This window comes from Crocodylus siamensis, chromosome 2 (assembly GCF_052110815.1).
Source record: "Crocodylus siamensis isolate JL-2025a chromosome 2, ASM5211081v1, whole genome shotgun sequence".
NCBI classification, from domain to species: domain Eukaryota; kingdom Metazoa; phylum Chordata; order Crocodylia; family Crocodylidae; genus Crocodylus; species Crocodylus siamensis.
In genome coordinates, this window is record NC_143396.1 from 266,483,520 (window position 1) to 266,741,918 (window position 258,399).

General features: G+C 43.5%; 1 protein-coding gene across 4 annotated transcripts; it reads left to right on the top strand.

The window, feature by feature from the left end:
• The first annotated feature begins 207 nt into the window (after window positions 1–207).
• UNC79 (unc-79 subunit of NALCN channel complex) lies at window positions 208–190,180 on the top strand. Of its 4 annotated transcripts, XM_090034994.1 has the most exons (53): window positions 208–229; window positions 6,958–7,078; window positions 13,612–13,916; window positions 16,154–16,324; window positions 19,454–19,546; window positions 21,195–21,250; window positions 21,862–21,991; window positions 23,105–23,169; window positions 26,573–26,661; window positions 27,778–27,821; window positions 31,027–31,055; window positions 32,058–32,287; window positions 32,618–32,789; window positions 49,398–49,628; window positions 50,349–50,539; window positions 51,400–51,523; window positions 53,191–53,331; window positions 58,207–58,428; window positions 62,677–62,904; window positions 64,211–64,352; window positions 64,773–64,852; window positions 64,938–65,086; window positions 67,756–67,913; window positions 69,254–69,435; window positions 73,878–74,079; window positions 75,460–75,639; window positions 78,283–78,348; window positions 85,273–85,559; window positions 89,946–90,128; window positions 90,924–91,086; window positions 97,173–97,175; window positions 97,544–97,693; window positions 99,301–100,524; window positions 105,053–105,160; window positions 112,056–112,172; window positions 116,120–116,203; window positions 124,278–124,380; window positions 127,313–127,453; window positions 133,473–133,511; window positions 134,707–134,819; window positions 134,908–134,993; window positions 136,122–136,295; window positions 138,138–138,206; window positions 138,794–138,904; window positions 148,007–148,111; window positions 154,401–154,478; window positions 158,205–158,294; window positions 163,272–163,447; window positions 167,330–167,516; window positions 170,296–170,493; window positions 178,474–178,551; window positions 187,387–187,428; window positions 188,793–190,180. In XM_090034994.1, the coding sequence occupies exons 1-53, from the start codon at window positions 208–210 to the stop codon at window positions 188,991–188,993; spliced, it is 8,133 nt and encodes a 2,710-aa protein (XP_089891120.1). In that variant the 3' UTR covers window positions 188,994–190,180. The 4 variants fall into 4 exon arrangements, with proteins under 4 accessions (XP_089891120.1, XP_089891119.1, XP_089891121.1 ...); XM_090034993.1 differs by lacking the exon at window positions 97,173–97,175; XM_090034995.1 differs by lacking the exons at window positions 78,283–78,348; window positions 97,173–97,175.
• Window positions 190,181–258,399: the final 68,219 nt, after the last annotated feature.

Consider the following 258,399-nt stretch of genomic DNA (forward strand, 5'->3'; position numbering starts at 1 on the left):
CCCTAAGGCATCTTCGAAGCTCCTGCAGCATTATTTTGTGCTAGAATTATAGCTGCAACAATGGTAGAGGCAGAGGGGTGGGAGGGAGGCAGCTGATGCTGGTTACTTCACTGCAACCAGGGAAAATTACTCATCACTGGCTGAGGGAGAGAGAAGAACCAAAAAGCCACTGATCCTGAGGCAAAACATTTCTACCTGGACAACATCATGTCCACCAAGGCAGAGCAATGTAAGTAGAAGGCCCCCTGGAGCAGATCCCTGCCTTTTCTCTGAGAAACAATGAAGCAGCAGCAACTGCTATTATGGAGAGAGTCTTAATTGCTCTGTGCGCGTGTGTGTGCATGTGTGTGCGCGCGCGCGCGCGTGTGTGTGGTTGAGGGCTGGCAAGGAAACACTGCACTGTCCGTGGTACTGGAGGCTGGGTACAGAGGTGCAGATGGGAGGAGGCAGGCTGTCTCACTCAGATCCGTTAGGCTCCGTATTATAATTTATCAGCTATGGGAGGGTGAATATTTGTCAGGTTGCACAGTGCAATTCATTAGCTCTTGTAGAGTGACTGTCAGACAAGGCACTGCAGACTAACACAACTAACTACAAGCAACCCATAATTATGATTGTGCTGTACACTGCTTGGTATTTGAATTACAATCAAAGGCTTTTCTGCCTTCGTCTAAGAAAAGAAGGAACCTCAGTCCTGTGGTGGTGTTCTTCTTAGGGCCCAGTATTAATTTTGATCTGGCTCTGCTGCTTGATTCTGTAAATTGCAGCAGAAGGTTAATGCTTCCTAGCCTTGATTAAATATGCTTGGACATTATTTTAAGCATCTTCTCTCTTCCTAATGTATTAATGCAGTTGGTGATTTTTCAGTACAAAGATCTGTAATGACTGTAACCTCTTTCTCCATGACCTCTCCTCTGTGTTGGTTATATTCCTTTTACCTGTTTCTTTGGGGCTATTAATGAGGTAATATTTGCATGCTCTGTTAAAGTGAAAGCAACATGGTTATGAAAATTCTGTGTTGGAGATGGGAGGAGGAAGAAATGAGGGATTGCTTTGACTCATTTTAGTAATAAGAGACAAAACCTATCGCTTCTAAATCATTGACCCTGGTCAGGAGTGACCCCAGGTCAACTGACAGCTAGCTGCTCAGTAGTATATATGGCATTAATTGAGCTTCAGGCCTGGGGCCTGAACAAAAAGTCACCCTATTTCTTTGTACAAGGGTCTCAAAGATTGAATTAAAAGGCAGTGATTTAGTTCTCATGTCCCCCCACACTGGGACAAAATGATGGAGCAGGGCAGCTGTGCTTTTGCTGTTGCACATGCCATACAGCTTTGGCGAATAAAGGAAGGGCTTTATTCTCTTGCCTTGTCTACAATGTAATTTGCACACTCTGTAATTTTTCAGAACATTCCCTGCTGTTGCTAACCCTAGTGCAGTTCTGTTAATGTATACTGCAGGAGGGCTGCTAGCAACCACTGATTTTTTTTTTAACTACCATGCCAATTATGTCTGCTCTGAGTAAGGTTAGATGACATGGTGGTTGGAATACCAGTTGTTGGTCTGTGCTAGCACTCCCACCATTCTCACTTTGCATAACAACTGTTATATTGGCAAGTGCAATGGTGGGAAATTTTAAGAAAAAATCCAGAGCAGGCATAGCTTTTCACCAGCACTAACTCCATATACTGTTTTTCCCTGATACGCTTTCTTAGCAATATCTGGACCTACTCAGCAAAACAGTGTCTAAAGCACTGCTGGCCATGTTGGAATCATTTCCTCTGTCATTCTGTATACTGATATTTCTTTCCTTCTTTGGTTCAAGCCTGTTATTTTAAGATTGTTGCAAAAATCCTTTGTGTTTTTACAAGCCTTTACCTGATTAGACTGAAGGACTGTATTTGGCTTACTTTTTGAAGTTAACTTCTTAATTACAGAGGCTGCTGCTGTTGTTTAAGTTTTATGTTGATACCCTATATACAGTCTTTATGGAGGGTGCATTTTTAGAAATAAAAACATAAAGAATAAATTATATCCTCCTTCTCTGAATCATGCAATGTTTTGTTCCCTCCCATCTTGTTTCACGTATCTTCACATTCTCTCTCATATTACTCTGAACCTGCTTATCCTTATCCATGCCACCCCATATACAAGGTCTGCTCACCCTACACTGATATATGGAAGAATTCCTTCCATTGTGCATACCCTCTTCCATAACATTGTTTTTGACATTTTCCCTCTCAGGCATTTATATTCTTCAACCCTTAATGTCCTCAATCTCCTATATTTTGAATTGCTTCTTTCACTTCTTTCCTGGCTGCTATTCACCATTTCTTCTCCTTCTGTTGTCCTTGACACTTCATTCTGGCACTGCCCTCAAGCTATTTCTCTTAGTTTTCAGGATTTGTGCCCTTCCTTACAAGCTTGAGTTATTCATTAGTTTTAAATGTTATTATTGGTATCTCCACAGTTCCCGCCCTGAATCTATCTTCTCACAGATTAGGGAGTCGATAAATGGACAGCTTTTGTGCCATTTCTTCCCCTCTGAACTTAAACTTTATAATTTGTTTATCAAGGCTCCTTCCCTGCCTACTTCCTACAACATAATTATGTGTTTTCATTTGCTTTTCGCATAACTCCAAGACTCTCTAACCTGCAAGTTTTGACAATAATGATGTTCTCCAACAAGAATAATACTGATCTACGGTCCATTCCCAGACTGCCCCCAAAACCTCAGCTGACGCTGCTTCTACTACTGTCTTGCTTAACTAACAGGCAAGAACCAGAGTATTTCAGGTAGGAGTCAGAAGCCATGATGAATCTACATTTGACAATGGGACAACTGAAAAAAATAAAAGTGAAAGATTATACTGACTGGTTCAGAAAAACAAAAGCATCCAGTTCTAAACACTGGTACTCTGGAATTCCTCACAAATGCACCCAAGAAACTGTTTTTCTTCTGCAGCTCTGAATAAATCAGGTCAATTGGGCAAAAGGTCCATGGTGGCATCCTGCAGAGAGTCACACAAAGTCACCTGTCATGTTTTCCTCCTTTAGCTTTACATAGGACTTATACTGAGCTCCTTGTGAAAAGCATTAACAGTGATGTTCTTTATTAAACATAACAGCACAACAGTGGTGCTCAGCTGCCCTACTGAATTCAATGACAGCATACAATTACAAGGCCATCAGTTCTTTTCTTTTCCCTCCAATAATAAAATTTGGCATCAGTTTGTGGTAAGTAGTGTCCAGGGAACATTCCTGTACTAATTCATATTCCTGACCATGAATTCAGAAGAATCAAGCATCTCTAGAGAAGCTAACCCAGATTTTACAGATGGCTTCAAAGAGAGTTTGGAGTCAGAATTGTATAGATGCCTACGTTGCATTGAGATATTAATTGAAATAAAATCAGCAACCTAACTTCATAAAGAAGCTTCTAAATGAAAGTGGGTTAATTTTCTAAAGTATCAGCTGAGTGTCTACAGTTTTCATTGAAGACAAAAGGATTTATCAACATATTCTGAACACTAGGTCACATATATTTGATGCCTGCATTTGTATTTGGGAACCCATCTTTGGCAAATTTTTACTTTAGTACTTTTGTTCAAAATAGCAGTTGGTAATCCTGGATATTATAATAGTATGTATAATGGTGGCATGGCCAGACAGCAAAAGCAACAATGGAGTGACTCATTTTACAGACAAAATTATTACCTTGGTGTTGTGAATTGTTTGTCTGTCCTTTTAACTTGTTTCATTTGGGTACTAATGCTTAATGGAAATAAATAATCTTCCTTCTTTACACAAAACAGCAGCCTTCACATGCTTTGCACCCTTTTGAAAGAAAATTGTTGTGGAGAGCAGAGCAGCTCTTTAAAATACAGCTTGACCTGAATCTCCTTTATATCTCTGGCATTTTACTATTTCTGTTCTACTTATGGACATCTGATTCTGTCACATGGCAACTGTAAATCCATCTGTGAGTTGTTCTTTGGCTGGGACCTCTGATTAGTTTTCTCTTTTTTATGGACGTGTGGGGTTTCGTATTCTTTGCCCTAGCAAGAGGAACTTGCATTAAAACCAGCATTAATGAAATGTAAAGTCTTGTTCTCCCTTCAGATTGAATCATAGCTAATCTAAATGAATATCTCTGTAGCCCTCATATATATGGCATATGAGCACCTTTATAAAGGATCTATATGTTCTGCATCGTGTAGTTTAACTGTCTAATAAGATTTTGGAAACTAGGATCTATAAAACTGTAAAATGCCTTCTGTTGCCATGAAACTATATTGATAGATAGTAGGGATAGGCATTATATGGAGGAAGACAATAGGGTGGTGTGTTAGGAATGTTTTATCAGTTTGCATTTGGAGTGCTTATTTAGGAGCAGTAAGCCCAGAATCAGAGGGAGTTAGCTGTGTTAGCAGAATCACCAGACTCTTCACCATCTGGAGATCTTCTAATCAAACATCATAAGTTTTGTGGAAAAATGAAAGAAAACTTTCCTTGCTTCTAGACAATCAATAAAAAATTTTTGAAATACTCTTTATGCTCCAGCCAATATGAATTTGGAACATAATTTCTAGTATTAAATACTATTAAATACTTTAGCTTCCTGCCTTCTGTTTCCTTTGTCACAACACATCTGTATATTCTTGGGCTGAGTTCAGTGTATTGATGGCTGAAGGTAAAATATCACTAATGAATCAGGAGGCCTTAAACTCTCAGCTCAAACACACAAATGCAGATCCTAGGATATAATCTAAGAATCTGGCATATCACTATTTCTCTTATAAAAAGTACCTATGAAACTGACTGTAACTGATCCACATAGAGGATAATGATGTACTACTGCTAGTAGTTCTCCATTAGGAGATGGATGGATAAAGACTCAGGTGGTAGGGCCTTTATCCATTAAAAACTAAATTAAAACAGCATTAAGTTTGCAAACTGGCACTTAAATGTGACTGAATCTCAGAATTTAAGGTTGCCCGTGTGTAACCTTTTGTGTACGCATTATGGCACAGACTTTAGTTACATGATTGCATGCTTTTCTCCACAAGACCCTAGACCTAGTGAAGGAGGGGATGCTTTTATATATCTGTAGGACCTCTGCTTTGTTTGTTGCAGATGTTGCAAGGTATGAAGTGAATGAGGCAGGAGTATTCAGGAGAAAGGTTGTTCATATGACTAAGATAATTGAATGCCACCATGCAGATCTGGACTATCCTGTGGCCTCTACCATAAGGTTCCTATGTGAGACTGGGCATGTTACATAAGCCAAACCTTTCACACTTGGTCTATAGTTGAATATTTCTTGTGTTAGATGCTTGACTTATGATTGGATTTGAGGGTCTGATGAACTGAAGTGCTGAGCACTAAGAGCTGCATCTGAAATTACTGGGAGCTGTGCTTTGAACATATAAAGCATTCTTGCCAACAGCTTGGTAAAAATCCAGCTCTGTGCATCTAAGATTAAGCATCCAAAAGAAGATGTATATGTTCTTGCTCTTAATTTCTATGCTTTGGGAGATACCAGGATAGATTTGTATTTTATAGACTAACCAAAGTGTATATATATGTAGTACAGGATTTCACATGGTAAAACTCACCTCATCTGTGATATATGTATATGTTTATGTGTTTACACACACACACACACACACACACACACACACTTTGGTTAGTCTGGAAGGTACAGATCTACCTTGCCTTCTACTTGACTTCAAACTAACACTGCTTAGGAGACAGCACCAGTGGTAGTACACTCGATGGGCAGTGTTAAGGTATCTCTCCAGAGATCCAGAAGTGTAAATTCTAGCCTTGCTCTGGACTCATGCTGAAGATTGGCTCTTGTTGACCCGCTTGTCAATAGGTACCTGGTAATTCAAGCTGGGGAGTCAAAGACCCTTGGATAGTTGCATTTTTTTTATGTGTTTTTGACTATATAAACTAGTTTGCCTAAACTAGGTTAGCCCACAGGACCCTTCTTGTGAATGGACCTTTGTGGAGTACTCATATGCTACAGTGAAGAGAGTCATAGAAAAAACAGTGATGACATTACTAATCTTTTCAGAATGGGTTTGAATCATGTGGCATCATTAATGCACAAGACAAAAGATTTAACTGCTGCTCATTCAGGGGGCACTATGCATCTGGCAAACTGTATGATGTGTGAGTCATGTGGAAGTAGCAGCACATCAACACACAGTGAAAGATTGTGTCACAATGCATACATGCAAAGGGGTTAATTTAATGGTTCAATATTAACTCTTACTTAAATACTTGATTTGTAACTCTCACTTAAATGCTTGACTTTAACATTATTGTAACATGACACAAAATTCCCAGCCTGTTCTATTGTCATCATGTCCTAATGGTAAACAATCACAGATGGAGTTACTTTCTTCTGATACTGAACAAGGAACTTAATTAGAATAAGGAAAAACACGATTACTTATGAAGTCACTATTTCTGCTCTGCAATGCTTTTGCTCTGAACCTTTCCTGATCCTTACACATCCACTCACACCACTTCTTAAGTGTATGGTCTAGAGCAAATGACTTAGCTGTGTATGCCTTAGGTTATAATTCTGTAAATTGACTTGTCTACCTCATGTGGGTAATGTGTGACCTAATGAATCATTACTTACAAATAAACCTAAAAATCTTTGAAGACTCTGGAGAAGTTCAACGTATTTTTTGACTACTTAACACAATGTAGATCTAAAACAGGTTAGAAAAGTGTTCACTGCATTTCCTGTTTTCCTTTTTTCCCTTCTGATTTTGGAGTATAGGCAAAATGTAAAGACTATAGAGACTTGCCTGTTAGTTATAGCTTGGTTGCTGGATTTTAACAATCCAATAATGGTAGAAAACTGCTCTGATTTCCTGATAACCGGAATTAAGCTAATTTGAAGTTTCTGTGTTTTTGTTATTTACTTCATTTAGTTGCTTCCAAGATCCGCTACCTACAGGAATATCATAACCGTGTTCTTCACAACATTTATCCTGTACCCTCAGGAACTGACATTGCAAATACTCTGAAATACTTTTCTCAGACCTTATTAAGGTAAGTTTTAACTTATGTTATCAAAGAAAAAAATAATTATTAGGGGGTACTTACTGATTTCTTCTTGGTTAATGGATCTAATGGATCAATGTTCAACCAGAATGAGTCAGAGCTCAATTTGATAGAAAACTATGGTGTAAACAAATATCTTCAGCGGCTGTTGCCCAATTTGCCCAGTTGAGCTGCTTACTGAGTGGCTGATTCTAAAACAAAACTTGGTTGATTACATATTTGCTTGGCCCTCCTCTAGGTTTAGCTGACTGTACACATGTGCAAAACCCAGGCGTAGAGGAGGTTATTATGGATAGCATTTCACAAGTTCATGACTGTGACCTCCCTGACCATTCTAATGCTTTAGGGACCTAGAGCAGGGGTGGCCAACCTGAGCCTGAGAAGGAGCCAGAATTTAGCACTGTACATTGCCAAAGACCCACAGTAATATGTAATAATGTGACATAATGGCTATGGAAGCTGGTCACCCTGTGCTTGTGCAAAGATTCAAGGAGTCACATATTAACTTCTGAAGAGCCTCATGTGGCTCCAGAGCCACCGGTTGGCCACCCCTGACCTAGAGGAATGAACCAGAGCAGCAGAATGAGGGTTTTAGGTGCCCCATAATCCATAGGGCTTTCAAGTCTGGATTTTGGTTCAGCCCATTGTAGGGATGAGGATAAAATCTGAATGAAGTCAACAGATCAGGGTTGCTCTAAGCAGGGGGTTTGATTTGGTCCCACTCTCTAGTTGTAATATATATACATTAATAAATGCAATGTGTAAATTAGAGAAAAGGTTTAGGTAGGCAATGCTACCTTCCAACATACTATGGAGAATCTTATGGTAGGCATGGGATTACAAGAGGAACATGTTTTGTATTCCAGTTTTCCCACAATTTAACTTACTGGATTCATTGGCCTAAAATTTCAGTGGCCTTAAGGTGGCTTCTTATATTGCAGGTGTAGTTTTTGTGCCTGTGTCTTATCTGACAAAATATGTCAAGCCCAGAAACTTGTATTTGTGAGCTAGAGCTGCATTTGTTTATATAACAACAGTACTTAATGTACACCTGGCAAAATATGCACCTTTCAGTTTCAGTGGCTGATTTGAAAATGTGGCCATTTGTATTATTTTGGAGAGTGGAAATATCAACATAAAAGATATTTTTGGTTGGTTTTAACAAGCAAGCAATTAAATCTGAATGCTTAGTTCACCTAGTACATTCAGAGGCCAGGACATTCAACAACACTCTCGTTAAGAGGGAAATACATATGTAGGTGTGCTTCTTATCAGCAGAGTCCTTGCTGGCTGCAACCTTTCAGGAGCTCTGATTATATTTCAGGTTCCTCTTTTGCAAGAACAGATTCATTTACTTGGCATGGATTTTATTTAGAGTGATAACAAACATGTATATGCTTTCAGGGTCCTTTTAAGACCGATGAATGGAATGAAGTTCAATCATTAATTGAACATTCAACTCCTTAGTAAAAACAAAAGATATTTAAAGGACATTGAGACTAGGTAGGAAATGTGGAAGTAGTTCCACATCAGCCAATTTTTGTTCATTCAAACAACAACAAAAAATACAGATTCAAAAACTGTATCCAGGGCTTTGTGCAACCAAACAGCCTTTATCTAAGATTCATGTCTTCCCAAGCTGTGTAGCCTTACACGTTGTTTTTGAGTCTAAGCATATGTTCCCCATTTTGACTTTAAATAGTGACTTGCCCAATACTGTTCTCAGGACAATTCTTGTGCGTACTGACAGCCATGGAATTGGAATTTACAGCCAAGAAAAGGCACAAACATTTTCCTTCTGTGTTGCCTGAGCCTGGACTCAGAATTCGTTCAGAAGGCTATATATTGATAGAAAATTCCTCATGCTTGATGAACATGCAGGTTTCTAGAGTGAATGAAACCGCTTCAGCTTAATAGGCTATAAAAGCAGAACTCAGAAGTATACAGTTACTCCACCAGGTAACAATTGCACGTAGCCTCTTAATATTCCATGCTAGAGACTGGACTAAACCAAAACCCCAATACTAAACACTCTGATTTGTATAGGAGTTGAGGTGGCAGCTAATACATCAATCTGGATGTAATTTTCACAAATAGCTTCTTCCTTTAAAATGGGCCAATCAGAATCTTGAACATTTTCAAAGTTAGGACACATCAGAAAGCCAAACCTGGATGCAGGTTCAGATTTCATAAATAGCCAGTGTCCTTACAGCAGGCTAATTCAGAGCTCCTTGACATCTGAGGTGTTTGAAAAAGGGGATGATTTTGAGGCCTGTGGTGTGAGCCCACCATAACTGCATAAACAGTTTCAGGCTGAAAGAGGAGGAAGGTAAAAAAACCTTACCTACAGTTAGGGTGGCAGGCAGAAAGAAGGGAGCTCTTAGCTTATGTAGGCAGGTCCCATTTTGGGATTACAAGTAGGCTGACCCCAAATAAACAACACTTCAAGAGCCTGGTTTGCTCAGGGTCTTGTTCAAAATTTTCTTTAAACATCTTTCATCCCCAGGGCCAGATTAATACTTTGGCAAATTAGGCATATGCCTAGGGCCCTATGTGAAGAAGGGGCACAGTTGTGCTTATTTTACATATTATAATTATTTAATGAAAAAAGTGGGGACCCACGAGTTTGTTTGCCTATGGCCCACTAAAGGGTTAATCCAGCGCTGTTCATCCCAATCCTTCTTTCCACCTCTCCCATCAGGATGCTGACGCACAGTCTAGCTGTCAGTGGTACAAAGCCATCAAGTTATGAACAGGAAGAGAATACAAGGAATCTGGGCTGCTAAGGGAGTACTAATTGGGAATGGGAAAACCTGCCAATGACCTCCAGGGACTTTAGATCAGGTCCTCGAACTGCCACTTTTGATAAGATTGCTATTTTTTTGCAGAATGGTTTGGAACACTTTCCAGAGCTCTGAGTGGGTATTCTTAGTTGGTATTCTCTTGGCAGCTCATGAATGGCAAAGATAAACATTTTATTGGGTCATGCATTTTCATTGTTGCTCTGTAGGGGACAGTTACACAATCAAATGAACCCTAATTTAGGACAGTAGGCCTCTGCAGATGTAGGTTTTTCAGCCCATTGTACCCTTTTGGCAATACAGTTTCTCTTTTGTGCTATAAGCCCACTGAGTTTGTTCTTCTGAGTGGGTAAGACCTACTGTTTTGGGTCATGTTTGTATCTGGTGCATCCACTGGCTTTAGTTTAGTTACACCAGTGATGAACTTGGTCCATCAAGTTGCACAGAGCTGGAATATGTCACAGGCTCAAGGGTGGGGGGCTGCAGAAGTGGTTATGGTTGAAAAAAATGAGGAATTTACTTTTTATGAATAAACATCACATAAAATCACCATACACAATGCATAAGACATTGATTCATTTAGCTCTTTCTTATTTTGTCTTTGAGCAGAAGCATTTCTTTACATTACAGCATGAATTTAAGTTTCATGCATTGCTCATTTCCAGCCTTTTTTTTCCCTCACTTGAGGATTAACCTAGAATTTAATAAACATCTAATAGAACACCTGCTTCTTTGTTGTTTTCTTGGAGAAAACTCCCCTTACATATTTCTTAATTATAGACAAAATACTTAACTTACATAATAGTTATTAACACACAAGATCTTTTAACTGTCTTTCTGTGAGTGGAGAGACACAATTTCTCTTGCATTATTTCTACAGAAACCACTTCCAGAAGGTAGTAATTTAGAGAATAGCTTTGCATCATGGGTGCTCAAACTTTGACCAGCTACATGGCAGTCTATGTTTATACTTTGCACTGCAGTATAGCATCCAAATGAGCTCATCTGGGTACAGGAAGCAAGTGAAATGTGCGTAACTCTGAACAGTATAATTTTCCCTGCTTCTCAGTCTGTATGGGCCCTTGTGCTACCATGGCTAGATGTCATCTGGTACCTGGTACTTCGTACTTGGTTAGATCTAGCTTGTGTATCCCTGTGCCGCACTCTACTTTGTAAATATACCTTGAGAGATGCCTTGGTAGCTCATTTGCATACAATGGAGCAAATTCAGTATGGAGGTGTGGCTTGCAGACAGTCAAGATCCTAGCATGCAGTGCTCCATTTTGAGTAAGGAAGGAACCAAGTACAAAGGTCATATCTGAACTTAGAGCCCACATTTTCTAAGTTCAGGGGTAGTATTGGATCTCGAGTTTTGACTGGTACTATCAAAGAACTGGGGTCAGACAGTGATCCAGTCCCCAGAGAAGAGGGGGGTTGGAAGTGGGATTTTATTTATTTATTCATTTTTTAGATATATATCCCATCCTCCAATAAGCTTAGAGCAGGTTTAGTGAGATCTCCTCTCTATTCCTGAAATACGTAGGAGACCACCTTAAATAAGATGCAGAATTGTGTGCTGAGACCTATAGTGTCCATGGGCTGTACCTCCACATTATGGAAGAGGGACTGTAATGATGACCATTACAGTCTTGCACTCTCCAAAACAAGGATTTGTTAATAGTATAATATCCTTCATGGAAATATTGCCCTTGGGGAGTGATGCACTGAGAAGTGAAGCATCTGGAGCGATGGCTAGTTGGTAGACCCAGTAGGTAGCTAGGGCTGGAATATAATTTGATACCTTCACACCTCTAATCAAGAGTAGCAAAATTTAGCATATGAAAGTCAAGCAAACAAAAAAAATCTGAAAAATCTCAGGAATCAGCACTCTGATCATTCATTTTTAAAATAACAATAGATTATAGAAGACTTACTTATATGATTTCAATTATGCTGTCATGACAGTCTTATTTTCACTTTTCTTAGACTGGACATTGGGTAACAGAAACCAAAAGAATTTGACAGACCTATAAGGCACAATAAAAAAAGAAAAATAGTCATTAACTTTTTTGTAGGATAGATTATATCTATATCTATATATCTGCTTACTTTAAGTGTCAGACAGGCCTGACTGAAGCTATCTTTTCACAGACCTGTAACTGAAACAAATTCATTATCTATGGAAAATAAAAAAGGCCTTATCTTACAAACACATAAGCACAGGTATAACATTTTTGTGTGAGCCATTGCAATGACATCTAAAGGAGTAAAGGCACATGTGTGCTTCAGTGTTTGTAAGACTGAGGCCTTATTACTTTACTGGGTGCATGGGATTTTCAAGAGTGCTCACCATTTACCTGACTCTGCTCTATTGAAGCCAATGGAGTTTAACGTTACACTGCTATTTTACAAGTTTTAACACTGACTTCAATGAGAGTAAAATTAAGCCAAATAGTGAGAGCCCTTGGAGATTTTTCCCCTACAGGTACAGTACACATAAAACCAGTTGGTATATGGTTAAATATATTAAAAAGCATATTATACTTTTATAAGAACATGAAAAGGTTACCAGCTAACCACACAATACATATCTATTGTCTGCATATCCAAAATACAGCTTTGTTGCTTAAGCAGCAACGTATTCTATTTTTAAAAAAATAATAATTATTTTTAAAAATTAGAATAACTGGTTTACAACAATTATAAAAAATGTAGCAAGCTTGTTTATTTTTCCCTCTATTTTGATTCCCACTAAATCTTTTTTATTTTTTAAATGATCTCTTCTTTAGTTTGTAGTGAGTTTTGTTGAATAATACCGTAAGTAGCCACAGGAATGTATGATGACACACTGTTGGATGTGCAGTTCTCTAACTGATCTTGCTTGCTTAGCCCTTAGATTTTGAAAGTGAATTCTTACCAAAAGAATGTTTGTATTCATAAAAGAAAATGGTGCCTCCCCACACATGGGCAAAATTAAAAGCACACATAAACAACCATTATCATTAGCTCACAAACATATGCTAAAGACCATCTACTATATATTATTTTATAGCTTTTCCAAATGTAGTTTAGTTAACATTTTAGAAATATTATATTATTTCTAAATCCATGTGCCTGTTTAAACTTCATTATCTCAAATGATACTGACGGAATGTCATGAAACAGTATCATATAATACATACAGACATTATTTTGATGCAATAAACATGTGATTTTTAAGACTATCTTAACAAACACACATGTTTATTCTTTGCTAAAACATGTTTCTGCAAGTGCCACACCTATTTTTTACAAGTTTTCAGTCACTTGGTTCAAAAGATCTTCCTGAAAAATATTTCCCAAAATCTTGTCCAAACAAAATCTCAAACTATTTTGATACAGCTATTTTTTTCATAGCAAGCACTTGAATTCCCAAATTTTGCCTAATTGTGAAACATGGGTAGGGCACTGAAACATGCATTTTTATATTTTTGCTCCTTATGAACCAGATAACACATGAGATGCAATGGAAATTTCCATAAATGGCAATTTTTAATTTTACTCTCTTGAAGCATGGAAGTGAATGGTTGCTAGATTTGCCAACACACTGGTATTGGTAGAGATTGCATCTTATGTGGAGTGTATCTGGTGTTTTATTATTTGTTTTATAGTGTCATTTCAATGTAATGTGCTGTTCTTTGTGTCTTTGTTGTCTCTTTTTTTTCTTTGTCCCCCCAACAGCATTTTGTCCCGCACAGGGAAGAAGGAGAATCAAGATGCCTCCAATTTGACAGTGCCCATGACCATGTGTCTTTTTCCTGTGCCATTCCCACTCACCCCATCTCTAAGACCACAGGTCAGTTCCATCAACCCTACTGTTACTCGCTCCCTCCTTTACAGCGTCCTGCGAGATGCTCCTTCTGAACGTGGCCAGCAAAGTCGTGATGCTCAGTTATCAGACTACCCATCATTGGACTATCAAGGACTTTACGTGACACTGGTGACTCTACTGGATCTAGTTCCCTTGCTACAACATGGTCAGCATGGTAAGCAGGTTTTTGAATACTTATCATACATTTAAATATATTGTTTTGCATTGCTGAGTGAGTAGGTAAATAAAGTAATAGAGTTGGGCTTAAAATGGCCTGGATTAAGAACCTGAATCTGCTGGGATATGTAGATTCAGGTTTTTGTTTTGATTCTCTTAAAAGGATAAGGAATGTATATATAATGTAGATCTGGTTATTTGTAAAATGTGGATTTTGAAACTTATTACTGTTAACGGATGTGTGTGTTAGGATGGACTGTAAGTAAAGGAACAGAGATGGGCCTAACCTGTTATAGAATTTGAATTGGTTGCGGGGTGGCGGGAGTGCTAGATCAAGGATTTTAGCTTGCTTGCCTTCAAAGGCCTATTTGAAAAAGTGCATCTGGCTTTCTGGTTGAACTCTCAAGCCTGCTAATGTTCACAGATGTTCGGATCCAGGGGTATGGTGAGGCCCATCTCTGAATCATATGTCGTGTAGGTTTGCTGCTAGATTTTAATGGCATTTCAACAGTAATAAAGAGTTGTTTGAAAAGTCCCTGGAATGTTTATAAGGATTTTTTGTATAGTGCTTTGAATCAATTCATCACAAAAGTTCTGTGACTGAGTGACATGTTGCTATTAATTACTGTGGTTAGTCAATTCCTCCCAGTGTTGAGTTTTGTGATCTGTGGTTATACTTGCTAAAAAGCAGAAGCCCTGTTTTTCCTGTCTCCTTATATCCACCATGACATCAGCGAGTATTAATTTTCCACTGAGACAGAGAATACTGATCCCCAGGCTTCTAAGTCCTTGTAAATATGCAAATGTAATTTTTCAAGAAAGATTTTCCTTTTGAATTTAGAATGATTTTTGTATGGAGTCTCATGTTTCGATTTCAACACAGTTGTAGAAAGAAATGGTATGATGTATATATACAATAAATTAAATTTTGCAATAAAACTTGTGATTTATTCCTTTCTCCAGCTTAGTAACAGCTCTAAAGGCATGTACAGTACCAGAATATTTTTAGTCCTTTTGGGAAAAAAAACAATGCTGTAATACTTGTAGCTAGGCAATTGTGTATATTGATCCTGCCACATTTTATTAGCTGGGCCATGTTGGATTTAGGGCCTGGCTGTGTAAGATGCTGAGCATCTACTGCCAGGGAGAAGAATGCTGTATGCTGCAGGATATGACCTTTGCATAGAGGTCATGTAAGGCACGGCAGTGGAATACATTGATAATTGTTAGACATGACATAGCATTTTTCATTTGTAAACTTTTCAATGCTTTACAAAGGTGGGTATAATTATTCCCATTTCACAGCTGGGGAACAGGCTGTCTAAGTGACTTGCTGAATGTCATAGGGTGAGTCATTAACAAATCAGCAGTGAATACCCATGAGTTGCAGCAGCTGCTGTTTAAGATACACAGGAGTCTTTAGACTGGATCAGACCTAAGGTCCATCGAGTCTAGTCTTCTGTCTTTAACAGTTGCCAGCACCAAGGGTTTCAGAAATGTGCAAGAACCACCCAGAGGTGGTTGTGGGATAATATGTCCCATCCATAAGTCTTCTTCTGACTTCTAGGACTTAGATATATTGGCTTGCATGTGGGTGTACAAGGTCACATTTTCCTTTCAACAATCTTGTTTTATTTAAATATAACAATTTTGCATACTCTGAATATCCCAGTACATATCCAATCCCTTTTAATGCTTGGCCTCAGTGACTTCCTGTGGAAAATAGTTTCCATGGTTTAATCCACTTTGTGTGAAAAATGCAGTTGCACTTTTCTCTCTGAGCCAGAATGGGACCAGCATCTCAGGCATTGCAAGGCTTCATATTTAGATTTGAGGTTCTGATTTCCTCTGGCTGTTAAAGATCCTTTTTACAAAAACAGTTCAAAGCACTGGTCACATTCTAACTCTGATATTTACATTCTCCCTCCCTAAATACACATCTCCACCCAGACAGATGTGCTGGTTTTACTGGGTATACTGTTCATCTTCCCTTTAAGCTGTTGCTGTCTGATGTTAAAACAGCTGCAACTTTCCACCTTGGGAGAGATGTCCTTAAATTGAGGGTCAAGTTGTTCCTGTGTGTTTTCCATCTATTATGTTGCAAAGGCAGTTTGGCATAACTTAAATGTAAGCTATTATGATAGTTTTATAAACAATTCATAAACTGAGAAGTATGTCCTTTTGTATTTTTATTCTAATATTCTGATGCTCAGTTTATTTCCTTTTATTTGACAGATCTTGGACAGTCAATTTTTTACACAACCACATGTTTACTTCCTTTCCTAAATGATGATATTTTGAGTACTTTGCCCTATACAATGATTTCGACTTTAGCCACCTTTCCTCCATTTCTGCACAAGGATATTATAGAATATCTCAGCACATCCTTTCTGCCTATGGCTATATGTAAGTGGAACTCATTCATATTATATTTCAGAAAGAAGATTAGATTGTCATAATAATATTGGATCATAATTATCCATATTTGATTTGCCATGGAAATGTAATGGGTGTTAATCTACCTGCTGCACATGCAAAAATAATTCAATGTGACTATTTTTGTCAGGGGAAATATAGTCAATTGTATATTTTTCTTGACTTTACTTATTATGCCATGTTATTGGTTTTCTTTTGCATTTAAAGGGTGAAATTAAATATCTTAAGACAATATGCTATATAAACAATGACAGAACTCCAACTGGGAAGAGTGGGAGTCCAGAAAATCAAACAAATGTATAGTATATTGTTTAAAAATGTAGATTCAGTGGCAGTATGTTTAATGTTTGCATTGGGACTAAATTTTGCCTTGGAACGCACATGAATGACTTCTGTCAGTATTACAGTATTGACAGAACTTGGATCGATCTATCTATCTATCTGTCTATTTATCTATCTATCTATCTTGTACTAAATAATCATGCACGCCAGTGGAATCTGTTCTAGCTGTAATCACCAAGAATGAATCTGACAGATGGCTGTTTATCCTGTAAAGTATTTTATTGTATAAAGCCCAAATCCTTACAGGCGGGGCTAAGGACCATCCAAAGGACCAGCTATATCTCCAGCATTCATTTATATACCTTATAAATGCTCAATGACTTTTCAATAATGTCCGTGAATTTTCTATGTATCTTTTTCATGTTTCATAGATATGGGGATCAATGACTGTAGTAACAATAATTTACACCAGAAACAGAAAGAAATCTCATCTCTTTTCTGCACAATGGACTTTTATTTAATGATACAAACGACATATGCATTTGATTCTACACTATGGGGTATATGGAAACAAGTGTGGTCTAGAACCTCAGGAGGTCGGTCTGTCCTCTACTATTCCAGGCTCTGGAAGATCTTTGTGGTGGTACTTTAAGCAAGTCTGTGTTTTTCAGTTTCCATAGCTGTAAAATGAGTACAGTAATATTCCCATTGTGTATTATGAAGCTTAAATTAATAATTTTTTCTAAGATTTTTTGGCTTCTTGGATGGAAGGTCCTATAGAAGTGCAAGTATTTTTATTTTATTTATGAATATATATTATTTTCATTGTGGAGAAAAGAACATTTTTCACTATGCCCTTTAGTGCTTAATCTTGTCATCTATTAAAATGCATCTAATGTAGATCCTTTTATAGACTACTCTTCAAATGCTAAATTTTCTCAGTTCTCTGAAACAGTTCTGCAAACAATGCATTTGGTCAAATTCTCTATTTAACTAAATGGATTCAATCAGCTATTGACCTCAGTTGAAATTGCACCTGTGAAACTAACAGCAATATTTGACCCATTGCCTTTTTTCCAAATGACTTTGGTTAAATTGCTGTATAAACTGTCTGTGTGTCTTTCTCTTTTGTTCCTAATATTGCCTGCTACTTTCTCTGTGTAGACTGTATTCTCAATGCTAGCCTGTATTCAGAACTGCTGCTGTGTGTACTTTGCAATCTAAGTTCCCACAAACAGATTGTGCCACAATAATTTGGGGATTGGTTTGAGCAGTGCCTAATTACTGGGATACTGACTTGGCAGAGACTAGTTCCAGCAGAACAGTAAATAAATTGGAGGTAATACTCTTGTGGCACCTACACTCAGGGGATTTAATTATATTTATTACGTGAGTTCTCCAGTCTGTGGGCCTGAACCTCTATAGTAGAGTGGTGAACTATTTCACAGCCTCTCTGCTATTGACCCTCACTGGCTTAAGTACCTCCTAATATCAAAAAAAGACTTTCCCAACAAGCCTTTCCCAGAATCCTACCTGATGATAACTACTTTCTCAACACTGCTTAGATCAGTGGTTCTCAACCTCTTTGGTCTCGCGGCACCCCTCACTGGACTTGAGAACCCTTCCATAACTTTTGTGGGTTGAGTGGCACTCAACTTCAAAAACTAATTAATATATTACAGTGCTTGTGGCCTTGCTGGGAAGTGGGGGCAGGGGATCTTTCAGGCAGGGCCAAGTCTGAGTCTGTGTTTATCTGCTTAGCTTATCTGCTTATCACCTCACATCTTCCCTTGAAGTTCTGATTTTCCTCTGGCAGTTCCAGCACACCACCCTTCAAAGCAGCTGGCATCATCCTGATTGAGAATCCCTGGTGTAGACAAACCAGAGAAGCTTGAACTCCTGCCTTGTCCAGTTAGGTGTTGCCTATTAGGATTAAATTCCTAGTTTCCAGTGTTTTAAAATACAATTGAGATCAGTGTCCTGGCACAGTTCTACAGACTAGTGAGGAATGGGAGTTTTGGTTTGAAATCAGTGTTTAAATAGTGTTTAAATTCATGATGCTTGTACCTGAGAGAACAATCTAATATAGACCAATAGCCAACATACTTAATCAATTCCATCTAGGCTTCCACAGCAGCCTTCTCATTTCCCATCTTCTTTATAACCATATTCCAGATATTTGAAGACTTTGATCAAATCCAGTTCCTTGTTTTGAGACTATATAATCTCAGTTCTTTTCACTTCTCTCTGTGTGTCAGATTTCCTAGACATCTAATCATATTTGTTGTTGTCTGCTGGACTCTTCAACTTTGTCTGCTCTTTTTTGAAGTGTGGTGTCTCAAATTGAACACAGTACTTAAGGTGAGACTTCACTAGTGCTGAACAGAGCAGAAGAATCACTTCCCTTGGCTTGCAAGTCACAGTCCTGTGAATACAACCTGCTGTGTTGTTGGCCTTTTTTGTACTAAGAATATTGCAAAATATTGACTTAAATGTTGACTCATGTTCAGCTTATGGCCCAGTGTAACCTCCAAATCTTTTTCTGCAGTACTGCAGCCTAAGTAGTTAATCCCCTATTTGTTCCTGTGCATTTGATTATCTCATCCGAAGTGCAGGACAAGTGCAAAAGCCTAATTAATTAGTTTTGGACCATTATTTCAGGTTATCAAGGTCATCCTGTATCCTAATTCCTCATTTTAAAAAACATACATGTATACCAAAGAATTTTGTTTGCACTAGTCAGAATCTAAATCATGTGAAGTTATTGCCTTATTTTCCTTAATAGACACTAAGAAATGTTTTTTGCTTTCTTTGAAGTGGGATCCTCAAAGAGAGAAGGAGTACCTGCTCATGTCAATTTATCTGCATCTTCAATGCTAATGATTGCTATGCAGTACACAACGAACCCTGGTATGGATAACTGTGGACTACTGTTGTAACTCTCTCAAAGTATGAGTCATAAAATATTATGTCAAACCCAGCCACCTGAAAGTACAGATGATGGGATATAAGCTTAAAAAGGGATTAAAAATAGTTCTTCTGGATAAAACTGGCAGTTCTTAGCTTACTGCTCATGAAGAGTCATTATGCCGATAAAGGATAGAGACACAAGAGCAGGACTGGAGCACAATGTAGCTGTTAAACTAGTCCTGCTTATCAGGAAATGGGTGTTAAGCTAGGAATGGATTTACAATATCACTGTTTAGTAACAGTTAGTATACACTGGATGCAGCTACACATGCAATTAGAATGGAGGCATAAACTCCAGTGAAATTCATGCTGAAGTTCATTGCTCCTGGGCGCAGTGTTTGTATGTGCACTTGGGACAGCAGCATGTTGAACTGGGGCAGAGCAGCCCCAGCTGGCATGGGGCCCTGGGGCCCAGGCTGCTAGCCCAGGGCTGCTCTGCCTCAGCAAACTGTGCTGCAGAGGGGCTGGCTAGGGCATGAAGGTGCTTCACTGTGGAGGTAGCCAGCAGGCAGCCCCCGCATGGTAGCACCCTCATGCCCCAGTCAGCCTGTCACTGTCTGCATATGGATTTCACTGTACATAAGTACTCCACTGTAGGCTAGTACTTGTCCCAGACAGTACTATCTTACAGTGGAGTTAATTAGTTTACTGTGGCTGAATAGTGTCACACATGTAGATGGTGATGCTTTACTGCAAAGCTAATTAGTCTACTCCACAGTAAAGTGCATGTGTAGATACATCCACTAATGTCATAATCAAATATAAGATGGAAATTGTTTTATTGTCTCATATACTGATGTCTGTACTATTGAAGTGACACTAGTGCCATTTTTTACAGACCCAGAAACTAGCTATGCTCAATTTAATTGTATTTAAGTATCCAACAGCAAACTCTACTTTTTCTTACATTGGTGCAACTCCAGTGAAGTCAGTAAGGTTACATGATTCTCAAGTGAAGACATTTGACCCAGGGCTGTTGACTGTCTTCATAATACACGCCTATTTCCCATTCTATTTATGTCCTTAGCTGTTCAGATTCTGAAAAACGCCCATCCAGCATGAGCAAAGGGAAAGTAATTAATGTTGCATAAAAGTAGGCTACTACTTAAAACCCCTCCACCAGAGTTCACATATGAATTGGAATCTTGTGTGAAATATTTTGCTTTTGATTCCCATTTTCCTGCTCTAATCACAACAGAGTTATTGGAGAGGTGAACTTGGCCCTGTATATTTACATAATGCTATATAAACTGATAGATAGTCCCAAACTCAGATATAGGCAAATGTAAGTCCTCCATCTCTGTACAAAGTGTGTGACCTAATATTTGTTTTACTAGTAATTCTGAACATTTACCTACATTCTTCAGCAAACTGCTGATATTCAATCTCTGATTGTTGTTTCTCCTCTCTGATTCCAGGGCAATGATCTATTATCACATAAATCACTTTTTAAAAGCCAGTTAAATATAATGTAAAATATTGAATTTACAGGGAAAGTAAAACCCAATTAGCTCAGTACAACACAAGCCATTTCTTTGCCTTGAGCTTCCACTTCAGTGTCCTATCTGTCCTGTCTTTTCTCTCTCAGTGTATCATTGCCAGTTACTGGAATGCCTCATGAAACATAAGCAAGAAGTATGGAAAGTAAGTTCATGATCAAATGTGCTTTGCAGGAACAGTTTTGTTTATACAGTAATGAAAAGTAGGTGGTTTGAAAATGAGAGTTACTGTAAGCCAGGATGTCAGAAGGAGAGATGCTGATACCCAGTCCTGGCGCTCAAGTCTGAACTTATTGATACAGATCCATCCTTAGAGATTGGGGCACGTTTACCGAATCCTGTCTGAATGTGGCTCAAGTTAGCAGAAATGTCACAAGGACCAGTGATTTTATCAGTGTATATTGGACTGAGCTTTAATGAGGGCAGTTTTTGTGTGTTCTTGGGTTGAACCTAATCTGGATGTAGTGTTGGTTCAAATGCCATCTTTTCACTCCCTATCTGGACAGAAGGCTTATTTTTTATGTTGTTATATATTATATGGGGGTGGTGGTGGTAACCTGGGACCCAGCTGGGATCAAATCTCTAAAGTGCTTTATATACACACCGGTAAAGTCTCCTATATAATCTGCCCTTGAGAGTTGACAGCTAATGACAGACAGGGAATACAGTTTGGGCAATTTAATATATGTATGTACATTTTCAACATGTATACTGTTATGAGATGACTATAATCAGATTGCATATGTCTTTCCTTAGGATTTGCTGTATGTTATAGCATATGGCCCTTCTCAAGTAAAACCTCCAGCTGTACAAATGCTATTTCACTACTGGCCCAACTTAAAACCACCTGGGGCAATAAGTGAGTACAGAGGATTGCAGTACACAGGTAAGTACATAACTGTAAAAACCCAAACCCATAAAACAAAACCAATTCCTTTATGTTTTCTCCAGAGGTTATGCTTTCTAAGAGTCTTAACATTGCTGAGGCTCTCCTCTGGCCATTCTCACTTCTTTTACAAAGTGTGCTGCCCAAAACTGGACATAGGATTTCAACTGAGGCTTCACTAGCACTAATCAGAATGAACAGATCATGTCCCCTGTCTTACACATGGAAACTCCTGTTAGTGTATGCCAGAAAGAGATTTGTCTTCTTTGCAACAAGATTACAATGTTGATGTTGGGGCCTTTGAAATTGGAACTTGTGGCTGGCTCCAAACTATCCCACTTGACTTCATCTCTGGTATTAGCATATTGCCCCTCCCTTTACATAGTCCCCTGTCCATTTTATTTGGGTCAGGTTGTTATTGATTTTGCATAATTCTGGCTTGCATACTGCTAGTCTATGTGTATAATAGCCCATGATGTTGATTGCTAGTCTATGTATATAATAGCCTATGAGTTTTGTTCACTACATTATTATATTTTAATTTGTGCCGCTCACTTAGGCTAAGCTCAGGAAACAAATGTGGTTTACAATGTGTTTTACAGACAGAAGTCTCACCCTTTTCTGCAGTTCTCTTCTGGGGTGGGAAGCAAGTGAAGGGGTGAACAGTCTTGGGATGAGTGTGTCTTACTTCTTCCATATATATATATCTTCAGGGATCTTGATTTTCTCTGAGTTAAAAAAAAATCCCCAATTTTCAGTTAAAAAGGTAACCCCAAATCCACATTTTTCTATGATTTAAATGAAACACCACATATATATAGGCATGTCATTTAAATCATGGAAAAATGTAGATTTAGGGTTACTTTTTTAACTGAAAATTGGGGATTTTTTTTAAATCAGAGAAAACCAGGATCCCTGCATCATTATATAGTGTTGATCATGCTGCTGATGCTTCTTAGGGAAAGGGTTGTGTCTTCCTTTTTGCTTGTACAGCACTTAGTACAGTAGGGCCCCAATTCTGGTTGGAGCCTTTAGGAACTAACTTAAATAATAGATGTGAACATCATTTGTTTGTTTGTTTGTTTGTTAATCAATTGTATTTTGGTCTTGCAGCATGGAATCCCATTCACTGCCAGCACATTGAATGCCATAATGCTATTAACAAACCAGCCGTAAAGGTACTGTCATTTCCACAAGGCCTTAGTGTCAAGAAGTGGCCAGTGGTGTCCCACAGGGGTCTGTGCTTGGTCCAGTGCTTTTCAATGTCTTTATCAATAGTTTGGATGTGGGGGTGAAGAGCTCACTGGCTAGGTTCGAAGATGACACCTAGTTATGGGGGAGCATGGTCACACTTGAAAACAGGTTGCAGATACATGTGAACCTAGACAGGCTGGCAAGTTTGGCGGATTGAAACCAGATGAAGTTCAACATTGAGAAGTGTAAAGTGCTCCATCTGGGGATGAACAAAGCCCAACATACTTACAGGCTCAGTGGTGCCAAACTGACTAGTGTCATGACTGAAAGGGACCTAGGGGTAATAATAGATCATAGTATGAACATGAGCTGTAAGTGTGATGCTGTCCCCAGAAGGGCAAATAATACTCTGGCATGCACCAATGCATCTCAAGCAAAACCAAGGAAGTGATTCTTTCACTTTACTCAGCATTGGTGAGACCGCAGCTGGAGTACTGTGTCCAGTTCTGGGCACTGCACTTCAACAAAGACATGGAAAAGCTTGAGAGAGTCCAGAGAAGAGCCACCCATATGATCAGAAACTTGCAAGGCAAGCCATATAGGAAAAGCTGAGGGACTTGGGACTTGGGAAAAAGAGAAGGCTGAGAGAGGACTTGGTAGCGTCTTACTGCTATATCAGGGGAAAACATTAAGGGGTTGGCAAACAACTGTTCACCAGGGCACCCTTGGGGAAAACCAGGAGTATGGTCACAAACTCCTGGAAGATTGTTTTAGTCTTAACACTAGGAAACACTTCTTCAAAGTCAGGGTGTCCAGACTGTGGAGTAAACTCCCTCCAGAGGTGGTGCAATCACCTACCCTGGAAATCTTCAAGAGGAGATTGGATGGTCACCTTGCTGGGGTCACATGACCCCAGTTCTCTTCCTGTCTAGTGCAGGGGGGCTGGACCCAATGATTTTGCAAGGTCCCTTCCAGCCCCTTACAATCCATGAAGTCTTACAAACTATGAATCTAGGTTTGCCCACTTGAGCCACATTTTGCCTCCTATCCCATGTGGATGTTAGTAAGCAGTGCTTTTATATAACCAGTGCCTGAACTTGGTACAGGAGTTTCTGGCAATTACCCATCTCTGTGTAAGCCTACCCTAACTCCTGTTAAATGATAGAATCATAGAGAAGTAGGAAGGGACCTCCATATGTCATCTAGTCCAACCCCCTGCCTCAGGCAGGATTATCCCTATCCAAACCATCCTATACAAATCCATTGTCTAACCTCTTAGCAAAACTACAGTCAAGCCTGGCACAACACAAGACTTAACACCCTAACCTGCCACAGGTCAGGCATAACACCCAATGTCCTGCTGCTGTAAATGTTGTTAATATAAGCTCAGGAGATCCCAAGAAGAGGGCCACACCCCCTGCTACAGAGGAAGGGAAAAACCAGCCTGTTCATGGTGTAAAATTCCTTCCTGACCCCAAATACAGCAATCGGTGTGACTGTGAGCAGAGGGCCAAGAACCTCGAGGCAGGAACCTCCCGTTTTAAGTCTCAGCAGGAGCAGTAGTGCACTCACGGCAAAATCCCCAGCCTCAGCTGCAGCCAACACCCGGTGTCTCCCAGGCTTAAAAAAAAATCTCTGACACTGCAACAGGGACGAGAGTTGGGGGAGGAAATCCCAGCCCCATGCAGCAGCCAGCAGTTGTGGTTCTCCTGAATCCCAGGCTGATGCCCAATGTCTACTGAAGAACTATTAGACCCAACCATTGTACAGATATTAAAACAATTAAATTAATAAAAAGGACAGTTAATAGATTTTCCTTCTTGGCAAAGTATTCCAGCAGCCTCTAATAGAAAAAGATGCTCACACTCGTAGCTCCTAACAATATTCCCTGTCCAGCATACCATGTTCCTACTCAAAACCTTGCTAATCATCCCCAATTATCACTTTCCTTCCCCAGAGAAAGAGAACAAGCAAGGATAGTTTTATGTCCTGAAACTCACCAAATTCAGGCTCTGGCCACTCAGTGAGGAGAGCAGAGGTTCTGGAAATTTCTGTTGCCAAACTTTGTTGATATGGAGAATTGAGGCCTGTTCTTCCTTATGTACCTCATACTGTAGCTGTCAGCGCTGGGCTGGAACTGCTTGTGCTTCTCCATGTGCCCAGGAACAGGACCCTGCTTATTTTAGTGCTGAGAACTGGCTTGGTCGCTCTGCAGAGCTCATTAGACCAGGTGCTGCCCCATGTAAATACGGCTATGCTGTTTCTGTTTCGGATGTAGTCTGTGTGGAGCAGATGCTCCAGGTACTACCTGGCACAGTGAGTGAGGCGTACAGACACCCTTAAACACAGGCATATAACCTCTGTGAACAGAGATGAGATTAACATCCAAGGAAAAATAAAACATTTGTCTCAGGGGAGATGAGATGAAGTTCTTGGGAAGACCAAGAAACTATTTAAATGTAATCAGTTAATGCTCAGAAGAGACATTACAGTGTCTCCATACTATAGTCCTATTTCTAATTACAGAACTTAATTATGCATGTGCTCAAGTGTGTGTGGTCAGATCTCCCTCTAGTGGCTAATCCACAAGCTTTGCCTCTGGTGCAAGACAGTGGGGTTTCTCTTTTAGCTGAGGAGAGAACTGCATGTTGGGAGACGAAGGTCCTTGGCTCTATCTCTGTTACCATACATATTTTATACGTATAGTTAACAACTCTGATGATCGGAAGGAAGATACAAGGAATGTATGGATATGTTACTACGGACACCACTGAGGTCCAGAATTTTACATGGCCTTGACCTAAAAAACTGGGGCAAATTCTCCTGTATGTAAACCCATGTCTTAGGGAAAAAACCTATGGCATGTAACAACTGTGTGCTTAGCAATAGCAATGTAAGGTAAAACATGCCTGTGTTACTGAGTGTAGATCACTCCCATGGGCCCAGTCACAGTGAGAACTCAGGAAACAGACATCTCGCTGTCCTTGTGTAGATTGTTTGGTGACTCTCCTTGCTAGTCATTTGGGACCTAATATTGATCAGTGCTGAGTGCTTGCTGCAAGATGACTAATGCCCTCAATAATCACTGAAGTCAAAGCATGTTGAGAGTACATAATACCCTGTAGTACAGGGAGAGCCCAACCCTTTTGGCAGACGTGCCACAGATAAAGCATGGCACCCTCCCTGAGTGCCACTCTGATGCCTTCCCCTGCTTGATCTGCTGCTCTGCCTTCTGCTCCCTGGCCTATCTGAGCTGCCTGTTCCACCTGTGGAATGAGTGCTGCAGGGTGACCACCCCTGCCATAGCATCACAGATACCATGTGTTGTTATGAAACAGAGCATGATCATGGAGAAGTGACTCCCTTTTGTCTTTCTATATGTTTCAGATGTGTATTGACCCTTCCTTGTCTGTGGCTCTGGGTGATAAACCTCCCCCACTGTACCTTTGTGAAGAATGCAGCCAGAGGATTGCAGGGTGGGTAAACTGAAGGCAGATCCTAACTAGTCAATTAAAAACAGCTACATGGAATGAATACACAGCATTGGATTATAAAACCCTCCCTTCTGTTACCTGAGACCCTTCCACAAACAATCCTTTTGAAGTCATTGGAACCAGTTGGGGGTAAGATGCCATCTCTGAATAAGTGTCAGCTCTGATTTCAAGTGGAGAATATTTATTTTGAGTTGGCACAGTAGTGAGTCCTGAAGGTAAGATTTGTGAATGATTTGATATTATGGGATGAATTGCTTCCAGTTGTGGAACCCCACTAATCCTTTTGTACACAAAACAGTCTTTCTCTCCACTTCTTACTTGGTATTAAAAGCAAGATATAAGGTCCACTCTTACTGAGACATCATTACTTTTATGGAAAATATTCTCCAGTAAATTAAGGCTCACCCAGATTTGTCAAATACATGAAAGAAGGACATCCTGAAATGAGTTCTCCTCCCTTTTTTTAAATTACTTGTTTGGAAACTCATTAATTTACAAAATCTACCAGTTCTCAAGGGATCTTCCAATTATTAGCACAAATGAATGACGTTAGCTTAGTTTAGAAGATGTACATATTTATTTTTGGCCCTTATTTACCAGACACTTCTGCATCACTCCAGCTGCAAGGGAAAGCAATTAAATTTCACAGAAGCCACCTTGGTTTTGAAGTCATCCTTAATTTAAAGCTGCTAGGGAAAGTAATTAGATTTAATAGAAGCCCTGGCTTCTGAATAGATATACAGAATATGGTGCAGGTACTTTTGGGTTTTTTCCTCCATGCTTATCTAACACTCTTCATTATCATTTTTTGGTCTTAGGGCAAAGAGAACATACTGCATGTTCATTTACTAAATTAACACCTTCAAAGTAATATTTGAAAGGCAGGCACATGATGGACTGAAATGAGCACAACAGTAACGTTTAATAAATAAGTCAAAAGAAAAACAGTTGATAGAAAGCAGCCTGCTATTTCTTGTGTTGTTTAAAGAAAATCTATTTTAGAACAACAGAGCTGCCCATCACAGGCATTTAGATCACTATTTCATTTGCTCAAAAGTAAATAAAAAAGGGATTAATGATATATTTGCATATTTTTAGGGATCACAGTGAACAGTGGTTGATTGATGTTCTTCTGCCACAAGGTAAGACTCTCTTTAAGGGTGGATAACCCAAAATAATACGAAGCACAGTCATTAGTATATTCATATTTTCTCTGTTTTGTGTTATTTGAAATACTGTGTTATACATTAAAGAAAACTACACAGAATCCTAGAAATTAATAATAGTTTGCACTTAAAGTGTGACTTAACATCTTCAAAGTAAGGTGAAGGACCTAATTAGTAGGTCCTTCACATGACCTAAAGGACTTAATTAGTAGGTCCTTTATACCAAATGTGAGGCAACTAAGGAATATCATGTGGCTCTTTATATGTGAGACAACAGACACCCCAGGAAAGATTTCAAGAGCTGAACATCCTTAGGTGGGCCTTGATTTCCAAAAAAGCTGAGCTTCTGCTCTTGGACTGAAGGGAGAGATGATTTCTTCTGGAAACCTGGCTCAGGACACATCTGAAAATCTAGCCTAAAAATATTAACTAACTTACTCAAAACCACAAAATAATCCCCACCAAACCAGGATTAAAGTGAGGATGTTCCTAGTTTCCCAGTCTGTTAGGTCTTATGAGGCAAAATCCAGATATCCAGATTGGTCTTTCATGTGCTTCCACATCAGGCTTAGCCTTGACTGAAAATTAGTAGATGTCTGGTACCAAGAGCATTCAAAGAAACTAGGCTTTGTATATAATCAGTGGGGAAAGCTAGGTGCCTCTAAATGGCAAGTTGAGTCTGGACACTGATGGGGGTACCAACAGGAAACAGTAAATACAGGGCTGTGCCTGAACTTTTGCCCCTCTTGAACTTGGCAACTGACTCTGGGCAGTATATTATTTCCTTTAAGTTTGATTCTGGAGCATGGAACCAGCTCCTGATGGAAGGTGCCCAGTGGCAGCACCATCTTCTGTATAGCAGCCTACCTCCTAGAGCACTTGCCTGGGAAATGGGAAACAGGGGTTCTTGGGTCTCTCCTAGCCTGGCAGGATGCAAATCAACTTCTTCCACCTACCTAAGTGCTCTAAATACCAGGAAATAGAATAAATGAGGTATGGGGGCAAGCACCTTCCACCCTTCCTGTTGAAGCTGCAGTCAAGAATGTAGGAGTCCTTGGGCCACAAGGCGAGAAAGCAAGAAGAAGCCTAGTGGTGAAGGCACACACTTGGGAGGAAGGGGTGATCTGGGTGCATTATTTCTGTGTTTTACCCAATGACTATTTAGTCTAAAAAGCATTAAGGGGTAAATCCTATTTCACTTTACACAGCACTTACATAGCAACTAACTGCAATTTTTGTCACTTAAACACGTTTTGAATTTTATTTCCACCTGCAGCAGCAGGGACAAGGACCTCCCAGTCCCATGCTTACATTCAGAAGCTACAAAGTTATACTATAATCTGACTTTGATCCCCACTCCCCGGATCCTCCAAATATGGTCTGTGGACCACTGCTATTCCCTGGTGCCTTTGCTACTAGTTCACAGAAAGAGGGCTGGTTATGCACAATGCTAGCCCCTCCTCTATTTTCACAGTGGCTAAATCAAGCTAAAACAGATAAAACTGTATTAAGTGCCTGAATTAAGTTTTCTGTATAAGCAACTTTTGGAGTTGCTAGAAGGAGATTGTATGTTTGGGAACAAGGAAAGAGCGATCAGTGAAATAGTTCCATATTATGAAAATGTTTGAGAGCCCTAGAGGTTGTCCACCCTCCCAATACTAAGGATTATTTTTTATTGTTCATTTTGCGAGGTCTCTATATCCAAGATCCAAGGCACTGTAACACATGTTTCCCAAGCAGAACACACTGCAGGGAAGACATACATGGTAGGGGAGGGTACAACGAACAGCAGGTCCTAATTAAAAAATAATGATGTAATAATGTAAACAGACAGGCTTTGAATAAACTAAGTATATTACAGTCCAAAAGGACAGGAACAGACAGGGAACAGTTCAGACTCCAAGTACCCATAGGCAGGAGGCATCAACTATTTATTATTGGACAGTACTCTGGTCAATAAGAGAAACCCAGTTTGCCATCACATAGCCAGTCACAGCCATTGCTTGCTGAATAACTTGTGTTAATTGGCTTCATTGATTAAATTTCTCCTGCCCAGGCTGGGGGTCGGACTTGAAGATCTACAGGGTTCCTTCTGACCCTACTTCTATGATTCTATGAAACTGGCTGCCTTTTGTCTAAACAACCCTGACAAGGTCAGGACATAGAACTTCCTCAGTTCCTGTGCTTCTGTTCTGCAGACTCTGCAAATCCTTAAGTCCCAGGACCTTGTCCTTGTCGGTGCCTTTCTTTCACTCTGTATCTGAAAATCTTAGACTCAGAATCATAGGACTGGAAGGCTGCAGAGGTCGTCTAGTCTTGCCACATTAAGAGCAGTACAGGTAAATTGTACTAGGTGTCAAGGGCCTTACATAAAAATGAATTAAGACAGAGCTGATTGCATCCATCCTTGAATCTGGAAATGTGGATCAGGCACATGATTGGTATTTCTACATGGTACAATGCAGTGCTGCACAGAGCTACATGAACTGACTGTGAATGCTTTAGCTTGTGTGGAGTCTGCACGGGAAGGCAGCACCATGCAGAGAGATACCTGAGCTAGCTCTGCACATAGAAGATCCAGAAATGGAGGCAGTACAGATGTATTAGCACAGTGCTGCATCCAGGTTAATAAGTCCTGTTTCTTAGCCATATAACTGTGCTCTATGGACCTCAGTTTACCAGGTCCTAACTTGTTCCAACCAACCTAGCATTGGTGCTGAAGCACTGCATTCTGGGACATGTGTCTGTTGAAAGAGAATCACCTGTGGCTCACATTTAGATGCTCCTGCGCCTTCAGCATATCAGCTGTTTCACCCTGATATTCATTAAAGGTTGCTGGTGATGAGAAACAGACATTAATTTAAATCGTATTAGGATAGAGAATGACTATAAACATGAAGAACAGTGGTGAGTAGATTATGGGAGCTGGCTTTGGTCCTTAGGCTTGCCAAATTCCCATTGACTTCTCTGGGAGTTTTTGCCTGTAGGATTGGCTTAGATACAATTGACTTCAACACGCTGAATTCAGACACATTTTGGGAAACCTTTCAGAAAGCTGGAGAAAGAATCTGTCCCTGGAGACTTGCTTTCTTTTTATCAAACCCATTTTTGTCATGGTTGCCAAAGAAAGAGAAAAGCATGATCCTACTGTGTTGATATTTTGTATACCTTCCCCTTACAGCTGAAATTTCTGCTATATGTCAGAAGAAGGTAAGATGAAGACATTTGTATGATGGGGCATGAATTGGTGTTTTTGTGCGTAACTTCATTCCATTTCCTTGTGATACATTTTTGCCATCCAGAGTGTTTTGTTATGTATCCATTATCACATTTGTTAAGGATAAATTAAAGTAATTTAGCAAGGACATTTTTTTCTGCTCAAATTCCTGATATCTCACTTGATTTCTAGGTATTTCCATTAAAATAATAAATGTGCAGTTGAACTCAGTTGTCTGTCTAATATTATGTATAAAGAAAGATGTAGGAAAGATTTATTTTAAATCCAAACTTGTTTTTTTTTCTGGCCTCTGCTACACTGAGGTCCTGCATTAGTCAGTTTTTACTTCAGCAATACCCTCATTATAATGAGTACAGTTTTCCCTAAGTAAAGCTTAGGTTATTTGAAAAAAATGCTGTCCAGCTGGCATAAATTGGTGCTGATCCTCTGAAGTCACCAAAGCTCAATTGACTTACAGTAGCAGAGGACCTGATCTGGTTATGTGAAGCTTTCTTCAATTCCAGAGTACAGCTGGGGCAAAGAGAACTTGTAGAGACAAACTATTAAACTTTTAACATATAAGGCAAATGACTTCCTCTTTTTTTTGTATTTCTAGTTTATTTCTAAGAATCAAGCTGTCACGAGAGGCATAGCAGGTGTTCTGAATCAGTGTGTGGGTGGGCTGGGATATAAATATAGTAGAGGAGAGCTAAAATTCAGAGGCTGCTGTTGTTAAGTATAGAGATGGGCCCAAGTGGAAAAGTTGGGCTTGTTGGTGGAGATACAGGTTTAGACTAGCCAGGGTGTTCGAGTCTAAGCCTAAATCCATCTTTTTAAAAATTCAGTGATACATACCTTTGTTCACTGTTTTGGGCTCATCTCTGGTGAATTATGAAACATGCAAACATTTTAGTTGTCTCTGTTGTGCTGACTTTATTTTTGTCTGCAGTTCCATTTGCAGAAATTTATGGTTTAATGAAATCTGCTGCTTTCAGAACTGTAGCTCACATGTGAGAAGAGCTGTCGTCACCTGCTTTTCAGCAGGCTGTTGTGGCCGCCATGGCAACAGGCCAGTGCGCTACTGCAAAAGGTGTCATTCGAACCATCACAGCAGCGAAGTTGGTGCAGCAGCAGAGACCCATCTTTACCAGACTTCGCCTCCCCCTATCAATACCCGGGAATGTGGGGCTGAGGAACTAGTTTGTACTGTGGAAGCTGTGATCAGGTAGTGTACCGTTTACAAGGCAAGAATGGGCAGATGCTAATCCTCATGCACATCCTCATGTGAACCTGTGTGAGACACAGGGACATATTCTGATTTTAGCTTCAACAAGTGACTTCACTGAAGTGCTGCTGGTGTCACTGAGGTCAAAATCTAGCCCAGGGACTTTGCTGAGAGGTGTGTACATGTGTCTGAGTGGCAGAAGAGCTGGGATTTTATTCAACACACAGAGTTGAATGAAATCTAGTGCTTTAAGCTTCCATTAATTGCTGATCTGCTACTGACCTAGCACAGGAAAGCTGAATCATGAGCTGTGTTCATCTTGTCTTACAGCTTGCTGAAAGAAGCAGAGTTCCATGCTGAGCAGAGGGAGTATGAACTCAACCGCAGGAGACAAATGGGCCTCTCCTCTTCCCATCATTCCTTGGACAACACTGACTTTGATAACAAAGATGATGACAAGCATGACCAGCGGCTTCTGAGCCAGTTTGGAATCTGGTTCTTAGTAAGAGTTCCTGGATGTTCTCTGTTTCCTTCTCTCCTCCCTTCTCTCCTCTCCTTTTAGGGTTTGGCCAACACTGTTCTGCCAGCAGGCCTTCATATAATAAGCTTTGCTGAGAGGGTTTTGGGCCTCACTCCAGGAAGGCAACTGAGCATGCATTTAACTGTAAGCAGTAGTCCCATCAGAGCTTAAAATACTGTATTTACATGAATAGCAGATGACTCTGATGATAAGATAACCTGCCAATAATTAGATTCTATATATAGAAAATTTATAAATTTGTTAACATTTTCCAGGCATAGAATCTAATTATTGGAGGGTTGCCTTCAATTCATTCCCCTCTCACTGCTACATCAAGGAAAATATATCTGGGGGGTCAGGTAGCCCTTTTGCTCTCTGCTTCCTCCCAACTTTTTCCCTTGGAAGCCCCTTCCCCTTCTCCTTACTGTCAGACCCTGCTCTCCCTAAGCACACAGAGGTGGGCACATTAACACATGCACTTACTCTAGCTTAGATTTATTGTGCAATAAGCTACTGAAAAGTAAGGGCATATCTACACGTTGCCCTACAGAGACAAAGTGGTGAGCTACGTCCCCATAATGATCATGTGTGTCTACATGTGATCACCAGCTACATTGCCATAGTGGTGGACTCCCTGAGTATACCACTCCATTACGACGATGTAGCAGCAAAATCTACCTGTGTAGCATGTGCACAGCACAATAATGGCCCATAGTGTGCCATGCTTTAGTACTTCCTAAAGGTGCCATAGCAGTGTCACTTTGGGCAGGTGTTTACACTTGCGGGGATTAGGGAGATAATTTTTCTCCCAGGTCCTAGTGGCCCTGCAATGAATTTCTGCCATCACTGGGGTGAGCTCCAGGCTCCACCTGGGTGCTAGCCTAAGGGAAGACAGGGAGCACTGGGCTAGGAGACAGCTCAGGCTCTGGGGGCTATCTGCTGCTGGGGCAGGGACAATGTCCCCCTGCCCTAGCAGCAGGGAGCTTCTGGCCCTGGCTCCCCAGTAAGAGGCATGGGGCTTGGAAACAGCTGCAGGGGAGGGTCAGGTTCCAGCCCCCTGCTCCCATCTGCCAGTGGGGCTGCAAGCAGCTAGGTCACTAGCTGCCCCCACCAGTAGATCAGAGCAGAGGGTGGGACTTATCCCACCCCTGTAGCGCTTTCCAAGACCCATGCCTCGATCACCTGGTCAGAGCATGGGGCTGGGACCTGCCCCTGACTAGGACAGTTCCAAGCCAGCCCCAAGTTGTGTGGGGAAGTATGCATGTGCAGCCAGAGCTAGCTGGGGACCGCCCAAAATGGGACAGAGGCAAGTTCCATCCAGCTCCAGGCTGCGTGGGGAACTGTTCCCATTCAGTGAGGGCTGGGGAACTTGTTCTCAGCCTGTTCCCAGCCCCTGCTCTGCGATTGTGATCAGGGAGCAGAGGCTGGAAGCTCCCTGCTGCCAGGGCAAGGAAACATTGTTTTTACCTGGGCATGCAGGTTGGCGGCTGGGGAGCTTGTTCTCTGCCCAGCTCCGTGAGCATGGAGCTCAGGTGGGGAGAACAGGCTGGGGAGCTAGTTCCCCTTCCAGCTTCCTGCTTGCAGAGCTGGGTGGGGAACAAGCCCCAAGCCCCCACCAGCAGGGGGCTACTAGCACTGGCTCCATGACTGCGGGGTCGCTGCTGGGATACTTATATCCCAGCCCGAGTTCTGTAGTCTTGGGGCTCAGGCTGGGAGACCCTAATCTCCCACCCCAAATTTTGCAGTCATGGGGCTTGGGCTGGGACACCCTTATTTCCCAGCCTGAGCCCCATAACCATGGGGCTCAAGCGGGAGATAAGCATCTCCCAGAAATGGCCCCATGACCACGGAGTTCAGGTTGGGATATAAGCATCTCCAAGCAGCAGCCCCTCAGTTGCAGAGCTGGTGCTGGGAGCTCCCTGCTGGCCAAGAGGCTGGGGAACTTGTTCCCCATTCAGCTCTGCATTTGTGGAGCTGGGTGGGGAACAGGCCGTCCAGCCCCTATCAGGAGGCAGGTCCCAGCGCCAGCTCCAAGACTGTAGGGCCGGTGCTTGGAGACCCTTATCTCCTAGCGCTGGCTCCGTGACTGCGGGGCCAGTGCTGGGAGATCCTTATGTAGATACACATGCTTACTTTACAGTAAACTATGCTAATGTGAATTTAAGTATCTCGTGTAGACGTACCCACTGAGTAGGATATTTGAAAGCAATAACCTTGAAATTAAACATGGCTGTAGTAATTTCCATATGGTACCCATAGACTTAGTATATCCAGGATTGATGCACATTATCTTTTTTTTTTAAACTACTGCAAGTTTTAGCACAAGTATGCCATAAACACTCTTTTGAGCAGCACTTTCCCACCTACCTATAAATAGAACAAACTATTTTTTTCTTAAATTAAGAAAAATATCCAGATTCAATCTAGCTCTTTTTCCTTTCCCCTCCCCTCCCCTTCAAAAAGCATAGTTAAAAATGCATCCTGTTCCTGGAAACACAAAATCTTCTCCAACTTACTCTCTTATTTCTTTTAGGTATTCCACCTTTTACATCTTATCAGTACATGAACCTTTCCCCATCCTCATCCCCTTTATTTATACAACTCAGTTTCCCATGCAACTCTTTTTTTTACATCTTTCTTTCCTTAGGTTCTATCCACAAACATCAGGACCCATTTCTCTTTCTCCCAGACTGTGCACTTCTTCCTCCCCTCTCTCTTCGTGTTCCCTACAGAGGTATATTTTCACCCTGTATAGACCTAGCTTTAAGCTGTTTGACAGACCACTCCACCTTTATGAAGACCAGCAAGTTCCATACAGTCCACAAGGCATTTTTAAAACAAATTACCACCTTCTGTCTTGTGCACGCTCAATTTTGTTCTGCTTTTGGCATATCTCCCCATTGCACTACTTCAGCTGTCAGCTTGGTACTTGTTAGAAGGTATAATTGCTCTACACTTCCCCCACACCCTTTGTGTAAAAGCACATTCCCACAGCAAGTGCTCATGCATTTCTTTCCTGGTACACATATCCCTTTGGCACGTTGCAGTCTAGCAGAGCTGCCAGCAATGTTGCAGCTCACAAACTGGTAGTATTCTGTGTGCCAGTATCCAGCTTAGTTCTTGTTACTCTTTTAAAAAGTCTTTTTCACACTTCAGAGAAAGTAGACAGATAGTGCTAAGTAGACAGATAGTGTCTACTTTCTCTGCGGAGAGCTTCCCAGTCAGAGCAGTTCTATCTCATGCATGCTGCTTTTGTTGGATCTTGCAATTGTCTTTCATTTCCTCCAGTTATATCTGCTGTAAATTATATTGGTTCTGGAAAGCTTCTGTTACTGGATATCATTTAGGGGGTTGCCATGCCCATGGCTGTGTGGACAGGCAGTCTCCAGTTTCCCCCATGTCCTCCATAGTCTTCCTTCCTGACAAAGCATGCTGCTTTGGACTCTGCTCTGACCACCAATTACAGCACAGGTTTAAGTAAGTGGCTGTTATAAACAAAAACACATCTGAGTTTTTCTCCCCCTGTATCTTCTGAATTTATAAAATGTCCCATGCCAAGCTCTCCTGTTGTGACCCCCAGAAGTACACACACGCTTCTCTGTATTGCACAGGCTGTGCTCCACACGGGAGGAACACTAATCCTGTATATAAAATTATGGCAAGGTCATGGCTTTTAGGAGCTTCACTTTTCCCTCTAGGGTCAGCTTTTGCCCACTCCAGAATCCCAACTTTTGCTTCACCCTCACAGTAGTTTTCTGCCATGCCTCCTTCCCTTTAAGTTCAGCATTTAAATGTACTCCTAGTACCTGTATCCCTTCTTTTACCACCTTGACACATATCTCTGATATGTCTCTTATCTGCCCATGTCCCATACCAGTACTATTTGCAATGTTGAATTTTGCCTCTGCTGCTTTCTTGTAAAGCTGAACATGCTTTATTGCTTCCCTGATGGACCCTTGGTCCCTACATGCCACATTTATGTCAACCATGTATGTGAGGCACTTGGTCTGATTTCTGCTTCCTCCCAATATTTGAAGGCCTACCACATTGGCATCATTCTGTATTCACTCTACTAGCTATTCTATTGCACAGATGAAGAGTAATGGAGACAGGGGGCACCCCTGCTTCATCCCATATTTCACTTCTACTGGCTCCATCAGGTGTCCATTTATTAAGACTTGGCTTTTTGTACCTGCATACAGCATCTTCACTCAGTTTAGGAATCCTACAGGGATCCCCAGCTTTCCCAGTGGTTGCCATAGGAATTCTTGGTTGACACTATCAAAGGCTTTCTCCAGGTCTGTGTTTAATATTGCCACATTTAGGTTTCTTTGCAGTATTGCATGGCATCTCTTAGTTGTATCATGGTCTCGTAATCCTCCTCCTGGGGACAGTGCATACTTGATCTTCTAGCATTTTCCCAATTACTTCTTTTAGTCTGTTTGCTATTACTTTGACTAGGAGCTTGTAGTCAAAGTTTAACGACGTTATTAGTCTCCAGTTTCTTATCTGGGTTTTGTCTCCTTTCTTAAAAATCAGGATTACTCTTCCTTCTTTCACGCTTTTCAGGGGTCTTCTTTCTCCTTCTCTCATTTTAGATTTCTATCAGGTCTGGTCCCAGTTGGTCCCAGAAAGTTACAAAGAATTCTTTTTGTAGTCCATCTTTTCCTTCAAAAATTCCCTTTTTTAAAACCTTCCAGTCTTCTTCCAGGTGGTGTTGGTTTTCTTCTGTTAGCTTCTTTTGCAGACCTTCCAGACAGATCTTTCTGGCCTCTGGCTCTACCTCTCTGTCTGTATAGTTCCTGGTAGAAATCTTTCACTATTCACATTATAGCTTTTGATGTTGTCCTTCTCTTTTCTCATTCTGGAGGTGCCATTGTCCCTGTTTCCCTCCTCTTTTGATCTTGGTGAGGTACACTGTCCACTTTTGCTTTTTCTCCTCCCATTGTGCTTGTGCCAGAAACACTTTTTCTGTCCTTGCTATTTAAAACATTGTTCCAATTCTCCTTTTGTTTCCTTGATTTCTTCTTTCACTTTGTTGGTGTAGTCTTTGCAGTTTCTGTTGCAGCTCACCTTTCTTTTTTGCTTATTCTTTTCCTACTCTTACAACGTAGTCCTTTGTGCGCTCTTTTACCCATGCCTACCAGTCTCTTACTGTTTCAAAGGACTTTTTTTAGTGCTGTTTCTCCTATGCACAGTTTTTTTTAGTGATTTCTATCTTATGCACCATTTTTCATACTCTTCTTAGGTGTTCTTTTTTCTAGTAGTTTGGTGTCTAGCTCCCAGATTCCTTTCCCTTTCTGCATGTATTTCCCTTTTTCCAGCCTTGCTGTAAGCATGCAGTGGTCTGAGAAGAAAACTAGTGTTGTTTCTGCTTCTCTCTGGCTGTATCCACACAAGTGAGCACATGCCGGTAGCGGTGTCTCAAAGCAGTTTGAGAAGCTGCAGGAGGCATGCCACGAACTAAAAAATGTGTCCCGTGCTTGAAGGGAATGTGTAAGGGTGGGGGGGACAGCATGGGAGAGGTAGGTTGCCCATCCATCTGTCCCCTCTGGTGGCAGCAGCAGCAGCAGCAGCAGCAGCGCCTGAGACCCAGGGGCTACATGTGGCGCATGGAGCTGGCCTGACCTGCTGGTGTGCACCTTCAGGCAGGACAGGGCTGGCTCCTGCCACCACCTGGGGCTCCCAGCATTGCAGGCAGGAATTGTGTGCCATCAGACCCAGTCGTCTCTTGCCTCCGTGCGTTATAAAACCCACCCTGCTACATACCCACTCACAAACCCAGCACCCACAAATCCCCCATGGACCCCCACAAGTCCCCCACAAATCCCACACGCACTCCCCCACCCCCTCCACCCCCCCTGCAAACCCTACATGCCACCCACAAATCTCACACCCTGCTTGCCCAGGCACCAGACAGGATGGGACCTGCTGGTGGGAGATGCAGATGCATGAGCAACTGCCACACTGCGGCCCTGCCCTGTACCCACACTGGTGCTGGGGCATGCATCTCCAACCTTGGGGAGTTCCAGGCCCCAGGAACCACTTGGGGGTATGATGAGCTGGAGGGATGGGTGGAGGTGGCAACAGGGTTGGGTGATGGGTGGGGGGGATTGAGGTGGCAACAGGGTTTATGGGTGTATGTGATGGGCCGGGGTGGTAGCAGGTGTGTGTGTGTGTGTGTGTGTGTGTGTATGAGAGAGAGAGAGAGAGAGAGAGAGAGAGACGGGGGTATGGGAGTGCTCTGGGTAGGAGGGGCCACCAGAGCTGGTCTTGGAGCCCCCCTGCCTCCCTAGAGCAGCCTGTGCAGGGGGAGGCTGGCCTGGGAGGGCTCAAATGAGCCCCAGTCAAAGGCTTCCCAGGAACAGTATGGGGATCGCTGGGGCCTGGGCACAGGCACAGGGAGCAGAACAGTAAGGTCTGGCACTGCTCAGAGCCACAAAACAGCAGGTAGGACAGCTGCAGCTGGACCCATGTCCTGGTGCTGGGATGGAGCTTCTGCTAGGAGGAAGTGAATGTGGGGGGGCAGGCAGGGGCTGCAGATCAAGAGTTAGAGGGACTGGTGGGGCTGTACATTGGGAGTGAGGAGCAAGGGCATAGGCAGGGGCAGGGCACTGCCAAATCAGTGCTGCTTAGTGCCACAAAGCAGCTGCAGGTCCAGCTGCAACTGTTCCCACATCCTGGTGAGCAAAAGGAGCAGGGGAAGCTCTGATTATTCAATGATAAAAAACCAAAAGCAAACACCAAAGTGTACAGATATTTAGAATTCATTTTCTTATGATGATAGGGGCACCGGTAGGCTTCCAAATTGCTTTAAAATTGTAAATATATCAATAAATCATTGCCCAACCGATTTCTATATATATATATATCTATCTCAATGTTTTATTGATATACATAGTGGTATTTCATTTTAATTATGGAAGAACACAGATTTTGGGTATGTTAATGAGAGAATTTGGGTTTTTTAATCAGAGAATTTGTAATTTTTAAACAGGGAACACCAGGATCCCTGTTGGTAAGGCAAGTGGCAGGACCTAGGCAGAGGAGCCTGCCCAGGGCCAGCACTGGGGACGCAGCTGGAGGGCAGATGAGGTGGCTGACCTCCTGGCCATTTGGATTGCTTTGACAGTTCAAAGTGGGTCACCACAACAAGCACATTTTCCAGACAATAGCAGCCCAGATTGGCAGAGCAGGAGCACCAGAAGACATGATAGCAGTGCTGTGTGAAGGCCAACTGTGCAGCCATGGTGCACTGGCAGCTGGCCCAGAGGTGCAGCCAGCTCTGCTGCAGTGCCCATACCAGAGCCCAGATGGCCTTACAGTCCCTGTCAGGTCTGGCAGGCATGCAGCTATGGGACCACAGGTCCAAGGGGGCAGATGCTGTTGCAGGTGGCAGCAGGTCACAGCGAGGCAGCAGCCCCTACTGCCTGAGTGCTGCAGTGGTTAGAGGGTGCAGGGGGCACTCTAGGTTAGGGTAGCTTCAGCAGTCCAGCTGGCACAAGGGGATAGTCCACAGATACCAACTGGCTGGGTCTCAGAAGCTCATGAGGGCAAGCAGCCCTGACCTGCTCACCAGGGCAGGTTTTTATACTGCTGGGGCCAGCACAGGTGCTGGCCTGCACCTCTAGCTCCCCCTGGCCAAAGATCCAGGAGTAGCTTTGCAGGGTCAGTTTGCCCCAAGTGGCACTATTTGTCCCACACCGAAGTGCATGTTCAGGCATGTGTGCTGAGGCACAAATTTCTGGCACAAAATTTGTGCCACTGCTACTTGAGCTGCTGCAAGTGCACATGTCTGCATGTGTGGACACACCCTCTGGGCATGTCCAGACGAGCACAGTTGTGCGGTATGTGGTGCTGCAGACATGTTTGCAGCACCACATACCACACAGTCTGGTGTTCTCTGCAGTGCAAGGATGTACTGCCTGAGTGTGTGCTGTGATGGGTTTTTTCCCCGTGGGTTTTTTTGACCCCTGGATATCCAGGGGTCAAAAAAGACTGCGGAACACCCCCCCCCCGAGCAATGCACGCTTGGACAGTGTGCGCTGATGAAAAGTGGAGCCAGGACACCTGGAGCCACACTGCTGTCAGCCAGGCTCCGCGCAGCAGAATTGCCATGACTGCTGCCCTGGGAGGCCCCCAGGACCCCAGATAAGGCTGCTGGGGCCAGCCTTCCCTACCCTGCCCCGGGGTAACATGCCACATGCCAAAGCACATGTGGCACAGGCATTCCCTGGGAACCAGTAGTAATGGTGCAAGGTGCACTGCTGCTACTTGTCTCTGGGGAACCAAACGTACAGACACATCTGGATGTGCTCTCTTTGTGCAGTGCTTCAATGTCAGGATAAGGTAAATCCGTGAGAAACTTCTCTGTTGCATCTCCTCTTGTGACGGTAATTTTTTCCCACTTTTTCTCCCATATCCTGCGAGTTGTTGTGTGTGATTATTTTGTTTAGGATCTTTGATGACTTGATTCATCTGCGGTTCCTGCTCGCCTCTCATTCTTTCTGTCCTGTGCTTGTCATCCTGGACATAGTGGGGATTACAGAAACGTGGTGGGACGAAACGCATGATTGGGCGGTCAATGTCAAGGTCTATAGGCTGTACAGGAGGGACAGGATAGGAAAGAGAGGTGGGGGCATGGCGCTCTATATTAAGGAGGAATACACATCCTCGTTAATTAGCAAAGAGTCAGTGGAGGGGCACTCTGAAGTGCTTTGGGTTAGAGTACAAGGCAGTCGAGGGGAAAGGGACTTAACGGTGGGAGTCTACTACAGACCTCCCAACCAGGGAGTAGAGCTTGACCAGGAATTCTTGGGTCAGCTCACAGAGGTAGTGAAGGCTAAGGATGTGGTAGTCATGGGGGACCTGAACTTCCCGGACATCTGTTGGGAAGAGCAGTCAGCCAGGTCTGAACGCTCATGTAGGTTCTTGGCCAGAGTGCAGGACCTCCATCTAACCCAGGAGGTGCACAGCCTCACCAGGGGGGACGCCTTGTTGGACCTAGTGCTGGCCACGGGTGATGACCTGGTGAGGGGGCTGCGGGTGCTCGACCACCTGGGCGACAGCGATCATCGCCTGCTGGAATTCACCATCCAGCGCAAGGTGGCAAAGGCATGCAGTAAGGCAGCGGCCCTAGATTTTAGGAGGGCAAACTTCAACGAGCTAAGGAGGATAGTTGGAGAAGCACTGAGGTCCCAGAGGGGAGGGGAGCCAGGTGTCCAAGGAGAGTGGTCGCTCCTTAAGGAGACAATCCTCCAAGCCCAAAGGAAGGTAATCCCAACGAGGATCAAAGGGAGCAGGAGAGCACACAAGCCTCCGTGGCTCACCAAAAGCATCTGGGAATGTCTCCTTGCTAAAAAGGAGGCTTACACCCAATGGAAGGAAGGGGTCATCACCAGGGAGGGCTATTCTGTAGTTGCTCAGGGATGTAGGGGGTAGTTAGGAAGGCCAAGGCAGAGATGGAACTGGGACTAGCTTCCCAGAGTAAGGACAATAAGAAGTCCTTTTTTAAATACGTAGGGGGTAAAAAGGAGGTCCCAGGCAATGTGGGACCCTTGCAGGACACTATGGGAAACTTGGTCGTCACACCAGACAGCAAAGCTAACATATTTAACGATTTCTTTGCCTCTGTCTTCCTAAATAGGGACCAGAACAGCCACCTCCCTGCTGGGCCCCCCTCGGGCCCCGGGGGAGGCACACCTGTGCCATGGGTTAGCGAGGATTTAGTTAGGGAGCTTCTGGAGGGGTTGGACATATTCAAGTCAGCCAGCCCGGATGATCTCCACCCTAGAGTTCTAAAGGAACTGGCGCAGGTCATTGCAAGTCCCTGGCACAACTTTATGAGCACTCATGGTGCTCTGGTGAGGTACCGGAGGACTGGAAGAGGGCCAACGTGGTCCCCATCTTCAAAAAAGGCAGGAAGGAGGACCCGGGAAACTATAGGCCGGTTAGTCTCACCTCGATCCTAGGCAAGCTGTTCGAGAAAATTATGCTGGCACACATCCAGGAGGGGCCAGCAGGGGACTGCATGCTTAGGGGCAACCAACACGGGTTCATCAGTGGCAGGTCCTGTCAGACCAACCTGGTGGCCTTTTATGATCAGATCACCAGATTGTTAGATGCAGGGGTAGCAGTGGATATAATCTTCCTGGACTTCTGGAAGGCTTTTGACACTGTCTCTCACCCTGTTCTCATTAAGAAACTGGGGGGCTGTGACGTAGACACCCACACAGTCAAATGGGTCGCCAGCTGGCAGGAGGGCCACACCCAGAGGGTGGTGGTGGATGGGTCCTTCTCAACGTGGAAGGACGTGGGCAGTGGGGTTCCGCAGGGCTCGGTCCTCGGGCCCGCACTGTTCAACAGCTTCATCAGTGATTTGGATGAGGGGGTAAAAAGCACCCTGTTCAAATTTGCTGATGACACTAAGATGTGGGGGGACATGGGCACATTGGAAGGATGCAACAGGCTACAATCAGACCTAGACAGGTTACAAGGGTGGGCGGACAAGAATAGGATGGGCTTCAACACAGACAAGTGCAAGGTGATGCACCTCGGGAAGAACAACCGGCACCATACCTACAGGTTGGGGAACTCCCCTCTTGTTAGCACGGAGGCGGAAAGGGATCTGGGGGTCATCATTGACTCCAAGATGAACATGGACTGGCAGTGTGGGGAGGCAGTCAGGAAGGCCAACTGCACCTTGGCATGCATCCACAGATGCATCTCGAGCAGGTCCAAGGAGGTGATCCTCCTCTCTGTGCGGCACTGGTCAGGCCGCAGCTGGAGTATTGCGTCCAGTTCTGGGTGCCACACTTCAAGAGGGATGTGGACAGCATGGAGAGGGTCCAGAGGAGGGCCACTCGTATGATCAGGGGACAGCAGGGCAGGCCCTATGAGGACAGGCTGCGGGACCTGAACCTGTTCAGCCTCCAAAAGAGAAGGCTGAGGGGGGATCTAGTGGCCCGTTATAAACTAGTCAGGGGGGACCAGCAGGCATTGGGGAAGTCACTGTTTCCCCGAGCACTGCCAGGAGTGACCAGGAATAACGGTCACAAGCTGGCAGAGGGTAGGTTTAGGTTAAATATCAGGAGGCGCTACTTCATGGTCAGGGTGGCTAGGGTCTGGAACCAGCTTCCAAGAGAAGTGGTGCAGGCTCCTACCCTGGGGGTGTTTAAGAGGAGGTTAGATGAACATCTTGCTGGGGTCATTTGACCCCAGTATTCTTTCCTGCCATGGCAGGGGGTCAGACTAGATGATCTGCTCAGGTCCCTTCCGACCCTAGAAACTATGAAACTGTGAAACTATACACAGTTGAAATCACCTACACAAGGTGGTTCACCAGTCATGCTGATGTCCAGTTTTTCCAGGAATCTGCACCTCTCCTCTCAATCCACTGGTACATAGACATTTGTGATCTCAAATATTTTCTCACTCATTCTGGTCATTACTTCCAGCATTTTCCTGCCCACCACTTCTTTTCTTCTCTTGATCTTGATACGTGGGTTCTTAATTAGCACTGCTACACCTGTTGCTCTGTTAATGTTTGAGCCAGACCAGCTAGATGGCTCCCATTTCCACCGTCTTATATCCTATGTAATTTTTTGCTGCTGGTATTTCACATTCTTGTATACAGATAATATCTGCCTTTATCTTGGCTAGATATGTTTCAGTCATATTCCATTTGTGCTTATTTAGTACAGCCTGTATGTTTAGAGAAGCTATAGTTAACATTTTGGTTTAAAATGTTGTTTTACCTTCATTTATCTGATGTTAGCTTATTTCTTTACAGGCTTTCCTCTGTCTTCTCCTCTTTCTATGATCCCTCTTCTCCCATTATCATATCTGTTGCTTTCCCAAACTCTTCTACTTCTGACTCTTCTAGCAACTTGTCCACCCAATCCTCCTCACTGGTGAAAATCTCTTCTGGATGGTCAGGGCTTTGTAGTGGGGAGAAACCCAAGGAGGAGAGACTACTGGCAAAGGAGCTTAGCTGGGGCTCTGCTTCTTTCCCCTCTACCCTTTACCTCAGTCATTTGGTTTCTCCTCCTTTCTCCTTCTTTCTCTTTTTTCTAACTTTTTGCCATTCCATCTCATTTTTCTCCTTCTGTGACCCTCCTTCTTCCTCTGAGCTGCTCTCTTCCCTTAGTTCCTTTTTCAGTGATGCAGTGCTCCCTTTCTCTGCATTCTGTTGCTTTTCTTTCTCTTTGGCTTTTAGCTCTCTGTGGGGAGGTAGGGAGGTCCTTGATGAGAGGAGAGAAATGGGTCCTGATGTTTATGGATAGAACTTAAGGCTGGAGTCTCGTCTTCCTCTTTCCCTTTTGACTGTCTCTAGCAATCATTATCCTCCTCTTCTGATTCTTCTACCTGCTCCTCAGGCTCTGCATCCTCTTTCACAGGTGCCTCTCATTCCTTTTCCTCCTGCTATTTGTTCTCCTCCTTTCTTTACTGCCTTGCTCTATTTGCAAAGGACTGGGGGGCAAGAGTAGAACACATACCTTTCGTCCCCACAGAGGCTGTGTCACTTTCCCCCTTTATATCTTTTGCCAGGTGGCCCTTCTTCCTACATATTGAGCATATGGTATAACGGCAGACCAAAGCTAAATGCCCCTCTTCACTGCATTTCCTGCACAGCTTTGGCTGGCTGTGGTAAAACACAAACCACCTGTTCACCCCTAGGGTGAATCCTGGTGGGATTAGAATACACATTTTCTGCATTCATTCATTCTTCCCTTTCTCCTGTTTCAGATCTATAGGTGAAATTAGTGCAAATAAATAAACTTATTTATATTAATAATAAGCTTATTGCTCCCAGGTGCTGTGTCTGCATGTGTGCCTGGGATCACAGCACATTGAGCTAGGCTGGAGCAGCTGCAGCTGCAGCGGCAGCTGGCAGTCTGTCAGTCCAGGGCTTCTCTCTTAGTTCAATGCGCTGCAGAAGGGGTGCTTCAGCATGGGGCTAGATGGCAGGCAGCCCTTGCACTGAAACACCCTCATGCCACAGACAGCTGGGGCTGCATCTACACATGTGTTGCTGTGGAGCTTTTTACTCCACAGCAGGATAGTACTTGTATTTACACATATTATCCTACTGTGGAGTTTATTAGTCTGCTGTGGCCTAATAGTCCTACACATGCAGACATGCAGATGTGAGACCTTTACTGCATAGCTAATTAGTCAACTGTGAAGTAAATGTCTCGTGTAGATGCATTCACTACCTATAAAAGTGATCCCAGTATTGTTCACATTCACTTTTCTTCCCATGTAAAAAACTTCTTCTTTCGGATTAATTCCCAGAAATTCAGTGATATTGTTAGTGATAAATATAAAGGGAGTTCTTCTGCATACCAGATCGTGTCTTTTTACATCTAATTGCATCTTCATTTGTCTCTTTCTACTTTATTGCCTGATGTTTTGACACCATTTCTATCCCAGAAGAATTCCCTTTTTTCTACAGAATTCCAACTCACTTTTAAATCCATTTCAAAGTTTTAAGAACATGCTTTCAGTCCTCCTCCTTGGTTCTGTAAATGTTTGTAATAAACTGTCCCCATCCATATAAATTCATTCACTTCTGGGGTTTGTTTCAAAACTAAAACTAAGTCATGACTCATTGTGAAAGTCCATGCATGAATCTGAGTTAATATACTAAGAATTTGGGGGGAGGGTTATTTTCATTAGTCAGGTGGATTTGTGCTTTATCAAGTTCTTGTCTAAAAAAAGAGGTGGAATATATTTGACCTAGTTTCACTTTCAGATTTGGGTTCCTTAAACCTGCAAGTCAGAATGAAAGTCTTGAGGTAAAAAGTCAAGTTGACCAAAGCTAACAGAAAGCTTGCATTTTCCACTAACCCCCTCTTTGGTTTACATGGATCTGCCTAGATCACCTCTAATATAATAAATATCCTTTCCTTGTCCACTAGAGCTGAACTTGTCATTTGGAGAAAAAGAGATTTAATAAGGGAACTGTAAAGGTTGCTGTGAAGAAGAGGGAGAACAGCTGGTCTCCCTTACCATGAAATTATGGGTTTAAACTGCAGCAAAGCAGAAACGTCTTATGTGTAAGAACAGTAGGACAGTGGAACAAGTTGCTCAGGGAAGTTGTGGGGTCTTCTTCGCTATAGGTTTCAAGAAGAGACTGGATAAGTGTTTGTCTGGGGTGGCTTAGGAATAGCACATCCTGCAGTGCCTTGGACTAGATAGCCCATGAGATCCATTCATACTCTATGATTCTGTGAGTCTCAGACTTTTCCATGATGTGGAATAAAGAAATGATTTTGTAGTCATCTCCTACCCATTTACAATAAGTTAGGACCTTTTCCCCTTGTGAGATTGCAGCACATCTCTGACTTATTCTACAAAGGTGAGGCAAAAACTGCCTCTCTTGTCCCCATCTACCAGGTGTCCGCCTCTATTTCCCTTCATTCGTACCTGCCGTGCCTTGTTAAGAAAATTAAAGGGAGGTTATATGTTAAGAAGAGCAAAGAACAACCTGGTGGAAGCCTACCCTCTTTGCAGGGATCCTCCCACCCCTATACTCTGCTTCTTACTACTCCTGGCTGGGTAGCCAAATCTGTGGCCTTATCTTGGGGATGTTGTACTCCTTGGACAGTAACTGTCAGTCAGTTCCTTTTGATCCAGTTGCTGTTCATGTACTTGGAGATGTTCACTTTTGTATCCTCCTTTATAAGTTCCCACCCTGATGTCTCCTTTCAAGCCTTTCCTGATGTGACTCAATCAATTCTTCATCTAGTCAGGAATGCCGGTCACTAGCTACTTCATCTCACAATGTCATAAAGGATCAATTAATTATCAATGAATTTAACAGTCTCGCATGATTCACGGAAGATGCAGTCTCTCTTAATTCATGGAAGAATAATCAATTATCAATTACTTCCACAGTCTTGCTTGATTTATACAAAATCCATTAATTATCAAGGCATTCAACAGTCTCTTTTAATCCATAGAATAGCAATTAATCATTAATGAATTCCACAGGCTCCCTTGATTCACAGGAGATCAGTTAATTCTCCCTGGACCTATCAGTTTCTGTACCTTATACAAATTCAATTAATTGTCCCTTTGCCTCTAATAAGCATGTGAGGCTCCACAATTGTACGATCACCAGCACTTTATCAATAGTATGGGATCTCATGCTTAGCTCATTATCTCCATGGAAACCTCACTTTCCTTTCTGCTGGTGGGTTCCTCTTCACTCACTCAGTATCATTCATTAGTCCTATCCTGAGCCTTCCCGGATGACCAGACAAAACCACTGGGTCCCCATGCCACTCCTGGGAAATCCCAGCTCCGTATGTCCACACAGTGTGCACAGCGTTCTCAGCTCACTGTGCCATCCCCTCTCTCTGGGTGACCGTGGATGCTGACTTCTTTTTAGTCCACCGGGATTCTTTGTGAATCAGTGAGGGCCTGCTCCTTCTGCATGTGACCATGTGTGGCTGGGATTTGGCTCTTTTGCCCCAGACTGCACATAGATCTCTCCTCCGGCTGCGCTGGCGGCTGTTCAACCCCACTACATTCTTCAGAGTAAGTTTGTTCCCTGACCCTGCCCTGACAGCATTTCTCAGCTGGAACAGGGACTGGAGCCAGTTCCCTGTTATATTTACACAGAAAAATAACAACAGGCAAACATTTAATAGAATATAAATGTCATCTAGCATGTAAATAGGATGAGGGGATATATCAACAACCAACTGTCTGTGTACCACAGTCTGAAAACCTCTGCAAGTTAGTTATTTTACATGGAAAGGGTCTATTAGAAAAAAGGGTAAACCTTTCTGCCTCACAGTTCATTTAACAGAAGGGAACAGAGATGGTTTTTCTCAACCCCATTCTTTCTGATTATATGAACTAGCCTTTTTTATCTTCCTTATTCCATTTTTTGTCCCTTTCATTCAGACTCCTTTACCTGCCTGCCTGCCTACCCTCTTCATTGCCTCAGCACACACCAGCTTCTGTCTGTTAATTTATGCAGCCCTGTATGTCAGGACCAAGCCACTCTGCCTCTCATCACTGCACTTGGTGCCCCTTCTCAAAATGCAGTTCTTCAATTGCTAACCTACCATTTTGATGGATGTATGTACACATTTGATAATTACAAAAGAATTATGAAGTGCAATCCTAATCCTTCTTTTGGTTGTGCTGGTACAAAACAATTGTAACTGTATTTCAGTCAAATGAATTACATTGCCATAAAGCAAGTATGATCAATGTCACTGACTCTAAAAAGCCTAACTTTGCCAGATAAACCTAAAAAACTAAATGGCTTTGCTTCAGTACTTTTGTGACAAAGAAAAATGATTTCAACCCACAAACCTTTTCAGTATCATTATATCAAAATGGGTTATTTGACAATTTGGAACCTTTTTTTAAAAAAATGCTTCTGAAACAGGAAATTTGTCAACCCCTCCTGTCAAATATCTTTTTTGATGGTAAGTCTACAGAGTGGAATCCCAGAGAAATGAGAGCACTTTTGAAAAAAATACATACCCTCATTCGACTCTTCCCCTAACAATTGCCACTGTACCCTAGGGTAACTGAAAATGAGATTTGTTTTTTGCTGTCTTCTAGGTGAGCCTTTGTACTCCCAGTGAGAATACACCTACTGAAAGTTTAGCTAGACTGGTTAGTATGGTCTTCCAGTGGTTTCATTCCACAGCTTATATGATGGATGATGAAGTTGGTAGCCTGGTGGAGAAACTCAAACCCCAGTTTGTTACCAAATGGCTGAAGACGGTTTGTGATGTTCGATTTGATGTCATGGTCATGTGCCTGCTTCCTAAACCAATGGAGTTTGCCAGGGTAAGAATGCATGCTGTAATTTGTCTGAGGGTTCCTAGAAAAGCCCAGAATTTAACATCTTGCTATGTTAATTTAGACATTTTAAGGTCCAAACTCAATTCTCAGATTGAAGAAGACAGACTTCTGTCTACCACTGAGTGAATAGAATTTGGCCTATGGTTGCCCCTCTTTTAAATCCTTTTAGTTGTATTGTACCAGGAGAACATGAGAGGATTTATAAGGGCAATGCACAGCCAGAATCAACCACAACATTTGCACTGATAAACAAAGAGTAATTGTTGGCTGGTTGAATCCACTAGTAGCTAAAGCAAAAGTACCAGATATTCCCATAGCCATTAGTGAAGTAAGCTGTGATTAGTTAGAATCATTAGTCTCTGTATGTATTTGCTTAGAAATATGTATTGACTCTCATAACTCAGACCCATCGCTTAATAAAAGAGGGATTAAAAAAATTAAAAGGACAGGTTATTCAACATAAAAGGCCAAGTGTTAGATCCATGTCACAAAAGACTATCCCCAGTGATCAAATAGATCAGTCTTGTGATGAGCAAGGTACATGTTCTTATGAAAAAAAATGCAGTCCCCAGGGCTGACTTGGGAGTTGTACTGAACTTTTTTATTGATCATTTATCATGATTTCATGGCTTCAAAGTGCCATACAAACAACAAATAAAAATGATGAAAGTAACTAACAGACATTACTCATGGAAATACCCTCAGGTTGGTGGATACTGGGACAAATCCTGTAGTGCTGTGACACAACTGAAGGAAGGTCTGAATCGAATCCTCTGCTTGATTCCATACAATGTAATAAACCAGCCGGTGTGGGAATGTGTCATGCCAGAGTGGTTGGAAGCCATTAGGACAGAAGTGCCCGATAATCAACTGAAAGAGTTCAGGGAAGTACTAAGGTATGTAGCAATGTACAGGAGCTATTAGGATGGCAAGTGTGTAACTGACAAGGAGCTTGGCACTGGGAAATCAATTCACAAGGAATAAAAATGCCAGTCAGAACTGCTGTGTTCATGTGCAGTGTAAGAAACTGAACAAATGCAACTCCAGTGTTACTAGGGCTAGGCGTCACTCCAAAGACCTCCAGATTTTGAGACAGTTTCATTGTATGGTTCTTTTTATTTTTGGATCTGTATCCAAATCCACAAATAAGGCTGAATTGGCCTTTGATCTGAGTGGTCTGTGAGTCCAGCAGGCCCCAGTACTGCTCCTAGGAGCTGCCTGAGTGCTGAGTGGTTAGCATTATGTACATGAGCCACTGCACAACAACACAAGGACTGGTTCCAACTGGCCTGTGACAGCTCCTCTTAAAGTTATGGTTCCCCACAGCTGAGGTCCATTTCTAGTATATATAGGACATCAATAATGACTGAGGAGAAGTGGGGTAAGGAATATTTATATACAGTGGGGATAAAATTATTGATAACAAATACAAATATTATTGATAGCTTATCTTCCCAAGCTTTCTGCTTAGACTGACTGGACACCCTTTGGAATTTAATTCAGATTTTATGATGTATGACAGACCCAGCAATCTCAGGAGTGACCCCCAACATTCAGAAAGAGTTGTACCAGCAACCCAGTTGCAAGTGACACATTGCCTGTATGATGCAAAATAAGGGTGCAAATATCTCATTAGTAAGATATTAGTAATACTCAGTTTTGATTGATATGTTATTTATTGTTCATGTATTGTATGCTATGTGCTGCACATAATGGCAAGCCATTCATCATATGTTTCTGTTCTTCTGTTCTGCAGCAAAATGTTTGATATTGAACTTTGTCCTCTTCCTTTTTCCATGGAGGAGATGTTTGGTTTCATTAGTTGTCGGTTCACAGGATATCCATCTTCTGTGCAAGAGCAGGCTTTGCTCTGGCTGCATGTAAGTGTCCTTCATCAGTGGGTTGTGCTAAACCAGCTTGTGGTTTAGGCAAGGAAGAGCTATTTGAACCTTTTTCAAATCAACGTTTTTTAAAGTATCAAAGTGTCTTTTTTTCCCTTTGCTTACCCCTACTAGGAACAGGTAGGTAGCTCAGCACAAAAAGGGAGGCTATGTATTACTTTCTCATCTCTCTCATCTTCAGCTAAATGTCTAGCCTTTTGTGGAAGGCTAGACATTTGTGGAAGGCTTTTCCTCTGACTGTAGGTTGTGGACTAGCCAGTTGCCTCGTTTCTTCCCCAGCTCTAACTTGCCACAGAATGTGGTTCTAAGACTGCAAAGGGACTTTTAGCATTCCCATTTTGTGAAAAGTTGGATTGGATTTGGAGTCCTTCAGACCCACTTTCTGCTGTGGCCTTAATCCCCCTCTGTTCAGACCCACAAACCTGGCCACCTGCTGCCAGTGTGTATATTGAATCCAGAAAACTTCCTCTGCATATTGAGCAGCTACAGGACAGATTGTGCCTCCAAATTTCATCTGGGAGTGAAGCAGCTTCACTCAAGATCTCATGCAATTTACAACAGCACATCTGAAACAACACCTGCAATCATCACTTCTGCTCTGAAGAGAGCTATTTGTGGTGAATGTAAAGTGAACTATTTGCTGGGGAACTTTAGCAGGTTTTTTTGGTTTGCAAATTTTCTATCAACAAACAGTGATTTTTGCAAGTTCATTTGGTGTGAACAACTGTCGGATGAAATCATTTTGAGTAAGCCCATTTTTGTCTCTGACTTGTTCATGAAATGGTCACCATGAAAATTCCCTCTTGCGATGTGCTGCATGAGATTGGTCACCTACAAACAAGTGGAACCCTTGGGTTGTTCGTGAATTATCCAACTCTGTTGGATATTGAAGATCTATTGCAGAATAATGAAAATAACCTTTCATGGTAGGTCAACCCTGCAGGCTAGTCTGGAAATACTTAAGCTAGCTGAGTAACTTAGGTACTAGCAGGAAGGCAGCTGTAGCAACATGGAGCTCAACCCTGCTCCTTTTCCTCCAGGAATGTGGCTTGGTGCTCAAGTGGTATCCTGTACTAAGGCCAGTGCTTCCATGGTTAGACAGCTACTTGTATCTAATACACAAGAATTACTGTCCTCATGCAGCTACTCGTTTGAAGCAAGCTCTGCTACAGTCAGTAGTGTGGACAAATGGCTATGGGAACCAACTTGACTGGAGCCTTTGGAACAGCATTGGCCTACAGATAATAATGCCAACAACAACTAGTGAATATTTATTCATCCTAGTATTTCTGACACTTTGCTTCACATGTTTTTCCTGTGAAGAAAACCTTCCACGCATGAATGTTTGTGAGAAAAAAAGGACCTGAGATGCAATCAGAGAGATGTCTAGTTTATTCACAGGAATATTGGAAAGTGCTCTTTGTCGCAGTTCGCCAGGTCTTTTGGTTCTCTGAGTCAACAAGAAACAAGGCCATCCTAACTTTAAGCACATGGCTAGTACCAATGTTTTTGTTCAAGCTACCTATATGCATGAAATTAGGAATGTGCTTTTGTACCTTGATAAAGCTGATCTATGTGATGAATGTATTTCTAGAGATAGCAATTTTTATCAGCTCTGAAATGCTTTTTTTTATGTCTTTCATCAGGTGTTGTCTGAATTAGATATTGTGGTTCCTCTCCAGCTGCTAATCAGTATGTTTTCCGACGGAGTTAATTCAGTCAAAGAATTAGCAAATCAAAGGAAATCAAGAGTCAGTGAACTGGCAGGAAATCTTGCTGCTCGAAGGGTAATTTGCATTTATTTTCACCTTAGAACAGTGTTTCTTGTGTGTTACGGATGAAAATTGAAAAACTCTTTATTAGTTATGTCAGCAACTGTTGATTGGAGACAAAGTACATATTTTGAGTGATAAAAATGAGACAACTTCTTGAATTAATGACAGCCTATCACTTGATCAGCTTTAATTTGTAAATTAAGAATTGGTAAATATGATGCAGGCAGTGCCTGGTTGTGCAGTCTTTCTGAATGAATGGTTTTACTTGGTACAGTAACCTGTGTAATAGTTAAGCATTAGTATTTATCTTGTCTTGTTATCTTTTCCAAATTTTTATTCTCTGTATCTGCTGTTGACTGCCATCAACCAGCATTTTTTTATGAACACCTAGTCACCTAGGGTGAGCTTTCTCATTCTTGTTCCACGCAGCCCTTCCTGAAAGTACTGACAGAACAGAATTAATTTCCCTGTCCTTCATTCTGCTTTTTCATTTTTTGGTTTCACTTAACCCTCCACTTCCTCGGCTGCCATTTACCTCTGATAGAAGAGGCAGCAGCTTCTTTCAAACTCCTGAAATAGCCAGAATAACTTATTGTTAACAGCCAACTCTTGTCCCAGAGGCAAACTGTGTTAGAGACTTTCTGAGGAAGAATTCCTTGTGACAGAAGCATATTCAGTCATTGGAGCTAAATTAATCTACTCTCAATTTCTCTCTCCTCTGGTCTTTAAAGCATGATACTCATAATGCAGAGGAAATTACCAGATGACCATAGAACTTGACTAGGCTGTTTGTTATGCGCTGAACCAGTTTAAAACCTAACCTTTTTGTAACCTATTTAATCGGGCATTTGATTGAATACTTCTTTAACAGCTCTTCTATTTGAAAAGTTTTCATCTGTCTTGTTCTAGTTTCCACAATTAATTCATTTTTCCTAGGTAGAGAAACTGTGAACAGTAAGGAAATACATTTCTTGATACAAGTGCATGAATTCTGAAAATCGGTCCTCACTTCACTTTTGAAACACTGTTATTTTCTATACAGCAGAAACACAAGTATGTGTCATTATCAGGGATCCTCATTTTCTCTGTTTAAAAATTGCAGCGTCTCTTATTAAACCCCCCCAAATCTGTGATTAAAATATAACCCCACTATATATATAGGTATCAATTGAACACAATGTTTTTATTCATATATTTACAATTTTAAAGCAATTTGGAAGCCTACTAGTGCCTCAGTCACTATAATAAAATAAATTCTAAATACCGTTAATTTTGATGTTTAATTTTGGGTTTTTTATCACGGAAAACCTGAGCTCCCCCTGCCCCCTTTGCTCACCAGGATGCAGGTCTAGGCCCCTCACTCCCCACTCACAGCCCCCTTGGCCCTGCTGGTACCCCTAACTCCCCACCCATAGCTCTCTCACCCCTGCTGGTGCCCCTTACCCATGGCCTCCTGCCTTGCCTGAGGGAGCCCCCAGCTGCCAGGGCTATGGGGCAGGGATCTGGTTCCACAATCCCCTGCCTGCCACAGCAGTGCCTGAACCCCAGCTGTCGTCCACGGGAGGTGGCGGCTGCTGCAGTGGAGTGGAGCGTGGATCCAGGTTCTCCCTCCCCCATGGGTGGTACAGTTGAAGCGGAGCTCATTTTGGGGGGGGCTGGTGCAGGCTGCCCACTGTGGGCTCAGGTTCCCTGCCCCGCTGCCCTCCCTGCAGGGGCTCTGCAGACCAGCAGGTGGGACCCAGCATGGCAGGGCAGAGCGGGGCCAAACAGGGAAGCTCCTTGCTGCTGCAAAGCCTGTGCCACCCTGGCGAGGTGCTCCCTGCCTGCCTGAGAGCAGTGAAGGGCACAACTCTGCCACCACCCCCACTGCTGCTGGGTGGGCAGGGGGAACCTCACCAGGGTAGTGCAGGGCTCACAGCAGCAACACTGGGTCCCACCTGCTGGGCCGTGGAGACCTTGGGGGAGGGCAGCAAGGCAGGGAGCCCAAGCCCACAGCAGGAAGTCTGCATCCACCCCTGGCCTCACCTCCGCCCCGCGTACAGATCGGAGGGGCACGTGTCCTCCTGTCCCCTGTGGGAGTGTGTGCAGTGGTGGGGTGCCAGCCCCCTTTGTCCCCCCGATGAGCCACCTGTGGCCCTGTTCTGCTCCCTGCCAGGGCCTGTAGCTGCGCATTCCAGCCCAAGCCCCACACACCACTTGGCTGGGCAACAGCCCCAGCCCCAGCCCTGCTCAACTCCCCCCCGCCCTCACTATGGGGGCCTCAATCCCCACTTCTCCCCCACTAGATTTACCTGTGGGAGCTGCTCTCCAGGCTGCCTGGTGGCCATGTGTAGGCATGAGCATGCATCTCTGCCTGATCCCCTGCCTTCCACTGCCCCCCAGCCCCTTGCAGGCTGGAACTCTGACAGCCTGCAGAGCGCTCTTTACAAAAGTGGAAAATCCATGTGTTTCTTCATTAACATGAGAAAGCCATGTTTTTCTCAGTTAAAAGGAAAAAGCCACAGTTTCCCCCCCATTTTTCATTGTTTCCCAGTCCCTGGTCATTGTTAAAAAGCATCAGAAGCATATCCTTTTGCTTTCTTTAACTGTATAAAATGCTTAAAATTAAAATCAGAGTTTGATTACTGTGGTATTAAAGCAAGTGTGAGTCTGCAGGCACAGTGAGAACTCAGGGAAAAAACTAGTGTGGTTAGGTTACTTCACAGTGCTGTACCACATGTCAGAGGAATGTTTCTTAATGATATAACACATGGAATTTCTGACAGACAGCTTAAAAATACAAGATCAGATCCTTTGCTCCACTACTGCCTAAGAGGGACTAAAAAAGTGAGAAACAGAAATTTCTCTGGGTAAGCTAATCCTCATATGAGTTAATTAACACTGGCATTACAGAAAGTAGATCTGACGAGTAACACAGCTAGTATAGGATCACTCCTGAATCCCATGCAGAGGAAACACACACTTTTACTACCTGGTATATCAGATAGTAGGTTGCCTAGGAACAAACTATGTGGTGTGGCACTGGACTTCCCTTCTACACTGTAGGGTTTCTATGTGTATTGCTGAGAGTGGTTAAAGAATACCTATTGCAGGCTGCATAGGCACATTCAGATGATTTGGAAGAATTCTCCTGGGTCTGTTTTCCTGCTAGAAAACCTACTTGGAGACCCCACAACAGAAATGTGAATATTGAGCCCCTGAAGAGGAGAGAGTTTTCCATGCTGACACTGTACAGCCAGGGGGCTCCTGTCCACACATCTCACCATGCTCTGCAGCTTCCCTCACTCTGTCTGGGGACAGATGGCAGCAGTGCACAGGGCAACCCTGATTGGCTGACCTAGACTGCTCAAGATCAGCCTGTCAGGGAACTGAAGCATAATGTGGGTATTGTGAAGGGTGTGCATTCTTCTCCCTGTATGGATGTAACAGTAGGGTCCAGCCTAAGGAAAAGATTGTCTTCTGGGATGGGTGAGGGAAAGGATGGGAGCAAAGCACCCTGGGATGCTGGAGGACTGTGCTGTAGCTTCTCTCAAAAAGGAACTTGTTTAGGCTTTTTCTTTCCCAGGAGAAACTCTCCTGGGATAGCTTTAACCTTGGTTGTTCCTGGATTATTTTCCTTTTGGAACCACCATTTTTGGTCTGAGAGAAAAATCCTGAACATCTGTACATTTATGTTTTCTACTGGGAAAGCAGCAATTCTCCAGGTAGAAGCTGAATGGCATATGGCCCTTCTGTGTGTGGGTATAAATTATTTGTGTCTGCATTGTTTTATTTTACATCCTCCTTCCAGTTGTTCTTCACCTACCTCTACCAGCTGGGGATAGTCTTGGTGACACTGTTCTGTTGATATACCTTCTTGTAATCAATCACTGAGGCTGTGTGTAGAAGAAATGAGAGAGGTGTGTGCACAACACTTTAAAGTGGGCTAAATGCTTTTGCACCACTTTAATGGTGTCGGTGTTTGCACGTCTTGGCAGCATATTGCACATTTATTCCAGCCGTTGTAGGAAATTCGGCGGTGTAATGCACCTTAAATGACTTGGGGCACAGCAAACCAAAAATCCTTTGAGGAGCTTTAGTTTGCTGCCCCTACTGCCGTGGAGTGAAGCATCAGGCTCTGCGCAGCTCCATGGCTCTGCAGGAAGCCCTGCAAGCAGCCTAGCAGCAGCCCGGGAAAGCAGGCTCTGCTGAAGAAAAACAGTGAGCTGATTTTTTTTCCCCCTCCCTGCAGCCTACCTGCCTGAGCTGCATGGGGGCCCAGTGCTTCCCTCTGTATCTGCAGTGCCCCTCAGGACTGCCTGAGCTGCATGCCTGTGGGTGGGTGCCGCCTTGGGGGGGCTGTCACTGTTGTAGAGGGAAGCACAAGCCCCTCCCCCTCGCAGCCCAGGGACTGCTCCACCTGTTGGCAGCTCACCCTCCCCTCTCTGCCAGAGAGGCGGTAAGTCAGCGGGATGTGTGCATGACACGGGAGTTGAATCAGCCCTAAATTGAAGTGGTGTTTTTTAAAACCCACTGCTTCAATTTAGGGCCCCCGTTTCATTTACACATGCCCTGACACTCCTGTTAGAGTGTTTTGTCCTATTGCATAATGTCACATCAGTGTAGCTTAGGCTGCTTTACCATCTGTACCCATTTTGTGGCTAAAGTTATACTAAGTTCCTCCCAGGTATAACTAAGTCCATGGAGTTATACCAGGCACAGATTTGATGTGAGCTTTCTAACATATGCTAGTACATACAAGAATGCAGAAGATGACCCACTACATTTTACAGAAACAGCTATGATAGGAAAAAGTAAAGCTGTAGGGTCTGAGTTTTCTCCCATATACACCAGCACAATACTCAGGAGTTTCAGACTGATCTGTGTGTCTGTCCTCTGTTTCTTCAGGTGAGTGTTGCCTCTGACCCCGGACGCAGGGTTCAGCATAGCATGTTGAGTCCTTTCCCAAGTCCTTTCCAGAGCCCATTTCGCAGCCCTGTTCACAGTCCTTTTCGAAGTCCGTTCAAGAATTTTGGACACCCTGGAGGAAAGACCATTGACTTTGAATGTGATGATGATGAAATGAATCTGAATTGCTTCATACTGATGTTTGATCTCATCCTGAAGCAGGTACCGACAGAGAGAAAATGTTCTTGGTAAACTGATGCAAAAATGAAATTTATGGCTGCCTATACATGTGCTTGGAGGTGGGTGTTGGGGGTGGGGGAGGCACATTTTAATTAGAGTGGTTCTCAGGCAGCCGCTCTAATTAAACCCCCTTACTTTCATATGTATTAAACTCCTGCACATTTCAAAATGGCCACGGGACATGTTAAACCTCATTCAATGAGGTTTAGTTAAAGTGTCCCATGGTCATTGTAAAATGTGCAGGAGCTTAATACATTTGATGCTGCAGTGATGCTGCAGCATTCTAATTAGGACATGGAGGAGATTTGATTAATTAATTAAATGCTTAAACACATATATGCTAATATTTAGGAATAATTGGAAAGAACCCACTTATTACCATGTTTGGATAAACCCCAAAATCAAAAGTTAATAAATGTGCCTGTGAAATCTGTTTAGGGCTGTCTGCATGTGAAGTTGCACCAGTTAAACTAAAAATGTAATTTTAAATTGGATTAGATAAACTGGTACAAAAGATGGTATGAACATTGTTTCAGGTGAAAACCAAGGTGCATTTGTCAGTATTTTAGGGGTGTTGGTTGTACCTATGTTGGTTTCAGGAAGTAGGCAGACAAGAGTCTTTGGGTAAATCTGATATCTTTTATTAGACCAACTAAAATAGTTGGAAAAATTCTTCTTTGCAAGAATTCGGGTACATACACTGTTCTTCAGGCAGAGGGAGCATCTGCAGTTCTTTTGTGCTCTTCCTGGATGAGATAAAATCCAGTATGCAAGAATGCAAGTCAGTGAAAATGCAAATATGTGGTGTTGAGAGACAATGGGTGAGAGACAGGTAGGGGGGAAGGAAATGGTGACCTGGATATAGAATGTAGCTGGTAAATTTTAGAGATGTTATCTCTGGTATCAGATGATAGGCAGGTTATAATGTGCCATAAAATCCAATGTCTGTATTTAGTCTATAATTTTTTGTATCCAGTACGTGGATGAAGTGAAGTTTGTAGGCTCATCTGCAAAAGGTGTTTTGTAAATTCCCTTTGAAGATCAGAATTGAGCAATTGGAGGGAGTGGTTATCTTGTGAGAAATGTGCACCCACAGATAACTGCAACCCATACTAGAAGCAGACCCAATTCCTAAAGAGATCTTTCCAGAACCACCCATCTAGCCTTTAAACAAGCACTGAACCTCGCCAACCTCATCACCAGAAGCAAACTTTGTATCGTCCAAAAAACATCGAATGGATCCAGATCATGCTGGGACAAGAAATGTAAAACCTGCCAAAGTATCTCCTCCATTCCCATAATAAATACACCCCACATAGAATCATCACCATTCCTGGATCTCATACGTGCACCTCCAGAAATGTAATATCTCATCCAGTGCACTAAATGACCTGATGGAAAATAGATAGAAGAAACCAAACAACTGTGTACCAGAATGAATGCACACTGAAAATCTATCAAAGACAGAAATACCCAATTTCCTGTGGGTGCACGTTTCTCACTTTCTCTCCAATATCTCAGTTCTAATCCTCAAACAGACTAAATATAGACATTGGATTTATGACACATTATAACCTGCCTGCCATCTGATATCCCAGGTAACCTCTCTACAACTTACCAGCTACATTCAGTCTCCAGGTCACCATATTCTTCCCCTTCCTCTCCTCACCCATTGCCTCTGACCCTCACTGCCAAACATTTGCTTTGTCAGTATTGGTATTTTCCACAAAAGAATGCTGCACAGGGTTTACTTAAGGTATAATATTAACGCATCTTAGTTAAGCCAGTGAAAACCCCTGTGTGGACAGCTTAGGCTAAACTGAAATAAGTCAATCTTAAATTGCAGCAAGAGTGCTTACAGAGGAGTTCGAACTGGCATAACTACATTGCTTTAGAAACTGTTTTAAGTTAAGTACATTCAACTAGCTGCCTAGAGAAGCTATGGAATCTGGAGATTTTGAGGAAGTAGCTGGATAGGCACTTATCTAGGCTGGTTTCATCCTGAGTGCATCTACATGTAAAATTAATTTAATGCAATAAACTTCAGTGCAGTTCATACTGGAGTTTATTCCTTCCAGGACTGCAGCACATTGAGCCAGGGTGGCACAGCCCCGGCTGGCAGGTGGCCTTGGGGGGTCAGCCTGCCAACCTGGGGCTGCTCCTGTCCAGCTCAACATGCTGCAGAGGGGCTGGATGGGGCAGGAGGGTGCTACAGTGCAGGGCTAACCAGCAGGCAGCCCCAGTGCCGTAACACCCTTGTGCCCCAGCCAGCCCCAGTCATCATATACATGTGCGGGGTAAATAACTCCACCATAAAATAGTACTTGTGTTGGGGAGTACTATCCTATGGTGGAGTTAATTAGTTTTCTCAGGCCTAATAGCACTGCTTGTGTAGACAATGATGCTTTACTATGGAGCTAATTAGGCAACTCCGCAGTGTCTTGTATAGATGCATCCCCTGTGTCTTTGCAGGGGGTTGGATGCCATGATCTTTGAGGTCTTTTCCCACACTTCATATATAGGCAGGGCTCTAGGAGCAGAAATAAGCTAAACCACAACTAGCATCCCATCAGCCAAAACAAATATCCACACACAGATTTGCACTAATTTAGCTAAATACTGTGTTTAACTTAGGCTAGAAAATGTGTGTTAATTACACTCTTCTCTAGGCAAAAGGTGTGTTTAATTGAGTTAACTAAGCCAAGCTAACTAACTAATGGTAAGTGGTAAATCCCCAAGAAAACAGTGCAATTTGTAGGGTTCACATGAGTTAGCAGATAGAGTGAAAGACTAAGGAGGAGCATAGCTGCTAACCCCTGCTAAAACTGCAAATTGCCTAGACTTCAGAACTTTTCTGATCAGTAAATTTTGCTTCATGTTAATTACCATATAGTAGCCCACTGAACTGAAAATCACCTCTTTTCTTTTTTTTCCCCAGTGCTAGGGAATTCAGCAGTATTTAAATAGGCTTTTAGAAGGTGTGAAATTCTGAGCTTTGATCTTTGAATATAGAAATTGCCAAGTAAAGACTAGATGAAGCTATAAAGATAAAATCCGGGAACTGACTTGCTTAGTGTATTTTGTTTGGAGTTATATTTTCTTTCATTTAAGTAATTTTTAATTGCCCTTCTTTCAGTTTTAGGATAGCTCCTCAATCAGGTTGATAGGCTGAAAATGCCATGTCCCAGTTTAAGAGGATGCTGTTCTCCCACATACAGATATTGACCCATATTATCCAAAGTAGCCTCTACTCAGTGCCTCCATTTTTGAGTGCCCACAATGAGGCCTCTATTTTCAGAAGTGTTGCGAACCTGCAGCTCCTTCTGATTCTGTTTAGATTTGTAGGTGGTCAGTAGCTCTGACAGTCAGGCCTCAGTTGCCTTGAATATACAGATGGTGTTTCTTGCAGATTGATAGAGACCCCAAGTCAGTGAAAGCCAGCCCTTTTGTCAGGGATGCCACAAGTTAAGTACTGAGTGACAATCCGATTCCCTTCCCCTGCCTAGTCGGCTGTTCTGCTTTCTTGTTACCCTGTGCTTCCTGCTCAGTCTGTTACGCTGCCTTCTGCTTTCTGTCCCGTCTTCTGCTGTTTTTCCCTCACACAGAGAATGCCTGTGCTACTTGTGGCATGCATGCCACATGCTGGACACCCCTGCCCTATGTAGCTTAGAGTTTATTTCTCCCCCCGTACAACAGTTGCTCATAGCCAGTGATTTAGGGGATATGGCAGGAGCGTGTCAGGGGATATTATTTAACATACTGCTGTGCTCTGACAATAATTGCCCCAAAGCAATTGTTACCAATTGGCATAAATTTGAGGGGCTCTGCTGAGAGCTAAAGTGGCCCTGCTGGCCTCTGGAATTGGAGAAACCATCATTTTTATGCAAACCCTACTCCTCAAGTCCTGGAGTAACTGCACTTCTGTGGAGGACCAGAGCTATGTCTGAGATTGTCAAAGCTACCAAAGCAAGCCACCTGCCCATCCTCTATTAAGATTAATGGGAATTGGGAAAGCTGAGCTTTTACACAACTTTGAAAATTCCAGTGTAGGTGTTGAGTTGGGCACCCAAAATTAGTGGTTGCTTTTGAAAACATGAGTTCCAGTATGTCTCACACTCTTCTCTGTGTGGCTGATTAAATGTTGGCAGTAATGTAAGAATAAGCAGACTAGAGAACTGACTGTTAATCAGACAGTTAATTGTTACCTTTTCCCTCTTTACTTTTTTTCAGATGGAACTCCAAGATGATGGTATCACCTTGGGTTTAGAGAACAGCCTCTCCAAAGACATAATTTCCATCATAAGCAATGTGTTTCAGGCACCGTGGGGTGGCTCGCACACGTGTCAGAAAGATGAAAAAGCAGTTGAATGTAATCTGTGCCAGTCTAGCATTCTTTGTTATCAGCTAGCCTGTGAGCTGCTAGAGCGGCTAGCTCCAAAGGAAGAAATCAGGCTAGTGGTAAGTCATAAAAGAAATGGGTTTTATAATTAAATGGAAGACTTTAATAGTTCTTCAAAAGTCCTATGATTAATTACACAAATTGCCCTCTACACAAGACAGCAAGGCTGCTTTGAGCTTGAACATAGATCAGAATGATCAGTCTAGAATTAAATTTCCATTGATTTGTTAGATCTTGTAAATTGGAATGGAGTCTTTTAAAGAATACCCTGGTAGAGGTAATACCAATTTGATAGGTGGCATTTTTCCTTTTGTTTTCCATGTGTCTTAGTTTGGTTCTGGGAAGGCGCTGTGGGTGGAGGTGTTATCTGTCATACTAAATGTAAAATGATAATACTTTGAGCTTTGCATCTCTGGGCTGTTCATATAACAAATTGAAATCAAGGGCCAAAATGTTCAAGTGATTAGGTACTTTGGGTGTTTCAGTTCTTAAGTGCAAACTTGACATACCTGAAAGAAATTGGTAGAAAACACTGAGTGCCTTTCCTACTCCTGTTCTGAAATTCAGGCCTGTGGCATTGTTGTCACTTTGAAAAGGCTGACCAGAATCCCAGACCACTTATGGTCAGTAAGGATCCCTTGTTACTTTTCATGAGAGCTGGAATGTCACCTGTGGTATCCTGAACATATTTGATATTGAATTACTCTATTCTGCATGTGCTCATTCCTTTTGACATTTTTTTTTCTTTACCTTTTATCCTAAACTCTTATTTGCAGTAGTTCTGCAGTGTGTTAAGTACTTGGAGCATTTTAGTGGTGGGCAAATCAATGTCCATTCAAGCATTCAAGGGATTCAAAGAGCTATATAAACATAATATAAGTTTTCACAGGTTGTTTTTACTAACTCTACTCATTTTACTAACTCTACCCTTCCTATTCAGATTTTGGCCACAGGCAGCAAATTACAGGATTAAGAGTTAGCATATAAAGCCTTTGTTCAGCAAAGCACTTCCATGGGTCTTAGGTGCATTTTCAAATTCAGCATATGTTTATGTGCTTTGATGAACTGGGGCCATTGTCATGAAGCAAATGAAAAAATAAAAACTCATTGGTATTGCATGTACACTGTTGAAGCTGTGTTGTCAAAGGAGCTCAACCCAGTGTCTGGTAACACATGAATATAATTCTGACTATGAAAGTCATTGGAATGTACAATTTTGGAAATGCTTAATTTCCTCACACAAAAGCTCCTGCTTGAGTTAGGCTGCATGCATGCATTCAGGATTTAACTTATATAGCAGGGTTTCCTTTAATGCTTTCAAGCCTGAATATCAAGAAATGAATTCAACTTCTTATGTTCTTAAAGGAGCCCACAGACAGCCTTGAGGATAGCCTTCTGTATACTAGACCTGAGTTTATTATAGGAACAGAAGGGGAAGAGGAAGATAAATTGGCAGCAAAACATGGAGAAAACCCAGGAAATCATACAGAGACAACAGAAAATGCTGGTGGGTTAAAGAGACATTTTGAACTGTTTGTTAAGTGGAGCCTTCCTATGCTTTTATTCAGATAAAAATAAAGCATTTTAAAGTAATCTTTTAAGCTCAGCCACTCAGAATTGATTGCTGGTCATACATTTAATGCTTTCCCAGATTACTGGGGAAGCTGTATGTATGGAATATGCATTTGTGGCAAACTTGACTGATCAGGTAAAATAATTAAACAAACCAGTCCTTTGATAATATAGACTAAAGGGCTTAGGGACAAATTAATTTGTGATGTATTTCTATTAAGTGCAATTGGAGTTGCAGGTGAGATGAATTTGCTCTTGGCAATAATCATACCTTCTTTGCTGTATTTTCTAGCTTCATTCTTAACTGGTAAATTCTATGTGATTAATCACACTGTATGTCATTTTATTTTAACAGCAATAAAAAATGACACTGAGAGAAAATTTTGTTACCAGCAGCTTCCAGTTACCTTGAAGCTCATATACACCATATTGCAGGTACAATTGCTTATTTAATTTGACATATTTAATTAAGATTTTTGCTGACTTGAAAGTAGCATTAATCACATGTTTGTTTGCACAGGAAATGGCTAGATTTGAAGAACCAGACATTCTTTTCAACATGCTGAACTGTCTGAAGATTCTCTGTCTACATGGAGAGTGTTTATATATTGCGAGAAAGGATCATCCACAATTCCTAGCTTACATTCAAGATCACATGCTGATTGCAAGGTATGCACTGAACATAGGAATTTCTGAATACTTTATAAAGCCATTCCTATTTATATTAAAGCAACCCCCTAGAAGCCCCAATCAAGTTCTGAAGTCTGTTGAGCGAGGCTCTATACAAACACATAATGAGAGACAATTGCTACCCCAAAGAGCTTAAGGAGTTTAAAAAGACAAGACAAAAAGGGGCAGGAAAGAAACAGATGTGGAACAAGAGAAAATGACTTACCTAGGACTGTTCATCATGCTGAAACTTGAATCGGAGTTTCTTGACAGCCAGCCTGGTGCTCTGTTTACAGAGTAGCTCAGTATCGAATGTTCTCCAAAGATTTTTTTACACAAAAATTTTCAATATTTTGACTGTTTCACCAGACGCAGGATGAAAACAAATGTTATATTATCAGAATTTCTTAAAGACAGAAGTTTTGATTTTTGATCAACGCTGTAGGTGACAGCTGTAGGTGTTTTTGCGAACAGTGCTATTGCAGTTGGTAGTTTAGGAGGGATGCAGCCATGATGGTCCAGGAATTATGGTCTGAAGAAGAATGCCCTGCATTCAAAAGACTGTCTGGGGCAATGGCCTCAAATTGTAGGAGAGGAAATTTAGGTTGGAGATTAGAAAGAACTTTTTGACGTTGAGGGTGGTCAGGTCAAGCACTGGAACAGTCTTCTTAGAGAAGTTGTAGAATCTTCATCTCTAGAAATTTTCACTTGGCTGGGGCGGGGGGGGGGGGGGGGGGGGGTTGGACTACATAACCTTATGAGATCCCTTCCAGTCATATTTACTTTCTTTCCTATCCCAACCATGAAGCTGATCCAATGAAAAATATCAGCCACACCACATGGAAGTTGGCTACTCTATGGACCATGCTCCCTGATCACACTATATTTCTAAAGAGGCACCATCCCAGTTCAGCCAGAGGGGAGAGCAAGGTGCATTATGGGGTCTTAAGGCTGGATGGGATGTCTAGGCTCTGAGGCAGAATGAGGACTTGGAGTATGGGGAACTATAATTCCCTTCAGGCACCACAGCTACTCAGGTGAACACAGATGGTGTTGAACTGATCCAAAAACAACAAAACAAAACAAAGCGTGAAGAATGCATTGCATGAAGTTAACCCCCTCCCCCCCCATTTTTGCATTTGGAACTTCCCAAGTGGAAATGAAATGTTCCATTGTGAAAACTGAAAACAATTGTTAAAATCAAAATTTACACACTGACATTTTAGATTTTGCAGAAACCTCATCTTCTGTCAGAAATGCCCCCTTTTTTGTGTATAACACCCTCTAACTTGGCCAAGAAATGGGTTGTTGGACTCGTGTAAAACCAAGCAGAGTAACCAGCTATAAGCAGGTCCAAAAACTATTCAACACAGGTTACCAGAACAGGTGTGATAAGTCATAGCACTTTCTATTTTCTTCACCCCAGTTGTTTTGCGGTAAGTTGGATGCAAGTTTTTCGTAACAGATAATAATAATAATAATGCCTCAGAAATTCTAATGAATATTTAATAGATTGTTTCCACAAAGTAAATGACTGATGGATGCAAATGCAGGAGTGTATTGTATACAGCACTTCCACAGGAGAGCTGGCTGAAAAAGTAATAGGGCTGTTTTAAATTTGTTTTTTTTTATTTCCATGTGAATGGAACCAAAATACAATTTAAAAACAATTCCCACTTGGCACTGACACATGCTGCTATCCAAATGAAATACACTCTTTTGCATCTGGGCTGCTGCACAGAGTAGCTGTCTGGTATCTTGGGTCTGTGGCTCCCAGAGCTTTCAGAGTCCCTGCTCCACAGCACAGAGACTGGAAGCCATAGCATGGCTGGCTGCTTTGAAGCCACAGACCCTGGAATCCTAGGGACCCCAGCCCTGGGGCAGTCTGCAGGCCCTGAAAGCACTAGGAATTTGGCTTTGCTGCAGTCTCCACATGGGTCTGTACCAGAGGAAGACCTAATGACATCTTGCAGTTCTCAGGAGCCACTCTAATTAAAATGCCTGCTGCATCTCATGTATTCAGGGTCTCATACTTTAAAGTGGCAGCAGGGGTGCTCTAACTAAAGCTTGGTGGCAAACTTAATTAAAGCGTCCCCGCTGCCATTTTGAAATGTGTGGATGCTGAATGATGCTGAGGCTGCTGGAGCATTCTAATTAGAACCCTCCAACTGACTCAATTAATTAGAACACGTCCGAGCAGGCATTGGGCACGTGCCTACAAGGGTGCGGCCCTTGGTGCTGGGCAGTTGCATAGTGAGTGATCTGTGGAATCACAGACCCTGGAAGCCTGAGGTCCTGGCCCTAGAGCCGTCTATGTTGCAGATGTGCCCAGGGGCTAAGGATTGTGGAGGTGCAAGGTTGTTGGCCTAGATCTTTTAGATTTGGTGAACATTTGATTAAGCTAAAATGCTTTGGAGAAATGTTTCAAGCTAACATTTCATGAAGCTGGTCCAACTAATTTTTCTTCACTGGATAATTTCCAACCAGCTCTATTCCACATAGAACAGCTAGTTGTTATCTGTGTGAGTATATGGTGCAATTCACAAACTTATCTTTTTTTTAAAGAAGGAAAGTCCCAGCAGCGACATGAGGTCATTTAGTGTTAAGGTAGGATTAGGGAGGAAAAGGACAGATTTTGTAAGCAGATTTACTGTCATTGGTCTTTCCAGTTTATGGAGAGTGGTGAAGTCTGAATTCTCTCAGCTTTCCTCATTGGCAGTTCCACTTCTTCTCCATGCTCTATCTCTTCCTCATGGAGCTGACATTTTCTGGACAATCATAAACAGCAATTTCAACAGCAAAGACTGGAAGATGAGGTTTGAAGCAGGTAAGACTAAGAGATGTGTGATATTTGTTTGCTTCTTGCTATGGTAGGAAACTGGGTTGTTTTCTTCAGTGGTTGCTCTGGTGAGTGTTTAAAAAAAATCACATGGTACTTTGATAGAGAAGAGTATAATTCATCCACCTGTGGACAATACAGCATTGTCCTCTACACTCATCTATACTGGATTTCCTAACACTTAGTTGAACCAAATTTAAATATGTCCATGGCAGAGCACTGACCACTTGAGAGTCTCTTCTATCTTAGGAAGTTTTTCTTAATTCTCAGGCAAAATATCCCCTATCTTAATTGTATCCCATAGCTACTGTTCACAGCCCATTCCCTTGCAAAGTTGTTTGACATAATTCTACATTATCAGTATATAGTAATGGCCTATGAAACTGTCTAGTTATTTCCAGCTAAAATTTTACCCTATATACCCCAGATAGCCCATAACCTGATGTTTATTATGACAGTCAACAGATTTAAAATTTAGAGAGAGTGACTTCACATCTACTGTTTAGGCAACAAAGGGGTTCAAACAGAATAGAGGAATGAAAAAAGAAGAGCTCTTACAGTCAATAGGTGTTATTCTCTTTTCATTTTAGCAGCTGTACCCTAGTGTATATCTGCTGACTTCTGTGGAATTGTTTTGAGGAGAATCAAGCCCATGCATTTTGGTTTGGAATTGTTGTCCCACATCCTTACTGCAGCTAAGGAGTGCACATCATGGCTTGGGAAAAAGGGGCTGCAAAGGTGACTTAGATACTGTTTGCACCAGCACAGTCAATCCAAAGGCTGCTCTAAATTTTGCTGTTTGCCACTGGCCCTAAAAGACCTTTTTAGATTCTAGGGATTTCCCGGGCAGAGAGAACTGGGTGAAATAGTTTGTGTTTTATAGCCTTAAGACTAAGTGAGATAATAGTCTGTTCTGGCCTTGGAACCTATGACCCTATGAACTGAGATTACTCAGGTCATGGCTTCTTTCTTCCAGTCATGCCTCCTAGCCTAGCTTCTAGCATGTTAGGAGATGCTGTGACACCAAAGGATCCTCCTATGTTGGGGTGTTTTTCAGGTAGCTGGGTGTACCAATGCTTCAACTACTTTGTACTGGGAGGGTGGAAGTGTGTTGGATAATCTGGGAAACTGTAAATTACTGGGTATAAAATAAAAATGTATGATGGTACTTGTTACCAGTGGTGAAATTGGAAACTAAGCTGAAGTTCCAGGTCTTCATTGTTGCTTTCTATGAGATGTCACCTGCATGTTTTGCTCGAGATGCAGGGAAAGAGGCCACTGCCAGAATTAATTTGAATATTTTCTCTCTTGGGGCTTGGCCATGGCAGTGGAGAAGGTGGCCGTGTTGTGCAGGTTTCTGGATATTCACTCAGTGACAAAAAATCATTTACTTAAATATTCCTTGGCCCATGCATTCTGCTGTTTTCTGACTGCTGTGGAAGATGTCAACCCAGCAGTAGCAACAAGAGCTGGGCTATTGCTTGATACTATAAAGAGACCAGCTTTACAGGTAGGTTCACTTTATTAATAAAAACACATACACTAAATATAGAGATGGGCATAAGGCACAAAGACTGGATTTTGGACCCAAAGATGAATGGTGTTCCTGTTAGTAAGTGGGGAAGGCCTATCACTATTGCATCAAAAGGCAAACCTTTTTAAAGCTGTTAGTAAGTAGGAGATGCACAGGCAAAAATGCCTGTTACATATTCTAGATGTATTCCTCTGACTCCAGACACTAAAGCCTGCAATAGGCTGAATAGCATCCAAACAGTTCTGACAGCATACTGATTACCATATTTACTCATATACCACACTCAAAAATTAGCCTTCTAAAATTGGGTTGCATTTCTTAAACAGGGAATCTGATTTTCTGTCCAGAATACAAGGATAAGGATGATGCTTTACCTTCTCTTCCTCTAGCAGCTGCATGGAGGGAGGGATGGAGTTGAACAGGGCAGATTTGGGAGGGTAGATTAATACAATTGCACCCTATTTTGGTACCTACTCAAATCAAAATTTATAATCAACTGCCTGGCAGCAGCAGCAGCATTTCTCTTCAGGCAGTGCTGAGGAAATCAATTGACTTCATGGCTCATTATAATATACCTGATTCCTGCAGATCATACTTCACTACACAAGGTGTTAATGACCCTCTCTCTTTTTCAAAGGTCTTGATGTTCCACTAATCAAGCTATCCTTTCTTTGGTAACTTTTCTGCCTGCTAGCTATTCCTAGTCTCAATTCCCCTATTTCTCAGCCCTGAAGACTATTTTTAGCTCTTTTAAAAATCCTAGATCTGCTTATGGAGTCCAGTCTTCAGCAGCAACTACAGATTCACTTGTTGGCTGAGCATCTAAGAACTACTGACAGTTCAGCTATGAAAAGGTTACAACTGTAGTTGTAACAGGAAAGGGAGGCTGAATGAGCTGAAGGTTAGGCTGTGTCCATTCTGTATGCAGCAATAACCTTTTTTTCCCTCCAATCTGCTTTCCCAAAGTACTTGTCTTATTTGTTGGTATATGGTATGCAGGAAAATATGGTAGTTTTATATGGGTGAAATTTTTGCTCGCATAGGGTAAATTATTCACAGGTAATTTGATAGTAAAAAACCATATATGAACAAACTAGATCTGGCTTTGACTTTGAAAAATTTATGTAAGTGCTTAAACTTCAGTCCCTACTAATTGGACTGCCCACATGATCAAAATGAAACACATATATAATCAATGAAGGATCAGGTCTTATGTTATGTATGCAAAATGGAAATCGTCATTGTATAATTACTGGTAGAGACAACTGAAAGTATAGTTAAGTAATAATTTCAATACTGTTGTCCATAAAATGCAGTTAAAATGTTCAGGAATTGTGACCTCTTTATGTATTCATCCTATGTATAAGTACAGGAAACACTCTAGAGTTATGTAGGAAAAATGCAGTGCATCTAGGAATAGTGCCAAACCCTTCATTGCTATGAATTACTTGTCACAGGGAAGGTCATTCTGGGTGCTAGCAATGCAGATGTTTCCACAATGTGCTCATTATATAGATACCTATACCTCTGTCTGTCTATGTACCTAGGATACACTTTCAAAGCACATCTTAGGAAGTGTACAGTGAAATGAGTGGGAGTTGCATAGCTACAATGCTTTGTCAAACTTTGAAAATGCATCCTCTCGTGTTCTGAAACAGTGGTGATATGCACTGAAAGTTAAGTAACCCTCCAAAGCCAGACTTTTCTTTGCAATATGGTCAGAGGTTCTTCTTGGCAAGGAAAACATACTTGTCTCCCATAAGCTGCATTTCCATGGGTTTTTTTTCCATTGTCATCTTTCTAGACCCAAATGCTGGCACCAAAAGCAAGAGTCTTGGGCTAATACAACAAAACTACATATAATCCGACTTGATAACTTTGATATTTTTAGCAATGTTATCTATCTTCCCTATTTAGGGTCAGGCCCTACCTTACTTTTTATACTTAAACCTCCCAGTGAAATCAATGGGAATGTTAGGTGGACAAGAAGAGCAAGATCAGAACTATAGTTTTGACTTAAATCACTATTAAGCAATTTAAAATAGATTTTTCAATTATGATTTCAATTAGAAATCATAGAAAACATAGAGAAGTAGGACTGGAAGGAACCTCCGGTCCTCTCATCTAGTTCAGGCCCCTTTCCGAGGCATGATTATCCCTATCCAAACTAACTTATACAATTTATAGTTTAAATTCTTTGTAAGACTATCATCTGACACAACACAAGACATAACATCCTGACCTGCCACAAGAAAGGCAGGAGAACCATGACAGCCAATGTCCTGCTTCTATAAAAGGTTAGTATGCTTAAAAGACATCAGCTAGTAGAATAACATATTGAAATTCATAAGTTCATAGATGTGACACTGTTGAATAGAGTCCTAGAAAAATAGGACTGGAAGGAACCACAGGAGGTCAAGAGACCATCCAGGTTAAAAGCATCTCCATTTTTAAGAGCTGATTAGACAAAAGTTTGTTTAACCTACTTTTAAAAACTTTCATTCTAGAGATCCCCATCCTCTCTAGGTAATTTATTCCAATGCTATTGCAACCTCATAGTTAGAAATTCTTCTTAATATCCCACTTAAATTTCCCTTGTACCATGTAAGGCTTTTACTTTTTGGCAAAGTCCCTCTGGATATAAAGAGGAGTCTACTGCCACCCTCTTTATAACTACATTTTTGTATTTGAAGACTATGATTGAATCTCCCCTCATTCTTCCCTTGTCCAGGTGGAAGAATAACAGTTCTTAGAACTTTTTTTCATAAGTCATATTTCCTAGATTTCTGATAATTTTTGTTATTTACTTCTGGACTCTACAATTTGTCTACATCTTCCTTGAAGCACAGGGCCAAGAACTGAAACTGTGCTCTAGGTTAGGCCACACCAGTGTTGAACAGAGTGGAAGAATTACTTCCCCTGACTTGTGTATGGCATATGTATTATTCTATTGCCTTATTTTTTGTGTCCGTAGTATGCTGTTGGCTCACATTCACCTTGCAATCCACTGTAATCCACAGGCCTCTTTCTGCAGTACTGCTGACTATTAATTTGTTCCCCAGTTTGTATTTCTTCATTGGATTTGTTCTGTACTAAGTCCTTTGCAGTTTTCTTATTAGATTTAATCCAATTTATGACTATTTCTCCAATATTATCAAGGTCATTTTGAATCCATATTCTATCCTCCAAAATGTCTGCTATTCCAGCCAGTTTGGTGCTATCTTCAGATTTACTGTATGTCTGTTCTATTCCACCTTTAAGTCATTAGTAAAGATACTGAACAGACTCAGGACAGAGCCCAGATGGAGTGGATCCTACTTGATACATTTTCTGAGTTAGACATGAAGCCACTGATGAGTACTTTCTGATAAATGATTCAACTAGTTATGCATTCACCTTACAGTAGTTTCATCCAGACTACACTTCCTTATATTACTTATGAGGACTCCGTGGAAAACAATATCAAAAGCCATACTAAAACTAAAATATATCTTGCATACATCATTGCTTTCTCCCCATCCATAAAGCCCATAAACTTGTTACAGAATGAAACCAGGTTGGTTAACCATGACTTGCTCTCAACAAATCTGTGTAAACTATTCCTGCTCACCTTGTTATCCTCTAGGTGCCTAGAATTGATTCCTTGATGATAGGCTCCAGAATCTTTCTGGGTGCTGATATCAAGTATCAATAGGAAGCTACATACATTTGTAATGTATCTCATGCACTGTAACTCCTTGCATTCCTGTTACCAGGCAGAATCTCTTCTAATAGCACTCTTTTGTTTTATTTAATACACATATAAGATATGCATTATTTAAATGCACCTACACCAAAACTACTTTTATAGCAATGGTGGAAATAATGGCTAAATTTTCCACAACCCCAATTACATTTCACAATTCCTTGGAAGTAATGGTTTTGCCTAAATGTAAGCATAGGTAGAATTGGCCCAAGAATTCTAAGGCAAGTACACTGTGGACACATCTGCATAGCTGATACTAAGAGCAACTTCTCATCTGATTAGAAGACTGAGACTGTTTCCTGAGGCAGTACATTCATTCCTACATAACTCTAGATTGCTTGCTCCACTTCTAAGACTGGAAGTCAATACACTGGGATAATTCTACTGGATAGCGTAACAAGAAGGAACAAAGCAGAATTTTATTTTGTATGTACAACAGGGCAGAATCGTGCTGTAGGCCTTTGTGTTTCCTAAAATTAAAATAGAAAATTCCCCATTTAGAAAGGGCCTGAGTCTTCACTTAAATGGTTGCACACTGATTTCAGTAGTTAATCATGATTTGTGTCAGAAGTAAGCTCGTGTTTAGGGTTAGATGATTGGAGAAGTTGGGAGGTTTGGTGCTTTTAAAGATACGTTCTTCACATCTGAGTTCTTGTCTTTTTTTTCTCCCCAGGGTCTCTGCCTCTGCCTTGACTTCCAGTTTGACACAGTTGTCAAGGACAGACCCACAATTCTTAGCAAGCTTTTGCTTCTTCATTTTCTAAAGAGGGACATTCCAGCTTTGAGCTGGGAGTTCTTTGTGAATCGCTTTGAGACGCTTTCTCTGGAAGCACAGCTTCATCTGGACTGCAACAAAGAATTCCCTTTTCCAACAAGTAAGCAGAATCCAAAACACATCGCTTTTTCACCTTTGGCTGAATTCAGATACCTGCAGGAGGGAATGGGAGAAATGAAGGCTGCACCTGCTCTGGGGCTTAAACCAAGTTTGCTGAACTGATGTAGTCATTTTAAACTAAAAGAGGAAAACCCAGTCTTTGTGTGTTCTGATTGCCCAGTAGACATGTCCATTCTTCTTATATTGTGTTTACAGGTTTCAGTGCCATGTTCTGTTTTTGCTACAGCTTGGTTCTCTGACTTGGCTGAAATATGATTTGATTCTATGACTAATCAAGTTAGCCAGACTGGATTTTTGTGCAAGTTCTTGGCCCTCAGTGTAGATGGATCTTTAGTTTGTTGTTATTCATAAAGGCCTTAAACATGACTGGACCCTGTTATGCTGAGGACAGATTAGTCCCTTGTCCAGAAAATGTACATCCAAAAAACACAAATGGAAGAATAGGGACAATGATATAACATGGGAGGTTCAGGTGCTCAACTGTTAATTCCCAGGGTACCTGTAACAAATAGTTGTTAACAGATGAACTGCACATAAATTGTTTCCTTCTACAGTGCCTGTTAGGTGCCATCTCTTTCAATCCTCCAGTAGGCTAAGGAAAAATAATAAGGAACTTGTCTTTGGATGATTATTTTATATCTTATTTTATATAACAAAAAGTAAGGATATCTGGAAGCATTTAAAACACAAATGCAGCAAATGTCATCTGTTGCCCCTTCCCCATTACTTTCCCAAACATAAATGTAAAGAGTGTAGGGGATCTGAGTTTCTGCTTTTTTGGGTCACTCAAATTGTAAACATCTAAGTCTTGAATGTCTTGCGGACACCTGTACATCTCATCACTGATTCCATTATGGCCAATGGAATTCTGCTGGTGTAACTTCCCGGTGAGAAAGCATGCCGAAACAGTTTACAAAACTATGTGGAGGTCCAAATCCAATTAGATGTAGGCTATTTAGGGTTGGAATCTGATGCTAACAAAACTAGACTCCGAGTTTGGATTCAACAGGGCTGGACCTTCCTGATCTGTTCTCATGCACTTTCTGCCCTCTGAAATGGTTAAAGAATTGTGCCCTCTCCTAGCAAGAAATTCAGGGTTTAGATGGAAGAGTCTGGCTTGCCCCATCTTTGATATATAGGGAAGAAGCCAAGTTACCTTTTTTTAAACCTGTTTAAAATGTTTGGGATTATACAATTTAGGATTCACAAATGAGTTCCTTGCAAGTGGACCCCTTGCACCCATATGAAACCTTATTGACTTCAGTGGGGCTTGGGGCCCCCTGGCATGAGGCATTTTATAGAAGTAGGACCTAACTAAGCTGTGGAATGAATCCTAACTTGGTCAATTGCATTTGCAAAGCTATCACTGCTGTCCGGACAAATGTCGCCAACCTCAGTGATGCAGCAATGTGGAAGATCAAGAGGGCTCGTTTCGCACGCAATCGTCAGAAGAGTGTGCGTTCCCTGAGGGACAGTGTGAAGGGACCAGTGGAATCAAAGAGGGCGCTCTCCCTTCCAGAAACCTTAACCACCAAAATTCGTTGAGTATCCATTTATATTTTTGTGATAAGCCTGCATCTTCTCCCTTAAGACTGTATCCTGTTCCTGGGTACACACTGGAGCTTTCAGTATTCATCCAACTGCCACATGTTAGCAGGTTGGCATTTTGGACTGCCTCAAATCTTATTCAGATAGTTAGAAGTCAGTGGGCTTGTTCCAGGTTGGTAAAATGGAATTTAGGTGCTTAAGTCACACAAAATGATCCAGAGTAAGCCCTTATTCAGCAGCCACAAAGTCTTTTGGTACCTAAATTCATTCAGTGCCTACATTTTGGACTACAAAATAGGCTTTTAAGCATGATCTGTTAAGGGTGCTTTGACCATGCCTACCACATGTCAACAGTCTAGAGTTCAGCATAGGGTGCAGCTGCTCATGGTAGAGTCACTGCTATTCATCTTTTGCACACTGGCTTAATAGAGTACCTAATAAGATGGGAGACCTAGGTTTTGTTTTCTCCTCGTCCCGGAGAATGATCCAAATTTGACAGGGTTAGAAGCCTAGGATTTCTATACAGTGAATGTGGAGACTTAGGTATTTTCCAGGGCAATCCACATCATCTGATTGATCAGCAGAGAGGCATCTACACCTAACCAATCAAAATGTTAGGCACAAGAGAGTTTCTGAGTTCCCATTCTTTACTGGAAGGTAGGGATCTGATCTAGGGCAGCAAGGGGGACATTGCTGTCACCTTAGGAAGTAATGGTAAGGCCCACCTTTCACCCAGTAGACTGGAAGTGAGAGCACTTGCACAAAAACTCAAGAGACCAGAGTTTAGATCCTCTTTACACACAGATGATTCAGACCTACATTTCCCCACCTTCCAGGAGCATGCCCTAACCTCCAAGTTATGGTCAGGCTGTGTGGGTACTTTTTTGTCTTGTCTTGTTGAAGCTGGCTGACTGGGTAGTCAAGAGTGCAAGGTTCATGGGGCGAGAAGGAGAGCAAGCAAGAGGGAGCCTGCCTTTGTAGTGCAGTGTTAGGGGGCTCTGGTACAGTGATGGAGTCCTGGGGTCTGTCCCCTGCTGTGAGAAATGTTTATGCCATTTCCATTACACAGTGGTTAAAAAACAGAAATTACCCTGACAGCAAGGGTGAGAACCCTGGATGCCTCTCTCAGGGGAGTGTTCTCCTCACTGGTTTATAAAGTCATACTGCCTCTTACTTGCTGTCTCTCAGTGACCCTATGCATCTTGTACTTCTTTCAGCAAAACATCCATGCATCAACAAGAGGGGTAGAAGGTGCTCCCCAAACTATTCTTTACCTTGGTGGCTGGAGCATTGTCTTGGGAGCTGGGAGATGTGGGAGTGAATCATTTTGGACTCAGGAGGACACAGAACTTGGTCTCCCACTTTCTGGGGGAGCACCCCACCTGCCAAGCCAGGTGCCAAGCAAAATGTGGGCGTTGCCATTAATGCTGTTAGACCCTGCCCCTCCCGAGTGAACCCAGGCACATAATGTGCAGACTGCAGTCAGGCACCTAAGCTCAAGAGAGGGGCAGGTGAGAAACACCCTTGTGCTCTAGTGTTGCCTGTCAGCTAGCTCTAGGTGGCTCCCCACTTAGGCCTGCAACTTCTGAATTGCCCTTTGGCAGCTCCTAACTCTCCCCAGTGACAATATTATGGACCTAAGGGGCTAACCCTACATCTCCGAATCGCCCCTTGAGGCCAGGTTCCTTATTTCTAGGTGCTCTGGTGCCTGTGTTGGAGGTGCCAGGGGACCAATCTGGACTTTGCTCAGTGACTTTTGCCAAAAGCCTAGGCAGCTTTCCTGTTCTGTGCTATAGTTATTTTATTAATAGAAAGAAATGCTCTGAAGCAAAGCTCTATTAATACATATGGTGGGCTGTGGACTGAGATTTGTGCAAGAAGAGGTAGTTCCAGGAACATGAAATGTTGTTTTTCCAGCTTTTTAATATTAATATTTGTGTCATTTTATATAGCACTGTGCATGTGTTTAGATTATGCATACAACTAGAAATTCCTTGTTGCAGCTACTCTGTATTTGAAAATTTTCTTTTCAACATAGTAGTGCCCCCACAAAACATTTTTACTAACATCTTACCATAAGGTACTAGGTTCTAGAAAATCTTTTGGGCTGTGTGAATTGACAAACTACAAGAAAAGCAATAATAAAACCAAACGTTCCCTGCCTTTTTGGAGCACTTTACAAATGATAACTAGCCCTTTACTTAAAATATAATTCAGCAACAATTAACTCCCTCCACCCCCTCAAGGCCTAATAATAGTTCCTGTTAAATTAACAGAAATCCTGGGTACTAGTGAGCTACCATGATTAATAAGGTCATTTATTTTCTCTAAATATATTTTACTCACAGTGTTCTGTGAATCTTATATAACCCTTGTTGCTTAGCTCCTAGTTCTGCATGGGTCCTTCTTGCTTAAGGATTCTTGGATCAGCAAAATGGAGTAATAAAGAAAACAAGAGTTATGGAGTACAAAAAAAATTACAACTGCACAAAAACCAACTCTTCTAACGTATTGTATGGTAACAATGAATTATTAGATGCACTTGAACATGATATTGGATTAACCTCAGGTAGCCCTGAGTATATGCAAAAGCTGAAGTTGCTTTATTTCAATAGAGTTGTTCTTGTTTTTTAAGCTGTGAGCTTGACCAGGCATGAGCAGTCTGCCCCAGCCCTTGGCGGAACACCAGAGCAAACCCCAGGTGGGTATACTTCCTCTGTTGAAGTGGGGGATGCATAGCATAGGCAAGAAAAGAAAGGAGATAATACAGTATCTTGTATCATGCACTAGCTTATGAGAGAGGTTCTTTCCTAGCATGTTGAGTGGCTGAAGAAGGAACACATTTGATCTACAAGTGTCTGTACCTTATAACCACCCCCTATCTGCATCAACCTTTTGTCTCGTCTTATATATTTTTGTAGATTGTTTGGGATGGATTCGGTCCTTTTTATTTAAAGCCTTTATGGTGCCCACCGCTATCTGGTTCTGGTCAATGACTGAGGCTCTTAAATTGTTATTGTGATATAAATCAATAATAAATATTTGCTGAGGGTAGGCCAGGGTGCAACCACAGCAGTTAGAGAGACAAAAAGCCTCTTCATGTCTCTCTTGTTTATATCTGAAAACACAGTCAAAGCAGAACAGATGTATTGAAATAGCTTGGTTAAAAATTGTGGAAGGCTTTTCCAGCTTTAGGGATCTGGCAGGGGCAGGAAGCACAGCCTTCCAGTATCCGAACTCTTTGTAACCTTAGCTGTATGCAGATGATCCCAGTGACAAACCGAGACTGAGTAATCCATAACACACTGAAGCACTTTTCCACAGTCACCATCTGGTAGAAGTGTAATGAATGTATATACAACAGACAAATGACTGCATTTCTTGGGGTTACAAAAGGCTACATTCTCGTCACATGGGAAATGTCAGCTTCGCATTGCATTGGTGTCTGGTATTATAGTTTTATCCTGGGTCAGGTGCCATTTGCTGTTTTTCTTAAAGTCTCAGCTCCTGGACTTGGGTGATTATGTGATAATCTCAGGTTTCCTTTAAACAATGAGGAGCCTGACTCTGTGATTTAGTGAGGAGGGAGGGTACTGTACCAGGAGGAAGCGTACCCTGGATCCTGAGTTGTCCTCCCTGCCTATGCTCCCAGTGCTTTTATTGTATTTTGCATTGAATAGTCATTGGATAAAAATGCATGAACTGCACGGGAACTAGGAGTCAGAGCCCAGGTCTCCTTCCTTCCCAAAACTACTCTTGCATTTTCTTATTTTGGCCCAGGAACTCTTTCTTTCTTTGCTGCCCAGTAGAGGGTACTCTTCATCTTGCCTAGACCATGGTCTGGGGTTTAGAGAGCTGGGGAGCAGTGAGAGATGTGGGTTCCAACCCTTTCTGGGTGCAGGGAAGCCTAGAATCTGGTTCTCTTATTCCCTGGGTAAGATGTCCTTATGAATAACCCACTGGGCTAATGGTGGATGTAACATCCATTACATCATTTGGATGTGTTGCTCAGATGCAATCAGCTGGATTCCTTTCTGACATTGCCATGTAAGGGTTTTATCATTGGAAGAATAGGAGAGTGGACTAGGATCAGCAAATACCCACTGGGCTAACTGGGTTTCTCATTATCAGAATAGGAAAGATGAATATCAATGCAGGGGGGATTATTGGTCCCTTGAGGTAGAGATAGAGGTGGGGGGAGAAACACAGCACTGCCCCTTGAAAGAATAAGAGCTATAAATCTGTGGGAGGGAATTTGGATTACACTCCAAGGCAGGATGTTTAGTTTTCATGCTAGCTGAAGAAAACACTTAAAGGTGAGTTCAAATTTGGGGCTACATATCAGGGATTCCTCATCTTGTACAGATTTAAAACAAACCAACCAACTCATCCAGGTGTCCCAGTTACTGTTGCTTACTGATAAATCTTTATTGTGGCCTTTGTTACTAAGGAAGCAGCTATCCAGCTGATAGCAGGAATACAAAATAATTGAAGAGCTGTGGTAATTTATACTATTTTTGGCAATAGTCCATCATAATGGATGCTGCCAACAGAGAAAAATTAAAGAAATATAATATTTTTTTCGTGCTTCTGAGTGTATAACACTGACCCTGCAGAGTGAATGCTCAGAAAAAATTCCTTGGCAGTATCCATCAGCTCAGGTCATTAGAATCAAAGAATCTTAGAAAATTAGGGTTGGAAGGGACTTCAGGGGGTCATCTAGTTCAACCCCCTGCTCAAAGCAGGACCATCCCCGGGCTATATCATCACAGCCAAAGCTTTGTCTGGCCTGGTCTTAAAAACCTCTAAGGATGGAGATACCACAGCCTCTCTTACTGCAGACCCACTGCAAGACTGAAACTTTCCAGGTTTCTGAATGACATGGCTCAACGATGAAACTAAAACAGAATACATTTTTCCCAATTATTTACCTGCTTAATTGTAGGTGGAAGTTTTGGGATAGATTGGAATAGGTTTAGAGAGACATAACTGACATAAATGACTCACTGCAGAGGCATAGCAAGCTCTTGCAATGCCTGGGTAGGAGAGGGAAGGAGGATTATGCCGACCACTTGCTAGGGATGGACATTCAAAAAGTCTGAGCCTGAATTGATTCAACCTTTGCAAGTTAGTCTAACCTGCAATGCTTGAACCAGTTTGGAGGTGGATAGACATTCCCTTTTCATTCCAGAAATGCAGGCACATGCCTGCAGTGGCTCAGGCTAGAAGCCAGGGGGCACAACAGCAGCCCTCCCTTCCCTTCAATAAGCTGAGCCGAGACGGGGCATGGACAGGCCCCAGCTGGATGCTCTGATTAGGGAGGGGTCTCCCCTCTTTGCTGTAGATAACAGAGCATTGAGTTACACAGAAAGGAGTTACATAGGGAGCTGTTAGCATTTATCAGCTCATCAAACAAAACAAAAGCTTCTCTCATTAGTTCAAGCTCTTCTTAAACAACTTTTTCCAAGGAAGGAATTGAGGGACATTACCAACTACTTGTTGATTAGCTCCAAAGAGGCCTAAGCAGACACAGTCCTGGCTGTCTTTGTCCCATCTCCCACTGCATGGACCATAGCCAGCATGTGGTGTGCTAGCTAATGCTGAGAGGTGTCTATGTAAGGCTTCAGCAGGGAGTTGTGAGGGGGAGGGGTGGAGCAGGAGGAAGCCAGGCAGATCCCATTGTACGTGCAGTTTCTGCCGGAGCTCCAGCCAGGGAGCAGAGGGGCCAGCCCAACTCTCTGAAGCAGACAGTCCCTCCCAGCCCAGAGAGCGTGTTGGGATGCTGGGAGATTCTGATTTAACTTAAACCAGGAAGGGGTCTGGGACAGACATTGAATAAACCAGTTTGACCCAAATCAAACCTGATACTGTATTCAACCAGGTTTATCTCAAACTGGTTTCAGCCACTTTGAAACTGGTGTATGTGCACTGAACGTATGTTCTGTTACAGGTTTAAACCAGTTTCTGATCACTTAAACCACTGTATGTGTAATGTCTGCCCCTAGCCTGGAGGGCAGGCTGTGAAGGAGAGAGGAATAATTTTTTCTGTCCCTGCTTTTTGCAGGCTGCTGGCAGCTATTACTGCTGCAGCTCCTGTTATAGCATTGTGGGCTAAGGCTATTGCAACTTGGGGATAGGTACACCAAATACTGGCCATGGCAGCTTCATGCTGGGGCTTGCTGGGCACTCTCCTTTGCCCCTCCTCCGCCCCCTCTCCCCCAATCCTCCATATCTGTTACTAGGTGAGGAACTATACCTGCCTGGCTCCTATGACAAACTGCTCTGTCTCCCATGGCAAAGACTCCTGGTAGGGGAGGGGGAGAGGCTGACTTCTGCCCTTGTTGTCCCCCCAGTTACACTGTGGACTCATTCAGGTCCATGCTTCTAGATTTTAATTGTATGAAAAAATCACGTAGCATTTCAGAGATAAAAATACTAGGATTATACAGGGAATCACTATCATCATCACCATATTTCCCCCTAAAAGCTTCTGAATGAGAATTATGCCCTCTCGACAAAGTATTTGATAGAATTATATCCTTGCTATAAAATTCTATGGAAAGAGTATCAATCTAATTTTAATTCTACACATTTAAAGGTGGTCAAAATGCTTTCATGTGTACGTTTTTGATGAAAAATTGTTTCTGTAACAAAATGAAAATATACATGGAAAATTTTCATGTTGATCAAAATTTTTGTTTTTTCAATGAAAAGCTGGAAACCAAGTTTTTTTTCTTTTGAAGAAGGTAATTATGTCATCTTAATTCTGCTTCAGAACAGCTTTCTATTTTATCTTTGCTTTTGGCCTAAGACTTAGCATAATAATCAGTGGGCACAGTAATATAGGCTGTTAGTACTAATTAAAATTAATGATGGAATCACTGCTTTGTTGTTAAGTACCTTTTCTCTTGGTACAATCAACAAGGCCATTTTTAACTTTCTTCATCACTGATCATACATGAAATAAGGGATGTGCATTTTAATTATGCAGCACATTCTTATTTGAATTTCTTCTTAAAGAGAACATGTAGGAATTAGGGCTGTGCGAAACAGCACCCTTTTGTTTTGACTTCTGGTTCACTGTTTTGAAGGGACAGTGTTTTGTTTCATCATTTCATTTAGTTTCAAAGCACTGTTCCATTTAATTTTGTTGAAACTGTTTTGCTGTTTCGGTGCGTTTCGCCGTATCGCCTGTAGGCTATAATGGGGAATCATGAAGATGCCTATAACTTTATCATTTCTTGCCTGATTCAGATGAAAATTGCAGTGATGGTAGCTCCTTCTGAGGGCATGAAGCCTGCCAAGGAGATAGGTGTAGGGTTTTCTGGGAAACTGTACTTCAAGGTGCTGATAAGCAAAACTAGTGTCACTTGCCGGCAGTGGCAGCCCCTACCATCCTGCAGGCAGATCTGGCGGGTCCACACCCCTACGTGGGCTGTGGAGTTGTGCTGGACTTCTCCTGGGGGTGTGGGCCACCAGGTATGCTGGGTCTGACAGGAAGCTGCTGCTGCTGCTGCTGCTGCCTCCTGGGACCGGTGCGGGGCACAGCCTGCACCCAGCACTGGGAAGACTGGTGCTGCTGCTGGCCCCACTCCAGCAACACTGGGAGAGCAGGTTGAGCTCCATGGGCCTGGCAGAGCTGCTCAGAGCACAGCCCTGGCACTCCCCACCTCCCGCCAGCCTCATGGAGCTCAGCCTGGCAGTGGGAGGCGACAGGAGAGCCAGTGGCGGAGCCACTCAGAGTGCAGCCCTGGCCAGTGGCTCTCCCCCACTTCCTGCCACCAGGCTGAGCTCTGTGGGGCTGGTAGAGCCACTCAGAGCACCACCCAGTGGTGGGAGGTGGGGGAGACCCAGGGCTGTGCTCCAACTGGCTCCGCCTGTCTCCTGCCGCTGAGCTGAGCTCTGTGGGGCTGGCAGAGCCACTCAGAGTGCAGCCCAGGCTCTCCCTCAACCCCTGCCACCAGGCTGCTTCAAAACTCAAAATGTTTCAAAATCAAAATATTTCGAGTGCCTCATTTCATTTTGAAGCTGTTTCAAAGCATTTTGTTTCATTTCAATTCCACTGTTTCTAGCTTGAAACGCATCAAAACAGCTTCAAAATGAAACACTCATCAAAATTTTGCACAGCCCTAGTAGGAATTATAGACCCTAAAATGTTTTAAGTCATTATGTGTCTTTGCTAGTATTTATAAAAAGAACCGCCTTTCAGCTTCAGGAATTGATATTTGGTCTCTATAGGTCTCAAGGGATGTGTCTACACATTCATTAATGTATCGTAATTACAGTATATTAGGTTTAGTACTTATAATGACAGGTACTAAGTTAATGTGCTGTAACTGGTGCTACTGCGCATTAGCATAAATTAATGTTCTTTTTGTGATGTTAATGTGCAGTAGAGTAAATCTACTGCACGTTAGCACAGGTTTTGTCCACCGTGCTAACGTGCAGCAGAATTAGTCTACTGCTCTCGAACTGTCTTGTGTAGGAAAGTACTTACTTTCGGGGTTAACACTCAGGGTTAGTGGAAGCTGATCCTTCAGAAGCCAAATAAATGGACAGTAGCAGGTTAGAAATCAAAAGGATTAAACAAACTCTGTACATAAGAATATCTTTGAAAGCATGTTACATTATGAAAATGGAAAGAATGTTATAAATTACTATTTCTGCTTTTTGCTGCTTATTTACTTGTTATGCTTATTCAGCTTGCACAATGAAACTCAGCCGTCTCAGTCTCTGTCTTGATCCTAGACAGCTTTACTTCCAGATGACCATGGTCTGACCCAATAGATTCCTGTCTGGGTTGTGAGCACTGCAGAAAAATGATCATATCCAAACCTGTATAATTAAACAGTGAAAAGATTTGTATTATACACTAGCTTTCAAAAAACCTCTTATTTTATAATACCTACAGTTTGACTTCCATTATCTGGAAACATCCCTGCAAGACATGCTGTTTAGGCTGTTATTTAACAGCATGAAAGATAGCTACAGCCTCTTCATTCCTTTGAAAGATGGAGCTTGCCAGGGCAAAATTAAAATGCCACAATTTGGTCAGGTAAATTCCCTGTTCTTATGTGGAGAGAAGAATGCATCATGAATGCTAGAAGGAAAAATCTTTCATTCTTGACCTGATATGGGTTGATCAAATGCAAAATTTTGCTTCTTTCACATTCCCAATTACTTTTGAGCATTGTCCTCAGCTGATGTATTTTGGCTCTGTTCCATTGATGTCGGTGGATTGACATTACATTATATCAGCTGAGTACCACAGAATATGATTGTTCTTTCCCACACAAGTGGAAGCAGGGGTAACATTACTGAACTCAAGGGCGGTATATGAGGAGTGACAGGACAGTCCTACCCATAAGATCTGAGATGTTTGAGGAATTGAAAGTCTTTGCCTATCCAACTGAACAGAGAGTTAATTTCAAATACTATGGTATTCTTTGATCATTACAACCGATGCAACAGTAAAATACTGGCCTCTAAAAAGGCAGCTCCTATTAATTTCATGTGTACATACTTTGGCAGAAGTGGGATCAATTTTTGGGAAAGAAGCCTCCAGCCTGATTCACCACTATCTTGTGCCATGGTCATTTACACCATATCTTTCTTGTGCTGACAGGACAGCCCTCCCCAGAGAATGATAATACAATAAAGGACTTACTTCCAGAAGATGCTGGGATTGATCATCAGACTGTCCACCAGCTGATTACTGTGCTGATGAAGTTCATGGCAAAGGATGAGAGTAGTGCTGAGTCAGACATCAGCAGTGCAAAAGCCTTCAACACAGTCAAACGTCATTTGTATGTCTTGCTTGGCTATGATCAACAGGAAGGATGCTTCATGATTGCACCTCAGAAAATGCGCATTTCAACTTGTTTTAATGCATTTATCGCTGGAATAGCACAAGTAGGTGTGATTTATTCTCATTATAGATAGATGAAGCAAATACTTCACCTAGCCAGGTACCATTGGCTAAAATTATGACCAAGTGTCCGGTAATTCAAATTAATACTCCCTCCCATGTAGTAAATGGATGAACTGAAGAGACAGAAAAGTAAAGATGTTAGATTACACTTCAGAAAGCTCAGCCCAGTTATATAAAATGCCTTCTCTAGAGCTGTTGCTATGGAGAAAGAAAGATTTGGAAGCAAAGAAGCTGCAACTTAAAACGGTTGGGTCCTGGGCCATTTTGTACCATAAGGTTGTGTATAACATTGGCTTCCCCACACTTTACTTTCTTCACTGTCAAAATGGGAATGGCAATAATTTTCTGTGAGGCTTGAGAGGCTTCATGAATTTACGTGGCTAAACCACTTTGAGATGCTGAACATAAAGGGGACTCAGGTTAGGGATCCTGTATTTCAGTTTCTGCCTTTAGCATTAAAAGGTACTTGCTTATGGCTTTTTTGGTAGTTGTGATGAATATGCTGTAAGCGTGCCTTTACATGGAATTCATGAGCTATTTGATGCAGTGCTATGAGAAGAAAAGCTCGTGGAAGTTTGTCAGAAATGACATTTGTGTAACATCTAACTCAGAAATTCTTTATTTCCCCCGTCAGTGCTACAAATGATTGGAATAGAGGAATCTACTGGTTTATGAATTTTATCTGTCAGATGTTAGAATATTCAGCTTGAGAAAACATTGTTTCCAAATATTATTATTAATATTTAGCTTCCTATGCCAGAATATTCATATCAATATTTATGAATATTTGTAGCAGGACGCCAAGGTGCCTGCTACTTGGAGAGCTGGGATAACCCCTCAGGTGCCGGTTGCTGGGGCAACTAGAGACAGCCAGTGACCCACACCTGCTAGCGGTCAGGTGACCAGAAGGGGCAGGGCCTGGCTCCCATTTAAACCCCAGGGCTGAGGCCAGGCAGGCAGTTCCCTGCTGGCAAACCAGGGGGGAGGGAGCTCTGCCAAAGTGAGGAAAAGGAAGAGGCCTGAACGCCTGAACAATGTGATACTGGTGAGAGATGGAGAAACCTTGAAGTGGCTCGAATGTTGTTATAGCCCGATGGCTTAGATTTATGTTATAGCCAAGGGCCTTGTGTTTTGTTTACTGTTAAACCAGAGGTTTCGGTGAGACTATTAGGGGTTGGAGGAGGCCTCATAGAAGACCTGCAGCAGAGCGGGAAACCCCAGCCCCAGATGGTGGGCAGCAAGAAGCCCCGGAGAGTGGGCCATGATTGAGGAGCCCCAGAGGAGGGAGCAGTGACCAATGAAAGCCAAAAAGGCAACGCTGGGAGTGTGACAAACACGAACCCAGAAAGGACGCAGTATAGGGATAGTGCCGACTCTGAGCATCAGAAGGGTGCAGTACTGTGAGTGTGCCGGACCTGAGCATCAGGAAGGGCGTAGTATTGGGAGAGTGCCAACTCCAAGGCCTCAGTAAGGCTGAGCGAGACAAGGTCGCAGAGAACCTGAGCACCCAGGGAGGCGCAGTGAGAGAGACAGGGGCTGTGGAGAGCCCAAGTGATAAAGAAGTGTCGAGTGAGACCAAAGAATGTCTGGTACATCTGCGAGGCTTGGGGCGTGGTACAGGGGTGGTTGGAGCCACGTGTAGCCCATAAGGCCGGGGTGCATGGAACACCCATTATAGAGACAGGATGAGTAATAGCAGGAGAGCTGTGGCCAAGAGGATGAAAGGTAGCCTCCCTTTTATATATATATATATAACACCAACACGTGGCGGGCGAGATTCGAGGGTGCTTGTAGGCAGCTTGGCATGGTACAGAGGGCAACTAGGGGAGAGCACGGCGACCCTAGAATGCCCTCCAGTTATAATATTCATATCAATATTTCAACACCAAAATTGATATTGAAATCTTATTGCATTGATGTAATTATGTAAATTACAATCATTTTGGTGTTAGTCCACCAGGTGGCAGTGTTGTACAGTTTTCTTTGGAGGGAATAATGTAGCCTGGGTGATTCTTGATAGTACTAGCAAAGATCACACTGTAAATTAGGATTGATTAGTTCTCAGGTTGTATGACTATATTCCCAGGCTGAAAAACACTTGTAAAAAGTGGCTCTATTAGTCTTAAAGCCTCTCTGGATTACAGAATATAGTTCATTGAGGCATGTTGTAACATGGCTTGTTCTTGTTGGACCCAGGGATCAGACTCCAGGACCATATATATAACATCCTGAATACATGGGTGAGGAAATAAAGTGAGTTTCATTACCTGTATTCATGGGGTGCATCCCCATGAATGGGAATTTGTTTTCCCCAGGGACAACCAGCAGTGGCACATATTTGTGTGCGTGCTCTCTGGCACATGGCAAGTTGCCCTGAGTAAGGTAGGGGAGGCTGGGGCCTGCACCTGGACTGCCCTTGCAAGCCTTATCTGGGGTTGTGAGGGCCTCCTCAGGCTCCAGCGGGGGTGATCTGGGCATGGAGAGCTTGGCCGGCAGTCAGAGCATGGGTCTGGCTGGCCAGGCTCTGGTTTCACGCATGCTGTCGCCAAATGCACCATCTCGCTTTTTTGTGGCGCAGGTTTTTTGACATTGGAATCTGCCAGTGTAAAAAAACCCTCACTCTACTACAAATTAGCATGTAGTTTGTGGCACCACAGATGGGTCTGTGGCACTGCAAACCACACATGCACACTTGTCTGGATGTGCCCATAGAGTGTAAATGCTGGGGCAACAGAGAAATAAAGACCTGAACACAAAACCTCGCAGCAAAACCCCTAATCAGTCAGCTGTGAAAACTCAGACAGATGGAAAGGCACTTTGTACCTGAAAGCTTGTCCAGTATCTCTTCCAATTACACAGTTAGTCCAATAAAAGATGTCACACAAGCAAGCACAAAAACAAACCCTTGCCTCGTGTATATTTCCTGGAACGTCACTGCTACAACGACACTCTGACCCTACTATATTATTAACCATTTCTCAGAAATGCTTGCTGCTGTAAAATCATATAACATAGGACATTTGGATTGGACAACTAATTATGAGAGGCATATTTAAAAAAATCCCTGGATGGCAAGTCTGAATTGTAGTGTACATAAGGACTAGCCATAATACAAAATACATTGTGCTGGAATATCACTATATTAAAGCATAATTTGATCATTTCAGCACAAATAGGACCAATCTATGCTATATGCCTGTTAAGTAATCATGTATAAGATAGATCTGTATTTATAAGCATAGAATATAGCTCTCAATCTCCTTCCTGAGAGGACTAAGGCTTTCCCTGGATGGTTTCTTATTCACTGGAAAGGTCACTTTGTGTCTGAAAGCTTGTCCAACATCCCTCCAAACAATACAGTTGGCCTAATAAAAGATATAATTAAAAATCATTGCCCCTCATTAATGATGTGGTTAGGCTTCTGATGAAATTCTCAAAAGCACTAATGTGACTTCAGAGCCTACATCCATTTTTCAAAAGTGACTCAGAAGTCGATGGTTTTTGAATGATATAAATATTGTGATTTTTTAATTTTTGTTGAAAAAGGGTGCATCTACATGAGATGCTACGTTGCCATAGTGATGAGCTATGGTGACATAGCTTGTCCCTATGACGACGTAGCATTGGCATGCACTAACCACGATGCCGCTGCTACTGCACAGCAGGGTTGGAAATAACTCTCGTGCTGCCAGGACTGCACAGTACTGGGAGGTACTGCATAGCCATTCAGTACTTGCAGCAATTATTAAATGACTGCCCTGTACCAACTGTGCAGTGGAGCACACATGTAGACATGCACATAGCCTATTAAAGGAATCAGATGTGCTCATATCTTTCAGTACTAGGGCACTGTTTAGAAGATAAATTGTAAAACTTCTGTTGTTTACAGTTCCACAATTGTTATTTGTATGGCTCTGTGCTCCACTAAATGATTTTTTAATCTCAGTGCTCAATACAAAACATGATTTTTCCACTTCAACCACTTCTTGTAGAACCCCTGCTGATGATAATGGTTGTAACTAAAGATAGAATTTGATCCACATCCTAGTACGCTATTGTGCTATACATACCTTGCCCCTGCAACTTAACTGGTGATATATGAAAAGTTTTCCAAGTGTGTTTTGAAATGGTAAATAGCAAAGTGACAGCATTGTCACAAATGACTCAACAACAGAATACTACATAAAGAGCTAACCAACTGACAAGTTTCCTGAAAGTTTTCTAGTTGGTTATGAGAATTCCCTGTATATGCCTATTTCTCTTTACTTGAGCAATATCTAAACTGCTGCTAGATAGTTTGGCTATTAAGATGAGTGGGCCTGATTTTCATTTTGGTGAACTGAATTCTAAATTAATATTCCTTTTAGGTCATGGATTATAATATTAACCTGGGAAAACATCTCCTTCCATTAGTGGTTCAAGTGCTGAAGTACTGCACTTGTCCACAACTAAGACATTACTTCCAGCAGCCTCCTCGCTGTTCCCTCTGGTCTCTTAAACCTCATATTAGGCAGATGTGGTTAAAGGCATTGCTGGTCATCCTTTACAAGGTTAGTTGTTGTACCAGAATACTATCACCCTAAAATTCACACACTTTTTTTAATTTTATTTCTTCTTTCATTGTGTATACTGTGTGCATTTAACTTCAGTTTGTGTGTTAGCGTCACTGTTTCCACTGTCCAGCAATCAGCAACGTTTTCAGATTGCAGGTCAGAATGACCCAGCTCAGGTCAGAGGTATTTACATGGGTCTTTCTTAAGAGCATGGTGTAAAACTACAGATGCTGGAAGGAAGAAGGAAGAAGTTAGGAACATATGTAGTATGTTAAAAGTTTAAAAATTGGCTGAATTTTAAATTAATATGTTTGTTTGGATGATGTTCTGAGAGGAATTGTAAGGAATATAATCGCAGTGTAGTGTTTACATACTTGAGCTGGGATTGGACATATGGAACTTGATTCTTATGGTTAGATCTGACATAAGTAAAAATGGAGATGTCAGAAATATGACTGATCTGAACAATGAACTAGCAAATATTTTGCAAACAGGTATTGTGACCTCATGAAGTTTTTTAACAGGTGGGTTTACCATATAAAAACCAAACAAATAATATATTGCATTGTTCTTATAGGGAGTACTTTGGAAAGTCTTATGCAGACACCATTATTTTATAATCCATTGTTTACAAAGGTGAAAAATATTCTTGCCTTCTCCAGTGTATTAAGACATACATAAAGGCTACCATATAACCACATTATTGCTTTTTCTTGCTTATTGATTACATATTTATTCAAGAGGAAAAATTCATTTTTAAGACTGTATTTCTTTCTTTCATTCATTAACCAGTATCCCTACAGAGACTGTGAAGTCAGCAAGATTGTCCTGCATCTGATCCACATAACAGTCAACACTCTCAATGCACAGTACCACAGCTGCAAACCTCATGCGACTGCAGGGCCTTTGTACAGTGACAACAGTAACATAAGTCGATACAGTGAAAAGGAAAAAGGTATTTTAAGCATTTTACTTTCTATATTAGCCATTGATTTTATTAATTAAGTCTTGGGTTATATTGTTGTCATTAATTAAAAAGAAACACAGGGTAGACCAACAAGACTAGGAGTCAGTCTCCTGGATTCTCTTCGTGGGATTTGACCTTTCTATGCCACTGTCCACCAATTATGCAGTGATGCAAGGCTAGTATGAATATTAGTGTTTGAAAAGTAGTCTGTGTTATCCCAGAATGAGAACCAAATCAATTGCAAAGTTTACTGTATATATAATATACAGTGCAACTGAACATATATCATATATACATTTATTATAAGTCAATTTGGTCAAGTGTTGCTATCTTTTACTATCTATTAGCAACTTTGCTGATCTGATTTGGACCTTCCTTTTCAAACACACTTTCTGGTTTGCAGTAATCTCTATTTTTCCTGAAGACAAAAAATACAGGATGATAAATTTGTTTCTGGTTCACATTTATTTGACTTTTCTGCCCCACGTTTATCTGGTGTCACTTTAATTAAAATGAAAGTCTACAAGACTTTTAGGATAGGCTATCTCTAAGGAAGTAAAGAAGCCTCAAGAAAAGATTCTGTTTCTTCAGATGGCCTTGGATTTGCTTCACTGACAATTTGTCAGTCTGAGGTTGTGACTAGAAAGCAATAAGAAGAAGTGGAAGCATTCACAGACTGTAAAATGAAGTCAAGGTTTTGGATTGACATTGGAAGTCCCCCGAAAAAAGACTTCTTTAAGGAGCATTTAGATACTTGTGGTGGCATAGTCTGGAGGAATAAACAGCATATTACCTCTAAATTGTAATCTCCTCCACACACTACATTCACTGTGTGGTCTTGGATTGCCCTTCATCTGTTTCACCATGTTTAACATCAAGAGAATAATATCTATGTAACCCTTCTGCTGAGCACCTGTTAGCAGCAACACGGGCCAGGTTCAATTTTGGGGTACTAAATATATTTTACCTTGGCTTGAGCCCCCACCCAGGCTGCCTGGTAAGCACTAAATGAATCACTAGGGTGTCCAATAAAACTAACTACCCTTCCCTCGCAGATCGTGAAAACACAAAATCCAAATTTATCACAAAGAATAAAGAAAAAACAAAAGTAAACACTAACTATAATTTTAAAACAGTATAAACTACAAAACAAAGTTTATAGGTGCCACTCTTTTTGGGAGGCTTTACCTACACCGAGGCAGTCTGGGACTTGGGACTCCCCAGTGGGTAGCTCCAGGGGCCTGCACCCCTACACCTGCTCTTCAGCAACGGGCTGGAGAGGGAAGCCCACAGTGGAGAGTCTTACAAGATGCCCCATGGCTCCACTGTGCCGCAGGGAGCTGCTAGAGACCATAGGTCATTCTGCATTGCATAGGCCCCTTGTTGCTCCCTGCAAAGCTGTAATGCTGATCTCCACTTCCATTTGGTGGCTTTGAGGGGTTAGCTGCAACTTTTGTCAGCATATCACACCCCCAAAGTTTCTAGTCCTAATCCCAGCTCTGCTGGGGCAGGAACTGCAACAGAACTCAAGGAAAAGCCAGCCGAACAGCAAAAGAGCCTGAAGTGCAACCAGTACTGACCATGCTGCTTGGTCAGGACACAGAGCTACCAAAGCAACAACATGTGTCAGGCCCAGCCATGCAGCAAGTGTACAGTGGGGCTCAGCAATACAGCCTTGCTGAGACACAACAGCTGTAAAGCAATAAAAGTGAGACTCAGGCCTCTCTTGCAGCTGGGCCTCAACATACAACAAAAGAACACCAGGCCTACATGGCTGCAGCCTGGACATTTAGTCTTAGCTACGCTGCTAGGCTAAGGCTTAACAGCTGTGAAACAACAAAAAGGGGCCAGGCCTACATTGGCTTTGGCCTGAACTACAACTAGCACTGAACCATGCCGCTTGGTTGGGGCATAAATTGCAAAAGGGACAAAAGAAGTTTAGGCTTATTTTGCTGGGCCTGGACTGGGCCGCAAAAAGCCAGGAAGGTATACACAGCACTGAGGCCTGGATAAACAACAAGTGCCAGGGCTTCACCCTGGCCCAACTCTGCCAGCTGAAAATATGGTGGGGTTTAGCCCCACACAGGTGGACTGAAATGCAACAGCTGTGAAACAGCAAAAAGGGCCCAGGCTTACAACTGCAGCCTGGGCATCCAGTCTCAGCTATACCGCCATGCTGAAACACTACGGTCCCCAATGCAGGGGGCCAGCAGCTGCCAGGACCCTGTTTCTTGTCAGTTTGCATTAGGGAATAGTACACTCATGGCATCATCTCACTCCATGTCTACATGGTTAGTAACTGCCAGGATCCTGTTCCTGGCCAGTCTATGCTAGGGAATAATACATTCATGGTACCACCCCACTCCAGGCCTGTGTGGACAAAATTGCCAACAAGACACATAGCTGGGGTTCTGCGACAGCTGTGCTGAACCAAAGAGAAGTTGCAACAGGAACTAAAACATGCCAGGCTCTCAGCCCTGGCCCAGAGCACGCCAACAAAACTGCCAGGCTCCAACCTGGGCTAGTTTGCTGCAGGGATTGATACCCCCAACAGCATCATCCCCCTCAAAACCCATAAAAAAACAAAAGGGGAAAGAAGAGGGAGAGAACAGGAGTCTCAGGCCCTGAGACGGACTTTCTCTCCCTGTACCTGAGGTTTTCCCTTTACATAGCTTCAGTTTGCTTCTCCAGTGAAAAAGGAGGGAGACCCCTGACACGGGAGCAGACTTTCTGGCTCCCAATTCAGCTTTCAGGCTTTGGCAGCCCCAGGAGAAAAAAGAGAGCGCTAACCCAGGTGGCCTGAACCTTAAATCACTTTTCTGACATAATCACCTGGTCCCAAACAGAAGCAGCATCACTTGAACACTGCTACTGGAACCTGATCAATTCAAAGGCGGTCAGCACTTCAGGTGAAGTGACCAGGGTCACCAGACAGGTCCCACAGGTCCCTTGGAGGGAACTTTAAGACAATGGTCTGGACACAGTGAGAGGGAGGGTGTGCGATCCTCTTCCAGTCCCAGAAAAGGTACAATATACAGCACAAACAAGATTCACAGCAATGTGAAACTAGAACACACTTTTCCCCACACAACCCTAAGGGTATGTGGGTGTTACATTTACTTACTTAGCAAGGCTTTTGTAAAGTATCTCGCAAAGTAAGGCAAACCAATATACTGATGAAGAAGGACCATAAAAAGACAAAGTGTTACTATATCAGCACTGAATTAAACCTAGGACTAAAAGGCAGGAAGGGGTGTAGGAAAGTTCTTTTCCGCTTACAAGATCGGGGCAAGATCACTGTATATATGGTGTTTTGGAAAACTAATATGCTGGGTCTTTTCCACCACCCCTGGGAAGGTGTAGTCTGTATATTAATGAACTTGTTTAGCCCAGCAGTATGATTAATTTAGTGAGCCTCAACCTTTTTATATCCCATCAGAAAATGTGAGCTCTTAAATTTTCATTCATTTTTTGAATATGAAAAAAATAACAGAGCAGTTCTGCTGCAAAAGACCTCAAAGACCACAACAGGTCAGACTTGTTTTAAATACTCTGGATTCCCATTTGAAATCTCTGATTGTGTCTAATCGAGCAGGGGCATATATTTTGCGGCACCACAAACCTCTTTGTGGGGAACATTAAAATGTGCCCTGCTCTGCAGATTTGCATTATAGGGCCAAAATTTGCTACAGGGAAATCCCAGTAGCAAAAAAAAAAGTACCAGTAAAAAATGTGGTGCAGCTCATGCAACAGGAGCATGCACCTGAAGACATAGAGGTTTAGTTCTCTACAGCAGGGGTTGTCAACCGGGGATACACGTACCCCTGGGGGTACTTGGGAGGGCCCTAAAGGGTATGCGCGGGCGGGCGGGCAGGGACAGAGCACTGCTGCCTCCCAGGCGTAGGGATGGGGGCAGGCAAGGGCAATGGCGCCCCTCTGTGGGCCACGCAGGCGCTGCCTGGCCAGCCGGACACAGGTGGGGAGAAGCTTCCCCAGTGCCGCCACTTCCCAGCATCCCACGCTGCCACCACTCTGCTCACTTTTTAGTAAGTGTACCCTCTTCTGCTCCTGGATCCGCATCAGCCGCATGCCACCCCCCACTCTCCCAGCCCCCCAGGGGTACGCTTACTAAAAAAGTCCAGCTGCTGGGAGTACACTTACTTAAAAGGTTGAAAAGCCCTGCTCTAGGGAGACACGCTGGATGCTGGCCAGAGCATCTCCACTCCAGTTGCACCCTGGTTCCTCAAGCATGCTGAGAGCTGGGATGAGCTGGGCCTGGGCAGTTTGCCCAAAGAGGGACAACTTGTCCCTTCACAAAGTGCATGTGCAGGGGTGTGCACTGCAGCAAAATGTACCGGCACAAATTTGTGCCCCTACTATTTTTCCATTGCAAGCGCACACCCCTGCACATCTGGATCTAGCCTCTGGTTTTATTTTGCAAATCGCGTTTACAAACCTAGCAGTGCTCTAACATTGTGTGGCACCCCACAGCACTGTTGAAAGCATTTCAAGATGCCCCAGGATGCCATGGCATTCTGTTTGAAAATAATTGGATTAATCCTTTCTTGGTCAGGAAGAGCCCTTATGCAATAGATGCATTTGTCTGGCATTCAAAATTTCTGTTTCTCTAGGCTGTGCCAGTCATGACAGGTGTGCTGACTTAGTGAAACTACCAGTGTATGCCAGCAGTGGGTATGACCATAGCCAATTACTTTGCACAATGAGTACTGTGAGAAACAGTATTAATTGCATAGAAAAACCCACAAAACATTCTTTGCTTTTAGGAATTTAGGAAGCAGGATGAGGAGTGACCTCCTGGTCCCTTCCTTGCAGGCAACCATATCATTTAATAATGTATCTAGCTTAATGTTGATACCAGTTGGGGTTGTTGCCCTTGTTGCTATTAGAAGGCTGTTCCAGTACTATGCTCCTCTACTAGTTAGAGACTTTTTTTAATTTCCAGTCCAAATTTATTCAAGCACAGTTTAAATCCACTTGTTCTTGGGCCAGCATTTTCCTTTAACTTAAATAGCTCTTCTCCCTTGCCGATGTTTATCTCTGTGATGTATTTACATAGAGCAGTCATATCTTCTCCCAGCCTTCATTTTTTAGGTTAAACAGGCCAAGCTTTTTTGGTCTCTTCTCTTAATATGGGCATGGATACTCATACAGCTTACTGCAGTGTCAAACAGGCAAGACTGTACTGCGTGTCAGCTGCTTCATGGTAACTGCTCACGTGCACACTCTTATTCTAGGACAAATGGCTGCTAACCCATGGCCATGTCTACACAAGATACTAAATGTACAGTAGGCTAACTCTACTGCACATAAGCACATCATGGCAAATTAGTCTACTGAACATTAAGGTTACTAAAAGACTGTGCACTGGCACTATTATTGCAGGTACTAAACTCAATGCACAGTAACCACAGCTCATCAGTGCATGTGTAGACATGCCCCATGGCAGGTTAGTCTTCAGTGAAAGAGAATGAAGCCATCACAGTGTAACTTTCATTTACCTCAGGGTAAAGCATCCAGTTAACTGCAGTACCTGACACACATTAAAGCCCCTCCTGCTTTTACTCCATGATTAGTTTTTCATATACCCTTATCCATAGATTCTCCATTCCCATGATCATCCTAATAACACTTCCCTATATCTACTGGAAATACTTCAACTGATGCATCATAGGATCACATTTGCCTTTTTTAAGGCTGTGTCACTTAACTGGTTCATAGTTATCCTGTGCTTGACAAATACACCCAAGTGTTTCTCCCTCTTTGTCGCTTCCTACTGAGAAGCTCCATCTTATTACAGACATTAACAGCACACCCTTGTGCTTTGTACTAAATTTATTTCCCTTTCTATTACTCCAAACCTCAAGGTCACCCAGTTCTTCCTCTTTGATATTCTGAAATTTCTCCATATCGATGATGTTCCCACAGATTTCATTAGTATTCTCCTGCTCTTTGTGCTTAGGTCACTAATGAAAATATTCCTTGAAGAACACCACTCATAACCTTTTTCCAGCCCAGTAGTTCCCCTTTCAGCACAGTAATTGTCTCCCCTTTAGCTGGTTCTTTACCAACCTTATAGTCCTTCTACTAATCCCCATCTTCTCCAATTTAGCTAATAATATTCAGCGTGGCACCAGATTACAAACTTTACTGAAGTCCAGATAGACTGCATCTAAAGAATCAGTTATCTTATGAAAGAGAATTATCATTTTGGCCATGAATGAAATAGCTCCTTTCTGGGTACTGCATTTTATTCCAGTTACCTTCAGATCTTTTTGTTTAGGATGTAAAATATACTTTGAATGATATTCCTGGGGTACATCTTTCTTTACGAACTTGTTTTGCTAAGGATTTGTCCCATAGTCTCTGTTTCATGCTGAAGACAATATATTTTCTTGGAGTGATAATAATTTTCTTTTCCAAACAGAGGAAGATAGTGTCTTTGATGAATCTGATATTCATGACACACCAACTGGACCCTGCAATAAAGAGTCTCAAACTTTCTTTGCAAGACTGAAAAGAATTGGTGGCAGCAAAATGGTGAAATATCAACCAGTTGAGATGAATGCCCAGAGAAGTATGAAATTTTTATCAAAGTAAATTTGTGAAGAAATGTGATAATCCGTTACTTATTTCATGCTTAATTTGCACCTGTTTTGTTACACTGTGTAACTGAAACGCAGATGATTCTCCTGGTTTTCAGAAAACTGATTTTTCTGATTTTCAGAAAGCAGGAGCTTGCTGCTTTCAAGAAACCAAACTCCTTTAAGGCATCTTAGGTTGGGCACGTGAAAATGGAGTTAAAATTTGGATAGAACCGGCTTTTGAAACTTTGCTATGGCAAATTAATTCTAATTTTTCTGCACCATTGATGGCTGAACTCAAATTGGTTATTAAAATTTTCTGTTGAAAGCCTTTTCTGTTTTTTTAAGTAGAAATTGTCTTTTCAGTGAAACAGAAATTCTTGCTGAAAAACTGCATTGTTGTAAAAAATAATTTGGCTTTCATAGCTGAAAACCAAATAGACAAAGTCAGTTACTGTTTCCCACAAACTGAAAAATATTAAGTTTTTGAGCTTTGGGTTTTAACTGAAAAAATCACAAAATGTAAAAGTTCAAAGAAAACTGAAAAATGTTGCTTTCCATGGAGAAAGATCCATTTTCTGACAGCTCTAAGACTGATCTTTCTCTCTGCCTGGGCATTCAGCTTCATTGGCAGAATGATTCAGAATACACCAACACTAGTGTATGGGGTCCCTGGGCACTACCAAAATAGAAAACAATAATCTAGTTTTAAAAACTCTTCAAGAGTATGTATCTGTACAACAAAATTAAAGTAAGCTATAGCAGAGGGCAATGTACTCAGGCTGGTTTTGATTCTAGCTGACGTGAGCAACAGTAGCAATGAAGACACAGTAGCATAGGCTAGCAACCACACTATGGACCCAAGGTTCCTTTGTTCTCTGGTTATTAGCATATGCTGAACCATTCCTTCATTGCTGTTGTTACCTACGCTAGTTTAGGAAAAGACAGCATGGGTGTCACACCTCCATCTTGTTGTGCAGACATACCCTTCAACATTTCTAAAGTAGTTTTCTGTGTATTTGGCAAATGCAGGATGCATGACAGCATGGTATAAAGATTTTGGTGATTTCTATGTGGAATTACTTATTAAATCAGGGGCTGGTAACCTATGGCTGATAGGCCACATCCAGCTTGACAAAAGATTTTTATCTAGCCTGCCATGCACAGCTTGTTGATATATCTGACTGTTAGTAGCAGCCATGTGCTGTCTAGTGGTGGGACAGCTCTGGCCTGCTTCAGAACCAAACTGTGTTGATTTGTCGCGGTGCTTCTGAGAGGTTCATCCTTAACAGTTGTCAAGAAAACTTTTTAGCCCACTAACTTTTATTTAATATATATGGCCAAATTAATCCTTTCAACTGTACATCTGGTTGAAGTTGTGAATTTGGGTTCAAAACCTAATGGTTTGTGTAATTTAATTGGGGTTACGGCTTTTTGGTTGTCTGGTACAATGATTTTTTTAGCATGGCTCTGAGGTAAAAACAAATCACAGATTATTTTGACCAAAGATTTAACACTGAGTTTGTTACTATGAGATGAAGACATGATTGTTGCCCCAAATCTCCAATTAAATAGTACTAGCTTTTTCTGTTTTAATCAGGTGAAATAGAGCTGGCTGAATATAGAGAAACGGGGGCCTTACAAGACAGCATTCTCCGCTGTGTGAGAGAAGAAAGCATTCAGAAAAAAAAACTGCGCTCTCTAAAACAAAAATCTCTTGATATAGGGAATGCAGACTCCCTGTTGTTTACATTAGATGAACATCGTAGGAAGTCCTGCATAGACCGGTGTGACTTAGATAAGCCTCCAGCCAGTGCTCCTTACATCATGCATAGACAGAATGATTATGGACGGCCCAGACAGAATTCTTCAACCAGGACTGAGAACACAGAGACTCAAGAAAATCCTCTTGCCATGGAAAGTTTCCAGGAAACAAGGAGACCCGTAATACCAGAAGTGAGGTTAAACTGCATGGAAACCTATGAAGTGAAAGTGGATTCTCCAGTTAAATCGTCTGTTTCTAAAGAGGACTTAGATCTGATAGATTTGTCCTCTGACTCCACATCGGGGCCTGAAAAGCAGTCAGTACTTTCCACTTCAGACAGTGACTCTTTAGTCTTTGAACCACTTCCTCCCCTTAGAATAGTGGAGAGTGATGAAGAAGAAGAAACAACAAACAAGATAAATGATGGGGTCTCTGGCAAAATTGCTGTGTCATCTCCCTCAACTCCTGTTAATGTCTCTGTACTCAGCCTCAGCATAACCCCCCTGGTGCAGTTCAGCATTGAGGATTGTTCCAAAGACTTTACTTCTAAGGATGTGAGCAATAATGCTTCATTAGGAAAAGAGGAAATCCCTTCCACAGCTTCCAAAGATCAAAAGGACTTTGAAGAGCTAGCTAAGCCAGAGGAACTTCAGGAGATGTCCTGTGGGAGCCCACTAACACTTAAGCAAAAGCGAGACCTACTGCAAAAGTCATTTGCTGTTCCAGAAATGTCCCTTGATGATAACTCTGAGCTCAACATAGATGAAATTAAGCCTAGTGGAGCAGTTCCAAGTTCAAATGTAAAAACTGTCCTTATTAAGGTTCCAGAAGACTTGGAAAACCAAACAGAAACTGATAAACTTGACACCAACACAGAGTCTGACACAGAACAAAATACAGAACAGAAACAGGAGGAGGAAGCTGAGGAGTCAGAATTTAAGATTCAGATTGTTCCCAGGCAAAGAAAACAAAGGAAGATTGCTGTGAGTGCTATCCAGAGAGAGTACCTTGACATTTCCTTCAACATCTTAGACAAGCTGGGAGAACAGAAGGAGGCAGGTGAGCACAACCAGTAACTAAAACAAAAGTTGTTATTAGCTTCCACAGTTTGTGGTTATGTACCTGATCACTTAGTCCTGTATATATGCGAGAGACCTTGTTGCATACAGTTGTACCCTTCCAAAGAATCTGTTCTTCAGTGAATTTGCATATAGAACATATTGGAACCATTAGGACTGTAGTTTGCATACACACCAGGTCTGACTAGTAGCTTGTTGAAAAGGCATGCTATACTTCCACCACAAAAGTTACTGGGTTTGATGTGGGAGTTAGTGGGAGAGATTCTAATGGCCTGTACTATTCTGGAAATCAGGGAGTCAGTTGTCAATTTTGGCCTTAAAATCTACTAATTGAGTCTGCATTCGCTCTGCTTGTGTGGAGTGTTCTTACAACTTGTTTTGTCTGTAGGCAGAAACTGGTAGAAGGCAAACAAGATATCTAGTCTGGAGTAGGGATGAGAATCCCTGGCTTGTGGACCAGTTCTGGCCCATGTGATTCAGACTGTGGAGCTCTCTAAGGGTCCAGAAATTTGGTGAGGTTGGCGGAGGGAGCAGTGGCAATTAAGGCTGCCACCAGAGCTATCCCTTGCTGGGGGGGGGGGGAATCAGGGTGACTGCCCCAGGCCCTGTGCTTTGGGGGGCCCATGGACAATGTTGTACAGGCCCTGTGGACAGTGCCATTGGCACATGCCAATGGTGCCACGACTCCACGTGGTCACTGCATGATGCCAGCTTTGCGTTCTGGCTGCTTGCCACCCCATCCCCACCCCCCGCTTTGCACTCCGGCTGCTCGCCACCTCCCCGCAACCCCCTCCCCCACAGAGGCCCTGCACAGGCTGATATGCCCCGGACCATGCACACACCTAGGGTTGGCTCTGGCTGCCACTACTTCTCCATCACCAAATTTCCAAGCCCTATGGGCCAGATAATGTGCCCCTGCACCCAGGATTCCATCTGCATGGACACAGATGGGTAATGGGGTCCCATCAGTGACACATGGGACATTAGCCTAAGTTAATGCTCATTAAGGGTGCACATGCACTCTTAATACACATTAAAAAATGGTGACTGTAGGCAAATGGAGGTATCAAATTTAAGTGCGAATATTTAAAGCGCATCAATGCACGTATGGATGCTTTAAAGCACATTTAGTTCCAAGTCAGTCCACACAGCATTAATGCGCTTTAATGCCTGCATGTGTAGATGCCTGTCTAAACCCACTTAATGCACATTAAGCTAATGTGCATTAAATTTAGGCACGCTTAAATGCACATGTGGGGGGGGGCAGGGCCCAGTCCTGTGCTTGTGGGGCTGGAGATGAGCAGCAGGGCTCAATCTGGATCACATGGGGGTGAGCACAGGGATGGTTGCGTATAGTAGGGACTGATCCTGCATGCATGTAGCTGGGGGGGGGGGGGGGGCCCAATCCTGCCCATGCTGGGGCTGGCATGATGAGGCCTGATCCAGTGCAGGGGGGGCTAGGGCTGGGGCTGGGGCTGTGGGCCTGATGCCACATGGGGCTGTGGCCACCAAATGGCATGTTTGACTGGAACCTGATCCAATATGCGTTGGACTGGGCCTGTGGAATGGACCCAGCCCAGAGACCCACACTGTATCACTTGGCCCATGGAGCAAAAAGGTGGGGTATCACTGGTTAGGACTATGCAGACTGCTGGACTTATTTTTTAGCAAGAGCAGGATTTAGGTTCTGAGATTTGCTCATATTTCATTCTCATTCACAGGCTTCTCAAGAAACCTTTGTAAACCCCTTTTACTTTATAACCCCCTATATCTGGATAACTGTGAACTGCAGTGTATGTTATACCTTTTGCTCAAGCCTGCTTTACTGGGGGAAAACCTGGTATTTTTGCAGTACCCCTGACTAAGCCAGCCTTAGCACAAAATATTTCTGCTTGGTTTCTCATCAAGGTAGAAACAGTATTTTATCCAACACTGTCTGAAAAAAAATGTTAAATTTTTCCTCACTCCAGTTTTTCCCTACATTTGACAGGTAGTAGACTGGTGCCTTTAGTATTTTTCACTGTTACTTGGAACTTACTGTTACATACAGCAAGTATTTACATTCCAGGTTTAAAAGCGAAAATATTCTTTAGACTAGAGAGGTGACGTGCAATGTTTGGGTATTCCACAGTCCCACCCTACCCTTAATTTCCATCATGTAACAGTTATATCTCAGTTTTATAAGGGGTTGGTGTTTGACTGGGATCAGAGTGTTGGTGTTCTGTCAGGCTAGAGGCCTAGGCCAATTTGTGGTTGTGGTGAGCCAAGGAGGCAGTGCTGTCTTGTGGAAATAGGCATGAATCTTTAGCACAGGTGCACAGAAGAAAATGGGGGCACTTACACTCATACCCTTTTGGGCTCTACCTTTTTGGGCATGCAAATCAGTGACATCCTGTTTTCCTTTTGGGACATTCACAAACACCTTTTGAACTGAGCTTGGAATGGTTGAGAGCTCTGACATCAGAGATACTAGCCCTGTACCTTATGTCACACACTTACATGTGGCATGATTATGCATTTCTGAATGCATTGTTATTCAGGGCAGAAAGCATAAAGCATTCACAATGTGCTATTAAGGGCCCCTCCTTGTGCAGATAAAGGCGCAATGGGATCTGATGCATGATCCACAAAACTGTTTCCTGTCATGCCACATTTGCACGGCATGAGGTGTGCTTGCGGGATTGCGCTTCAAATCCCATCATGCCTTATTACTAGTCCTGGGCTCCCTCTGTACAAGCAAGTAGCAACCTTCTGTGGATGGGAGCTGCCTCAACTGACAGGGCAGGGGCATACCATGTGCTTCTATTGCTAGATGCCCTGACAGCTGATCCAGGCTTCCAGCTGCAGGGCCGTGCTTGGCCACACATTCAGTTAATGGCATGATAGGAACTAGCCACAAAGTTACTACACATTTTCTTTAGAATAACTTTGTAGCTTATTCCTTGTTGTATAATGCTGTTGATTGCTTTAATATGTGGTCAGCTTACAACTTAAGACTTGATTAACTGGTTAATCATACCTTAAAAGTAACGTAGCAGGGGTCTAAATGACCTGAGTTTCTAGTATCATACTTTGCTGTTAATTATAAAGGTTATTTAATGCATCTTTTTTCTTAAGCATTCTGTTTCTTTTGTCATCCTGAATAGTTCATTAGTCTGTAAATATAATCATTATAGTTCAGGTAAGTATACTTGATATTGCCATCATGATTTAATAGTTGCTCTTCCAAATGCTTATTGCAGGGTGCCAAAGTTCAAATACTATAATACCTTTTGGAAAGGATTCAGACTTAATTTGTTTCCCAGTGGACTATCTAAATGCCCTGTTCCTTCAAGTGAACTGGGTACAGAGTTTCCTGCTTCAGGCTTTTTGTAACCCAGATACGAATTCATGTTTTCTTAGTTAGCTTATTCTTGCCTAAGTCAAACAGCACCACTTATAAAAATGTTTCATTCTGTTCCTCTCATGTTGAAAACTGAAGATGTTTCAAAAACAAAACAAGCCACCAAGCAAGGGAAACCACAACCTGCGCCCCATGATGTTACTGCAAAATCATGTGGTTTTTAAAAATAATAGTTTGGGTTTTGGTTTTGAACCTTTAGGAGTTTTCTATGTGGCTAGTAGACTCCTGGCAGATGTACAAGTGAAGTCATGATAGGATCTGCTGCAGGATTGCCACAATTGTACTTCCTGCCATGCCACATGTGCATGGCAGGAGGTGTGATTGTAGGATTCAGCATCAGATCTCATCACACCTTCTTGCTGGTGCAGAGGGAGCCTGGGATCACAATCCTGTGCCCCCCCCTGCACTGACAAGTAGCAAGCTCCCACAGCTGGGAGCCTTGTCAGCTGATGGGGCTCCCAGCTGTGGGAACATACTCCATGACTGGAAATCTTAGCCTGGCCACACGTTCAATTAGTGGCATGATAGGAATCAGTCATGAAGTTACTACATGTTTTTTGTGTAATAATTTTGTGGCTTATTCCTTGTTTTATTGTGCCATTCATTGCTTTAATGTGTGGCCAACTTAAGATGTCATAAACTAGTTAATCAAGTCTTAAGTGTAATATGTGCCAGGGGCTTAAGAGCAAGAAACAGTTTTATTTTAATGAAAAATGAGTTTTCCTTGAAATCATGTGACTTTAGGCAGAATGGCCTTACAAAGAATATCAGATATTTTCAAGAGTTAAGCCAATCAACCCTTTATACTGGTTTTATACAATAATAATGTATAAATTATATTGTACATGTGGATTATATTCTGCATAATATCAGAATATTCTCCAAGGAATTTACTCACAAATCTCCCTTGAAAAGTGATTTTGAAATAGCTCCCTCTGCTCTTATATCACCACACATGTCATTCCTTTAAAGCCATTTGAGGTACCAGATGGCAAAGGGAACGTTGAAAAGATGTGCAAATACCAAGCAGAGAGAAAGTTGATGAAAAATATACATTGATTTTTAAGTAATACACTCAGAGTTTAAGCATCATTTCCATGCACAGATCCGGCTGCTAAAGGACTTTCAACTCTGGAAATGCCAAGAGAATCATCTTCTGCTCCAACACTTGAAGCAGGTGTGCCAGAGACAAGTAGTCACTCTTCCATATCGAGTAAGTTTTCTCCTGGATGCATGAACTGAAACTTAGTCATTGCATTTGTACCCCTAGCATATGTCAACATCTGGTACATTACCTTCCTCCAAATTTTGCACATGCCTGGAAGTATATTTGTACAGTGTATAGTTAGATTTATTAGCTTCCTCAGTGGCAGCATGATGCTAACAATTAGAAGTTACAAGGTTTTATTATGACATATACTTCATGGCACTTTGTATTTCTTGATTTATATAGGAAGGGGCTCTATATAGCGAGCCTCCGACTACAGAAAGGATGTGGACAAATTAGAGAGAGTCCAGCGGAGGGCAATGAAAATGGTGAGGGGGCTGGGGCAATAGTGGCACGTAGGGGGTGCACCTCATCACAGGCCATGCTCGCCGCTTAGGCAGTGGACGGGGGGCAGGCAGGAGCATCAGTGTCCCCCCTGCAAGTGCCAGCCAGGGAGTGGGAGTGCCTGGATGAAGCAGCTGCAGCACTCCTGGAAGTGCTGTTGCTGTGTTCTAGTCAGCCTGATTGGCTGCAGGGGAACCCCTCCTCTGGTCTGTGAGATTGGCCATGGGGGGAACCCCCTCTCCCCTGGGTTGCAGACTGATCACTGTGGGGGGACAACACATGCCTCCCCCACAAAGGTGGCACCAGTCGACGTACATGACTTAAGAGGAGAGGCTGAGTGAACAGAACTTACTTAGTTTAGAGAAGAGAAGACTGAGAGGGGATTTAATAGCAGCCTTCAACTACCTGAAGGGGGGTCCAAAGAGGATGGAGCCGGACTGTTCTCAGTGATGACAGATGACAGATCAAGGAGCAATGGTATCAAGTTGCAGCAAAGGAAGTTTAGGTTATTAGGATGAATTTTCTCACTAGGAGGGTAGTATAGCACTGGAACAGGCTACCCAGAGAAGTTGTGGACTTTCTGTCCTTGCAGATTTTTAAGACCTGGCTAAACAAATCCTTTGGCTGGGATGATCTACTTGGGGATGGTCCTGCTATGAGCAGGAGTTTGGACTAGATTAACTCCTGAGGTCCCTTCCAACCCTAATTTTCAATGATTCTATACATTGTACATCCTTAAGTAATGATGGGACTAAGAAAAAGTGGTGCCTGAATGTAATGTTTCACTCATGTGGAGTGTGCATTGTATAATGAGGAATACCATTGTCTAGGGTCTGCAGACAGATTTAAATGACAGGAGAATTAGGCCCATACAGTGCTATGGAAATGTTCAGTGTACTTACTGACATTTTACAGCCACTGACTTTAATAGAAGCAAGTTTGGGTCTGTAAAATGAAGGATGCCCAATCCAAAACTCAGGAGAGTTGGGGAGAATTCTTTACCTCTGCCACAAGCTTCTCATGTGAGCTTTGGCAAGACACTTAGGGAAAATGTACAAAACATATTGAAGCACCTAACAATGGTGATAGGATTTACAAAAGCATCTAAACAGATGCAATTAGATCCTAACTCCAACTGACTTCTCTGGGAATGAAGGGTTTTTGTAACAGAACCAGTTACAATGCTGCACCTGCATTTCAGGATCTTAAATACCTCTGTGAAACTGCCATTGGTTTCAACATGCCTTGGTTTCCATCTGGGGAGAATACGTATTCCTTTGTCTATCTTGTCTGTTTAGATTACAAGCTCTTTGGAGCAGGGACTCTCTTTTACTGTGTGTTTTTATATTGTTAATACAATGGGGCCCTGATCTTGCTTGACAGCATCAGGCATTTCTGTAATACTTAGTGTTACTTAGGCATCTTATTTATGGACATAAATGCTACACATTATCAAAAATCCTGATTAGAAAAAGTTCTTAAAGAATCTGTCTTCTCTAATAGAGATGGCTGTAGAAATGGAGAAACTAAGGCTATTTTGTCAGCTGACAGAGGATAACACATACCAGTTCCCTTAGAGTTCTGAGGTTTTAAAGTTATCTATAAATAAAGAAATCCTGGAAATATTGATTCCATTATTAGAATCCTATACATATACTGTTACATGCTTTTCTGCAACAATCAATCTGGCTCCAACACAGCTTAAAGGCCTGAGCAGCTTTTTTCATTTTATTGCCATTTTAAATTACAGCTGTCCTTAAGAAAGCAGGTAAATAGCTCTGCAAACCCAAACCTGCTCCGTACCAGTCTGATTATGTACAAAATACATGAAAAAAACTTTAATTACAGTCATAAAATCTGGTGAGAAAGTCCAAAGAGAGAATTTTCTCAGTGTTGACAGTCATCTACACTCCAAACAATGTTCTTGATTCTGGAGTTAATTGCTGTTCTTTCATCATGAAATTCTGTACTTGATAAACTAATAAGGCATCCAGGTATAATCCTTGCACTGGATTTTACCATTGCATTCTCCTAATTTGATGTGAATGGCAGCTGCAAAAGGAAAAAAAATCAAAGGTTGAATGGATTCCCAGTTTGACTCCATTTTACAAGTTCAGTTATACAAGATTTGGTTTACTGCAGGGTTGGATAATTTTGTTGTAACTGGATCAGACCAGAGTTTAAACAAGCTTTGGTATATCAAAAGAATATAAATAAGGAAAAAAAAGCTACCATACTTCACAGACTGAAATGTTTGAAATTGTTTCATCTTGCAAATTCCCAGTGAATGTTATCATTCTCCTTATTAAAAGCCTGGTGCTAGTTTTTATTTTGTTAAAGAGTTCTCTGAGTTTGAATCCTTTTTGAGTTAGAGACTGAATCAGGACTTGAGATCTTAGCACATGAAAACTTTGGGAAAGTTTAGATCTCACTTATTTTTCCCTTCTTTGCCTTCTCTGTCAATGTGAAGGACTGTTAGAATGTTTCTGAAAGTGTAGCTGTTTATTTTGGGTAGTTTACAACTGTATGGCCATGTATTATATTACTACTGTTTTTAAACTGAACGAGATGTAGCTACAAATGAAAATTGTCATAATGAAACCTTTTTGCTTCAGTGGGTGCATCTACACATCTACTTTACTGAGGAGTAGACTAAGGAGCAGTAAAGTGTCACAGTCTACACATGCGCCAGTATTAGGGCTCAGTAAATTAATTAACTCCACTGTCAGATAGCACTGTTCCTTACAGTACTATCTTATGGCAGAGTCAGTAAGTGTGATCAAATGTGCATGTAGATGGTGGCTGCTTGGCTTCTGCCAGCCCTTCTGCTGCTTGATGCTGCCACTTGGAGCCTGGGTATGATCCCCTATTCCCCTTGCCAGCCCAGGTCCGCTCCGCCCCAGCTCACACTACTGCTGTCCCAGACACACGTATAAATAGTGTACCTGGGAGCAGTGTACTCCAGCTCAAATAGCTGTGGAGTTTATTGCGTCACGTTAATTGCATGTGTAGATGCACCAAGTATTTTGCTTTAAGCTCCCAGTTCAGGATCATTTTTCAGCATATGCTTATTTAATGTTGTGACAGGGGGCAAACTCCCAGATTCAGTCACGGTACTGGCCCGCTCACCTGTCTTTGGGCATATCACTTGCCTTACTCGCCTGCCATGCCTTGTTATAAATTAAAGATATTATTTAGGTGGGAGACTACCCTTTGAGCACCCTGATGTCCAAGGGCAGTAAACACATGACTCCTACCTCCCCCTATCATGTCCACTGCCTTGCATATGTTCCCGTGAGATGTGCTATGCTCTGGCTCAGCATTCTCAGCTCAGCATACTGCCCTATACAGGGTCTCAAACATACTGCCCCCCTTCTCACTGGGGCCTCTAGCACTTCACCTGCTCTCACCAGACCTTTTCCACTCATTCCCCCTTACTGGGCCAAATTCACCTTCCCTGCTCTCTTGAGCAACCCCAGAGGGCCGTCAGGCTTGACTCTGCACTCCCTGGCCAACACTGGCACAGCCTTTTGGGCCTCTCCCATGACCCTCATCTGAACACTGGCTGGGCAATTAGCAGAACACTGGGCTGACTCTGCTCGAGGCCCCTCACTAAGTAACACTGCCCACTGGTTCACAGCTTTAGGGCTGATGACTTGCCCCTTTCACTTGTGATTCTATCTCTATGTTGTCTCTTACAGCCTCAGGCACCCAAAGGCTTACCTAGATCTCTCTGCCCCTTTCTCCCATGGCCTCAACACACTTACCCCTCAGCCAGGGCCTCAACTCAACTCTCACCCCTTCCTGGGGCTCCAAGGTCTTACACCTCAATAGGTTCAGGTGTCCCTTGCATAGGTGTGTCTTGCTCCACTACTCCTCTCCAGGGTCTTGCACCCCTATGGGCTCAGGTGCCTCACATGGGTGTGCCTGTCCCCATTCCTCTCTGGTTTTATAAACCCACTAGTTGGTGGGGGCTGGGGTTAAGGTGCCCCTACTCACCTTTCACTGGGGAGGCAACTGGCCTGGCATTCCTTGGAGGCTGTTCCACTACAAACAGCCCTGCCAGGCCACAGGCAGTTTCAGGTCATGCCCAGGACCAGGAGCCTCCTGCTATCATAGAATCATAGAATCATGAGTCAGAAGGGACCTAGACAGATCATCTAGTCTGACCCTCTGCCATGGGCAGGAAGGAGCACTGGGGTGGCAGAGGTCATAAGGCCCCAGCCAGGTGCCTATGCAGTCTCCTCTTGAAGATTTCCAGGGAAGGTGAGAGCACCACCTCTCTGGGAAGCCTGTTCCAGGCTCTGGCCACCCTTACAGTGAAGTAGTTCTTCCTAATATCTAACCTAAACCCATCCTCCCTCAGCTTGTGGCCATTGTTCCTGGTGACTCCAAGGAGGGCCCTGGTGAACAGACTTTCCCCGAGTCCCTGCTGGTCACCCCTGATAAGGTTGTAGGCAGCCACAAGATCCCCCCTCAGTCTCTTCTTGCGGAGACTTAAGAGATTCAGGTCCCTCAGCCTCTCCTCATAGGGCTGTCCACGGAGGCCCTCAACCATATGAGTGGCCCTCCTCTGGACCATCTCCAGGTTCTCCACATCCTTCTTGAAGTGCGGCGCCCAGAACTGGACACAGGACTCCAGCTGCGGCCTGACCAGTGCCACATAGAAGGGGAGCAAGACCTCTCGGGACCTGTTAGTGATGCCCCTGTTGATGTATGACAGGGTGCAGTTGGCTCTGCTTCAATTGCTTCATCGCATTGAGGACTTATATTCATCCCGGAGTCAATCCTGACTCCAAGATCCCTCTCTGCCTCTGTGCTGCTGAGAGGGTCAGCCCCTAACCTATAACCATAATGCTGGTTCCTTCTCCCCAGGTGCAGCACCCTGCACTTGTCCTTGTTGAACCGCATCCTGTTCAGATCCACCCACTTCTCTAACCTATCCAGGTCTGCCTGGATGCAGTCCCTGCCTGCTGGTGTATTCACTTTATCCCACAGCTTGGTGTCATCAGCGACCTTGAACAGGGTGCTCTCCACACCCTCGTCCAGGTCATTATCTCCAGTAGCTCCTGCCCTTACCTCCAAGATGTTCCTTAAGCAGCAGGGCAGCCAGGTGGTGTTGCTCCCTCAGCTGCTGGCAGCAAACTTCTGCCCCAGTCCTGAGACGCAGGATCTTAAATGGCTGTCTCATATGGGTTGGCCTGCACCTGTCTGCGGCCTGCTCTCTTCCTTAAAGTGGCAAACACGGAAGGTGCTCTGCCACTTACCTTCCCCCTTAAACTTGGTTCCTGGGGGGAGGTTTTTCCCTGCTGCTTGCAAAGCAGGCTCATATGGAGCCTGCAACAGCCCTTAAATGGTGAGCATCCTGCTGGTGCTCTGCCACAAACATGTTTAAAATCTTACTCAAGATTTAAGCACATGCTGAGGTGCTTTCTTGAATCAGGGCTAACAGTTTATAGGGCCAGAGCATTTTCTCACTATACACCATAAAATTGGTTTAGTTGGTGGAGATACATTGCTCAGACAATGCATAAAGTGGATGGAGCATGCAATCCTTCATGTGGAAGGGAGGAGGAAAATGGTAGGTAGGAAGTATTCTTTCAACTGTTTCTTTTTTTCATTTGAGAACCAGGGAAACAGATTATAACATCAGTTTTATTAGATAACTGTTAATACTAATTACATAGCCATTACATACTCATTACATAACGGGTAATTCTGAGAATATTGTCAACAAGTAACTTTCAGTAAAGCAAACAGTAATGTAGTTACAAAAATATAACGAATGACTCAGGGGTGTATAAAAGTTGGTTGCTTTGGAGGGGCAGGAAGCACCTTTTACTATTTAGATGCAGACCTGTTTACAAGGTGGTATTGAGCCACACTACCCTATTGGGGAAATATAGTCCCTTCTTGAATGACAATGCCCAGGGTGGTATACCACACAAACAGCACACCTGTCACTCTACAGACTGGTGAATAGGGTGGGGTACAAAGCCATGTTCTTTACCCCCTTTCTTTCTAAGGAGTGTGTAGAAGGAGCAGTCATTGTGCTCTCTCAAATACAAACACCATGATTTTATTTCCCCTAATATGTTGTGTGAGAGGCATTGCTGAGGAAGAAACTAACTTTACCATGTGCACACAAGTCTGGGTGAGGTGCAGTCTGGTTGCATGTTGAGGGATATTTGTGGTAGTTTTTTAAACTATGGGGAATATCTAATAAAGCTGGTCACTTGAATGGATTTCATGGTTTTTTGTTTTGTTTTGTTTTTATAAAAATTGAAGGCCAAGGAATTCATGGTAGACAGTGTGGGTGAAAGCCTAGCTCCACTAAAGTTCTTTGCCATTGGCTTTCATGGGCCCAGAATTTCACCCTACATACTTATGAGAGTAGACTAGATTGCCTGAATAAGAACATGAAGTCAAGCCGTTGGTTTTCTATACAGAGGATGGCCCTTTCTATTTCATGCGGATGGGGAAAATCAGGAAATAAGGAAAGTGCTTCAAAAGTCATGTGTTTCTCTTAACTGTCTTGTATATTTTTGACTTGCAGCTCAGTTTAGGCAAATGAAAAGGGGTTCCTTGGGAGCTCTGACAATGAACCAGCTAATGAAGAGGCAGCTGGAACACCAATCTAGTGCACCCCATAACATCAGCACGTGGGATACTGGTGAGTTATATTTCTCTATTATTTTTGTTTCCATTCCCTTTGTAGAAGGGCACTAAGGTGCCTGCTACTTTGAGAGCAGAGATAAGGACCCAGGTGCAGGTTGCCGGGCCAACCAGTTAATGAGGGTAAGGACTTACACCTACCTGGTCAGCTGACCAGAAGGGGCAGGGCCTGGTGCCTATATATCAACCACAAGTCTGAGGCCAGGGGGTGTGGGCTGCTGGCCACCAAGGGAGAGAGAATACTGCCTATGTGAGTAAAGAGGAGAAGCTGGACTGCATGAGCAGGCTGATACTGGGGAAGAGACAGAGTACCCGTTGGGTGGCTAGAAGGATGTTACAGCTAAGTGGCTAGAATTTATGTTATAGCCCAGGGGCTTATGCTTTGTGTTTGTGGTTTACACTGGAGGACTGGGTGAGGCTATTAGGGGTTGGAGGAGGCCTCATAGGGGCTCCACGGTAGCGTGGAGACCCTGGTGCCAGAGAGGGCACAGCATCCGGGGGTGCACTGACCCCAGCTTCAAGGCAAATGGGAGCGGAGAATCAGAGGCCAGGTAAGGCTGAGGCCACCTGATCCCAGCAGGGGGTTGAGACCCCAAGGAGGGGAGTTGGGGCCAGGCGTGGCGACGGCCACCTGAGCCCCAAGGCTGCGGTAACCCCAGAGCAGGGGGCAGCGTGATAAGTGCCCCAGGGCAAAGATGATGAGAAGCCCTGAGGTAAAGGGGGCAACGAGAAACCCCGAGGCAGAGGGGGCAACGAGAAGCCCGAGGAAAAAGGGGCAGCGGTTGACGAGTGCCAGAGGGCACGGTGGCAAGACGAGGGCTGCGGAGAGCCCGAGCACCAGAGAGGGTGCAGAGAGCAAGACTGACTGAACAACATCCGGTACATCTGCAAGGCTTGGGACATGGTAAAGGGGTGGTTGGAGCCATGCATACCCCATAAGGCTGGGGTGCCCAGGAACACCTATTAGCAGAGCCGGGCTAATGTATAGGAGGATAACCGTGTCCAGGAGAACCGAAGAAGCAGCCTCCCTAATTACATAATTGACATCAAAGATGTGGCAGGCGAGATTGAGTGTGCATCGTAGACCAACTGGGCATGGTAAGGGGCGCTAGGGGAGAGCACGGTGACCCCTAGGGAGTTACTCCTGTTCCACCCTTCAACCAATTAATGCCTGTATAGATCCATTGAAAATAATGTAAATGAACATTTCCATTCTACCAGTTGAGAAAAGCAACAAAGCTTAGGTCTGTAGTGGAATTATACACAGTGGGCCAGATCATGATCTAGTGTAAATCCACATTGCTTTATTGTAGTGAGATGTTACACCTGTGGTACAATGTGTGCTATGGCTTTATATGCAGCTAGAGTGAAATCCTCATGTGACTTAAGTCAATGAAGCATTATAATTGATGTCAGTAGGATTAGGATTTCCTCCCTAGTATGAGTGGATCAGTCTTAAAGGTATTTTTGCAATAATACTGGAATACTAGATTTATACACATGCTCTAGGAGTATGTGTGTGTGTGGGGGACTTTCATTAGAGCAGGTTTGAGAGCTGCTCTAGTCAAAGCTCTCAGAGTGTCTTGTGTATCAACATCCCTGCTGAAAAATGGTGGTGGGGGTGCTTAAACTAAAGCTTGTTGCTGGTATCTGCTGGAGCATGGTAATTACACTGCACTGAAGCAGCCTCACTGCTTGTGTATAGGCACCCCTATTATTAACAGTTTATACCAAAGGAAGCCTCGTTTTTCCGTGGGCACAGTTTTGAGATTCTATTGCAAACCTGTGCAGGCTCATGGGGCACTTTTACACATACTCTGACCCATTCCAATTAGAATGTGTTGGAGCAGACTCCAGAATCAAGAACACTCTAGTGTGCTGCAGTGTCTCATGTATTCAGTATCCCTGAGTTCCAAAATGGTGGAAAGGATGCTTTAACTAAAGCCCCATGCAGTGCCATTTTGAAACATGGGATGCTGAATACACAAGACACTGAATGTGTTTTATTTAGAGAAGCTCCCAAGAGCCACTCTAATTAATATGCCTCCCTGGCCCCCACCCCCACACAAGCTTGTGTATAAGTATGCGTGAGTTTTCCATTCAGTAATTCACGTAGGCCAGGTACATACATTATCTGCTTTTACCCTCACTCTGCTTCTGTCATTTGCTTAGGACAAATGATGAGAAACCAGTTTATATTTCATAATAGAACAGAAATTCATCACACAAACTGGTCTATACCCATAGCAGAGCAAAAGTTTGGCACACATAGACTGGTTTAAAAATGGTGGAACCCTGTCTAAGATTTGTCCCCCCACCAAAGGGCAAATGTTCATTTTCAGTGTGTGTTCTGTTCACTACCCATCGAATCTACATTGCTTACAGAAAATTGTATAACTTAGATTCCAGCTTGGGCTTTTTGAATGTCTCTATCTAGCCCTAGGGTTTCCATTTTTCCTCCCACTTATGGTGAAAAGTAAAGCAGACAGTGAAAACTGAATTAGGTACAAAATGTTATGGAATCATAGAAAATAGGGCTGGAATGGATTTTAAGAAGTCATCTCTGCCAACCTCCTACCTCTGTGATCCTATGATAGCAGTAATATTATATCAAGATGCTTCCTGGGACTTCAGAAGATAATCAGGAGGTGCCAAGGAAAGGGGGCAGGATTTAAAACATTTACATTCAACATAGCACTTTGTCCAGTGTCCCCACTGCTAGGTTAGCGGAAACATTGAGTTCAGAAATTGGTCTTAATTCAATATTCACCTTTAATCCCATCAGTCCCAAACTTGTTTCTGAGGCACAACATCTGTTCTCAGACTTGCTCTTTCTACATTCCTCCACTGGGTATTGCTCATAACTTTGGTCTTGATTCATCAAGCACAGAATTTGTCAGTGAAAAATGTCCATGAACATATCAAGTAAGTTTTCTCCTGTAGACCTTTCCGAAGTCATCACTGGTACAAAAACCTTAGTTTCTAAACTAGTATTTTGGAACTTTCATCTCATATGAGCTATGCAGTCTATCTTTCAAGTCAGTATTCTAATCACTATATCTTCATGGAGCTCTGCCTTACCATTCTTAGTTGTGACCACAAGGCTTCTTTTCAATATTTATTACTTTTCTCCAACATACCTCACTTTGAGTTAGTTTCTCCATTGGGTGAAGGTGCTAACTGAACATTGATTTTCAAGAGTACTTTTGCACCATCCAGCATATTTCAGTTGTGGACTTCAGAATCAAATCATTGTTTGAGAGTTAACACATGTTTTAGTGTAAATGCTAGGGGTGGTTGAATGTCATCTCTGCGTCTCACATACCACAAATTTGATATAACTGCTCTTCATTAGAGGGTTCTCAGGTACAGATATGAGGAAATAGAATCATGATATTGCAAGCAGATGACAGTAGGTTACTTTATGGATGCTTTATGTTGTCTGCATTGATCCTGATAAACTGACTGCTATACTGTACCTATCTTTATTCATCTCTCATTTCAAAATGCTCTTTTCCAAACTGTTTCTCTACAAAATAAACTCATTGTGTGTCTTTCTTATACCAGCACAATCTTTTCCTTGAACTACCAATCCCTTGGCATCCTTAGACATTATCTTCCATTCTCTGTGGTTCTTAACATCTTTCATTTCTTTCTGCATCTTTGTAATTAGGCATTCTTTCCTTATCAAATGATCTTGACTCTGAGCTATCCTAAAAGGCTTCTTTTGATACTGCTGAATCTGTGCCCTGCTTCCTCTACAGATTTCTTTTTCCTTCTTCTTTTCTTTTCTTTCTCTTTTCATACTCAGAAAGTTAACCCTCTTTTTTCTTGCTGTTGTGCACGTGTTTTAATGTTGTTTTATAAGTTTGAGTGAATTAGTGGTGTTGGTAACAGGTGCCAGATTAATAGTACCAGAGACTGAAGTCATGTATTTATCCACAGAACAGATACAGCATGGGAAGCGGCTTTGCAATGTCCCTGTTTGCCTAAACCCTGACCTGGAGGGACCACCACTAAGAATAAGAGGTTAGTTCAGTGTGTTAATGTTTTTTTATGAATATCTACCTTGGCTAAACTTGAACTGATGACTTGGAAATGAAAGGTTCCCATTACCTAAGTCACTGAGTCTTTATTCCCAACTTTTGGAATTCTCTATTCTGACATGCAAAACTATTCGGGCTTCTTTACAGTTCTGCAAAGAGTACTGAATTAACCCTTCTTTAGACTGAATTGCATCTTTTCTTGCTGTTTGGCACAAGATCACTGAGAAGTATTTTTTATTAGCAGCTGAACCATGTTCCTTTTAAGTAGCCATGGTTATGTCTACTTTTAACATCGTCACACTGAAGTATAATCTGCAGCTAGAGATGGCATCAGTATAACTTCCAGAGCAATGATAAAAAGGAAGGCAAAAACTAGCTAGACATATGCAAACATTCATATTTCCTGAATTCTGAAGTTTCCCATACCACTGAAGGGCTGCAAGGACTGTGTAAAACTTCTGATGCATCTAGTGAAAGCTTAAAGGCACCACTAATCAAATATGATAGTGTGGAAAAGAAAGTTTCCGGTCACACTTAACAAAATAGTTGTTTGTAAATTTTCTTTTTTTCATGTCAGCAGCACTCAGCACCTTCCCCATGTTGTGAATCCACATATCAGTGGGATCTTATGTAGATCATTTGGTCTGAGAGTAGACACTGAACTTGCCTTCGCAACAGCAGATTTGGAGCCGCACACTTTGCATCTCCATGTGTTTACAAATTGATTCTTAAATTATTTGCTTTATTAATTTTGCAGGTAATTAAACCAGGCACACTGGTCTGTGCCCTCAGGAACCTAATTTGTCATCCTCAACTTTCCAGATATTATTGCCAATGGCTCTGTTTTTTTCAGCTACTTCTTTCCAGATCCTGGGATCAGTAACATCAGGCCCTGCTGACTTAAGATCATAGGAAAGAAGGGACTTCAGAAGGCCATGTAATCCAGCCCCCTGCTCAATGCAGGATCATCCCTGACTAAATCATCTCAGCCAAGTGTCTGTTTAACCTGCTTCTGAAAGTTTGCTAGCACAGAGAATCCACAACTTCTCTAGGTATCCAGTTCCAATGCCTGATCACTCTCAGTCAGAAAGTTCCTCCTAATCTCCTAAAGTTCCACCTAAATTTCCTCTGCTACAGCTTGAGACTGTTCCTTTTAGTCCTATCCCTTACACCCGTAGAGAAAAGCCCATCTCCACTTCTCTATAACCTCCCTTCAGGTATTTGAATACCATTATCAAATCCTCTTCCAGTCTTCTGCTCTCTAGGTTAAATAACCCTAGTTCTTTCAGGCTTGCCTCACAAGTCTTGCCTCCTAGGCCCCTGATAATTTTTGTTGCTCTGTGCTGGACTCTTTCCAAACTGTGCACATCCTTCTTGAAGTGTGGGACCCCAAAATGGACACAGTACTCCAGGTGAGGCCTCACCAGTGCTGAATAGAGTGGAAGAATCTTTTCCTTTGATTTGCAAGTGACACTCCTGTTAGTACCAGCCAGGATGCTGTTGGCTTTTTCTGTAAAAAGAGCACACTGTTGGCTCATATTCAGCTTATGGTCCACTGTAACCCCCAGGTCCTTTGCAATACTGTAGCCTAGCCAGTCAATCCCCAGTCTGTATTCGTACATGAGATTATTCTGTCCCAAGTGCAGGACCCTGTACTTGTTCTTGTTGGATCTCATCTCATTGATTGCAAACTATTTCTCCTGTATATCCATTCTGGATCTTAGCCCTTCCCTCCACAGTGTCCACAGTTCCACCCAATTTGGTGCCACCCACAAATTTGCTAAGTGTGCACTTGATCCCATCATCCAGATCATTAACAAAGATGTTGAACAATATCAGACCCAGGACAAATCTCTGGTGAATCCAAGTTGATACTTGCTTTCAACTAGACATAGAAGACCACTCCCTAGGCATGTCTACATGAGACGCTTACTGCGTGGTAACCTAACAACACTGTGCAGTAGCGTGCTAGTCAAAAACCATGCTAATAAGCTACTGTACAGTAATCATCAGGGAAAAAACCATGCACCGGTGTTACTGCGCAGTAAATATAGTTTTAGTTATTGCACATTCAGTTAGTACTTCATTAAGGCAGTACTAAACTAAATGTGCAGTAACTATAGCACATTAATGAATGTATAGACACTTCCACTGAGTATGATGGTCCAACCAGCTATGTATCCATCTTACAGTAGTTTCATCTAATATGTATTTCCTTAGCTTACTAATAAGAATGTTGTGGCATGCAGTTTCAAAAGACTTACTAATGTCAAGTTATCATCAGCAATCCTTCACAGTCGAGGATGATTATCTTCCACAATTGCTTTATCTGTGGGTCTGAGGATGGCTGACAAGGCCAATCTGGGATCGACAGACTGCTGCAATTCAGGCACATGTTTCAATGAGGAGTGGGTGGCTCCAGAGTCTTCATTCAGTCCGTGACACTGTTTCTGCCATGCCTGCTTTTTCATCTCTTGTTGTCATCATAAGATTTCATACTACTGGAATTCTTGAAGCAGACTCTTACTACATTTGGAGCAGTCCTGGGTGATAGTCTATGAATTGATGTTGATATATTTTTTTCAAGCTGCCTTGAGGATGTCCTTGATGCATTTTCTCTGCCCTCTTAGTGTATGATTTGACTGAACTGGGAGAATAAAACTTATTTTGGGAGTCTGGAGTCAGACATCTGACATGGCTGACCCACGATGTCAGATCATCATCGTCTCAATGGTTGAAGGCGCTAATGTTGGTGCATCTGTCTTCCCACTGGATTCAAAGGATCTGTCTGTCTCCTGTATTTTGTACACATCTCAGCTCCATACAGTGGATGGGATCACGACTGCTTGATAAACCGTGAGCTTGATTTTGGATTTGATGTCACAATCTTCAAACACCTATTTCCTCAGGTGCCTGAAGGCTGTACTTGTACTTTTAAGGCAGTGTTGGATTTCTTCATTACTGTCAGGCTTCTACAAGAGATGGCTTCCAAGGTATAGGAAATACTCAACTTTCTCCAGAGTCTCACCATAAATCTGAATTACTGGAGCTGGGGACTGCTCATTAAGAGCTTGTATACCATATCTGCTGCTCTCTTATCCACAGAGGCTGTCACTTTATCATAGAAGGAGATCAGACTGGTTAGGCATGACTTGCTCTTGGTGAATCCATGCCGACTTTTCCTGATCATTTTGTTCTCCTTTAAGTGCTACACAGTGGATACCTTGAGAACCTGCTCTATGATCTTTTCAGGTGTAGAGGTCAGGCTGATTGGTCTGTAGTTCCCCAGATCCTCCTTTTCCCCGTTCCTACAGATAGGCACTATATTTGCCCTTTTCTAGTCATTTGGGACCTCACCCAGCCTCCATGAGTTTTCAGAGAGGATAGCCAATGGTTCTGAAATTCCCTCAACCAATTCCTCCAGTATCCTCAGGTACATCCTGTCTGGCCCTGTCAACTTGAAAGCACCTAGCTTCTCTAAGTAATCCCTAACCTGCTCTGCCATTACTCTAGGCTGCTTCTCTCCTTCTCTATCTCTGCTGCCAACTGCATTTGTCATCTGGTTGCTGACCCTACTTGTAAAAACTGAAGTAAAAAAAAATCATTAAATACTTCAGCCTTCTCTGCATTGTCTGTGACTAGATTGCTTTCCACATTCCAAAAGGAACTTATAGAATCTCTCGTCTTCCTTTTATTTTTGACGTACTTATAGAATCCCTTTTTATTGCCTTTTATTTCTCTTGCCAGGTGCATCTCAAACTGTACCTTGGTCTTCCTAATTTTCTTCCTGAATGCCCGTGTGATACTCGTATTCTATTCCCAAGTACTGTGACCAAGTTTCCACTTTTTATAGGATTCCTTCTTGAGTTTCAACTCATTGAAGAGATTGTGGTCTAGCCAGGCTGGTCTCCTACTGCACTTCCAGTTCTTCCACCTCATTGGTATAGCTTGCTCCTGTGCCCTTAGAAGGGCCTCTTTAAAATATAGCCAGCTCTTCCTTTCCCCCTCAGACTTGCCTTCTAAGGGATCTTGCCCACCAGGTTTGTTAAAGTGTGTTCTTCTGAAGTCCAGTTATTCTGGTACTCTCCTTTCTTCCTTCCCTTAGGATCTTGAACTCTATCCCTTCATGGTCACTGGGTGCATCTACATATACCATTAAGGCAACATGATAAACTCTGGCATAGTTTCATAGATTTCATAGATTTCATAGACATCAGGGCTGGAAGGGACCTCGGGAGATCATCGAGTCCAGCCCCCTGCCCAAAGGGCAGGAAGTCAGCTGGGGTCATAGGATCGCAGCAAGATAAGCATCCAATTTACTCTTGAAGGTGTTCAATGTAGGTGCTTGAACCACCTCCATTGGCAGACTGTTCCAGACCTGGGGGCTTGGACAGTAAAGAAATTCTTCCTTATGTCCAGCCTGAAACGGTCTTGCAGGAGTTTGTGACCGTTCGACCTAGTCATCCCTTGGGGCGCTCTGGTGAACAAATGTTCCCCCAGATCCTGGTGGTCACCCCTGATAAACTTATAGGTGGCCATCAGATCACCCCTGAGCCTACACTTTTCCAGGCTAAAGAGTCCCATGTCTCTCAGCCTGTCATCATAAGATCTGTTTTCCTGACCTCTGAGAAAGTTTACACCAGAGAAAGCTGCTTCCAGGTGCATCATGTACACATGCGCCAGGGACAACAGCACTTTGAGCCAGGGTGGAGCAGCCCTGGGCTGGCATGGGGCCTGAAGGGTCAGCCCTGGGCTCCAGGTGGTGGCAGAGGGACTGGCTAGGGCATGAGGGTGCTAAAGTGTGGGGCTATGTGCCCCAGCTAGCCCTGTCACCATCTACATGTGTATTTTGGTGGAGTAAACTACTCCACTGTAGGACACTACTGTCTCTGAGTTTAATTAATTTACTGTGACCTAATACTGGTGCACACATAAACTGTGACACTTTACTGAAGAGCTAATTAGTTAACAAAGCACGTATGTAGATGCACCCACTGTCACTCAAGTTACCTTTCAACTTTACATTCTCAACCAATTCCTCCCTGTTTGTGAGCAGTAAGTAAAGAAGAGCTTCCCCTCCTATTGGTCTCTCTAGCTATCTGAATCAAAAAGTTATCCCCAACACACTCCAGAAACTTCCTGGACTGCTTGGGCTCTGCTGTGTCCCAGCAGATGCCCTGATAATTAAAGTGCCCCATGAGACTCAAGGCCTGCAATTTGAAAGCTTTTGTCACTTGTTTAAAGAAGGCCTTATCCACCTCCTCCTCCTGGGTTGAAGGTCTGTAGCAGAAACCTACCCTGACATACCCACTGCAGCTCTGCCCTTTGACCTTTACCCCAAAGCCTTCAAAAGGTCTATCTTCCATTTCATGCTGCACTTCTGAACATGTGTACATTGCCTTTTTATATAGGGCAACACCTTCTCCTTTTTTATCTGTCCATCTTTCCTGAACAAGCTATATCCATCTGTGACTACTCCAGTTATGGGAACTATCCCACCATGTCTTCATAATCCCAATTACTTCATAATTCTGTGATTGTACCAAATCTTTCTGTTTATTATAAATGAATTTAACTTCCTTAAATTCATTTATATTTTGCAAAGCTCACTGATAAACTGAAGCTCTTCCCCTTCTTTGCTTCTATTAGTTTTTGTTAGCTGTCTAGTTACAGTTAATTTTTCTGTGAAGAATGAGGCAAAGTAATTATTAAGGAGCTCTGCCTTGTGTCTTCTATTTGTATCCCCACTGAGCAATAGACCCATAGTTTCCCTGGTCTTTATTTTCTGTCATACATTTGTAGAACTCTCTCTTTTTGTCTTAGCAACAACTGTTGCCAGTTGTTATTTTTTGCCTTTGTGTTCCTGATTTTGTCTCTGTGTTCCTGCTACTCCTTGGTGTATTTCCTTACTGACACGTCCTTTCTTACATGGATTGTATGTTTTTCTTTTGATTTTGAGGTAACTAAAAACCAACTTTTGTAACAACATTAGTCTCCTGCAATTCTTCTCACTTTTCCAAAATAAAAATGATTGTATCCCTCATCCAAGCTCCATTGGGCTCCTTGAGCTTGTCTCCCCTTACTTGGGGTTAATGGTTTGATGGGGAAGAAGAGGTATCAACTCATAAATGACACCTACTTGGACACCTAAATGAGACTTTGCTTATAGTACAGATTGGAAAAATATATAGCTGTACCATTTTGTTCTATCTGAGAAATGCAAGTCAATGATATTAGGGGTGTACTTGGTAGCCATGTTGGTCTGAGACAAGAAAACATACAAAAAACTAGAACTCTTGGTTCCAAAATGATACCTTTTATTAGACCAACTGGGAAATTGCAAGAAAATTGTCCATTTCTGCAGGCTTTTGGGATCAAAGTCCTGAGATTCAAATACTCATCAGAAGGTACCTTCTGGATGTGGCCATTGGATTAATGGGACAGTTCACACCTCTCAGAGCTATTGGCTCTGAGTTTCTAGAGAATTTTAATTGCATTGGTTACATCAAGTTCATATTTTTGAGACTTCTGTACAACAATAACAGCTGGAGTTGTAATTTTATAATTAGAGTTTTAATTTTTTTTTAACTTAAGTTGAGATTCTGGAGGACAAGTTAACAGTTTCACGGAGGTACTGGTATGCCATGTTACAATGTAGTGGCCCAGTCTGAAGAATGCCAGCTGGGATACTCTGTCTTCTCAGTAACAAGGTTATGCCATTTGCAATCTTGCCTATTAAACCAAGACCTGGTTCCCATCCTCCAGGCTTTGGGCACAGGAGAAGTGTCATGGACAAAGAAGCTCCATATGTGATTGTTCTGTTTGCATACCCCTATAGTCATGCCTGCTGGCGATGACATTAGCTGCAGAAGAACAGCTTGCTTTTAGAAGCTTTCAAACAGAAAATAATGCCAGTAATCATCTGCACTCCTATATCACCTCTCCAGTGATTTCAAAGCTACTTTCAAGTCTTGATAAGACAAAGATGTTGATCTTTGTGAGACATTATGGTCCATATCACACAAATAGGGTAACTGATGAAAAGTAGAAATTATGAGGAGAGATGAGGAAGAATCTAAATCTCCCAACACCCAGCCTTATGCTAATCACTAGACATGGGGTTATCAAAGTTTTTATGCTGCGGCCTGGCAAACCACAGCCCAGCAGTCACAGTTGACTGTGGCCAGGATTTCCAGACAGAAGACAGATAAGGATACCCCTACCTCTTGTGTGGGAAGGTCGGCCAAACCCTGAGCTGCCATGGGCCCTGCAGAAGGAGCTATGGTCTCTCTATCTGGCTCTGGGGGGCCACATTTTGCCAGTCCATGGCCACTTCTGGTCTGACAGCTGACCGTGCCGCAAACTGGCAGCCAACCTGAGAACCCCTGGACTAGACCATTCTCTTTCCCTATGAACTGAGGGAGTATAATCCATATGGTTTAACTGAATTAGTGACGCCACCTTAAATTTGTTTCTTTTAGTACCACTAGCTTTGAAAATATCAACTAATGAACCTCTAAATGAGTCCCCACAAGCATGCATGTGCTGTTTGTGGCACTGCAAACTGCACATGGTGCACATGCACCCATTTGACATGCTGCTTCTTTGCAGCCTGGTGTTTTTTTTGACACTGGAGTGCTGGGTGTCAAACCTCCCCGCTGCTGCTTAAAATTGCAGCGTGGCACATGCAGGAGCATTGTGCACCACCAGAAAGGGAGTCTGGCCAGCCATTCACCAGCTTCTGGCCAGGCTCTGAGCAGCTGGATTGCTGCCACTGTTGCTCTGGGAGGCCCCCAGGACTCCAGGTAAGGCTTCTGGGGCCAGTACAGGTGCTAGCCCCAGCCTCCCTCACTCCACCCAGGGAAATTTGCCCTGCATCAACCCCACATGCAGGAGTATGTGCAGGAGCAAAAAGCGGTGGCACAGACTTGTGCCGCTGCTATTTTTGTCACAGCAACCACATGCCTCTGCATGTGAGGATGCACCCTGGGTGTCTATGCTACACTTCACATCAGATTTCCATTTAACATGCTGCTTCTCTTTTTAATGGCTTCAAGGTGCCACAAAATCCAGCTTGCTGTCAGCACCTAGTATAGTCAGCATGTTTGTGCCAGCACCAGAAGAATTTACTGATGACCAGCCCACTATGATGACTGACAAGTAAGCACATTTTGATTTTTTTCAAACAGATAAGGAACTATAAAGCATGTTTTGATTTGCTTTAATTCAACTAATGCCATTCTATAATGATCTTTTTTTGCTACATAATTTTTGTTAACATAAAAATTTCGGTGTTGCTAATCATTTGTGCTGTGAATATAACAGAACATGAGTGTATGGGTTCAAAATGGTAGCTGTGAGTATTAATAGCAGAAGTATTTTATGACAGTTTGCTCATTTGATCAGTTTGGTCCTTACTTCATTTAGAGAAAGAAGTATTGCCTAATTCTTTTCTAGTTCCTGGTGTTATAGCAACCACAATGTTAGCTGAGTTACTACAGTAGTGAATAACTGATATAAATGAGATCATGTTGACAGTACTGGCTCCATGGAACTTTTCTAGCCCTAAAGTAGCTTAAACAGAGTAAAGTGTGAATAGATAGGAAAAGTTCTTACTTAAAAGGACTGTTTATGCTATAAAGATTTGTTTGTGCTAGTTCATCATATCCAACCCCCTAGATATGAATTCACCCAAACAATTGGGATATGGGTCAGATCCAAAACATGTAGGATTTAGCTTTCTAGATCTGATTTGGAAAAAATCCCAACTGGAAGAAAATCTGATGCCATGAGACTCTGGAACATCACTGTCTGCTGTGTGCATGATAGGTTAGGTGTGTGCTCAGTGCTGTGGTTTCTATGGGGTGAGTCAGGGGGTTCTTGCAATGACTCATTAATTCTTATATTCTTTGGTCTCTGGGTTGGCTAATGGTTTCTGTACCAAGTTTTGGAATTTCATTGGGTCAGAGTTTTCAGGGGTTTGCCTCGGTGGCTGTTTTTCTTCCCTTGTAATTGTGAATGTTTATTTTTGGTTTGGTCTTAAACTCCATATATTTAGCCTTATGATAATCTGGATGTGAATCTGTACATTTCCAGTTTGACTTATCTACGGTTCTGTGGATTTGATAATTTGGTTATATAAATAGATGAAATAATACTGAACACTAAATAAACACAGCTCTCTGGCTGTGTAATCACTTCTTTTTCCTGCTGCCCCCGAGGTCTCTGGGATTTGCTGTCCAGAATTACAGCAGCAGGATTCTGCAGAGTTGCTCATCACTTCCTTTTCTTGTTTCCAAGGTGCCTCTGAGATCTGTAGTCCACAGTCGCAGCCAGCAGTAAGTTTGAGCAAAGGAAGGGGTGCTTAACCCCCCCCCTCCCTGGCACCAGACCCCAGCTCGGGTTTGCCTGAGGAGGGGCAGTCTCCCCCTGCAGAATGGGCAGCATCCACAGCCAGGCTTGCGCCCCCCCCCCCCCTCCATGTCAGCCAGCCCTCACTGCTTCAGCTAGGGAGCAGAGGGGCAGGGCCAGCCCTGCTCTCTGGAGCAGACAGCACAGCCCAGCCCAGGTCTGGGACAGAAGTTTCATAAACCGGTTTGACCCAATTCAGTTAAGTCTGATAGTACATTCAACCAAGTTTATCTTAAACCAGTTTCAGCCATTTTGAAACTGGTTTATGTGTACTGAGCTTCTGTTCTGTTACAGGTTTATATCAGTTTCTGATCACTTAAACCAGTTTATGTGTAACTTCTATCCCTAGCCTAAAAGGGACTGCAAGCTGTATTGGTGCAGGTGCCCATGGTAGGTAATGCTCAAGGATACCCTTTGCCAAAAGACAGAGGCAGGGAAAAGGAACATGTTTGCTTTTGTTTTGTTTTTAATGAACAGTGTGTTTCCTTGGAGGCAAGTGGATAACAAATTGATCTGGGGACAGCTATGGCCTTCTTTTGAGAGAAGGAGGAAAGGGCTTGGGAGGGACAGTAAGCGGGTGGGAGGACTCTTCTGTGTGTGATGCGAGGAAGTAGGAATTGGAGGGAATATGAGGTTGTTTTTTGTTTTTTTTTTAACAGAGGTAATAAATGTGGGTTGCAGAGCAAGGTTGGGTTGGGTTTTGTCAGAGGTTTGGTCAGAGTGGGGTAGCTTGGAGTGGACTGTTTTTGAATTTTAGGCTGGGGGTGGTTAAAAGAGTTTGTTTTGCTGTATCTATTTTGTTCTGTTTTTATAATGTTTCTGTTTTTTCATTGTAAGCTGCACTGAGCCTTCTTGGAAAGGGCAGCATAAAAATCTAATAACTAAGATCATTACTCAGGAAAAGCAGGGCTGTTGGGTGAGTCCTGGGTAGAACTAGCAGTTGTTTTGTGTAAAACCTAAGTGTCCTTTGAGATTGCATAAAATAAGCTTCTCTTTGGTCTTATTCCAACAACTTTGGCATCAAGTATTAACCCTCAGACCAGGAGCTCAATTTTCATGACTTTGCTGTCATCTCCTCAGCCTGTTGCATAGCAAAGGGAGGAAAATTGCTTTTAACCATTAAGTTAAAATCTGTTGGAGTTATTAACAATTGATTGATCAAATTAACTCAGCCTCCCTATTGGGCTAAAATAGATCATTTCCTAGATTAGTTTTTCTGTTTTATATGATTGTGAATTCCTGCCTCATCTTATTTGCATCTGACATCTCCCTTATGATTTGACATCACAGAGCTTTCAAAGTAATCGCTTAGCTTTGGAGGAGGGAGCTGCAATCCAGCTGCAAGATTGGTTTGGAGCAGAAAGAGACTTTTCTAGAAACGAAGAGAATCTTTCTTGACCTGCTTCCCCTGCTCCCCTCAAACCCTTTTATTTTATCTCACATACTTATAGCCACGGGGGGGGGAAGCATGTGTAGGGAAGATTACTGACTGACCCAAAGGGCAAAGTAGAATAACTGCCCACAGCTTAACATTGCCAGTCTGTGTGGCTAGTGAAGTTGTTTGTATGCAGGATTCAAAGTAGTCATCCATTTTCATTGCCATAAATAACATCACGTTGCATGAATTGCCCTAGTTAACTGTTGAACTAATAATACTCATTTTTAATAATTTTCCTTGCAGATGCCATGATTGTGGGGCTATCCTTGAAGAGTATGATGAAGAGACACTAGGTCTGGCCATAGTTGTACTCTCAACCTTCATTCATCTGAGTCCAGACTTAGCTGCTCCTTTGCTTCTGGATATCATGCAGTCTGTAGGAAGGTAACTTCAGACTCCTCTTTTATGATGAAAGGAAGATTTTTATGCATTGGAATTGCAACCAGGACAACTGATGTTATGTCTACATGCAAGCAGTGGTAGATTGCAGCATGGGCAGGTATAACTGACTTAACTTTAAATTTACCTAGCTCAAGTACTAGCAAAAATAAAGCTTTGGCAGTGGAGACTTCAGTGTGGCTAGCTACTCAAGTAGGTAGCCAGGGTCCTGGGTGGGTCCATGCTGAGGCGCCATCTATATGGCTACACTGCTACTGGTAGCAGAGCAAGCTAGCTTAGTTATATATAGATATATATATATATATAGGTACTGTTATCATACCTCTGATTGCTGTGTAGACATATCTTATATAAAATGTCCTGATGGTTTATGAGTTGACTCTCAAGGTAGTCCATGTCTGAGGGAGCTGAACCTCATTTCTTGGGGAAAAGGGAAAGTAGTGCGCCATGTAGCACTATGCAGTATGGGGTGGTAGTATGGTTCTGAAGTTGTATCACTTTATGGTTGCTGTTGTATAGCTGAAAGGCAACTTGTAACAGGATGCTTTATCTCCAAGGGTGGCTGCAAGCCCTTGGAGGCCCACAAAATTCCCCTTTTTACCCTGCTTACTAAGGGAACAGTCTCCCCTTCACTCACCCGCCACATCTTGATGTCCCTTATAGTTATAAAATGGAGGCTGCCCCAGGGCTTCCTAGACCTGGTCTTGTTCTAAGGAACACCTGGAGGTGGTGGTTCCTTGCCTTAGGGACTAATTGCATAGCTCCATACCTTTCCTACATCATGCAGATTTGAGTCACCAGTCAGGTGGGATGCTTGTCCCTTCATGTCCAGGCCACTCCAGGCCCTTCCTTTATGTTGGGATTTTAGCTTTCCCAGCATCGGCCCTCTACTCTGGCTGGTTCTACAGACCAGACCCACTGCTCTAGGCCTGGCTTCTGGGCCCCAGCCCTTGCTCTGCCTTGAACCTGCCCCCAATGGGGCCCAAGACAAGCACAGGCCCCTAGGACACTAATGGGACCTCCAGACCACCCCTCTAGTCCCAAAGCCAAGCTACTGGTCTTAACATAAAAAAAATGAAGCTACTTGCCTGCTTACCAAGTCTCTCTCTCTGGGTCACTCCTTGTTCCCTGGCCTGTAGAGATGCTGTCTTCCAGCCTCCTTGGAGATTCTGGAACTCTACAACTGTCAGGGCTGACTCAAAGGGGGGCGGTGTTTATATTGTTGTTACCTGAGCCCTCTCCTGGTCAGGTGAGGTCCTAGCCAGCTGGCCTGACTACAGTTGTTACCTGAGCCCTCTCCTGGTCAGGTGAGGTCCTAGTCGCTGGCCTGACTACAGTTGTTGTTACCTGAGCCCTCTCCTGGTCAGGTGAGGTCCTAGTCAGCTGGCCTGACTACAGTTGTTACCTGAGCCCTCTCCTGGTCAGGTGAGGTCCTAGTCGCTGGCCTGACTACAGTTGTTGTTACCTGAGCCCTCTCCTGGTCAGGTGAGGTCCTAGCCAGCTGGCCTGACTACAGTTGTTACCTGAGCCCTCTCCTGGTCAGGTGAGGTCCTAGTCGCTGGCCTGACTACAGTTGTTGTTACCTGAGCCCTCTCCTGGTCAGGTGAGGTCCTAGTCAGCTGGCCTGACTACAGTTGTTACCTGAGCCCTCTCCTGGTCAGGTGAGGTCCTAGTCAGCTGGCCTGACTACAGTTGTTACCTGAGCCCTCTCCTGGTCAGGTGAGGTCCTAGTCGCTGGCCTGACTACAGTTGTTGTTACCTGAGCCCTCTCCTGGTCAGGTGAGGTCCTAGTCAGCTGGCCTGACTACAGTTGTTACCTGAGCCCTCTCCTGGTCAGGTGAGGTCCTAGTCAGCTGGCCTGACTACAGTTGTTACCTGAGCCCTCTCCTGGTCAGGTGAGGTCCTAGTCAGCTGGCCTGACTACAGGGCTGTCCTTTAATCCCTGCTCTGTCAGCTGGCCAGGCTCTAGAAACTCTGTCCTTAAAGGGGCTGCACTGCTGTTACAGAGCTCAAAATGAGGGAGCAGTTGAGCCTGGACTCTGTTCTGCACCATCTAGATTAGAGAGATGAGGGCCCCCATGGCTTATGCTCTTTGTCTGGATATTGCTGGTAGGTAGAAGAAAACTTCTTCTCCAGAACAATGAAATGCCAAAATTAAACAGCAGCAGGATCCTGTAGAGCTATCATAAGGAGCATAAATGGTGCTGCAAGACACAGAGACTTGATCAAAAAATGTTTAGAGGTATCATGCACCCAATCGAAGTTTCCCACTGCAAGGGATTATGCTGCCAGGTTTATAATATTCATATAATATAATATTCACATAATACTTACTCTGACACATCATCCAAACAGTGGGATAGGACCAGTCTTCGTGCTCTGGAGTATTGTGAACCAGAGTTTCTGATTCACTAAGAGTCACTTTGTCCTGTTGTAGAAATGAAAAATGGCCAAAGATGGACAGTGGAGCATCTGAATTTTTTGTTAGCAGAGAGCTGGTGGAGATGATTCTTCTACTACCTCCTATGCTACCAATACCTAGCACAAAAAGAAGGAAGGTGTACATGAGGGGAGCAAGTCATGGACATGACAGAGGGTGGTGGAAGTGATGAAACAGCTCACCTACACCTGATTCTCTACTAACTTACAGCTGTTGAGTAGTTAGCTCTAATTTATGCAGGGTCTTGGTAACAGAGAATGAGGGAACTTCAACTGCTTCTCTGCAGGCCCTTCCTCTCCATTATGTCTGAACTCCACTTTAGCAAAGTGGCAAATCAAGCTTTCCATTTGCATTAATTCCAAGACTGCAGCTCCCTGCTGTCAATGTTAATGAATTCTGGAGGAGGTAGAGTTTCTAATCTAGGTTGAAGCCTTACTTGATACTCATAAATACAGCACTAATAGGGCCAGTGAGAAGCTATGGTCAATTAAGCTTTTGAAGATTAGTTATCAAAGTTGGAAAGGAAGGCAAATATGCTACCTTTTTTTCCAATGCTTTAAAGAAGAAACACTGCATCTTCATTGTGAGCTACTAGATTCTTTTGGTGAAGTAGATGGTACACAATATAGGGTATTCTAGCACAGTAAATGTGCATTGTCATTTCCTAGTGCATAGTCCCAGCCACCATTATATTTGACTATCTCAAGGTGCAGTTATAAGCACCTGAAAGAATTGCTTTGAAATGCAAAACAAGGCAAACCTTATGTAAGCAAATGTAGGAAGAGATGCAGTCAGTTGGCTTTGTATGGAGTTTCTCTTATATTTCAACCAGCTTTTTCTCTTTTTCTACTGTATACATGTGACCAGACACACTGGGCTATCCTGCATACTTACATCCATTCCATCACAGATGGCATTTTTGCCTTTGCATCATAAATAGATGGGGCTTTTTGCATTTTTATTTTTTTGAGAAGATAGTGTAATTTAATGTTTAGTACACAGAATTAGGAGGCAGGAGACTCAGGATCCAGGGTAAAATTGTCCAAGTGCCTAAGTGGTTTAGGTTAAGATTTTCAGTGGTATTTAGGTGGCTTATGGTGCAGATGGATACCCAGTGGTATTTTCAAAAGCAGCTAAGTTTCTAGTTTCTAGTCATTTCCATGGGGCTTACTTCTGAAAATTCCAATATGTATCTCTCTGCAACCATAAGAGCCTAAATCTGGCATTTAAAACCTTAAGTCCCATTGACTTTCAGTGAGATTTAAGCTTCTGATGGCCAATTCCATAAATGCGTTTACAACTTAATAGGTTCAGTAGGAGGGTTAATCAGTGTAGATTAATCAGCCTAAGTCCAAGAGGGTGATGCCCCTCACCAGCATGTCTAGCTGCTTAGGCACCTGAAAACCTATAGGCTTGCCAGTATGGTTACTTAGGTGTATATAATTTTGCCACTACACATGCTTAGAGGCACCATCATAGCTGAGCCAAGCACTTTAGCACCTATCTCATGCCTACACCCATCTGGAATGCATAGATTAGGTGGGTCTGTGTTTTAGTCCCTTGAGGGACCTGATGTGGTAGGTGGTCTCAGAACATTGTATGTATCTGATACATACATGGACAATACTGAGTTCACCACAAAGCACATCATTCATGGTCACTTTAATTAAATGCAGGTGGAGGATGTGCCCAGCTTTTAGGTATAATAACATAATGATCAGATCAGTTCTTGCAAGAAACCACTAGGCTGCCATAAAGGTGGTTGAAGCCAAATTCTCCAGTAACATTTTAAAAGGAAAAGAGTTTTTCAATTCATATGTACAGGTGCCTATCCACAGCAGAAGATGCCAGGCTCTATCTAGATCCCCGAGTGGATGGAGGAGCCTGCCTGTAACCATGACTCAAGGGCTGAATCTTCAGAGAAGGATCGGGGTTGAAGACACTTCCTTATCTAAGTGGTTCTTATTGGTTAGCCTTAGGAAGCTCCTCGACAGAACATGTGGGTTGTTTGAATTGCATTTCTGAGCTGCCTAACTCTCTTCAGGCATTATATAAACACCAAGCTCTGGGTTTTAGATTGCACTTTGAAGGCTAGTTGTGTAAAATTTAGGCATTGCAACACCTGATTTCTACATGCCTAAGTCTTTTACAGGGACTTGGGTGCTAAAATAAGTGACCTGACTTTTGAAGGGTGCTGAGCATTCAGTGTTTTTTATTTGACTTCACAGTACGAGCTCAGCACCTTGGCACTTGTCCCTTTTGAGAATGAGGCCACTTGTTTAGATGGCAAAATAAGGTTCTAGGAGCCTAGTGTTAGACATGAATAGTGAAAATCTTGGCCCAAATCTTTTGCAATACAGGCAGTCTTCAGACTTGTGACACAATTGGTCCCTGACAACTGCATCTTAAGTGGAAACGTTGTAACTTGGAACCAATTTTCTCATAAGAAACAATGTTATAAATGGGGGATAGGTTCCTGAACCAAGGTCCAATATCCTATTTTCACCAAAAATACCCCAGAATTGTGTACTCGATCAGCTATAGATGAGCAATATAGCTACATTAATGTATTTATATTGTAAATAGCAATCATATTGATTTGGAAGGACTTCTTTGAGGTGACCTTGCTGGACTTTTTAAAGGCTCTTGGTTGGACTTTCTGAAGGGTTCTTGGCTGGAGTCTTCTTAGGAGACTTGCCTGCAGGTTTTTCTGGAGTCTTGTCTGCTTTCTTAAAGAAAGTGTCCAAGAAAGTTTGGACAGATGTTGTCCAGGGAGATGAGTGATGCAGCGAACTTGTTCACTGGTGTGGCATTGCATCAGATCAAGCGTTGTAAAGTTGAAACTGACATAATAAAGTTGAAACAGTGTCAATATACAAACATTGTAAATCCGAAATGTAACTCGAAATATTGTAAGTCGAGGACTGCCTGTATTCATCAAAGACCATACAGTCAGCCTGCAGTTCCTACACCAGTTTCACATGCTCTTGTTCGCCAAATCAGGCAGGAAGAGTAACTATTTGCTGTGTGAATAAGATCACAATTTTGTTTCATTATCATTACAATGATAGTGGAGAGAATTTGTATGAGCTGTTAAATATTCATGGCCATACTGCAAAGCTGACTTTGACTTCTCTACTCTTTATGAAAGTGTTGTGATTAAACTAGTACAGCACATTTGAAGAAGGATCTTCTGTGCTCTTGGTGGTTACTTTCAACTAGGGTTGTGTGTTTGATCAGTCAAATAATGTTTGGTCAATTAAATGGTCAAATATCAGTCAAAAATTGTAAAAAATTGCCAGTAGTTTCAAATAATACACAGAAAAAGCACAAATTTTCCATTAAGAAATGTGTCAAAAAACAATAAAAAATCATATTTCTGTGTATCATAGGGTTTTTTTGTAAAATTGCTTTAATCTTTGACCGGCCAAAAATGTGCAGTCAATTGCTTGGTCAATTGACAGTATTTGACTGGTTAATTGACTGGCGTGCCAGTCCTACTTTTAACACTTCTGCTAACAATTTAACTGTTAATTTCATTACTTGTTTGTTTCTTTACTTTAGGTTGGCATCGAGCACCAGTTTTTCTAATCAAGCAGAAAGGTACAGTACCGTGTAAAATGAAACCATCTTCTAGACTTATAAACCAAGGCAAAATTCTGTCCTGGGCACAAATATACCATTTTTAATATCAGTGCTCCTGAACCAGAAGTTCCAACCCTCAATGCACCCATGTAAATGTAGGTCCAGACCTAGATCAGGGAGAAAATCCAGGCCCCATTGAAGTCAATGGAAAAACTCCTAAGGTCCTCAGTGGTGCCAAGATTTCATTGTAGATGCTTAGACCTCATCCCCAAGGTGCATTATGTGTACAGATTCCATGTCTTCATGCTTTTAAACAAGTAAGCAATGACAGCTACTTGTGATTCCCATAATACAAATAGATCAAGGGACTGTAACCTGTGGCCCATGAAGAGGTCCAGTGCTGCCTGTGGAGGCTCAACTTTGCACAGGGGATCAGTCTGATGTAGCTGTGCCATATCACCCCTGTGCTCTGCAGCACTTCCCTCTCTTGCTAAGCTTGCTGCTTTTCTATGTTTGAGCTTACCCTTTCTGCAGAGGGACTAGGAATCTGGCAGCCAGCTGCTCGGAGGGTGGGGAGGGGTGGAGACTTCTAGCCTGAAGTGATGGGAAAAGGCTGCTTGTCCCTAAAATAGATTTGTCGCCTTCCACCAGGGCATCATATGTGGTATATTCATTTTGGAAGTGGTAAAAATGTTGTGATTCCTGATTCATAAATGCCTAGAGAAAGGGGTGGATGTAGTCTTTAGATGGACAGTGCTAGAAAAGGGGAAATTAATGTGTTAACTATTCCTTTATGGTGCATGATTATGAGAGGTTCTCCAAAGACCTGATTCTGTCTCACTGAAATTAATGAGAGTTTTGCCATCCAAGTCTATGACAGCTGGATTGGGTTTCAAAACTTGACAACAGAATGAATGTGAAGAACCAGGAAAAACTAAACAAACTATTTAGCTCCCAATTCAGCCAAGTGGTATGCACTTAGTTTTAAGCATATGAATAATCCAGATGAAGTTCTGAAAGCCAAATACCTGCTGAAGTGCTTTGTTGGATCAGGAACTGTTCTTATTACCATTATGTATTCCTAACTAAATTTGCCTTTTAACCGTTACAAGAAAGAATAAGATATTTACCATCTCAACATACTTAGCTTTGGGACAGATTTTTCACTCGGTGGGGAATTTCTCTCTCCTATTTTTTTCCTCCTCTGTTTCAGTATGATGATCCCTGGTAATGCTGCTGGTGTGGCAAAACAGTTCCTCCGCTGCGTGTTCCATCAGCTGACTCCCAATGGCATACTTCCACAGCTGTTCCAAAGCAATATCAAAGGTAATGGGCTATGCCTGAGTACATTTCTACTACCATCAATCATCTCCATACCAAAGCCCATCAAAAAAAATGTCATTCTTGTTTCCAGATGGAAGTTTTTTACGGACCCTGGCTACATCTCTTATGGACTTCAGTGAACTGAGCTCCATAGCTGCACTGAGCCAGCTACTCGAGGTTTGTTCAGCATCAGAACATTAAATGTTGCAGACTGTGTTAGGTACTGGCAGAGATCTGTTTCCCTTCCTCCTCCTCTCATACACAGATGTTAAACTTGAACTGTTGGCAGTGAGATTTTGTGCAGTGACTTAAATGGATGCAGGTTCAAACCATAACCCCCTCCAACTACTTCTCTCTAGGCTTTGCTCTCAGTATATCATACAATAATTGCCACAGTTAACTGCCTCCCATCCCTCTGCCTTCCTTCTTTTTGATACTGGGGACCAATCACTTTTTTTACCTTATTACCATTTTTGTGCATGGGGCATTTCATAGCTCTTTTTTGCCTGCCAGGCTACTTTTCCCCTTGTATCAAATGGCAATGTCTCACTGAAGAACCACAGAATTCAAATCTTGTCTCTCTGCTGTTTCCTGTCTGCCTTGTCCTCACTTAGTTTGATTCCCACTCTTACTTTGATGCTAATATGCTGGACATATCATTTTTAAAACATGGAGATTGCTTCCTTTCCAAAGTTGCCATAGAAGCAAGGATTTTGACAGCACTTTAGTACTGCTTGCATCTTTTCAGGCTTGTCACTAAACACTAAGACAGTTATAGTCTGATCATCACTCTATTCATATATTGGCATTCATTCCAATATATAGGGATATGTTTATGAACAAGGTAGTATGAGAAAAAATATTCTGATTGGCCAGAAGAGCACTTAGGACTGGCTATTATGGTCACATGTCTTTCACTGGCTTACCGCATGTTCTAGAAAGTGTATGTTATACACCTTTCTCTCATCCCTGTGCCAGTATAGAGATTATAAAGGTATTGTATCCTGTTAACTACAGGGCATCAGCTCAGACTGTAGCATCCAATGCTTTTCAACTGCGGAAATCCCTTTTTCAGTCCCTGGTGTGTTGGCCAAGAGAGAGCCTTCACAAGTACAATACTAAATTTTTCTTTCTCTCATTTATCCTGTGGATATCCCGTGTTGTACTTTATTGTGAATGCAGAAGAAAAACAATGAACTCTAGATTAAATTGTCTGCCTGGCTAGTGTAAACATGTTTAAAATGTTGTGTAAGTTGACATTTTTTGGTGTTCAATTTTGGTTAAATTCTTCATTTTGTTTGCCAGGGTTTAAACAACAAAAAGAATTTACCAGCAGGGGGAGCGATGCTACGCTGTTTGGAAAACATTGCTACCTTTATGGAAGCTTTACCGATGGATTCTCCTAGTAACCTCTGGACCACTATTAGTAACCAATTCCAGACTTTCTTTACTAAACTCCCTTGTGTTTTGCCACTTAAGGTATGATGTATGGAATGCAGGTTTTTTAATTCATAAATGTACTTTGTAAGCTACTAATCAAAACATTTGAGACCAAAACTGCAACAAATTGGTGAGGGTGTGTGCAGACTGAAAGCGGCAGGATAGAAAGTTGAGATGCAAAGCCTAATTTGCTATGAATATTAAGTGATATGCTTTCTAGCATTGGCAGGTGCTCAGGTTGCAATGAATGTCTGATCTCTTCCTCTGCCTAGAACCTCCATACACCATCCAGCATAACTATGGTTGGGGAACAACCATGTAGCTGGGTTTTTTTGCTTTTTTGCCAGATTAGGATGCTAAGTATGTAATAAGCAGCATTCTTGGCAATAAGAATCTGTTCTATTTTTGCTTCTAAATCAAAAACTAATCCACAAAAAGAAAAGCAACATCTAAATAATTTATTAAAAGTATTAAATGGCTAATAGGTATGCAGGGAGGGCTAAGGATAGCCTGCTTAACTGACCTAGTTATAATTCCATGAGAGGACATTACTTATATAGAGTTGTAGAGACTCTATGATAATAGAGTGCAGTAGAACTTAATTATGATAGAGTTGGAGAGTTCAGTGAATCGGAGTTTTGGGCTTTGAATGGTCAACAGGCTTGTGGAGAAGCACCATTTCCCAGTGAATAGTGCTCCAAAGGGCTGATCCAAAGTCACTATGAGTCCATCCATTGACTTTCATTGGTTTCGGACCAGAGCCTAAAAGCCAGACTCTGATTCCTTCCTCATTACTGTGCTGCTCCGTGAGTGGTCCCACTGGGAATACCATGCGTGCAGTCATATTTAACTCATTATGACTAAGGGTGTTAAAATCTCTGTCCTGTGTCATTCACAATGTGTTCTGCTATTTAAATTTGGTTCCATCCCCAACTCACACAAACTGTTTTAAATTTCTGGGCATGGAATCTACACCCTGTAGCTTGAAATTTGGGCCTCACATTCATTGCTTACTTGACAAATGGCAGCAAGAGCCTGGTTGTGCTTGGCTAAACTAGTCTAAACTGACACTCTTGAAGCATTTCCACGAATCAGTGAAATAGCTCCCAGCTGTCCTGTGTAGCAGGTAGCATATGCAGAACATTAACTTGGGGTGTTTATAATTATTTTCCTTATATTAACTTAAAGCATCATTTCTAGTGTCATTAAACTAAGGTCTCATTACACTTTATTGCTTTCACGTCTATGCACAGGGGTTTGCCCGCTCCTGTTCCGTCCCCTGGCATTTTGGACAGCTCTTTGCTGTTGTTGGTGTTTAAAGTGCAAGATAAATCTGGAGAAAATGCTCGTTCTTTTCTCACTGTACCCACTAGCATTCACAAAGAACACAAAATTGGAGCTTGGAGCTTTAATATGTTTTCTGAAGAGCTGCTTGCACAGTGGGGAACACCCTTTAAAGGAGTCTCTTGGAGGCGTTGGAGCAGCTATGACCAGGGTACTCTCTAAGAATAGCTTCTGAGGTTCAGAGGATCTACAGAAACACACAGCTTTGGTATAAGTGGCAATGGCCCCCTGCTAATCCCCCATGAAAAGTTCTCATACTAACCATTTACTTAGTTAGGACTTGCCTTTTATGTTCTACCAAGAGTAAAATCATCCCTTTTGACAGGTGATCTGAAGTGAATACCAGGCACCATCCCATACTGAAATTTCTCCCAAAGTCCATCTGGTGGGTTTTACTGCCTGAAGTAGCTGATGGCACTTAAATTGGTAGCACAGCATCCTATTAAAGACAATACAGTTGATCATTTTTCTGCCACCATTAAACATACAAAATTTGCACAGAGAAAGTCACTCTTCTACTTTCTGTTGTATTTACAGTGTTCATTAGATTCCAGTTTAAGAATAATGATTTGCCTGTTGAAGATACCTACTAGTAGTGCCACCAGGGTAAGTTCCAAGAAATATAAAGCACGGGGCTCCTACAGATTTTCCCAGCCCTTGCAGGGCTGCACATTTCTTTCTTATCCCCTAGCTAGAAAAATATTATGTATGAGCATACCATTTTGCAATCTAGTACTCTACAGAAAATAAGTACTTCAGAATCTAGGTTACACTAAAGTGAGGGTGGGATTACAGAAGTGCGTGGGTGTGAATGTATTATCTTCTTAGAGGTTTGACGTTCTTAACAAAAAAAATCCTGTAGTGATAAACTTCCCCAGAGTCTGGTCCTGCAGTCCACTCATTAATGCAGCTCCTGCTGAATCAATGAAAGACTTTCATTTGTAAGGACTCTAAGTTCTGGTATCTAGAAAGTGCTGTTTTAAAGGTAAAAACCTGGCTTTTGATATTTTACTTATAATTTGTCTTATAAGCTTGTAGACATGTATCAAAATAACCCACTGGCTGTAATGGGGGTACACTGAAACCACATATCCTCTGAGCTAAAAATAATTAAAGCATTTCAAAATTTGAACACTGTTCATTTAGCTGAATTAGCCAGTTACTGATTTTTCTAAAATTATGTTTCATTGCAGTCTCTTCTGGAACCATTTTCAAAATTACTGAGCTTTGTCATTCAGAATGCTGTCTTCACTCTGGCCTATCTGGTAGAACTGTGTGGTTTATGCTACCGTGCCTTCACTAAGGTAATAATGACATAATATTTTTCATTAAAGACCACTGAAAACATGACAGAGAAAATGATCACTTCCCTTAAGTGGGAAATGCAAAAGTAAAAACTGAAATCAGTTGTAAACTGCAGTCATGTCAGCAGGTTTTGCCAATTAGTAATTATGTTGATTCATTGCCTATCAATGATATTGACTTTAATACTCCTGGCTGCAGACACAATAAAGGGAACCTGCTGGAAAGGCTGTGGTTAATAGTTCTCAATGATATACCTTTATAACTTTGACATTTTTCCACAGGTATAGGTCATGACTGGTATTTGTGCATTATTTAAAAACATGAGTTGAATTAAGAAAAGGTAGTCCATATGTCTTAGTAAATAGGTTCAGTCACACAGCACATGCAGTCAACATCTAAATGTTTTGCATGTTTTATAGGCTGACAGCATGTTGGAAAGCAACGTGTAGAAGGAGATTATATGGGCTGAGAGAGCGTCATGGCAGTGCAAGGGTGGTACCTTTGGCTTTACTGCTGTCTTCCTGTGGCACATTATAGTGTTTGAGGGGTTTTGTTATTGGATGCTTTATGACTGATTTGTGAGAGGGGCAAGAGTGGAGGCTCTTGTAGATCTGTTTGGGAAAATGGTTATTATATCATTGCTCAGAATCGCAGGGGCTTGGTCTTGATGACCAAGGCAGTGCCTTCCAGCCCTTTGTTTTTAAGAAGTTGCTTTCCCAACTTTGTTCTTTCTTTTTCCTATATACATCACTTAAGCTTTTGGTTGTGCTTCTGTTACTATATGTGTCAAAAGGAGATGACAATGTGTGCACCCCTCTGATAAGCTCTTTGAGATCTTGGGATGAAAGTAATGGTAATTATATACACAAATAATAACAACAATGTGCAAATGAATTTTATATTGGCTAGTGAAAAGAGGATGCACAACACACAAACAGCAGAGAAGACTCAAACATTTGAGTAGATCCATACACTAAATCAAATACATTATTAAAGCAAAAAACCCACAAACCTTAGCCACTCTTAGACTAGACAGTTTCTCAGCTTAGTCAGTATAGCATACAATAATTAATAATTAAGAGATCTTTTCCTAGATAAAGAGTTACATTTTTCAATAATTATTACATGCTTACAACACATACATTAGGAATGACTTCTACAGCCATGAGAATAAATATATTCCTTGAAAAGGCATGCAGCAACCATAATAAAGACAGAAGTTCCCTGGCTAAAAAATAAGAAAAGTCATTTTAGCAGAGGTGGTGACAGGTATTTGGAATTCTTCCATAACCCTGAGCTGAACTCCCACAACAAAAGGTATCTTTAATAACTCCAAGCAGACAGTGCCTTATTTTATTTCCAATGTAAAAAATAGATCTCAACATGGAGGAAAACCTACATCTCAGAAGACCTTCCTGCTCATTAGAAATAACTATGGCTCGGTGAATGATAGATTTCTCAGTTTGTAGGTCAAACTTAAATCAAAAAATGATTTGACTCAATTTACAAATTGACAAAACTCCAGTTTTGACAGATGTCCTTGAAAATATTTCTTTTAGTCCTGAAATTCTTTCAACAATGTTATATGTCTTACATAGCACAGAAAAATGCTTATGTGGGATGAACAGGGGCTAAACAGAATCAAGGGTATGGAGTCTGAACCCAGCCCAACTCAATTTTTTTGTATAACTTAGTGTGGCAGGGCACTGTTTGTGCCTGCCACTTTAAGGGCCTGGAGCTAGCAGCTGCCAGGTGCCTGATGAGGGCAGCCAGTTTGAACCTAGGGCTGCCCATATAAACAGGGCAGTTCTGCTGCTGGAGACAGGCAACAACATCACTTGGCTGGAGGGCTGCTGGTATCATCTGGAGGTAGGGAGAAGCTGTAGGGGATAGTCAGGAGGATCCTGGTCCTGGGTACGACCTAAAACTGCACCCTGCCGGGAGTGGATGACCTGGAGGGGCTCTCAGGGGAGCAGGAGCCCCCAGGAAATGCCAGGCCTGTTACCACCCTGGTGAAAGGCAGGTTGGGGCACCTTAACCCCTAGCCCCCACAACTGGGTGGGTTGCCCCTTGTTTGGAGGGCCTGGACTGTAGACCCCCAGAGAGAGAGAAAAGGCCATAGACTCATGCCTGTCCGGTCTTCCCCTGACTGGTCAATGCTAGGGCCAGGACCGGAAGGGTCAAAGGGCCAGAGGCCTGCTGCGAGGAACGGCCAAGAGCTGCGCGCCTGGGGTTCTGATTGGCCTGGAGGTGGGCCAGGGCTAGTGAGCCAAAGGCTCCAGGGAGGGACCACACCTGAAGGGGAAGTGGTTCAGGGAGCTATGCTGCCTAGTATGAAGGTGGATGAGACCGCCTGAGGAGAGAAATCCAGGCGGGGTTCAATTAGGAGGATTCTGGGGCCCAGTGTGGGGGCCAGTGATGATAACAGCTGGATGCCATCTGCAATGTAGGGGAGGAATGGAGCCGCAGATATCTCCCCCTGACATTGGGGCAGGAAATGCGCAGCCTGCTGCTTAATTACATTAATGAACTAATTAATTCCAACAACGCGTGGCAGGCGAGAAGGCAGGCTGTTAGTCCAGAACCAGGTGGGCGGGCCACAGTTAAATTGGCCCCAAGGAGGCCCCCTGTTACACTTAGCAAGATGTTTGAGTTCTCTATGCTTTACTTCCCCTGTCTGTAGTTTGAGAATAGTATGTGTGTGTGCATGACACTTTAAAGTGGGCTAAATGCTTTTGCACTGCTTTAATGGTATCGGTGTTTGCACACCTCAGCGGCATATTGCACATTAATTCCAGCTGCTGTAGGAAATTCAGCAATGTAATGCACCTTAAATGCCTTGGGGCACAGCAAACTAAAACTCCTTTGAGGAGTTTTAGTTTGCTGCCCCTACAGCTGTGGAGCGAAGCACAGGGGTCCATGCGGCTTCACAGGTTTGCAGGAAGTCCTGCAGGCAGTGTGGCAACAGCCTGGGAAAGCAGCTCTACAAAAGAAAAGCAGCGATCCCGATCTCCCCCCTGGAGCCTGCCTGCCTGCCTGAGCTGCATGGGGGCTTGGTACTTCCCTCCATGGCTGAGGTGCCCCCTGGGACTGCCTGAGTTGGGTGCCTGTGGGGAGGTGCCACCTGGGAGGTGGGGGCCACCGCTGCCACTGAGGGAAGCACCAGTCCCCTCCCCCTGCAGCCCAGGGACTGCTCTGCCCGCTGGCAGCTCACCCTCTCCTCCCCACTGGAGAAGCAGGTAAGTCAGCGGGGTGTGTGCATGACACAGGGGTTTAATCAGCCCTAAATTGAAGCAGTGTTTTTTAAAACCCACTGCTTCAATTTAGGGCCCCTGTTTTATCTGTTCATGCCCAGTCATACTTCCCTGCGTCCTGGAGGCTGAATTTAGATTTCCAGAAATGAATGCTACCAGTTCCTAACCTTTCTTAAAATGAGACTCTGACATCTCAGAATAATTCCTGGCACTGTCAACAGAGTGAACACAAGCCATTTTGGGTATGTCTTCACTACAGTTTGTGAAGGGATATGAGTCCAGATGTGAGTGTATGGACTTGCTGAGCCTGTTGTAGAGAATGCTGCACGCAAGTCATCTTTGTGTAGGTGCTGTTGTTACATGGGTTTGTTGCCTGGATTTTGGGTACATCTTAGATTTTGACCCTTTTTTTTAGTTTTATAGTTTATTTTCATGAATGAAGGTAGGCTCCATACACAGGGGCAAACTCTTTGTAATTGGGGTAAGAAAACAGAGAGTTGCTAAACTTGCAATTGGCATCCATTGTTTTGAGTCGGTGACCTTGAAGGTATTTAATTTGCCCCCTGCAATGGCCAGCCATCTGCTCAATTCACCTTGCCAAGAGCCTGTCATATAGGTGATAATTTCAAGTACATTTCCCAAAATCATATTTTTTGTTGTGCCCACAGTAAAGGTTTACCAGAAATCTACAAACCTCTGGCCAGCTAGAAGCATGCTAGAAAGGCATCTTCTAGTGCTGTCCACAGTGAGATGAGTACTGCAGAAATGGAGAAAGCTAGATGGAATGAAGCCAAATGTCATCCCGGTAGCTTCTGGTGTACAGGAAGCAAGTGGGAATTGAGTAGATAAAAAGGCTAGAAAATATAGACTTGGGGAATTGTAGTGTGGCACTGGAGGATTATTGAAACCCAAGCTCTGGTATCTAGGCTTTGCCTACTTCCTTACTGAAAAGTAAGTGGCCCAGTGCCTAACTTAAAATGAAACTCCAGGTCTAACCTATATTCCTGGAAAGGCAAACAAGCATAGGTTCAAAACACATAAACTCAGACTTCAGGGTTTTGTGTGAAGATGGTGTGTTGTGAAGGCCAGATAAGAGTCTAGGTTAAGCTAGCAGTGGAAGCATAGCCTTATTTTTTTTTGGACCTTGTTTGTACATAAAGCAAAGGTTGGAATGTCTGACATACCCAGGTGCCTTCAGACAAACATGGGTGATTTCCCATCTCACCTTCTGTTATTTCAGTCAAGTTCTTGTTCTGATATAGCACTTGGATAGCATTTTTTCCTTCTACGTTTCCTGGAGCTACAAAAATATATTGGCAACTTTACTGGAAACAGTAAGCTTGAATTATATCACTTTATGAAAATTCCTTCTTGAATTTGCTAATGCAGCCAAGTGACCCAGAATGGGATCATTAGCAAATATTCTGCTGCAATTTATACCCAGAGAGCACTTCATTTAGTAGAACTCCATGCCATGTTATCTTTGGTATTGTTGAGACTTTACTGTAAATGTGCACTAGAAATATCAAAATTATGATGGCTCCTGAAGAACATTTAGTATTTTGTGTTCTTGTATAATGAAAATCTCTATAGTGTAATTGCTGCAGGGCACTAAAGTGCCTGCTCCTTTAAGAGCAGAAACTGCCTGGGGAGAGGGCCCTAGGAGCCAGGCAGAAACCCCACAGGTGTAGATTACTATGGCAGCAGGCTATTAAGGGAATTCACTTGCACCCGGTCAGCTGACCAGAAGAAGGCAGGGTCCTGGACACATATAAATGAGGCCACAGAGGTTAGTTTTCTGGCAGCAGCCAGTGGAAGCAGTCTGCAGAGAAAAATTGCTCAGGGATGCTGTGGCTGCCTGATATACTGCACGTGGGGTTCCAGGAGCTCACCAGGCACCCTGGCCTACAGGCACTTAATGCTGGGGGGTGGAGTTTGACTCTTTTAAAGGGACAGAGTGTGCCCTGAACTAGTAGTATTATGTTATAGCCCAGGGACTCATATTTTGGTTGCTGTTTATAAATCGGTGGACCAGGCCGAGGCTACTGGGGAGGAGGAGGCCTCACTGGGGGCACATTATGGTGTGGAGACCCCAGCACCAGTGGGTGCAGTGCTAGGGGGTGCAGAGACAAAGGGGCTGCAGAGAGCCCAGCGCCAGCATAGGCACAGAGACAGGGCTGCGGAGAGCCCAGTGCCGGTGTGGGTGCGGAGACAGAGGGTGTCCTATGAGGCATCTATTTTGAGTGGGACCCAAAAGGGGTCCAAGAACCCACAGGGTTTAGTGGGGTCCATCACAACCGTGTCCAAACACAGACTCGAGGGCAGCCTCCCTATTTATTATAGTTACCAGCAAGACTTGGCAGATGAGGAAAAGAGTGCCCATTGGGCAAGACTGGCACAGTCACGGAGACCTAGGGGCTTCACAGCCATCCCTGGGGACTCCATCCTGTGACAATAATGGACTAATGTTTCTGAGTAGATAACATATATAAGTATGTTCTAGCAGGAATATAATTTTTGAACCTTGACAGTATCAGATTCACATGCTCATTTTGCAGCTTTGTTTTGTCTGCTGGAACCAACCATATCAGCACAACCTGCAAATATATTATGGAGCAGTATGTACTTGCCTTTCCAATAAGCACTGCATTCTCCTATAGGAGTTTAGAGGTCAGTGCCTTCGATGCAGTCAGCCTTTTTTATCTCTGATATTTTCATAATTCCCTTTGCAGGAATATCTCAATTTCTCTTGTCTTTTTGTGTCCAGAAACTCACATCAATCTGATGTTTCCTTATCTGACTTTGTTTTCCAGGTGGCAAATTTGATTTCAGTACCTATGGTATTCTCAATTGAGAATAGCTTTGCTTCTGTGGATTACAATCTGAGTATCTTTAATTTTCCTGTCAGTCTCAAGTCTCAAGAGGACTTTAATTTTACTTTCTTATCTCTTACAGCCGCTGGAGTTTGAACCTTAATTTAGTTTCTTGCTAACATTCATTGGGCTTTTATTAAGTAAAAACAATATAGCATTGAATTAGACACGATATCACTTTGCTATTGAAATTTTTTGCGCAAACTTACAGTAGGTCCAGTTCTTCAGCTGAGGTAATTTAATGTAGCTACACTCAAAAAAGAAAAGTCTCCCAAAAATCTATTCATATTTTTATTCTATTAAAGAACTGAATAAGATGATGATTTTTGTCTGAGTTGGTTCCTCAGTATTAGTGACTAGCAAACCTCCAGAGTGTTCACACCTGTAATACTTCAAGGGTCTTCTCTAGGCAGCCTATCTTTCACAGGTGCATTCACTTTTTTTTTAGAGTGAGCTTTCACTGTGCAGTGGTGAGTAGGGCTAAATTCTAGTTTTATTTACACCAGTTTTATATTGATGTGACTGCTCTGGACCTTATTTTCAGTTACATTTTCTGTGAAGCGTCCTTTAAATCCATGTAATGTCTACCACCAGAACGATGTAAAAGGGATTTGGTGGGAATTGGAAGCTGGCCCACTGCCTTCAGTGGAGTTACTCCTGATTTATACCAGAGTCCATGGGAGCAGAATTGGGCCCATTCACCTTTGAAGTCAAATGTCTAGGAACTCTTATCCTTTATCTAAGGTATAGTAAATCACTCAATATCTGAGCAAACATTTATGTTTCATTGCTGTGCTCCCTCTCTAATACTGGGGAGGAATAGAGGAGACTTATTTATTTAAATATACATTTTCAAATGACAGGAGTTGTCTGGAGACAACTCACCTAATTTTCATTTCATCCACCAATCCTAATGCACTTTAAAAACATTGAGGGCTTAAGTATGGCTGGAGCATGGTGTGATCTGAGTAAAGGGGCAGGCTTTAGTTATATCATCCTTTGAGCAACTCAGAAGGGAAACTGTGATTCACTTTATTAGGTGGGGACCTATTCCTCCTCCTTCTCCACTATTTAAACAACTGATTGTGCTGAGTGTAGACCCAAGCAGAGCACATACTGGCCAAAACACTGGTGCCTCTATTTTCCTAGCAATCTTTGGGATTTTTTTGCCATGTCCATTATACTCAAATGCCCTCTGTGTAAGATCAGCCCCACTTAAAGTTTCTGGACCACTGAGTCTGCTTCCTTTTCACAGTAAAATCTTGGGTTGGGTATTTTTATTCATATGTGATGGCTGACTTTTTTACTACAGATTTTCTTTTCTAAATATTCCTAGTAGCAGCAATGGTGATTTTGTCATTGGGGTGACATTTGGGTAGATGCAGGTAGATGCTGTGTATAGTGTGGTGGAGCATATTGATGAAATCTCATCTAATGAAAATATGCTGTTTCATGGAAACCTAAGGGCAGACTCCTATTGTGCTGTATGCACCCAAATGTCACTTACCCAACTGTGTAACTGCTAGGGGTGTGCAAAGCTTCAATCGCTAATTTGATTCAGCCTGATTCAGTGGCCAAATCTCTGAATCCAAATCAAATCAGGAGACCCTTTAATTTCTCCAAATTGATTTGGAACCCTCTGAATTGATTCAGAAAGATTTGATGATTCAGACATAGACTCAGCTTTAAATGTTTTTTCTACATAACTCAAGGTAGCAGGAGGCTCGTGAATGCTGCGATGCTGGGGCAGATGAAGCATCCTACAGGAGCACGGGGGCTCCCCAGCACGCTCGGCAGCAGACTTGGAAGTGGACCAGAAACACTTCCTGTCCACTTCCATGTCTGTGGGGGAGTGCAATGGGGGCCCCCTGGCTCAGTGACTGGTGCCTCTTGGGTCTGGTAGGGCACCCAAGGTCCCCCCATGGCTGATTGCCAAGCCAGGGGGGAGGGACGTGGGGGGGACCCATGTGCTCCCCGGCAGAGAAGTGAACCCAGAAGTGGACTGAAAGGCCCCCCTGCGCTCCTGTGGGACGCTCCATCTGCCATCCCATCTCAGCATTCATGAACTGTGCCTGGTACCTCGAGGTATGTAGAAAAAAAAATTAAAGCTGTGCCTATTGCTGAATTGCTGATTCTCTGAATCAGCATTGAATCTTCAAATTTGGATTTGGTCGAATTGAATGCGGGGGACAGTGATCTGACTCAACAAATCAAATCACTGTCCCCGATTTGGCCTGAATCCGAATCTGAGTTGAATATGGCCCATTTCGCACACCTCTAGTAACTGCTGTCTTTGGCACTTCTGCTCAGTGAGCATTTGTTGCATGTGGTGTGAGCATTGCAAAGCTACTGAGCTTTTGCAGCAGGCTGCCCTCTAGCTGGGCAGGTGTACAGCTCCATACATGTGTATTGGGGCAAACATAAGGGCCAAAGTTGCAGTCAGGCAGAACAAAACAAAAACTGACTAGTGGGGAGGGCAGAGGTGAAGGCATGTCAGGGCAGCTTCTGGGAATTATATTTCTGGTTTAAATGTGTTCATGTTGTAACAATGCTGCATGTCTCCATTTACCTCACTGGCTTGTAAAGGGTGGGGTGAGGGGAGAAAGGGTTAAGAAAGACTGGAGACAGAGCTGTCTTGCCTACCTGATGGGATGCACTTCCAACAACAACTGTGTTTTGCATATAAAATATGCACACATTGATATATGGCCTTCCACCAGTTAAAAAACGAGTCTTTCCATTAACTTCAAAAAGCTTTGGAATGGGTACATAGAAGTATACAAATGAAGGGTCACTTATTTCTATGTTTTCTGTGATGCAAAGCCAAAAGCACATTTGTGTGATTTTTCTTTTATTCTCTCTTAACTGTTTATAATGAATTAAAAACAAATTTGGGAGGTGACTAATTTTCTGCTGCAGTATTTGATGTCAGTGAATTTCTAGAACCTTTCAGGAAATTTTTCCTGTGTTTTAGGAAAGGGATAAGTTCTACCTGACCCGAAGCGTCATCCTGGAGTTACTACAAGCACTGAAGTTAAAATCCCCCTTACCAGATACAAACCTGCTGCTGCTGGTACAGGTAAGTAAATATGCCTTTCAAAGTCTTTCAGGCTATCCAGGGGTTGTGAGTATTAAAGTCCCAATTCAGCAAAATGCCTAAGAAGTGTTTCAGAAAAGAACCTGACAAGAAAAAGTTAAACCTACACTTCCACTAAAGGCCTTAAAAACTAAGGATTATGTATGCAAATTGTGCATATATTTGGACACCTGACTTGATATGTAAGCACCTAAGTGACCCAGTTTTCAAAAGTGCTGATGACTCACAGCACCTTTGCTTATGCCCTGATCTACATACTACATCTCAGAGGAGCTGCAGTTACAGATGCATCTTAGGGTTCATATCATAGCCCTCTAGCCAATCAGACGGTAGTCCTAGAGTGAGAAGAGCTAGCTGGAGTAAAGATCCCCCTTTTTTTTTTTGAGAAGCAGCAAAGTTGCTTCTGGCCCATGAAGGATCTTCTCCTCACTGAGAGGATTCTTTTAGCAAAGGATATACCAGGTGTCATGTCTGCTTCCCTTACCATGCTTCTGGCCCAAGGCAAGATTTTAGCTGAGATTTTCAAAGAAGCCTAAGGGCAGTAGACATTTAAATCCTACTGCAGATCAGCGCGAGGTGGTTCGTCTCTTGGGCTAGGTACAAACATTTAAAAATCTTGAGACAGAATTGATCTAAGTTATGTGGTTTTCTGTAAGCAGCTTAGTTTAGATCAGTAGTGATCTGAACACATTCATCCCTTCATGGGGAGCAAATCTTAAATCTTAGTTTTGCCATTTTAAAACCAGTTTTGTGTGCCAAATTTCTGTTCTGTTATGGGTCTACACCAGTTTTCAATCACTTATTCGGGTAAAAGTGTAATGTCTGTACCTGGCCTCAGGCTTCTTTGGATGCCCCCAGTTTTAATAATGATAATAATAATAATGATAATAATAATAAAAACCTCTCCTACCTGCTCAGGTGACAAAATTGGAGGTGAGCCTGAGTTATAAAGTGCAAGTTTGGGTCCTGGAGTTCCCTAGAATTCCAGGCTAACTGAGGGCTCATTGTCCTTACCGGACTCACTCTGTAAACAATTTTTAAGGAGTCCTGTGATACCAAACTGGGAAAAATAAGCCATCAAGCAGTGGCCATTCTGCTGAGGACCAGCAGTTTTGAACATGGCTGGTTGGCAGTACAGCTTCCTGCACTGTGCAGTTGGCTCGTCACTGTTTGCATTCAGTAGCTTAAATGACAAAGAATCAGCATAAAAGTGACTGTCATGGTCCAAGCAGTCTGAGCTCTGTTAATGTCCTCCTTGGGTCATTTCCAGTCTGTCTTGCATCACAGCATTTCCTCCCTTAATGTGGCCAGTGCTATGTCTTAACATATGTTATTATGAGCTGATCCTCTTGTGAGTACTGGTACATTAGTCATAGAAAATAAGCAGTTGCCACTTGACTGAAAAATAACATTGGCAGTTTAAATTATATAGCAGTTAGAATGACTCTGAAAACAGTTATTATAACATCAGGGAAGGAAAATGAAAAAAAAACTTGTTTTTTTGGGGGGAGCACAAAGGCGATTTTAATTAAATCAGAATCGTTTTAATTAAAACATCGCAAAATTCTTTTTTAGGCATGGATTTCTATTTTCAGTGTCAGTAAAAACTACATAGTAATTTTAAAGGTGAAGAGTGCATGACTTGTGGAATTATTATTGGGAGATAGGTTTCTTCAGAGCACTGACTTAAATCCACACTGGTGTATAGTTGTTACTAGCTGAGGGCTGCTCAGAGCATATGGCAAGATTGTGTGAGGTATGCAATGCCCTCAGTGCCCGTTAGCTGCAGCTAACTCCCAATGAATTATAGACTATGCCATTCTTACTCTTCTGTGCTGCTTCATGTATGTGGCTGTGGGTTTTAGCATGTAAATACTTATTACCCTTTGGTAACTGGACAATCTTGCGTGAGGCTGACAACCAGTTATCTGAGTATCTGATCCAGTTCAATGCCAAAAGCTTAATGGGAGCTGGAAATTGAACCCAGAGCTGTTGGTTCCCTCCCATGGTCTAGCTACTAAACACAACTCTTTTATGTAGTGGAGAGAAGTAGAAAACCATTTCTAGGGCTTCCCAGCTAGCACTGTTCCTATACACTACATTTACTTTGAGGGTAATGTAGGAAATCGGCTAAGAAAATCACAAATAATATAAATTTTAGTTTTCCTTCAGTATCTGTGAAATGAGGAGTTGTTTCAGTTTGTAACACTACCCTGAGAAGCTCCTAGAAAATTCACATTCACTTGCACTATCTTATGTTCATAAAATCTGTAGCAGTGGTACTGCAAGACAAATGGAAAAACAATTCACTTCCAAGAACCTTCCTTCAGAAGCCCCCTCCTCCCAAAGCTGTTAGCATGTGCATAAGCCTCTCTGTGTGCAGTGCATATAGAAGACAGATTCAGTCAAGTTGATCAAGATAAAAAGGAGGGTAGAAGCACTTTATTTTAATGATGGATTGGGTGTGGGCTGGATAACAAAGGAATTCCTGGAGTACACATTTGACACCCACATTCACTTTAGATTACTCACTACCGTCAGGGTAACTGGTGACATAAACACTAAGTGTGATGGGAATTAGTTTACCAAACTTTATTAAAAGGGAAATGGGTAAGCATGGAGACAAATGATACCTTGCCCATGCCCTTGGTAGGTTAGAAGAGAGACAGGCAGTCACTTCCCCAACACTCTCCCTGTGAGTGACTTCTGTAATGGATATGCTTGTGCTCTCCAGGGAAGTTGGACCCTCTGTAGGAGGCCCACACATGACACTGTGTACATCAGTTAAGTCCCACTTAAAAAGGCTTGGGGGTGACCCACTGCACAGGGGTGGATGTCAACCCCACCCGAAGTGTGAGCAAGTCCATTCAGCTTAGCTGTACTATGCATTGCAGTCCAGAATCATTCAAACTAGATTCTGCTTGTCCATTGATTCAGAAAGGTGCTTTATGTTCTTGCTTTTTTTTTAAGGTGTTTAATTGATATATTCACTAATTCACAAAATGCATTATTTCACCCCAGGGCTCCCAATCCTTTGTGCTAATTAATGCATTTTTATTGTAACAAAACTGAGGTTGATGCTGGGAGATGCTGAGTAGAAGTGGTGGAAATTTTTTATCTAAAATATTTTTTTGAAGATAAATACTTTTTTTACCAATAAGATGGACTTCTCTGTAGAAAGATCCATTTTGAGGAATTTTTTTCAGTTTTACATTGCAAATATAAAGTATCCAAACTCAGCAAACCCCCAGGCGTAGCTACCAAATGCATATAATTGGGATGGGTGGCCCTGTGTTTTGATGAATACTCAAAATATTCTGAAGAGAAATTTTAATCAACATTTAGAAACCTTATTTGCGTGGATTTTTTTTCATGCAGCACTAAACAAACAAAATGATCCCTCCCCATCCCCCAGCCAGAACATGAGAATTCCCAACCATCTCTGATGTGGAGTGTTCCCACTGATTTTAATTGGCATGCAACTCTTAGCAGGATCTACTTAGTACTTCTAAGGACTGGGTGCCAGCTTCTCCGGTATCTTCACTCTATTGTTTTAAACAGAGGTTTCTTTAGCTGAAAGGTCCAGTGGTTCAGAAAAAAATTAATCTGCAGTCTGTATTCCCAACAGTAAATCTTAGAATTTGAAGGCTTCAGTCTGATCTGGAATTTACTGATTCATGTGTGTATTTGCTAGACTGTAGCATATTATTAATTTCATTTTGTTACTGATCTAACAGAAGAGCTTGCTAAGTTATTGATGTAGCTATAATCACGGTGGCTTTTCACAAATGACTATTTACAGACTCAGAAAATGTTGGTTTAGATCCTTTAAATGCAGTTTCCCAAATTATAACATTTGTTCTCTAGATTCCTCAGGGTTGTACTGTTTTTCTTTTATTTTCCTGTTTTATTAGTTGAATATTGCTGTCAAAATTAATTAGTGCATATGAGTAATTATATTCTGGAAACTGATCACTGCAAAATTAATACAGGCATCTGTTTTAGGCTCTTGTAAATTCTTACAGTTTTTGGGTTTATTTTTGAAAGATCTTGTGATTTGTTTGATCAACATACAAATTTTCTCCAACATAGGGTTCACTTAAATCTTACCAGGAAACCAGCTGCCTTCTTAGTTTTCATACCCAGTCTTTAATTAGAAGATATTGGTCCAAGCCATTCATAGAGGAACTACTTTTTTAACCAGCATTGTGAATCCCAAGACTTTAGTCTCCCTTTTCTTACTAGTGTAAATTTGCAGTAACTTCATGGAAGGCAGTGAGATGAGATTTGTGATAGCACCTGGTGATTTCCATAAGAGTCAGGCCTTGGTTTTATTTCTTTTCAGTTAAGATGTATTTATTATTCCTTTTTAACAAGAAAACCTTGGAGGTAGCACCCGTGATGGACCAGATCTTCAGTTAGCATAAAATGGCATAGTTCTGTTGCTTCTGACTTACCTCATTTTAGTATCTCACCCTCTGAATAAAAACATAATACATATCTGTTATCTAAGATAAAGATTCCCTAGAAGCTGTTTCTTGACAATAATGTTTTAGAACTTGGAGTATGAGTATGTGTAAAGATAAGGAGTAATGAATAAATGGTCTTGTCGGGGTGGGGAGTATATGTTGCATATTAGATATTTCTTCCACTCACATTCAGCAGACCAGACTATCTATTCATTACTCTGCAACTTTATCTCCATTAGAAAGAGATGCAACAGATATTTGCCTGTTCCCCATACTTTAACAGTGTGACTTCCTTTGCGTATGAATGGTGTTAAATCTGTTGCCAGTGGCATATTGATGTCTTGTGGTATTTGTAGGGAGTTGAGATGAATGACAGGAAGTGGAACTGAAAATGAGAAATGTTTCATTTTGAGCCTTCTTCTGGCTTATCCAACCTTTCTTCACTGCTGTGCTGCTCTGAGAGGATCTTCACAGCTTCAAGCCAGATGTGACAGAGGATAAGCTGAACAGCACCTAATTGCTCATTACAAACTTTATGGATGTTATCAACCATTGTTGGTGTTTTAAATTAATCTAGGTTATATAACCTGCCCTTTGAATGCATATTTAAAGTAAGCAATGCTTCTCCTTAGCAAGACAGTCCACTTAAATAGATTTGAAATACCTGGCCAGAGTCAGGGTTTGGGTGACCTTGTCTGAACATTACCCTAAACATATTGATTTCTCTTTGTGCTGTTTTCCCTTCAAGAACAGACTTCTAAGTCTGATGCATGAGTGTTCCTAAGTTCTTGGTACATAATGTGAAGATTCTCACTGAAATGTATTATAAGAAGGTGTAAGTTATGAGTGGCTAGAAATGATGCTTCCTAGCACCATAGGGGACCCTAGGGACAAGCAGTGGGACAATCAATAATAATCATGATACTAAACCTGTGCGCTACACTACTGAAATTTATGGCAAGATTGGAGAATCACAACATAAATTGCCAAGAAAGAAATATAGGTTTAGACTTGTGAACCTTGTATTTCTACTTGCTTTTTGGAGGGATGACATGTTGCTTTTGCTATGGACAGAAACTAAATTGCTCAAGGACAAGGTTAATGTTAGGATAGCCAACTCTGTGGAGCAGACACAATCTTTTCTGTAAAGTGTCTAGCACAGTATTTCACCTATATAGAAAATAAACAGCAATATTCAGAGACCCTTTTTCTGAATAGCTTGGGTATTGCAGATTGGGGTTGGGAGGAAGTGGGCAGAGGAATTAGAATTATATAGGAGTAAAAAAAAGGGAATGGAGGGAAATAAGGGAAAATTAAAGCATCATAAAAGTCCAATGAAACCTAAATCAAGCCCAGAACTTACTGGGTTTGACTCAAGTATTGCTTAATTCTTTGGGTTGTGTTATGCAAGAGGTCAGACTAGATGAATATAATGCTCCATTCTGGATGTAAAATAAACTCATTTAGTGCATCCAAGGTGTAATTCGAGGGCAATCACTAGAGTCACACAAGTGATGAATATTTCCCTCATCCTTTTTTATGTCTGAACATAAGATTTCCTGCACAAAACAGTATATGCATGCCAACTTGTGTACTTTAACAACAGTTGGTTCATCTGGGAATTAATTTGCTTATAACAGCCGACAAACTAGTTTGTTTATAGTGGCAGAACTAGCTCTTTTGTGTCCGAAGGCAGATTCCTACAAATGTAAGCAGAGTTGAGCTGAGCTTAATAAACTCATAAATTACTGATTACTGTCTTCAGGCTCCTGCAAAAATAATTCATTTTAATTTCTTATTAGTTTGTTTGTGCAGATGCTGGAACAAAACTAGCTGAGTCAACTATCTTGCACAAACAGATGATTGCGTCTATTCCTGGAGTAAGTACTTACCGAAACTCCCTGCCTGTATTTCTGCTTTTTTAGAAGTATGTCTGCTTCAGTGTTGATCTTCAGCTTATTCTGCTAAATCTGCCTTCCTCTCACCTTTATTTCTCTTCTGGTTTGACAGGTGTACTGAGTGTAGAAAGTGAGATGTTTCTCTTTTATAAGCCATTAGCGAAAACTTTTAAGTAACACAACTTGATAGTGCAGCCTTTACTTGCTTGAGTAATTATTATTCATACAACAAGCCCCACTGATGTAATGGGGTACTCCTTCAAATGAGGATCACTTTGCCATTTTCCAGAGGTTCAAATATATGGAGAGGAAACCAACTAAATGATCCCCAGAAAAGTCAGACAAAGTGAGAGGTTTCAAGCCATTGCTTCCTGTCCCCAAAAAGTCATGCATGGGAGCTTTTGGCATCTTTTCCATGATATTTAGAGTTTTAAATCTATTATGCTTATGTGTGTAGCTGAATTACCAGTAGTTAGGTGGCTAGATACCGATCTGCAGTCTGACTTATTCATTCCAAATTTACTCTATGATTTGCAGAATCTCTTTATCCATATGTGAGTCTCACCCAGACCTAGAGATGGCCTAAAGGAGTCTTCTGTATCTAAAATCTTGGTGTCTATGATTTTGAATGCTGAGCTCCACTGATAATTAACATTCCTCTAATGGAACCTCTTTATTTTATTTTGATGAAGGTAGCCAGGTTGGTCTTGGTATAACAAGGCATGAGAGAAATTGATCACTTCAGAAGAAATCTCGGAGGAGAAAAGTGTTCTGTTGTTTAAATGCATCATGTTACTGCTGAGAGCAACTGAATAAATAGTCAGCTTGAAATAGAGCATTATTATTCAGGAGGTTTGAGTACAATACCTTTTATAATTCCATCACTCAATTTAAAAGAACCAATGTGGAATCTTTAGTCCACATAAACTGGATGGAGGACACACTGACAGGGCTGCCAGTGACCTTATTTTACTGTTTGTTATCCTGTCAAGGGAACTGACAGGCATAGCATTTGAAGAGACAGAAGGTGCTATAGTTCAGCACCATGTAGATTCATATTAACATAGAAAAATGAGAAACACTCAGGTCAGCTGCTTAAATATAGAATTTGACCAGATTTTCAAATTTCGGGAACAAAAATTCAATTAAAGCTAAAGTAGTTTATGACCAAAATCAACTCAGATTGCTATACATGCTCAGATAAGAGTGTTCGGTTTCCATGCTCCAGGGGTTTTACACAGGAGACTAAGGGAATGCTCTCTGCTAACATACATTATTGCTTTATGAGACAGGAGCATTGTGAGTTCCTTTGAAACCATATATACCAACCAGTTTTGTAAGCACTGGTTTATTTTTGAGAAAGCAATGATTTATGTTGTTAAAGTAAATCTTGTGTTCATTACATCGACAATAACTAGGCATTTAGGAAATCTCAGTTTTTCAGAAGTCCAGAGTATCCACAGCTCTCATTGACTTGGCTAGAGTTATGAACTGCTCAGGTGGCTTGTAAAACAAACCCTTGTATTCAACGGCTCCTGCGTAGTCTGACTTATTCCTTATTTTAGTTTGATAATTTAATATATTGCATTTTTCTGCATCTACTTTTCATGTCTTTCACTAACCGCAAGCTGGAGTGGCACAGACTATTTCTGTGACTTGTGTTGGGGGCTATGTTGAGGTGCATTGGTCACATGGACAAAATTGTGCTGCTACAATGTAGTTTGGGCCCAGCTCTCATCTTGCCATACAGGGCCCCTATGGTTCTGTTGTTACTGTGCCATCATTTAGTACTTCCTTTAGGCTCCTTTAGGAAGTACTAAATAATGAAGCAGTAACAGCCATTACTAAATTGTGTTGGTGGTGCACAGTTATTTGTAACTGCCGTGTCACCAGAACAATGAGCTATAGTGAGGGAGCATGTTGCTACAGTGATGTAGCTGTGGCATCACAGTTTAAGCGTCTCATGTTGACATGCCTTTGGCACAGACTATTTCTCCTTCTATGCCAACTCTATTGCATCTCTTATCCGTTTGTGAAAGAAGTACAGGGAGTTCATGCCATAGGGTGACGTAGTTGGCTCATGACTGAGTTTTTGACATTACTAGCCAATTGCCCATCAAGAATTACGGGGGTGGGCAGCAGGCAGGGATGGAGCCCTGTGCCCCCCACTCTGGGCCCACTCTCCTCTTCCCTCCTGCTGCTTGGGGTCTGGGCCCATTCCACCCCTCCCTGCCTGAGTGTCAGGGGAGGTGAGTGGGCCCGGGCCCGATGCAGGGGAGGGCTGGGCCTGAGGCTGGGGAGAAGCCAGGCTGCCACAGCAGGGTGGGGTGGGAGCAGTGGGCTCAGGCCAACCTGGCGGCGGCAGGGGGACGGGAAGAGCAGGCTCAGGGCTGACACGGTGGATGGGGAAGGGGCGGAATGGGCCCGGGCCCGATGGGGGGGAGGAGTCCCACTCCTCCCCTTCCCCAGCCACTGCTGTGTCGGGCCCGGCCTGCTGCTCCCCCCACCCCCCGCCACCAACATGGCAAGCCCACTCCACCCCTGCATCAGGCCTGAGCTTGCTCCTCCCCCCCCCCCCCCCCCCCACCACAGCGTGGCCGCTCCTCCCCCTCCCCCCCCCACATTGGGCCTGCTCCTCCTCCCACCGCTGGAAACTGCCAGCTTTTAGTTTTCACTTTTTTTTGACTACAGAAATCTAAGAACAGTTTTTCTGTTACAAATTACTCTAAGGCCACAACTATGGATTTCTATTTGAAATCTGTGGGTTTATTTTGTGAGTCCTGTTTGCAAACCTAACAATACTAACAATGTGTGGCACACCTAGGATCTCAAGGTACCGCAGGGTGTTATGACACCCTGCATGAGAACCATTGCCCTAGTAACTAGGGCTGTGTCTAGCTGTTGAGCCTCTTTTGTTACAATTTTTTATTTTAAAAGAAAATGTCTACAGTTGGTAGGACCTTTTGGATTCTTCAGAATATTCCATGCTGCCCACATTTTGTAAAAATCATTTTAATGTTCCTGTGAAACCATTGAATGTTTGCTCAGTGAAAAGAAACTTTCAAATTTCAACTTTTATAAAAATTTAACAAATTGGGATCAAATTTGAAATGGCAATAAAATGCTGACATTTTGCCTCATTTGATTGCTAGTGCAAACATTCTATTAGTTTGATTTCTCCTAGCAAAAAATGTTGGTGCCACATCCATCTCTGTTAACATGCAAAAACTACGCAAACAATGATTAAACAGGATTTTTTCTGGACTTATTCATATGAAACAATGGCAGTATGCCTGTGATTTTAATTTCACTTTTTTATGGTTTGGTTCATCAGTTTCACACAGAAGAATGATCAGCTACTTAAAGAACAATTATTAGCATTATCCAAAGGCTATTAAAGCCATACTTTTAATTGACTGTGATTTAGGTCCAGTAAAAAGTATAAGGCTTATGTTCTGCCGATATTCATAAAAAGATCTTCAGTAGCTGTGAGAAGTTCTGTGATGGATATAGCAGCTACTGACATTGGTGCAGGATACCACTGAACATAAAGCCACAAAGAATATTTATTCTCAGATGAGTAGACAGCAACTTTAAAGAAGCTGAGGCAGACAAGAAACAGATGTGTTTTTAGTGAGCAGAACGCAAAGCCAAAAGAACATGAATATGTCAAAAGTGGATGGTTATACTTGTTTCTTTTCACTTTAGTGTGGAACAGCAGCAATGGAATGCATGAGGCAGTATGTTGGTGAAGTGCTGGATTTTATTGCTGATATGCATACCTTAACTAAACTGAAGGTGAGTACAGGACATGGATATATTTACCCAAATTATAATAACTTTTGTATTTTTGGTAAATTACATGGCCGGAGGGAACCCCTATGAAAATGACTGACACCATTCTTTTTTAGGGGCCTGCTCCTTGTCCAAATTAAACCTGGACAGAAACCAGTTATTAAGTTGTTATACATTTTCAAGCACCAAATGTAGCTGGTTGGCTCTTTTTATAGCTGGATGGATATTGTTATGGCGCGATATTTACTTTGCAGATGTGGTCAATCTAAATTTATTGTGTGATTATCACATGATTAACTGGTTAATTACTTTGCACATGTGGCCAGTCTTACTTTACATATGTGACTGGTCTAAATTTTTTGTACAATTAACCAATTAATTGTGTAATATATGTAATGTGTGGTAGGGGCCTTATAGATTAGTCATTTCTCAAGGGCCAGAAAGTAACTTAGGTGGAGGACTGAAGGGAAAGGTGATTTGAATATAAAAAGATTACAGATAAAAATGTATGTCTGATTTTAGTGAAAAGTGGATGGTAATGTTAAGATAATATCATCTAAAGAGTGCACTGCAAGAGATAATCCAGCTGAAAATGACACAACAAAACATACATTTCCTTATTTGTGTTACTAATTACATTTTAATGTCAGAGCTGCTATATTTATTCATTATTTATTAAAATACATAATAATTAAAATGATTTCCTTATGTATAATTTTTTTGTTTATTTTGTTTTATTTTTCACAGTTTAGATAGTGGAAATAGACTAGTCAATAATGGAAAAGTTCTAGCCAACTTTTAGTATTATTTTTATTTTCATGCATTAGATTGATTGATGTTATAGGACAGAAAAATGTTTACATCAAAATAAACCCAGTAGATTAAATCAAACAAAACCAAATCATTTTGATATTTCCTATAAAAGTACAAATTCAGATTTTTAAAATGTCTTTATGATGTCAAAATGCTTTCAAATAGTTCCATTATAAGATAGCGATAACTTGTTAAGATAGTTTAATTGGTACTAACTGGCAGATGCTATTACTGATTTTAAAATTTTAAAAATTTAATAGAAATAATAGGAGACTATTATAAGAGTAAATTTTCTGACATAGTGAGGGCATGTAGTAGACACTACTGTGTGAAAAATAAAAACAACAATATAAAAAGCAACAAAAAATTTCAAATTAAATTTTCTGTAATTAAAAAATCATGTTGAATATATTTTCTAGGGGTTTTTTTTTCATACTACTGGTGAAATAACACAGTAGCCAGATTGCATCTAAAGCTCACTTAACATGTACTTTTCTACCAGTCTTGCCTAAGTTTAGCAAGAAAACCTATGCCCATTGTTCACACAGTCAATCCTGACTTGTGATATATGCATAGTTCTACAGAGGCTTCTCTGTTAATCTTAGTGTGAAGGGTTGCTGCTTTTTTAATAACATTCTTTGCAGTCAAGATCAACATATAGTGAAGGGCTGTATAATAAACACCATCTTCCAAAGAGATGACTCTGCAGCTTCCCTGAAAAGGTCTGCTGTGGGGCTGTATCAACCCTTTCCCAAAAGCCTTTGACAGGGTGCTGGGTTTCATCATGCTACTAGTTCACCTTGTATCATGAAAACCTTAATGCTCATGAACATCATATTTCATAGATTTCATAGACATCAGGGCTGGAAGGGACCTTGGGAGATCATCGAGTCCAGCCCCCTGCCCAAAGGGGAGGAGGGTGAGACTCCTAGCTCCACCAATGAGTAGGGATAGTGAGTGAACTTGCTTATCCTGAAATGCACAGGTTATTTATTTTAATGGAGAAAAATATCTTCCCTAAGTCCTTACCCTATTGGATAGCTGTCCCAAACCTTATTTAGTTTTTGGAATGCTTTGTTAGGGGAAGCTGCTTTTTTCTCTTGTGTATGGAGGTAGTGATCCATTTTAAAGCATGACCTAATTAATCATTTTCAACCAAATTGAATTCCTTTTCCACTCTATCTTTTAAAAATAATTATTCACGCATTTTTCATTCCATTCAAAATTGCTTTCCAAAAAGCCTAACAAATGAATCAGTGGTGAGAGACTCATCAGATTTGTTCATTCCACAGAAAAACATGAACCTGAATTAAAAACGGAAACCATTTATTTGTAAATACCTTCAGATGGCTGCTCAGAGAATGCTGTCTTTTGCCTAGTTTCCCTTCATGTCTACTTATCAAATTGTGATCCTTTTCCTCCAAAACTTCATGCAAGTGCTTGACTTCAATTAGATGCATAGTCTTTTTCAGTTCAGTGTGACTATTCCTTTGGCCCAGGTATCTCCAGAATGTTTGCTTAGTCTTTATATAGTTTGTGATGGATCTGAATTAAAACCAATGTCTTAGACTTCACATTTCCATTTCATTATGGAACAAAATTAAACTAGTAAGAAAAGTCCTAAACTTTCTAGGTTGGAGGGTTGAATGTTGGATTAGAGTCAAAGCATTCCAGAATTTTAGATTGTTTGGATTTAACCCATATGAATAATTTATCAAGCAGTTTGAAGAAATGCAAAAGCCTGCCAGCTAATATGACTGTTATTTTATAAAACGTAACAACTTAGTTCTGTGTCATCTTGGCTAAGTACAGACAGTTAAAAAGCTCAAGGCTAAATTGATTCAATCTTCAGAAGTTAGTCTAAACTGTGTAGTTTGAACCAATATGCAAGTGACCAGACATTCACTTTTGATTTGGGAAATGCAACTTGGGGCAAGGTTAGCCTGCTCACCCTGAAAAAGGAAGCTTGTGGGGAGGTGCAAAACATCCTGGGATGCTGGGGGACTGTGAGTTAACTTGAATCTGGAGGGGATCTGGGACAGAAGTTCAATAAACCAGTTTAATCTAAATCTGTTAGGTTTCATAGATTCATAGACATTACGGCTAGAAGGGACCTTGGAAGATCATTGAGTCCAGCCCCCTGCCCCAGGGTCAGGAAGTCAGCAGGGATCATAGGATCTCAGCAAGATAAACATCCAAATGTCTCTTGAAGGTGTTCAAAGTAGGTGCTTGAACCACCTCTGGTGGCAGTCTATTCCAGACCTTGGGAGCTTGGACAGTAAAGAAGTTCTTCCTTAAGTTCAGCCTGAAACGGTCCTAGAAGAGTTTGTGACTGTTCGACCTTGTCATCCCTTGGGGTGCTCTGGTGAACAGACGTTCCCCCAGATCCTGGTGAACACCCCTGATAAACATATCAGTGACCACCAGATCACCCCTGAGCCTGCACCTTTCCAGGCTGAAGAGTCCCATGGCTCTCAGGCTGTCTTCATAAGGTCTGTTTTCCTGACCTCTGATCATGTGTGTGGCCCTCCTCTGCACTCTCTCAAGCTTCTCCACATCCTTTTTGAACTGCGGAGCCCAAAACTGGACACAGTACTACAGCTGCGGCCTCACCGAGGCTGAGTACAATGGGAGAATGATGTCCTTGGATTTGCTTGAGAAGCATCTATGGATGCAAGCCAGCATTTTGCTGATACTAATACTACATTCATCCAGGTTCATCTTAAGCCAGTTTCTGCCATTTTGAAAGCAGTTTATGTGCACTGAACTTCTATTGTGATACAGATTTGAACTGATTTCTGATCACTTGTACAAGTTGGTGTAATTTCTGTCCCTAGCGTCAGGAACATATAAAGATGTGTATACCTAGTAAAATGGGTGTATTTGGGAAGGCTGTGATATATTTACTTTTTATTTACTTCTGTAATTCATTTTCAGAGGAACACAGCGCATGTCTCCTTTATAGCTGGCTGTAACATGGTTCACCTGCGGGGGTGGCCAACTTGCTCCTGTAGTTGGCCTGTAGTTTAGCTCTCAGCCTTCCCAACTCTTAGACAAAACTCTCCTTCCTTTACCTGCCATGCCTGTTGGTATTAATCTTTACAAAATGGGAGGCTGCCCCAGGGCTTCCCAATCCTGATCTTGCCTTAAAGGGTAATTGCATGGCTCTTTCTGCTCCTACAGAAAATACCACACCCCATACCTCACAGGTGTGATCGGTCAGTGATGTTGAATCAACTTCCTAGTGCCCTGCTCTTCCTGGGCACTTTGCCCCTCTCAGCTAATCCCAAGTACAGCCTTCCTGTCTGAAGTCACACACTCTGCCCTTCTTCAGCTTCAGGCCCCTGTCCCCTACCTCTGTCCCTTATGAGCTGTCAGACACCCTGGTTCAATACTCGGCCCCTCTCTGGACTTGTTGATCCCTCTGGACCTCCTCCACCCCTTAGTCCCTTCACTAAAACCTCTAGACTGCCACAGGCTGTACTCTCCATGCTGGCATCCTGGAGCTACAGCTATCTTGCTTAGGCAGCATTCCCTCAGCAGCCTCTAGGCTCCTTTTGCCTGCTCAGTTCAGGGCCCAGGCTTATACCCTCTCTAAACCCAGCCCCCTCCCGGATCATGTGGCCCCAGTTGCCTTCCTGTTGTACCAGCAGCCTGCCTCAGCTGCAGCCTGCTAGCTCTTAAAGCCTCCTTCTACACTGGCCAAATACTGCAGAAGTAAACTGGCATTATCTGGGTCCATACTGTTTTACACTCATTTGACATGAACATTCATTTTGATGTTGATGGGGTTTTGTTAGATCAAATGTTCCTGGGAAGTAGATTTTAGAATTATACACTTTATTAGAGGTATTCTAATCAAAAGCCTCTGTTCCTACTAATGAAGAGGACAGAAATGATACCATATTATTTATATGACCAGTCACAACCTAAAAACATAACTTTGATTTTGGATTTCAGATGTTGCAGTAATCTTCCTTGTGGTAATGTAGAAGACTGTTATGCACTATTGTTAATGCAAACATTTGAGGAGTTTGGTGCTTTTTTCTGAATTTGCTCCACATTTTGTGTCCACTGTTGTCTGTTGACAAAGTGATTGTAGGTGAACAGACAATCCCTGAGGATTTGAGTAATGTGGATCTAACAAAATGTTCCACTGCTTTGCAGAGTCACATGAAGACGTGTTCTCAGCCACTGCATGAGGATACATTTGGCGGGCACCTGAAAGTTGGCTTAGCCCAGATAGCTGCCATGGAAATTACACGAGGAAACCACAGAGATAATAAAGCTGTGATTCGTTACTTGCCATGGCTGTACCATCCTCCTTCTGCAATGCAACAAGGGTAAGGGCACTGTTTTTCCCAAAAAGGAAGAATAGTGAGACATTCCCCCAAGAATCCTGAAGTTATACTTACATTAAAGGGATGGCTGTGAGGCACCCCACACTATTTATAATACTTGCAGAAAGAAGGATGACTTGCGTGGGAAAGACACTGGACTTATACTAAGCAAATCTGAGTTCAGTTTCTGGCTCTGCCATAGTTTTTCTATGTGACTCCAGGCAAGTCAATTAGAGTTGAGTAATACAAGCACTTATACATGTGCTTACCATTAAGAGTATACATGGGTTTGAACATGCTGAGGCTACACCTGCCAGTGCTTCAGTTTTCTATGTGTAAAATTTGTCCTGATCAGTTAAAGTCTGTGAAACCCACCGGTCTTCTGGGACTGAATAACCTAGTGGAGTCAATAAATAAAATAAATGTATTCTAGTTATGCCTCATTGGCTCTGAGTTACTGACAATGACATTAGGTTAATAATGAAAAATGGCAATGAGAACCCAACTAGGTAATGGTTTTGTACTGCCATGATACTGACATTATTCGCAGTTTCCCAGTAGCTTGTTAAATAGTTTCTAAATAGACTACTAGTGTTGGTGTTGACGGTGTTAGAGGAATAGCAGATAACAAGTACTTTGACAGGCTGTGGGGCAGAGTTGTACTGCTACCCAGCAGATCCACAGGTGATGGGTAGTGGAATGACCTTTAGGAAAAGTTAGTTGGAAATAAGCAGGGGTAACTGACGAATAAGCAATTGCAGACCAAGCAGCAGCACCAGCAACAGGATGCAGTAAGGACAGCAGATGGCAATGGTTTCCCTCCTGAAAAGCCACAAATATCCTTTGACAGTGCTGTGACATAGTGAATATAGGTCAGAACTATAATAAGACTTCCCAACCCCCAGCCATGGGTCTACAAGTCCTCAGTGGCAGAGCAGGTAGAAGAAGATGTTAGAATCTCAATGACTGCGAAGGGATGGCTGCAGTGGAACAAAACCCCCAGTTGTCTTGGTCTCCTTGCCATTGAATCAAGGTCCCATTCTGTCAAGAGCCATGTGGAAGTTGATGCGCAGCAGCTTTTCCATGATAAAAGTCAGGCACAGGTGCCTTCCATGAAAACAGCTTTTCCAGCACATTCCTCAAGCCCTGTGGTGACCAGCTAATGGTGATAGGAGCAGGATTGTGAAGTCTAGAAGCTCCTAGTGAGGAACTGGCATGAAGACGGTGGTTACAAGAAGGCTATCTAGCACTTGGATGAGACAAGAGTGTGATTCGGCAGCTGTAACTGTTTCTGAGCAGCCTTCTTCAGGATCCACTCTGCTTATGCCATATAGTGGGGGGAGGTGGGGTGGCTAGAAAAGGTTTCATAAACATACCCCATCTAATGCAGTATTCTGTATTTCTTCCTGACTGGATCACTGTGTCCAATGGGATCACCTTTACTGCAGTCAAAAATACCAACAAAAACGCACTGTCATTTTTGGGACCTGGAACATCAGAACATACATGGACAACACTAACAGTGAACAGCCAGAGCACCACACTGCAATCATGGCCTAAGAACTCAGGCAACACAACAGTGATGTAGCTACACTGAGCAGGCGATGACTAGCTCAAAGAACATGGAGGTGGCTATACCTTCTTCTGTAAGAGTAAACAGAAAGGAGAATGCTGACTTCAAGGAGTTGGTTTTGCCATTAAGAATGAACTCATAAACTAACTGAATGAGTTCCTTATCAGATTTAATGAGTACGTTATGACTCTCCATCTTAAACTGGCAGGGAGCCAATACGTCACTGTCATCGGTGCATATGCCCTGACTCTTGGCGCCACTGATGATACCAAGGAGGAATTCTGCACCAACCTTCACCGAACCATTGGCAAAGAAAGAACAGGAAAGGTCAGCTCCAGTGGCATCCTCCTTTTGACCAAATGTGCAGAACATGGATGCATCATCACCAACAGCCTGTTCTGCCGTAAAAACAGGTACAAGACATCATGGTAGCACTCATGATCTAAGCAGTGGCACCTAATTGACTAAGTCATCATCCATATCCAGGATTACAAAGATATCCACGTCACTCAAGCTATACTAGGAGCTGATGATTGCTGGACTGATTGCTGACACATCCACTTGGTTATGTCACTCAAACTGGCTGTCCAGACAACAGCTGCAGTGGAAACAATGCTGACAGAAGATCAATGCTGAAGGACTCAAGGACCCAAGGAAGCAAGACCTCTTCCACCAATGCCTCAATGAAAAACTGGTGAATTCCAATCAACACTGGGAGTTGGGGCATGTAGAGTGGACTCAAGGCCACCATCATCAGTGCCTGTGAAGAGAAACTTGGATTCTCTATCAAGTAACATCAAGGCTGGTTTGATGGGAACAACCAGGAGATCCAGAAGCTGATTGTTTGCAAGTGCAAGGCCTTTGATGCTTGGCAAAATGACACCAACTATAAGCAAAAGAAGTTGAGTCTCCAACAAGCCAAGGCAGAGGTCTAAAGGAGGACCCACAATATGAAGAACAAATGGTGGGAAGACAAAACTAAGGAGATTCAACATCTTGCTGACATCCACCATATACATGGCTTCTTCAGTGCCACCAAATCCATCTACGGTCAAGCACTTAGGGGCCAACCCCCTTGAGACCTAAGGATGGCAGAGACCTGATCCAGAAAAGGGGAGCATTTTGAAGACCTTTTCAATTGTCAGACTCAGCTGTTGATGAGAATGTGTTCTTAACTCCATCCTGCAACACCCAGTCAGAGATGATTTCAGAATCCCTCCAACCCTTAATGAGGTGAGAAAAGCCATTATGCAGATGAAAAACAACAAGGCATCTGGAGTAGATGGAATCTCCGTTGAAAGAAGGAGGAGAAGAGCTCACATCACAGCTTCATGCCCTCATCTTAAGGGCCTGGAATGACGAGGAAATCCCAGACAACCTCAGGGATGTCATAACTATGACAGTCTTCAAAAAAAGAGACAAGTCCAACTATGGAAACTATAGAGAGATCACCTTGGTGTCCACCACAGGAAATATCATTGCAAGAACACTTCTGAACCATCTCCTTATACTTGCTGAAAAGCTCCTCCCATAATCTCAGTGTGGGCTTAGGGCATCAAGAGGCACAGCTGACATATTCTTCACAGCTTTCCAGCTGCAGGAGTAATTTGGGTACAACATAAGCCTCTCTACATGGCCTTCTTTGACCTTACACAAACTTTCAACTCTGTCAGCCAAGAAATTTTGTGGAGAATCTTTTTCAAGTATGAATGCCCACTGAAATTTGTCACCATTCTCTGCCTGCTTCATGACAGTATGCGAACGGTGGTTCTCAGTAATGGATCCATCAGAGCTCCCTTTGAGGTTAAAACAAGGCTAATGATCTAATTAGACAAAGAAAGACAAAGGTTAGGAAAAAGGAATGCTGATTTACTACTTTATACTGATGGGGAAATGCGATTCAGAGAGAAGGTCACACTGTAAGTTTGTGGCAGAGCCAGGAACCAAACACATATCTCATGGGTCACTGCTTTCTGCTGACCACAATATTCAATGTACAGGGAACCATGCTAAAAAGCTCAATTTGGGCAGTCTCTCCATTTCAGTAATATGTACCTGAATAAGCACTACACATGGATATATGAAACTGAGTTTCTGGCAGCAGTTGTGTACATGATCTCTGCCTTGTGCAGACAGAACAAGCTGGGCTTGTTCATACCATACCAAGTCAGCCAAGCTATGAGTGGTTCTAGTGGGAACTCCCACAAGCTATACAAATGATGTATACTTAGCAGATATTTTAAAAATGCTGAGCAAGATTCAGGGAAATAGAAAACGTACTATCATTGTGAAAATGCACTCTTCTCTGACAGGCCCAAGGAGTTCATTGAATGTGTATCTCACATTCGTTTGCTTTCCTGGCTCCTTCTGGGGTCCCTGACGCACAATGTTGTCTGCCCAAATTCTCCATCATCTTGCATGCCAATTCCTCTGGATGCAGGTTCCCACGTTGCAGACCACCTTATAGTTATCCTGATTGGGTTTCCTGAGCAGTCAAAGGTAAGGAAGTCCATGCATTTGTGGTGTGCATCATCATTAGTATTGCAAACACTTGGCATTAAATTCTATTTCACCTTTTTGGGCATAGGTAGAGCCTACACAGCCACATGATGGCAATTTTTATCACTTAAACAGTCTGCTTATCCTGCATGTTCCTTTTGATCATGCTCAGCTGGCTGCACTATGACTGTCTTGGTGCCCAGTGGGAATAGACTCTCCTAGGTACTTGTATTCTTCAGGGTAAGTTCCACCAAAACCACAAGTAGCAAGTATTTGACACCAGAGGAGAAGGAGTTTTAGAGTTGGTGTGCTTGCCCAGGGTGTAAGGCCCAGGTTCATAGCCTACCTTCTCAGAGAGGAAATGAAACCACTGAAGGCCTCTGACCAACATGGCATGTGTGAGGCATCTCCCAGAGCACACTCCAGCCTTGTTATTGAAGCTGGGTCATGGTGTAGCCAGGAAGGGAAGATGTGTAAGGCCAGGAGGAGGACCAGCCAGAGGCAGTCAGTGAGATGGGTAGTGCTTTAGAAGAGATGGGGGTCCCTGCTCTCAGTGGGGACAAAAGTTATTGAAGTTCCGTTCATCAGTGTTATCTGATGAATGTTAAATGCAAGGTGCAGCTCCAAGAAGAGAGCTGTCAAGTGTTCTTCATAATGCTTAGCATGTGGCCTGATAGCTAGAAACTTTGCTGGGAACTGGAAAACACATGTTCAAACCCCCTTTGGGTATTAGAGTCCTAAAACCCAGGTTTCCCATTCCCTGAGTAAATACCCTAGCCACTGAACTACTGGACTAGAAGGTAGGCAGGTTCACTTCCATGCCCTCATCCTGCTTCTGGCTGGTCCTTGTGCAGGGTGAGCCTTTTCTGATACAGAAGACACTACATCACTGTAGCAATGAGCTATGGCAGCATAGTGTCAGGAGGCATGAACCATGAACTGCACAGTAAGGTCAGAAACAACCTGTGTGCTACTGGATCTGTGCAGTAACAGCTGTTACTGCACAGTCATTTAATACTTGCTTTAGCATTTAGCAAGTACTAAATGAGTGCACAGTAACAACTGTGCATGGAGTGCCACTTGTGCTCATGGTGAAACAGGATCTTGCCTTTAGCAACCAGTTGTGGTTTTCACAGGCAGGTAAATAGTTTCTTAGAACTTCCCCTTCTCCAGATCTTGTAAATGTGACTGCATGGTAATGAATGTCCCTGTCTAAAGTTGCATACACTCCCAGGCAATAACCCAGACCCTATACATTGTAAAATGCTTCAGTCACATTGTCTGAATACTGTAAGTCCACTGCCTGTTTTGTATTTCAAAAAAGACCTCACTCTACTAAAAATGTCATGTTGTTATCTTCACAAGAAACAGGCACGGAAAGAGACTATAAGTTTGTGATTAGGAAGGGTGTTTTTTAAGGTAACAGTCCCTGCAGAGAAAGAAAACAAGTAATAACTTCTCTAGAATTCATCTTGTTTGAAGCATTTGACTCTGAGCACGGTAACAGGAATTCTTGAGTTCTAAACTGAGCTCTGACGTTGACTCTCACTGTAACAACTAAATTACCACTTGTTCTGTATAGTACTATATAGAAAATATGTTTCTGTTCTATTCAAATAGTGTAATACCGCTAGCTGACCCACATCTCAGGCTTGATGTCAGGATTAGAGTTACTATTTGCTAACAGTGATGGGTCTAAGCACAACTTTATTTGCCAAGTGCTTTGAAGATGGTAAGTGCTCGTCAGTGTTGCAAATCATAAACCATTTACAACAATAATTAACGTAGATACAACTTGTATTCCTACAATATTATGCAGGGTTTAATAAACTACAGAAGTAGAACAAACAGGGTTGTCCTTTACTTATCGCTCTCCAACCTATCTAAGGCTGATGTTTCCCATTCATTCTTCCTGGACTTTTTTTTGCTCCTTCAAATACTTCCCTCTAGATACCAAGCAACCATGGCAACATTTGGTACAGTCATGCTGCCGCTGAGTATGCATCACTATTATACTTTCAAACTAAGAAAATATCTTTGACCTGAAATACAGTGAAGCATGTCTTTTATAATGAACTAGTGACATGCCTCAGAGTCCAGAAGGCTAAGAAATCAGCATACGTAACATTTGCTATTATTTATTACTAGCGGAGCATGTTCAGGTATGTTCTGTACATTCATAAGACTATACTGTGAGCCTTACAAAACTCATACCCTGGGGCCACAATGTGGAAGTAAAATTATTTATTTTTGGGCATACTCCTTTCCTGAGACCCCAAACCCATACCAACTAATCCAGAACAGGTTTAAAATGATGAATCTTAAAGGTTGTTGAGTCTAAAAGGTGTGATCCAACAGGCCTTCCATTGGCTGCTGCGGGGAATTTTCCCTCAGGAAGTTTTGTGGGATTGATCCCTAAGAACATTCTGACCTGCACACATTTCTTACTTCAGAGGGATGGATGCTAGTGTGACTGCTCAGGAGTGTGGGCCCACAGTGGGCCAATTGATTATTAGATAGGAATCTTAGACTGTATATGCAAAAAGTTTTGTAGAGTATTAACAAGCTGTTAGCAGGTGCTTTCCATTTACTTTACCCTTGCAAAAGACAAAACACTTGATAGGCTTAGGGTACTTGGCAGTATATGAAAGAGAAGCCCTTTCAAGTGGATTGCTTCATTTGGACCCTGCGTTAATGGTGGTTGCTTTTGTGGAGAGTACAATTGATACTGTTATGCATTATTTCAGTAAAACGTTTTCCTCGCATTCTTGTTTTACAGACATCAGTGCTGCACATGTGCTCCCTCTTCCACGCATTTATATTTGCCCAGCTCTGGACAGTATATTGTGAACAAACAGCAGTAGCCCCTACTGTCCAAAATCAAAATGAATTTAGCTTTACGGCAATCCTTACAGCTCTGGAATTCTGGAGCCGGGTGACACCCAGTATCCTACAGCTCATGGCACATAACAAAGTGGTGAGTCAGATGATGTGTACAGATTTGTTTATCACAGATTTAAGCAAAGCCAAGCCTTCTGGGTTTCAAGTTAAAAGCTGTATGCATAAAGCTGTGCATACTTTTTCATGGAAAATAAACCTGGGAAGGATCTCAGGAGCTCATCTAATCTGTCCCCCCGCTCCCAAGCAGGACCAATTTTGTAAAACAGTCCCACGGTTTTTGTATATACCATATGTGTTGTCCTTGAGAGTTTGAAGGGGATGTTAGTTCATAACAGTTCTATCCTGTAGTCTCTGAAATATGACCTAGGTGATTTTTTGGATATTAGAACTACTGCTGATTGGACTGGAGACCCGTTTTAGACAGCCCCATTAGAGATAGCATCCTAACCCTCCTACAGGTGGCCATGCTCCTGTTTGACTCTGCCTAGGAGAATTGATCCAGTGCTTCCAAATAGTTCTGTCAGTGTTTGTTTTGAGTTTTACCATGTAGCTCATGTTCAGTCAAAACAGCTCAACTTATGCATACTGAATACTCAGAGCCAACTGGTTGCAAGAAAGCCACTGAATAAGAATTATCCAAAGACTTCACTCGGCATATATTTTTGAGTCATGAGTGATTTACAAGACCACACATTGCTAACATATTTGAAAACAGAAACTAAGCCAAATTGTAATTCATTTTCTGTTAAGGATTATTGGCTTAGCTCTGCTTGGCAGGGGGCTCATGGAACAGCCTGTGCTCTTAAGACCCTGATGCGGTGCTAGGTGCCCAGTGCCCCCCTGATATGTACTGAGGGCTCTTGACTTCCATTGACCAGTACTTCATAGGTTTGGACATACACAATGGCAGTATGCTTTTAGGTCTGCACATTCAGTGATGAGAACTTGCTTAAGAAGAACAGGCTATATAGTGACTTCCATTTACTAGAGTCAAGACAAGTATGGTCCTCCCACAGAGTTCATAGACGTTCTCCATTAACTGAAATGACAATTGCTGTCTTAGTCTCTGAAGGTCTTGATTTTAGCTCTCTGAGGGTGAGAATCTGCGTATGTGGCTTAGTCTTTGTGCCTGCCGGGCTTTCTCTAGCCACGTGGTGGTGGCTTGGATCTCCCTGATGGATGTTATGCCTCTTCCGGGCCTTTTGGTAGCGTCGAGGTAACTCTACCCTCCCGCGCCACAGACCCTGCTTCCCGCCTGCCATGTCTTAATGTTCTGCAATGGGCAGGGTCGGCTGGTGGGTCCCTTGGTGCCCGGGTCCGACCCAGCGGTTGTTCACGGGGCTCCATCACCCCTACACCCTGGCCTCACGCCACCTCTGTTGGGTTGCCTCGGTGATGTCTTGAAGCCTTCCTAGTGGAGCAAGCCCTTCCTACTTGTGTGCTAATGCCTCATGGGGTTAGGTCGCACCCCTCTGGCCGAGCCCCTCACCAAACTGCCCCAACCTGGGGCAATTCACCTGCAGCCTCCACAACACAGTGCTCCTCCACCAACCACCATGAATTATATTTCACTTTGTCCCTTAGTGCAACAAGGGAATTTCTACCCTATCCATTGCCCCTGGAGCTCATGCCCCTTCAGGTTTGCCCTTCTGGGCTTTGGCGGCGACCCCGCCTTGATCACAACAACCCTTCGTCTGGGTCGTCCCAGACTCCTGCCTCCCAGCATGCCGTCCTCCACACCCCACCAGCCTGGCACTCCACCTGCGTCTTTCGGTGTTCTCGTGGCTGCCTCCACTCTCCCTCCTTCAGACCGGCACTCACTCCACCGGTGCACAATGGGGAACGCTGATGGGATGACTCTCTCTCCAATGAGCCTTGCTCCGGCTCATCAGCATCCTCAGGACCCTCCTCCGGGGCTTGCTCCTTCAGCGGTGTCTGCAGAAGCTCCGTCTCCGGGCCATCCGCCCCCTCCACCGCAGCTGCTGCCATTTTTATCTTTGCCGGCCGGCATCTGGTGCTGACATCACTGGCTGGCCACAGCTGTACATAGAGGCAGCTCATGAGCTGCATGGGTTCTCCTCGCTGTTCCCCGGGAGCATCGTTCTGGGCTGCAGGTAAGCATCTTGCATTACCCTGCTTCCCAGGACAGTCTTCTTAGCCAGGGACTTCCAAACCTTTTTAGAATGTATATTTCATAGATTTCATAGATGTTAGGGCTGGAAAGGACCTCAAAGATCATCAAGTCCAGCCCCCTGCCCCAGGGGCAGGAAGTCAGCTAGATTCAAAGGACCCCAGCAAGATAAGCATCCAAGCATTTCTTGAATAAGTCATAGATTCATAGATTATAGAGTCAGAAGGGACCCAATGGATCATCGTGTGTGACCCCCTGCAACTGTCAGGAAAGAGGACCAAGGTCAGACAGTGCCACCCAGGTGATTGCCAAGCCTTCTCTTGAAGACCTCCAAGTTAGGTGATAGCACCACCTCTCTTGGAAGCCCATTCCAGACTCTGGCCACCTTTGTTGTAAAAAAATTCTTCCTAATGTCTAACCTAAATCTGCTCTCCACTAGTTTGCATCCATTATTCCTAGTTACTCCCTGGGGCACTCTGGTAAATAGCGCATCCCCCAATTCTCTGCTTTCCTCCCCTGATAAACTTATAGGCAGCCACAAGGTCACCCCTCAGCTGCAGCCTGACTAGTGAGGGGGAGCATCACCTCCCTCGATCTGTTGGTCATGCATCTGCTAATACATGACAAGGTGCAATTTGGCTTTCTTGATGGCCTCGTTACATTGCTAGCTCATGTTCATCTTACAGTCAACTATGACTCCAAGATCTCTCTCAGTCTCTGAGCTGCTGAGGAGGACATCCCCCAACATGTAGGTGTGCTGGGGATTCCTTCTTCCTAGGTGGAGTACCTTACATTTGTCTTTGTTGAATTGCATCCTATTAAGTTCCGCCCATTGATCTAACCTGTCCAGGTCAGCCTGTATCTGCTCCCTGCCCTCTGGTGTATTAACTGCGCCCCATAGTTTGGTATCATCCGTGAACTTGGAGAGAGTGCTCATCATACCCTCATCTGAATCGCTGATGAAGATATTAAATAACACCAGCCCAAGGACCGAACCCTGTGGCACCCCACTGCCCACCTCCTTCCAGGCCGAGAATGACCCATCAACCACCACTCTCTGGGTGTAGTCCCTAAGTTAGTTTGCCACCCACCTGGCTGTGTAGGCATCCACTCCACAGCCCATTAACTTCCCTGTGAGAATAGGATGCAAAACTGTGTCATAGGCCTTCCTAAAATCCAGGTAGATGACATTGGCCTCTGCTCCTGTGTGAAGGCAGTGTGTGACCTGGTCATAAAAGTCTATAAGGTTTGTCAGCCAGGATCTACCTGTGACGAACCCATGCTGGTTTCCTTTCAGCATCCTTTCCCCTGCTGGGCTTTCACAAATATGCTCGTTGATGATTTTTTTCTAGCATTTTCCCAGGAATAGAGGTAAGACTGACTGGCCTAAAGTTACCCAGCTCCTCCCTTCTCCCCTTCTTAAAAATGGGCACCACGTTGGCCCTTTCCAAGCCCTCAGGGACCTGTTTGGAGCACCATGAGAACTTAAACAGCCGTGCCAGCAGCTCAGCAATGACACTGGTCAATTCCTTTGGCACCTGTGGATGGAAGTCATCTGGGCCTGCTGACTTGTACCTATCCAGCCCTTCCAAGTGCTCTTTAAGTCAGCACTAACCTTTGGCAGTTTGGTGCCTTTTGGACATTTGTTTATGCTCAAGGTATGGGGATTGTCTAGGTCAGTATTAAGGAATACTGAAGTGAAGAACTCATTGAAAACCTCTGCCTTTTTGTCTGCGTCAGCCACCAACTGACCTGATTTGTCCTGCAGGGGCCCTATGCTACTCTTTTTGCTCACTATGTACCTGTAGAAGGACTTTTTATTGTCCTTGAATGTTGTAGCCAGCCTAAGCTCCAGTCCTGCCTTGGCCTGCCTGACTCCCTGCAATAGCGTGCCAGGGTGGTGTATGCCTCCTTGGTGGCTGCCCCCAGCTTCCACTGCCTATACATCTCTTTCTTTGCCCCCAGTCTTTCCTTAAGCTCCCTGTTAAGACAGGGGTTTTTTTTTTTAATCCCCCTAGCCCCTTTCCTGTGTAAGGGGATAGATTCCTTTTGTGCTCCAAGAATCACTTCCTTGAGAAACTTCCAACCCTCTTGGATCCCCATTAGCCCAATGCTCTTGAGCTCAGCCACTTCACTAACTAGGTTCCTAAGTTCACTAAAGTTGGCCCTTCTGAAGTCTAAAACTCTAGCATCACTGGATATTTTTCTCACCCTTCACTGGATAGTGAACTCTACTAAGTGGTGGTCACTGTCACCCAGGTTTCTGTGTGGTCGCAGGTTCCCCACAAGATCATCCCCTGTTGCTAGGACCAGATCTAGCATGGCGCTACCCCGGTGGGACTGGACACCATCTGGGTTAGGTGGAGGTCCTGCACACAGTATAAGAACCTTCTTGAGTGGCTTGTTTTGGCCGCCTATTCCTCCCAGCTGACGTCCGGGTAATTTAGGTCCCCCATGACCATTGCCTCTCTCACCTGTATGGCAACTGAAAGCTGCTTGGAGAATACCTCATCTAGCTTGTCATCCTGGTGAGGAGGTCTGTAGTAGACCTCTACTACCAAGTCCTTTTCACCTGGCCCCCCCTGGATCCTGACCCACAATGCCTTGGTATTCCCCTCCTCCACTCCTGTTTTGATGACGGAAGATGTGTACTGCTCCTTAATATGGAGAGCTACACCCCCACCTTTTCTCCCTACTCTGTCTCATTTATACAACCTGTACCCCTCAATGCCTACCGCTGAGTCGTGTGCAGAATCCCACCATGTTTCAGTTGAGCCAACTAGGTAATACTGTGTGCTAGCAAGCAGGAGTGTGAGCTTCTCCTGCTTGTTCCCTATACTCTTGGCATTTGTGTAAAAGACATTTTAGCCCCCCAGTGCGTGCTCTTGGTGTTCCTTTACCTTGATGGTGTGCGTTTCCCTTAGTGCTTACCTTGTTTGTGGCTTTCCAACCCTGAGTTCTCATCAACCACAGGTTCCCCATCCCCTGTCGAACCTAGTTTAAAGCTCTTTGGAGGAGATCAGCCAACCTGCGGGAGAACAGATGCTTACCTCTAGGAGAGAGATGAAGATTGTCCCATCCTAGAAAGCCTTTTCCCTGTAAGTGCTGGTTGTGGTTGCAGAATCTGAATCCTTTCTGAAGACACCATATCTGGAGCCGCTGGTTGACTTCCCTGATGTAGGCATCCTGGCGCCTTCGGCTGCTGCCAGCTGGAAGGAAGGAGGAGAATACCACCTGTGTCTCTGACTTTCTGAGGCTGACTCCCAGCTCATGGAAGTCCTTCATGATGCAGTCAGGACTACTCCTAGCTCCATCATTAGTGTCCACATGGACAAGGACCATGGGGTAGTATTTGGAGGGCTTGATGAGTTTAGGAATCCTTGCAATGATGTCACTGACCTTAGCTCCAGGCATGAAGGAGACCTCTCTCCTGAGGGATCCGGTTGGCAGATCAGCCCTTCCATGCCTCTCAGGATTGAGTTGCCCGCCACAATAACTCAGCGTTTCTTCTTCTGCCTGGGCAGTGGTCCCCCAGTCTGCCTGGCGGTGGCTGCAAGGATCACCTCCTCTCCATCTCTCCTCCACCAAGGCTGCCAGGGCCCTGTACCTGTTCCCCAGACACACTGGGGAAGCAGATGTCAAATCCTGTCACCGGGGTCTGGGGGTGACAGTTGTTCACTCCCCTGCTGCAGATTCCTCTCGTGGGGTTTCACCTGTAGGCATCTGGAGCTGTAAGGAATGGAAGTTCCCGTCAATCACAGCCTCCTCCTCCCTGATCCCCCTAAGCCTGCTCACCACCTCCTGGAGTTCCCTTACCTGCTCCTCCAGGGCCCAAAGGTGGACCAGAGTAGGTGCCTGCACCACATCTGGAGGGAGTCTATTCCAGGTCTTGGGGGCTCGGACAGTAAAGAATTTTTTTCTTATGTCCAGCCTAAAGTGGTCTTGTAGGAGTTTAGGACCATTGGTCCTTGTTTTTCCTTGGGGCTCTCTGGTGAACAGATACTCTCCCAGATCCTGATGAACACCCCTTGTGTACTTATAGGCAGCCACCAGGTCCCCCCTGAGCCTGTGCTTTTCCAGACTGAAGAGTCCCATGGCTCTCAGCCTCTCTTCATAAGGCCTATTCTCTTGCCCTCTGATCATGCACGTGGCTCTCCTCTGCACTCTCTCAAGCTTCTCGACATCCTTTTTGAATCACGGAGCCCAGAATTGGATGCAGTACTCCAGCTGCGGCCTCACCAAGGCCAAGTACAGTGGGAGGATTAACTAACTTAATATAATGCTTAACACTTCTTTGTATTATATATAATATAATCATGGGTGACTGGTGCCTGCAGAGTCTGGGGGGGCACCAGTGGCCAATTGCTGACCAGGGCAGGTGGGGTCCCCCAGTAGCCAATCACCGAAGGAGGGGTAGGCCCCAGCAACTGATCGCTGGGGGTGGGCAGAGCGGGGTGGGGGGAACAGCCGATCACAGTGCCAGTAGCAAAACCAGAAGTGCCACTGGCACTTCTCTCAGTGCCAGCCGGCGTCAATCTCGGGGGGCACCAGCTGGCACTTTGCTTGGTGCCCCCACTGCCCAGCTGGTGAAGGCCAATCTCAGGGTGGGCATGTGCCCCCCGTGCCCTCCCTATGCATTGCCTATGGTAACAGTTAATACTTTATTTAACAATTGCCTTGCTGAATACCTCTCTTCACATGTCTGGTCACATGGGTCACTTCCTATTTTGCTCAGACCTGGATTTCTTCCCTTTCATTAGAAATTGTTTGGAGTGCAGATGGAACATTCTTGTACCACTACATCAGTTGCCTATAAGGGCATGTACATAATATATTTAAAGATATCTTCTAATGAGATTTTAGTCCCTGAAAATGAGGAGAAGCTTGCATGATCACCTAGATCTGTGTGGAGCCCTAGTAGTGCTCTCTGGTTCAGTGACCAAAGTTTAGGAACTGTTGCTGTTAGCCCCTGTGCACTGATGTCATGTTGAAGTCAGTGGGAGTTCTGTGTGGTACTTAACTCTGACTAGCCTGATGCTTGGCCAAACCTAAAAGGAAAGGTGTGACTTCATGACAAGAGTTGGGACCAGGGTGTTTTTTAATCCCAGGTCTAACAATGACTCATTATATGGCCCTAATTGCAAGTCATTAAACTGTCTGTCTTGGCTACCACTCTGTGAAATGCAGATAATAATACTTACCCATCTCACAGGGGTGTTGTGGAGTTTAATTAGTTAGTGTTTGTAAAGCACTTTGAAGATGAAAAGCGCCACATAAAAGCTAAGTTTATTATTATATAGGGGAATTCATGCATATTTCAGACAGACACTGTAAATACACACTGCTGTCTTGGAGTATTTGTTTTGTTGTACCTGTGTATTTACATAACATAAAACATAAAATGCTATTTACTGTCAAATATCTAATATTTGCATATACAGTATTTCATGCTATAAAATTGAAGAATTATATATCCATGGCCCCTCTGCCAAATCAGAACAATAAATTACCATCAGAAATAAAAAATAAAAAATTGATCTTCATGACTATAATAATTGTCAAAGGAGTTTAGTAAATAAGAATACCAATTTCTGACTAGGTGACTGATGAGAACTACCCAGCAGGGATATGTGGGAAGGATTTATAAGGACCAGGATGCAGGAAATTGAAGGCAATTTGTCTTGGTATATCACAGGAATTAAGCAAAATAAATGGATCACTTAGAAGTATTTAACTGATATGTGCTGTAGTATCAGAGGAAGGCTTAATAAATCTAAATGTCCCTCCTGTATACAAGTACTATTTAATCTGAAATGTCAGTAGTTCAAAAATATATACTTTCTGACCCAGTATAAGTGCCAAGGAAATGAAGCAAAATTATTTTTAGGACCCATTGGCTTTTTTCATGCACATTTGTTCTTTCAGATGGTGGAAATGGTGTGTCTTCATGTGATTAGTTTAATGGAGGCTTTACAGGAATGCAACTCTACCATCTTTGTCAAGGTAGGAAAACCACTTGTTGTGGATACTTTTTAAAGGATACTGCCTGGATAGTTCAACTTATAAAGATGTTATTAGAGTTCCCAGAAGAGGAAACTAGAAGAGGCAGAAGTTGTTGATCCAGTTTGAAGATGTAACTATCTGACAGAGATGGGCAGTTCCATCTCCCTCCAGATCCAAACTCCCTTTGAATTTTGACATAATTTCTGATATCTGACACTATCTCTAAAAACACACTCAACAAAACTATGAATTCAGTTATCCCTGATTTTTTTGTATACAAAAGCTAAATTCATTGCTTCCTTTTTGACCCATTTCCTAATTGCTAACATTCATTATGGCTCTATGTTTCCTTTGGAGATTATCTCAAGGCCCTGCCAATCAAACCCTTTTAGGCTGTTAATGCAAGGTTTGTGCAAGAAAAATGTCTGGTTTTATCATGTGCCTGTATTTGGGTTTCTTACTTTCCTGAATTCTGTTTCTCTTGAAAAATGAAATAGCCCTGTGTCAATTAATAGTCTATTTCCTGCTTGCTTTACTGATCCAAAATTCCTTTGGAAATAAGTGGCCAGCAGCAGCGTTTGGTCCAAAGGGAAAAAAACAATGGATTTTTCCTAATTGTGGGTCACTGGAATGTTCCTGGCACTAACTTGATGAGAATGAAACAAAACTTGTCAAAGCATTTGGGTAGCCACACCAGGATAAAATAAATACTGACATTATTGATGCTTCCCTATTATACTCCTTGGGAACCAGTCTTCAGATAAGAGAACAGCAAACAGATCGGTTATTAGCGGGGATACAGGTTTCCTGTTCATCATGGAAAAACATGGTAAAACTTGGATTTTTTCACTTTAAGGAGGAAAAACCCAGATTTTCTCTTTTTAAAGATAAAAAGTTAAGGAGAAAAATTTTCTTTTTAAAGGAGAAAACGTGGGAAAAGGCAGGTTTCCCCTTGAAGGCTGGCAGAGTTCTAGCCTGCAAGGGACTGGAGGGAGTGGGAGGAGGGTGGTCAGGTAGGGGGCACCATAGGCATGTGTGCATGTACATAGGCACATGGCCACTAGGCAGCCTGGGCAATGTGTGGGGCTTGGGGCTCAGAGCCATGGGCAGCGACAGGGCCTGGGCAGGGAGCAGGACAAAGTTGTAGGTGGCTCGTCCAGAGGGTGTGGGGGAGAGGTGGCTCCCTGCTGCTGTGCATGCACCCAGGGGAGGCACGGAGGGTGTGTGTCCCCCAGATTTGTGTGTGGGGTGGGGGCAGGCTGCCCACTGTGTGCTTAGGCTCCTCAGCAACAGTGCAAGCCTCCCTACCCAGCTGTGTCTTGCTGCACTGGGTCCCACCGCCTGGGCCCTGGAGACCCTTGGGGGGAGGGCAGCAGGGCAGAGTGGGGCAGGAAGGCCTGTGCCACTACTGGAAGCCCTGCAGCACCATGGCAAGGCACCCTGTGCCTGCCCAGCAGTAGTGGGGGTGGTGGCAAGCAACTGTGCCATCTCATTGCTGCCAGGTAAGCAGGGGCCTCCAGCAGAAGTACAAGCTTCCCTACTCTGCTCTACCCTGCCATGCTGAGTGCCATCTATTGGACTATGGAGGCCCTGGGGAGAGGGCAGCAGGGTGGGGAGCCTGAGCCTGTGGTGGGCAGCTCCTCCTCCACCCCACCATGGGCTCCAATCCAGCCATGGCACCCTTGGGGGAAGGGAAACTGGGCCACAGTCTGTGCCACTGTAGCAGCTGCTGCCTCCCATGGGTGGCAACCGGGACTTGGGCGCTGCTATGCGGGGCAAGGAGCTGTGGACCTTGGTCCCTGGCCCTATAGTCCTGGTACCTGGGGGTCCCTTCTGGCAGGGCTGGTATGGGCAGGGGGCTGTGGGTTGGGAGCAAGGGCCACCAGCAGGATCAGGGGGCTGTAGGTGGCGAGTGAGGGGCAATGGCATGGACAGGACACCGGCATATCAGGGCTGCTCAGCACCACAAGCAGTTGGGGGTGGCGGGGGGTACAGCCACAGCTGGACCCATTTCTGGATGGGCAAAGGGGGCAGGAGAAGCTCTGATTTTCCACAACAAAAAAACCCAAATCAGATGCCAAAATTTATAGGTATTTAGAAGTCATTATAGTGATTGATGTCAGGTATCCAAGTTGTAGCCATATTGGTCTAGAGGCAAAGGGAATTGGAACTTGTGGAGATTTTACCACACCTTTAACTCTCCTATGAAATAGGAACTTTCATTTTTACGTAGGTAAAGTTTTACAATCTTTTCTCCAGTGCCTGAAGAAGGGTGTTTGTGCCCAAAAGCTTGAAATTAAAGAATTTTTTTGCAAAAATCTAGTTGGTCTAATAAAAGATATTCCCTCTACCACAAGTCCTGATTACTTTATACTGATTGAGGCACTGGTAGGTTTCCAAATGGCTTTAAAATTGTAAATAAATCACTAAAACATTGTCTTCAACTTATACCTATATATATAGTGCCATTTAATTTTAATTGTGGAAAAGCTTGGATTTGGGCTTCTTTAATCAGAGAATTGATATGTTTTTATTGGAGAATTTGCAGTTAAACAGAGAAAACCAAGATCCTTGGTTATTAGCACTCTTAAACCTAGAATGAAGGATATTTCTTTGAACTGTTGTATGATATGAGGAAGCCACTGCAAGTGTTTCCACACTCCTGGTGTCAAGCAGTAGATCAAAATGCAACATAATAGCTTAGGCCATGTGTAGATGAAACAAGGGGCTTTTGTGCATGACACTTTAAAGTAGGACAAATGCTTTTGCACCTCTTTAAAGTTGGTGTTTGCATGCCTTGGTGGCATATTGTGCATTAATTCCAGCTGCTGTAGGAAATTCAGTGGGGTAATGCACCTTAAATGACTTGGGGCGCAGCAAATTAAAACTCCTCTGAGAAGCTCAGGGGCTCTGCAGGAAGCCCTGCAGGCAGCCTGGCAGCAGCCCAGGAAGGCAGGCTACACCCAAGAAAAGGAGCAAGCCTGATTTCCCCCCACCCCAACAAGAGCCTACTTGCCTGCATGAGCTGCATGGGGGTCTGGTGCTCCCCTCTGCAGCTGCAATACCCTCTGGGACTGCCCGGGTTGTCTGCGGGTGGGTGCTGCATGGGGGGTGCGGGCTGCTGCTGCCACCACAGAGGGAAGCACCAGTCCCTGCAGCCCAGGGACCACTCCATCTGCCGGCAGCTTGTCCTCCCCTCCCTGCTGCCAGAGAGGCAGGTAAGTGCAGGGTGTGTGCATGACATGGGGGTTTTAAGGTCCCTAAATTGAAGCAGTGGGTTTTTAAATGCACTGCTTCAATTTAGGGCCCATGTTTTGTCTACACACGTCCTTAAATTGAGAGGCATGAGATAGATTGGAGTGAAATAAATCAGCTTCTATTGCCAAATGTTATATTTATGTTTATATTAAGATAAAGGCTGAACCTCTGGGAACTGTGGGCTTGATCCATGAAGGTGCATGGGGGTGGCTCAGACGACAGCATGGGCAGGGATCTCAGAACATGCACTGAATAAGCCTCTTTCCTCAGGACCCTGTGTTGTTCATGATCACACGCAACCCTGGCTGCTTATGCTAGCTGTGTTCCCGCATGAGGAAGGGGAAGGGGGAAGGGGAATTTGGGCCAGATTGGGCATGTCTACATGAGATGCTGTACTGGGCAATAGACTAAACTACTACGCAGTACACCATCACCGTCTACACATATAAACCATTTGCTGTGAAGTAAATTTGTCTACTGTGCAGTTAGCTACTACCTGCAAATACATGTAGTAGACTAATTGGGCAGTAGATAGTGGGCGCATCTACACATGCGCTAGATTGCACAGTAGCTGACATTACTGCACCATCCTGATGCCACACAGGTCATTTCCAACACTACTGCACAGTAGCACCAACACCACAGTTCATGCCTGCTGATGCTACATTGCCATAGCAAAGAGCTATGGCAATGTAGCTCATTGCTATGGTGACATAGCGTTTCATGTAGATGCACCCACTGTGCAGTAGAGTGCGTGTAGATGCTGACTGGGAGCAAATTTGCTCTTGGTCAGCCCCAACATCAGGGCCATAGGAGACAGAGTAGCTCTCTATCCCCACCTCCCCACCCTGCACCCAGAGCTGCTCATCTCCCAGCTCTCCACAGGAGTGGGGAGCTGAGCAGCGCTGGGAGTGAGGTGCTTCACTGCCCAGATGAGGACTGACAGGGAGCTGTCCACAGCTGGGCAGGGATTTCCCCAAGCAGCCCAGGGCTGGCTGGGAGCTGTTCCAGAAGCTGCATGGGGAAGCCCTGTTGGGCACATCAGGAGGGGCCCTGATGTGCATGGAGCCAGGAGACTGCTGCTGCTGCAGCCAACAGAGCTCTTCTGGCCCTGTGCACATTGGGACCGGTCCCCGTGCTCCCTGCCAGCCCTTGGTCTAGCACCCTGGGGGAGCCTGGAGCTCCTCCTGGGTGCTGAAGGGGGCCAGAGCAGGGTAGGAGTAGTCCTGTACCAGGGTGCTCTTGTTGGGAGCAGCTTTGCTCCCAACAGGGAGCCATGTGTAGATGTGCTCCCAGGGAAGGCTTGCTATGCAGGATTTTACTGCACAGTAAGTCTTTAACATAAATACCATATGTAGACTTACCCATTGTATATTAAATCCCATGCAAAAACTGTGGTACGTGGAGTTAGTTGTTAGCAATACATTAAAGAGTTGATGTAATTATTGCAAAATCAAGAATTATGGATCTAGGAAATACAGCTAAGAGAAATCCAACCTCATTAAAATGAGAAATTTGGAAATGCACTGTTAGGGCATTCAAACACCCATATATAGCTGACTTTGAGTGAAATGATGCAATAGCTCTGTGTTTATACTTTAGGTATTTTATTATGTATAATCCCAGAATAATTTAAATTGCTTTTTAAAAACACATTCAGTTTTATTTCAGCAATGTTTATTTTATGCTTGAAAACTAAGTGCTATATTTTTATTACTATGACACTACTATTTTTCAAATGTTAGAAAAAGGGCTGGGTCCATGTGTTGTAAGTTCAAAGCAGCTCAGCTTTCATTATCGAGTCATGATTGGTAACTCTAAAATTAAAAACATGGAATCAACCAAGTCCTGAAGCTGTCTGATTTTTAAGGGTTGCAGAACAGATCTACACCTTATCACCCTATATTTACTTCCAGAAGCTACAAAAATGCAGCTCCCTGGTTATCAGTTGATTTTGTTTTGTTTGTTTTGTTTTATTTCAGACAGTTTATAAAAACTTTTATTGCCTTGCCTTTGTTGGTAGTTAAATTCAGTAAACAGACTATATTTTGTGTTCTAGAGCAGCCTTCCTTTCACTTTCATATAAGCCTTTCCAAAAAGGATTCATTCTCTTTAAAAACAGATCAGGACAGAATAGAGCAAAAAGAGCCCTATTTTTTCATTCAAGACCTTCTTAATATTTTTTTCCCCAGAATTTTCTCCAGTGTGTAAAACACACAGATTCCAACCGCTTCCCCACCCCCAGCTCCTGCTTTCACATGCACACTCTTTAGGACAGTGGTCAGAATTAAAATATGGGCATTTGTATTAAATATATACAACTATTTAATGATCTACAATCATTAAATAGTTATGTTTCCTGTAATGTTCTTATTTGTGATATAGAAACAAGTATAATTTTTCCATTTTTAAAGGTTAAATTTTCCATTTTTAAAGGAGCCCATTGTGCAACAACACTCATTACTGCAGACAGAAAAATGTGTAGTTGCAATGGGACATCACAAGAGGGAGCAAGGGGGCACATGTTGCCAAGTGGATTATGTGAAGGGTTTTTACTTGGATATTTGTATGTTAGGGAGCCTAGTTAGGAGCTAAACAGAGGCCAAAGTGGAGCAGGAGGAAGAGGGCAGGTGAAGAGAAATCCTCTCACTAGGAGGATGTGATACTTACTCACAATCTCCTTCCTACAACTGTTCCTGTTTGACTGATGCAGTGAGATTTTCCCCTTCCAATTCCATCTACTTTGGTCATCTATATGTGAGGCTACCACCTGTCCACTTCTTCTCACAACATTTGATTAAATCTACATGTTCCTACTGAAAATTTTGTATTTTCAAATAATTGGGATTCTCCAACAATTTCCTCCAACTGTTTTGACCACGTATATATTTTCTTCTTTTCTGGGGGAAAAAAAAAAAAGCTTTCCTGGGGATTAATTACTAAATTCCATGTCCTTCCATCGAGTTTCTTCTCATCCTTCTCAGCTACCTAGCAGGGAAGGATTTGTTTTCTTCCAGCCACCTCCCAGTCAGCCTCCCTGAATCTGAATAGTCAGCCTCCCTGAATCTGTCCAAGTCTTGAAATGCATAAGAAGTCCTATATTTATACACAACTCCCATACCAGCTTCCCCTGCCACTACATCTGACTCTACAGGCAATGCACATGCAGCAGATCGCATTATCTATGGTAAATCTATGAACCCATTGGGGAATATACCATAAGGTATGGCTGCCCTCTGGGCTTTTTCTTCCCCCCCTTTTAGGAAAAAATGACAGAAACCTATGGAATCAAAACTCATGGAAGAGGTTATATCTTTTATTAGACCAGCTAGATATTTATAAACAAATTATTGTATTTTTCTGCAAGTTTTTGGGCACACTCACCCTCTATCAGGCATAGGAGAGAGCAGAGATTGTAAAAGTTCTCCTAGGTAGAAATGGAAATTTATATTTCACAGGAGAGCTGAAGGTGTGGTAAAGTCTCATGTTTGGAAAAGTTTATTTTGTCCAGGTTAGGCACAGATTTTACAATCTCTGGTCTCTCCTATGCCTGATGAAGGGTGAGTGTGCCCAAAAGCTTGCAGATAAATACAATTTGTTTGTAAATCTAGTTGCTCTAAAAAAAGATATCACCTCTTCCATGAGTTTTGATGCCTTTTGCCTCTAGACCAATATGTCTACAACCTAGAAACCTATAGAGGAGTTTCAGCAATGTTGTAAGGCCTGGGCAAAGGATGTACACAGCTAAAATTTCTACTGCCTCTAGCCATGAAGCTGAGAGTTGTATATGGTTCTTTATATGGTGGACCATGTAATGAGTTCTGACACAGCTGCATATGATCCATTAGCAAAATAGCCCTGAAATTGGAATAATTTGAGTTCTCTGAAGAGGGAGAATAGTGCTTTATCTAATGCTGTCAATAGTGATTAGGTTTAACTTGTAACACCCAGTAACATAATTGATAAATTGCAAATTTTGATGCTATTTAGAGCAACATTTTAGAACAATTTGGCTTGTGGTTAAATTAATGCCAGAGAGCATAGGCATTTCAGCTAGCAATGGCTTCTCTGACCTCCGTAAGCTTTTCTTTAAATTTACTCACAAATAGAAAGCTTTCTGAAAGGATATACGTAGAAATAGTTATTAATTCTTGGTTTATGGATTCCCTCCACTTTTACTTCTGTCATTCTCTGGGTGTTAGGAGTGTGGGTTTATTAAGCTTGACCTTGCAGTTGCCCTGCAAATGAGCTCTGAGTGAAGTCAGTGGAAGTTTGAGTGCAGATCAATTCATGCACTGTCCAGGAGAAAGTAAATCTGGACCTGGTTCAGAGCCTGAGACGGATACTTTCTACATGATTTCTGTCTCTTTGGAGTAGTTGCAGGGAGATTCACAGGTTCACAGAAGTTTAGGGCTGGAAGGGACCTCGTGAGACTATCGGGTTCAGCCCCCGTGCTCTGGGCAGGAAAGACTACTGGGGTCAAATAACCCAGCAAGGTTTGTGTCCAGTCTCCTGAGGTTATTTGACCCCAGCAGTCTTTCCTGCCCAGAGCAGGGGGGCTAGACCTGATGATCTCACGAGGTCCCTTCCAGCTCTAAACTTGACTGACTTTAGGCCAGTGCGTTGAGAGGAGTTAGAGGGTAAGGCCAAAAGTCCCATCCTGCTAGTACTTACTCACATATATAAATTACTGTTTGGGGCAGGCCCACTGAGACCATTGAGATTGCTTTTATGGGTGTGTGTAGGATCAGGCCTCTATCCCTCATGTTGTACATAGCTCTGATCATGGAAATCTTTGAGTCATAAATGTTTCTTTATATTATTTTTTAACAAACAATATAACTTTTCTTTAACTTCTATTTTTTAAATAACTAGAACTGTGCGTATCCACAGATACATATGAAAATGTTATGTTGCTATTTTTGATGATAACAAAGAAAATAAGGTTTTTAGTAGCCTTTCTAGAGTTTTTTTCTTAAAACTCACATTTGACATGAGGAATGTAGAGGTCCTGGCTGGCTTGTGACTGGAGTGAAAGGCAAATTCTTTATCCCCATTGCCAGCTCACAACCTACTTCAGGTGCTGTGTGATAAAAGGGAAGATTTGGATCTTTTGGATATCTGTGATGGTAGAATGAATGATGGTCAGTGTTCAGAATAAAGTATCTTCTGCATCAGCATGAACTTCTGTCTCAATTTCTTTCATGGTTCAAAACCTAGAGCAGTAAGCACTGAATAGTACAGTGCTTGGATTACATTCATTCCAATACTTGGGCACAAAAGAAGTACCTCCAGGGAAATATAATCAAGGATTCTTCTTAACAGGTTTTCATTTTAACCTATCAACGTTGCCTTAAATAAAATATCGGGAATCATTAGTTAATGCCACATGCCCAGCAATGCTCATCACTTATAAATAAAGGGATTTCCATATTTGTGGGTGAATGCTTTTAGCATGTGTCACCAGCCATTCTTAGAGCTAAATGAGTTAGACGTACTCTGCTCTGACTCACAGTAAGTGGAGCAGATTTATAAGCACATATATTATAATAACAAAACATCTGTGTCTCCATGCAGCTCATACCAATGTGGTTGCCAATGATTCAGTCAAATCTAAAGGTAAGTTCTTTTCCCCCCTAGTTATTTTATGTGGGATTGGTGTTTATTCTGGACTCTGTCTTAATTTTACTGCAGAAATAAAATGACTGGGCATCGGCTCCCAGCTCCCTGAAAATTCAGCATTAAAAATGCATATTATTTTTGTTTTTCAGCTTCTCATCACACACATGCAAAATGCTTGGTACTTGGGTATATTCAGTGGCTCAGCACCATGCACAATACATCTGAGCAGGGGCACCACCATAATGGTTAGAGAAAAATAGGACTGGGATGTTTTGCACCTGTCAGTACTGGGACCCCTTTTCCACACTGAGATGCAACCATCTAACTGGGATCTTGGAGAACACCTCCTGCCCTTCATTAACTAGCTGTGCAGGGTGGCTGTGCTCCCTTGATGTCCTTTTGCCAACCACTGGTTGAGATACCTAATTCTGGAGAGGGATTTCAGTTCTTTGATCTGCCCTGGTCTGCTGCTTGGATGATATCCTTGCTAAGTGCCCCTATTTGTGGTAGAAATGGGGATGAGGAGTGGTTGCTGGATACAGGGGCGGTGGAGAAAGCAGTAGTATAACTAGGCTGAGACATGTGGAGACCTGCTCCAGGCACTGATTTAGAGAGGGTGCTGACATTGCCCTCCACACCCACCCCAGGAGCCTTTGCTATGGCTGGAGCAACCTCATGATGTCCAGTCATAGAAGCTGGTTAGCCCTGTGCTCCATAGTGTATCAGTCTGCAGCCAAGCTGCTGCAGCTGAGGGGGAGTCTCACTACTCCTGTCCTGTGTGAGTTCACTCCCCAGCCTCCACCCCCACATACTTTACTGGGCATGGACCTGCAACTCCCATGGGAAATCTCTACGGAGGGGCACCATTCATCTCAACCACTCCCGCCCACAATACTGCAGGACATAGGGCTGCCCAGCTTCTGAGGCTGGGTGGCATGGGACTGCACCTGCCATAGCAAAGACTCCCAAGGGGTAGGGCCATTCTGGTGCCCCTTGCTAAGCCTGAGCCTCAACTGCAGCTGGAGTAGAAAAGAGCTTGGGGAGGGTAAGTCTTTGCCCTGGACCCTTTCTGCTCCCTGGTGGTCAGTAGTCTGCCCAAGGTACTACACGAGCTCATTATACTTGTGGAGAAAGCCCTAATATAACTCTGCTGTTGACTTGGGCGACTGCAGCCTGGAGTCCAAAATCAGTTCTCATTTTTGCAACAGCTTTGTCAGCATGGGGGTGAGGGAGAAGGAAACCTGGCATGAAAGGGGAGAAACTCCTTTCCTAAAACACCTGGGGAGCATGACCCTGCATGGTCCTGGTTTTGTATATGCATGGAGAAAAGAGGAGCTGAACCTTCTGTTAATTTTTCACAGCATTTATCCGCTGGACTCCAACTGCGCCTCCAAGCCATTCAGAGTAACGTGAACCACCACAGCCTGAGGATGTTACAGGGGTCAGGACAGATGAACAACAGCTCATCTGTTCTCCGCAAATGGCTGCAGTGTACCCAGTTCAAAATGGCTCAAGTGGAAATTCAGTCATCTGAAGCTGCATCTCAGTTTTATCCTCTCTGAATTGTTCCAAGCCGTCACTTTAGTTTAGCAATAATAGGGTTAAAGCTATAAGACAAAAGCCCATTTTGTATATATCAGTATATACAGTACATACTGTATCTACACTTTTTAGCCTAGGACAATTGTGTAAAAGCTTGCAATGGGCAATGCCAAAAGCCTGATCCTGCTAGTCTGTTCTCACATATAAATTACTGCTTACAGGGACAAACCCACTGAGGCCATTAAGATTGCTTTTATGAGTGTGTGCAGGATCAGGCCTCTATCTCTCATGTTGTACATATCTCTGATGATGGGAATATTTGATTCTTAAATGTTTCTTTACATTATTTTTTAAACAAAAACAAAATATCACTTTTCTTTGACTTCTATTTTTTTTAAAACTAGAATCGTGCATATCCACAGATACATATGAAAATGTGATGTTGCTATTTTTGATGATAAAGAAAATAAGGTTTTTAGCAGCCTTTCTAGAGCTTTTTTCTTAAAACTCACATTTGGCACGCAATAACTTGTCACTATGAACCAATTATGTTATGATGAAGCTTTTTGTCATTATCTTCTGGGAAAGCAGCTTGAAAGGAGAATTTTTACAAAGTGCACTTAGAAATTAGGTGGCTAAAACTATGCCAATTAGTCTTTTTTTTTCTTTTAAATGTTGTTTTCCAAAACTGTTAAGTATGGTTGGTTGGGTTGTTTGTATTTAAATTGCTTTTCACTCCATTGATTCTGTGCTGCACTTTCCACTTCAGTTTTGTGAATACTGTATTTTATTCTTTTGTCAATACTTGCATACAATGCAATTAAAAATGTATGACCCAGGCCTACACTTATTGATAGATATGGAAATTATATCACAGGCCTTTGATAGAAGCAGGTTTGGGTTTGAAATTTTGCATAGTGATATGGACAAGTTTCAACAGTGGCATAATTACTTAGAAAGTTATGTTTAATAGTAAATGAATTTGAACAGCATTATGCGACTCATCCAAAACCCATTGAAATCAAGGGAAAGTGTTTCAAGTACTTCATTGGGCTTTGGGCAAGTCTAAAGAGGACCAGGATATATCACCTCTTGTAATTAACATTTTAAATCTGTGTAATTACCCTGATATTTCTTGTATTTAGTACTGTAATGGTCAGACTAGAAGAGTAATGAATACACAGTTAAGCTGTATATTAAAATGCTATTAAATGTATAGTCTTTACTATCACTCTCTGTGTTCATATTTTTCCACCCAACTACATGTGGAGAGAAGAGGGGATCTTGATAAAAATTGCTTAAGTATATTTTTATTAGGCTTGTCGGTATCTGCCACTGGATTTACTGAAAGAAACAGCATATATGTTTGAAAAGGTACCTTTACAGTGCCATTCAACTAAAAAAATGACCATGACTATTGCAACAATTTACTCAAAAGACCAGTTCCTTGTGTTCATCCAGGAGTATATTGGCTAATTTCTGTGTAAGGAAAAAAAAAAAGTCTTTCTTCCTTTTAGCCTTGCATAACCTGTCACAGTTGTGAGACACCATATCCTGCATTCTATCCTGTCATGGCTTCAGAGATTCATAGTGTTTAATGCCAGAAAGAGCCATTAGATCATCCAGTCTGATTTGTAAATTAAATTTCCTCCAGTTACCCCTGTCTTGAGCCCAATAAACTGTATTTAGCCTGAAGTACATCTCTCAGAAAGGCATCCTGTCTTAATTAGTGGACTCCATGGGGTGAAGACTCTACCACTTAGAAGTTTGTTCAAATGGTTAATGACCCTATTAAAAATGGGTGCCTCATTTGTAATCTAAATCTTTTTGGCTTAACTTCCACAACAGGTTCTTGTTCTGTGTTTCTGATTTGGAGTAAAAAGCCCTTTGGTAGCCAGTTTTTTTCTCTCCATGAAGATGCTTTAAATAGTCAAGTCACCTCTCAGTTTTCTTTTTGATAAGCTAAATAGATGGAGCTCTGTAAGTCCTCACAGTATGGCATTTTCTTCAGCAGTCAGATCTTTCCTGCATCCTCTCCAGTCTTTCAGTATTTTCTCCAAAATGCAGGCATGAGCCCTGTATGCACTGTCTTCCAGTATTGGTGTCACAAGCACTACACATATAGGTGCTTATATGCATATATTGGTGACCTGGTCACTCACTCCACATTAAAATTTACCTTTCTTGCCATATCATCATGGTTCAAATTCATGTTGAGTTGCTTGTCCACTATGACTTCTTAGTCCTTTTCAGGAGTAGCCTGTAATTCTAGGTGTATAACTACATTTGCCTACATTACAGTGCATTTCCTGTGATACATAATCAACAGCGTAGTTTATTAAGTCCTAACAAATGCCATCTGGGTAACCCACAGGATGATAATGAGGTAGCACAGGTGTCACACTGGTGGGATGATAACTGAAGGACATCCTTCTCCACGACTTTCAGACAGGCACAGGATGAGCAGTACCTTCCCTCCACCTCTTTGCTGGCTGTGCAGGGGTGGGAGGGAAAGCAGTAGAGAACAGAGAAGAGGCTCTGAGGTTGCTTTGTACAACAGAGCCCAGCAAATTATTGCTCTTCCTTTTTTCTTGCTGGCAGTTCGGTAGGTAAAACAAAGATGCAATTGCAGCTTCTTGCCAAGGAAGAACTACTACAGCCTCTTCCCAAACAGACTGAATCCTGTAGTTCTGGTTTGTGTCTGCCATGTGCCCCTGGCCCTGGCCCAGGGCCCTGCTGCTGTTGAGGGCCAGTAGAACAGGAGGAGCCCTGCTGGGATGTGAGAGAGCCGCACTGGCTGAGGGAGCTTCGATTTGCATTTTTGCCCTCTCGTGGAACTGGCATGGCACTGTTATGGGGTGGGCAGGACCATGGAGGTCGTGCAGGCAGGTTAGAGTGGAATTCAGGAAGGGAAGAAGAGGACAGGAGGCTGCAGAGAGGTAGGAGCAAGTGTGAGAGTTTGAGGTGAGAAAATGAGGGTTGCTTGTGAGGTGAGAAGAGAATAGGGATAAGCCCTATGAGGAGAGAATGAGGGACCTGGACCTCTTCAGCCTCCACAAGTGGAGGCTGAGAGGTGATCTTGTGGCTGTCTACAAATTAATTAGGGGGATGCAGCAAGGGATCAGAGATGCTCTTTTCACCAGGATGCCTCACAAGGAACAATAGTCACCAATTGACAGAGAGCAGATTTAGACTAGATATCAGGAAAAACTTCTTCATGGCAAGGGTGGCCAAAATCTGGAATGGGCTCCCAAGGGAGGTGGTGCTCTCCCCTACCTTGGGGATCTTTAAAAGAAGGCTGGATAAGCATCTGGTGGGGGTCATCTGACCCCACCACTTTTTTCTGCCTAGGCAGGGGGTCGGATTCAATGATCTGTTGAGGTCACTTCCGACTTTAGCATCTGTGAATAGAGTGAATGAAGAGAACAAGATGGGGATAGGAAATCTGTGAGGGAATCTTAGACAGGAGAGACTGGGATTGAGAGGGAAGAGGAGGAGACAATAGGGAGAGTTTGTGGGGAAATAGAGGTGTCTCAGAGGACTTCACACATGGACTTGTAATTGAGTAAGAGCTCAGTTCAGCTTCTGGGCTAGGGAGAGACCTTACACATAAACCAGTTTAAGTGATCAGAAACTGGTTTAAACTTGTAACAGAACAGATGTTCAGTGCACATAAACCAGTTTGAGAATGGCTGAAACTGGTTTGCGATAAACCTGGCTGAAAGTAGTATCAGACTTAACTGATTTGGCTCAAACTGGTTTATGCAATGTGTGTCCCAGACCCCTTGCTGGTTAAAGATAAACCAGACTCCCCCAGAATTCCCAGCATGCTGGCTGGGCTGGGCGGGGCTCTCTGCTCCACAGCAGGCCTTGCCCCTCCCCTCTGCAGCTCCACCACAGACTGTGGGCTGCTCAGCCCCTCCCCCCTGCTTTGAGGAGGTGCCTGTGTATTAACTGGCAGACCACATGCTGACTATGATCCCTGCTGAATCAAGAGGTACAATGAACAGGTGGGTGGTAACGTCCCTCTGTTGTTCTCTTAATGGGGTGATAAACACTTATCAGTTCTCTGCTGGGCTAATCAGAGTGTCCTGCCCAAGCCTGGCCATGCCCCTACTCTAGCACCCTTGGCTTCTAGCCTGAGCCACTGCAGGCATGCGCCTGCATATCTGGGATGTCTGTGCAGTTGCAAAACAGTTCAGTCTAGCCAGGCTAAACTAACTTGCAAAGATTGAATCAATTCAGGCTCAGGCTTTTTGAATGTCTGTCCCTAGCCCTGGAGACTGCTACTGGGCAGAGTGGGAACCAGCCAAAGCCAGCACCACCAGAAGAGGTGTGGGAGCAGACCAAAGTAAGTAAATGTTGCATTAGAGGGTCTCTTTATTTGTTTAAAACAGCATGGGTGCAAAGAGACAGCCATTTGGATTGAAGTGAAAGGTGTGATTTCATGATAGGGCAGTATCTTCTGCTTCTAACAGATTGCGCAAAATTACTGGTGCTTCATTGGACATGAGTGTAGCTGAAGGCAGAATTCCCACTGCAGGTCCTGTGTTGCTGGTGCTAATAGACAAGAAGGAAGGGATCCCACCTTGCAAACTGGATACCATTTTGTACGTGAGACTCCACTGAAATATGGGTTTAATTGCAGACTGGGTATGTATGATCCAGAGTTGCTTGGAGACAACAAACACTACCTTTGCTATGTTAATTTTACAGAGAGACTTCTTGGAGCAGAGCCACGCTTCAAACAACAGTGGACTGTTATTATTTCTTATTGTGTAGACAGCACTATGTATACCAGCACTGAGATCCCTACCAGGAAGCACTAATCATCCAGAGTCAATGAATCACAAAATATGCAGTTGGTCAGTCCTGAAAATTAGAAATAGGCCTGAGCCAGAGTTTGAATCCCAGTATGACTCCATATTCTCTCACACTTTAGGGGAGTTTGGATACAGTTTGAATCCAGTTTGCAACAGAAATAAGGGTCAGTTGTAACATTTGAGACCAGACATTAAAAGCAGATTTTGGTTTGTGTCCCCCTCCAATTATCGTCAAAATGTAGCATGGAACAAACAGTTTTGAAGGCATGTCTGATGTAGGAAGCTAAAGGTTGTGTATGTTAATTGGGAATATGTTCCACCCTTAATAGGCTGTGTGGAGGAAGGTATAAAATCAAAATGAACAAATGGCCTGTCAACTACTTTTGTAGTTGATAGATTATTATGAGTGTTTTAAATAATGCTAAGGAAAGCTGATACTTCTCACCAGACATGGCTAGCTGTGTGGTGCTTAACCCCTACTGCATATGTAGTGCTAGTTTCACAGTATAAGCAGTGTAGGCTTATTAAAAGGAAGAGAATGATCCATTTTAATTGTGTTCAAACACTTACAAAGGTATCTTTAGGCTACTAGAGGTCAATATTAAGCTCAAGTGAGTCATTCATGTTTTTGTGACATAGCCCAGAGCAGCAATTCTTTGTATTTTATAGGTATGTTAGGCAGTAATATGTCCCATATAAATGCTACCAAATGACCCAAACCTATCTTCTCGCCCTTTTGTGTTCCCAGAATAGCTGTCTCCTTCTATACCTGTCAATAAGATTCAGATTCAGGTCTGTCTCTTGAGTTCTTTTGAAAGAGCTGCAGTATAGAAAAAAGGTTGTAATAAGCTGCTTAAATTAATGCCTGTTACTAGATCTGCTTTGGTAAAAGAGTCAGTTTATAGTGCACCAAACTGTGATATTTTCATCAAGACAGCATGCTGTAGGATTTTCAGTTCTGTATAAAAATCCACCTTACAATATCCCTTAATATTGGCCTGGAATGAACAAACCTTTTGTGAGGCCTGGTGCTTGGTCAAGCTGCACAAGCCTCAGAGTTGTAGGAAAGGCCATAAGAGGCCAGAACTTGTACTTCTTCAAAACCATTTTTCAGGTTGGGCCAGGGAAGGAAAGGCAAGGATACTGGCATTTAGACTTGTGCTCCTTCATAAGGCACTGTTGTATCTCACCCACAATAGCTGACATGCCACTTGGGCATAACTTTCACAGGGACCAAATGTGTCTGTTGACATTACACAGAAGTTGGGTCTTAATTTCACTAGGACTCTTTATGTAATTTCTTAATGGAGTGGAGATTTACCTTTTGAGGTAAGGCCTAAACCCAGGTTAGGACATCACCAGTTCCAGGAAGCCTAAGAGTTAAAAGCCCCATGATTAGGATTGGGGGAGAATGGGGATAGCATTTGGGTTGGAGGGAGCTGTGCCTTCAGACTCTGTGATGCAACTCCAGAATAACTCCAGTCATTTCAGTGTTTGGATATGAAAGGGGATCAACCAGAGGCAAAGAGGAGAGCATGGGCACCACGTATGGTTGGCAGTTTTTATTTACAACTTTTTGGTGTGTGCACAGTGGTGACAGAGGAAACTGTTGGAATGACATATTTGCATAAGAGAGTCCTGATGTTGTTTTGGTCTGTGGAAAACAAGGGAAAATGCCAGCTGGTGCCCCTGCTGTCCCTTTTCTGGAGAGTCTGACTGGAGTGAAATGGAACACCCTTGTTTGGGCAGTGCTGGACCAGGTGGAAGGCCAGAGGGTCTGCCTGGATCTGGGGCCTCAAAGGCTAAGTACAGACAGACAAAAAGCCAAAGGCTGAATTGGTTCAGTCTTTGCAGGTTAGTCTAAGTTGCAGAGATTAAATTGAAAAAGACGTGAACAGACATTTACCTTTGATTCAGAAAAGGCAGCTACCTGCCTATAGTGGCTCAGGCCAGAGGTAGGGGGCAGCAAAAGAGCATGGCTCTCTGGCACATAGCCAGTGTGGGCTGTGTGTTCACTTCCTCTTCCTGCTGCCCCCAAGATCTCTGGGATTTGCAGTCCACAATCACAGCAGCAAGACTCTGCAGGGTTGCTTATCACTTCCTCTTCTTGCTTCCAGGTGCCTCTGGGATTTGTAATCCACAGCTGCAGCCAGTAATAAGTTTAGGTAGGGGAAGAGAGTGTTTAACACCCCCCCCACAACCCCAGCTCAGCTTTGCCTGGGGGAGGCAGTCTCCAGCCCAGCTTGCTCCCTCCACCCCTTTGTTAGCCAGCTCTCTGCTTCAGCTAGGGAGCAGAGGGGTGGGGCCAGCCCTGCTCTCTGGAGCAGACAGCCCAGCCCAGTACTGCAAAGCATGCTGGGGGACTGTAATTTAACTGAAACCAGGATGGGATCTGGGACAGAAGTTTCATAAACTGGTTTGACTCAAATCAGTTAAGTCTGATACTATGTTCAGTCAGATTTATCTTAAACCAATTTCAGCCATTTTGAAAGTGGTTTATATGCCCTAAGTTTCTGCTGTGTTACAGGTTTTAAACCAGTTTCTGATCACTTAAACTGGTTTATGTGTAACTTCTCTCCCTAGCCAAAGGGGCCAGATCCAATCTGCTAGGTGTCATGGTGCTGAAGGGACTTGGTATCTTCTCATGACTTGCTGAAGCTGGCCTTGCCCCTACTGCAATGCATGCCCTGTGCAGCACACATGAAAACATTGCCTAGCTCTTAATTTCTTAAGTAGCTGGGTTTTCATTCTCTCCCATGGAGAATTAACATAGTTAGGGTTCAGAGAAAAGAGGAAAAGTGCCTCAAGCAACAAACATTTTTAAAGGATCAATTAACTGCCAACACTTTGGAGTTAACAAATGCTCCTAATCTGCTAATTCACTAGTGATCAGTCTTGTGTAAGTAGCACCAGGTAATTTTATATTATGACACTGAGTTTAACTAGTTCCCCTTCAAATGTGATGAGCCATTACTGTGGGCTGGGAGGCTTTGGGTTTGATGGACATAATGTACCACTAGGTCATAGTTTCATAGTTGGTAGGGTCGGAAGGGCCCTAAGCAGATCATCAAGTCCGACCCCTTGCCACGGGCAGGAAAGGATGCTGGGGTCAAATGACACCGGCTAGGTGGCTGTCTAGCCTCCTTTTGAAGCTTGTCAAATTCAGCTTGTTAAATTCAGCAGCTGGACAAACAAAACCATTATGGTTGTTTAGTATTTGATTTTAGTATTTTGTGTGTCAGTGAAGCTGCACGTAAATGATTCTTTTAAAAAAGTAAATGATTTTCATTGGAAGCCTTACCTGCTTTGCACTCCTGGACCTGAGGAAATCCTGTATAAATGCTGGCAATGGCTAGATCAGTGGGAGGTCAGGCTTTTTGGCAGGCGTTCTACCTTCTCTGAGTCCAACTCTAATCCCCTTCTCTTGCTGGGCAAAAAGCAGAGCAGCAGATCCAATCTACTGCTGTGCTTTATCCTTGCTTTATCTGCCACTGAGCTGCCTGTGCACAGAAGCTGCCTATGCCACTTGTGGTGAGCACATCACAGATTGTGCACTTTTGGGCTAGAGCCTGAATTAGTGTAAACTGCCACCACGCTCCTGAAACCAATGGAGCTCCTTAGATTAGCTAAAGATCTGGCTGTATATTTTCAGTTTCAAGGGGTAAAAGTGATGTAGTGAGGCTGTGATGTAGCTGAAGGATATCAGGGGTATATAATACTATACTTACCAGAATCTAAGATGACCTGGAATTTAAGACAACCCTCCCCCAAGTTATTAGATTCTAGACATAGGAAACTGTAAAGGAGCTCCATGCATCCTTTTTCTTGTGCCCTTTCTTCATGCTCCCCTTGTTTCATATGTCCTATGCCCCTTTCCCCCTTGCAGTGCATCCCCTTCCTCTGCACTCCCTCTGCATTGTTTGTCTGCTTCCCTTCGCTGCCCCCGCTCCATGCACTTCCTGTCTGCAGCATGAGCTACCCTGGCTCTGCCCAGAGGTGATGATGTGTTCCCGTGTGTTCTTTTTCCTCTGTGAACCCTGCTGGGCCAACATCTTCTTCATTGTGCTGGTAATGTCCCTGAGGGTGCTAGCAGGAGAGCCCAGGACCTGTAACTGAACCTGGCTACTGCTTAGAGTGTGTAGTGTCTTTACAAAAGGGGCAAAACCGAGCCTGCATAGGTTCTATGCTAGTATCACTTAATATGAGCGCTTCATGCGATGTTGCAAAGGTTTGATAGAAAGGGCAAGCGTGGGGCAGCAATGTTTGTTTTTCTACCTGATATTTTTGATGACAGCTTTCAAATTTATAACAATTGGCTTTCCTTCCAAGCACCCAAACTCCCGTGTCTCGACTTCAGCGAATGTGGCAATCGCCTGGACCCTGATCAGAACTTCATGTTTCAGTCCCAGGCCTAATGATTATTTATGATCCACTGAGAGCTGTCAGTGAGATCAATGCTATACAAGCCTAAAGGAAAACATGCTTTCTTCCCCAAGACTTTTATAAATCTTAAACCAACTGAGCCCCAGATTGTAATGAGAATAATTTTCCTGTGATGGTTCCCTTTTCCAGAGCAGTTTAAGCAGTGACATGAATCTCTGTTTCATTATAACTCTTTATTTTTTAACATTCCCATCAAAAGTCAATTGCATGTGATTCACTTAATGTGTACCAATTTGCAGATTAATTCTATTAATTGAGGTGCACTTAATTGATCTGCATTGTCCAATTATTCAGCTGACTCAACCCTCTACACACAGAACAAATAGCCTCAGTAGGTGGCTATTCCGATCCTTTTGAATCATAAAGCAGCTGCTAGTTTTCCCCAGCTGTGAGGCTGAGATCAAACGCAAAGCTGCTAGAGATGCTTTCCTTCAAATGAGGACATTAGAAATAAGAAATTTAATAATAATATTGCCTGCAGTATCAGAAAGCTGTGAGCAGAATGACATGGTTGGGGAATTAAATCCACAGCAATATAACCAGGCTCTGCTTGGCCCAAACTCTGCCTTAGTCTCCACTCTGTTTACTGTTTTGCATGCCTAAGGCAGAACTGTGGCTAGATGCTGATTAAGCCACACAAGAAGGAAGGGCACAAATAGCCAGTGGCCCTTAAGGATCCATTTATGAGCCAGCCACCCCTGTGGTCACTCTACCAGTGCTCTAAAAGCAGGGGAGAGTGGAAGACTTAGAAGGACTATCTATCAGAGAACTGGCTGATAAAAGGAAGAAGTGGAACCTGCCTATCTTGGGGAAGGGTGCTGTATTTATGCCTCTCAGCCTGAGGTTTCTGGTGAAGTGGGGAACTGCCAGGTGTTCCAGTTGATACAACCTGGCCACTAATTTGTACATGTCTGTTTGGTTTTGAAGGGGTGGTGGAGGCCAAGTGATGTTTCAAACCACAGTCAGGGGGTCAGTCTAGGGTTTTTGCATAACTTCAGTACAGATCTAAAGCATAAAGGTCCTAGAAAGAACCAGACCCAGCCTAATTAACCTTGTGCCATACCTGTTGGGAAATTGTTCCTTGTAAGGAATTGGAATCTAAAAATGCTGAGAGTCCCTACATGGCTCTGTCAGATTTGGGTTCACAAGCCTAGGATAACATTTAATGTGTGTTGTTGCCTTAGCGAGTTGCATTTAGACTGCTTGCAGGGCATCTTGAAGGACTGAGACCTACTAATTAGATTCAAGCAAAGGACAAAATCCTACTGGTAGAGCAGCAAGAGCACAAGGAGCAGTGGCTTTTTGGGTATTGTAGCATATGTCTTTTTATGATTCATTGGATTCAGTAAAGACAATCATGCATGAATGAGAAGAACTAAACAACAACTTTTATTATGGAGCAGTAGGCAAGCTTCTGCAGCCCTTCTCTCTAAACCGATAACTGAAGGACCATCTCCCAATTCTTAGCTTCTTACGGTCTTCTAAGTTAGGGAGCATCTCTAACTTACATGTCTTACAAATTGGAGTGAAAAAAGTTAAGAGGCATATTTGTGACTTTTAACTGTCTAGATCACTAAGAATTGATCTTAGTCCACCTTGTATTTCATCCACAATCCACAAAACTGCTAAGACCTCCTGCACCACCCAGGCATCTAATGCCACCTAAGCTCTTGTGATCCAAGTGGAAAGTTCATAAAGTACATAGATCCTTGATGCCACGCATGAAGAAACAACATGCTTGAGGAGGAAGCAGGGGAGAGGTTGTGACAATGTCGTCCTGTTGCCAAAAAGCTTAGTGGGCAAGGCACTTGTCAAGGAACTGGGAGATCTGGGTTATAGGTTCACCTCATCCAAAGGGGGTTTGAACCCATCTCTCAGGAAAATGCAGTAGCTGCCAGGGTATTGGCCCAGCAAGATGGGGAGCATTCTCCATCTCACCTGTTGGACCAGGGCCATTTGGTGAGAAAGGGATGTAAGAGCCATGGGGAGACAAGCAAGCACTTGCTCCTGGTGCCATTTGTGCATTTGCCTTAAATATTTATTGGATGAAATGCATAAGAAGCATTGGGAGCTGGGGCTAGAGCCCAGGGCTCACTTCCTACCAGTGTCACAAAGTTAAGCTCCCTCATGTGCTGCTGTCTGTCAGCCAGACACCTTGTTTTGGGCAAGTATCTCCGTTCTGAACATCATGGATCCCAGAATGACAGAGGTGTATAAAGATACCCATGGAAAGAATGGGCAAGGTATGTGCATCTCCCTGGGGTAACAGCACTGCCTTCTGCAATGCAGGGTCTGTTCCAGAGCTTGCCCATGATGACAATGGATGTGTCCTCACGAAGGCCAGGAAGCTTCCCACTGGGAGAATGGGAGTGGTGACACATGGGTTCCTCCTTCCTGCTCTTCGGTATCACTACTGAGGGGCAGCAGCAGGTCCCCCTGCCTTTGTGTGCCTGTTCTGTGCCCAGCTCCCTGGTGTCCCCTGCCAGACACACCTTGCCCCATAGCCGAACGGGTCAGCATGCCACACTCCCTTTAGTAAATCCTAAATCTGCCCATGTACCTAAGTATCTTAAGTAGATGGCAAGATTGTCATCTTTGTGGGCAAAATGAGGTAGCGTACCTGAAGCCAGATTCCTGCTTTAGCAGTGGCAAAAGCTTGGATATCCTGGGCTGCTTGTACATGTGATGGGAGTTTAGTTCCCTTAAATTGAAATGGTGGGTCTTTAATTGTGACTATTAAAAGCCCACCATTTCAATTTAGGGGTTCCATCACTGTTATGGCGAGGAGACTGATTCTTTTTTTATTTTTATTTTTTTGGTGGGTGGAGCTTGCCTGCAGCTGGGGGTCAAGCTGCAAGCAGGCCCTGAGCTGTGGGGGCCCTGGTCCTTCTCTCCATGGGGACAGCACCCTCTGGGACCGCCTTGCTCTGAGCTGGCGCAGCACCTGGCTTGCTAGCAGCCCACCCAGGCAGCTCCAGGGGCAAGCTGGGAGTGTTGGTGGCCAGAGAAGGTGATGGGGACAGTGCATGGGGTGCTGGAAGCCCGGGCTGGCTTGGGGATGGTTGTATTGCTACAATTTCTTAGGTAGCAAACTAAAATACATTGGGATGTGTTTTAGTTTGCTACCTAAGAAAGTCATTTACATTGCAATACGCTGCCTTGCGTGTAATGTATGATGAAATTGAACTGCTATAAAAGGACAATTTTGGCACATGTACAAGAGACCTTAGAGAGAACAGTTTCTGGGACAGTGCATCAGATCTTTTAGGGCTCTCTGAAAGGCAGTGGCTGTTTTGCTCAAGTAAAGACTGCAAGATCCAGACATGCATATGTTGCATATTGATTTCACCGAGCCCTCAAGGTCTTACTTTATGGAAGCAATTACCCTCTGTCAACAGGAAATTACCCTCTAGTAAATGAAGTTGCTTTGACTGTGCTCTGTCTCTGGGTGCTGTCTGAGAAGAGGAGTGATTCTGACTTGAGTATTTTTGTCTTTGCTTAGGGAGATGGACTGGTGAGTCCCAGGGATGAACTGACTAGAGGGAAGATTAGACCAATTGCACTTCTCACTTCCCCGTTGAGAGTTGTAGCAGGTAAAACTGTAGGTTTGCAGAGCTCTGACCTCCAGAGAAGGATTTGGCAGTGAGCACAGATCCTGAGAGTGACTGTCTCTCCTCAATAATGGAAAGTTTTGGAGAGGAGGCACGGGCCTCTCACCAAGCTTTGATCTTGGGAAGGTCATATTCTTGTTAACCCTTGCAGACTGTTTATGCAGCTAGCTTTGATGTGCCTCCCCTTACCTATCTCACTATGTCTAGCTTTATGGCCTGAGAATGGTACCACTGCTTCCCTAACAAGCAGAGAAGAGCTGCAGCTGGAACCTCCCACCTAGATTTTGAGAGATTTCAGAGCTGAGCCTTCAGAGCTAGATTAGTTTTGATACCGGAGAGAACCTGCACTCTGGTTTCTGTGGGCTGCAGAGAACTAACAAGCTGGTGAAATGTTCATTTATTCCTAAGATTTTACAGGATTCTGAATCCCGAATCTGACAGCTAGTTTTACTTGAGCCCTGATCTATAATATTGATCCAAGATCTATTCAGTTTTTTTGTTCTACTCTTGCTAATCTCAGTGAAATATTAAGTTACTTGCAACACCGCTATCACGTAAAAAAATTAAGGCAGGGCAAGGTGGCACCTTTAAGACAACTTGTTAAAAAAGGTACAATTTTTTGTAGGTTACAGCCGGCTTTGTGAGATGCTATGAATGGAGTATGAATGAAAAAGACAATCTACCAGTGATGCTTATTGATTGTTTTTTGTTTTGTTTTTACCTTACCCAAGTGAAAACTGCCAAACTTCCATTAGACAATCTCAGACAACTATAATTGTGAGATAGTGCTTATGCTAAGCAAGGCCTAGCATTAAGAACAATGCACTAAAACTCCCAGAATGCTTCAAGGAGGTTGAGGAATCAGCGATTGACATTCTGGTAATCACTTTCTGACCCTTAGATAAAAGTGCTGACCTTCTGACCCTTGGACAATGATAAAAATAGCAGGCAAGCAGCTTATATTGTTAAAACAGGAAACTGCATGGCTAAACTTCAATGACGAAAAACAACCGCATATTATGTCAGTCTTGACATTTTAACCCTGCAAAAACCAGCAAAACATATAGATGAATAATGTATTTGGTTATAGAAAATTAACATAAGAAATATAAAGGTTATTAAAAATTAACATAAGAAGCGTAAAAATTATAATACAAAGCGTATCACCTGATATTATAATATAGATAAGTTAACTAAATAATCAATAGAAGTAAGAGTTAAAAATGCATATGTATAAGTGTTATCATATATAAGTAATAGTAAAGTTATGTTAGATGCCTCACTGCCAACATGGGGACAGTTTTGTATCTTTTGTCTAAAAAAAGATAAGGGACTCCTTTTAAATGAGATGTTGACCAGTTCTGAGACTACTGAATCAGGCAGCTGCACCTAGCCTCTGAGTTAGAAAGCAAGGGCTTGATTTGGGAACCTCGTGAACCAACAGACCTCCTTTAGCTTATAACTTTGTGAGACAATAAAAGTTTTAAATTGAACATCCAGGTCTGAGCCTGTGCTTAATTCAGTCCTTATATAATTCGGCATGGAACTCACACAATAATATAGGCCCTTGCCACTAAATCATGCCTTAAGTTGTGATCCAGACACACATTCAGTCAATTAATGGCCTGATAAAACAAGGAATAAGCCACAAAGTTATACCACAAAAAATAACTTTGTGGCTGGTTACTATCATGCCATTAATTGAACATGTGGCAAGGTTCCCCCCTGTGTCTGGGAGCCAGGGGAACTTGCTATTTGCCAGTGCAGGGGAAGCCCAGGCTCCCCTCCACTGGCTATGGCACATGTGGCATAGGAGGAAGTGTGATTGTGGATTACGCATCAGATCTCATCATGCCTTTACCTGACTTTCTGGCAGGGGCTATACTGATCAGTATCTTATGCATAGCTGCCTATGAGAGAGATTTCCAGTCTATGCATGTACAATGATGCTCCCTACTGGCTATTCCTCTGGGGATGAAGGCCCAGGTTCTCACAGGTGTTCAGAAGCCTAAACCCAAATTTCTCCCAAGAACAGAGAGAAACTAAGCTGAATAGAAACCAGTACAGATACTTTTAGTGTTGCCTTGGCACCTGTATGCATTTAAAGATCAAAATCTTACCAGGAAGAAGTAGAGTCTCTATAAGAATAAGTGGTGTGATCTTTGCTTTTGGAACTGTAGACAGTGGGGCTAGGTACAGACATTCAAAAAGCCTGAGCCTGATTTGATTCAATCTTTGCAGGTTAGTTTAACCTGGCTAGGCTGAACTGGTTTGAAACTGGACATTCTCTCTAGACTGAGGAAATTCAGGCACATGCCTGCAGTGGCTCAGGCTAGAAACTGGAGAGCGCTAGAGCAGCCCTCCCTTCCTTTCTGAGGGGGGCATGGCCAGGCCCTGGTAGGACTCTCTTATTAGGGAGGTGTGCCTGCATGGTCCCAGGCTTTTCCCTACTAGCTACTCAAGGGGCAGGAGTGCTGGCAGCCCCCAGCCCTGGGCTAGCACTCTGAGGCAAGTGGGGTGTGTGCAGTGCATGCATCTGTTGATGATACGGAGCTTTTGAACTTCTCTCCCTGCTTCGTCATACTGTCCACAGCAAACTGACATGTGAGCAAGCCAGCCGGGGTGGGGGGGGGGGGGGGGCTGATAACAGTCTTTTATCACCGATTAGCAAAACAATAGCCTCTCTCCACATTACTTCAAACTTCTTAAACAGCTTACTGGCTGACCTGTTGATTAGCTCCAGATGCCCTAAGCAGTCACTGTTCTGTCTTCCTATCCCAGTGAAATTGGAGAGAGACACACACAGAGACACCTCTTGGCATTAACTAGCATACTGTATGCTGGTGTATGTGGCAGAGAGGAGGAAAAGATCTCTGCTTAAGCAGCAAGTAGTGAGAAGTGGGGGAGAGAGGGCATGGGAAGGCCAGGCAGACCTTGCTGTGCCTGCAAGTCTGTGCTGAGCTCCAGCCAGGGAGCAGGGTGTGGGGAGGGGAATAGTCCTGCTGTGGAGCAGAGAGCCCTGCCCAGCCCAGAGAGCATGCTGGGTTGCTGGTGGACTCTGATTTAACTCAAACCAGCAAGGGGTCTAGGACAGATATTGTATAAACTGGTTTGAATCAAATCAGTTAACTCTGATATTACATTCAACCAGATTTATCTCAAACTAGTTTCAGCCATTTTGGAACTGGTTTATGTGCACTGAACATCTGTTCTGTTACAAGTTTAAACCAGTTTCTGATGACTTAAGCCGGTGTATGTGTAATGTCTGTCCTTAGCCTGGAAGAGGAAGCTGAGTGAAGGAGAGGAGATAGTCTCCCTTCCTTTCCTCTTAGGTTTTAGGCATCAGAGTTTTGAATTTTAAACTTCATTGCTGAACAGCAAAAAGGATTTCTACACCTCCCTGCCTGTCTGCCATCTAACACCACCAGGGAAGGAATGCTGCCTAATCTACACAACAAAGAGCAACTCACAAAGACACTCTCATGGACCCAGAGGAACAGACTTCCATCTTCAGCTTCCTCTGTGCAAAAATGTAGTCTGTTTCCTACCAATGGGGACTTTTTACCATCATTAATTTTCCCTGAGAAAGGGTGCATGAGCCCAAAAGCTTGTAGAAAAAGGTAATTTTTTTGTGATTTCTCAGCTGATCTAATAAAAGGTATCATCTCTGAACCAAGAGTTCTAGTTTTGCATTTCTCCAGGCTTCAGAGTTGGCACTCTTGAGAAAATGTTGCTAATTGAACAATTGACTATTTGTGGCTGTTCAAACCCTCCAGAAAGAGATGGATGATCATGATTTGAAAAGATGCACACTTTATTTTGAACAAAGTTCCCATTGGCATTGCCAGGGGGTGAAACTTAATTCGGAAACTCCCATTTTCTCTTCCCTTACTCCAATCTTGGGATAAAAGCTAAGGGCCCAGAGAGGGTTGTCGTTCAGTCTCAGCTCAGCTTAACTTGGCACAAGCAGGCAAATGCTCATGCTTCCAGATCTGACTGTATCAGCAGAAACTCCCTTCCCTAAAATAGGTTGCCAGATATCCGATTGCAAGTTCTTCATCATCAAAGTAAACTCTTATGGCTGGCAATTCTCTAGAGCCTTGGTGCTAGCTGCTTGTGTTAGCACTGGTTGTTTACAAAGTAACTCTTCCATAACTGTCCTATATAAGGGATAGTGGGAAAGAAGGATCTTGTTGAGCAGAAAAATTGTTTTCCTACAGACTTGGGGAAGACTTTCAAAGACACAAAGTGAGTCAAACAACCAGTTTTCACTGACAGCCAATGAGAGTTGGGCATCTAACTCCCCTTTAGGTTGCTGACAAACTCCTTTACCTGCTTTAGTCTAAAATGGGTAGTCCTTAAATAATCACACTGAGTCAAATGTATTTCCAATACAGAGCGTGTTTTAAAGGCCAAAAGAATATTTCAAGTCCTTTTGGTTGTATGTGTCAGTATGAATACCTAGGAGGGCCAGTAGTGTATTTGGGAAAATCTGTGAGAGCAAATCCAGGAGCGCCCAGGTTTTCTGAGTAGACTCACTTTTTGTAGTTGGAACACATTTAAATTATGGCAGCAATTCAGCTTTTAAAACAACTTTTAATTGCGGTGACACAACATAGCATAATCAAGTGGCCTCCCCTTTGTCTTCTGAAAAACAGCTATAATTGCAATTACTTTATGACCACTTACCATAGAAGAGAATCAGAAAGCAATCAAGTCTGGATGACTATAAGAACCATCAGATTAAGGCAATCAGGCTGGCAGTAGGGAGGCTTTTTCTTGTACTATTTCTTAACAGACAAAAGTAGGAAACAGAAATGCCAAGTTGGTCCCAAAAGTTGCATTTCTTCTTGTTTCACCCCATTAAATATTTTGGAAGAAAGGTACAGTAGCTGCAGCTATTACAGACAAACTTTAGATAGATGGGCCTGTCAGACTCTAAATGAAATCCTATATCACTTTGCTTGTGGTTTTCTTCCTCTCCATACAAAATGAAATTATGGGGAATTAAATTTTTGAAGCATGACCATTGCACAAAGAATTATTCAGGGAAGCTCTGGCCACCTGCACAGAGTTCTTTTCCCCCCTAGCTTGTTTGTTCATTGTCTCTATTACTAATTAGGTTTTCTGATTTAAACTTCATTTGCAGATGATGGATTCTAAGGACTATTGCAAAGGACAGGACATCAAGGTCAATATTTTGAATGGGAAGAGAGGAGCTTTCAGAATGCTTATGTTCTGCAATAGCCTGGGAAAAGGAGGGGATTCCTTGTCTGCTGAGCTGACATCCTTGTTAGGGTATTTTTTTTGTAATTGCAGTGTGAAGCAAATAACCCTGCTGGCAGTGACACCATTGTGATGGACACTTTATTGTTGTTATCCATTTTACAGCAGCACCTACTATGCGTGAAGCACTTTTCCAAGCACTCAAATACTTCCAGTGGGGATAAGTCTGAAGACAGAGAGATAAGGGAAAAGAGGTTAAGTGAGAGGAAGTATCAGCAATTTATACATGCATCATCTGATCGCACTGCATGGTAAGGGTGGAGTTACATCTTTGTGCTGCCTCTAAAGCAGGATGTTTACCCCATAATATCACTTTTTAATATATGTGCAGTAGAATATTCTAAACACAGCCAGTGCCAGTTTCTGATACTGTGTTCACAGTAAACAGCATTTTCCTCATGTTGCCTCCTTCAAATAATGAGGCACTGGGTACTTCATGCGAATAAGGTACCATATTTCATGGAGTATAAGTCAGGCTTTGAAGCCCTGTTTTTGTGTCTTAAAAATCAAGCTTGTGAAGGAACACTTTGAGAGGCTGGACACCTTCAAGTCATCTGGCCCTGACAATCTACACCCCAGGGTACTCAAGAAGCTGGCGAGCATCATAGCCCAGCCCCTGGCACGGATCTTCAAGAATTCCTGGCGCTCTGGTATAGTGCCCGAAGACTGGAAGAAGGCCAATGTCATAGATTTCATAGACATTAGGGCTGGAAGGGACCTCGGGAGATCATCGAGTCCAGCCCCCTGCCCAAAGGGCAGGAAGTCAGCTGGGGTCATAGGATCCCAGCAAGATAAGCATCCAATTTACTCTTGAAGGTGTTCAATGTAGGTGCTTGAACCACCTCCGCTGGCAGGCTGTTCCAGACCTTGGGGGCTCGGACAGTAAAGAAATTCTTCTTTATGTCCAGCTTGAAACGGTCTTGCAGGAGTTGGTGACCGTTCGACCTCGTCATCCCTTGGGGCGCTCTGGTGAACAAACGTTCCCCCAGATCCTGGTGGTCACCTGTGATAAACTTATAGGTGGCCATCAGATCACCCCTGAGCCTGCGCTTTGCCAGGCTAAAGAGTCCCATGGCTCTCAGCTTGTCATCGTAAGATCTGTTTTCCTGACCTCTGATCATGCGTGTGGCTCTCCTCTGGACTCTCTCAAGCTTCTCCACATCCTTTTTGAATTGTGGAGCCCAAAACTGGACGCAGTACTCCAGCTGCGGCCTCACCAAAGCCGAGTACAAGGGGAGAATGACATCCCGGGATTTGCTCGAGAAGCATCTATGGATGCACGCCAGCATTTTGGTCGCTTTACTAGCCACAGCATCACATTGGAGGCTCATGTTTATCTTGTGGTCAATGATGACCCCCAAGTCTCTTTCTTCTGTAGTGCTAACCAACGTAGCACTGCCGAGCCTATAAGGGTGCTGCAGGTTTTTCCTCCCAAGGTGGAGAACCTTGCATTTATCGGTGTTAAACACCATCAGGTTCTCGTCTGCCCATTTGCTGAGCTTGTCCAGGTCAGCCTGGATCACCCGCATATCTTCTGGCGTGGATGCTTTGCCCCAAAGTTTGGTGTCATCGGCGAACTTGGCCAGTCCACTCCTGACTCCAATGTCCACATTATTAATGAAGATGTTGAACAGGATGGGTCCCAGGACAGAGACTTGAGGGACCCCACTGGTCACAGGACACCATGATGAGTGACTGCCATCAATCACAACCCTCTGGGTCCGACCACAAAGCCAATTTCCCAGCCAGCGGATCGTGGTGGAGCCAAGGCCACAACTGGGCAGTTTGGCCAAGAGGTGATCATGGGATACCAGATCAAAAGCTTTTTTGAAGTCAAGATATATGACATCAATCTCTTCTCCCTTGTCCAGGTGATAGGTCACCTGGTCATAGAAGGAAATGAGATTGGTCAAACAAGACCTACCCGCAACAAACCCATGCTGACTATCCCTTAGGATGTTAGCCTGGGCCAGTCCCTCAAGGATGGCCTCCTTAATAAACTTTTCTAAGATCTTCCCCAAGATAGAAGTCAGGCTAATGGGCCTGTAGTTAGCCGGATCCACTCTCCTCCCTTTCTTGAAGATCGGCACCACATTGGCCTTCTTCCAGTCTTTGGGCACTACACCAGAGCACCAGGAGTTTTCAAAGATCCGTGCCAGGGGCTGGGCTATGACGCTCGCCAGCTCCTTGAGTACCCTGGGGTGCAGATTGTCGGGGCCAGCTGACTTGAAGGTATCCAGCTTCTCAAGGTGTTCCTTCACGAGGTCAGCATTGATGGAGGGTAGGGGATCCCCCTCACACAGATTTCCCTGTCCCATAGCAGGCATGGGCATCCCGTGTGACTGATGAAAGACTGATGCAAAGTACCTATTTAATAGGTTGGCTTTTTCCTGGGCGTCAGTTGTCAGTTGCCCCATCTGGTTTAGCCGGGGTCCAACATTGCCCTTGCTTTTCCTCCGGCTCCCCACATATCTGAAAAAGGACTTTTTGTTGTCCTTGATGCCTTGGTGCTTATCTTCAAGAAAGGAGGAAAGTGGATCTGGCAAACTATAGGCCCATCAGCCTGACTGCTATCCCAGAGAAAGTCTTAGAAAAGTTTATTAAAGAGGCCATCCTTAATGGACTGGCTGACGACAACATCCTGAGGGATAGCCAGCACCGGTTTGTCTCAGGTAGGTCTTGCTTGACCAATCTCATTTCCTTCTACGACCAGGTGACCTATCATCTGGACAAGGGAGAAGAGATTTATGTCATATATCTTGACTTCAAAAAATCCTTCGATCTGGTATCCCATGATCATCTCTTGGCAAAACTGGCCAATTGTGGCCTTGGGTCCACCATGATCCGCTGGCTGGGAAATTGGCTCCGTGGTCAGAACCAGAGGGTGGTAATTGATGGAAGTCCATCATCATGGTGCCCTGTGACCAGTGGGGTCTCCCAAGGCTCTGTCCTTGAACCCATAGTGCTCAACATCTTCATTAATGATGTGGACATTGGAGTCAGGAGCGGACTGGCCAGGTTCACCAATGACACCGAACTTTGGGGCAAAGCATCCACATCTGAAGACAGGAGGGCGATCCAGGCTGACCTGGACAGGCTCAGCAAATGGGCGGACAAGAACTTGATGGTGTTTAACACTGAAAAATACAAGGTTCTCCACCTTGGGAGGAAAAACCTGCCAAGCCTATAAGGGTGCTGCAGTGCTACGCTGGCTAGCACTACAGAAGAAAGAGACTTGGGGGTCATCATTGACCACAAGATGAACATAAGCCTGCAATGCGATGCTGCAGCTAGTAAAATGACCAAAACGCTGGCTTGCATCCATAGATGCTTCTCAGGCAAATCCCGGGATGTCATTCTCCCCTTGTACTTGGCCTTGGTGAGGCCGCAGCTGGAGTACTGCATCCAGTTTTGGGCTCCACAATTCAAAAAGGATGTGGAGAAGCTTGAGAGAGTCCAGAGGAGAGCCACGTGCATGATCAGAGGTCAGGAAAACAGACCTTACGACGACAGGCTGAGAGCCACAGGGCTCTTTAGCCTGGCAAAGCACAGGCTCAGGGGTGATCTGATGGCCACCTATAAGTTTATCAGGGGTGACCACCAGGATCTGGGGGAACGTTTGTTCACCAGAGCACCCCAAGGGATGACGAGGTTGAACGGTTATAAACTACCACAGGACTGTTTGTTTGTTTCAAGCTGGACATAAAGAAGAATTTCTTTACTGTCCGAGCCCCCAAGGTCTGGAACAGCCTGCCATCGAAGGTAGTTCAAGCGCCTACATTGAACACCTTCAGGAGAACATTGGATGCCTATCTTACTGGGATCATAGATTCATAGATTCATAGATTCATAGATGCTAGGGTCGGAAGGGACCTCAATAGATCATCGAGTCCGACCCCCTGCATAAGCAGGAAAGAGTGCTGGGCCTACATTACCCCAGCTAGATACACATCCAACCTTCTCTTGAATACCCCCAGGGTAGGGGAGAGCACCACCTCCCTTGGGAGCCCGTTCCAGACCTTGGCCACTCGAACTGTGAAGAAGTTCCTCCTAATATCTAATCTAAATCTGCTCTCCTCCAGCTTGTGGCCATTATTTCTTGTAACCCCCGGGGGCGCCTTGGTGAATAAATACTCACCAATTCCCTTCTGTGCCCCCCTGACGAACTTATAGGCAGCCACCAGGTCGCCTCTCAACCTTCTCTTGCGGAGGCTGAAAAGGTCCAGTTTCTCTAATCTCTCCTCATAGGGCTTGGCCTGCAGGCCCTTAACCATACGAGTGGCCCTTCTCTAGACCCTCTCCAGGTTATCCGCATCTTTCTTGAAGTGCGGCGCCCAGAATTGCACGCAGTACTCCAGCTGCGGTCTGACCAGCGCCCGATAGAGGGGAAGTATCACCTCCTTGGACTTATCTGTCATGCATCTGCTGATGCACGATAAAGTGCCATTGGCTTTTCTGATGGTTTCATCACACTGCCGACTCATGTTCATCTTGGAGTCTACTAGGACTCCAAGATCCCTTTCCACTTCCGTGCCCCCCAGCAGGTCATTTCCTAGGCTGTAGGTGTGCTGGACATTTTTCCTCCCTAGATGCAGCTCTTTGCATTTCTCCTTGTTGAACTGCATTCTGTTGTTTTCTGCCCACTTGTCTAACCTGTCCAGGTCTGCTTGCAGGTGCTCCCTGCCCTCCGGCGTGTCCACTTCGCCCCATAGCTTAGTGTCATCTGCAAACTTGGACAGAGTACATTTCACCCCCTCGTCCAAGTCGCTGATGAAGACATTAAAGAGTATCGGTCCAAGCACCGAGCCCTGCGGGACCCCACTGCCCACACTCTTCCAGGTCGAAACCGACCCATCCACCACAACTCTCTGGGTGCGACCCTCCAGCCAATTCTCCACCCACCGGACTGTGCAGTCATCCAAGTCACAGCCCCTTAACTTGTTCACCAGTATGGGGTGGGATACCGTGTCAAAGGCCTTCCTGAAGTCCAAGTATACGACATCCACCCCTCCTCCTGCGTCGAGGCGTTTTGTGACCTGGTCATAAAAAGAGACTAGATTGGTCAGGCACGATCTACCTGCCACGAACCCGTGCTGGTTTCCCCTCAGCATAATTTGTCCTGCCAGGCTCTCACAAATGTGAGCCTTGATGATTTTCTCAAAGATTTTGCCAAGGATGGAGGTGAGACTGACTGGCCTATAGTTACCCGCGTCCTCCTTCCTCCCCTTCTTGAAAATGGGAACCACATTGGCCCTTTTCCAGTCCTCCGGGACTTGACCCGTGCGCCACGAGCGTTCAAATATTCCCGCCAGTGGCTCTGCAATGATGTCGGCCAGTGCCTTCAGTACCCTCGGATGGAGCTCATCCGGGCCTGCCGACTTAAAGGCATCCAGTTCCTCCAAGTGACCCTGCACCACCTCAGGGTCCACGCATGGAAGTCTGGTGCCTTGCTGCTGCCTCCCTACACTCCCAGTGAGAGACTTGTCATGCCTCTCACTTAGGAACACTGAGGCGAAGAACTCGTTGAGGAGTTCAGCCTTGTCCCCTCTGTCCGTCACCAATTGTTTCTGCCCATTTAGCAGGGGTCCTATTCCTCCCTGGGCCTTCCTTTTACTCCCTATATATCTAAAAAACAATTTCTTATTGTCTTTTACTTGGGTTGCCATCCTCAGCTCCATGGTAGCTTTGGCCTGTCTAACTGCCTCCCTACAAGCACGAGCAGAAGAGGTATATTCCTCTTTGGTGATCTCTCCCTGTTTCCACTTTTTATGTGCTCCCCTTTTGGCCCTTAGTCTCCCCAGGATTTCTCTGGTCAGCCAGGGAAGCCTCCTGGCCCCTTTCCCTCTTTTACCTCGCACGGGGATCGTCTCGCTTTGTGCGAGAAGGATAGCTTCCTTAAGGCACAGCCACCCTTCTTGGGCTCCCATCGTTTCAAAACTACTACTCTGCAGTGCATCCTTCACTAATCGCCTGAGTTTGCTGAAATCAGCTTTCCTAAAGTCCAGCACGTTCACCCTACTGGTTACCTTACCCACTCGACGCCTTATGTTGAATTGTACTTTTAGGTGATCACTGTCCCCCAGATGGCTACCGATCTGTAGGTCCCCTACTATGTCATCCCCCGTTGCCAATACCAGATCCAGTAAGGCATTCCCCCTAGTGGGACCATGTACCTCCTGCGTCAGGTGGAGGTCCTGTACACAGGTTAGAAACCTGCGTGAGCGGTGGGACTTTGCTGTCTGTGTCTCCCAGCAGATGTCCGGGTAGTTTAGGTCCCCCATGACCACCGCCTCTTTAGCTTTTATGATCCTATGACCCCAGCTGACTTCCCGCCCTTCAGATGGGGGTCTGGACTCAATGATCTTCTGAGGTCCCTTTCAGCCCTAATGTCTATGAAATCTATGAAATTCAACTTATACACCATTCAGGCATTGCTTGCAGAGGATGCGACCATGCCGGCTGAGTGCTGAACCCGGCCCTGTCCCCTGCAAGTGGCACTGAGCCCAACACTGTTCACAGGGGATGGAGATGGGGCTGGGCTTCGCACTCAACTGGCATGGCCCCATCCCTTGCAAGCGGGGCTGCTGGTGCCACTCACCGGGGATGAGGCTGCAGAAGCCACCTGCAGAGCCTGGCTGAGCCCGGCCCTAGCCCCATCCCTATCCTCCTGCAAGTGGCGTTGGGCTTGCAGGGGATGGGGCCACCATGAGTGTAGTTGCCAAATGCTGAGCCTGGTACCACCTTCAGGGTATGAGGCTGCACCAGCTGAGTGCTGAGCCCAGCGCCATCCCCGTCCCCTGCAAGTGGCACTGGGCTTGCAGGGGATGGGGCTGTGCCAGCCAAGCACCAAGCTTGGTCCTGTCTGCTGCAAGTGTCGCTGCTGAATGCTGAACCTAGTGCTGCTTGTTGGCTCAGCCTCATCCCCTGTGGGTGGCACTAGGCTTGACCTTCAGTAGTGCCACTCATAGTGGCCCCGTCCCCTGTAAGCCTGGCACCACTTGCAGGGGATGGGGATGGGGATTGGCTTGGCTGGGCTTGATGCTCAGCCGGTGCAGCATCACCCCTGTGAGCAGCACTGGCAGCACCACTTGCAGGGGATGAGGCCATGCCAGCTGAGCGCTAAGCCCGGCCCAAACTTATACAAAGTGCCTATGAAAATCCTTGCCTTTCAGATTGGAAAGTTTGGGGGGAGGGGGGTCAACCTATACATTATGAAATGCAGTTATTAGAATTTTGCCCTCTATCACGTGTATTCTTTTGGGCCATATTCTCGCTGGGGCTGCTCATGTGAGTAAAATGGCCACAAACCTAAGTTATGAGGGTTTCACAAGCTCACCTTCAGTGAGGGGGGAATTTTGATGAAGACTGCTTACCAAGAATAGGGTTGTGGTAGAAAATGATACATCTTCAATTAAAAAGAAAGTCCATGTAGGCTGACTTGCTGATTGGGCATCTAAAAAACTTTCAGAACACTTGACTCCAGAAATACTGGGACAGTTGTTGTAATCTTCAGGCCTTTCATTAGGGGCAGCCACTGCCATCCTTATGAAAAAATTGAATTGTAGGGCTTTTCTCCACATACACAAAATAGTTTCAGTGTTGCTGATACAGTTGTAACAGTACCACCCCCTTTAGTATGGGTGAAATTAAAACTCTAGAAAGATACTTCTATACCAGTATAACTATCCTTGCCATGCACAAGGGCAGTTACCATGAAGCAGCTACTATGTAGTAAACTCTTCCTGCCACCCAGTGATAAATTGTGCATCAGTTCATCCTCGGAAATCTTTAAGAGCAGGTTAGACAAATATTTGTCTACAATGCTTCAGACAGGGATGTTCCTGCCTTGAGCAGGGAGTTGGCCCAGACAACCTGCTGAAGTTCCTTCCAGCTCTTTTCTATTATTCTATACTTAAGCCTTCTAGTGCCTAGTAAGGCGCTAAGCTGCCAAACCTGATCTCTAAGCAGATCTTGCATGTCATGCAATCATGCTGTTGGCATAAGAGTTGCACCCCTAAAATAGCTGTGTGATAGATACAGCCATAGCATGCAAACATTTATATAAGCAGTACAGTGCCTTGTTTCTTTGATCATGCAGGAATAGTGATAATTACAGTTACACCGTTCTAGCCTGCATATATACTATGGGCTCTGAATTACTTCAAGTATACAAATGTAGTTAAAGTAGTCCACATTTTAGTAGCGACTGTGCTTATTGCAATCAAGCATGGCTGAATCTGGCCAGTAATGAGCTACAGCCATGTGATTAATACTATCTTTGGAAGTGATAAGTACTCTGGATGAAATTAAAATCATGCATTTAGGCACCTTAAGAGTACAGAATGGTAGGCCTGTGCGAAGCTTCGGTCCCTGATTTAATTCAGTGGAGATTCAGCCCTATTTGGTGGCCGAATCTGAATCAAATTGGAGGACCCTTTAATCTCTCCAAATCGAATCGCAAACCTCCAAATCAATTTGGGGGGATTCGGACATGGAGACAGTTTTAAATATGTTTTCTACATACACCTCTAGGTATTGTCTCTAATGGGTTACTGAATAGAGAAAAATCCCACACAATTTACTGATTCGTTTGATGCGCCTGGATGGGGGAGTATTTGGTTGATTGCACAATTTCACAATGATTGCACACTTAATTCATACAACACAATTTTACTTTAAAATTCCTTGCTATGCATATAACACTGCTTAGCTTTAAGAAAAACCACAAACATTAAAAACACAATAACTTCATATATTAGAAACAATGCTCCAAACACACTTCCTTCCCAAACAATGCTATAAGAATTAGTATTACAAAAACAACTACAATTACAAGTAAAAGATAAATTGGAATCATTACTATTATTTCTCACGATATACTTACAATCCTAGAATTCCCGGAAACCAAATCCCCAAGGATACTTTCATTCTTTGGTTATGGTTTTAGGGTTGGTTTCAGCAGTGATAGGAACAAGTCCCCTTCCTTCAGTCCCACTTGGGTGCTCCGCGGCTTCAGTGTGAACGGGAGCTCTTGTTCACGGAGAGGGTGGTTCAGGTGATCAGTCTGATCTGGCCTGCGCTTGCAATTCCTCCTTCAGTGTTCTGCAAGTGAGGTTACCTCCAAATTGAGACTGTAGGTTACAGTTTTTATTGGGCGAGTTGCTGTCTTGGGCCCCTCCTACTCAAACCTGTCATTACTCCCAAATTTGGGCTTGGATCTTTTACCCAGCAGATTCCTTTCCTGGGTCTTCTTTGGGAAATTTTCCACACCACTGCTGTGACCTCTTTTGCCAACCCCCTTTCAAAAGTCCCTAGGTTTCGATCTCTCGGAGCGTTTGCCCAAGGGTTGCTTTTAGGTTAACTTTGTTAAAGGCCTCTAGAGATAAAATTCAGAAACCAAGACATTCAGCACGTTCGCTGCAAGGCCTCTAAAGATAAAATTCAGAATCAAGACCTTCATCATGTAGGCAAAAACAAGCAATGGCCTAGATAAGAAGATGAACCTTGCTTTTTTTCTAAACTAGCTAATGGGTATTTCTTACAAAAATTCAAGCTATTACATTCAGTATGACAGGTAGTAGATGCCAATGAATGCTGCAATGCTGGGGCACATGGAACATCCCACAGAAGCATGGGAGGCTCTCCAGCATGCTCAGCAGCAGATCTGGAAGTGGACCAGAAGCACTTCTAGTCCACTTCTGGGTCTGCCAGGGAGCATGCTGGGGGGCCCTCATACCCCCCCATCTGGGTGACTGGTGCCTTCTTGGTCTGGTGGGGGCACCTGGGGTCCCCCTGTGGTCAATTGCTGAGCTGGGGAGGCATGGGGGGGGGGCCCAGCGCGCTCCCCCGCAGACCTGGAAGTGGACCAGAACTACTTCTGGTCCACTTCTGGGTTCACCACTGAGCATGTGGAGGGCCCCCCTGCACCTGTGGGACTCTCCATGTGCTCCAGCATTGCAGCAACAACAAGCCACACCTGGTACCTTGAGCTATGTAGAAAAAACTTTTTTAAAGTTGTGTTTGTGGCCAAATTGCTGATTCTCTGAATCAGCATCGACTCTTCAGATTTGAATTCAGCTGAATTGAATTGGAGACTGTGATCTGAATCAACTAATAGAATCACTGTCCCCGATTTGGCCCAAATCCTAATCTGAATCGAATAGGGCCCACTTTGCAAACCCCTACAGAATGGGTGTGTCTACATGAGATGCTTTACTGTGCATTAGAATAATCAAATGCACAGTAAAGCATCACTGTCTACATGTGCACTGGATTTACTTTGCATTAAATTAGTCTAATGCACTGTTTGCTAGTACCAACACATACAGGTACTAGTTAAACAGCATATTAGGTAATGTGCAGTAGCACATGTGTAGATGCTGACCAGGAGTAATTCTGCTCCCAGTCAGCCCAGGCAGCAAGGAGATACAGCTGCCTGGCTAAGCCCTGATGTGGGGAGAGGTGACCTGTTCTGATGTGCATGGGGCCCAAGATACAGCTGTTCTGTCTCCCAGCCTGAAGCTCTCTGTGGCTGCTGCAGGGGGCAGAGCAGGGCAGGACCACCCCTGCACAGGGCTGCTCCATTTGGGCATAAATCTGCACCCAACAGACCTCATGTGTAGACGTGTTCCCCACCACATCTTACTGCGCCTTATTTTACTGCACAGTAACCTTACTGCTCATTAATTGCACATGTAAATGGACCCACTCCATACCAGACCCAGTCTTTTGTTGCCGTCAGCCAATAGGAATGTGTCATCCTCTTGCAGGTAAAACTTTCTCCCTCTTGCGGTCACGATAGATTCTCTTACTGCTATGTTGGAGTTGGGAGAGAATCATAGTGAGAAAGCATGGGGAGGGGGGAGGGATTACAGCAGTCTATGTCAGAATTATTCTGGAGACTGTCATAGGTAACATTTCTGGAGGTACCTACCACTTCTCAATGGCACAGCCCTACTGACCCTGGGACCTGTTAAAACCATCCTTTCAGCGGAAACAGATGTAAAAAAGAACAGGGGTTCACACCTGCAAAGGCTAGTCTAAGCTAACTCAATAATTTGGGATGATTGTAGCTGCAATTTGGGCCCCTTTCTACTAATGATGGTAGGATGTGTCTGCTAGACCCAATTTTAAGGTTTCCTATGCAGAAATAGCACCAGGGATAGAAAACCAATATGAGCTTCACATCATTTTCAATTGATTTAACCAAGTGTTTTATTAATTCATCCAACATGGATGGCATGATTCTGTCACCTTAGGTCATTATTCTGTACTTAATTAGATTTGCTTGGTGTTTAAATATGCAAGGCCTCATTTTCTCATACCAGGATCAAGTGTTAGGACTCACTAATTTCAATCAGTCTCATATTTGTAATAATTTAACTCACTGCAGAAGGTTGATTAGATTCACTGCTAAGACAGCTGCAGAATATCCTGTGGCAGAAAAGAATTACTGTTTGCAAAAGCACTCATGTTGATGGAAGAGGTTATGATAGAGGATGCCAAGAGGGTTAGAATACAATGGATTTGTCTCCAAAGACTAAAAGTTTATTGTGCTTTGGCTGGTGCAAAACAGAGGAGAGGGTTTCTGGAGGGATGCTTTGTTTAAAAAAAAAAAAAAAAAAGTCTGACCTTTATTGGACTTGTTAAGTTAAACTGTTGTGAGTTAGTGCTTGGGAACACAGATATTAGGAAGAAATGAACTTAAGCTAGCGTCATCAGGGCTGGAAACAGATGTTGTCCATGCAGCTGTGCTGCAACATAGTGCGGCACAGTTGATTGTACTCTATAGATGTCTACAGTCATCACCAGTTGCTATGCCTCAACTTGGGGCAGACACTCTCCCCATGTTAGCAAGTGGTATACTTACACCCCCTTTTGATTTCTTCTCCATGCAAACTTTAAAACCAAAAGCCTGCTAATTTCTCTCCACTCCATAGGTGTTAACAGTCCTCTATCCTTTTTAATGTTCTTCATGTTCCACTATTCAAACTATCTGCTCTTTTGCAAATTTGCCTTATGTTTGTTATTCTTGGTAATGTCTCTCTTCTGTTTCGTAGCCTAGTTAAAAAACTTGTCTTAGGTACAGTAATATTAACCCATATGTAGAAATGACTGACAGTGAAGTATTAAAGGCACTGTCAAGACATGCGAGAAAGAAAGATTTTGTTTTGTGAATCTAAATAAGAGATGTACAACTATAATGACTGCAAGATTAATGACTATCTTTTGACTATTTTTGTTTACCTTGTTGTGTTATTAAACTTTATATGTAATCTAGCAAATTATTGAAAATACCAAGTTATATTTGCTCTGATCATAAGCTGAATAATACAGTGCTAGCCCCCAGCATATTAATAAAGCTTCTAGTTTCTCTTTAACTGGAGAAAAATGTCTCATGTGATATTTGATTATGTGCCACACATTCTTCACCCCCCTGTTCAAAATCCTTGATCTGCCCATGACTGGAAGGGACCTCTGAAGTTATTGTGTGAAATCCCTCATTGTCACAAATGACTATGTTCTATAATCTTTTGCATAAATATAACAAACTCCACCTTAAAAATTATGTCATTTTTGCTTCTACTAGTTCATCTGGTCAGAACCTCACTCTAATTAGAAGCCTCTTAAATTCCTGTCTAAACTTATCATAGCCACTTTATACACACTTATTCATGAACTAACATGGTCCTATAGCTGTGTTATAAGGATCAGTTGGATCCCCTCTTAGCTTTGTTTTATTAGGGCAAGTTGTCAAGTCTCCTCTCTGAAGACAGGCTCCCTGTTTTCCTGATCATCCTAGTAGTCCTACTCCTGCACCTGTTCCATGAAATGAAAGTGTCTGTAAATTAAAATACTAGTGCTACCTGCAAACAACTGCTATAAGAAAATGAACAAAGGGTTTGGAAGACAAATGAGGGGTTTTCATGTAAAAAAAAACCCATCTAAAATAAAGGAAAAGTTGTGATTGATGATACTCAGTGGATTTTAGTCTTTGCTAAGGGGGGAAAAACCCACTTGAGTAATGTTCTTGTTCACTTGAGCTGCGAAATTGCCCAGGATGTGTTGTCTGTTTAGAGATTATACTAAAAAGTGGATTTTAAAAAGCCTCTGGAGCAGCTGGTTAAACTCCTCCCTTGCTGTTGAAGTGATTACAGACCACATCTCCTTCTGAAAATTGGATGTGAACCCAAAGTCTAGTTCTTCTGTGCAGCTGCTCAACCATTATGTTTGAACTTCAGTTATGAGAAAAACAAAGGTTCCTTAAGACAGCGGGACTGACCATGCTCCATGTTTATGCATACTGATCTGTTTTCATAACAATATGTTATACTCATTAATTTAGTCCACCAAAAAACTTGAACAGAATGATTAATTGAAGCAGTAGATAGAGAAGAGCTGCATTTTGGTTGGGAAACATGTAATGATCCAAACTCAGACTGTGCATCGTGGTTGGTGGCCCATGAAGATTCTTGGGTTGAATTGTTGATTTCATTTTTTTAATTAAGGCTAAATAAAAAAAGGCAAAATGGGGAGGGAAAGGAGTGACCAATAAGTATGGCACAGGCAGCAGAAAAGAGGGGAGCTGTAGAAATAAAAGCAGGTGGTATATTCTGACTTTTTCTTCTCTCCAGAGCAATAGTGCTCACTTGTGAGGGGCCAGCACAAGCACAAGTGCAAGTGTGAATGTGAGGACCTTGTTACATGTTGCACTTTTTTTGCTGAAATACTGATCGGCATTAGTGCTAGCTTGAGTTTGGAGCCGCCACACATTAAGGCTAAAAACCTAGTTTGGCTGTCCCCCACCTGCACAGCTACGACTTGTCACTCGAGGGCTGGCGTGTAGGGGTCTGACTAGAAGCTATAGCTGTGAGTTGCCACTACAGATCCAGTGAGCCAGGACCAGTTTCTATCCCTGTTCTAAGTGGGGATGTGAGAGAGATGAGTTGGGCTGGGTGGCAGGGAGTTTATGGGATGCGGGTGGGTAATGAAATGGGAGGTAGAAAGTAAATGGATGGGGGGAGGGTAGTTAAATGAAGAAAGTCAGCCACTGAAGGATAAAATAAAAAGTAAGGAAAACAAAAGTAAAAAGAAATAAAGAAGTAGTAAATTAAGGAAGTTCTTGTGTTTTAATAAATTGGGACTGTGGTGCAGGAAGTGCTGGTTATGCTTCCTGGGGTGGCTGGAAGTTGGGAGCAGTGAGGGAAGGTATTTTTGGGGTAGCTACTACCCCTGCCCCGGGAAGGGAATGGGGACCCAATTCAGTACTCATATTCCCCCCTGCAAGACACCACGCCTGGAGCCATCCATTCCCTGACACTCAGCTAGCTGGCATGTGCTCTGCAGTCTGTTTGCACAGGGTTGCACCCCTGGGGGCAAGAGGGGGAGTTGGCTTAGTGCCAGAGCTGGGCCGTGGGCAATATAGTTCATGGACTGGAAGGTTTGCCCATACAGAGCAGGAGGGTGGGAAGGTGACACTGTATCCAGGGATGCTGGAGGACTGCAACTTGAGTGACGTATCTGTGGGGGATGGCCACACATGAATGGGTACCACAGATCAGAGAGAGACCTGCCTTACAGTGGTGTAATATAAAGCACCTAAGAAATGCTTAAAACTAGTTTTAGGTGTTAATGTGTGAATAATCCAGGGGTTAAGAGCTCCAGCAGCTTAAAAAATTGTATAACAAGTCCCAAATGCTTTAGCCTAGTAGGCCTGTGTGAAGTGGCTAGTATTTGCTTTGGGTTTGGATTTGGCCTTTTAGGGGTAGGTGATTTGATTCGGTGACTCAAATCACTGTCCTGAAATGATTCAGCTGAATCTGATTCAGAGATGACTGCTGCCAATGTGGCTGAATCTCAAGATCATACAGGCCCCATCCCCCGCCAGCTCTCAATGGCTGCCCCACCTGCCCCAGCTCCCAGCTCTTTGAGAAAAAAAAAAAAGCTCCCACTCACCCACTGCTGCCTGGCGGGGGGCGATCCCTGCCACCCCCCACTGCCCCATGCCACATGGAGGGCTCTGCCACAGGCCCTCCAACCCTCATCCACTTTCCCAGCCCCCCATGGCTGTCCCACCCACGCCAGCTCCCGGCCCTTTAAAAAAACAAACAAAAAAGTCCTGACTCACTGGCTCCTACCCAGCAGGGGGAGCCAACTCCACTGCCTCCCTCTGCCCTGTGCTGCATGGGAGGGCTCTTCCATGAGTCCCCAGAAGCCCTGAAGTAGCTGCAGCAGCCGGTGAGACCAGGTTGTTGTTGTTGTTGTTTTGTTTTGTTTTTTTTATAGGGCCAGAGCTGGGCGGGTAGTGCAGCCATGGGTGGCGGGGGGCTGGGAAAGCGGGCAGGGGTGAGAGGGCTCATGGCAAAGCCCCCCAAGCTGTGTGGGGCAGTGGGGGCCAGTGGGTATTGCCCCCCCCACTTGGCAGCAGCCAGTGACTAGGGGCTGTTTTTTAAACAACTGGGAGCTGGGGCCGGGCAGAGCAGCCATGGTGGGGGGGAGAGCAGATGGGGGTTAGGGGGACTTGGAGGGGGGTTGAGGGAGCAGGCAGGGGATGGGGCCTGGCAGGGGTCCCCCATGGTCCCCCCCCTCACCTAACCCCTCCTCCCCCACCCCCTACTTACCAGCATGGAGTCTGGGTCCAGTTCCCTGCAGCAGTGAGTGGGGACTGCCCAAATCGCCAAAGCTCTCCAAATCTTTTTCAAACCAATTCAGAGAGCTTTGAATTGATTCAGACCTTTTAATTAGTCCCTGATTCAATTTGGATTAAAAAATTTTGCCATTGAATTTGGGCTGAATCTCCTCCAAGTTGAATCAGCACCCAAAGCTTTGCACAGCCCATAGCCTAGTTGTGAGGTTGCTCCTTGAGGAAAGGTGAGAACCATGACTAGAACTTGGATATTTCTTCTCATAGGTGAATGCCTTATCATAATGATCAGTCAACTGTGCTTAGACTTGCACTCTGTAACTGATGTACAGTAAAAGTTCTGTTATCCGGCATCTTGCAAGCTGGTATGCTCCACTAACCGGCATGCCGTCTTGTAAGATAAAGTGCAACCAGAAGTGTCCACCGTGGCACTTCTAGGGGGGACCAGAAGGGTTTAGGGGAGATGCTGTTTCCCCTAGCGCCCCCTGGCATGACAAGGAACAATGGACACAAGTTATTAGAGAGTAGATTTAGATTAGACATCCGCAAGAACTACTTCACAGTTAGGGCGGCTAGGAGCTGGAACCAACTTCCAAGGGAAGTGGTGCTGGCTCCTACCCTGGGAATCTTTAAGAAGAGGCTTGATGACTACCTGGCTTGACTCATTTGAGTCCAGTCTTTTCTCCCACCCAGGCAGGGGGTCGGACTTGAAGATCTACAAGGTCCCTTCTGACCCGACTTCTATGATTCTATGAAATGTAAGCTAAAGTTTAGACTTGGGAAATTCTCATCACTCTGCCTTCCTGCTTCTTGTCTGTTTATTCTAACTCTCTTCCCATCAAACCCCACAAGGCTGTAAGACCTGTATAGGAACAGATGAATTAGCACAGATGTTTCACCAGAAATTCCATAAAGTTCACACAGCTCTAGGCTGTGTATTACCAATCTCCCTTTTTCTCCTCTGGGGATTCAATTACTTGTACTTAAAAGACTCCCCCCCCCTGCAGCCTCCATTGTATTTTTCCATGAAGATTTCAGAAGAGAGATCAGGAAACCATATATGTTGATCTCAGAGTTTCCTTGAGGGAGGAAACATGAGCCTGCTGAAGTGGCAGTAGCCAGGTTTGTGTCTGGCGAGTTTCTGATGTAACGATTCTTAACCAAGACCCTGTAGCACTCTGTGGGGCCTTGAAATCCTTTCATGGCTGTCATAGGGTGCAAAGCAATCTTAGTACTGTTAGGTGTACAAACATGATTCACAATATAAACCCAGAGGGCGCGTCCATACATGCAGGCACGTGCGCTTGCAGCAGCTCAAATAGCAATGGTGCATATTTGAGCCAGGGCTTTTTGCCTCAGCACACGTGCTTGGACATGCACTTTGGTGTGATGCAAGTTGTGCCACTTGGGGCAAAATAACCCTGTCTGGCTCCTCTGCATTCAGGGGGAGCTATAGCCTGGGGCCAGCAGCTGTGCAGGCCCTAGCAGTGTAAAAAGCTGCCCTGTCCTGGTCCCATCAGTACAAAAAGCCACCCTGGCAAGTAAATCAGGGCTACTCACTCTCAGAAACTTCTGAGGCCCAGCCAATTGGTACCTGGGGACACTACCTCTTGTGCCAGCTGGACTGCTGAAGCAGCCCTCAGAGTTTCCTTCCCCCTCTACCCACTGCAGCAATCTGGCAGTGGGGCTGCTGCCTGGCTGTGACCTGCTGTGCACCTGCCAGCCTCAGATGGGGACTGCAGAGCCAGTAGAGGCATCTGCTCCTCTGGGCCAGCTGCCAGTGGGCTGTGGCTGTGGAGCTGGCCTTTGTGCAGTACTACTGCTATGTGTGCCCCTGCCCAGCCATCTGGGCAGCTATTGTCCAGAAGATGTTCCGGGTGTGGTGGCCTGCTTTGAACTGTCAAAGCATGTCCTCCTGGCCCCATTTGGCCAGGAGGTCAGCCACAGCCAGATGAGTCCAAGGTGCCGGGAATTCTGGTGTTGTCTATTTGAAAACTGAAAAAGCCCTAATAAAAACATCCCCAAATCACTCTGTAAAATACCCCCAAATCCATGTTCCTTCACAATTAAAAGAAAATACCACTCTCTCTCTCTCTCTCTCTCATGCTGTCTCTCTCATACATGTCGGGGTAAAACCGAAAGAATCGGGCCCCAAGGTCACGGTGGGCCGGGGTGGCGATTGGAACATGAATAGGTTGGATTAGCGGCGGCGGAGTCTGAGAGGCATGGAAGCGTATGGTTTCAAAATAAGATGGGTTTATTTACTGATGCTTTGAAGTGGAGGCACAATTCTTTCTTCAGTTACAGTTATGAATAAACAGGAACGAAAACAAACAACAGAAGGGGTCTGTTGGCCCTCGGGGTTCTGGAGTGAGCCCTTGCTATCTAACCACGTAGGGCTAGGGGCGGCTGCCCACTCCTTAAGTCCCAGGGCTGGTCACCAGCTCATGTAAAGGTAAACGAACAATAGAACGAAACTGTAACACGTTGAGATGAGGAACGAAGTTGTGACGCCAGTCTGACAGGACAAACGGATGGTTGAAGATAGAAGCCGAGGTCGGGAGCCAGGTAAGTGGAAGACGAAGCCGGGGTCGAAGCAGTAAGGATGATCCAAGATCGAAGTCGAAGTCGAAGCCAAAACAGTTCAGTAACCAAAGGAATCAGTATGAGAAAACGAATCGAGGAGATAAGTCGCTGTGTGAGGTTGAGAAGAGAACTGGGGGATCAAATCCCAAACTCTCTGCCTCACAGTCCCTGCTGAAAGCAGCCTCTGCTTGCAGATAGAGCATGGTCTCTCTAACTCTCACACCAACACCACCCAAAACAACCACCAACTCCAGACCAACCCACCACTCCAGAACCACCCACCCCCCAGTGGGGGCTCATACTCTGTTTATAGCAGCCCTGTAGCCAATCAGGCTGCTTTGCTGTTAGAATTTTCTGGTACAATGACATCATGCTCTCAGAGAACTGAGCATGTGCAGGGCTGCCTAAGTAGGTCAGTGCTGATTGACAGCTCCTGAGGTTGGCCAGGGGGCATGTGCTGGGCATGCTGCAGAATTTTCCATTCAGGAGCTGCTCTGCGTATGCCAGTCTCTCCCTTATTCTTTCTGCATTGGCAGCATCAATTCAAGATTTTGTTGTCACAATATATATATATACATGAGAGAGAACGCCCTGTAGACCCTGGCCACACCTGCGTGATGGGGCAGTGGCACTGAGGGTGCCAGGTGGCTGGGGCTTGTCCCCACTGCCCCATGCTGTGTGAGGGAGCTCAGCCAGGAGGCCCCAGTGTCCCTGACAGCAGCTGCTACTGCTGCGAGTGTGGGGCTTTTTTTTCTTCTTCTTTTTAAAATCGCCAGGATGCTGGGGCTGGGTTAGGCAGCCACTGGGAGGCTGCAGGAACTGGCAGGGGATGGGGCCAGGCAGGACAGTGATTGAGGGGGCTTCAGAAGCTGGTGGGGGCTGGGGCTAGGCGGGGCACTGATTGGGGGGGCTCAGGGGGCAGGCAGATCTCCTCCATGGTCCCTTCTCTCCTCCTCCATCCCCCCTCATCCCCTGTTTACTGGCATGGAGCCCAGGTCCAGTTCGCTGTGGCTGGCACACTGCCTGCCCTGCATGGGTAGGCAGTGTGCTTCAGGACCGGGGCGGGAGCCAGCCATAGAGATGCCACCAGAGCATCTGACTGGCTACCAGAGCATCTCTGAAGAGGACCTGAGTCTCTGCTTGCCTCGGGGCACAGGAGTGTGCCGTGCACCACTTTTTTTGCCCCAGGTATTTTTTGACCCCTAGATATCCAGGGGTCTAATTTTGCCCCTGTGCTGCAAACCTTTTTGTTCCTGTACATGCCTCTTGCTTCATCTCAGAGGGCTTTGAGATGCTGCGAGAGGCACGTGCATACTCATTTAGATGTGTCCAGAGATTTCAAATAGGAATCCAAAGTGTCAAAACCGTACCGACCTGTTGTGGTCTTTCTGGAGTTCATTGCAACAGGAGAATTGTTCTATTGTTTTTCTCTAGTCAAAAAATAAGTGAAAACTAGGAGCTGGCACAGCTTTTGGTGTCTTGAGTCTAATGAGGAGTGCCTTGAGGCTAAAAAGTTAGAATAGCGATAGACAACCCCCGGCACATGTTCCAGTTAGTGGCACACGAAGACATTTTCCCTGGAATGCCCACAAAGTCTCCCCCACCCTCATGCCTGCTTCTCCCTGTGCTGCTTGGACCCTGCCCTGAGTTTCCGGCCCTGGTGTTTGGTGCCCTGGTACTGCTTCTGCTCAGATGGGATGGGGTGTCTGTCTGCCCGAGCCCCAGCTGGGCCCTCCCTACCAGCCCTGGGCCCGGACTTCCCATGTTGCAGGAACACCGGAAAGGCCTGAGAGCCCCAATCCTAGTGGCTGCTCCTGGGATATCACTGCCTTCCTCTGCTGGACACTGATCTGGACCAGCGGGCCCGAGCCATAGCCAGTAGCAGTGGGAGACATTGGTAGCAAGAGACATACACTCTTATTTCTTCCTTTATCTTCTTTTCTCTATTCTTTTTTCTCCCCCCTCTTTTTTGTCTCCTCTTTCTCTTCTTTTTCCTCTTTCTCTCTTTTTTCTCCTCTTCTCTTTCCTTTTTTCAATTGTTTTTCTATCCTTTCTTTTTTCTGTCCCCTTTTTACTTTTTTCTCCCTTCTTTTCTTTACCTTTCTCTTTGTTTTCTTCTCTCTCTTCTCTCCTTTTTTCTCTCTCAACTCTCCTTTTTCTTTCTCTTCCCACTCTTTATTTCTCTCTTTTTTCTTCTTTCTCTCTTACTTTTTTCTGTCTCTCATCATAACATGCTTAACAAAAAAGACTATACAAGAACAAAGATAGTATATGAACTTTTATTTATTGTCACCAGACTCAGAATTTTTAGAAAACCTGGTATTTATTGTACCATAGTGTCACAGGAGTCCTACTTTCGGAGCCCCTCTGGACATGAGGCTCCACCCTCCTGCAATGGGCCAACTGCCTGCTCACTCACCTGCCACGCCTTGATCTTACTTGTGATTAATAGATGGTTAGAATCAGCAAGAGGCTGCCATTTTTTATGCACCCTGATGACAGGGGGCGGTGTCTGCGGCTCCTTTTCCTCCCCTACACCGCAGCCCAAGCCTCACAGATGGTGCTGGTATGATCTAACTTGGGCCGTGTTATTATGGCTCGGCCCTTCGTTTGCTCTCGGGGCTCCTCGCTGCCCCCCCTCACTCTCAGGGCTCCTCGCTGCCCCCCCTCACTCTCGGGGCTCCTTGCTGCCCACCTAGCTCGGGGCTCTTTCCTGCCCACCTAGCTCAGAGGCTCCTCGCTGCCCCCTTGCTCAGGGCTCTTCGCTGCCCCCCTAGCTCGGGGCTGGGCCAATGCATCCCCAAACAAAGCTGTGCCCCCTCTGGTGCCAGGAGACCCCACGCTATCGTGGAGCTCTTGTGAGGCCTCCTCCAACCCCTTATAGCCTCACCTGGTCCTCTAGCAAAACAGAAAACACAAAACGCAAAGTCCCCAGGCTACAACATAAAAGCCAGACTGTCCTGGTCGAAATAGAAATCTCTCCCTGCCAGAGAGAGAGAGAGAGAGAGAGAGAGAGAGAGAGAGAGAGAGAGAGAGAGAAAGAGCGCATCAACCCCCAGCTGGAACCAGGGGATGTTCCGACCATCAGAATTCTCCCCTTTGTTCTGGCTGAGTTCCTCCTCCCTCAGCTGCTGGAGGGGAACTGCCCTCCTGGCCTTCTGCCTGAGCTTAAGAAGGGCTAAGCTCCGCCCCTTCCTGGCTCTAGGCTTCCCTAGTTGCTAGGGCAACCAGCACCTGTGCAGTCCTGGTGACTGGCAGCTGTGCTTCCCCCTTCCCACCACTAGGGGTCTCTCCCGAGCCGTTTCTGCTTTCAGTTGCAGAACACCTGAGAGCTCTGCGACACACAGAAACAACATTTATGATGATTAACTGTATTAATATGCAGCGTGTCCTGCAATGTACCTCCCCCCCATTTTTTTTCTGGCATGCTGGCACTCTGTCATCTTACGTGGTAGACATTGTGGTTTTTTCAGCACTGCAGCCAAAAATGTTGCCTACCCCTGGGTTAGAACAACTGTACTAGAGAGACTAGGGAGAACGGAAGAGAGGTTAGATTCTTTTTTTCTACAGTCTTTCTTCAGGTTCAACTGATTTAGGTTTATGGTATGTTGAAGGTCTGTCACACAAGAGCAGTAGTAAGGGGCTGATATTTATTTCTTAGACTTTATTTTCATATTTTAAACCTGTTTCATGGCATAGGTCAGTCAGGGCAGATGGCCAGTGGTTAGGACAATCAAGTTCTCTGGGGTGAATGTCTCTGTCTCTCCTATTGCTGTTGTTGCACTTTGCATAAACAAATATTCACTGGAGCAGGGACTTGACTTTGTCTCTCATTCCAGGTGAATGCCCTGGGCTATAGAGCACACTTTCTTTCATGTATAGTTTCTGGGACCCAGTGAACACTTTATTTATACAGAGTAGAAAACAGCTTTGCTAGAAGATATAAAGCACTCAATTCTAAAATAGTAGCCTAACGCATAGCCCTGGGAGGTGGGAGATCAGATAATTCCTTGTTCTGAATAAGGCAGAAGGAGGGTTGATAACTTAGGTGGCTGTTTTCCTAAAGAGTGCACTAATCAGTTAGATACTGTAGTAAATGGACTTGCCAGTACCACCCCCGTCTTACTCCATTCTCTGCAAGGCTTCCTCTGTCAGGCATATTTTGCGAATGCCCATCAGAGCCGGTCCTGGAGAGGCCGTAGGCAGGAAACCTATTGTGGGAAATCTGCTGGGACTTAGGCACCAAGTAGCTCAGTGCTATCAGGGCATAAGCAGTTATCAGGGTATAAACCCAGTGAAAGAAATGTAGGTGTCCAGAATACCAGATTTCTATTGATAGAAATTTGGACACCTAGGAGTCTTGAGGGTCTAAATTTTGATGCCTAAAAGTGGTTAGGTACCTACACCTCTTTCTGGCTCTGTTTGAGTTGCCTGATATGACACAGGAAGTGTTAGTGGTAACTGGAAGATAAGCTAAGCCTTCCAAATCATATATCTTCTCAACAACTTCTGCAAGAAAACAGTGAAAGAAAATGCATTTTGTAGTGAAACTGAATTACTATGGGTAAGAATGGGTGTGTCTACATGAAATGCTTAATGGTGAATTAGCATAGTTTACTGTGAAAGTAAGTATGTGAGTATACACATGCACATGCTTACTTAACAGTAAATCTCTGTAATCCTGAGTAAATTTGCTACCTGCAAATGCAAGTAGCAAATTTACTTGGCATTAGTAGTGGTGCCATAGCATTTGTTTAGATGCCTGGCCAGGACCCAAATCTGCTCCAGGTCAGGCATCCATGAGGGGGCAGGAGATAGCTTCCTGCCCCCAGGCACTTCCTCTTGCTGGGGTGAGCTCTGCTGCAGGAGCCTGGGTGGAAACGATGTCCCCTTGCCTTGGCAGCAGGGAGCTTCAAGCCCTGTTCAGCCAGATCACAATTGCAGAGTGAGGGCTGGGAGACCCTCATCTCCCACAAGCAGCTGTGTGACCACAGAGCCACTGCTGGGAGATGCTTATCTCCCAGCCTGAGCCCTGCGGTCATGGTGCTTGGGCTGGGAGGCTCTTATCTCCTAGCAGCAGATCTACAACTGTGGGGCCACTGTTGAGAGATGCCTATCTCCCAGCCTGCGCCCTGCAGTTATGGGGATCAGGCTAGGGGACCTTTATCTCCCAGCTTGAGCCCTGTGACACGGGGCTTGGGCTGTGAGATAAGTATTTCCCAGCAGTGGCCCTATGGTGGCAGAGCCACTGCTGAGAGATAAATGTCTTCCAGCCTGAGCTCTATAACTGTGAAGCTTGGGCTGGGAGATAAGGGTCTTCCAGGAGTAGCTCCACAGTTGTGGAGCTGGTTCTGGGAGCTCCCTACAGGTTGGGGCTGGGGAGCTTGTTCACTGCCCAGCTCCACCAGTATGGAGCTAGGGCTGGGGGGGGAAGGGGAACAGGCTGGGGAGCTTCTTCCCACTCCCAGCTCCACAAGCACGGAGCTGGAGGGGGAACAAACTCCCCAGCCTGTCCCTGCCCCCTCCCCCGCCCCCCAGCTCTGCTTATCGGGCTGGCTGGGGAACAAGCTCTCCAGCCCCCACTGTCCCCATGCAGGGAGCTCCCAGGCCCTGCTCCTCGAATGCAATTGCAATCACGGAACAAGGGCTGGGAGCTCCCTGTATGGGGACAGTTCCCCACCCAGCCTGAAGCTGACTGGAACCTGCTCCTGACTGGGACATTTCCCAGCCAGCCCCAGGCTGTATGGGGAAGCATGTGCAGTGTGGAGGTGGCTGGGGACTGTCCTGTTTTAGACAGTCTGCAGCCAGCTCCAGGCTGCATATGCAGACTTTCCCATGTAGCCCAGGACTGGCCAGGAACTGTCCCAGTCAGGGGCAGGTCCCAGCCCCATGACCTGATTGGGTAATTGAAGCACAGGGCTCAGAAAGAGCTGCAGGTGGCAGGTCCCAGCCCTCTGCCCTGATCTGCTGATGGGGCAGCTAGTAGCAACCTAGCTGATAGCTGCCTCATTGGCAGATCAAGGAAGGAGGCTGGGACCTGCCCCCCCCCCCCGCAGCTCTTTCCAAGCGCTGTGCCCCTGATTATGGAGCCAGGGCCAGGAGCCCCTGCTTCTGGGGCGGGGAGACATTGTCTCCGCTGCAGCAGCAGGCAGCCCCCTGGGGTGAGGAGACAGCTGTCTCCTGGCTCCCTGCCAGCCTCTGGACTAGCACTCAGGGGGAGCCTGGAGTGCCACCTGGTGGCCCAGGGGTGCATAGCAGGGCTGCAAGGAACTGGGAACAAATCTTCTTCCTAATCCCTGCATGTGTAGACACCTACCCAAAAACACTTATTGTGCAGTATTTTACTGCGCAGTCAATCTAGGCTGGAGTAAATACATGTGTGTATGCCCCCAATGAGAAGCAGCTTATAAAAGTTAGATCATCTCAAAGAAAAGCACTGAAACCAAACTAACTGGCCATATGGTTCAAATTTCAAATTGACCTGAATTTCAAAGCCAGCAAGCTGTTTGCACAAAAGCAAAATGGAGACAAACCTCAAGAAACTGTTTGTATTTATGGGAGTTTTGCCTAAAGGAAGACTGTCAAAGCCTTGGGTAAGACCCTAACTATGTAAAAAAAGCAAACCAGCTACTTAGTGGATATCAGCTTAGCTCTGAGTTTAGCACAACTACATGAGTTTTGGTCATGTGTGGCCATGGGCAGTTTCCAAGATGAAAGTAGTAAGATGCATCAAAACACCTTTTCTTTGGAATCTAGTCATGAACTATTGATCTCAACTTAATATTTTAGACCAAGGGTGTCCTTAATATGCAAAATCCTCTATGGAACATTTTCTGATACTAAACAGATGGATGTTATCTAAAGCATGAAATGCAATATTTGTTTTATTCCATTTGGGACTATGAAAGCATAAAGGGCTTTGCTGCTGCTTCTGAAGATAATTACATTTTGACCTTTCTGTGCTACAGGATCTGATAAATGCATCAGGAAAAGTTTGGTAAGTTCCCAGACTACTTTTTTTTCCTGCTTCAAAATGAAGTTGCTGCACACTTTTATTTTTGTCTTACGGGCTTTTGCCTCACTTACTAATGCAGTGAGAGCTCTCCGACTCGGGCTGACTTGGCCAAAGTACCATAGAGAGCCACTAATGTTTACAGTCGTTTTAAAAATCCAGTAATCCCCTTTTCTTCAGTTTAGCAAGGGAAAGCAAGTAACTGAAGGAATGCTCTAGGCATTAAGAGTGACATGGCATGTATCTCATTTTGAAATGAATTGGGGTAATGGGAGGTAAGTTTTCACTGAGGAAGGGCAGAAATTGATGACTGTGATTAAGACACTAAGCTGGTACTGACTGGGAGATGTGAGTTTAATCTGTCTTCGCCTTTTTGTAAAAACAAGAGAGAATAAGACTGTGTATCCCTAGTACTTGTGTTTCATCACCTTTTAGAGCAGGTACTCTCTTTCATAATGCAGAGGCACAGTGTCTAGCATAATTGATCTATTCCTCTGTGCTATCCAGAGTTATGTTGTTAGAAGGAAATTTGCACCTATGCCTCAAAATAACAAGTCAGACTAATTTAAAGGTCTATAAACATGAAATGTATTACTCTAGGACTAAATACACTGTCCTTCTCACACCCTTCTTGTTTGCCTACTGTGGTTTTCTGCTTGTGAAGACATCCTGCTACTCTCCATTTTAGTTTACTGACTTTGGAGACAGAAAGAGACATCCACCTGTATTAAGATACGCATGCACACGTGTGTGTAAAATAAAATAAAATGAAAAATAGTGGCACTAAAATTTACAGTTAACCAGTCCCCAGTTCTTTTTTAAAATGTTGCGCTCCTTCCTGTTAAGGAGTCTGGGTAGGGTAGTCCAACAGGCATTTCCGGTCATAAGGACAACAATAAGAACCACTAAAGGAGGGCATCTATGTAGTTACACAGCAAGCTACTTATCCATGTAGTTACATAACAAGCTGAAATGTTGAATAAGCTTTCCCATGGTTTGTGAACATTTGGATTTTGTATGTAGAGTGTAAGAAAAATATGCAGTTGTCTTTCCCCCTATTTGTCTTTAATAACTTTGGAATTTGCTTCTTTAAAACGTTTTTTTAAAGAATACAAATGATGTGTGTTATTGGGTGCATCTACACAAGACTTTTACATGAGATGTTTACTGTGGACTGATTGGCTCCGCATTAAATGTCTCACATCTACAGAGACCAGGTTCTTTGGGTAAATCCAGTTGCTTTTATTTGATGAATTCAGATAGTTGGAACATGTGCCCCTATTAGGCCTCAGGAAACTAATTAACTCCACAACAGCGTAGTACTTGTAAATAGAAGTACTATCCTGCCGCAGAGTAAAAAATGCAACAGCAGCACATGTATGGACACTGCCCTGGCTGATTGGGCATGAGGGTCATGAACGGCGTGTGCCCCTGGTGGCTGGGGGCAGGGCACAACAGCGCTGGCGGCGGTGGGAGCACAGTGGCGGGAGCAGAAGCATGGCAGCGGCAAGCAGGGAGCTCCTGCAGATGCCACCGGTGCTGTTGACAGCAAGGGAGGGAGGATGGCGAGGGATGACCAGGGATCAGCAACCACCTGTAGACACTGCTGGCGGGGTGGGTGGGGGTGGCAAGCAGTGACCACCTACAGGTGCCACCGACAGTATTGGCAGTGCCTCTTTCTAGGGGGTCACCGCCACGCTCAGGAGGTGCACGTGCATCTGCATGCACCCCCTACGCATCGCCAGTGATGAGGGTGCTTCAGTGTGGGGGCTGCCTGCTGGCTAGCCCCACACTGAAGCATCCTTGTGCCCCAGCCAGCTTCTCCACAGCACACTGAGCCAAGGTGGAGGTGGCTGGAGACTGTCCTGTTTGGCAGGATGAACCTTGGCACCCTCTGCCAGCTGGGGCTGGTCCAATCTGGCTCAACGTGCTGTGATCCTGGGCACGTATGTAAACGTGGTGCCATTAGAGTAATAAATAATTAGAGTTTATTGCTACATGGTAATTGTGCACGCAAATTGCACCCACTGGGTACTACAAAATTTATTAAAAATAAGTCCAAGGGCAAGGTAAGCACTCAACCGTGTGTGTGTGTGTTTCTTCTCTTATACCGTCAGATGGTATTGGGATGTTACCGTCCCTGGGCAGTACTTTTTAACTGTCTCCCTACTTCTGCCTGTCCAGTTGTATGGAGCTCAGTTTCTTCCTTGTGCGGTGCCAAGTGGCAGAGGTAGCATGAAATAATGCTCATGTTGAGAAAAAGGTTACTGCAATACCACTTTTCCCTTTCTTAAACCCCTCCTGGAATTGTCTCCATACTCTGTCTCCCCGTTAGCCCCTCACACCCAAGGTTCAACCTGTAAAAACTGAAGTTACTCAAGTCTGCCTTCAAATACCTCTTTAAATCCTCCCTTGCTGGGCTGATCACAAAACTCTTGCTATGGGTAGGCCAGTAGCACCCTGAGTACTGGGTTGATCAGTGTTAACCCACCTACTACCTGCTGGGTTGACCAGTGTTGTCTTGCTGTATTTGTGTTCTGTCCTGTGTCTGTATCTAGCTATTTGGGATGGGGATTTTTCGTTTTATTCTTAATTTGTGCATGATATCCAGCACAATGGAGTCCTGGTCCAGGAGGGGGCTGTACTGAGCACCAGGGTAATTTTTAAATTAAGGTCCCACTGCTTTTCTTTACCCTGGACTGAGGGTGAGGGACCATATGTTCCAAAACCAACAGTGCCACTTCTTTTTTTTCCCCTCGTTTTCTTTCCCTCTGCAATCTTTCATTGGCTTATGCATACCTTAGTGAGGTTGCTATGTAAAATTCTGCTTTCTACCTACCATTAGTGTTTGAAAGGCTCTGGTGTTGGGGTGGGATTGGTTTTATGATCCAATCTTCAGGCCTGATGCAGCCATCTTGTATCTTTTTCCAGGTTCCCTCACTTGTGTTCTGGAGGGCTTAGACTCCAGGTCCTTATTTTTATCTGACTAATACTTCTGGTTTCTTGAGACATCTTTAAGCAAAGAAGTACCATAGTGCTAAATTATTCTCCAGTCATTATTCACAGAAGCTGGGTTGCTGTAGTAGTTTCCCCATTCATTGGAGTTGATGCTTTGCAATTAGAACAATTCTGAATGTAGGGAGCAGTTGGGATCCATTACACCAGTGGTTGCCAACCTTTTTATGATGAAGATCACTTTTTGGCACCCCAGAGTCTACCTGGGCCCCACCCTGCCCCTGCCCCAGCCCCCGTCCCTTCTTCACCTTCCAGACAAGCCTCCCAGACTCTGACCCCACTCACCCAGCCCAGCCTAGGCAGCCGCATGTGTGGCTCAGCCTAGCCATGTGCATCCTGCTACTCCCAATCGTGGAGCTTGTGACCAACTAAGATTGACACTAAGATCGTCAGAGGCGCCACAATCAATTGGTTGATTGCGATTGACTGGTTGGTGACCACTGCATTACACCAATCATCTTGGGCTCCTCAAGCTATATGTTTAAAATAAACAAAACTAAAATGGTGAGTAGCAAGTTGATTTACTGTGGGAGGAAAAGTACCCCAAAGCAGTGAAACAAGTGAACAGGATCAAATGAGGATGACAGTCTATCTGGTACTGGACCAGGTAAATTCAATTATTTACAAAACTTTAGCCATTGATTGGATTTTAAGGGAAAGCTAGATACTGTGGATAAAGGACTATTATTACATTAATGTTGATAAACAGGAGCCCTGGAACCTGTCTGGAGAAGTGCTCTGCATTCTATTTAAATAAAAGAGATAAGGTAATGAAATGCTTCAGAAGGCTGGGAAGACATACTCAAGGTTCAGCCAGAAGGCACAGGACAATGCAGAAATATCTGAACTCCCACCAGCATGAGGGAAAGGGTCCCCAGGCTGTTCTTGTTTTACAGCTATGCTGGCAACTTGATGCAGATTGTACTTTATGGATCAGACCCCTAACTGGTATAAAGCAGCTAAATTGAGGTGACTCCCCTAGAAATACATCATTGTGCAGCAGATAAGTGTCCCGACCCATTTGTTCACAATGTAGCATGACGTGACAGCTGCTTCATTTCTAATAAAGAAATGGAGCTCTCTGGCAATCACAGAGCCCATCAGGCAACAAGCCACTTGTGAAACCAGGGGAAAGAAGTAGCAGTGTTTTTTCTCTTGGACCCCACTCTTTGTCACGTCGTAAGCTGTCTCTGAGTTGCATCTCATACTGAGTATCCTTGATTGGAGGGGGAAAAGGTCTAAAACATGGTGGCAGCAAGAAGGGTGAGAAATGGAAATGGGATAAAGGGAAAAAAGGGTACTGAATAAAGGATCAGTCTGTTGCATTCACTGCATTAAAGATTGTAGCCATTCTAAGACATCAGTGCCTCCTTTCCTGCTCAACTTTCTGCATACTAGTGTACAAGTCTACATGATATTAATGTGACTGAATATACTCTGGCTCAATTTGAGCTGGAGTAAACTCATCCCAATGTCACTATCTACACATATTTTAGGTGCAGTAATTTACTGTGCTGCTAGATACCCTTTGCATCTGATGGGACTATTTGGCTGTGCAGTAAGTTAGTCTACTGTACTGTAATTGTTGTGTATTTGTAGACAGTAGGTGCATCTACATGAAATACCTAAGTGTGCAGTAGTGTAGCTTATTGTACAGTAAGTGCGTATGTCTACATGTGTGCACACTTACTGTGCAGTAAAAATGCTTAAGTGCAAGTAAATTTGCTACAGGTGATTAGTTACTGAACAGTTACACACATGTAGGAATAAATTTGCTTCCGGGTCAACCCTGCCATTAGGGGGCTGGCCTGAGGCTAGACACAGGGCTCCAGGCTGGGAGCCTCTCCTGCCCCAGGACTGGGATGCCTCTATGGCAGCACCTGCCTTAGGCTTTTAAAAGCCTACAGGCACTTAGAGCACATATGCATGCAGCTGCCAGGCCCTCACTGTCCAGGCTTGCAGGCTGCCCCAGGCTAAGCATCTTATCTCAGAAATGTTGCAAATGCTTAGAAATAGCTTGTGTCTCCTGGCGCTACAGGGCCCGCAGTTGCACATGTGGGAGCGTTCCTCTTGGTAGCTGGAATGTGGTCTCAGGGTTGCCAGCATCCAAAGTCAGGGCTCTATGAATGTGCCGGTTCTGCCAGAGGACCCTTCTCCGGGACAATCTGGTCACAGCATCAGGATTGCTGACGGATGGTTGGGCCTGGTAGGTAGAGGATGTGGCCTGCCAGGATCGGTCATGAGCAGAAGATGTGGCCCATGGCAAGTGGTAGGTGGAGGACATTGCTTGCAAGGAAGTATGGGACCAGTGCAAGGACGGGTGGGACTGGATGGACCAGGAGTTCTGGGTGCAGCTCCTGGCCTGGCCCTGGAATGGGCCTGGAAGTCCTGTACCATCTTCAGCAGCCAGGACCCCCTGGCCCAGTCACCTAGCGCTCCTGACCGGGCCTAATCCCACTGTTAGCCCCCTGCTGGCAGATGCATGGCTCTTCTGGGGCATCAGCTACACACCACACCTCCTCTTCCACCAGGCTTTGAAGAAGAGCTCCCACTGGGCCTCTTGGATGTTATGCAGCACACAGGCTACAATGATGACCTGGGGAAGGTTGTCTTCAGTGAAATCAAGGCAGGCACCAGTGTCTCTTGAGGTGCCTGGAGGTACACTGCAGCAGGGTGCGGTTCTGGACCAGGCATTGCTTGAAGTGGGCCTGGCAGGGATCCAGGTGGCTGGTGTGGGTCTGCATGAGCCAGGGAAGAAGCAGGTAGGTAAGGAGACCACCATGCCTCACACCCAATGTGAAGTGCTCACCCTCCACCAGGTCTGGCAGGACAGAGTTCCAGAAGATGTGGGCATCATGGGTGCTGCCCTGACCAGCTGGCATGCATGTGTGAAGACATGGTGGTGGATGATGACAACCTAGAGCACCACAGAGTTGAAACCTCTCTGGCTATAGTAGGGGTAGTCACCATGGCATGGGCAGGGGATGGGCATGTAGGTCCCATCCAGGGCCCTGATACACTGAGGGAATCCCAGGGCATGGAGCCCTGCCACCACCACCAATGGGTCAATGGGTCATGCACGCAGAACACTGTGTCTTCCAGCATGTTCTGGAGGTGCACACCTCCAGGATGGCATCCCCAGTGGTGGCCATTTTCAGGAGGGCAAGGGCTATCTGTACGGAGGAGCAGCCACATGCTGGTATGCTGTCACTCCAGGTGGAGCCAGAGCTGGTCCAGGAGATCCTGGAAGGCACAGGTCATGTGGAAGGCCACCAGCCATTGCTTACTGTCACAGGTGTCACAGGCAACATGCTGCCACCAGTCCTGACTGGCCTGGCAGGCCCAGAGGCAGTAGAGCTAGAGGCCCAAGAGAGTGATGGTGGCCACAGCAGTGGCATCCTGGAGCCCGCTGGCATCCCTGCTGGGGTCCAGCCAGGTGGACTGGGTAGACGTGGCAGGTGCACAGTAGCAGCCTTGGGATCGTGCACGGCAGGTGTGTAGGTGGTTGTTGCATGTGGAGGAGCTGGAAGGGGTGAGATGGCCATGGGCCAGATGGCGGTCAATGTAGTGGGCCAGCAGAGTTAGTACAGCGGCCAGCAGGAGCGTGGGGCACTGATCATTGCTTCCAGGGGCAGGGGCTGGAGCAGCCATGGCGTGGGGAGACATAGGCAGAGGAGAGTACTGCTGCATGCTGTCACTGCACTGGGCTTACTGCTGCTGGCCAGGGAAGTGGCTGGCCAGAGAACAGCAATTGGGGCTCGCTTTTGAAGAGGGCTGCCAGCTGCTGGCAGCTGGAACCAGAGCCTGAAGCTCCTCCTGGTGGCAGGAAGGGCCCTGGAAAACAGGAGCAGATTGGCAACAAATTTTTTCCCACTTCCCTGCATGTGTAGATGTGTACCTGTCACCATTTACTCAAGAGTAAACTGGTGCCACATCAAATGCACATGTAGACACACCCAGTGAAACTTTAACTGTGCAGCAAATTAGTTTGCTACATAGTAAAGTGTCTTGTGTAGATGTAGACTAAACCTGGACTGCAAACATCTCATCATCTTGTTAGGTGTTAGCACTACTGCTAAAACATCTAGGGGACTCCTTGCTCCTTCTTCAATGAGGAGGAGGGGAACTAAAAATAATGTAGCTGTGTGGTGGATTTCCTGAGGTAAAATACACTCATGGTGCCCAACAGCATCTGGTGCGTGATAGAGTCTGCATATGGGCTATTAGTGACATAGGCACATGTGCCTAAGCCTACATTTGCATACTATGTTCAATGGAGCATTTGTGCAGGAGATGAAAATGCCTCACTAAAAACCTTGCTCTGTATAAACCTCTAATTAACCTGATAAAACTCATTAAAACATTTGACCTTTGTCTTTTTTTCTTTTTCCTTTTTAATTTTCCACCTATCAGGAAGGATCTGCTCATGGGTAACAAAGAACTGTATGGGCTGCAGTGCAATATTTAAGGAAGGAGGAGATTTTCAGAGGCATAAATGGCAGTTAGGTGCCCAATTCAAAAGCTGAAGCTGTGCTGTGATAATGTAAGATAGTTGCCATGGAGACTGTCCCCAGCCATGCTGTCAGGGCACACGGCAGGGCAGGGCAGGGGGTTGCTCCAGATTCCTGGGATTTTGTGGCAGGGGCAGAGTGGTCTGAGGCCAGGGCAGAGCTGCAATCTGCACCATGCACATTTGGGGCAGGGGCGTGCAGGCAATAGATCATAGCTCTGCCCTGGCACAGGACCATGCTGTCACCACTGCGAGGAGCAGGAGCAAAGCTGTGATCTGCTGCCTGTGCGCCCCTGCCCTGAGTGTGCAGGCTGCAGATTGCAGCTCTTCCCTGGCCTCAGACCAAACTACCCCCACTGTAAGATCCCAGGTCTGTGGAGCAGCCCCCTGCCCTGCCCTGCTGTGCACCCTGCCAGCGTGGCTGGGGCTGGTCTCCATGGCAACCCCAGCCTTACACTATCACAGCACAGCTGTGGCTGGGATCTCCATGGAGACCGACCCCAGCCATGTGGGCAGGGGCTGTTGGGAAATGGAGTCCACTGCCAGCTGGATCCAGCCTGCAGGCCAGACTGTGCCCCCCCCCATCTAGACTATTCAGAACAAAACTGTATGAACAATACCCTCATGCAACTCCCAGGCACAATGCCCACAAAACACAAAGAACACTTTAACTTGCCACAGGTAAAACAAGAGGATAAGTGCTCCCTTAGCTTTCTGCCACTGCAAGAACAGGCAGTAGTTTGTTGAAATACACTTGAGAGATCCAAGAAAGAGAACCACATAACAAATATCTGAGAACCATTCTCCTAAATCTTATAGGGTTGTCTGGCATGTTATGATACAGGGATAACTATAGAGATGCAGTTATAGCCTCTGGTTTTTCATGCCCAGTTTTAATATAGCTAATTTTGCTCACAAGATTATGAGGATACTCATCTGACCACGCAGGCAGCCTTTTTAGTAAGAAAATTAGGAAGCAGGGAATGCCAACCCCAATTTGGGTATGTATCTGCTTACTGGTTGCTATTACAAAAGAGGCCATGCAAAGTCTAAGGCCAGTCTAAAAATGCAGCCCTCAGCTATAAATATCTTTGTTGGTTTGTTCTTTAAGATAAAAAGGTCAAAAAGAAAAGAAAAGAACAGTTCTTCTTCCCAAAGGTGATTTTTAACTTCGGATTTTCAAGGATCCAGCAACCTCTTTCATCTATCACATTGGTAAGATTGATTCTCCAAAAGTGATATCAAGAATGCACAGACTGGCCTTGTGATTATCATTTGATATAAATCCTGGCTTGAGGACATTATCTGTGCTATGAGTCTCATAGAAATGTGACAGCTCCTGTGAATCAATAGATATCTGACTTTCTGGGAGGCCGGTTGCACATGCTGCTGTAAGATGATGATGGAATACCAACCATGAGAATAGGAGGCCTATTACTCAGCTCTGCTGAGTCAAAAATTCAAATAAAAAAGGCATCTGTTGAGAAAATCGCACTTAATTTGTATGGAATAAAATAAACATGCTGAATAAAATAAGATGAGTTGTTGCGGAAAGGAAGTAGTATTAATCCCTCTTGGACTTCTTTGACCATTAATAATAACAATGACAATAGTGTGATTTTACATAGCAATTCATGTGCCAAGTTTGGCTCCTGTGTATGCTTAAAGGTCTATTTGTTTCACTCTATGTTTAGCTGAAGCTATCAAAATTAACACACAAGTCATTCATAACAATAATGCCATGTCTAATTCCATGTTATTTAAGCTATTGTTATAAGATGTGGTTTATTTTCACATTCTTTACTGATCTGTTTCTCCATGGGGGGGGGGGCAGAAGAAGGGTGTCTACATGTGCAATTAGTGTTAATGAATACACTCGGGAGCTCATTGCTCTGGAGTTTATTGCTCCTGGGTGTTGCATCTACACATGCGCTTGGGAGTGCAGCACACTGAGCTGAGTCAGAGCTGCCCCAGTTGGCAGGGAACCCTGGGGTGTCAGCTCTGCCAGCTGCAGGGGGGACGGCTGGGGCATGAGGGTGCTCCAATGCAGAGTTAGCTGGCAGGCAGCTCCCTCACTGAAGCACCCTTATGCCCTAGCCAGCTGGGGCAGAGTCTACAAGTGTGCTGCTGCAGTTTTCTATTCCACAGCACCATAGTACTTGTATTTACAAGTTCTATCCTGCTTCAGAGTAAATTAGTTTAGTCCCACCTAAGGGCACACATATAGACACACAATGTTTACTGTGCAGATAATTAGTCAACTGAGCACTAAATGTCTTGTATAGACACATCCACTATGGATCAGGATTCTACTGGTAGAAACTGGTGTAACTCCTGGCCCATTATAATTTTAAAAAATTGAGGATGTCACTTTTATCCTAATTTAAGGCTACCTTTTCTCACATCCATGGGGACTTGCACTCATTTACCTCCATTATTACTGGCCTGGACTCTTCAATCTTCAAAATAACATTTCCTCATAATATATAAGCAGCTCTATGAAGCAATAGCTAAGTAGCTTAGCAATAACCTGTTGGTTTTGTTTAGCAGAAAAAGTGTGCAAGTATGGGCCAAGAATGACTGATTCAAAACAATATGAAAAGAACTATTTTCATGTTTTTAGGCCCAGTGAAAACAACTACTAGAACTACTATGTTTTTTATTTTTTAGAGGGACTGGAGGAGATTTATAAACTTCCACTGACTACTTGAATATCCATAACAAAGTGTAACAGCATTGAACTTGTTCAAGGAAACCAGAAAAAGAAAATGGATGAAGGCTAGATTCTACACTGCTGAAATATGTGTGAGTTCAAGTGCAGATGTCAATAGAATTGGGATATGGCTCTACAGATAGATGCTAACTACATCACTCACATGATGGCTCAATCTATAGCTCAGGCATATTAAGTACAGGTCCTTGACTTTTCATACACTTGAAAATTAAACCAGATTGAGGTAGGGTGTGAATATGAAGCATTATAGCTATTCCAGTTTATTATCATTGCTGAACACTTTCATTTGGAATAAAATATTTTATTCAGCAAATTCTTGTTATTCCGCACTAAATTAATGTGATTTTCTCAGCAGATGCTTTTTTGGTTTATATTAATCCAATGTAAATCCATGCATGCAGTTCTTCAGGAATAAATATCTGGAGTAATTGTCAGTGTAGGACTCACATTGGGAGAGAAAAAACTGCTTAAATGATTGTTTGAAAGAAGAATCTTTGTCAAGTTTTACTGAAAACCTGTGTGACTAAGTAACAAACACTCTTGAAAACTATTTCAAGATTTGGGTGTTTTCTAGTGTGGATAGGTTTGAGAGACCAACAACAGTGGGTGTGTCCACATGAGATGCTACATTGCTGTAGCAGCAAGCTACCACGACACAGCTCATTGCTACAGCAATGTACTTTCGGTGTGGCAGGCATGAACTGTGACGCTGCTGCTACTGATGCTGATGCTGTTGTGCAGTAGTAATGTGCCACTGCTTAAAAGCTCATTGCTACTACACAGTAAAGTCAGAAACTACTTTTGCTTTGCTACTAAATGACTGCACATTAACAACTGCACAGTTGGGGGCATGTGTAGACGTGTCCAATTTGTAATTTTTGGAAAAGATGGTGATGGCAGGAAGATGCATTTCTAAGGCATCTTTTGAGTCCTTTGAGGTTTTTCCCTTATTTGTACCAATTAAATGCAAGTCAAGCTAAAAGACCTTTAACAACTCCTAGAAATAACATCACCACTAAAAGGTTTTAAGCCTTCAGAAGCCTATGAAGTGTCATGTTGTTTTCATCTGCTCAGTTTTCTTAGATAAAAGGCATATCTCTCCAGCACATGTTGCATTCAGAAGACATTGACAGACTGCAGCCATCAAAATGGATAAGTTGGCTTTTTAGGCATCCTAGGTCATGCTTGTTTGGTGATGTATGGCCGATCAGCTTGAACAGATGATACACTATGTTGCTCTCAAGGCAGATAGGTTCAAAGAGCACTCTTATCACTCAAGCTTTTTGAGCGGTTCTACATGATGTGACAAACTACTCAAAAAGAAGGCAAAAGTCCTAGATCTCTGAAAAATAAAATGGATTTTCAGTGTACTATTTTTAAAGTACTTTCATAAGAGTTATATTTTAATATTCTTGCAAAATATGCAATTTGACTTATAGGAAGATGGTCTAGAGGTTAAATAACTGGACTGAGATACTGGGTCCAGGTCAACTACCTGTATGACCCTGAACAAATCATAAAGGCCTTTTCTCTGTGGAGAATGTTTTTCAAAACAACTTCATTTAACTACCATTTATCCATACGCATTTCAAATTCTTTGACATATATTGTCTTAATCAATCTACTTTGGAACTGAAATAATTCTTTTCCAAAATGTTTTTTTTTTTAAACATAAACTATGTATGGACACATTTGTAATTCAGATTAACAATTCTACTTCTAGCCTTGTTTTGCACCTGGATTGCCCTGTTTGCTTATTTTTGTGTCCTTTACAGATCTGGTGGGATGTCCTCATCTGTGAAAGGGAAAAATAATGCTTCCTATCTTCCTTGGTTTTTTTTCTACTGATACTGGAAGTTCTTGGGGCATGCACTCCTTCTTACTTCCACTCCTTCTACCACAAAGAGGTCCTATGCTTGGTTGAGGCCTCCAGACACCAGTGTGGGGAGGGCTAGTAAGATGCATTGTTATTTGATGTTGCAAGAGATAGGTTTCACAAATTTTTCAAAGCAAATGTTGGAATTAGAACATTTTCCCAAATATGCTTTGGGTTACTTTCCTATTTCTGGGTCAAATAATTCTAGGACACGCGAAGGATTTTGGTGAAGAATTAAAAACGTTAACTCTGAAAAACAACTGTGGTTAAAAAAAAAATCCAGAACCGTTCTTGTGTGTCATAAAATACATTTCCAAGATTTTGCATTGTCTATAGTCCCACAGTGTCAATAGAGTGACCAGGGACAAGGCAGCTACATGCCTTCTGTATCGTCTCCTGTATCAGCAGTAGAATTGTTTTCTATGGATGTGTCTACACATTGCCATGCTGTAGTACTTCCTTCTGGAAGTACTAAAGCATGGCGCTGTATGGGTGGTTACTGCATCATACATGTGGCGCACAGTTAAATTTCGCTGCTATGTTGCCGTAGCAGCACACTATATTGGGGGAGTGTACCACTACAGCAATGTAGCTGGTGATCACATGTAGACTTGTGTGATTACTATGTCACCATAGTGAACCGTACAGCAATGTAGTGTGTCGCTATGTCACTGTAGGGTGATGTGTAGATGTGCCCTACATTTCCTTTGTTTTTATCTGGACAGTCGCTAGATACATAAGTATCACTAATGTTTTGAAGGAAGCAGGGCTGTATTGAAATATAGCTGAAGTCCTAATTTGTTTCCCTGAAACCATCTTGCAGGCCATCATGTATCAAAAGAAAGCAACAGACACTGGTATCTACTGACTTCTTCACAGAAATGGACTATTGTTTCCGTATAGGGCTGCGCTGACCTCAGTTCTGCATGAGCAGGAATCAGCGTTTCAGAGCTCAGATTGGGGTTGCAGGGCTAGTGATAGGGAAAGAATCATTTAACTTGTAAATCGAGCACAACTATTATGGAGTCAGTAGCAAACAAGCATGCAGCCCTATGGCAACATTTTTATATGGTCACTTTTTAAAGTAAATCAAACCATGAAGGATTTTGCTTTACTGACTGAGCAGGAGAAAAGTACTTGCTTCAAAAGACTCATCAAGACAGTTTAATCTCTGTTCAGGTGGAACTGGAAACATTCGTGTCTCAGTTCTGAAAATCTGGCTATGCTTACAGGATCATGTGGAGTTTCTGCTTTTGCTTATGCTCTCTGTGGCATTGGTGTTTACAACATACCATAATTTTAGGTGTTAATATCACAGAGCACAGAGATGGTAACTGTATTCAGCTGCTGCCCAGATGAGCAAAATGAGAGGGGTGCTTCTGAGCCTGATACTGCTTGTTAGAATATAAGCTCATTGAGTTATACATTTTCCTTTATTTCAAGCCCACTGATATACTGAGTGAAGGAATCTGGTGCTCAAACAGTTTCCCATCAACATCAGAACAGAGGGGAGAGAATAGGAGTTGATGGGCACTGCTATGCTGGACCACTGCCGGTGCATTTCATTGTGTGAAGCGTCTGGGAGGGAGAAGAAAAATCAAGAAATATTCACTGCATTATCTTTTATTAATGGGTTAGGTTCCCAGAGCTTGACAAGCAGGAAAAAGACAGTAGTAATAAACTTGTGGATATCACTGGCTGTCATTTTGGATAAGTACATGAAAAGGGAAGATAGAGAAATTGTATTCAGCTTGCTCTAATTGTTTCAAAAAAGCAGGGGGAAGAGGGACCTCTCCCCCTGTTGTTTTGGTAATTAGGTAAATAATGTATTGCCTGGATCTTCTGGATAAAGCTGACTGAGCACTGGATTTTTTGGTTCAGTGGCCAAACCAAAGAAAAAAAAGAAAAAAAAAAGGATGGGGGGAGGCATCCAGACATCAGTTTGGGTCAAAAGGAAAGGGAATTATTTGTATTTTATGGACTTTCTTTGTTTTGTGAAACCAAGAAACACAACCAGCCTTCCAGTCAACCCACCAAATGCCGTGGGTCAACCCAAAATATGTTGAGCCAAAATTAAACAGTTTTATTTCATGTTGAGATGATGGAATACCTTTGCTAATATTTTTTAGTGCTTCCTTTTAATTTAGGTCAGTTTTTAATAACAAAAATGCCTTTTTCAAAAGACATTCAATTTGAAATGGCAAAAAGATTTCCTCTGACTTTTTCTGTCTGAAACTATTTAACAAGTTTGCCTTGGTTGAAATTCAGGAAGAGTGCTGCTCTCCAGAATTCCACAAGGAAATTTACAGCTCCCAAAAAATTCACTCGCATGTACTCCCAGCTTGTATTCTCAGATCTTGCTGTTTAAGTTGCTTAACTTCAGCATGCCCTAATTTTACCCATCTGGAAAATGAGGTTAACTTTATGCATGTATAGCCACTCTGCAAGGTGTTGTTCATCCTGTATTGCTTTGAGTTCCTTAGGCTGAAAGCATTGTGGAAGCATATTCTATTTTATAGTCTCTTCCATGCACTATAAACATCCAGATGGTAAATGAGTAATTAGGTTGCAAAATCAAATACACAAATGTTGGAGAATAGCAAAATTCAGTTCCCAGTGCAAGCTTTATTCAACTTGTTGTGCATCTCATGATGTACCATTTCATTACAAGGTTACATGTACTAACTTTTGGGTGCCTGCCTTGGAAATGATAGTGTCCCCTTGGTGCTGTTTATCCAAAGAAGGCTCAGGCCACACTCCGTGTCTCCCTAATTTTGCTCCTGTCACATTCCCATGCTGTCTTGAAGGCTCTTGTGTCCTATTTCCCTGGTTTTTCACCTCTTGTCCCTCTCACCAAGCTGTTCCTCCCCTCTGTATTTTGCTGTACTCCTTTTCCCCTATGTTGCTTGATGTCAGCAGGGGGAGCACTGAGAGCACAGCAGAGACAACTTGGTTCTCCTCTGATGCTTTGTGCCACAGAAACCACCTACAGCCAGGAGGAGCAATTGTACATGGCAGTGTCTGCACCCATAGACTAGCCAGTTGCTGCGGAAATGGCACATGAATAGATTAGCCACAGACAGGAGCTGGGAGGGGAGGAAGCATGCTCATTGAAGATGACCTCCCCTTGGCTTAGCTGCCAAATTCAGATAGGTTTCTTCTGAGAGTGTGACTCAGAAATGTTCAGGTTCTGAACAAATCCTGTGAGGCTTCCCTCTGCACCCAACACCCAAGCACCTACTGAATTTGGGATCGTGGCTGTTTTTAGTCTGGTCTCTGTTGTACCAAATCCTGCAACCCCAGGAACAGGCCCAGGAAGCTGGCAAGGGAAGTTCCCAGGTTTATGGAAGGGATACTGGAGATTAGGGTCACAAGCCAATGGGCTAAGGAGAAGGGAGGCAGACACAGGTAAATAAACATTAACATTAAGGTACATGTACTTAGCATCTGGGTAACAGGAAGGAAACTGTGACTGCGGTGGTATCACCCATGGACAGGTAACTGGTGGAAAATATTAACACGCTGATGATACACTTGAGAGCCTTAAGCCCTCCCATGACCCTGGTGTCCAAACCGGTCTCTGCACAGGTGACTGGGAGGGGGACACCCGGGGGAAGGGGGGGTGGCACGTTTCTCAGTATCCAGAAACTGTGACTTTCCAACTGCTTTTACCTGGGTTGGATTTAAGTGTTTAGCTTTTCCCTACAAAAGGCACAGGTGTAACAGTAGGCTAAACTTCTTGCCAAATGTAAAGTCCCTCCCCCACATTGTGGAGGAACTAAAGATTTTCAATGAAATGATTGTAATATTTTTAACTACAAAAAAAAGGAAGGGTTTGCCCTTGATCTTAAAGTTGGAGGTGAACTATTGGCATGCGAAAAAAAAATCCAGCCCAAGGCAAATGCTCAACATAAAAAATTTCATCCTGAACAGTTTAAATTTGACAGTTAAATAATTGAGAACACTGTCTTATGAAGAGGCAAAATTCATTTTTGGCAACATTATCTACACCATTAACACCCTGTATTTCTTTGTAGTTTTGATCGTTATTCTCCTGATTCAGCCCAAGAGTTTTTAGAGCAAATTAGGAGTGAGCAGATTCTTGCAAGTTTTTTTGAAAACCGTTCTCTGGTCGGGGGGGGGAGAATTCCCCGTGGAGTCAGTGGAGCAGCACCAAGGGGAGACAGCCAACCCCAGAATTAGTTCCTGAGATTGCAGAGTGCTTTCATTAGCCTTGTCTCCAAATGACCTTAACTAAAAAAGAATGCCTTGGTTCAGCCAAAATTTGAGTCCATGAAGAGAGGGCTTTGCCTGCCAGCCAGTAGGTTGGTGTGACCTTCTGTTCTTAGTGCAGTTATGTTATGTTAAAAACAAATAATGTCCTTTGACTAAATTCAGAGATCACAAACCCCACTGCATGCTAAAGGAAGAGTTTGCAAACATTGTGGCTTAATGTCTTGAGTTATTTGTTTTGCTCATGTTTGATGTTTGCTAAAGGTTAGTCAACAGAAATAACTATTATTATTTTAACTATTATTATTATTATGAATAATTATTTCACTTGTTCATTTTGAAATACCCTTTCCCCCTTGCCGGCACCCATTTATCTAATGTGTCATTGGACTTCTTTCAGCATTACAGAACTAGCATGCAGCTAATATCCACGTGTTTGGAGGACAATCTATCATGTGGACACAACACATTTACACAGATGCAATTTACATTGCTTCTGATCCCAGGATCCAGCGTGGACAGCTGGCCAGTGATTTCAGGGTAGCTTCTTGCAGTAGACACCATTGTAGTGCCTCAGCTTTCAGTAGCAGGGAAGGTGGCAATAGCCAGTAGCATAACAGGGTTATGAGTAGAGTAGGGCTCTGGCGCCGGCTGCAGGCACTGACTTAGGGGTCGGGGGGTAGCAGCAGGCAGGGGTGCAACAGCCTACCACCGCCGTCCCGTCTTTTGCTGCTGCCTAGGGCACAAGAACTGCTTGTTATACCATTGGAGATAGCTCTGGCCATGCAATACTTAAGCTGCTGTAGTTTAACCCATTTTTCTTGAGGTAATTCTACGCTGGATCTTAGTAATTTGCATTGGTGTCATGTTGCATATTGTGTGTACTCATTTCTTGTGGTGGAAAGGCTGATTTCACAGGTGCGGAGGTGTGGTATGTTGAAAGCCTTTGTCTTAAATTCTGCTACTGACTGGAGTGATCCTAGCCAGCACACTGGATCTGTAGAGGAGAAGGATGATTTGAGCACTGAGACACTGGACTGGGACTCAGAAATTGTGGGTTTCATTCCAGGCTTCATTATGGGCTTGTGTGATCTTGAGCAAGTTCCTTCCTCCTTCTGTGCATCAGTTCCCTGTTTGTAAAATGGGCATGATTATACTTCTTCCTTACCTCCATCCTTTCTGTTTCACTACTTAGACTGGAAGCTTTCCAGGGCAGGGTCTCTGGCTGTGTATACTTTGCAGTGGAAACTTCCTATCCCAGAGACTTCTAGGTGTGTCAGTTGTACAAATAATAAACTATAGAAAGAAGCATGAGGAACTTCAGGTTCATTTCATTTTGTTTCCCAAAGGCCTGCCTTTTAGCTACCATTAAAAGCAATGTAACAGCTGGGCTAGCAGGTACATTTGTATTTTAATCTCTCTAAAGGGAACATGCTAGCCCTTGAACTATTTTATTAAGTAAATGACTGCAAATGAGGTGTGAACCCACTAATCGGAATATATGCTTCATGCTGCCATTTCCATTCTTTTTTCTCTTCCCTGAAGGCATTGATTAAATAAGGGCTTTTCTGGGATTTTAAACACTAAGATTTTTACTTGGCCTGCTAAGGCTGTCAGGTCTAGTTTGCTGCTGAACAATTCATGCTTTGGTGCCGGACAATGCATGAATGTTTAAATTGCTTGAAATGTCTAATTGAATTATCCTCAAATTACAAATCAAAATAGGGAAGGCTGTCTCTGGTTCACAGGCTCATTCACTTGGATGTGTTTGCTGTGCTTTCCTTTTCTTTTCACTTTCTTTTTGCTTCCGACAATGATTGTGTTAAATGAAAACCTTAAATACTGAAAGCATTTCTGTTTGGGGGGCAGGAGGGAGAAAGTGATGCTGAACTGGCATTTAAAGGGAAATACATTCCCACTCAAAGCCCTATTGCTAGGCACCAACCTTAGTTCATTATATTATATCAAGTAATACCAAAGCAAAACAGTAAGTGCCTTTTTTCAATTAACCTTCCATTCTCTTGACAGACCACAAACAATTTTATTCATAGCCATACAAAACTACCCTTATCCAGTCAATGGAGGGTTCACGCTTTAAAGAAACTAACAGACCAGAAAGAAGGTGTGGCTTGTCTAGCAGACAGTCGTAATAAGACAGTCTGCTCTGGCACTGCCATTCACACTCTGCCGTAGACGCTGAGAATCTGTTGGACTTCAGCATGGAGAGAGGTGGCTGTCCCCATGGGCTGTAGACATGACGACAGCCCTATCCCTCTGCATGCCAGCAGGTTCATCAAAAACCTTTACTCATATTATAAGGTTGGTGAGGATTGCAGGTTTTAGATGTCATTGAAAAATGGCAGAAGCCCTAGGGTAGATGCAGCTATACTAGCAAATAAATGTTTTTCCTGTTTTAGTGGGGGGCCTAGTATGAGCTGTTCCGATGAAAGTACTGATAGAAGCTGCAGCTACACCCGGAGGGTTTGTATTACCATACAAACAAGCCTTTTCTGGTTTAGACCAGATCCAAGACATGTTTCCCTCCAGTGCTATGCCTTTCATCAACACATTTACCTTCCCAGCCATTTTGTGCCACAAGCCATTCACCTGTGATGGAATTCATGCTGGAGTTCAATGTCAAACAGGAACCAGGAAAAGGTTAAGGATTTAGTGCGGAACCAGTGTAATATTTTCAGCCTCTGCTTGAAAACTTGTTCATGTTCATAGGAAGAAAGGATAGCATTATGAAACCAGGCTGATGTCACATTAACCAAAGATGAGAGCATTAATTGTAATAGTGTACTGAATAGGCTTATTAACCTTGTTTGCATCTGTGCTGAGGGAAAGGATAGTAGCATGACCCAGTGGTTTTGGAGAAAATGGGGCAAGTTTTTAAATATCCAGCAATTAATCTTACTGTTTAAATGTGACCCATAAGTTCATAACATGCTAGGAATCTATGTATTCTTGCTATTTGTTCTGAATGCTAACGAAGTTAGACTCAGGTCATTTTTAAGGGCAGCTTCTTCATGAGCTTGAAATTAGATTAATTTTTTATGCTGTAACAATTGTCAGAGACATAATAGCCACAAAAAGATATTAGGACTCCAGTTAACATGCGTCATAATTAGAAGAAGAAAAATATCTGAACTATGAATTCCAGCAATGTATTGAAACCATTTAATCCTTTTTCTAAGACAGTAATAACACCTGTAATCGCCAACAATGACTAGCTTAGAGCACTAGGCACATATAGAGGAATTTGCAGTGTAAAAGATAATTGTACTTGACATCTATTAAAATGATGGGGTCCTCAGCAAACCACATGTCCAAATGAAACCACTAAAATGCACTTAATCATGATTATGTAGAGAGCCAAAATCATATAATACACTGCATCCACATTCATTAGAAAACTCTCTGTCTTTTCAAATAACATTAAAACTCAGTAACCTGATTACTGCTGTGGTATCAGCAAAAAGCTTGGTTCCCAGTGATGAACCTACAGAGAAGTGCACACCCCCAGCCTTTTTTGAAGTTTTGACTTGCAGTTCCCTCTATTATTTATTAACGTTTTCAATTAGACTTAAAGTATGATCAATGTTTCTATGTTACAAGCATTGTGTAAAGTTCATCCCTTTATTAACCTAATTATATTTATGTCAAATGCTGCCTAGGCGTGTTCTTGCCTACTACTAAATTTACGGGAAGACTGAATTTTTCAACTTACTTGGGCGAGTGACTAAAACATCTGGCATTTAGTTGAATTAGTGTAAATTATAGACTAGATAAATTAACTGTACTGTGGCTGAAGTTTTAGTGATTACAGCCATTGCAACCTCTTTCCGTTCACACCAAGGCCTGCCTTCAGTGTCATAGTTGCAATGTCTTTTCTTCACTGTGTAAATACATGATATTAGGAGGGCACTACATACATTTTCTACCGTGAGGTGCCCTAAAGGTTACCATCTGTACACCCTGTTGTTGCAGAGGGTTCTGATATTGATGATTTTTCTTTTTCAAAATATAAATTACTCCCTTTTTCTTCCCAGTTGTCTGAGCAGGGGGAGAAGAGGAGGTGCCAGTGTTTGCACTTGCTTTCAGTGCACATTTTACATTTCACACCTGCCAGGTTCTTACACCAGAAAGAGAATGATTTCTAGTGTTATTGACAAACTGAAATGTGCAAGCAGCATGTAAAGTAAGCCTTTTGGGGAAGTACAACCTACTGTCAAGGACAGTGTTTTTTTTGTAATTGGCGAAAGCTAGTAATGAACCCCAGAGTTAAGGTTCATAAGAGATTTCTGTTCTCTTTAAATTGGCGGGGGGGTAATGATTCTCCTCTTTTTGTTGTTAGTGAGGCTTAACACTGCATTTTCTGACTTCAGTTTGTTTGATTTCCAAGGATGGTCTGAATGATTAACCAACTGCTTCCCTTTTGTTGCTGTGGCATGGCATTGGCAGGGCCCATGTCTCCCCTGCTTTATATATGACATGTTATAGGGGCTAGGGACAGAAGTTAAACATAAACTGGTGTAAGTGATCAGAAACTGGGTTAAACCCATAGTAGAACAGAAGTTCAGTGCTTTCAAAATCAATTGCTTTAAAAAATGGCTGAAACTGGTTTAAAATAAACCTGGTTGAGTGTAGTATCAGACTTAACTGATTTAGGTCAAACCAATGTATGGAACGTCTGCCCCCCTTCTTGGTTTAAGTTAACTCACAGTCCCCCAGCATCCCAGAATGTTTTGCAGCCCAGGGCTGGGCTGACTGTTCCAGTGGAGCAGGGTTGCTTCCCCTCCCTCTCTAGCCAGAGCACTATCACTGCTCCAGGTGGCTGAGAAGGGGGTGGTGGTGGTAGAAAACCCTGCTCTGGAGTCCCAGTAGCCTGGGGAAAGGGAGGTTTAATCCCTACCCTCTGTTCCCTCTCCCACCACCATGGGACCCCAGCCAGGGTCTACCTGGCAGGGGGCAGGAGTCCTTGCCAGGTGACCCATGCTGGGTCACTGCTTGAATGGCAGGAGTGGGAAGGGGGGAATGCAGGGTGCTGCAGCTCCTTGGTTTCTTCTTTCACTGTCTTTAACAGCTGTTCCTTTTGTTGTATCTCTTTACTTAAAACTTTGCATGCAAATAATAACCCTTCCAGAGCAGATTTGTTTCCTTGTCTTTTTATTCACGCAGGATTTATACCTGGACACGATCTGAGAGGACCACTGGTCACAAAATTGTACAAACTCATCTGGTCCACTGAATATATCCTTACTCCAAAAACCTGGAACTATTTTTCTTATCACCCACTTTTCTAGTTCTGATAGCTTTTTTCTCACCAAGCCTGCCCTATCAAGTCAATCCAAAAAGGGGGAAAGCTCCTGATTCCAACTTAATTTGTGTTCCCTCCCTTGCAAAACCAGTTTGGCAAGTTTAAGTGAATAAGCCTTCAAACCCCTGGAACAGATTTTGCAATCCTCAGCAGCTCTAAGTTCAAGCAGCCTCCAATTTCTAAGTCTAGTGTTCAACAACATTTCCAAGTGCTGTGCACAATTAAGTCTCTCAGTCCAAATGAATTCAGTAGTGCCCTTCTAGGGAAGGGGGCAGCTCAAGCACTCCTGTAGTGAGCAGGGGCGGGGGACTGGGGATGCCTGGCAAGGGCTGCTGCCCTCCTCCTTCTCCAGGCACACCCTGGCTGGGGACCGTGCAAGCCAGAGTTGGGATTTAAACGCCTCCTGTCATACTTAGCCTGCTGGAGCCTGGTCATACCTCACCCTTCAGCTCTGCTTCCCTCCAGCCTTCCAGCCACTGCTGAAGGGAAGGCAGAGCTCACCCTAGTGCCCCCAACTTCTAGCCTGAGCCACTGGAGGCCTGCATTTCTGGAATCAAAAGTGAATGTCTATTCACTTGCTTCTCTGTTCAATCTATGCATGTTAGACTAACCTGCAAAGATTGAATTGATTCCAGCTTTTGCTTTTTGAATGTCTGTACTTAGCCAGGGTATTCAGGGTATGTCTGATATTGTTATTTGGTGTTGTATGTGAGGGTTTCAAGTAGGGGTGTGTGAAGCAGGTAGTATTTGATTCAGATCTGGCCCAATTCAGGTGACAGTGATTCAATTCGTTGATATGGATCAGTGTCCCAATTTGATTCAGCTGAATCTGAATCAGAAAATTTGATTCTGATTCAGAGAATCAGCGATTCTGCCATCGACACAGCTTTATATGTTTTTCTACATATGTCAAGGTACCAGGCATGGTTCATGAATGCTGTGATGGTGGGACAGATGGAGTATCCCACAAGAGCATGAGGGGGTCTCCCATATGCTCGGCGGTAGACGCGGAAGAGGACCAGAAGACCTTCTGGTCCTCCTCTGGGTTGGCCACCAAGCATGTGGAGGATCCCCTCCCCATGCCCCCCGTCTTGGTGATCAGCCATGGGGGGAACCTGGGTGCCCCTCCCCCGACCGAGGAGGCACCAGTTGCTGAGCCAGGGGGTGAGGGGTCTCCCGTGTGCTCCGCGGAGGAACTGGCAGTGGACTGGAAATATTTCTGATTTATTTCTGGGTCTGCTGTCAAGCAGACGGGCGATCTCCCCGTGCTCCAGTGGGACATTCCATCTGCCCCAGCATCTCAGCATTCACAAGCTGTGCCTGGTACCTTGAGGTATGTAGAAACAACATATAAAGCTGTGTCTATGGCCATATCATCAAATCTCTCTGAATCTCTCCAAATCGAATTGGAGGCTTTCGATTTGATTTGGAGAGATTAATGAGTCTACTCATTCAATTCAGATTCGGAGATTCGGCCGCCGAATCGGGCCAAATCTCCTCCGAATCGAATCAGCCACCTAAGCTTCACACAGTCCTAGTTTCAAGTGACATTTCTGGGGACTCCTTTGGGTAATGATCACCTGTAAACTCAGGGAACTGGATTTGATAGCCCAGAAGACCCCTCCTAGTCCTATGTGCCTGTGATTTCCTGAAGGAAGGAAACAAACTGTGGAGAGAAAGCACTGAGTGGGTTGAAGCAGTGAGGTGAGGAAAGCTAGAACAATGAGAGAGAGAGGCTACAGAGTAAATGGACACAAGCCAAAATGGCACAGGGAGACAGCTGGAAAAGGAGTATGCATAGGGGTAGGATGGTGTGCAGCATTGACGGATGAAAAAGTATGTGTTCAGAGCTGGAATCAGACAGCATTATGCCTAGAATATTCTTTTTTTATTGGCCCCCTTGATATCAATGGTAGTTTTGCTATCAACTCCGCTGGGGGCAAGATTTCACCCAGAAATGTTAAATAACGAGAAACTTTTTGGCTGACATCTTGGGTCATCCAGCAAAATCCCAATCACTAGAAAGGAAGTAGGATTTCCCATTTGTTAACTTGAAAGATAAGCTGTAGATATGCTAGCTACCAAGAAAGGAAAGAAAGGCCAAGATCCAGAAAACAAACAGAAGGATTAGTAACAAGCAATCATAAAATGGTTGCTGGAAAGACAGAAAGCACATAGCATGCTGTGCACAAAAATCCAGAGGGTTCAACACATTTTTGGAATAATTCTGGACATCAACAAAGTATTGGTTGCCTATACTGGTTACTGGGAATGCAACTTTCCAGCCACATTTTTTGATTCAGGAGCATCTTCAGTCCTGGAAAAATCCTATCTCTGACATACCTTTTCCCTATGAAACATGGATTTATTCACTGTGACTGATCAGGGCCAGCAAATGTAAGCTCAACTGCTGTAAATAAAAAAGAAGTGGTCACAATGCCAACTAGCTCTTGAATTGCAGTTGCTCCAGTAAGTACTTGAAAGTCGGAGTTACCAAATCACTGAGCCTTAGAAGTTACTGTACAACACAACATGGAACAAGTGAAATTTGGTCTAAATTTTTCATGACAAAAAAGAAAACTTCACCATTTTACCAGAGGTCAGAGTTAGGATCTCTGTTTTAATTCATTTGTTATGCAGGCAAATTGACTTCACTATGTCATGTTTATGGAACATGTGAAAAACACTGGTAAATATGGCACATGGTCTCACTACAGCTGGTGCAAAAACTTCTCTAACACTATTTGGACATTTGTTTTCATTTAGGAAGCCCTGGTGCAAAATTCCTGCTGCAACCACTGTTGGTATTTTGGTAGCTCTTAAGTACAACACTCTGCGTTGTGCCCGTGTGCTTAAAGAAAGACACAAACTGAAACTCAAATGTGTAAGCTTGCAGGGGGATGCAGCTTTTAAAAAACCTTTTTGCCCTGTGAGATACAGTATATGGCAGTATAATTATTGCAGCAACTCATTCAATTACAAGCTGAAAATTTTGCATCAACTGTTCACTATGTTTGTTCAGCAGGGAAAGCTCATTTAATTGGAAAATAAAATCACTTTCAAAGAGCTGGGGAAAGCTATTAAACAGTGTGAATTATCAGGGTGTTAGATTTAAGCACTACCCAGTTCTGCATTAGTATCTTCTTTCCAGAGTTAAGACTGCACTAAATTTAAAAAACAAAGCCCTTTCATTAGAATGTCCAAAAAAGTGGCCAATTTTGTGAAGGGTAAAGAAAGGACTCTGGTGAGCAGCCATTTTATTAGGCAAGTTATAGAAACTTGACAATTCTGCAGGATGCAACAAGAAAGTGTTTTGAAGCTTCTGGGACAGCTGTAGCAGCATAATCATTTGGTTTTTTCATACATTTATTTTTCACCTCTTTTTTGTTCCCATTACTGTGCATCCTGAAGCTTTAGGGTGTGTGTAGATGAAATGGGAGCCCTAAATTGAAGCAGTGGGTTTTAAAAAACACAGCTTCAATTTAGGACTGATTAAACCCCCATGTCGTGCACACACCCCGCTGACTTACTTGCCTCTCCAGTGGGGAGGAGAGAGCGAGCTGCTGGCAGGCAGAGTGGTCCCTGGGCTGTGGGGAGGGCTGGTGTTTCTCTCTGAAGCAGCAGTGCCCCCTCCCAGGTGGCACCCACCCACAAGCACCCGGCTCGGATGGTCCTGTGGGAAACAGCAGCTGCGGAGGGAAGCATCAGGCAGGTAGCAGGCAGGCTTCAGTGGGGGATGGGAAAAGATCAGGCTTTTCTTGGGCAAAGCCTGCTTTCCTGGGCTGCTGCCAGGCTGCCTGCAGGGCTCCCTGCAGAGCTGTGGAGCTGCACGGAGCCTGATGCTTCGTGCCACGCCTGTAGGGGTAGCAAACTAAAACTCCTTGAAGGAGTTTTAGTTTGCTGCACCCCAAGTCGTTTAAGGCACATTACATTGCTGAATTTCCTGCAGTGGCTGGAATTAATGTGCAATAAACCACTGAGGCATGCAAACAGACACCATCAAAGCAGTGCAAAAGCACTTAGCCTGCTTTAAAGTGTCGTGCACACACATCTCTCATTTTGTACACACGGCCTTACAGTGCAATTTAGAATATGTTCATTTGAAAGGTGGGATCCAATACAGAGACTGGGTGATTGGTTCATCATTAACACAAGAAAGGCAAGGTAGCTAATAATGGATATAGCCACAGTTGATAAGCAGTGGAGAACATAATGCAACTGGAATCCAGTTGTACATAGAAGTAGGCGACAGCCACATATATTTTGACACTATAAAGTACAGTATTATTTTGAAAGAAATATAGTACAACCTCATTTTAATGAACCCGCAGGGG

What these genes read in the sequence shown, in the direction of transcription:
- UNC79 (XM_090034994.1), top strand. Translation starts at nt 208, where the DNA reads ATGTCCACCAAGGCAGAGCAAT. An exon ending in CATCAGCACGTGGGATACTG is followed by an intron (nt 112,173 to 116,119) that starts GTGAGTTATATT and finishes ATTTATCCACAG; the next exon opens with AACAGATACAGCATGGGAAG. An exon ending in CTTGTGTTTTGCCACTTAAG is followed by an intron (nt 136,296 to 138,137) that starts GTATGATGTATG and finishes TTGTATTTACAG; the next exon opens with TGTTCATTAGATTCCAGTTT.